This window comes from Rutidosis leptorrhynchoides, chromosome 4 (genome assembly GCF_046630445.1).
Source record: "Rutidosis leptorrhynchoides isolate AG116_Rl617_1_P2 chromosome 4, CSIRO_AGI_Rlap_v1, whole genome shotgun sequence".
Taxonomy (NCBI): Eukaryota; Viridiplantae; Streptophyta; class Magnoliopsida; order Asterales; family Asteraceae; genus Rutidosis; species Rutidosis leptorrhynchoides.
In genome coordinates, this window is record NC_092336.1 from 464,977,117 (window position 1) to 465,265,474 (window position 288,358).

Here is a 288,358-nt window from a genome sequence, read left to right on the forward strand (position 1 = left end):
GTACGCTAAGTTTTCAAAGTGTGCATTTTGGTTGGAAGAAGTTCAATTTCTCGGTCACATAGTGAACAAAGAAGGTATTCAGGTGGATCCAGCAAAGATTGAAACCGTTGAAAAGTGGGAAACCCCGAAAACTCCGAAACACATACGCCAATTTTTAGGGCTAGCTGGTTATTACAGGAGATTCATCCAAGATTTTTCCAAAATAGCAAAACCCTTGACTGCATTAACGCATAAAGGGAGGAAATTTGAATGGAAGGATGAACAAGAAAAAGCGTTTCAATTGTTGAAGAAAAAGTTAACTACGGCACCTATATTGTCATTACCTGAAGGAAATGATGATTTTGTGATATATTGTGACGCCTCAAAGCAAGGTCTCGGTTGTGTATTAATGCAACGAACGAAGGTAATTGCTTATGCGTCTAGACAATTGAAGATTCACGAGCAAAATTATACGACGCATGATTTGGAATTAGGCGCGGTTATTTTTGCATTAAAGACTTAGAGGCATTACTTATATGGGGTCAAAAGTATTATATATACCGACCACAAAAGTCTTCAACACATATTTAATCAGAAACAACTGAACATGAGGCAGCGTAGGTAGATTGAATTGTTGAATGATTACGACTTTGAGATTCGTTACCACCCGGGAAAGGCAAATGTGGTAGCCGACGCCTTGAGCAGAAAGGACAGAGAACCCATTCGAGTAAAATCTATGAATATAATGATTCACAATAACCTTACTACTCAAATAAAGGAGGCGCAACAAGGAGTTTTAAAAGAGGGAAATTTAAATGATGAAATACCCAAAGGATCGGAGAAGCATCTTAATATTCGGGAAGACGGAACCCGGTATAGGGCTGAAAGGATTTGGGTACCAAAATTTGGAGGTATGAGAGAAATGGTACTTAGAGAAGCTCATAAAACCAGATACTCGATACATCCTGGAACGGGGAAGATGTACAAGGATCTCAAAAAACATTTTTGATGGCCGGGTATGAAAGCCGATGTTGCTAAATACGTAGGGGAATGTTTGACGTGTTCTAAGGTCAAAGCGAAGCATTAGAAACCATCAGGTCTACTTCAACAACCCGAAATCCCGGAATGGAAATGGGAAAACATTACCATGGATTTCATCACTAAATTGCCAAGGACTGCAAGTGGTTTTGATACTATTTGGGTAATAGTTGATCGTCTCACCAAATCAGCACACTTCCTGACAATAAGAGAAGATGACAAGATGGAGAAGTTAGCACGACTGTATTTGAAGGAAGTCGTCTCCAGACATGGAATACCAATCTCTATTATCTCTGATAGGGATGGCAGATTTATTTCAAGATTCTGGCAGACATTACAGCAAGCATTAGGAACTCGTCTAGACATGAGTACTGCCTATCATCCACAAACTGATGGGCAGAGTGAAAGGATGATACAAACGCTTGAAGACATGCTACGAGCATGTGTTATTGATTTCAGAAATAGTTGGGATCGACATCTACCGTTAGCAGAATTTTCCTACAACAACAGCTACCATTCAAGCATTGAGATAGCGCTGTTTGAAGCACATTAAAGGTTTCAAATCAACATTTACATGTAACGACTAACGATGACTTAACGACTCAGTTAAAATGTATATACATGTAGTGTTTTAATATGTATTCATACACTTTTTAAAGACTTCAAGACACTTATCAATATACTTCTACTTAACAAAAATGCTTACAATTACATCCTCGTTCAGTTTCATCAACAATTCTACTCGTATGCACCCGTATTTATGCTCGTACAATACATAGCTTTTAGATGTATGTACTATTGGTATATACACTCCAATGATCAGCTCTTAGTAGCCCATGTGAGTCACCTAACACATGTGGGAACCATCATTTGGCAACTAGCATGAAATATCTCATAAAATTACAAAAATATGAGTAATCATTCATGACTTATTTACATGTAAACAAAATTACACATCCTTTATATCTAATCCATATACCAACGACCAAAAATACCTACAAACACTTTCATTCTTCAATTTTCTTCATCTAATTAATCTCTCTCAAGTTCTATCTTCAAGTTCTAAGTGTTCTTCATAAATTCTACAAGTTCTAGTTTCATAAAATCAAGAATACTTCCAAGTTTGCTAGCTTACTTCCAATCTTGTAGAGTGATCATCCAACCTCAAGAAATATTTCTTACTTACAGCAATATATCTTTCTAATACAAGGTAATACTCATATTCAAACTTTGATTCAATTTCTATAACTATAATAATCTTATTTCGAGTGGAAATCTTACTTGAACTTGTTTTCGTGTCATGATTCTGCTTCTAGAACTTTCAAGCCATCCAAGGATCCTTTGAAGCTAGATCCATTTTTCTAATTTCCAGTAGCTTTATCCAGAAAACTTGAGGTAGTAATGATGTTCATAACATCATTCGATTCATACATATAAAGCTATCTTATTCGAAGGTTTAAACTTGTAATCACTAGAACATAGTTTAGTTAATTCTAAACTTGTTCGCAAACAAAAGTTAATCCTTCCAACTTGACTTTTAAAATTAACTAAACACATGTTCTATATCTATATGATATGCTAACTTAATGATTTAAAACCTAAAAACACGAAGAACACCGTAAAACCGGACATACGCCGTCGTAGTAACACCACAGGCTGTTTTGGGTTAGTTAATTAAAAACTATGATAAACTTTGATTTAAAAGTTGTTCTTCTTGGAAAATGATTTTTCTTATGAACATGAAACTATATCCAAAAATTATGGTTAAACTCAAAGTGAAAGTATGTTTTCCAAAATGGTCATCAAGATGTCATTTTTTCAACGGAAATGACTACCTCTTTAGTAATTGACATGTAACTTAAATTTCCGACTATAAACCTATACTTTTTATGTTTAGATTCTTAAATTAAAGTTCAATATGAAACCATAGCAATTTGATTCACTCAAAACGGATTTAAAATGAAGAAGTTATGGGCAAAACAAAATTGGATATTTTTTGATTATTTTAGCTACGGGAAATATTTAACAAATCTATACAAATCATATCCTAGCTAACTTATATTGTATTATACATGTATTCTAATATATTATGTAATCTTGGGATACCATAGACACGTATGCAAATGTTTTGACGTATCATATCGACCCATGTATATATATTATTTGGAACAACCATAGACACTCTATATGCAGTAATGTGGGAGTTAGCTATACAGGGTTGAGGTTGATTCCAAAAATATATATACTTTGAGTTGTGATCTAGCCTGAGACGTGTATACACTGGGTCGTGGATTGATTTAAGATAATATATATCAATTTATTTCTGTACATCTAATTGTGGAGAACTAGTTGTAGGTTACTAACGAGGACAGCTGACTTAATAAATTTAAAAGTCATTATAACGTAATAAAAAATGTTGTAAATATATTTTGAACATACTTTGATATATATGTACATATTTGTTATAGGTTCGTGAATCGACCAGTGGCCAAGTCTTACTTCCCGACGAAGTAAAAATCTGTGAAAGTGAGTTATAGTCCCACTTTTAAAATCTAATATTTTGGGATGAGAATACATGCAGTTTTATAAATGTTTTACGAAATAGACATAAGTAATCGAAACTACATTATATGGTTGAATGATCGAAGCCGAATATGCCCCTTTTGCTTGGTAACCTAAGAATTAGTAAACCAATCTACTAATTGACGCGAATCCTAAAGATAGATCTATTGGGCCTAACGAACCCCATCCAAAGTACCGGATGCTTTAGTACTTCGAATTCGTTTTTATCATGTCCGAAGGATTTCCCGGAATGATAGGGGATATTCTTATATGCATCTTGTTAATGTCGGTTACCAGGTGTTCACTATATGAATGATTTTTATCTCTATGTATGGGATATTTATTGAAATATGAAATCTTGTGGTCTATTATTATGATTTGATAATATATAGGTTAAACCTATAACTCACCAACATTTTTGTTGACGTTTTAAGCACGTTTATTCTCAAGTGATTATTAAGAGCTTCCGCTGTTGCATACTAAAATAAGAACAAGATTTGGAGTCCATGCTTGTATGATATTATTTAAAAACTGCATTCAAGAAACTTATTTTTGATGTAATATATTCTTATTGTAAACCATTATGTAATGGTCGTGTGTAAACAGTATATTTTAGATTATCATTATTTGATAATCTATGTAATGCTTTTTAAACCTTTATCGATAAAATAAAGGTTATGGTTGTTTTAAAAATGAATGCAGTCTTTGAAAAACGTCTCATATAGAGGTCAAAACATCGCGACGAAATCAATTAATATGGAACGTTTATAATCAATATGAACAGGACATTTCATAAATGAATTATATCGATTTAAGTTTTAAAATGTAAACGTTATGTAATATAAGAATTTCGATGATTTAAACGATTTTAAAATATAATGAACTTTAAATATATTTAGTTTTGAAAAACTAAAGATTATATTGTTAAATAAAGATTTCGATATTATAAATAGATCATACAAATTTCTAAACGATAATATATATTTTACAAGGTAATAAAATATAATGTTAGAAAATATTAACTTATAAATAAAACGATTTGATTATATTTATTTTCTTGTATTAGAGATTTTAAATAATATTATTTAATATACTTTAATAAATAATTAGCAGACGATATAAAGAAGCAAATGACCAAAACACTCAAATGTATAAAGTACATTTCATGAAATATGAATTATTGGTGAATTAAGTCTAATTATTAATAAAGGTACTTGTCGCGAAACGTGAAGTATAAGTTTTCTAAGCGTACGAAACAACGTTTGAAAAACCAGATCCGGGACATTAGTCGAACATTAGCGTACAAGTTATTGGAACTAAAATTACAAGTTAACTATGCACATAAATATAATATAGAATTTAATTAATTATAAAAATTAAATATATATATAATTATAATTCAAAATGGTGTCGGCACAAGAAACATCCAAATTGATGATGGAAGTGGCATTTTTTATTATTATTTTTAATTTGCAGGTTTTTTATTATTTATATATATATATATATATATATATATATATATATATATATATATATATATATATATATATATATATATATATATATATATATATATATATTAGATAGATGGATGGAGATATAATTGTATATGTCGGTACAATAATTAGATGGATGGACCTTTTTACAACAAGTTTTATAAAGCTTAAGACCAAAATAAATATATGTATTCAATTATAAAAGGTGGAGTTCTTTTTATTTATACTTTTACCCGTCAATTATTAGCAACAGAGTACGAAATACCAGTCCGTGAAACATGGGGTATATATGTTGACAGAAAAATACAACAAAGTGTCATAACCCCTTTAAACTCACGAGACTTTAGAAATAAAGGTGTGGCTGCTATTATTTTATTTTTCTTACACGTTGAAAATATGATTATTTAAATATCTATATATATTCGATCTCCAATCTGCAGAACCACACACACAAACAATTACTTTTTATATTATCTTGTTAAAATCTCAAATTTATAGTGGTAGTGTACTATAACTTACATACTCCGTATTATTATTATTTTCATTCAAAGATACAAGTGGTAAAATATTGTAATAAGTGATACGCGGGTGTTTTTAAATCGGGTTTCAAACCTTTTAAAAACTATGGAATTTATGGGTATTGTTCGTGAATCTGAGGCCAACCATATATTTGTCCACCATCGTTGCGGCGACATATTTTTCCTACAAAATTGAATCACAATATTGAAAAGTGAGTTTATAGATCCTTTTTTAATTGCTTTTGAAATCTATATTTTTGGGCTGAGAATACATGCAATTTATTTTAAACGCAATGGACACAAGTACATACTAAATTCTACACTGAGTTTGAACCGAAAATCCCTTAACTTTGGTAACTAGTAACTGCCGGTTATAAGAACTGGTGGGCGCGAGTAGTAGTATATGGATCCATAGGGCTTGACATCCCCGTCTGTTCCAGGTATAGAAACTCTAGCCTGAACTATAAAACAACGTATACTATTTAAGTTTAATACACGTTGGTTTGCGTGTATTATACATGTTGGTTGCATGTATGTTAAAACAGGGGTACTTATTATATATACGTTAAGTTAGTTACCAGGGTGCTCAATTTCGTATAATATTTTGATAAACGTTTTTGATTAAACAACTGAAATCTTGTGATCCACCTTTATATATAGATTATGCACAACATTAAAACTATGAACTCACCAACCTTTGTGTTGACACTTTTAGCAATTTATTCTTAGGTTCCTAGAAGTCTTCCGCTGTTTGCTTATACGTTATACAAGCTATGTACATGGAATTATACATGCTTTATTCGAGAAAACTTTGCATTCACAAAATCACCACCATGTATCTTATTTTGACTGCATTGTCAACGGATGTATTATTGTAAACTATTATTTATGGTGATTTTCTATATGAAGAAATCATCAGATGTCAAAAACCTTGGAATTAGATATTCATTTATGGTGTGCCTTTTCAAAAGAATGCAATGTTTACAAAACGTATCATGTAGAGGTCAAAATCTCACTATGAAATCAATGAATAACGTACCGCGTCAATAGAGATTTTGATGGGTTGTTACAGTTGGCATCAGAGCTTGAGGTCATAGGGAACCAGAATTTACATTAGTTTGTTTAACTGGTAATTGTTAGAATGCATTAGTGAGTCTGGACTATGACCATATATGCTTTTATCGATTTTTGCTTATCATTTCTTGTCAGAAATTACATACTTATTATTCTTAAGTCTAGACACGTTTTCTTACAATTATTGCATAGATAGTATACAGATGAATTCATATCCTAACATATCTATTACTGTAAACTTTGCTTGACATCTTCCGAAAATTCCTCCGTGATTTATGGAATTTTGGTATTATATATACATATGTAAATTATGTATTGAAGAGTACCAATCTAAATTCTATAATATATTTCATATCAAAAATCATTTCCCTGATTGTACAAGATGGATCCCGTATTTAGTTCAAATTCCTTATATTCTGACAACTATTCCGATATGAATTTCCACTCGAGCTCCGAAAGCAGTGTGACCGGAATGGATCAACCAATTAGCCATCATCTATTCTGGATGAATTGGGGATGGGTTCGTAGCCTACTTAATCATTGGAGACAAAAAGAAGGTGATCCCTTCCATCCACCACATTTTCCTCTTGGCGAAGAACCTGGAGCACTTACCGGCGAACCTGTTCGTAATACCATTTTCTCTCTCATCTCCAGAGTATCTCGTCATGATTATATACTATCTCAAATTCTGGATCTTATTCATCCGCTCATCCGAACCGCCAATCATCCCGGTGTAGTAGAAGAAGTCAACGAGCTTTGTGCTCGGGTAGTGGCTTTGGAGAATATGGTGCAAAGATTACAAGCACCAGCAGCATCACCGGAATCAACAGTACCACCATCATCAACACCAACAGTATCATTACCACCACCAACAACAACATCTACATCCCACACCTCAACATCACAATCTGTACCTCGAACATCAACGTCATACGCACCATAGATACCAAGGAATACCAACAACAACAAACGATGAAGTATTGATTCATAAATTCATCGAAGAAATATTCTGCAGAGAATATGTAGTTTCTAAAAGTTTTAGAGATTACTTGTTCTAGTTCTAATTGTAAACCAGATGAGTGAACGAATAGAAATGATGAAATAAAACCCTGATCAGAATGGATAACGATTTACAAGCTAGATCCATTTTACCAGCAGCATCAACAGTACCGTCAGCATCGTCAGCATCAGCAGCATCTACAACATTACAAGCTCCGCCAGATCCATAATCACCGCAAACATCATCACTAATCGACAACGCGTATATCGTATCAAAGAGTTATGAAGTATTAACTCATTCCCCCTGAAAAAATTATATGTATATTTTATATATATATGAATTTTGAGATCAAAATAAATCTTTTCGTACTAAGCTATTACGTGTGAATCTTAACTAGTAGGTACTACTCGGATAGTTTATGTTACTGATATGCTATGATGTACATCCTTCGTTAACCACAATCTCCGTTTCAACTCAATGAATTCTATTTCATAATAAACTAAGTATATTATTCAATTATATATTTGATTTTATACTTTCATCTTCGATGTATTCGAAACTTTCTATAAAACATCATTCGTACCTTGCGAAGTTAGCAAGAGTTCCATGAGAACCAACATGATTCACTGAGGAAACATCAATAAAACTGAATAACGAAGTATTGATTACATTAGTGAAATACTCCTTGAAGATTATTAAATCTTTAATGTTTTAGAGATTATTCATTTCTAATCCAGCCGAAAATCAAATGAGCTTAATATGATATTAACTCATTAAATCTGTATTACATCTGAAGAAAATATACATACATATATTTTCATAAAGACTGTAATAAAATTTTCTGGTATAAAATATTACTTGTGCAACTTTTAACGGGTAGGTAATACCCGAAAGATATATAAATTCACAATTAATATTTTACATTCTTCGATTCTGATTCAGCAAATCATCAACTATACTCACTACTTTCACAACGATATACATTCTTTCCTAGAAATCGAAACAACCATTCGCATCCAAATTTGATTACATATTCTGATTTTGAAAAATCAGATTCCCAGCCAAAGATTTAACAGAAAAATCACTCTTAGATTCTTACATCTTTCAAATGCCATACTTTGAATTCAAAACTGTACTAGAACATCATATATATACATATAACATTCATCTCTTAGAATTATGAGCTTTCATTCTGAAATTCTGAAAAGTAACCAGTCTACTAATCAATACTCTGAATGTTGTAAAAACTCATGAAGCAGCAAAAACTGTAAACGACTTTAACAGTCGAAAGTTTGATGATAAAGAATAGTGTATTGGCAAAGCTCAGAAAAGTTGGAACTGGAAAACGGATTGAGCAAACCATGAAGGAGGCTGTGGATAAATCACAAAGACTAAACCTGCCTTCAAAGAATCCAAATGATTTAGTATCTGCTGAAGTCATTTGTAGTGACCCGAACTTTTCCATGTTTATATATATATTAAATGAAATTGTTATTTACATGATTAAGTGTTTTCAACATGTTAAGCAATCAAACTTGTTAAGACTTGATTAATTGAAATAGGTTTCTTATAGACAATTGACCACCCAAGTTGACCGGTGATTCACGAACGTTAAAACTTGTAAAAGCTATACGATGACATATATATGGTTATATATATAGTTAACATGATTTTGTTATAAGTATGTATCTCATTAGGTATTTTAACAATGAGTTATATACATAAAAATGAGACTATTAAATTAAGAAACTCGAAAACGATATATATAACGATTATCGTTATAACAACGTCTTACTAGGTACATATGAATCATATTAAGATATTGATACACTTGGTTAATTATGTTAAATGATAAGTAAATATATTATTAAGTGTATTAACAATGAAATACATATGTAAAAATAAGACTACTAACTTAATGATTTCGAAACGAGACATATATGTAACGATTATCGTTGTAACGACATTTAACTGTATATATATCATACTAAGATATATTATATATCATAATATAATGATAATATAACAATTTAACATCTCATTTGTTATAATAAACAATGGGTTAACAACATTTAACAAGATCGTTAACCTAAAGGTTTCAAAACAACATTTACATGTAACGACTAACGATGACTTAACGACTCAGTTAAAATGTATATACATGTAGTGTTTTAAAATGTATTCATACACATTTGAAAGACTTCAAGACACTTATCAAAATACTTCTACTTAACAAAAATGCTTACAATTACATCCTCGTTCAGTTTCATCAACAATTCTACTCGTATGCACCCGTATTCGTACTCGTACAATACACAGCTTTTAGATGTATGTACTATTGGTATATATACTCCAATGATCATCTCTTAGCAGCCCATGTGAGTCACCTAACACATGTGGGAACCATCATTTGGCAACTAGCATGAAATATCTCATAAAATTACAAAAATATGAGTAATCATTCATGACTTATTTACATGAAAATAAAATTACATATCCTTTATATCTAATCCATACACCAACGACCAAAAACACCTACAAACACTTTCATTCTTCAATTTTCTTCATCTAATTGATCTCTCTCAAGTTCTATCTTCAAGTTCTAAGTGTTCTTCATAAATTCCAAAAGTTCTAGTTTCATAAAATCAAGAATACTTCCAAGATTGCAAGTTTACTTCCAAGTTTTCTAAATCCATTCCAAGTAATCATCCAAGATCAAGAAACCCTTGTTACTTACAGTAGGTTATCTTTATAATACAAGGTAATAATCATATTCAAACTTTAAATCAATTTCTATAACTATAACAATCTTATTTTGAGTGGAAATCTTACTTGAAATTGTTTTCGTGTCATGATTCTGCTTCAAGAACTTTCAAGCCATCCAAGGATCCTTTGAAGCTAGATCCATTTTTCTCATTTCCAGAAGGTTTATCCAAGGAACTTGAGGTAGTAATGATGTTCATAATATCATTCGATTCATACATATAAAGCTATCTTATTCGAAGGTTTAAACTTGTAATCACTAGAACATAGTTTAGTTAATTCTAAACTTGTTCGCAAATAAAAGTTAATCCTTCTAACTTGACTTTTAAAATAAACTAAACACATGTTATATATCTATATGATATGCTAACTTAATGATTTAAAACCTGGAAACACGAAAAACACCGTAAAACCGGATTTACGTCGTCATAGTAACACCGCGGGCTGTTTTGGGTTAGTTAATTAAAAACTATGATAAACTTTGATTTAAAAGTTGTTATTCTGGGAAAATGATTTTTATTATGAACATGAAACTATATCCCAAAATCATGGTTAAACTCAAAGTGGAAGTATGTTTTCTAAAATAGTCATCTAGACGTCGTTCTTTCGACTGAAATGACTACCTTTACAAAAATGACTTGTAACTTATTTTTCTGACTATAAACCTATACTTTTTCTGTTTATATTCATAAAATAGAGTTCAATATGAAACCATAGCAATTTGATTCACTCAAAACGGATTTAAAATGAAGAAGTTATGGGTAAAACAAGATTGGATAATTTTTCTCATTTTAGCTACGTGAAAATTGGTAACAAATCTATTCCAACCATAACTTAATCAACTTGTATTGTATATTATGTAATCTTGAGATACCATAGACACGTATACAATATTTCGACCTATCATGTCGACACATCTATATATATTTCGGAACAACCATAGACACTCTATATGTGAATGTTGAAGTTAGCTATACAGGGTTGAGGTTGATTCCAAAATCTATATAGTTTGAGTTGTGATCAATACTAAGATACGTATACACTGGGTCGTGGATTGATTCAAGATAATATTTATCTATTTATTTCTGTACATCTAACTGTGGACAACTAGTTGTAGGTTACTAACGAGGACAGCTGACTTAATAAACTTAAAACATCAAAATATATTAAAAGTGTTGTAAATATATTTTGAACATACTTTGATATATATGTATATATTGTTATAGGTTCGTGAATCAACCAGTGGCCAAGTCTTACTTCCCAACGAAGTAAAAATCTGTGAAAGTGAGTTATAGTCCCACTTTTAAAATCTAATATTTTTGGGATGAGAATACATGCAGGTTTTATAAATGATTTACAAAATAGACACAAGTACGTGAAACTACATTCTATGGTTGAATTATCGAAATCGAATATGCCCCTTTTTATTAAGTCTGGTAATCTAAGAATTAGGGAACAGACACCCTAATTGACGCGAATCCTAAAGATAGATCTATTGGGCCTAACAAACCACATCCAAAGTACCGGATGCTTTAGTACTTCGAAATTTATATCATATCCGAAGGGTGTCCCGGAATGATGGAAATATTCTTATATATGCATTTTGTTAATGTCGGTTACCAGGTGTTCACCATATGAATGATTTTTATCTCTATGTATGGGATGTGTATTGAAATATGAAATCTTGTGGTCTATTGTTACGATTTGATATATATAGGTTAAACCTATAACTCACCAACATTTTTGTTGACGTTTAAAGCATGTTTATTCTCAGGTGAATACTAAGAGCTTCCGCTGTTGCATACTAAAATAAGGACAAGATTTGGAGTCCATGTTTGTATGATATTGTGTAAAAACTGCATTCAAGAAACTGATTTCGATGTAACATATTTGTATTGTAAACCATTATGTAATGGTCGTGTGTAAACAGGATATTTTAGATTATCATTATTTGATAATCTACGTAAAGCTTTTTAAACCTTTATTTATGAAATAAAGGTTATGGTTTGTTTTAAAAATGAATGCAGTCTTTGAAAAACGTCTCATATAGAGGTCAAAACCTCGCAACGAAATCAATTAATATGGAACATTTTTAATCAATAAGAACGGGACATTTCAGTTGGTATCAGAGCGTTGGTCTTAGAGAACCAGAAAATTTGCATTAGTGTGTCTTATCGAGTTTGTTAGGATGTATTAGTGAGTCTGGACTTCGACCGTGTTTTCGTTAAAAATGATTGCTTAACATTTTTGTTGGAAACTATATATTATTAACATGTATATATATTATGTGATATATTAATCTCTTAACATGTTTGGTATTGTGTGATAGATGTCTACCTCTAGCACAAATCCCATTGACTCACCTAATAATAACGAACGGTCGAATATATATTGGAATGATTCACAAGTTCCCGAAGAAGAAACGGAAGAAGAATCAGAACCGGAAGAGGAGGAACCGGAGGAGGAAATAGAACCGGTGGGGGAAATAATAAAACGGTTAAGTAAAAGAAAATCCTCAACCAACCGACCAAGGTTAATTATGGTCAATGGTGTTTCCGCCAAGGAAGCAAAATATTGGGAGGATTACCAATTCTCCGATGAATTGGATTCCGACGAGAATTCCGATGATGTTATAGAAATTACCCCAACTGAATTTAAAAAGGCAAAGAAAAATAATAAGGGAAAGGGCATAAAAATAGAGAAATCTAATTCCAACCCCGATGAACTTTATATGTATCGTCAACCCCCTAAGCCCTTAAGTTGTAACAATGACCCGGGAACCTCTAAACCACCAGGTTTTTCTAAACCGTTGTGGAAAAAGACAGCTCGTATTAGGGGAACATCATATATCCCTAGAAACTTGGCAAAACGAACCAAAACCGAAGAAGAAGAAATGAGCGAGTCGGAATAAGATAGTTGTATTCGTGTGGTGTAATATATGTAATATAGTGTGCTTATGCTTTATGATATATGTAAAAATTGCTTGTATTAATAAGTATTTTTTTATGAATCTAACTCTTGTCTATTTTACAGTATAAAAACACAAAAATGGATAGACAACCCAATATTTTAAGAGACCTACCCGGAGACATGATTGATGAAATCTTGTCTAGAGTCGGTCAGAATTCTTCGGCACAACTATTTACGGCGAAATCAGTTTGTAAGACATTCGAAGAACGTTCCAAGAATGTCTTGGTTTATAAGAGACTTTCATTTGAAAGATGGGGGATATCACATTGGGAAACCCATAAGTTACGATGTGTTTACTTTGACGCATATATTGCGGGGAACCCAAATGCTATTTTACGCAACGGGTTAAGAAATTATTTTGACTCAATGTATCCGAATATAGGACTTCATGATTTAGAAAAAGCGGCTAACATGCAACATAAAGAAGCATGCTATGCTTACGGGTTAGTAATGTTCGCTTTTCACCAAAGTGAGAAAAAGAACATCGGGCTACAACTATTAAACAAAACGTTCCCACAAGTGACGGAGTCGGTAATTGGGGTAAGAAATGAGGTTTTTAGGTTATTACGAGACTGTTGGTCATTACGTAACCCTCGTCCCTTTGACGACGTTACAACACGCTGTCTTATCAACGGCCATAACGGTTATGTTCCACAAGACCAAGGATGGGAAGTAGTCCTAGTAAAACCAGAATGCATGACTTGTTTCTGGACGTATGAATTACGTGTCTTTATTGCCTTTGCTGAACGACTTGTGTACTAGCTAGAATTATCTTCACAACTATCTTGTATCAAAGTTATTGTGTGCTATATTTCATGCTTTATGTAAAATAAGCGGTATTGTAAGTTTGTAAAATATTGTATAAAAGTTTGAACGCGAAATATTATTATAATCAGTTTTTCATATAGAATTGTAGTAGTTGAATTGTATATTAGCTACTAAGTATGAACTTAACGGGTAGGTACTACCCGAATTTAAACTTATAAAACGCTAATATGAAGAAAAAGCTTTTATAAATGAGTTCATATTATGCTACGAAATACTATTAACTACTCTTAATATTCTGTATGATTAACTTGTTCCATTTGACTATTTTGAAGGAAATGGCACCGACTACTCGACACACCGTGAATATGAATGAAGAGGAATTCCGTACTTTTCTAGCTTCAAACATAGCCGCAGTACAGGCTGCGCTACATACCAACAATAACCTTGGATCTAGCAGTACAGGAAATCGTGTAGGATGCAGCTACAAAGAATTCACTGCCTGCAAACCTTTGGAATTTGATGGAACCGAAGGACCGATCGGATTGAAACGGTGGACCGAGAAGGTCGAATCGGTGTTTGCCATAAGTAAGTGTACTAAAGAGGACAAAGTGAAGTATGCTACGCATACCTTCACAGGTTCTGCGTTAACATGGTGGAATACCTATCTAGAGCAAGTGGGACAAGATAATGCGTACGCACTACCGTGGTTCGCATTCAAGCACTTGATGAACGAGAAGTACCGTCCCAGAACCGAGGTCAATAAGCTCAAGACAGAACTTAGAGGGTTACGAACCCAAGGATTTGATATTACCACGTACGAAAGACGATTCACAGAATTGTGCCTATTGTGTCCGGGAACGTTCGAAGATGAGGAAGAGAAGATCGACGCGTTTGTGAAAGGATTACCGGAAAGAATCTAAGAAGATATAAGTTCACACGAGCCCGCCTCCATACAACAGGCATGTAGAATGGCTCACAAACTAGTGAACCAGATTGAAGAAAGAATTAAAGAACAGATTGCTGAAGAGGCCAATGTGAAGCAAGTCAAAAGAAAGTGGGAGGAAAACGGTGATAAGAATCACCAATACAACAACAACAGCAATTACAACAATAATCGCAACAACTATCCAAACAATCGCAACATCAATCGTAACTACAACAAACGGCCCAACAACAACAACAACAACAACAACAACAACAACAACAACAACTACAACAATCATCCCAACAACAATAACAACCGCAACAACAACAACAATCAGAAGCAGCTATGCCAAAGGTGTGAAAAGTATCACTCGGGGTTCTGCACTAAATTTTGCAACAAGTGTAAAAGAAATGGTCATAGCGCGGCGAAGTGTGAGGTCTACGGACTAGGGGTTAACAGAACGAAAGGAACAAATGGTGTCGGAACGAGTAATGGCGGAGCAAGTAGCGTCGGAGCAAGTTATGCCAATGTAGTTTGTTATAAATGTGGAAAACCGGGCCACATTATTAGAAATTGCCCAAACCAGGAGAACACGAATGGACAAGGCCGCGGAAGAGTTTTCAATATTAATGCGACAGAGGCACAGGAAGACCCGGAGCTTGTTACGGGTACGTTTCTTATTGACAATAAATCTTCTTACGTTTTATTTGATTCGGGTGCAGATAGAAACTATATGAGTAGAGATTTTTGTGCTAAATTAAGTTGTCCATTGACGCCGTTGGATAGTAAATTTTTACTCGAATTAGCAAACGGTAAATTAATTTCAGCAGATAATATATGCCGGAATCGAGAAATTAAACTGGGTAGCGAAATATTTAAGATTGATTTGATACCAGTAGAGTTAGGGAGTTTTGATGTAATAGTTGGCATGGACTGGCTGAAGAAGGTGAAAGCAGAGATCGTATGTTATAAAAATGTAATTCGCATTGTACGAGAAGAAGGAGAACCCTTAATGGTGTACGGAGAAAAGGGCAACATGAAGCTACATCTTATTAGTAATTTGAAGGCACAAAAACTAATAAGAAAAGGTTGCTATACTGTTCTAGCACACGTCGAGAAAGTACAAACTGAAGAAAAGAGCATCAATGATGTTCCCGTCGCAAAAGAATTTCCCGATGTATTTTCGAAAGAATTATCGGGACTACCTCCACATCGATCTGTTGAATTTCAAATAGATCTTGTACCAGGAGCTGCACCAATAGCTCGTACTCCTTATAGACTCGCACCCAGCGAGATGAAAGAACTGCAAAGCCAACTACAAGAACTATTAGAACGTGGTTTCATTCGACCAAGCACATCACCATGGGGAGCTCCTGTTTTGTTTGTCAAGAAGAAGGATGGTACATTTAGGTTGTGTATTGACTACAGAGAGTTTAACAAACTTACCATCAAAAACCGTTATCCACTGCCAAGAATTGACGACTTATTTGATCAACTACAAGGCTCGTCGGTTTATTCGATGATCGATTTACGTTCTGGATATCATCAAATGCGAGTAAAGGCGGATGATATTCCAAAAACTGCTTTTAGGACGCGTTATGGTCATTACGAGTTTATGGTTATGCCGTTTGGATTGACTAACGCACCAGCTGTGTTCATGGACCTTATGAACCGAGTGTGTGGGCCATATCTTGACAAGTTTGTCATTGTTTTCATCGATGACATACTTATTTACTCAAAGAATGATCAAGAGCACGAAGAACATTTGAGAAAAGTGCTAGAAGTATTGAGGAAAGAAAAACTGTACGCTAAGTTTTCAAAGTGTGCATTTTGGTTGGAAGAAGTTCAATTCCTCGGTCACATAGTGAACAAAGAAGGTATCCAGGTGGACCCGGCAAAGATCAAAACTGTTGAAAAGTGGGAAACTCCAAAAACTCCGAAGCATATACGTCAATTTTTAGGATTGGCTGGTTACTACAGAAGATTCATCCAAGATTTCTCCAAAATAGCAAAACCCTTGACTGCATTAACGCATAAAGGGAAGAAATTTGAATGGAAGGATGAACAAGAGAAGGCGTTTCAATTATTGAAGAAAAAGCTAACTACGGCACCTATATTGTCATTGCCTGAAGGGAATGATGATTTTGTGATTTATTGTAATGCATCAAAGCAAGGTCTCGGTTGTGTATTAATGCAACGGACGAAGGTGATTGCTTATGTGTCTAGACAATTGAAGATTCACGAGCAAAATTATACGACGCATGATTTGGAATTAGGCCGGTTGTTTTTGCATTAAAGACTTGGAGGCACTACTTATATGGGGTCAAAAGTATTATATATACCGACCACAAAAGTCTTCAACACATATTTAATCAGAAACAACTGAATATGAGGCAGCGTAGGTGGATTGAATTGTTGAATGATTACGACTTTGAGATTCGTTGCCACCCGGGGAAGGCAAATGTGGTAGCCGACGCCTTGAGCAGAAAGGACAGAGAACCCATTCGAGTAAAATCTATGAATATAATGATTCACACTAACCTTACTACTCAAATAAAGGAGGCGCAACAAGGAGTTTTAAAAGAGGGAAATTTAAAGGATGAAATACCCAAAGGATCGGAGAAGCATCTTAATATTCGGGAAGACGAAACCCGGTATAGGGCTGAAAGAATTTGGGTACCAAAATTTGGAGATATGAGAGAAATGGTACTTAGAGAAGCTCATAAAACCAGATACTCAATACATCCTGGAACGGGGAAGATGTACAAGGATCTTAAGAAATATTTTTGGTGGCCAGGTATGAAAGCCTATATTGCTAAATATGTAGGAGAATGTTTGACGTGTTCTAAGCTCAAAGCTGAACATCAGAAACCATCATGTCTACTACAACAACCTGAAATCCCGGAATGGAAATGGGAAAACATTACCATGGATTTCATTACTAAATTGCCAAGGACTGCAAGTGGTTATGATACTATTTGGGTAATAGTTGATCGTCTCACCAAGTCAGAACACTTCCTGCTAATAAGAGAAGATGACAAGATTGAGAAGTTAGCACGACTGTATTTGAAAGAAGTCGTCTCCAGACATGGAATACCAATCTCTATTATCTCTGATAGGGATGGCAGATTTATTTCAAGATTCTGGCAGACATTACAGCAAGCATTGGAAACTCGTCTAGACATGAGTACTGCCTATCATCCACAAACTGATGGGCAGAGCGAAAGGACGATACAAACGCTTGAAGACATGCTACGAGCTTGTGTTATTGATTTCGGAAACAGTTGGGATCGACATCTACCGTTAGAAGAATTTTCCTACAACAACAGCTACCATTCAAGCATTGAGATGGCGCCGTTTGAAGCACTTTATGGTAGAAAGTGCAGGTCTCCGATTTGTTGGAGTAAAGTGGGGGATAGACAGATTACGGGTCCGGAGATAATACAAGAAACTACCGAGAAAATCATCCAAATTCAACAAAGATTGAAAACCGCCCAGAGTCGACAAAAGAGCTACGCGGACAGTAAAAGAAAAGATATAGAGTTTGAAATTGGAGAAATGGTCATGCTTAAGGTTTCACCTTGGAAAGGCGTTGTTCGATTTGGTAAACGGGGGAAACTAAATCCAAGGTACATTGGACCATTCAAGATTATAGATCGTGTCGGACCAGTAGCTTACCAACTGGAGCTACCTCAACAACTCGCGGCTGTACATAACACTTTCCACGTCTCAAATTTGAAGAAATGTTTTGCTAAAGAAGATCTCACTATTCCGTTGGACGAAATCCAAATCAATGAAAAACTTCAATTCATTGAAGAACCCGTCGAAATAATGGATCGTGAGGTTAAGAGACTTAAACAAAACAAGATACCGATTGTTAAGGTTCGATGGAATGCTCGTAGAGGACCCGAGTTCACCTGGGAGCGTGAAGATCAGATGAAGAAGAAATACCCGCATTTATTTCCAGAAGATACGTCAACACCTCCAACTGCTTAAAATTTCGGGACGAAATTTATTTAACGGGTAGGTACTGTAGTGACCCGAACTTTTCCATGTTTATATATATATTAAATGAAATTGTTATTTACATGATTAAGTATTTTCAACATGTTAAGCAATCAAACTTGTTAAGACTTAATTAATTGAAATAGGTTTCTTATAGACAATTGACCACCCAAGTTGACCGGTGATTCACGAACGTTAAAACTTGTAAAAACTATACGATGACATATATATGGTTATATATATAGTTAACATGATTTTATTATAAGTATGTATCTCATTAGGTATTTTAACAATGAGTTATATACATAAAAATGAGACTATTAAATTAAGAAACTCGAAAACGATATATATAACGATTATCGTTATAACAACGTCTTACTAGGTACATATGAATCATATTAAATATTGATACACTTGGTTAATTATGTTAAATGATAAGTAAATATATTATTAAGTGTATTAACAATGAAATACATATTAAAAATAAGACTACTAACTTAATGATTTCGAAACGAGACATATATGTAACGATTATCGTTGTAACGACATTTAACTGTATATATATATCATACTAAGATATATTATATATCATAATATAATGATAATATAACAATTTAACATCTCATTTGTTATAATAAACAATGGGTTAACAACATTTAACAAGATCGTTAACCTAAAGGTTTCAAAACAACATTTACATGTAACGACTAACGATGACTTAACGACTCAGTTAAAATGTATATACATGTAGTGTTTTAAAATGTATTCATACACTTTTGAAAGACTTCAAGACACTTATCAAAATACTTCTACTTAACAAAAATGCTTACAATTACATCCTCGTTCAGTTTCATCAACAATTCTACTCGTATGCACCCGTATTCGTACTCGTACAATACACAGCTTTTAGATGTATGTACTATTGGTATATACACTCCAATGATCATCTCTTAGTAGCCCATGTGAGTCACCTAACACATGTGGGAACCATCATTTGGCAACTAGCATGAAATATCTCATAAAATTACAAAAATATGAGTAATCATTCATGACTTATTTACATGAAAACAAAATTACATATCCTTTATATCTAATCCATACACCAACGACCAAAAACACCTACAAACACTTTCATTCTTCAATTTTCTTCATCTAATTGATCTCTCTCAAGTTCTATCTTCAAGTTCTAAGTGTTCTTCATAAATTCCAAAAGTTCTAGTTTCATAAAATCAAGAATACTTCCAAGATTGCAAGTTTACTTCCAAGTTTTCTAAATCCATTCCAAGTAATTGATATTGCTCAATAACATCATATATATCTATCGCAATATCACTAAAAACGCTCTAGAATCGAAGATAATGAAGGTGATCTACAAGTGATAAGCCAAGATGCGCAAATTTGTATCGGAAGAATGATTTGCAAAGAGTTTTGATGATTTATGACATTGGTTGATCCCGATACGAGTTAGGGTCAAGATAGCACTCTAAAATGATAAAACAAAGCTTCTGATATGTTAGACTTAGTACAAATGAAAGGAGATTAAAAAGAAAACGAAACAGTCAAAATCAGCAAATTGGGACGCCGTCCAGGGCATGGGGACGTCGTCCTGCCCTTTGATATGGGACGCCGTCTTGGTTGTTTGGGACGCCGTCCTGGCTTTTTTAGTGGGACGCCGTCCTGCCTTTTGGGACGACGTCCCGTAGTAGGTTTGGGCCGACTTTTCTGCTTTTTACCTACTTTCTCCACTTTAAAACTTCAGTTTTTGGGACTGTTTCATATCATTTACGAACCAGAGAGTCTAGAGACGATTTTTGAAGAGCAAATTGGAGAACTCCAAGCTCTTGGAAGAGGCTAAAACATCAAGGAATCAAAGGTCAAATCCTTCTTCATCCAAGAACTCTTGTTCTTGTAGGTTATTTCCTTGTTTCTCAGCAATGATTTCAGTTAATAATTTGATTGTAGTGTTGTCTGTTACCATGATTATTAGCTAGTTTCTATAATGTTTGTCTAGATTAATAACCAAGGTATTGGATGTAATCTTATTGATTGAATGTATTATGCGTGATAGATTGAAGCTTGAATTAAGAATCATGCTTATTGTTGTTAAAATCATTTGTATTTAGTTAATTGATATGTTGTTGATAAAGAGAACTCTTGTTGATGTATTATATTGATTTACAATCAACTTGTCTTAGATTGATTGTTTGCTAAACCGGACCAAGGGGGTAAACTAGATTAAAAAGGTTAAACAAAATAGGAATGAATTGTGTAGGGCGAACGCAAAGACAATTGTTATTCAAGTCTTTGATCTTGTTGATCAACTAGTCACAAACGAAAAGGTCTAAGTAATAGGGAACCCTCACTTAGTAATTCTAGTTTGAATACTTGCTAAAGAGAACTCTTGGCTAGTCGATTTAGGTGATTAGCATGCTTATAGTTATTTGATTACAAATACAAGAACCATAGTGAAAAGGGAACCCTTGATCTTGTTATTGTATTTGCGTGTTTATCCGAGAGAACTCTTAGTGAACCTATTAGATAACTACACACATAATTATTCAATCAGGACTTAATATCTAAACTTACATCCAATACCGAGGGTAAAATATCTAGATAAACATTTCATCTCTTTGATTTAATTCAAAACTATCTTACTAAGGCCTGCGTGCCTATTGGATCATTTTGTACTTTGTTTTGAGACAATTTAATTTGTGTGATGTGTTTTGAGATAATTTCGGTTTGTAATAATGTACTAATGGTGTGGTTTGATAAACGGTTGTGGTTGTAAAAACACCATTATTTTTATTGTGATTTGTGTGGTTTGTTCATTTTTGCAGCATGTTTGAACTTCAAAGACTGGCATTAAGTTCAGCGACATTTGATATTATGATATATGTATGATGATAATCGCGGAATGGACGATGCTCTTATGCTGGCAGTAAGTTCAGCGGCATCCGTCTACATGTTCCACGATTTACAGGTTAAAAATTGAAAATTTCTACAATCACCCTATCACTTTGCCCTCTAAATTTAATCCTTTTTCTGATTTCATGCAATGAGGGCCTTGCATGATCTCAAGTGTGGGGTAGGGAGTAGAAATTTATCGGGAACTCGTTTCACTAAAATTAAGGCGTTTGGCGTTTATTATAAAAATTTTAAAATTTTTATGTAAGCCTTAAAAACGATTAAAAGTCCAAAAACAAAACCATGTCATATGCATTGTGATTTTAAAAGAAAATAAATGTTGTTTTGCATTTTAAATTATTAATAGTCTTTGAAGTTGCTCTATCATTCAATTATTTGAATGAAAATCCTACTAGTTTAGTAAGCTAACTTGTAGGTCACTTGTACCAAAACGAGTGTAAACCGTGAGAGAGCGGTGATTGTATAGCGTGGTCGGAAACCGGATCTCGCGCCAGATCGAAAACCTTAAGGACGATCCTCATTGTTTCTCCTAACAAGGACAATGTTGCGTCCGACCACCTATTATAACCAATAGGATGTATCTGTTCCATCCTCAAGGAAGTAAAGTCTTCCGAATGACACACTTACAGATTCAATTCAGAAGATGTAGTCCAGACCAGTCGTAGGGTGATAAAAACTCTTGAAAAGTCATTACTAACATCGACTGGAAATCTATCAGGCCTCAACGTCAAACAGGGAAACTGGTAGTCAAAGCTTATCTCAATGAGGGAGATTTGCTAGCCAAATGGGAAGCGCACCATGATACACAAATTGTCAGTGATTGATTAGATTCCCAGTGGATAACCTCCGGAAAGGTAATATATCAGCTTTTAAGCCTGATGAATTTCAATCTTCATGATTGATTTAACGGATTAGATGATTACCTCATAATTGTCAATGATATTCGGACGTAATGTGTATCCTCCTAAGCACATTATTTTCTACCAACATCTCGTAATGTTAGGTACCGTGGGAGGGATTGGCTTGACCAATAGCGGGAAACCCGCACTCATTTAAAAAAAAAAAAAAAAAAAATTCAGAAAATCCGACAAAATCGGAAAACGTGTCTAGTATTAAAAACTAGCATGATATTTTCAAAACCATAAAACGTTTTCATCAAGGTCCTGATTTCCCTAGGATCAAATTTTTCGGATACTTGGCTCTAATCTCCCAAAAATGTGTGTGTGTGTGTTTTCATTGTGTATATAGCGTGAGTGTGTTACTTAAAGCGTGTGTTTCATATAGTGTGAGTTGTGTTTCATATCAACGTGTGTGCTTCGTGTGCTTCGAATGATTCATGTAATGTTTGTAATATATATTGTGTGATTGTATTTGATAATTGTTCCACTTTGTAAAGAAAGAATTGCTTGAGGACAAGCAAGGTTTAAGTGTGGGGTGTTTTGATATTGCTCAATAACATCATATATATCTATCGCAATATCACTAAAAACGCTCTAGAATCGAAGATAATGAAGGTGATCTACAAGTGATAAGCCAAGATGCGCAAATTTGTATCGGAAGAATGATTTGCAAAGAGTTTTGATGATTTATGACATTGGTTGATCCCGATACGAGTTAGGGTCAAGATAGCACTCTAAAATGATAAAACAAAGCTTCCGATATGTTAGACTTAGTACAAATGAAAGGAGATTAAAAAGAAAACGAAACAGTCAAAATCAGCAAATTGGGACGCCGTCCAGGGCATGGGGACGTCGTCCTGCCCTTTGATATGGGACGCCGTCTTGGTTGTTTGGGACGCCGTCCTGGCTTGTTTAGTGGGACGCCGTCCTGCCTTTTGGGACGACGTCCCGTAGTAGGTTTGGGCCAACTTTTCTGCTTTTTACCTACTTTCTCCACTTTAAAACTTCAGTTTTTGGGACTGTTTCATATCATTTACGAACCAGAGAGTCTAGAGACGCTTTTTGAAGAGCAAATTGGGGAACTCCAAGCTCTTGGAAGAGGCTAAAACATCAAGGAATCAAAGGTCAAATCCTTCTTCATCCAAGAACTCTTGTTCTTGTAGGTTATTTCCTTGTTTCTCAGCAATGATTTCAGTTAATAATTTGATTGTATTGTTGTCTGTTACCATGATTATTGGCTAGTTTCTATAATGTTTGTCTAGATTAATAACCAAGGTATTGGATGTAATCTTATTGATTGAATGTATTATGCGTGATAGATTGAAGCTTGAATTAAGAATCATGCTTATTGTTGTTAAAATCATTTGTATTTAGTTAATTGATATGTTGTTGATAAAGAGAACTCTTGTTGATGTATCATATTGATTTACAATCAACTTGTCTTAGATTGATTGTTTGCTAAACCGGACCAAGGGGGTAAACTAGATTAAAAAGGTTAAACAAAATAGGAATGAATTGTGTAGGGCGAACGCAAAGACAATTGTTATTCAAGTCTTTGATCTTGTTGATCAACTAGTCACAAACGAAAAGGTCTAAGTAATAGGGAACCCTCACTTAGTAATTCTAGTTTGAATACTTGCTAAAGAGAACTCTTGGCGAGTCGATTTAGGTGATTAGCATGCTTATAGTTATTTGATTACAAATACAAGAACCATAGTGAAAAGGGAACCCTTGATCTTGTTATTGTATTTGCGTGTTTATCCGAGAGAACTCTTAGTGAACCTATTAGATAACTACACACATAATTATTCAATCAGGACTTAATATCTAAACTTACATCCAATACCGAGGGTAAAATATCTAGATAAACATTTCATCTCTTTGATTTAATTCAAAACTATCTTACTTGCTTTATTTGCATTTATTATCATTTCATAAACTTAAAAGACAAAAATATTGTTTTTACATTTAACCTTCTTTGATTTGGCTAAATCGTTAAATAGCCACCAAAACATAAAACTTGTACTTTTAACTTTAATTTACTTAGTTAATCATAATATAGTTTCTAATTCTAGTTTGACTGATATAACTGTCCTTGGAACGATACACGGAACTAAACCAGTTACTATACTACTACACGATCGGGTACACTGCCCGTTAGTGTGTAGCAATCTTTAAAACCGGTGTTTTCCATACGATAAATTATATACACGATTTCTTTACATCAAGTTTTTGGCACCGCTGCCGGGGACAGTTTTGTGTCAAAATAGGATTATTAACTAAATTTGTGATTAAGTAGTTTCTTAATTATTTTAAATTATTAATAGTCTTTGATTTTAATTTTATAGAATCGGTATGTGTGATAGTTTTTGTTAGTTGTGTGATTGACAGATTATAGGTTGCATATGCCACATACCCGAAGTTCAGAATCTCCATTACTTACACCGTTTACAGAACCTGATAGAAAGCTTGGTAAAATTCCAAAAGAAGTACTTGAAATTTTTGAATCTTCATCAAAGCAAGAAACTTTTGATTCAGAATCAAGTACAACCAAGCCTCGATATTCAGACTTTGGTAAACCAGTTCAACCACCAAATTTTGAAATGGAAGGAGAAAGACCGTTGGTACCAAGACAATCAATGGCAGCAAGGATGAAAGCAACTCGAACCGGACAAGGTAGTGCTATTACTCCACCTACTGGTGAGGTAACTTTTGAAATTAAAGGACCTATTCTTCAAATGATTAATAACAAGTGTCAATTTAGTGGTGGTCCTAATGAAGACACAAACGAACATATTCGTCTCTTTGAAGAGATATGTCTTCTTTTCAAACTTAAACCAGAAACTGACCAGGCCATATTTTTAAGACTTTTCCCATGGACACTCCAAGGGGAAGCCCGAAGTTGGTTAGATTCACTGGCCGAGGCTACGATAGGAACGTGGGATGGTATGTTGGAAAAATTTCTTAAGAAATATTTTCCAGCTTCTAAGTCCGCGAGACTCCAACACGAAATTACCCAATTCTATCAAAAGCCAATGGAAACCTTGTACGAAGCATGGAATCGATTTTCCAAAATGCTAAGAAGTTGTCCAAACCATGGTTTGGATACCTTTCAACAGGTTCAAATCTTTTACAAGGGTTGCGAAGTTGCAACCCGAATTTCCATTGATCAGGCGGCCGGAGGTTCAATTATGGACAAAACCGAGCAAGAGGCTTATGAGATAATCGAGAAACTAGCCGATTATTCTCATGAGTGGCATTAAGAATGCCCAATCACTCGAAATGCTCAAGTCCAAAGCGCCGGTGCTTATGATGACTTAAGCTCCCTAGGTGTAAAAATAGATGGTGTTGTCCGAAACATGGACAAAATCACCAAGGAAATCCATAGTATGAAAGTAGGTTGTGAATACTGTGGTGGTCTCCACTTAGGAAAAGATTGTGATGCCGGGTTAACCATGGCTAAAAAAGAAGAAGTGGCTTTTATAAGCCAAAGAAATAATAACCAGTTTCAGGGAAGAGCCCAATTTAACCGGAACTTTAACAACCCCTACAACCCTCAAGGTCAAACTTCCAATTTTCAACAAGGGTCAAGTAGTGGGTTCCAACAACAAACTCCGGGTTATTATCAAAAACCCCAGCAGGAGGAGAAAAAGTCAAATTTAGAGAGTATGTTGGAAAAGTTAATTACATCACAAACTCAGCTTGTCACAAATATAAACCAAACCAACGAGAAAAACGAACATCAATTTAGAAACCAACAAGCATCAATTCAAAATTTAGAAAAACAAATGAGTGGTTTAGCCAATTTACTGAGCGAGAGGAAACCAGGTAGTTTACCGGGCGATACCAGTAAAAACCCACGAAATGAGCACGCAAATGTTATCACCACACGGAGTGGTCTAGCATACGATGCTCCAAAAATGCCCGAAAATTCTGATTTCAGGGTTCCATTGAACCAATATGATGAACCGGTTAAGGAGCCGGAACAAGTAGTTGAAAAGGAAAAACGGGAAAAAACCCGTAGTGAAACCATATCAACCACCGCTCCCATACCCGAGAAAGCAACAACAAGAAAGGCTAGAGGCCGAAAGGTCGAAATTCCTAGATATGTTTAAACAAATCAACATAAACATGCCTTTCATTGATGTAATCTCGGGTATGCCCAAGTATGCTAAGTTTTTAAAAGACTTACTTACTAATCGGAAGAAAATGGAAGAACTTTCATCCGTCACCATGAATGCTAATTGTTCAGCAATTTTGATGAACAAAATACCGAAAAAGTTAGCTGATCCTGGAAGTTTTACCATACCATGTCTCCTGGGAGATTTGGAATGCATTAAAGCATTAGCGGATTTAGGGGCTAGCATAAATTTAATGCCTTATTCATTATATGTTAAGCTAAACCCCGGGGAACTGAAACCAACTCGAATGGCAATCCAACTAGCAGACCGCTCTGTTAAATTCCCTCGTGGAATTTTAGAGAATATGTTAGTAAAAGTAGGTACCCTAGTATTTCCGGCTGACTTTGTAATTCTAGACATGGAGAAGGACACACATGTGCCTCTTATATTAGGTCGACCTTTCCTCAATACCGCTAGAGCTATGATAGATGTTCATGGGCAGAAATTGACCCTTAGTATTGAGGATATGAAGGTTACCTTTTCCGTTGACCATGCCTTGCAATACCCCGAGTCTACTGATGATCAATGTTATTATCTGCAAGCCGTAGACACGTATTCGGAGTTGTTGCAGGAATTTCCAGAATTGCAAGGTACAGGAGAATGCATTTTTGCGGAAGGTGATGAGGAAACAATGGTAGAAGAAGTGGAGATGTTAACCACTTTGATGGCTAACGGGTATGAGCCAAATGATGAAGAGTACAGAAAGTTGGATTTAGGGAATGAGTACCGATGTAAAACATCGATTGAAGAACCTCCCGTTTTGGAACTGAAGCCACTTCCAAGTCACTTGGAATATGCTTACCTACAAGAAGGTTCTACTCTCCCGGTGATCATTTCATCCGAACTCTCTGTAAGTGAAAAATCTAAGCTTGTTTCCATGTTAAAAGCCCATAAAACGGCTTTAGCATGGAAAATTCACGACATCAAGGGTATAAGTCCCTCTTATTGTACACATAAGATATTAATGGAAGATAACTATAAGCCATGTGTACAAAGACAAAGGCGACTCAACCCCAATATGCAAGAAGTTGTTAAGAAGGAGATTGTCAAACTCCTAGATGCGGGTCTTATTTATCCAATTTCGGATAGTCCTTGGGTGAGTCCGGTCCAATGCGTGCCCAAAAAGGGTGGCATGACCGTTGTCACAAATGAAGACGACCAATTAATTTCTACCAGGACTATCACGGGTTGGAGGGTATGCATTGACTACAGAAAATTAAATGATGCTACCCGAAAAGACCATTTTCCCCTTCCTTACATTGATCAAATGTTGGAAAGATTAGCGGGAAAGAATTTTTATTGTTTTCTTGACGGTTTCTCGGGATATTTCCAAATCCCTATAGCACCCGAGGACCAAGAGAAAACGACTTTTACATGCCCTTATGGTACCTTCTCCTATCGACGTATGCCTTTTGGCTTATGCAATGCTCCTGCTACCTTCCAAAGGTGTATGGTAGCTATTTTTCATGACATGATTGAAGACTTTATGGAAGTATTCATGGATGACTTCTCAGTCTTCGGTGATTCTTTTGAATCATGTCTTAAAAATCTTGAGCGTATGTTGATTAGGTGTGAAGAATCAAATCTTATACTAAACTGGGAAAAATGCCATTTTATGGTAAAAGAGGGCATTGTATTGGGTCATAAAATTTCTTGTGCAGGTCTGGAGGTGGATCGGGCTAAAGTGGAAGTAATAGCCAAATTACCACCACCAACGAATGTGAAAGGTGTTAGAAGTTTTCTTGAGAAGGACGCTCCATTTGTCTTTACGGACGAGTGTCTTGCCGCCTTTAATCTTCTTAAAGCAAAGCTCACGCAGTCATCGATTCTCATATCGCCGAATTGGTCAATACCATTCGAACTTATGTGTGACGCCAGTGACTTTGCTATTGGTGCCGTCTTGGGGCAAAGAATAGAAAAACATTTCAAGCCCATTTACTATGCTAGTAAGACACTGCAAGGAGCCTAACTTAATTACACTACCACCGAGAAGGAACTCCTTGCAATCGTCTTTTCGTTTGACAAATTCCGATCCTATTTAGTGCTAGCAAAGACGGTTGTCTACACAGACCACTCGGCATTAAAGTACTTGCTTTCTAAGCAAGATGCTAAACCCCGTTTAATACGTTGGGTCTTGCTTTTGCAAGAATTCGACATCGATATAAAGGATAAAAAGGGTGCCGAAAACCTAGCTGCCGATCACCTTTCTCGACTTGAGAACCCGAATCTTGGGGTTCTACATGAGACCGTTATCCAAGATAATTTTCCTGATGAAAATCTCATGAGAGTTGAGAAAATTGATGATCCATGGTTTGTAGACATTGCCAACTATCTTGCGGGTGGATTCCTAGAAACCGGTATGTCACACCAGAAAAGAAAGAAATTCTTTAGTGACTTAAAATACTATTTTTGGGAACACCCATATCTCTTTAAATAGTGTCCCGATGGGATAATCCGTCGGTGTGTTTCGGGGAAGGAATGCACCGAAATTCTGCTTGACTGTCACCTTGGTCCAACAGGTGGGCACTTTGGTCCCCAAATCACGGGGAAGAAAGTTTATGAGGCCGGTTTCTATTGGCCTACAATATTCAAAGATGCCTACGCTGTTTATAAGGCTTGTGACGCGTGCCAACGGGCCGGTCAAATAACTAAACGGGATGAAATGCCTCAACAAAGCATCCAAGTATGCGAGGTGTTCGATGTTTGGGGAATTGACTTTATGGGCCCCTTTCCAAAATCTCATTCTTACCTCTACATACTTGTCGCCATAGATTATGTTTCTAAATGGGCGGAGGCAAAACCTCTACCAACAAATGATGGCCGAGTGGTGGTAAACTTTTTGATGGAGCTTTTCTCTAGGTTCGGCACACCAAAAGCTCTTATAAGTGACCGGGGCACCCACTTTTGCAATAAGCAATTGGAAAAGGTGTTGAAAAGATATGGAGTAATCCATAAAATTTCGACATCTTATCATCCCCAAACGAGTGGGCAAGTAGAAAACACCAACCGGTCATTAAAACGCATACTTGAAAAGACCGTTGGTGCCAATCCAAAAGAGTGGTCAACCAAGTTAAACGATGCATTGTGGGCCTTTCGCACGGCCTACAAAACACCGATTGGAACAACTCCTTTCCGTATGGTATACGGAAAAGCATGCCATCTCCCGTTGGAGATTGAACATAAAGCACATTGGGCGCTAAGGGCATGCAATTTGGATTACCAAGAAGTGGGTCGGTTACGTTTGACCCAACTAAATGAATTAGACGAGTTGAGGCTTGAAGCCTATGACAACTCTCTAATTTACAAGAAAAAAACCAAACAATGGCACGACAAAAGATTGAAACGTCCAAAGGAATTCATGGAAGGCGATCGTGTCCTTGTTTATAATTTCCGTTTCAAGTTATCACCCGGAAAGCTTAAGTCCCGATGGACGGGACCGTTTGTTGTTAGAAAGGTGTACCCTTATGGTACAGTCGAAATGGAGAACGGGAAGGGTGATATTTTTAAAGTGAATGGCCACCGGGCCAAACACTATGTTGATGGTCCCCTAGAAATTGAGGATGAGGTTAGCCTCAACTTCAAGAAAAACGCCTAAATCTAAATGGGGACGAGTTTGGTGAACGACTCGTAAAAAAAAAAAATGGTTCACAATTGTAATTAGGTTTGTATTGTGTGCACGATAAATTTTAGTTTGGTACAAAATGATTAACGTATGACCTCTAAACACGAACGACTCAGAAAAACAGATCAGTGGGTTTTAGTGTAACAGGACGCCGTCCTAAATGGCAAGACGCCGTCCTGTTTTACTAACCTAGACGCCGTCCTAAATGGCAAGACGCCGTCCCACTTCTTTATCCTAGACGTCGTCTAGATATCCAGGACGACGTCCTGACCCCCTGACTCAGAAAAATTAGACGTTTTAAAACACCTACCCACTCATTTCTTATCCACAAAACACACTCTTCTCTATTTTTCTCTGCCCTAACCCGAACCACTCTCCAAAAACCCTAATTTCTACTTCAATTTCGCGTTTCCTTCTTCAAATTCAAGCTTCAAATCATGAACTTTTGGGTATGGATACTCCATTTTTACACTTTTCTTTATCAATTACTTGAATTATATGTTTATTTCTATAAATTGGTAAAGGATAAGTGTGGGGTGTTTGATTTGCATGATTATTGTTAAGATTAACATGCCTTAGGTGTTTAAATTGCCCGTATGTGTTTATTTTGCAAAGATTACATGTTCTTAAGGGTTTGTTCATGATTCTAGGGTTTGTAGAATTTAAATCCGAATTTTGAGTGCTTAATTTATGATGTTGGGTTTATGTATGATGTTTATGATTCTTGTGAAGTATTTGATTGTGTTGGTGATGTTGATGTCAACTTGGCCGGGTCATTTTTTTTATGTTATTGAATTTCTAAGCATATTGGTTAATTGTAATGAGTTTATGAAATATGTATGCTTGATGTTCATTTGAAAGGGCCTGTTGAAGCAAATTAATGGAATAGAATGCTATAATGTATGATGTTATAATGGTCAGTTGAGCTAAAATTGTGAAAAATGCGTTATGATTTATGATGAATATCTTTAGAATGCAAAGTTAAATGTTATGACCTATAAACAAAACATACTTGAGTCCTTGATTCCTAAGTTTATGCTACATTGTGGAGTTGTGATTTTCGTTTTTGAAAGTGTATTAACGAATTCATGTTGACTTTGGTTGACTTTGGTTTGAAACGGTGAACATGCACTTTTGTGTAAATGAATCATAATACTTTTGAACTAGGAATTGAATGATTAAGTTCTCCTCCTACTCGGTTATGTTTTAGCTAACATTAACACAACGGTTTCTATGTTCTTTTGGTTTGGTGTATAATGTTTTGCAGGGACAACCAAGCAGAGGAGGACCGGCAAAAAGAGGAAGGACAGCAGGTTTGGCTCCTCCACGACAACCACCACCACCACCACAACAACAACATCATTCATCATCGTCTTCCGGAGAAGAAGAGGAGGAGGATCTAAATGATCCTCGAGTTTGGTTAACACAGGTTCAGAACGACGAAGACTACACCGAAACGTTTGAGAGAATAAACCGCAAGCCGATTAATGCCACTTGGTATTTTATCTGGGGGCCATTGGAAGAGGCGGGCATGCGCCGACATGTTTCTAATTTACTCGCCATTCCTTACGGTAGAGTAGTCACCCACGCTTGGGAACAGGTTTTTAGCATCAATGAACCAATCTATCCGGTGCTGCTTAAAGAATTTTACTCTACCATGCGGTTTAACAATGTCAGCGATTATTTATCGAATGAGTTTCTACGGTTTCATCTCGGGGGCTAAGATAGGGGTATAAGCAGTTTACAGCTTTGTAGAGTTCTGGGAATTTTTGGGGAATTCACCGATAATCAGTTAGGTGAATATTTGCGGGCTTCTGATTACGTTGGCCGGCATGTTTTTGATGACACCTCTTATTGGCGCAGAATTTGTAAGCCAAATATTGCGCCTGCACATTTTAGATCAAGCAAGCACAGGTACAACGAAATCGCAGCCCGGGATGATAAGCTGCTTCATCGACTCATCGCATGCACTTTTAATGCGAGGGTTGAGGGTCATGAGAAGGTGAAAACATTAGATTTGTGGATTATGGATCAAATCAAGCGGGGTTCCTATACCGACATTCCTGGGCTAATCGGTAATTATTTCCTTGCCATTGCGACTGAAACACGGCTACAGAAGCCACTTCTGGGAGGCCACTACATCACCCGAATTGCCCGACATTTTAACATCGATTTCAGTAGATTACAGGAGTATACGAGTGTCATGAAACCATTAAAAAAGGTTTTTTATATTAATGCTGAAATCATTATGAAAGATAGAAATGGGCATTTGGTGCCTTTTGTAGCAGTTGGTGCAGGTGACGCAAGTGGCAGTGGTGTTCAGCAAGAGCAGCAGCAGGAAGAGGAGGCGGAAATGGAGGCACAGACTAACGTCGGTGAACAGGTTCCGTGGCATCCGTCCCAATCAAGTTGGGACAGTTTGGTTGGTAGTGTTAACAACATGAGATTGAGCCCGAACGAACAAAGGAGGCACAACCAACAAATGTGGGATAGTCAGGAACGAATGGAGCGATGACAGATCGCTCAAGTACATGATCAGGGGTGGAACAGTTATGGTATTGATTGGAATAACCATAACTCAGAGTTATTTTATTCGAACCCCGAACAGTACTACGGCACGACACGTCTGACACCACAATACTACACGGATCCTGAACACCCACCTCCACCTCACCCGATTTATAACTCTACAGATGCGTTGCAGGATGCTCGGGAAAGATTTGAGCGGCAATATCCACATGGACGCCCGTACCGAGATGGTTCGGGTAATTATTTCTGGCCGTACGATAACTAGGCCTGCGTGCCTATTGGATCATTTTGTACTTTGTTTTGAGACAATTTAATTTGTGTGATGTGTTTTGAGATAATTTCGGTTTGTAATAATGTACTAATGGTGTGGTTTGATAAACGGTTGTGGTTGTAAAAACACCGTTATTTTTATTGTGATTTGTGTGGTTTGTTCATTTTTGCAGCATGTTTGAACTTCAAAGACTGGCATTAAGTTCAGCGACATTTGATATTATGATATATGTATGATGATAATCGCGGAATGGACGATGCTCTTATGCTGGCAGTAAGTTCAGCGGCATCCGTCTACATGTTCCACGATTTACAGGTTAAAAATTGAAAATTTCTACAATCACCCTATCACTTTGCCCTCTAAATTTAATCCTTTTTCTGATTTCATGCAATGAGGGCCTTGCATGATCTCAAGTGTGGGGTAGGGAGTAGAAATTTATCGGGAACTCGTTTCACTAAAATTAAGGCGTTTGGCGTTTATTATAAAAATTTTAAAATTTTTATGTAAGCCTTAAAAACGATTAAAAGTCCAAAAACAAAACCATGTCATATGCATTGTGATTTTAAAAGAAAATAAATGTTGTTTTGCATTTTAAATTATTAATAGTCTTTGAAGTTGCTCTATCATTCAATTATTTGAATGAAAATCCTACTAGTTTAGTAAGCTAACTTGTAGGTCACTTGTACCAAAACGAGTGTAAACCGTGAGAGAGCGGTGATTGTATAGCGTGGTCGGAAACCGGATCTCGCGCCAGATCGAAAACCTTAAGGACGATCCTCATTGTTTCTCCTAACAAGGACAATGTTGCGTCCGACCACCTATTATAACCAATAGGATGTATCTGTTCCATCCTCAAGGAAGTAAAGTCTTCCGAATGACACACTTACAGATTCAATTCAGAAGATGTAGTCCAGACCAGTCGTAGGGTGATAAAAACTCTTGAAAAGTCATTACTAACATCGACTGGAAATCTATCAGGCCTCAACGTCAAACAGGGAAACTGGTAGTCAAAGCTTATCTCAATGAGGGAGATTTGCTAGCCAAATGGGAAGCGCACCATGATACACAAATTGTCAGTGATTGATTAGATTCCCAGTGGATAACCTCCGGAAAGGTAATATATCAGCTTTTAAGCCTGATGAATTTCAATCTTCATGATTGATTTAACGGATTAGATGATTACCTCATAATTGTCAATGATATTCGGACGTAATGTGTATCCTCCTAAGCACATTATTTTCTACCAACATCTCGTAATGTTAGGTACCGTGGGAGGGATTGGCTTGACCAATAGCGGGAAACCCGCACTCATTTAAAAAAAAAAAAAAAAAAAAAATTCAGAAAATCCGACAAAATCGGAAAACGTGTCTAGTATTAAAAACTAGCATGATATTTTCAAAACCATAAAACGTTTTCATCAAGGTCCTGATTTCCCTAGGATCAAATTTTTCGGATACTTGGCTCTAATCTCCCAAAAATGTGTGTGTGTGTGTTTTCATTGTGTATATAGCGTGAGTGTGTTACTTAAAGCGTGTGTTTCATATAGTGTGAGTTGTGTTTCATATCAACGTGTGTGCTTCGTGTGCTTCGAATGATTCATGTAATGTTTGTAATATATATTGTGTGATTGTATTTGATAATTGTTCCACTTTGTAAAGAAAGAATTGCTTGAGGACAAGCAAGGTTTAAGTGTGGGGTGTTTTGATATTGCTCAATAACATCATATATATCTATCGCAATATCACTAAAAACGCTCTAGAATCGAAGATAATGAAGGTGATCTACAAGTGATAAGCCAAGATGCGCAAATTTGTATCGGAAGAATGATTTGCAAAGAGTTTTGATGATTTATGACATTGGTTGATCCCGATACGAGTTAGGGTCAAGATAGCACTCTAAAATGATAAAACAAAGCTTCCGATATGTTAGACTTAGTACAAATGAAAGGAGATTAAAAAGAAAACGAAACAGTCAAAATCAGCAAATTGGGACGCCGTCCAGGGCATGGGGACGTCGTCCTGCCCTTTGATATGGGACGCCGTCTTGGTTGTTTGGGACACCGTCCTGGCTTGTTTAGTGGGACGCCGTCCTGCCTTTTGGGACGACGTCCCGTAGTAGGTTTGGGCCGACTTTTCTGCTTTTTACCTACTTTCTCCACTTTAAAACTTCAGTTTTTGGGACTGTTTCATATCATTTACGAACCAGAGAGTCTAGAGACGCTTTTTGAAGAGCAAATTGGAGAACTCCAAGCTCTTGGAAGAGGCTAAAACATCAAGGAATCAAAGGTCAAATCCTTCTTCATCCAAGAACTCTTGTTCTTGTAGGTTATTTCGTTGTTTCTCAGCAATGATTTCAGTTAATAATTTGATTGTATTGTTGTCTGTTACCATGATTATTGGCTAGTTTCTATAATGTTTGTCTAGATTAATAACCAAGGTATTGGATGTAATCTTATTGATTGAATGTATTATGCGTGATAGATTGAAGCTTGAATTAAGAATCATGCTTATTGTTGTTAAAATCATTTGTATTTAGTTAATTGATATGTTGTTGATAAAGAGAACTCTTGTTGATGTATCATATTGATTTACAATCAACTTGTCTTAGATTGATTGTTTGCTAAACCGGACCAAGGGGGTAAACTAGATTAAAAAGGTTAAACAAAATAGGAATGAATTGTGTAGGGCGAACGCAAAGACAATTGTTATTCAAGTCTTTGATCTTGTTGATCAACTAGTCACAAACGAAAAGGTCTAAGTAATAGGGAACCCTCACTTAGTAATTCTAGTTTGAATACTTGCTAAAGAGAACTCTTGGCGAGTCGATTTAGGTGATTAGCATGCTTATAGTTATTTGATTACAAATACAAGAACCATAGTGAAAAGGGAACCCTTGATCTTGTTATTGTATTTGCGTGTTTATCCGAGAGAACTCTTAGTGAACCTATTAGATAACTACACACATAATTATTCAATCAGGACTTAATATCTAAACTTACATCCAATACCGAGGGTAAAATATCTAGATAAACATTTCATCTCTTTGATTTAATTCAAAACTATCTTACTTGCTTTATTTGCATTTATTATCATTTCATAAACTTAAAAGACAAAAATATTGTTTTTACATTTAACCTTCTTTGATTTGGCTAAATCGTTAAATAGCCACCAAAACATAAAACTTGTACTTTTAACTTTAATTTACTTAGTTAATCATAATATAGTTTCTAATTCTAGTTTGACTGATATAACTGTCCTTGGAACGATACACGGAACTAAACCAGTTACTATACTACTACACGATCGGGTACACTGCCCGTTAGTGTGTAGCAATCTTTAAAACCGGTGTTTTCCATACGATAAATTATATACACGATTTCTTTACATCAGTAATCATCCAAGATCAAGAAACCTTTGTTACTTACAGTAGGTTATCTTTCTAATACAAGGTAATAATCATATTCAAACTTTAATTCAATTTCTATAACTATAACAATCTTATTTCGAGTGGAAATCTTACTTGAAATTGTTTTCGTGTCATGATTCTGCTTCAAGAACTTTCAAGCCATCCAAGGATCCTTTGAAGCTAGATCCATTTTTCTCATTTCCAGTAGGTTTATCCAAGGAACTTGAGGTAGTAATGATGTTCATAACATCATTCGATTCATACATATAAAGCTATCATATTCGAAGGTTTAAACTTGTAATCACTAGAACATAGTTTAGTTAATTCTAAACTTGTTCGCAAATAAAAGTTAATTCTTCTAACTTGACTTTTAAAATCAACTAAACACATGTTCTATATCTATATGATATGCTAACTTAGTGATTTAAAACCTGGAAACACGAAAAACACCGTCAAACTGGATTTACGCCGTCGTAGTAACACCGCGGGCTGTTTTAGGTTAGTTAATTAAAAACTATGATAAACTTTGATTTAAAAGTTGTTATTCTAGGAAAATGATTTTTATTATGAACATGAAACTATATCCCAAAATCATGGTTAAACTCAAAGTGGAAGTATGTTTTCTAAAATGGTCATCTAGACGTCGTTCTTTCGACTGAAATGACTACCTTTACAAAAATGACTTGTAACTTGTTTTTCTGACTATAAATCTATACTTTTTCTATTTAGATTCATAAAATAGAGTTCAATATGAAACCATAGCAATTTTATTCACTCAAAACGGATTTAAAATGAAGAAGTTATGGGTAAAACAAGATTGGATAATTTTTCTCATTTTAGCTACGTAAAAATTGGTAACAAATCTATTCCAACCATAACTTAATCAACTTGTATTGTATATTATGTAATCTTGAGATACCATAGACACGTATACAATGTTTCGACCTATCATGTCGACACATCTATATATATTTCGGAACAACCATAGACACTCTATATGTGAATGTTGGAGTTAGCTATACAGGGTTGAGGTTGATTCCAAAATCTATATAGTTTGAGTTGTGATCAATACTAAGATACGTATACACTGGATCGTGGATTGATTCAAGATAATATTTATCGATTTATTTCTGTACATCTAACTGTGGACAACTAGTTGTAGGTTACTAACGAGGACAGCTGACTTAATAAACTTAAAACATCAAAATATATTAAAAGTGTTGTAAATATATTTTGAACATACTTTGATATATATGTATATATTGTTATAGGTTCGTGAATCAACCAGTGGCCAAGTCTTACTTCCCGACGAAGTAAAAATCTGTGAAAGTAAGTTATAGTCCCACTTTTAAAATCTAATATTTTTGGGATGAGAATACATGCAGGTTTTATAAATGATTTACAAAATAGACACAAGTATGTGAAACTACATTCTATGGTTGAATTATCGAAATCTAATATGCCCCTTTTTATTAAGTCTGGTAATCTAAGAATTAGGGAACAGACACCCTAATTGACGCGAATCCTAAAGATAGATCTATTGGGCCTAACAAACCCCATTCAAAGTACCGGATGCTTTAGTACTTCGAAATTTATATCATATCCGAAGGGTGTCCCGGAATGATGGGGATATTCTTATATATGCATTTTGTTAATGTCGGTTACCAGGTGTTCACCATATGAATGATTTTTATCTCTATGTATGGGATGTGTATTGAAATATGAAATATTGTGGTCTATTGTTACGATTTGATATATATAGGTTAAACCTATAACTCACCAACATTTTTGTTGACGTTTAAAGCATGTTTATTCTCAGGTGAATACTAAGAGCTTCCGCTGTTGCATACTAAAATAAGGACAAGATTTGGAGTCCATGTTTGTATGATATTGTGTAAAAACTGCATTCAAGAAACTGATTTCGATGTAACATATTTGTATTGTAAACCATTATGTAATGGTCGTGTGTAAACAGGATATTTTAGATTATCATTATTTGATAATCTACGTAAAGCTTTTTAAACCTTTATTTATGAAATAAAGGTTATGGTTTGTTTTAAAAATGAATGCAGTCTTTAAAAAACGTCTCATATAGAGGTCAAAACCTCGCAACGAAATCAATTAATATGGAACTTTTTTAATCAATAAGAACGGGACATTTCATCATTAACGAATACCTTGCTCCTGACTCTAAACCTTTACAGACAAATCTTCTTCTTCATCCTTCAATATTAGAAATTCTAAGATATCATCGTATCTTTCATTATAAATATCCTCGATATTTCTGAAGATATTTTCATAACTATCCTTATTTGAAATTATTTATCTCCTCGCGTTATCTGTATTACATCATAAAGGAAACTGTTTAGTTTCTATATTCTGTAAACATTCGAATTTAAAATATGAATGTTTTTGAAGTAGTGTTGGGAACCGAAGCATGAGTTAGTATAATATAATGACACTTGATCAACGTGATTATATTACAGTAAGTCATGCTGAGTTTCTAATAGAACGTGATAAAGGTTCACAGATCATACCCTCATCATGAACCATGTTATATAACTCTTTCATTCTATTTAACCTCTAAACTATCAAGAAAATATTCTTCTTGATGATTCGGTCTTTTTCGGATATTCTGGTAATTTGACAAATCAAATTGTGCTATTACCTTTCCTTTCTAATTTGTATATTATGATCATTTGAAACTCCATACCTACGAATTCTGGACCATTATTCGCTTGACTTAAAGTTGGGAAGAGGAAACAAAATTATGGGACTCTGAAATATAAGGGAAGGTATAAAACCCAACAACAACCCAGAAATTACAAACCGTGTATATCGATGCATAAAGCGATATAAAAACACGGGAGAACTAAAAACACTATAAACCCAAGGGTATAGTAGAAGTAAATAGATTCTTCTTGGCGGCAGATGAAAAAGAAGAATGACAGATATGAAAGTTAGGAGTTTATCAAGAATCAGAACTGGATGGAGCATATTGACGAATGCTTTAAGATATGAATTGAGGGGGAAAGAATAGAAGGTGTGAGCTGTGGAAATAAGGAAACGAAGAGGGTGGATTTATAGTGAAATATCAGATAGGGCAATCGAGACAGATCATCGCATTTAACCAAAGAAGATCCTAATTTCCTTAATTACCGAAGAACCAAATCTTATTACAAAGATTCTCTTTTAAATCCCTTGAATTCCGAAAATCAACCGTGACTACGTCACTGATTAAGATGAACCTACATTTACTCATTTCACTCTTTTGTGATAACTTCACTCGTAATCTTCACAAAAATCAAATTGTTTTATCCATAGTACCCACTAATGATAAAACTCAAATTTCCAACTCATATGAGTCATGAAAACATACTTATTGTCATCCATGACCATCCCAATCAAATTTCGGGACGAAATTTCTTTAACGGGTAGGCACTGTGACGACCCAGAAATTTCCGACCAAATTTAAACTTAATATTTATATGATTTCGACAAGATAAGCAAAGTCTGTAATATTGATTCTCAAAATTTTTGAACTAATGTTATATATTCAGTTAACCTTTAACTATTGACCGACGATTCACGAACATCTATTTGTGTATATATATATATATATATATATATATATATACAAAAAGTTGGAATATTAGTTATTAAAATTAATTATAAATAACTTGCAATGTGTATTTAAAAAATGATTTATGTATATTAAATAAAGATATATACATATATATAATTTCAAGTTATTTAGTAGACGATAGTAGCATTCGTTTATTGATTCAACTGATATTTCAAAAAGTTAATTAGAATATTTGAGAAGTTAAAATAAATGTTGGTACATAAATGAATTATATCGATTTAAGTTTTAAAATGTAAATGTTATGTAATATAAGAATTTCGATGATTTAAACGATTTTAAAATATAATGAACTTTAAATATATTCATTTTTGAAAAACTAAAGATTATATTGTTAAATAAAGATTTCGATATTATAAATAGATCATACAAATTTCTAAACGATAATATATATTTTACAACGTAATAAAATATAGTGTTAGAAAATATTAACTTATAAATAAAATGATTTGATTATATTTATTTTCTTGTATTAGAGATTTTAAATAATATTATTTAATATATTTTAATAAATAACGAGCAGACGATATAAAGAAGCAAATGACCAAAACACTCAAATGTATAAAGTTCATTTCATGAAATATGAATTATTGGTGAATTAAGTCTAATTATTAATAAAGGTACTTGTCGCAAAACGTGAAGTACAAGTTTTCTAAGCGTACGAAACAACGTTTGAAAAACGGGATCCGGGACATTAGTCGAACATTAGCGTACAAGTCATTGGAACTAAAATTACAAGTTAAATATGCACGTAAATATAATATAATATTTAATAAATTATAAAAATTAAATATATATATATATATATATATATATATATATATATATATATATATATATATATATATATATATATATATATATATATAAAATTCAAAATGGTGTCGGCACAAGAAACATCCAAATTGATGATGGAAGTGGCAATTTTTTTTATTATTTTTAATTTGCACGTTTTTTATTTATATATATATATATATATATATATATATATATATATATATATATATATATATATTACATAGATGGATGGAGATATAATTGTATATGTCGGTACAATGATTAGATGGATGGACCTTTTTACAACAAGTTTTATAAAGCTTAAGACCAAAATAAATATATGTATTCAATTATAAAAGGTGGAATTCTTTTTATCTATACTTTTACCCGTCAATTATTAGCAACAGAGTACGAAATATCAGTCCGTAAAACATGGGGTATATATGTCGACAGAAAAATACAACAAAGTGTCACAACCCCTTTAAACTCACGAGACTTTAGAAATAAAGGTGTGGCTGCTATTATTTTATTTTTCTTACACGTTGAAAATATGATTATTTAAATATCTATATATATTCGATCTCCAATCTGCAGAACCACACACACAAACAATTACTTTTTATATTATCTTGTTAAAATCTCAAATTTATAGTGGTAGTGTACTATAACTTACATACTCCGTATTATTATTATTTTCATTCAAAGATACAAGTGGTAAAATATTGTAATAAGTGATACGCGGGTGTTTTAAAATCGGGTTTCAAACCTTTTAAAAACTATGGAATTTATGGGTATTGTTCGTGAATCCGAGGCCAACCATATATTTGTCCACCATCGTTGCGGCGACATATTTTTCCTACAATATTGAATCACAATATTGAAAAGTGAGTTTATAGATCCCTTTTTAATTGCTTTTGAAATCTATATTTTTGGGCTGAGAATACATGCAATTTATTTTAAACGCAATGGACACAAGTATATACTAAATTCTACACTGAGTTTGAACCGAAAATCCCTTAACTTTTGTAACTAGTAACAGCCGGTTATAAGAACTGGTGGGCGCGAGTAGTAGTATATGGATCCATAGGGCTTGACATCCCCGTCTGTTCCAGGTATAGAAACCCTAGCCTGAACTATAAAACAGACGTATACTATTTAAGTTTAGTACACGTTGGTTTGCGTGTATTGTACATGTTGGTTGCATGTATGTTAAAACAGGGGTACTTATTATATACGTTAAGTTAATTACCAGGGTGCTCAATTTCGTAGAATATTTTGATAAACGTTTTGGATGAAACAACTGAAATCTCGTGATCCACCTTTATATATAGATTATGCGCAACATTAAAATTATGAACTCACCAACCTTTGCGTTGACACTTTTAGCATTTTATTCTTAGGTTCATAGAAGTCTTCCGCTGTTTGCTTATACGTTATACAAGCTATGTACATGGAGTCATAGATGCTTTATTCGAGAAACTTTGCATTCACAAAATCATCACCATGTATCTTATTTTGACTGCATTGTCAACGGATGTATTATTGTAAACTATTATTTATGGTGATTGTCTATATGAAGAAATCATCAGATGTCAAAAACCTTGGAATTAGATATTCATTTATGGTGTGCCTTTTCAAAAGAATGCAATGTTTACAAAACGTATCATGTAGAGGTCAAAATCTCACTATGAAATCAATGAATAACGTACCGCGTCAATAGCGATTTTGACGGGTTGTTACACAACTCCAAGAACAAATGAGGCCAAAAACAACATCAAACAAAAAAACATATACTCTACCCCCTCAAATATAACCAGTTCACAAAAACAGCCCCTCAGCTTTAAGGGGGTAAAACGTAAATTCTTTTATTTAATATAAAAATACTCTAAGAATTCCACCTTAATCTTACATAGGCTTTATCTTCCTATTCGTCTTGAGTTATTTTTATCTTCCTATTCGTCTTGAGTTATTTTTCACCAACATCACCATTAAACTATAAAAAATTTTACGAACAAAATGAAACTAACTGCGCTCGAAACGGACATTTTTTTTAAAAACGCTAAACACACCGACATCTAAAAACGGGGCTTATCTTTCTATTTGTCCCGAACTATTTTCCACCGCCATCACCATCAAAGTCGAAATAACTTTACAAACACAACGCAACTAACTATACGTAACACAGACGGTTTTATAAAAACGCTAACTATTTCGGGCTACTTTTCATACATATATATACATTTCACGCAGCAACGCATGAGCCATTTTTTCTTCTGTAAATACGTAACGATGCATTAAATATGAATATGCAAGCCGAAAGACCCCGCGACATTCAAATACGCCCTCATCAACGCGCGTTCTGAATTTGTACTCGTTGTATACTATAATCAAGATGTAAATCAACTTGGAAGACTTCAAATCCTTACAGTATACTATAATCAACGCGCGTTCTGAATTTGTACTCGTTGTATACTATAATCAAGATGTAAATCAACTTGGAAGACTTCAAATCCTTACAGTAACTGCATGGATGTTAAATTTCACCATTCCTATTCCTATAATACTGAAAACTCAAAATGACAGATGCTACAAATTTAAACGTTGTTTACATAAATTGCACCAGAATTAATCCAATCATATCATATGGCTTACTTAAATATCATACTTCTATGACATTTCAAACAATTTTATGCTTATATGGCTAATAATTAATCTCACATTCATCTCTAACCACTTGTAAATCATAACGGGTCAACACGAATCCAAAGAAGGGACAAAATTGACGCAAGAACAATCAACCATAGGATGACAGTAGTAGGGGTTCGGTTTTGAGGACCCAACAAACCCGTGAGGAATGGGTAAAGATGGGCCACGCTCCATATTGCGAAAAACAACTTCCCGTAAAGTGGGCCCCATGACTCGTACCCGTTGATGATTGCTGATGAAACACCAAACACAATGCCAACTAAGTTGACAATAATGATGATGGTGGGAGGTATGAGGAGGAAAGACCATTTAAAAATATAGAGTTCTGACAAGTTTACGACATTCTGGACGTTGACCTTGGCCGTGATGGTGAATTCAGAGTCTATTTCGGCAAGAAAATTGTAGAAGCCTTGAAATACGGCGAAAAGATGAGCCGAGGTTCCACCAATGACCCAAAACTGTTCGTTTCTCCACCAGTCAAGTAAGCTCACACCGCTCCACTTGAGCTCCAAGATAATAGTCACAATAAAGGACACGAAAAAAGGAATAAACCACATTCCACCTATGTCGGTTATCTGAAATAAAAAACACAAATCATAAATTCATATATCCGTTGAAATCTCAACGTAGAAACTTGATTCTAAAGGTTGCAAGATGAGCATAATGGATATTATGCTGAAGATTCATTTTCGATTGTAAAATCCTAATTGGATCATATCATTTGGTATCGGACCAACCCCATCTTCATATGAATAATAGTTCATGTGAGTTTTGATTACAAATGTTATTGTTATTCATTAATTAATAGTCAAAGCCTATTAAATATAGTTGTATAGGTCATGTTCCAAGAAAAATACTCAAGTTCGGCCACTAGTTCAACCCATTTAACCCGACCCATTTGGCACCTTGTTAGTTTGGTTGAATATCAAAGTTTCATTAATATTATTTATTTACTATCTTTTTTTTTAACAGCGAGCTAGTCACTGACGAGAACCACCAGAGGAGTTCCCACCGTCCATTTGATCATATTCATTCCACGTGTCAAAGATGTTCCACCTAACAACTGCCATAGGACATGCTCGGCATGTAGTCACTCTTGGAAAGCACCTGCTGAACAACTGTCATAGGACAGACTCGTACAGCGATGCCTCCAGAGGACTCCATAACCAACTTCAAAGCAAATTGCATTATGAAATCCTCAGGTGAGACTCGAACTCGAGACTCACAAACACCCTCAGCTAAATGGAGATGGTTGTTGAAGCTCAATATTAATGTCTATGACCTTTAAAAGTCAAACATAATTGTTCAAGAAGAAGCTGACATACCTCGGGAGCAGTGGACTTCCCAGTGAGAAGGCAGATGGCCGGAAGTGCACAGTAAGCCAACAATGGAAGTGATGTGAGTGGATAAACTACGTTATTTACGTACGCAAGCCTTTGCGAAAATCTTAATTTACCATGATATCCATACCAAATGGGGCAATGCCTACCGAGTAACATCTCAATAGAGCCTAAAGCCCATCGACGAGCCTGTTTCAAACGATCAGGAAAATTTATAGGAGCAGAACCTTTAAATGCTGGACGTAAAGGCATGCGATATTTCGAAATCCATCCCCTTGTATGCATTTTAAATCCTGTCATTATATCTTCATTCACCGACCCGTAAATCCATCCAATCTGATCATATTATGATCATGGTTGTAAGTGCGAAATAGTCATTTTAATCTCAGTAACTATAAATGGCCGGAGATTTTTTTATTTATCTTAGTAATTTCCAATAACAAGAGAGTACTAATAATGACAACATTACCTCTTTTCCCCACTCAGTTTTTTTCTCGTAATCACAACTAATAACATTTAACGCCTCTTTTAACAACATCGTGGGATTCCATGTTTCCATGACAATTGGATCAACGAATAATGAAGATTGGCCGAATCCTTTGTCCAAGGGTTTTTGAGACATATGTAACGATATGTTATCATCACCTCCTTTGAAACAAAGAATCAATGTAGTCAACAAGATAAGTGAGATAAATAAATACATTGGAAGTGATATGCTACCAAAATGTTCAATATAAAAGTCAAACCTCCAACATCCTTTTTGACCTCGGTTAATATAGGATCATATCCATAAAGGGCTTTCCGGTTGATACAGCATCCCGTTCCCACGTAAAATGGCCCCTGAATACCATCTAGCCCTTTCAAGTTGCTCTGTGCAAACAAGTTACATAATGAGCATATAAATAAATATATATATAAGTTATCACCACGTTTGACTCTGAAAGTCAAACAAGCTACTTATTGTTTCAAAATCAACAAGGATTTTCTTGTATGTAAACAAGATGCATGTATATTTCATTTAAGTGGATGAAGAGTACTATATAGATAGAATATGGTAATTTGATATTTACAAGTTGAAGTTTGACTATATGTATAGTAAGTTAAAGCAGAGTATATAATTTAGTTAAGTTGTTAATATCAGTAAGAAACGCACATCATAGAAGACACTATTGCGATTATTATATTGATCGTCCCAATCAATCCCATAAAATCTTTGTGGAAATTGAACATAACATGTTTTGTTTTCGTAAGCAGGATCCATCATGTAACACATTGCTTCTTTAAGAGCTTTGTTATTATTGAAGTAATGATCACAGTCGACGTTCAAAACAAATGCACCATTTGTTAAAACTGCAGAAACCCTAGCCTGATCAAACACCACAAAGTTTGCAAATGTAGCGACCCGACCAAATCGTCATTGACGGCGCCGACTACTTAGGTCCCGTTACGTGGTCGTAGTCCCTATATGAGACTCGTTTGACCAAAATTATGTCGCATTCTTTTGAAACGTATCATGCTTGCAAAGTTTAGTTTACAAAACCGTTCGACGACAAGTTTAAGTTTACAAGAGTATAAAGTATAAATGAAATAACTTGCGACATAATTAGTTTAAAATCGCGGTTGCTATAAATAGCGTAAGTATGTAAACAATATGTTTGAATCCAAAGGTGCTATCACTAGCGTATGTATGTATGTATGCTTGACCCCAAGCAAGAAATCAGAGTGTATGCATGCATGCTTGACTCCAAGCAAGTATGAGTGTACGCGGAAGCATGTATCAAATAGCCAAGTATGAACCTGAGAAACATATAGAAAACTGTCAACGAAAAACGTTGGTGAAATCATAGGTGTTTTAGTAATCGTTGTATTTGAACCACAAGATTTAGTATAAGATGATTATCAAAATCATTTGCATTCCAAAGTTGTTGTTTGTATCCCGGGCACCCAATTATCAAACTTAACTGTTTTGCACCCTTTGCGTAGTGTTAGAACATACACTAGACCCGAAAATATATTTCATCCGCTAACGGTAGCGAACCGTCCGAATGAGGCTCGTCAAGCCCATGTGATCACATAATATAAGTTCACGTTTACACCCTGCAAGTGTAACTAATGATAATTAAATTGAGGCTTTTTGTTCAAACCCGTACGTGGAATGTTCGTTTTCGTACTTGTGTTCAAAGTGTAAAAGTATGATACGTATATGTTTCTCATCCCATAGTTTAAAGCATAAAAGTTGTTTGAAAGATGGGACTATGATCTCACCTCGAGTGCACGAGTATAAATGTACTTCACAAAGTAAACGTGTGCATGAATGTTGCTTAGCCTTGACCTAAACAAGTAAGTTGTATCAATTAACCGGTTACGACACAAGGTCGGGCGAAATGTGTTCAATTAGTCCTATGGCTCATTACGACTCGATTATATAGCATGTGAATCACGTTGTCAAGTTTCATGCAAGAATCAAGTATAAAATAAGATTAGAACGATTGTATAAGTGTTTTGTTAAGTTTGACTAAAAGTCAAACTTGGTCAAAGTCAACGAAAAAGTCAACGGGGTCGGGTCGGGTCCCGAACTATTTTTCTGAGGTTTTTATTCATATATAAGCATGTTAGAACAAGTTACATGTGAATCAGAGGTGCGTAGCATAGCAAACATTTTTCGAAATTTGACAAAGTAGGTCAGAACCCAAACACGGCTATTGCCGCGCCGCGGCCAGAGGTGTCGCGCCGCGACATTAGGCGTGGCCTGGTACCTGGTCAGTTTCAAAAGTTCAAGTCTTGATCCAAAATTCAATTTAGCACAAAACGCAAACCGTAAACACTTAGAATACACATCTTATATCATTGGAAAGCTCTTTTGACAAGGAATACAATTAACTACCTTTCACAAGCAAAAACATCAATTACAATAACCGAAAACTCGTCAATTGATCAAGAAAGGTTTATTTTCAAAGTTTCAAGTTCGTAAAACGTATTTTATGATTCGGGAATCCAATTTACACATACGATATGCCGTTTCGAAGGTAATTAAGCATACATTGTATCTAAACACTTACTAACAACATTAACAAGCATTCAACGCATCAAAAGTTCATTTCAAAGTCTATCAAACCCTAACCAAAATTCACAAAAATCAATAATCATGTGTTTGAAGTTTTCTTAATCAACCTACGCATCAAAACGAAGCTAGTGATACTAGTAACACAATTAAAACATGAACTTTAACAATCAAACAACATTTAATCTTCCAAAATGCAGGATTAAGCAAACCCATTTCAAATGTTCAAACTAGTTACTCAAAACAACAAATCGAGCAAACAAAATATATATTCATGTTACACACGAGCCATAGACACTAACTAACACCATTTCAAGTATAAAAACACGAATTTAGAGAAAATCTAGAGTTTTAGAAATGTTACCCAAACTTGATGAAATTGGTACCAAAATGTAGAGGATGAAGAGAGGATCACGAAAATGTAATTTGTTTTGATGTTTGCTTCTCCAGTCGGATTTAGATGATGAATTTGTGAGTTGGGTGTTTGAGTTCATGAAAGGGAAGTAGAGAGAAAAGAGGAAGAAGGTGGGAGGTGAAATGAATGGATGGATAAGGTGGGTTGACTAGTTGACCTAGTCAACTAGTTTGCCCACTTGGCAACCTCGGTCCCTCAAGTTTCAAAGCGGGTGCGGGAATTAACCAAACGAATATTTTAAAAACGCTCGAGTAAACGAGTGATGTTATAATTAAATAACGGGAAAATTAAGAACGTTGGTCAACGGAAACTACGAATTTAAATAACGAAAGGTATTATTTAAAAAAAAAAGATAGTGTTAAAAATAAATTTAACGGAAAAACGCGGGATGTTACATTACCTACACCTTAAAAGAAATTTCGTCCCGAAATTTAGTTGGAAGTAGTAGTTGTTGTTTCTCCCTCGAGATCTTGCGTTGCAAATTCTACGGATATGTGAAGGTACTTCCTTGGGCATTTCAACGAACTTTGACAATCGGGATTTGACGTTGGTTTAAAGTTTGGTTTCACGATTTATAGTTTCAACCGGTCCTCCTAGGGAGCGACGTTTATCGTTGATAGTAAGTTCATCGAAGGGGATAACAAGTTCTTGTTTCGCAAGACACGCCTTTAAGTTTGATACACAGAATGTAGGATGAACGGAATTTGTTTGAGTCGGAAGTTCGAAACGGTAAGCAACGGGCACAACACGCCCCAAGATTTCAAAAGGATTAAAAATATCGCAGATTTAGCTTTCTATGTTTCTGAAACGGACTACACCTTTTCAAGGTGCGACTTTTAACGTTACGCGGTTTCCCACATGGAATTCGAAAGGTTTACATCTAACATTGGCATAGCTCCTTTGGCGACTACGGGCCGTCTCGAGCCTTTCTCGGATTGAAACGATCTTAACGGTTACTTCATGAATGAGTTCGGGCCCGATGACTTGATTATCATTTACTTGGTTCTACAAAAGGAGAATGACGTTTCCGGTCACATAAGTTTTCAAAAGGTGTGACGTTAAGACTTGAATGATAACCCTTGTCGTAAGAGAATTTAGTTAAAGGCAAAAACTTTTCTAAAGTAAATTTGAAGTTGATAACACAACTCGTATTATGGTTTCCAAGGTTTGAATCGTATGTTTGCTCGGTCCGTCGGGTTGTGGTTGATGTGCGGTACTCATGTCTAAACGTGGTCCCGAGACTTTTTGTGAGGCACTCCAAAATCTAGAAGTGAAACGAGGATCTCGATCCCAAACGAGGTACATCTCTTTAAGGTATATTTGAAAGAGTTTGTTAGGACGTGAAAACGTTTGTTGGAACAAGTTTCTGTTTCTCAAGAATTTCGCGCCGCGGAAGATTTATCGGTTTTCGAAAATGTTCGATAGGACTATTCACCCTCGAGGCGAATACTAGTATAGTGTGAAGAGTCTCTCTCTCCATTGAGAATTTAGATAAAATATTTCCTTAAACGGAAGTACGAGTGTAATGCCGGAGAAGTTTCCGCCTCGATATGAGCATAACAAGCATATCGTAGTTCGTCGATAAAACTGTGCGAAAACGAGATAGTATACACGTGTAACATATGTTTGAAAATGAAAGAATTTATCATTCCTTCGGAAGCATGGGTATGGTTCGACAATAATCGAAGATGTGTCCCTGGTATGGTTGTTATCAACATTCTCGGAGTTTTTGGATTTTCAAACAAGAAAAATGAAGTCATGTACATGGCACATGGTGGTGATTAGGTTGATCGAGTCCAATCACCATCACGAATCATTAGAACTTTGGTATGGCTTACCGTAATATAACCACGTTGATCGAGTGTCGTTATATTACGCTAACTCATACCTCCATTCCCACATCACTCCATAACATCAAGTTCGTGTAACTGTGAAGATCTAGAATGAACAAAGTGTAACGACGTCTCAAACGTGACTCGTATTAAATCGAAAGAATTTCTGCAACTCTAAAGAAGCGTTCCCCGAGGGAAGTGTATAAATGTTTGTTCACGTCAAAGCGGTTCGAGTCAGACAATAATGTATTCAGGTATGAAAAGAGTAACGAGTCATGATAACGAGTAGCACGCAACCGTAGTGATAGATGTTGATGACGATACTCACCTAGAGTAGTGATGGTAGTAACACCAAAAAGTAGATAGTAAGAAACACCAGTGGGAAACCGATAGTAAGTTGAAACGGTGGCAAATAACAATCCGGGAGACAGAGTTCCCGAACAAGTGTGACTAATGAAGTCGTCGTCATCCATACGTGTATGAATCTTGAATTTACGTGTGTTACCAGAAAGTGGCAGAATACGGATTCGTATGATGAAAGCTTGGTACCATCAAGAAGTTTGCCTAAGAATGATTCAAGTATAATGCACAAATAGTCAAGTAAGTGCTATCTATAGCATATGTATGTCAGAATGCAATGGCTAACTATCCGGTTGTAGTCTAGATTCACTAATGCGTCCCAACGACTCTGTCAGACACACTAATGCACATCCTAGTTCCCTACAACCAACGCTCTGATACCATCTGTAGCGACCCGACCAAATCGTCATTGACGGCGCCGACTACTTAGGTCCCGTTACGTGGTCGTAGTCCCTATATGAGACTCGTTTGACCAAAATTATGTCGCATTCTTTTGAAACGTATCATGCTTGCAAAGTTTAGTTTACAAAACCGTTCGACGACAAGTTTAAGTTTACAAGAGTATAAAGTATAAATGAAATAACTTGCGACATAATTAGTTTAAAATCGCGGTTGCTATAAATAGCGTAAGTATGTAAACAATATGTTTGAATCCAAAGGTGCTATCACTAGCGTATGTATGTATGTATGCTTGACCCCAAGCAAGAAATCAGAGTGTATGCATGCATGCTTGACTCCAAGCAAGTATGAGTGTACGCGGAAGCATGTATCAAATAGCCAAGTATGAACCTGAGAAACATATAGAAAACTGTCAACGAAAAACGTTGGTGAAATCATAGGTGTTTTAGTAATCGTTGTATTTGAACCACAAGATTTAGTATAAGATGATTATCAAAATCATTTGCATTCCAAAGTTGTTGTTTGTATCCCGGGCACCCAATTATCAAACTTAACTGTTTTGCACCCTTTGCGTAGTGTTAGAACATACACTAGACCCGAAAATATATTTCATCCGCTAACGGTAGCGAACCGTCCGAATGAGGCTCGTCAAGCCCATGTGATCACATAATATAAGTTCACGTTTACACCCTGCAAGTGTAACTAATGATAATTGAATTGAGGCTTTTTGTTCAAACCCGTACGTGGAATGTTCGTTTTCGTACTTGTGTTCAAAGTGTAAAAGTATGATACGTATATGTTTCTCATCCCATAGTTTAAAGCATAAAAGTTGTTTGAAAGATGGGACTATGATCTCACCTCGAGTGCACGAGTATAAATGTACTTCACAAAGTAAACGTGTGCATGAATGTTGCTTAGCCTTGACCTAAACAAGTAAGTTGTATCAATTAACCGGTTACGACACAAGGTCGGGCGAAATGTGTTCAATTAGTCCTATGGCTCATTACGACTCGATTATATAGCATGTGAATCACGTTGTCAAGTTTCATGCAAGAATCAAGTATAAAATAAGATTAGAACGATTGTATAAGTGTTTTGTTAAGTTTGACTAAAAGTCAAACTTGGTCAAAGTCAACGAAAAAGTCAACGGGGTCGGGTCGGGTCCCGAACTATTTTTCTGAGGTTTTTATTCATATATAAGCATGTTAGAACAAGTTACATGTGAATCAGAGGTGCGTAGCATAGCAAACATTTTTTGAAATTTGACAAAGTAGGTCAGAACCCAAACACGGCTATTGCCGCGCCGCGGCCAGAGGTGTCGCGCCGCGACATTAGGCGTGGCCTGGTACCTGGTCAGTTTCAAAAATTCAAGTCTTGATCCAAAATTCAATTTAGCACAAAACGCAAACCGTAAACACTTAGAATACGCATCTTATATCATTGGAAAGCTCTTTTGACAAGGAATACAATTAACTACCTTTCACAAGCAAAAACATCAATTACAATAACCGAAAACTCATCAATTGATCAAGAAAGGTTTATTTTCAAAGTTTCAAGTTCGTAAAACGTATTTTATGATTCGGGAATCCAATTTACACATACGATATGCCGTTTCGAAGGTAATTAAGCATACATTGTATCTAAACACTTACTAACAACATTAACAAGCATTCAACGCATCAAAAGTTCATTTCAAAGTCTATCAAACCCTAACCAAAATTCACAAAAATCAATAATCATGTGTTTGAAGTTTTCTTAATCAACCTACGCATCAAAACGAAGCTAGTGATACTAGTAACACAATTAAAACATGAACTTTAACAATCAAACAACATTTAATCTTCCAAAATGCAAGATTAAGCAAACCCATTTCAAATGTTCAAACTAGTTACTCAAAACAACAAATCGAGCAAACAAAATATATATTCATGTTACACACGAGCCATAGACACTAACTAACACCATTTCAAGTATAAAAACATGAATTTAGAGAAAATCTAGAGTTTTAGAAATGTTACCCAAACTTGATGAAATTGGTACCAAAATGTAGAGGATGAAGAGAGGATCACGAAAATGTAATTTGTTTTGATGTTTGCTTCTCCAGTCGGATTTAGATGATGAATTTGTGAGTTGGGTGTTTGAGTTCATGAAAGGGAAGTAGAGAGAAAAGAGGAAGAAGGTGGGAGGTGAAATGAATGGATGGATAAGGTGGGTTGACTAGTTGACCTAGTCAACTAGTTTGCCCACTTGGCAACCTCGGTCCCTCAAGTTTCAAAGCGGGTGCGGGAATTAACCAAACGAATATTTTAAAAATGCTCGAGTAAACGAGTGATGTTATAATTAAATAACGGGAAAATTAAGAACGTTGGTCAACGGAAACTACGAATTTAAATAACGAAAGGTATTATTTAAAAAAAAAGATAGTGTTAAAAATAAATTTAACGGAAAAACGCGGGATGTTACATTACCTACACCTTAAAAGAAATTTCGTCCCGAAATTTAGTTGGAAGTAGTAGTTGTTGTTTCTCCCTCGAGATCTTGCGTTGCAAATTCTACGGATATGTGAAGGTACTTCCTTGGGCATTTCAACGAACTTTGACAATCGGGATTTGACGTTGGTTTAAAGTTTGGTTTCACGATTTATAGTTTCAACCGGTCCTCCTAGGGAGCGACGTTTATCGTTGATAGTAAGTTCATCGAAGAGGATAACAAGTTCTTGTTTCGCAAGACACGCTTTTAAGTTTGATACACAGAATGTAGGATGAACGGAATTTGTTTGAGTCGGAAGTTCGAAACGGTAAGCAACGGGCACAACACGCCCCAAGATTTCAAAAGGATTAAAAATATCGCAGATTTAGCTTTCTATGTTTCTGAAACGGACTACACCTTTTCAAGGTGCGACTTTTAACGTTACGCGGTTTCCCACATGGAATTCGAAAGGTTTACATCTAACATTGGCATAGCTCCTTTGGCGACTACGGGCCGTCTCGAGCCTTTCTCGGATTGAAACGATCTTAACGGTTACTTCATGAATGAGTTCGGGCCCGATGACTTGATTATCATTTACTTGGTTCTACAAAAGGAGAATGACGTTTCTGGTCACATAAGTTTTCAAAAGGTGTGACGTTAAGACTTGAATGATAACCCTTGTCGTAAGAGAATTTAGTTAAAGGCAAAAACTTTTCTAAAGTAAATTTGAAGTTGATAACACAACTCGTATTATGGTTTCCAAGGTTTGAATCGTATGTTTGCTCGGTCCGTCGGGTTGTGGTTGATGTGCGGTACTCATGTCTAAACGTGGTCCCGAGACTTTTTGTGAGGCACTCCAAAATCTAGAAGTGAAACGAGGATCTCGATCCCAAACGAGGTACATCTCTTTAAGGTATATTTGAAAGAGTTTGTTAGGACGTGAAAACGTTTGTTGGAACAAGTTTCTGTTTCTCAAGAATTTTGCGCCGCGGAAGATTTATCGGTTTTCGAAAATGTTCGATAGGACTATTCACCCTCGAGGCGAATACTAGTATAGTGTGAAGAGTCTCTCTCTCCATTGAGAATTTAGATAAAATATTTCCTTAAACGGAAGTACGAGTGTAATGCGGGAGAAGTTTCCGCCTCGATATGAGCATAACAAGCATATCGTAGTTCGTCGATAAAACTGTGCGAAAACGAGATAGTATACACGTGTAACATATGTTTGAAAATGAAAGAATTTATCATTCCTTCGGAAGCATGGGTATGGTTCGACAATAATCGAAGATGTGTCCCTGGTATGGTTGTTATCAACATTCTCGGAGTTTTTGGATTTTCAAACAAGAAAAATGAAGTCATGTACATGGCACATGGTGGTGATTAGGTTGATCGAGTCCAATCACCATCACGAATCATTAGAACTTTGGTATGGCTTACCGTAATATAACCACGTTGATCGAGTGTCGTTATATTACGCTAACTCATACCTCCATTCCCACATCACTCCATAACATCAAGTTCGTGTAACTGTGAAGATCTAGAATGAACAAAGTGTAACGACGTCTCAAACGTGACTCGTATTAAATCGAAAGAATTTCTGCAACTCTAAAGAAGCGTTCCCCGAGGGAAGTGTATAAATGTTTGTTCATGTCAAAGCGGTTCGAGTCAGACAATAATGTATTCAGGTATGAAAAGAGTAACGAGTCATGATAACGAGTAGCACGCAACCGTAGTGATAAATGTTGATGACGATACTCACCTAGAGTAGTGATGGTAGTAACACCAAAAAGTAGATAGTAAGAAACACCAGTGGGAAACCGATAGTAAGTTGAAACGGTGGCAAATAACAATCCGGGAGACAGAGTTCCCGAACAAGTGTGACTAATGAAGTCGTCGTCATCCATACGTGTATGAATCTTGAATTTACGTGTGTTACCAGAAAGTGGCAGAATACGGATTCGTATGATGAAAGCTTGGTACCATCAAGAAGTTTGCCTAAGAATGATTCAAGTATAATGCACAAGTAGTCAAGTAAGTGCTATCTATAGCATATGTATGTCAGAATGCAATGGCTAACTATCCGGTTGTAGTCTAGATTCACTAATGCGTCCCAACGACTCTGTCAGACACACTAATGCACATCCTAGTTCCCTACAACCAACGCTCTCATACCATCTGTAGCGACCCGACCAAATCGTCATTGACGGCGCCGACTACTTAGGTCCCGTTACGTGGTCGTAGTCCCTATATGAGACTCGTTTGACCAAAATTATGTCGCATTCTTTTGAAACGTATCATGCTTGCAAAGTTTAGTTTACAAAACCGTTCGACGACAAGTTTAAGTTTACAAGAGTATAAAGTATAAATGAAATAACTTGCAACATAATTAGTTTAAAATCGCGGTTGCTATAAATAGCGTAAGTATGTAAACAATATGTTTGAATCCAAAGGTGCTATCACTAGCGTATGTATGTATGTATGCTTGACCCCAAGCAAGAAATCAGAGTGTATGCATGCATGCTTGACTCCAAGCAAGTATGAGTGTACGCGGAAGCATGTATCAAATAGCCAAGTATGAACCTGAGAAACATATAGAAAACTGTCAACGAAAAACGTTGGTGAAATCATAGGTGTTTTAGTAATCGTTGTATTTGAACCACAAGATTTAGTATAAGATGATTATCAAAATCATTTGCATTCCAAAGTTGTTGTTTGTATCCCGGGCACCCAATTATCAAACTTAACTGTTTTGCACCATTTGCGTAGTGTTAGAACATACACTAGACCCGAAAATATATTTCATCCGCTAACGGTAGCGAACCGTCCGAATGAGGCTCGTCAAGCCCATGTGATCACATAATATAAGTTCACGTTTACACCCTGCAAGTGTAACTAATGATAATTGAATTGAGGCTTTTTGTTCAAACCCGTACGTGGAATGTTCGTTTTCGTACTTGTGTTCAAAGTGTAAAAGTATGATACGTATATGTTTCTCATCCCATAGTTTAAAGCATAAAAGTTGTTTGAAAGATGGGACTATGATCTCACCTCGAGTGCACGAGTATAAATGTACTTCACAAAGTAAACGTGTGCATGAATGTTGCTTAGCCTTGACCTAAACAAGTAAGTTGTATCAATTAACCGGTTACGACACAAGGTCGGGCGAAATGTGTTCAATTAGTCCTATGGCTCATTACGACTCGATTATATAGCATGTGAATCACGTTGTCAAGTTTCATGCAAGAATCAAGTATAAAATAAGATTAGAACGATTGTACAAGTGTTTTGTTAAGTTTGACTAAAAGTCAAACTTGGTCAAAGTCAACGAAAAAGTCAACGGGGTCGGGTCGGGTCCCGAACTATTTTTCTGAGGTTTTTATTCATATATAAGCATGTTAGAACAAGTTACATGTGAATCAGAGGTGCGTAGCATAGCAAACATTTTTTGAAATTTGACAAAGTAGGTCAGAACCCAAACACGGCTATTGCCGCGCCGCGGCCAGAGGTGTCGCGCCGCGACATTAGGCGTGGCCTGGTACCTGGTCAGTTTCAAAAGTTCAAGTCTTGATCCAAAATTCAATTTAGCACAAAACGCAAACCGTAAACACTTAGAATACGCATCTTATATCATTGAAAAGCTCTTTTGACAAGGAATACAATTAACTACCTTTCACAAGCAAAAACATCAATTACAATAACCGAAAACTCGTCAATTGATCAAGAAAGGTTTATTTTCAAAGTTTCAAGTTCGTAAAACGTATTTTATGATTCGGGAATCCAATTTACACATACGATATGCCGTTTCGGAGGTAATTAAGCATACATTGTATCTAAACACTTACTAACAACATTAACAAGCATTCAACGCATCAAAAGTTCATTTCAAAGTCTATCAAACCCTAACCAAAATTCACAAAAATCAATAATCATGTGTTTGAAGTTTTCTTAATCAACCTACGCATCAAAACGAAGCTAGTGATACTAGTAACACAATTAAAACATGAACTTTAACAATCAAACAACATTTAATCTTCCAAAATGCAAGATTAAGCAAACCCATTTCAAATGTTCAAACTAGTTACTCAAAACAACAAATCGAGCAAACAAAATATATATTCATGTTACACACGAGCCATAGACACTAACTAACACCATTTCAAGTATAAAAACACGAATTTAGAGAAAATCTAGAGTTTTAGAAATGTTACCCAAACTTGATGAAATTGGTACCAAAATGTAGAGGATGAAGAGAGGATCACGAAAATGTAATTTGTTTTGATGTTTGCTTCTCCAGTCGGATTTAGATGATGAATTTGTGAGTTGGGTGTTTGAGTTCATGAAAGGGAAGTAGAGAGAAAAGAGGAAGAAGGTGGGAGGTGAAATGAATGGATGGATAAGGTGGGTTGACTAGTTGACCTAGTCAACTAGTTTGCCCACTTGGCAACCTCGGTCCCTCAAGTTTCAAAGCGGGTGAGGGAATTAACCAAACGAATATTTTAAAAACGCTCGAGTAAACGAGTGATGTTATAATTAAATAACGGGAAAATTAAGAACGTTGGTCAACGGAAACTACGAATTTAAATAACGAAAGGTATTATTTAAAAAAAAAGATAGTGTTAAAAATAAATTTAACGGAAAAACGCGGGATGTTACAGCAAAAACATTCAGTCAAGGCACATATAGAAACTGCAATATTAAAGCTAGCTTTCAAATATTTTTTACAAACCAAAGCATTCAAGGCACCGGCTTTCTTATGATGTTGGAATCCCAAACGCTTCTCACGAGAAACGTAAACCAAACTAGGTAGCTCATTGCCATCTGTATCCAGACTGGCAAATTGTCCCATAAACACCTGTTCAACAGATTAAAAGTCATTAATCAAGAAGTAAACTTTCAACGTATGGTATTTGAAGATGCATAAATGGGCCCAGCCCAAGACCATATAGGCCCGACCCTACCCAACCCAACCCAATACTATGCCAGTTGAGCCCAATAGTTGAATCATGCATGTCAATGCTAGTATGTATGTATGTATGTAGTAATTTGATTTTATAATCTTTGCAATTTTGCATGAATGTTAATGTAAATTTTTATATAACTAAGCTTAATAAAACTAATTTGAGGGAAATTTTGAAGGAATTATTCACGACAAATAACAGATTTGTATAAGCATTCACTAAATACCTGAATAATTCCTGGATGATCTCGGGGGTTATTTCCGGGCCAAGTAGTTTCTTCTTCTGGCATCTTTTTTTGGGCTTTGGCTACAAGTGCATTGATTCGCACCTTAAATTCGTCATATTCTCTCTACCATTGCCATACATATTTTTAATTTTTAGTCATTATTACAAACAATATGCAGTAAATATTCCATGAACGAAGCAGAAAAAAGTTCATCTTCCAATATAAAAATAATTTAATACTGTTACAATGCAATATTCATCATGTCTTATTGATCGATGCATACATAGGATATAAATACAATACATGGAAACGCCCTAACATCTAATGGAGACTAATGGGCTGAGCCCAGTACAAATAATAAGTGGGCTAGGAACTATATCGGCTGACATCCCCGCAGTTGGAGCGGGAGTACTACAGACGCTCAAACTGGATCTGAACTCTTCAAAAAGTGCATATGGGAGACCTTTGGTGAATATGTCTGCAAATTGATATCTGGATGGCACATGAAGTACTCGCGCTTGTCCCTGGGCAACAAGATTGCGAACAAAGTGAATGTCGATCTCGATGTGCTTAGTCCGCTGATGCTAAACCGGATTAGTAGATAGATAGACTGAGCTAACATTATCACAATATACCAGAGTGGTTGAGGTGAGAGGACAGTGAAGCTCTCGGAGAAGGTTACGAATCCAACAAGTCTCGGCAACAGCATTCGCAACCCCGCGATACTCCGCTTCAGCATTGTAGCGAGAGGGTGTGGGTTGCCGCTTGGATGACCATGATAAAAGGCTATTACCGAGAAAAACACAGTAACCGGAGGTGGATCGTCTGGTAGTTAAGCAACCGGCCCAATCGGCGTCAGAGTAGGCAACCAAAGTAGTGGGAGATGATGCGTATAACTGTAAGCCAAGATCAGTGGTGCCCTGAATATAGCGAATGATATGCTTCAGAGCGTGCATGTGTTGTTCCCGAGGATCATGCATGAAGAGACAGATCTGCTGAACAGCATATGAGATGCCAGGTTGAGTGAATGTGAGAAACTATAATGCGCCTGCAAGGCTCTGATAGAGAGTCGGATACTTGATGGGAGGACTGTGACTAGTAAGCTTGACACCTGGTTCAACCGGGGTCCTGCAGGGACGGCAAGTAGGCATTCCAGCACGCTCAGTAATCTCGGTAGCATATTGCCTCTAAGAGAGGAACATGTCAGATGCGGTACGAGTCATGTGGATCCCAAGAAAATAGTTCAAGGGACCCAAATCAGTCATAGAAAATTCCTTATGTAAGGAAGATATAATCTGCTGAAGTAAACCTGTAGAGGAAGCAGTCAACACAATATCATCAACATATAGAAGCAGGTAGGCTGTATCGGATCCCTGACGATAAATAAAAAGTGATGTATCATAACGGCTTTGTTGAAAATCAATCTGCTGGGCATATCCGAAAAAACGCTGAAACCAAGCACGAGGGGCCTGCTTGAGTCCGTATAAAGATCTCTGCAATAAGCAGACATGGTCCGGGTATCGGGGATCTCGAAACCCGGGAGGCTGATGCATATAAACAGTCTCAGAAAGTTGTCCATGTAGAAATGCGTTCTTGACATCTAGCTGGTGGATAGGCCAATGTCTAGTCACCACTAAACTAAGAATTGTACGTATGAAAGCCGGTTTAACAACTGGACTAAAAGTCTCATCACAATCAATGCCAACCTGCTGGCTTCGACCGTTAGCAACGAGCCGAGCCTTATACCTGCTCAAATTACCATCTGCATTATACTTGTGCTTGAATAGCCACATGGAGCGAACTATGTTCGTGTCCAATGGGCGAGGTACAAGTTTCCAAGTACTGTTTTTAATTAAAGCAATGTATTCATCAGTCATAGCTTGTTTCCAGTTAGAGTCGTGAAGAGCTTCAGAGTAGGTGCGGGGAACGAGAGATATAGCGGTTGTGTGAAGGTTGAGACGTTGAACCGGTTTGGTGGTACCAAGGCGGGTGCGGGTGATCATGGGGTGAGTGGAGAAGTATAGGAAGATGTAGCCTCAGTAGGAGGAGGTTGTGGCTCTGGAATAGGATGAGGTGAAGGTGTAGGGTCGGTAGCCTCAATAGGAGGAGACTGTGACTCTAGAATAGGATGAGGTGGAGGTGTGGTGCCGGTAGCCTTAGTAGGAGGAGGCTGTGTCTCCGGTGGTAGATGAAATGTTCGGGAAAAGAGATTTGGAGAAGGGTCAAGAAAGTCATAGGATAGTGGTTGGGTGGGTGTCATGGAACCGAATGGAAAGCAGGTCTCATCAAAGGTGACATGTCGAGAGAGGATGATTATGTTGGTGGTAAAATCCAGACAGCGGTAACCCCGATGATTGGAGGGGTACCCAAGACAAAAACATGGAGTGGAGTGAGGAGCAAGTTTGTGTGTGGTGAGAAGGTGAGGGTAGCAGAGGCAACCGAAGACTCGGAGAGTGGAGTAGTTAAGTTTTTGTTTGTGAAGACGGGAATGCGGGATGTCATGATTGATGGCGGAAGAGGGAAGAATGCTAAGTAGGTAGGCTGCCATGTTGAGAGCTTCCACCCAATAAGTGGGCGGAGATGAGCTTGAAAGAGTAGGGTGCGAATTAGATTGTTAATGGTGCAGAGCATGCGTTCAGACTTTCTATTTTGCTGAGAAGTGTGAGGGTATGAGAATCGGAATTGAATACCATTAGTTTGAAGAAGTTGATGGAAAGCAGTGTTATCAAATTCACCCCATTATCACATTGAAAGGCTTTAATTTCTTTGTTAAATTGAGTGCGAACAAATGTACGAAATTGTATAATGTCGTAAGTGCGTCAGATTTATTGCTTAAAGGAAAAACCCATACATAATGCGAAAAATGATCGAGAAATATAATATAATATTTTAAACCACTAAGACTAGAAATAGGATATGTCCATAAATCCGAATGGATAATATTAAAAGTAGCATTGACATCAGAACTAGAAACAGAAAAGGGGAGTCGCACGTGTTTGCCAAGCTGACAGACATGGCAAAAAATTGGTAGTGACGGGAATGGTATTCCCGTTACCAACTGCTACAGATGAATATTTGCAATTATTAAACACAGTACTGAGATTATTAATACAGGAGGTAAGATGTGAAGACGCACATGTGTCCATGTGCCACTCGGCAACACTATAATCCTGAAGAGGCATTGCACTGAATACACTAGGAAGAATAGTCTCCGGAGTATGCCTTTGTGGATCGACCGTAAAGGACCCGAAAGAAGCGGGTTGGGGTGTGTAAAAGCATTGGGCTTGTTGTTGGGCCTGAGTCTGCTGCTGGACTAATCCATAATCTGTTAAGAATTGTTGCTGGGCTAACATGTTTTGTTGGGCTTGAATTATTTGAAGAAGCTGGACTTGAGATAAGGTCATTTTGTTGTAAAAGAGAATATGACAAGAAAACTTGCAGATTGTTTTTCGTGATAAGCGATTAAAAAACAAAATTGATTTATGGTTTCTTCACGTGCACAAAACCAATTTTCACTTTACACGCAATTCGAAATTAAGCAAATGAAAGGGACGGCTGCTATTGATTCCTCTAACTTGATTTCACACCAACTCAATTATTATTAGATGTAAAATGAAATCAAAGAAAAATAATACCAATAATTTGTTTTGTGTACAGTTTTGGTTCGGATTTTCCTTGATCGGCAGCGGCTATGAAAGTGGTGAATTTTTATTTATTTAATTTTTTTTTTTTTGCAAGGGTTTTGAGATTTTAGGTATTTTCTTCTAATACCATGTTACAATGCAATATTCATTCTGTCTTATTGATCGATGCATACATAGGATATAAATACAATACAATACATGGAAAAGCCCTAACATCTAATGGAGACTAATGGACTGGGCCCAGTACAAGTAATAAGTGGGCTAGGAACTATATCGGCTAACAAATACTAGTAAGTAAAAGAAGCTTCATTTGTAAATAAAAATGAAACTAACCTTCATTATTGCTTTATGTTCTTTGAAGAAAGAAGGTTGCACATTGTTGTCTACATAATCTACAGTTTGAGAAAAGTAGAATTCGGGAGCTCGGGGCTCGATGTTATGTTTCTTGCAAAACGGTACCCACTTCTTTGCAAATAATGCAGTCTCGGAAAGTGACTCAAATGTGACCATTGAACAACCATCATCAGATACATAACATGAAACTTTGCCGACGGGATAATCCACAGAAAGAATTGATAACACGGTGTTTACAGTAAGTAGGGGTGACTCTTTTGAAGGGTCCAATGTAGTCACGAAAACGTCTATCGGTGCCAACTTTAAAGGCTCTCCATCCCTCTCATACCTGTAAGATATCACGTTTCCATTACAAATTCATTCATAAACTTAACCTATTCTTGATTAGTAATATTTTCGTTTGTAATCACATCCAACATACCAACTAACTGACAACAGACATACAAAAAGTTACTCAGTTTGACCCGACTCGATCATCCGGTGGCGGAACTTGAACCCGACACTAATGAATGAGGGATAAACACTAAAGAAAAAGAAAAAAAAACCCTAGTAAATTTTTGTTAGTGTACATTTTTTCCTTCCCAAATCGAGCCGGGGCGAATATCCCTTTGTCCTATATAGTTATGCCATTGGACCCATCCATTATACCCCTCAATGTGGTTCATGGGACGGTTGGAACATACATGTTCCATCTTAGCTCTTATTATTGTTGCTAATTGTTAGAACATACTCATATAGACAATTTGTAATTCTCTACTTTGTAATTCTCTACTTTCATTCCATAAACCAACATACATAGTACTCCGTACTAATTTATACTAGGAAAGAGAAACTCTTTGTACCCACTAGTAGGGCTGTTAACGAACCGAACTCAAGCGAACATGCTGAATTTAAGCTCGGCTCGTTTAATTATTACTCGGTTCGAACTCGACTCGAACTCGATTAAAATTTTCATATTTCGTTTGAGTTCGAACTCGAATAATTTTTCTATGTTCGAACTCGAGCTCGATATTCATTTAAAATTCTTAACTAATTAACAAAAATTTTAGCTTAAGCTTAATGCTCATGTTGATGAGCGAACTCAAGCTCAATTAAACTCGCTTTAAAGCTTGAAAGATCTTTAGCAGCTAAAAATAAATATAATAATATACAAAAAATTAAACTTAATTGAATTGAATAATCACTTATGTGTATAAGTATTGTAGTTCAATTCTTCAAGTTGACACTAATGAACCTCTTTATTTATAGCTAATTCTTTACATGTAAGTTTCATCCTTAGTTCAATGTGGGATGAAGTTTTTCCACATGTAACTTTAGATTAATATTTAATTTTGTAAATATTAAGTTATTATAAATTTTAATTGTAATCAAATAAAAAAAACTTATGAAAATAGTTTGTGAGCTGTAAAGTAAACATGTAAGTTACATGTTTAGTTTACAAATGAATTCAATAATAACGTATGAACAACTGAACAAGTTGTATTGTTTCTTCAAATGAATCGTCTGTTAATAAAATATAAGTGATAATCGCATTAATTAATAATATAAAACTTAAAACAAAAGCATCTCATAGCTCAGTGGGTGAACATAGAGTATTTATTCCAAAGGTCCTGAGTTCGAACCTACTTACATGAGATCAAGCATAACTGCATAAGGTACTACCACTACATACCTACCTTTCTAGAATTAAACCACTACCTATATTTTACTCCACTACTCAGGTACATGACTATCCATGTATGCATTATCCACTTACTGCACATCCCACGGTCAATTACTTTGCATGAAATTCGGTCAACTCTATCACCTACTCAAACTACCTCTATTAATTAAATCATTAACCATATAATTAATAATACTACTAAACAAATCTAACGATTACTTCAATGGCCCATCACTCAAATTGGACTTCATTACTATGATAGTGCCCAATAATATTTGGACATCTATTTTCGATAACGAGTTACAGCTTGGGCCTCAAGATTACCCAACAGGGACAATATATAGTTGAAAATATAAACAATTTATATCCTATTACCTCAAAGCAAGCCTTTCGAGGTAGGTCTCGCGTTCAATAGGTGACCATTTTGGAAATTGATCAAGAAGCCAAGAAAAGGCGAACCACACCTCACAAATGATAGATACAAGCCACAATGCATAAGCGTCATTAACCGGATGAGTGCAACGGTATTGCAAGAAAAATACCAAAACAATGAGTCGAAATACAATCACCACACGATATAAAGTTAAATAAATAGATGAAATAGGCAACACACGGCTCATTAGTTGATCATCATCGCTCGGGTTTTCAACACTTAAAATTTCAACATATACCTGACAATGACACCAAGGTATAAACAAAATTCAGGCTCATTGGTTTAGCTTATTATCAAAGTTATAAAATTATGGATTAAAGCCACAAATTGGCTATATACTTACTCAAATCTATATACTCATTTGCGTCTCACTGTCGTCTACAAACTTTTAAAAAGTACGCTAATATCAACATTTTATAGTATTTATCAGGTTAAATACTAATTTTAACCTGATAATTTTCCTTTTTTTTTTTTTTTGCAATACATCATCATCAGCACCTAAATAGTATCTTTGTTCTTCATCTTCATGAAGTTTAAAATGTCAAAATCATCAAATGTTGTTTATCAACACAAATTGATCTTAGACACGTGATCCTAGTCATAAAATTAAGCTTCATCAATCATCAATTTCAATCAACCAACACAGATTCAACGATGAAGATGAAGATTGAATTGATTAAAGATGAAGATGAAATTGTATTATTTGTTGAAGATGAAGATGAAAATTGATTTTTCAATCCATGAACATAAGCTTAAATTACAAAATTTCATTTAATGATTCCTAACATGATTCAGCTTCAAATTCGTGATTCATTATAACTCTATCAAATACATCACTGATTATTTCATAGACGCAAACATACACCGGTTTGTGTGTTTATCATCTTGAGGTTATAAATTCAAACGAAACTCGAATTCATGATCCTTGGAGTAACCTCCCAGAGGTTTTGGGTTCAAGCTATATATATATATATATATATATATATATATATATATATATATATATATATATATATATATATATATATATATATATATATATAGGATCAAGGGTGAAGTAACCAATCGGGGGGAAGCAAAAACTTTTTTTTTTTCATTTTTTGAAAAAACTTTGTTCACGAACATTATAGATTGGATGAAAATATGAACATTTAATAAAGACACTTTGTGATAAATGTTTTTATTTTGGCGGGAAAACGCTCGAAGAAGTAATATATAATAATTATCGTGTTTTTCGAGCGTATGTTGAGGTTTTAGATATTAGGGTTTAGCTATTAGGGTTTATAGGGTTTAGATATTAGGGTTTAGAAATTTAGGGTTTAGATTTAGGGTTTAGATTTAGGATTTAGATTGAGCTTTTAACACGAACGGTTTAGAGTTTAGGGTTTTGGGTTTAGGGACTAAACCCAAAACACCAAACCCTAAACCCTAAATATAACAACCCTCACTTTTCGACTTCTGAAATTTCTAAAATGACCCTACGGTTTACTGCTTGAATATACGTATTGTTTAATTAGGGTTGTTATATATATTTATATATATGATATAATGAACGCTGACCGAATAGTAATTTTTAGTCAACAACGTACGCTTGATTAATAATATAATTATTATATAATAAGGTTATGTTATAGTAAATTATATATATAACCTAATTGTATTAAAATAAATATATAAACTTTATATCACTTTTATTATTTAGTAAATATAATGTAATAATATTTATAAACTTACTAAAACTATAGTTTAATAATTATAATTTAATTTAAATCATAATTATTTATTTAAAATATAAAATACCGAATTATTTATTATTTTTATACAAAATTCGTATTTATTAATTAAATAAAGAATAAAAATAAATTAATAAAAGTTATTAGAATTATATAAAAGTAATTAATTGATTTTATAAAATAATATAAAATAATATAAAATAATAATAATAATAATAATAATAATAATAATGCTTTTGCTTTTTAATAAAAAAAATATAAAGATAAAATTCCACTTTTGTTATTTTATTTTGTAGATGATTTCATGAACTAAAATCTAATACTTTTAATTTTTAAAATCCCATTATCAAACCAACTAAGACTTAAATATTTTTTCTTTTTATTTCTTTTAATTATTTTATTCTTTTTGCCTAATTTTTTTAAAGTATAAATAGCACTTCATTTTCTTTATTTGAACTTGCACCTTAAACCTTCATTTCTCTCTTTGAAGAATAACTTCTTGTAAGTATTCTTTTCTTTCTATCTATTTTTTTTATTTATTTCAGTTTATTATTTTTTTATTTACCGAAACATGTAAATAATGTTATAAATTAATTTTAATTCAAACAAATACAAGTAATATGTTATAATTAGTATTAAGTATCACTAGTTATTATAAATATATATATATATATATATATATATATATATATATATATATATATATATATATATATATATATATATATAAATTTGTAAATCGAATTTATATTTATTATGTAATTAAAACCCAAATTTATATATATATATATATATATATATATATATATATATATATATATATATATATATATATATATATATATATATATATATACATATATATATGTATATATATATATATGTATATATACGAAAGATAAATATAATAATTAGAGAAAAATCAAAAAATAATTTTAAAGGTTTCCTAACCTTAGTATGATATAATATTGATCAAAAGTATTTTTTTAAACTTTTTGAGTACTATATATAACTAATTACGAATTATATATTAAATAAACATGAAAACAATGTAAATTCATAATAAATATTTATAAAAATAATAAAAATATATATAAAATTTTTATAAGATTATAAAACTTATTTAAACTAGCAAAAATTATAAAAATTAATTTTTGAAGTCGAATTATAATTTTTTTATACTTATTTATGATTAAAAAGGAAAATAAATACAAATTAAATACAAAACGTAATTTAATTAATTTTATAAAAATTTTAAATATTTATTATCATTATTAGGTATTGTGAAAAATGTATAATATAAATTTTATTTCGTTTACCTATTTTTTTAGTATTTTAGATATTAATCGATTATGAAAATGATAATTAAGGCATATAAAAAAGTAGTATTATGTATAAAACATTTTTATAAAATTTTGTATAAGTTTACCTACTGATATGAAGTCAATAAAATATTAGTTAGAATTATTAGATAATTATTGATATATATTTGAATTAAAATTGAATTCAGATAATACATATATATATATATATATATATATATATATATATACATACATTTACGATATATATAAATAGAAATATATATATATTAATAAAATAATATTATTTTTACTTTAAAAAAGTAAATAATAATATAAAACATAATTATATATTTATATAACTATATATATTTAATTTCCTACCTAATTAAACCCATAATACATTATTATAATATTAATAATAATACTACATAATTAATGAAAAACATATCCAAACTTATATATATAAATACTTATTGTATAAGTAAAATATTTAAAGTGTCGTATTCCTATACGCGCGATTTCTAATATACGATTAATATTATACTTTCGTATAATATTGGGGAGTAAATATTTTCACGAACAAATAAACCTATTGGATTTATTTTCGATCACTGAACTTTCTTGACGGGTGGCGTCTACGAAACTCTAGGATGGAAGGGTTTGGATTTTTCAATTTAAAGGATCCTATAGCTCAAGCCCCTAGACCTGAATAGGCCATTACGAATTGGAAGTCTTTAATCAAAAGTTTATTTGATTACGTGCTTACAAACTTTTCATAAAATAGAAACCTTCCTTAAAAGGAAAATTTACTATTAATAGTAATCCTCCGAACAAATGAATAATTATACCCAAATACTTTGTTGCTTAGTCAACTAACGACCAGCTATTATCTCTAGGTTGAGATTTCCGGTCTACTTCAATTACAGCTACTTCATAGTAAAATCTTTGCTGTGCTAATTTAAGGTGAATTTCATAGCCTCGCTTTTACATTTTTATGTTTTTACATTGGGGTGAGACACACGCTTTACTTTAAATGCTTTGACATGCTAGACACAAGTACAAACTTTATATGCGACCAACATGAGTATTTTTATTGTGTTCATTTGAAACATACAAATCCCTGTTTTGTAATATCATTAATTGCTAGATGATAAAGTCGCAAACGTAATTATTATAAATAGCGCTATTGGGAGTAACGTCCTGAACCATTGACCTCAGGTCAATTGGTGGTCAATTGGTGGTCAATTGGTGGTATTATATCACCAATTGACCTGAGGTCAATGGTTCCGGACGTTACTCCCAATAGCGCTATTTATAGTAATTCCGTTTGTCACTTTATCATCTAGCAATTAATGATATTACAAAGCAGGGATTTGATATTACAAAGCAGGGATTTATTCGTTTGTTCGGAGGATTACTATTAATAGTAAATTTTCCTTTTAAGGAAGGTTTCTATTTTATGGAAAGTTTGTAAGCACGTAATCAGATAAACTTTCGATTAAAAACTTTCAATTCGTAATGGCCTATTCAGGTCTAGGGGCTTGAGCTATAGGATCCTTTAAATCGGAAAATCCAAACCCTTCCATTCTAGAGTTTCGTAGATGCCACCCGTCAAGAAAGTTCAATGATCAAAAATAAATCCAATACGTTCATTTGTTCGTGAAAATATTTACTCCCAAATATTATACGAAAGTATAAAATTAATCGTATATTAGAAATCACGCGTATAGAAATACGACACTTTAAATATTTTACTTATACAATAAGTATTTATATATATAAGTTTGGATATGTTTTTCATTAATTATGTATTATTATTATTAATATTATAATAAAGTATTATGGGTTTAATTAGGTAGGAAATTAAATATATATATTTATATAAATATATAATTATGTTTTATATTATTATTTACTCTCTTTTTTTAAGTAAAAATAATATTATTTTATTAATATATATTTCTATATATATATATATATATATATATATATATATATATATATATATATATATATATATATATATATATATATATATATATATTATCTAAATTTAATTTTAATTCAAATATATATCAATAATTATCTAATAATTCTAACTAATATTTTATTGACTTCATATCAGTAGGTAAACTTATACAAAATTTTATAAAAATGTTTTATGTATTAATACTACTTTTTATGCTTTAATTATCATTTCCATAATAATCGATTAATATCTAAAATACTAAACAATTAGGTAAACGAATTAAAATTTATATTTTACATTTTTCACAATACCTAATAATGATAATAAATATATAAAAATTTTATAAAATTAATTACATTAAATTAATTACATTACGTTTTGTATTTAATTTGTATTTATTTTCCTTTTTAATCGTAAATAAGTTTAAATAAAAAATAATAATAATTCGACTTCAAAAACTAATTTTTATAATTTTCATTAGTTTAAATAAGTTTTATAAACTTAGAAAAATTTTATATATATTTTTATTATTTTTATAAATATTTATTACGAATTTACATTGTTTTCATGTTTATTTAATATTAATATATAATTCGTAATTAGTTATATATAATACTCAAAAAGTTTAAAAAAATACTTTTGATCAGTATTATATCATACTAAGGTTAGGAAACCTTTAAAATTGTTTTATTTTATTTTTCTCTAATTATTAATTTATTATATATATCTTTCGTATATACATATATATATTAATAAATTTGGTTTTTAATTACATAATAAATATAAATTTGATTTATATATATATATATATATATATATATATATATATATATATATATATATATATATATATATATATATATATATATATATATATATATTTATAATAACTAGTGATACTTAATACTAATTATAACATATTTGTATTTGTTTGGATTAAAATTAATTTATAACATTATTTACATATTTTGATAAGTAAAAAATAATAATAAACCGAAATAAATAAAAAAATAAAAAGAAAGAAAAGAATACTTACAAGAAATAATTCTTCAAAGAGAGAAATGAAGGTTTAAGGTGCAAGTTCAAATGAAGAAAATGAAGGGCTATTTATACTTAAAAAAATTAGGTAAAAAAAATAAAATAATTAAAAGAAATAAAAAAAAATATTTTAAGTCTTAGTTGGTTTGATAATGGGATTTTAAAAATTAAAAGTATTAGATTTTAGGTCATGAAATCATCTACAAAATAAAATAACAAAAGTGGGATTTTATCTTTATAATTTTTTTTATTAAAAATCAAAAGCATTATTATTATTATTATTATTATTTTATATTTTTTTTATAAAATCAATTAATTACTTTTATATAATTCTAATAACTTTTATCAATTTATTTTTATTTTTTATTTAGTTAATAAATAAGAATTTTGTATAAAAATAATAAATAATTCGGTATTTTGTATTTTTAATAAATAATTATGATTTAAATTAAATTATAATTATTAAACTATAGTTTTAGTAAGTTTATAAATATTATTACATTTATATATAATTGTATTTGTCATATAGTTAAATATATAATATATTTACTAAATAATAAAAGTGATATAAAGTTTATATATTTATTTTAATACAATTAGATTATATATAATTTACTATAACATAACCTTATTATATAATAATTATATTATTAATCAAGCGTACATTGTTGACTAAAAATTACTATTCGGTTAACGTTCATTATATCGCATATATAAATATATATAACAACCCTAATTAAACAATACGTATATTCGGGCAGTAAACCCTAGGGTCATTTTAGTAATTTCAGAAGTCGAAAAATGAGGGTTGTTATAATTAATCACGAAGTGTCTTTTCTAAATGTTCATATTTTCGTGTGATCTTAATGCCTGAAAAAAATTTCCAAAAAAAACGAAAAAAAAAAAATTAATTCTCCCAATTGGTTACTTCCCAATTGATCCTGCATATATATATATATATACATATATATATATATATATATATATATATATATATATATATATATGTGTGTGTGTGTGAAAAATTTATGTTAGAGCACCCTTATGGTGACTATGACGTGAATACGTTTTTTGGTGGATGATAGTGTGATGTGGTAGTGTTATTTTTAAAAGGGTGTTATGTGATTGATGGTGTGGCAAAATATGATAGGGAGTGAGGTGAAAGAAGAAATAATGTAATAATATAAAAGTTTACCGGGTGTCAAAATATAATTGGTTGTAGGTGGTCATATTTACCCGTCAAGATATGAACGAGATCTATTCATTTCATCAAAAACAACGTCCCATAAGAGAGGCGTCGTGGGCATATTTTTTTGCCAGATTAGATTGACGTGGAGAAAGCACGCCACATAATGAATGGTCTCAGATGCATGAGTTTGCCTTTAAAAAAACTAATGGAGATTTTGAACACAAATTACGACTAATATAATCATAGCCATCACTTCTATGACAAATTAAGCTGATTAGTCACGCTACATGCATAACAACATACAAACGAAGTTAAATAATTTGAAAATAAGAATGTGTCTACATACCCCTTCATCATTGCCTATATTATTCTGAGATTTAGCCAATAAACCTTCATTTGCTTCCATATCAAGAACACTACAAACAGGAGCGGATCTACCTAGTATTGACTGGTAGCACGTGCTATCAGTCAATCAGGGTTTTCTTGAATAATATGAGAGTGCAACCAGTCTTCTTTAGATATGGGTGCTGTTTTGGGTAGTTAAAATCATTTTATGGAAGTTATGAGATGAAAGAAGAAGAAATAAATTTAGATTCGTGTTTTAATTGAAAGTTCCAGGTTGAATTTTTGGAGGAATTGTAGGAGGAAAAAGACTCTGTTTTAGGATAGGATGAAGATGACTGACGACATATTAACATGTGACCCACTCAAGTTGAAATACAGTTGTCCGTCTGATCCCTTTTATTAATTATTAATTTAATTATTAGTATTATTTGTGCAATTTATTTAGATTAAATACTTGAGCAGCCGTGGACCCGTGGTTAAGATTTAAAAAAGATTTTGACAACAAATTTGTCAGTCCGTACAACCCGCAAGCATGTGGTTTGATACTTTGCCAGCAGTACCGTCCACATTGTTTTAATCATATTTAATTGTTAGAACATAAATAAACTATTACTCCGTACAGTATAAATTATAGACTTCTAATTAATGATTTATAAGTATAAGTATATTTCATACTTTATAATTAAAAAACAAGACTTTTGGATCGATATAATAATTTAATTACAGCTTAGCTTATTGTAAATGATCATGTAACACACACAAAAAAAAAAAAAAGTTCAAAAGATATCGTCAATCGTTTATGTTTGACCTTAAAAGGCAAAATACGATGGATTTTATTTCATTTTAGAAAAAACAATCACGAGTTATGTTTTGGTACATCTTAAGTTCTTAACAGACCTTTAAGTCAGATTACACTTATGTTGGTGTAGCTTATAGCTGATTGTTAGTTTTTCTTATGTGTTCAAATGTTTGATATAATAGCCATAATTAGGTGGGCTATCTGGCTTTGCGCCGGTTTTTCACCCTTACATAGCTAATTATTGAAAAAGTAACTATTTATCATTTTTTTTGTTTTATTTTTCGTTTTGTCGAGGAAGAACCCAAAATAGTTATGTGATTGATTTGTAATAAGCGTGAAAGTAATTATTCATCATTTTTTGTTTTAGTTTTCGTCTTGTCGAGAGAAAAGACCCATATGCTCAATCAATAAAGTGAGACGTACATCAACGATTGGTACAAACTATTTAATATAATAGAAAAAACTATTTATAATATATATATATATATATATATATATATATATATATATATATATATATATATATATATATATATATATATATATATATATATATATATATATATATATATATATATATAAGGGCATGATCAATGGGGAAGTAACCAATCGGGGGGAAGCGGGGGAAAGCAAATTTTTTTTTTCGTTTTTTGAAAAAACTTTGTTCACGAACATTATAGATTGGATGAAAATGTGAACATTTAAAAAAGACACTTCGTGATGAATGCTATTATTTTGGCGGGAAAACAATCGACAAAAATAAATAACATTGAAGATAATATTGTTCGTGAAGAATGTTAACGCTTTTTTTTCTTCATGTTTTGTGAAGTAAAATTTAGCCCGATTTAGAGTTTAGGGTTTAGGGTTTGGTGTTTTGAGTTTATTTCATAAACCCAAAACACCAAACCCTAAACCCTAAACTCTAAATCGTTCGTGTTAAAAACTCAATCTAAATCCTAAATCTAAACCCTAAACCCTAAATTTCTAAACCCTAATATCTAAACGCTATAAACACTGATATCCAAATCCTAATATCTAAAACCTCAACATACGCTCGAAAAACACGATAATTGTTATATATTACTTCTTCGAGCATTTTTCCGCCAAAATAAAAACATTTATCACAAAGTGTCTTTATTAAATGTTCATATTTTCATCCAATCTATAATGTTCGTGAACAAAGTTTTTTCAGAAAACGAAAAAAAAAAAAATTTGCTTCCCCCCGGCTGGTTACTTCCCTCTTGATCCTACCAATATATATATATATATATATATATATATATATATATATATATATATATATATATATATATATATATATATATATATATATATATATAACAATAAAACAGTTATTAAAAATGAGTTACGTGGTTAATTGTAATGAGAAAAAAAAAGTTAAACAATAATAAAGTGGAAAATCATGTGATTGATTTGATAATAATAATAATATTAATATTAATAATAATGAATAGTTATTAGATAGTAAAAATTGTGTGAGCGGTCTACAATGAATGAAAAGTTTTATGGTTAAATTATAAAATGTGAAAAGTTTGTGATAAGTTTATAAAAACTATGAAGTTAGCTATTATGAAGGTTTGGGGTTGAGTTGTAAAAAATAAAAAGTTTGGAGTTAGTTTGTGAAGCTTCTAGACTTCACTATTCACTTGCCCTCTTTCTTTTAGATATAACTAGGTGAGGAGCCCTCGCTTCGCGTCGGGGCTCCGTTTCGAATATAATTTATCGCGTTTAGTTCGTAAAATTATTTGAGTTTAACGGTTATGTCGGTTAAACGTTACTCAACCCGAACGAAAAGATGAATCCCAATTTTAGCCAAAAAAATTTCTGTTTGCCCCCTCAATTTAGTCATAGTTAGTGTTTCCTTGTGTGTATAAAATTCAAAACATGTGGTACAAATATTTTAAGCATGAGACTAAGTTACTATTCATCAATTTGTTTTTTAGATAAACGTATAAAAATAATAATGAATAGTTAGTAGATAGTAAAAAGTATGGGGTTGATTTATAATGAATGGAAAGTTTTATGGTTAAATTATAAAGTGTGAGAAGTTTGTGATAAGTTTATAAAAACTATAGAGTTTAGTATTAAAAAAAGTGATGTTGAATTGTAATAGATAAGAAGTTTGTTGTAAATTTGTGAAAATTGTGAAGTTCACTATTCATTTCACCTCCTTATTTTATGGAGTAACTAGTGTTCGAACCCTCGCTTCGCGCCGGGGTTCGGTTTTCAATGTATTATATTGCGTTTAGTTTGTAAAATTATTTTGTGGCTAACGATGATATCGTTGAAGCGCAACTCGAGTCGAACTAAAAGGTATAATCCGTGAAAGATTTAAATGTTATTTTAAATTAACAATATATGTACATCTCCGCGTTTCACTATGGAATTGTCGACTTTTAAAAATTTAACGCAAAATCGACGTGTATGAAAAGTACCTCAAATATTTAGCGTTTTTTAAAAAGCGTCTGATTTGCGTATAGTTAGTAACAGTGTGCTCCTAAAATTGTTTCGAGTTTAACGATGGTTTCAGAAAAATTTAACTCGGTGCGAGCGAGAAGATATAGCCCGTTGAATATTTGGGTGTAGTTTTTTTAAATTTTTTTATGAAAATGAGTATTTGACACTTTACTCCCTGTTTGGGGGGTCGATTTTAATATTTGAACAAACTATGAGGGCTTTTTTAAAAAAAAAAAGGTGGAAAAGGGGGGAAAAAGTGAAAGAACGAAAGCACCACTGGCGACTATTAATTTTTTTTGTCTATTAGGTAGTATATAAAGTATGTAGTCGATTTAGAACGAATGAGAAGTTTAATGGTTAAAGTATAAAATGTTAAAACTTTGTGATAAGTTTGTAAAAACCATAAAGTTAGCTATTATATATTTTTTTGGGACTAAAATGTAAGTAAGTAAAAGACTTGGGGTGGTTTGTGAATTTTTTGAGCTACTATTCACTTGGGCTTTGTCTTTTAGATATAAGGATTTTTTTTGTCTATTAGGTAGTATATAAAGTATGTAGTCGATTTAGAACGAATGAGAAGCTTAATGGTTAAAGTATAAAATGTTAAAACTTTGTGATAAGTTTGTAAAAACCATAAAGTTAGCTATTATATAATTTTTTGGGATTAAAATGTAAGTAAGTAAAAGACTTGGGGTGGGTTGTGAATTTTTTGAGCTACTATTCACTTGGGTTTTGTCTTTTAGATATAAGGTATAATAATAATAATATTAATATTAATAATAATGAATAGTTATTAGATAGTAAAAATTGTGTGAGCGGTCTACAATGAATGAAAAGTTTTATGGTTAAATTATAAAATGTGAAAAGTTTGTGATAAGTTTATAAAAACTATGAAGTTAGCTATTATGAAGGTTTGGGGTTGAGTTGTAAAAAATAAAAAGTTTGGAGTTAGTTTGTGAAGCTTCTAGACTTCACTATTCACTTGCCCTCTTTCTTTTAGATATATAGATAGTAATTAGAGGTTGCACAAACCGGATAAAAAATCGGATTTGAACAAAAAAACGGATTTTTTTGTCCGGATTTTTAAGATCCGGTTCTCAGCGTCATATTTTTTTGCATTTTTTTCCGGAATCGGATTTTTTTTCGGTTCTCAACCGGATTTTTTTCGTATTTTTTTCGGACTAGGATTCGATTTGCCAGTTATATTTTGAAATTTCAATGATTCGATTTTTTCAACGTTTGAAGTTTGAACAACAATAATATAATAAATATAAACAAAAGTTATAATGCTTAACATAATAGATAATATATAAAACAACATTTTTATTATAGCGATAAACACTATAAATAATATAAATAACAACACTTTTATTCGAACGATACAATTATAATTTATACAAAAGTTAATACATTTCGAGCTTCGGCATGGCCATCACTCGATAATGTATTAGGACTAAAGTATACCAAGCTTCAGCATTGCCATCACCCGTTATACTTTAGTCGTCAAATGACTCAAATAAGTTTTGTTGTTTTCGACGAGCGTTCGTTCATTCGCATTCTTGAAATTCGGGGTCATCAATTAGAGTCACTAAAACTCATTGGTTATTTGCTTCATGATCTTCCTCCAACACAACTGTTTCATACTCACCTTTATCCAATTCGTTTTCGGTATTCTCTTCGGTTGATGTAGGTGATAATCCCGCTTGATTTTCTTCCATCTCTATAATTTCTACAACGTCATTATCTAATGGACTTTCTAATGACGTTTGATCTTGTATCTTATCTACCCCGTACAAATAATACTTCAAACATACACATACTTTCACGGCTTCGGGGGTAAGTCTTGACCTTCTTTCCGATATCATTCACACACTTAAAGAAAAGACCGATTCGGAAGCTACGGTTGAAGCTTGAACAGCAAATAAGTCACGAGCCATAATGGAGAATATTGAATATGTGTCTTCTTTTGATTGCCACCATTTTAAAACGTCAAGGTTGTGAAATTCTTCTTCACGCATGACTACTGCAAAGTTTGCCATCTTATAATTTCCCAATTCGCTTGTGGGTGCCGATGTTCGTACACGCTTGGTAGCGTCTTCAAGTACTAAGTTAAAAAGACTTATATTGAGGTCTCGGGCCCTTCGAGAAGATGAAGAGGTCGCCCTTTTGTCAACAATTGGGTTTGCTTGTCGACCATATTTTTTTGCATAAATACCAAACATTCTCTCAAAAACGTCATTAAATTCGTGTACTTGGTTATTTAGATAGTTGGGTCGGTTTTCTTCGGGACCATACGTACAATCAAAGTTGCTATATATTGTTGTCGTCAATCGTTTGACCCCATTAAAATTTAACCGTGGGTCAAGTGCGGTCGCACATAAAAATACCTTAGGTATCGCTCTAAAATATTTTTATAGTTTTTTTCTTATTTAGCCGTTCCATGTGGTGCGCTCCAAATATCACAAATTAGAAACACTATATTTATATGTTCGAAAACCTTCAATTATATCAATTTTAGCTTTTTTCCATAATTTAAATGTGTCACGTCTTAAGGTAGTACGACTTACATTGCTATATCGCGGTTGTAGTCGATTCCGAATTAGCTCCTTAAGCTTTGGATTGTCGAAGTGGTTGAAAGGAAGAGCTTGTTGGATGACAAACCTTGACAAATCTTGCCGAAGAGCTTCGGCATCGTAATCAAAAATCGAACCATCGGCCTGAAGTGTTTGTTGTCTCGGGTCTTGCTTTGCGCTACAACTTTTTCCAAGATGTTTTCTTAACGTAGTATTACCCGAAATACCCATGAACTTCAACATTGTGTACAACGAGCTTTTTCTACACCATCATTCATTACATACAATTCGAATTTAGACCAAACGTCACCTTTTCGCTTTGTTTCTTTTTTGTAATTAATATCGGTTGTGGTGTATTCTCTGAAGATGTTGCTACCGAAGCGGAAGCTTGTGAATTATCCATTATAGGATAAGTAAGTAGAGAATAGAGATTAAAGAGTAATTATAGTATAATTAGAGAGTATTTAGTGATTTAGAAAGAAATATGAGAATGTTTTTTGGTGTGTTTTGAACCAAAACACTACTATCTATTTATAAGACACATTGTGGGGGTAAAATGGTTCAAAACCATTCAAAAAAAACAAAAAAAGGCAGATTTTTTGAAAAAAACGGCTACTTTTTTTTTTTATAATCAAAACGGGATCCGGATCTAATCCGGTTTTGATCCGGTATTTATCCGGTTTTTTTCGAAACATGTGTCCGGTAGGATCCGGAACCCATTTTTTTAGGATCCGGTTTCTGTTGGATCCGGTTCCAGATCGAATTCACCGGATCGGATTGGGTCCGGTTTTTTTGCCCATCTAGAGTCAGAACTGTTAAAAAAAATGTCAAAAAAAAAACTGGGATTTTTTTTCTTTCTCAAACGCTTGTTCTGGTAGCTTTTAATTTTTTCTCTCCGTCTAAAAGCTTTAAACTCTTTAAATAAACGGAGTTTTTTTTTTTTTTTATCGATTACGAGTTTTTAAACTCAAGCTAGAAGCTTCCAAAAAGATAACTAAATAATAGAATAACAGAAAAAACTGGAAGTTTTTTCTCAAACGCTAGTTCTGATAGCATTTAGTTTTTTTTTTCTCCGTCTAAAAGTTCCAAACTCTTTTAATCAAACGGAGTTTTTTTATTAGATACAAATTTCTCATAAAAACTAGAAGCTCCAAAAAATCTAACATCCAAACATACTCTTAAACAATGTAAACTCAAATACCACACAACAGCTTACAAAAAATCCATATGATATAATCTCAACAAACATAGTAGCAAATTTATTTATAATAATTCATCCAAATTTCATATCATATTCAAAGTCTTTTACCATCAATAAGAAGAAACCATAAGATAAGATAGGAATGTATATAGCAGAAACAAAATGGTCAGAGCAACAACCCAAAGTCAAAGTTTCAACATGCTAAACAGCCTGATATGCAGTGAGATTACACGGATGTGTTGCTAATCATTGCCCTCAAAAATGGATTGTTGGTCAATTCCCGAGACGAACCGCACTTGAAACAAGTCAACCGCGAATCAAAGTTGTGCGCCATGCACTCAACCCTGTGTGAATCAAGTCATAAGCGACGGTCAAGTTTTTTTTTTTTTACAAAAACAGTGAGTTAAAACTGTAACCAATGTGAGCACCTAAAATTGATTAAAAAAATACCTGCCGCAAAACCAGTCTCCAGGCTTCCACCCTCGACGAGCGAGTTTAAGACTCTTCACAACATAAACAACGGGACTCATTGGATTAACGAGGTTATGGAATCCAACGATTTCAGTTGCGTTTTGCATGTTCTTAAATGTACCACATTTATAGCAGAACATGCGAAAAGCATAGTTGTGAGCCCCACAGAACTTAACATTACATAACCAGTCTCCCGGCTTATAGCAAGGGATTCTACTAACAGGTTCATATGGGCGGGTCCTGATTATGGGCAGCCATGCCTCATTGCATCTTTGACATTTGTTTCTCCAATAAAAGTTGTTGTGCTGGCATTTGCCACAAATCCAATCCCCAGTCGTGGTCATCTTTTCTAGCTATCAAATAAATTGAATAATTAGAATCTGTTTATTAATTCTTTAAATACGAATTAGTGTTTAAATATTAATGATAAATAAGAGATACTTTAGTAGAGGAAAATATTGATACCAAATATATGACTTAAATATTGATAGACTAAACATACATAATTAATTTCACAGAGCGACATAATTCATGCCCATAGCTGATAGCCCATAACTAACTATGGCCTAACTATCATGATTACCACAAAAAAATAAAAAAATAAAAAAATTTAACATGAAGCCTTTATATGAGAGTAAATTAGACAAGAATGAAGTATATTTATAACCAACCTTTACCCAAAAAAAAGAAAGATTAGTAGTGACTATTTCCAAAATTGATAATGTAGGCATGGGCAAAAACCTTAAAAGATTTTACTCATACTTCCATGAACTCATGTAATCAACTAAATGAATGTGAATGTAAGAAGGGGAAATTCTATCCCTATAATTTACAAACGGGTCAATCTTGGTAATATGCTACGTTGACGGGTTCAAACATATAAAACTCACACAGTAACTAAAATGCAAAGAGGTGGAGTAGATTAAAACTCCCCTATGCTTATAGCCTCCTAAGTTGCTGTTTATTGGTTTTGGTGATTATAATGATATTAGTTTTTGTGATCATCCTAATAAACAAATCGCATATAAAACCTTAATGTAAGATGCACATAAAAAAAATATCCGCTCAACCCAACCCGCTCTGACCCAGGTCTTGAAACCATTGTAGCAAAAAGATAGAAATCATCAAAGACTGTTAAATACATAGAATAGATCTCAATGGAAGCTATCTGACTTATGGGTGGACACACTACAAAAAGAGTGAACGCTCTTATTAGTAGTGGAATATCTAGGAAAAACTTTTCGAGATGACATTTAAAAGGGCAATCTGAACAGCTTCGCTAACGATTTAAGAAAGGTTGGACATAGTTAACATAATAATGATGTCAAAAAGAAGTAGAAAATATTATTTGAGTTTGGATGTCTTTTTACAGCAAAACCGAAGTAATAACATTAAACCGAAAATGAATTTCGCAAATGAAAATTACTTAGTTGGTTCAGGTTCAGTTTAAACCGATAAAATAACTATCATTGACACAATAAATTTAAGTAATGAAGTTTATGTACTAAACCTTAAGTGAATTAAGAAATGGGAGAAAATGCATATAACATAATGTAAGAATCAAAATATATTTTAATCTAAAATTGGGTAAATAAAAGGTATGTAAGAGTTAAGGTTATTGACACAATAACCTTAAGTAATAAAGTTTATGTACTGAACCTTAAATGAACAAAGAAATGGGGGGAAATGTATATAACATAGCTTAAGGCTCAAATTGTTTTTAAATTAAAATTGGGTAATTAAAAAGTGTGATCAAGTTGGTTATACAACCAACAAAGGGATGCAATTCCGGTTATCCCACATAAATAGGAAAAGAATAAAGTTCGCAGTGGACGCTTATCGATAATAAGAGGGTGAGTTTGTTTTACTGAATAATTAAGCTAATAATGTAGGCTGCTAGCATCCAAGCTTGCATTTGGGGGCCTAATCAATTATCAGTTGAGAGCTGTCAGATGGGCGTCAAAGGATACACTTAGAAGGTTGTACAATACAATATTATAATGCATGTTTAGTGGTCAAAGGATACACTTAGAAGGTTGTACAGTACAATATTATAATGCATGTTTAGTGGTGTACGGATAATTTTGGTGGTGTACAGATAGATCATCAAACTATGGAAAGGCCCTGAATTGACTGAGTTCCTTTCCTTGACACCTAAAACATTGGATTCACCCTTACCAAAAGAGAAGTCCATGTAGAATAATAAAGGTATCTCATCATCCTGAGTAAACTATACGGCTAAGAAACTAACAAGAACTTTTCTAAAAAGTAGTTCAAAAAGTGGTGCTTTGGAAAAACATATGGAGTTATTAGTTAAGAAGCCTACAAGATCAAGAATAACTAACAGGTTAGAAATAGTTATATTGATATAAAATTCCCTAAAGCCTCACCAACCTAATACTTCAAATCATATCTTTTGAACAGATAATAGTGGAACTAACAGGCAGAGGAAGAAAGCTAGTGACACCCAAATGCGTTAATTAAGAAGAAGTAGGACTACATTGAGCTAAGGCTCAAGGTAAGAAAAGACCAAAAAATCAGCAAGACTCTGGCAAATACAAATTTGCAATTTATTATATTCGATGGTCGGAGAGATAAAGCATGACTTGACCAAAATATTAAGGTTGGATATTAACGTTTGAGTGGGCCAAAACACGCAGTTGCTACACTAGATGATGCGCACGATGTGCAAGAAAAAAATAAATAAAGTTTGACTTGGTAAAGAACCAATGCTCCAAAAGTAAAGAGAACTGACTAAAGAACACTGAAATTAAGCAGAGTAAAAACACTGAACAATTAAGGAAAAAAGATGTCTTATCTAGTCTATATCTATATTCTATATGATGATTTAAAAGAATTAAAGAATGATAGCCTACACCTTGTCAAATTAGTCCCACTTTTAACACGCGCACATCACATATAATCAACTAGTTTTCCAGTGGCATATAGATTCCCCTAAGCACAACTCTAGCAAGGATTTGGATATACTACATGTTTATGTGAGCTTAAAAAAGTTAAGTAGTTTTTAGCTAGATACCTTCAAATCCGTTATTGAGGGTCTTAAAGACAACTCATGGTTTGCACAGTACTAAGGTACTACCAAAGGTTCGGATCCTCTCATGTAGAAGCCCCGGGGGTGTTCGGGAAAGCAAATTATCAAGAGCTTATGTCTTATCGTGTTTAAATAACCTTTAAAGTGTTTCTCAAGAGTCATGTGCATGTTTTTAGCTTAGTTTGAGAGGAAACATGTTATACAGATAAGCTTCTCTAATGGTGCTCAATTGCAAGGGCTTTAAACTCTATAAAAATATGATTAGATAAACACCCCATCATGAAAAATTCATGTTCCCTCACAAAAGAAAAGGCAATTAATTAGATCAACCATTTTGCTTAAAAATACCCATTCTTTTTCTTAGTGAGACATGTTAGTTTAAACACGAGAGGATTGCAATCCATTCCTATTTCATTATCTAATGACCAAAAACATTATTTTTAAAAATGATCAAAGACATTATGGAGATCCAACATAGTGTATGAGCAACAACTAGCACACACTATCAAATACCCTATCATCGTAACCTAAGGGACACCAGCCATTAAGCTCAAGAAGCTATAAGTATCCACTAAATTGCCCTAATTAATGTACTAGCTCATTAGATTAACAATAAAGACCTAACACTATCATTAATCCTTTTAATAAAAAGGGCTTTAATTAAAGCCAAAATACCTTCCATGCATGGATCAAGTTCATGATAAACATAAGAACGACAAGCATTTATTCCGAACAATCAGACAATTATTTCCATATGCAACACAATTTACCGATCTAAAGCATTGAAGGAAACTTTAAATGATCGATTTTTTTATGTAATTGCCAATTATGCAAAATCAATACCCTAATTTAATGTGATAAGTGAGTTCTTGTAGCTTTAGTTGTAGCTAAAGCGTACTTAAAGGAATTGAAAAACAATGCAACACTCACCGATGTTAACCCGATGGACGAGCTTGACGACGCAATAAAGGGGAAAGTGAACAATGAGGGAAACAATAGTGAAAGCAAGCAAATTAGGGATTTAAGTTACTTAATAATTTTGGAATTATGTAGTGAAAGGATCAAGAGAGTACTTAGGTAGGGAGAGAACCCATAAAACCCCTCACGGACTGAACTCCGGTGTATGGGCAGACTGAAAAAACAAAATTTAATTTAAAAAGGAAAAAAAAAATATTCAACGTGGCACACACTGACTTCAATCTGTTCACGGATTGACTTCAGTATGTAGGCAGATTTAAAAAAAAAAAAAAATCAGTCTATGAGACCACAGACTGAAGATCAATCTGTGGGCATACTGAAGAAAAAAAAAACCTTTTTTTTACAATTTTTTTCAATTTGTGAGCACCGACTGAAAAACAAGTGCATATGCTAGGTGCAGGTGCATTCAATCAGTTCTCTAGTTCTCTCCCACCCTTAGTTCTATGGGATCGTCACCCTATAGATGTATGTATATATATATATATATATATATATATATATATATATATATATATATATATATATATATATATATATATATATAGGCAGGATCAATGGGGAAGTAACCAATCCGGGGGAAGCGGGGGGAAGCAAAAAATTTTTTTTCGCTTTTTTTTAGAAATTTTTTTTTTCGGTATCAAGATCACACGAAAATATGAACATTTAGAAAAGACACTTCGTGATGAATGTTATTATTTAGGCGGAAAAACGATTGACAAAAATAACATTCAAGATAATATTGTTCGTGAAGAATGTGAACGATTTTTTTTTTTTTTCATGTTTTGTGAAGTAAAATCTAGCCCGATTTAGAGTTTAGGGTTTAGGGTTTGGTGTTTTGGGTTTATTCCATAAACCCAAAACACCAAACCCTAAACCCTAAACCCTAAACTCTTCGTGTTAAAAACTCAATCTAAATCCTAAATCTAAACCCTAAATCTAAACCCTAAATTTCTAAACCTCAACATACGCTCAAAAAACACGATAATTGTTATATATTACTTCTTCGAGCGTTTTCCCGCCAAAATAAAAACATTTATCACAAAGTGTCTTTATTAAATGTTCATATTTTCATCCCATCTATAATGTTCGTGAACAAAGTTTTTTCAAAAAACGAAAAAAAAAAAAAAGTGTTTGCTTCCCCCCGATTGGTTACTTCCCTCTTGAAGGGTCATAATCAAGAGGGAAGCACTTTTTTGGAGGGAAGGGGGAAGCAAATTATTTTTTTTTATTTTTTCGTTTTTTGAAAAAACTTTGTTCACGAACATTATAGATTAGATGAAAATATGAACATTTAAAAAAGACACTTTGTGATGAATGTCAATATTTTGGCGGGAAAACGCTCGAAGAAAAAAATAAAAACATTCAATGCATTGAATGTTTTGCTGCTGAGTTTATTTGCATCGTTTTGTTTTCATCTTGTGTGAAGTGTTTTTTTCGAATTTAGCCCGATTTAGAGTTTAGGGTTTTCGGGTTTACTCCGTAAACCCTCAACTCAAAACCCTAAACCCTAAACTCTAAACCGTTCGTGTTAAAATATTCAATCTAAACCCTAATTTCTAAACCCTAAACCCTAATTTCTAAACCCAAAACCCTAATTTTTAAACCGTAATAGCTAAAACCTAATTTATAACCCCCTAATTCTAAACCCTAATTTCTAACCCCTTAAAAAAACTCAGCAGCAAAACATTCAATGCATTGAATGTTTTTATTTTTTTCTTCGAACGTTTTCCCGCCAAAATAATGACATTCATCACAAAGTGTCTTTTTTAAATGTTCATATTTTCATCTAATCTATAATGTTCGTGAAATGTTCATATTTTCATCTAATCTATAATGTTCGTGAACAAAGTTTTTTCAAAAAACGAAAAAAAATTACTTCCCCCCAAAAAAAGTGCTTCCATTAAATCTCTCTCTCTCTCTATATATAGGGGCAGGATCAATGGGGAAGTAACCAATCGGGGGGAAGCAAAATTTTTTTTTTTCGTTTTTTTTTTTCAATTTTTTTTTCCAGGCATCAAGATCACACGAAAATATGAACATTTAAAAAAGACACTTCGTGATGAATGTTATTATTTAGGAGGGAAAACGATCGACAAAAATAACATTCAAGATAATATTGATCGTGAAGAATGTTAACGTTTTTTTTTCATGTTTTGTGAAGTAAAATTTAGCCCGATTTAGAGTTTAGGGTTTTGGGTTTAGGGACTAAACCCAAAACCCTAAACCCTACCGTTCGTGTTAAAAACCCAATCTAAATCCTAAATCTAAACCCTAAACCCTAAATTTCTAAACCCTAATATCTAAACCCTATAAACCCTAATATCTAAACCGTAATATCTAAACCCTAATATCTAAAACTTCAACATATGCTCGAAAAACACGATAATTGTTATATATTAATTCTTCGAACGTTTTCCCGCCAAAATAAAAACATTTATCACAAAGTGTCTTTATTAAATGTTCATATTTTCATCCCATCTATAATGTTCGTGAACAAAGTTTTTTCAAAAACCGAAAAAAAAAGAAAAAAATTTTTTACTTTCCCCCGCTTCCCCCCGGTTGGTTACTTCCCCCTTGATCCTACCAATATATATATATATATATATATATATATATATATATATATATATATATATATATATATATATATATATATATATATATATATATATATATGCGTGCGTGTGTGGGGGGGAGAGAGAGAGAGAGTAAAGAATTTATATTTGCAAAACACCCACACTTCATTCATAAGCTTACAAAAATAGTTTGGTAAGAGAGACACTTAACTATTATGTTTGAAACCGGTAGGATAATATTTAATATTTCAATTTTGCCACAACACTTTCATATTTTTAATAAATTTTTTGCTTTCACAAAAATTATAAACTCATATTTTCCATAACACTTGCCTACACGATACATTTATTCAACTAGATTTGATAATCATACGGTCACACACACACACACACGCACACATAAAAAAACATATTTGAAGGAATGATCCAGCATGTCAAGAGCAATGAACCCCATTTTCCCAATAAATGCTAAAACACGGTGTTAATTGTACCAAAAAAATTTATACCTTCCTAATTTGGGAAATGCAAATATGTGATGCACACATAACAATTAAGCCAAGCAAATATTTTCTTCCTAAAGTCATGGCATATATTCTCTCATTTAGTCATTTTTCATCCCTACATAGACTTCATAAAATGTGATCTGGTTAGATGGGAGCTACATTCTACACTAAGATCAATTTTTAATGCGCAAACATGAAAGTCACAACATTTTCTGGCAACATATCCACTAATGTTCTACAAAACAAACGAAACTCTTATAATATTACGGAGTACTTTTCTATGAGAAACATCCTATTTTACAATTGCAAGGACAATAGAACATATACGGCTCACAATCCTCTAGTTTTCTTAACAAAAGGGAAGCCTTTTCCCGAGCTCTTGTTGATCCTCTCACCGAGAGTTCGGCTAAGGCAAACATGAGATCATTCGACCCCATTGCGTCTCTCAAACATTCCTCACTCTCATCTAAAACACGTATAAGTACCTCAACCGCACCTTCATTGCTTAACATGCACCTACCTTTCAACACAACGTGCATTCTACTCACAATACTAGGCGTGCATGTCAAAGCTTTTAGCCCTTCATTAAACCTAGCAAGAAGCCCTAGTATAACAAGAGCGGTCCCACTCAAATCTTCACATTCTTGGTTCTCTACAATCCTCAAAAGAACACCAACGGCTCCCAATCTAACAGCCAACGTGCAATTCCCATGAAAGTGCACCAATTCGGCAAGCGAGCTAAGAAGGTGATGTGTAATAAGACTATTTGGTTTTGAAATTGCCATCAATAAAGTCTGAACGGTATTTGCTACCCCAAAAACGGCTTTATTCTTGTCTAGCATAGCCAGGCTACATATAAGAGAAGCTGCTAATTTGCTAGTCTCAAGGGACCCACAAGAGAGAATTAAAGTATTGAGGTGTAGAATGATTTCTATGTCAGCAAGGGTCGATTTAAGATTAGGGTTTAACGAGAGATTGAAGAGGATGGAAATTGAGAGTTTTTCAAAAGTGCAAGAAGAGGACTTAAGTAGAGTGAGCATAGTGGGAATTACTTGTACATTCTGCATAACTAAATTTCTATGTGAAGGACTTGTTTTTGTGATGAAAACTAGGGTTTGGAGTGCCTTCTCTTTAATTTCGTCATCACAATGAGATTGAATTTGAAAAATGCAGTCAGAAATTGTGTTTGATAATTTACCAGATGCCATCACAATTGCAGTGACAACCCAAACTCACAAAAATATAGAATTTCTGATTTCTACGACAATTATTTCAAACAATATGCTATAAATATGTCATACGCCAGATAGAAACATACTTTTTTGATGATCCCAATGCCTTTGCCTTGTAAATTTCATCATATATTGGCAGGCCATGGAGCCTTGTTTGACATATACCACAGTGCTTAGAACAAAACGATCCATACCCATCGTCACCTGTCAACCATAAAACCAAGAGCAATACAATATATTAATCATAACCTCTTTATGGTAGAAAACATGCATTACTCGATAGCAAACATTATGGAAACTATAATAACTTCAAACAAATCAAAATGAGAGTAAACAGTGAATTCAAAAGTATCCATGTTTAGTATAATCCAGAAACCATCATCAATTAAAAGGAGAAAGCATGTCTGAATGCATTTATAAGAGTTGCAGACTTGCAGTAAAATACCAAGAATTAGTCGATGTGATTATACCTAGACAATAAAACATGTAACCAACTGATAAATTGGTTGATCCTAGTCTCCACTTTCCAGAAAAGACTATATGGCATCATGTTCATAATCTGCAAATTTGAAAAGGAAAAAAAAAAACTAATAAATAAATAAAAACTTGATCGTTTTTTATATAAACATCACTCGCCACCAGGGTGTATCGATTTCTTACGAAGCAGGGACTGTACTAATGCAAGTATTTCCTCAATCCTGCAGATAGAAACACATCAAAAGTTACAAAATAAGTACATGACAAGCAACTGTCACTGGCATCAAACAAAAATATAAAATATGATATAGCTTTTATCGAGCAGAAATAAGTTATATAACATCACATATGCACTTTAGTGATCATATTACAAAAAATAAAGCATGATATAGTTTTAATTGTTTGAAAAATATTCATAGTTATTTATTTGTATACATTTTTCTACAATATTCTCACAGTTCACCATTAATGAGCTCGATTAAGCAACATAACATTACATACACTTTACTGATCATATTAGCTAAAATAAAACATATTGTAGTTTTTATTGCATAAATCATGTTCATATTTCGTATTTTTTTTTCTATATTTGTTCTCTACTACTGTCAAAGTTCACGCAATCCAACATTATACATGTAGATAACAGATCATATTGAAAAACATGTAGATAACAGATCATATTGAAAAAATATAAGGTAAATTGGTTTGTAAAGGAGCAATTTCATCATACCAGTGAAATGAGATGGCGGTAGTCTTTGTATATCGCCGGAGAGAGTGACGGAGATGCGACGGTCGGATATGTGTGTGTGTTTTTCCGATTATCTGGTGAGTTGTGAGACGGTTACCCTAAATTTAGGCTCGGGTACAATATAACCCCCTAAGCATTAACAAAGTTTCAACTGTTTCTATTTATTTAAATTTAAATTGGTAAATTAATTCGTTAACCATGTAACTTGTATAAATATATACGAGTACTTCGTATTTTGTTTATAGTTTAGTTAAATTATATGTAGATTATAAAGTAAGATTTTGCTAACATGTGTGCTCGTGTCCCATTATAAGGCATATAACCAATATTCAATGAAGTTAAAACAGATTAAATATTATCTGAACCGAGTACTCTCCTGAGTTTTGAAAAACCTTGGTTTCAGAAACATACATATCCTACTATTTTTTTCACTAACTTATCGAATAGTGGTACCGAAACGTACTAAACTAGTTAGTACTACTATTTTTTCACTAACTTGTTGAATACTGTACAAATATAATGGGTTTAGTATCGGTCCCCATATCGGTAGAATAAAAATAGGTGAATTAGCTGTCCGTTATCAATTTTTTTGGAACGGCAAGTAAACGTGAATCATTAATTATCAGCCTTGTAGAATTATGCACTATTTGGCTGAATGATACATGACAGTTCAAGAGAAAATTATCACCTATTTGGCAATATAAGTTTTTTGCAAACTATAAAATATAAAATAGATTGATGATCTGAGACACCATAATCCTGATTTTTTAACGGTGTATAAACTTATATCCTTACATTCTCGAGACGAGTACCAAACCGAGTAAATACCCGGTAAAATTCACACATAGTTAAAACAAAATCTCGAAGCTTTATATACTCCGTATATGGTCTATACCGGCTCAGTTTGAGTCCTGAATATAGATTCCTTTTTTTTTAATACCCTTTTACACCTGAAAGGCCACATCTTCAACACTGTAGCACAATCATCAACGAAAATTTTGGTATTTTCCGCAATCTTACTAGTACCAAACTAAACATAAAATACAACACAAATAAACACAAAACTACATCTAATATCTGATGGACATGCCTCAATATCCAACATGCTAATAGCACAATATAAAGCTAATATGCCATAGCCTGATAGCCATAACAATAGTAGCTTAAATAACATAATCCCATGACAATTGAGTTAATATCAGACGCTTTAAAATCATAATCCTCTCCATGGGTCTAAACTCCTGAAAACAAGTCCAAATCGTCTTAACAAGTCTAACACTTTCATAGACAGGAAACACAAGGAAACAAAAACAAAGATGATTCTCAATTTATTAAAACACACCAATACATATTCGACGCCCCTTCCAAATGCATCCAAATAGCACAGAAAATGTGAATTCCTCAACCTAAACACATCTCATCAAACATCAATTTCTCACTTTTGACCAGAGTCAAGGAGAACCATCTCCATAAGAGACGAGTCCTTTCTTAGGAGGAGGGCTTCCAGACCACGATCTAGACCTTGACCTTGAGAGGGATTTTGACTTTGAATTTGACTTTGACTTTGACTTGCTGGTCCTTCTAGGTGGTGGTGAGGGTGAAGAAGCTCTTGTTTCATAGGGGCTCCTGCTTCGAGACGGTGGAGTTCTACTACGAGGCGCCCTTCGTCTTTCAACCGGTGGTGATGACCTGTATCGAGAAGTCTCCACTGGAGAGCGGCTGCGACTGTAATGGCGACGAAAGCGAACAGGGCTTCGTGATACACTTGGACTACGCGTCCTACTTCTTCTAGCTCTGTACCTGTAAATACAATAAAGAATATTATAAATCAAATGAGATTTTCTATAACTAGTTGCAGACCATAAATTATTTCTTTTTAGTTGGTACATCTTTACTTGTGACAGCTAAATTCATATTAGAAAGAGGTTCAGCTGATACAGAATACCTTGGTGGACTTCTGTCTCTCATTGGGCTGCGACGCCTGTAGCTCGGGTACCTACAAACAAGCGTGTAATTGGTACAAATTGTTTCATTCCCAAGTGTGTTTCTTTTTTGTACGGAAACTTGAAGAAACTTTTTTTATGTAAATAAAACAAATTTAATTACTAATTACCATCAAAGTTATATTATTTTCATAAGCATATTGGCATTTACAATTTTTATTACTAAATACGGTGACAAAAGTGTTGTCAGCCAACCAGACAAGTACCACAAATTAATCTTTGTCAGCCATTACCCAACCCCTCCATTAGCAAGGTTGTCTATGCATAAAAAAAATATCAAAAAAAAAAAACTGTTTACAGTAAGACTGTTACCTGTCACAGTCACTCCTGCCATACCGATAAGATCGAACTGGAGAACGATCAGGGGAATGATATCTACGTGCATAAGAATATCGGTTACTAAAACCCCTTCCTCTTCTAATACGCTTAGGTGATCCATCAGACGAACCACTTCGAGATAAGCTCCTTCCACGGTCACCTAAAGGGGACCGGGACCTACCCCTACGACCACCAACAGGACTCCTTGAATAACTGCGACGACTACCCCTCAAAGGTGCTCTAACAGGACTCCTGCTTAGACTCCTCCTCAACGGGACTCGACCCGAGCTTCGACTCGGACTCCTCCTCAACGGGATCCGGCCCGAGCTTCTCACAGGACTTCTTCTAGAAGATCTAACAGGACTTCTGCTAACCGACTTTCTTAATGATGTTCGAGGCGGTGACGGTGTGGGGCTCCTGCTAACACTGATACGAGCTCGTGACGCTATCGGGCTTCGGCTTATGCTTCTTACTTTTTTGCCCCTCACAGGACTTCTGCTGAAGCTTCTAATTGGGCTTCGGCTTCGGCTAATACTACGATTTTTGAGTTGAGTGGGACGCCTAGGAGACGTACTGACACTCGGGCTCCTGCTTAAATTGCGCCTGGGGCTCACACTAAGGCTCCTCCTAGGACTAATGCTCATGCTCATGCTCTTGCTCAGGGCCCTTTGAGGACTTTTGCTCCTGCTTCTGTATAAAATAATTTGTTAACGATGAGACCTATGAAAATGTAATGAAACACCAGTATTTTTGTAAGCTTTGAAAAGTGATAGTGAACCTGGAATTGTGTGGATGGTCATCTACAACATCGGGTATCTCAGAAACCTTCGCCAAATCATTACCGTTGCTCGGCCTGTTACCATTTTCCTTAGGATATTCACCTTCCTTCCTTTCATCTGTAACATATGCACCTCCGTTTTTATGACCAAGAGAACCATCTTCAACTTCAGCTGAAGGAGAGTGATTTCCATCTACACATATACATATACATGGAAGCATAAAATTATTTTATATTAAAAATAATAATAATATCTTATATTAAAAATAATAATAATATCTAGTGTCGCCATAGGTATATGGTGAATGTAGGTTTTTGTACCACAAATTCATATACGTATACATAAAAAAATTAGAACAAAATCTAAAAGGTATGGTACATCGCCATCATACCAGTGATCTTCACCGAATTATTATGTTTTCGATTAGGCTTTCTGACATCACCGTTATCTTCAGATCCACTTTCACTCGCATCCTCGCTGACATTAACAGTCGTCCTGAAATTATACAAGAATGAAAACAATGATGATAATGTACCACATTAAAAAAACAAAAAAAGGTGAAATGGAAATACAAAGCAAAACGAAGTTGAAGATCTTCACACCAATTCTAAAACAGAGGCACCTACAATCTAATAGCAAGATATTTGCAAAACAAGTTTATAGTACAATCAGATAGCATGGAAATAGCATTTAAGTACTTAATCTGTTAAAAACTTCAGAATTTATAGAGTTTATTATCCCAACCTTTTTGATCGGTGTTTAGACTTCTTATCACGCTTCCTGCGCTTCTTCTCACGTCTCTTGTCTCTCCGTTTACGCCTGTGCCGATCTTTTCTAGATGCTCTCTTCTTTCTCTTACGTCTATCATCACTTGAAGAACTGACATCAGATGAAGATGATGATGAATCAGATAGGTCTGAATCAGAATCACTATCTGAGTCAGATTCGTCTGACTCCGTGTCTGAAGAACTATCTGATTCACTTGATGAATATCTTTTTCTCTTCTTCCTTCGATCTTTTGAGGATTTTTTGTGCTTTCCCTTTTTCCGCATTTCATGGCTATGAACCTCTGAAGAAACATCTTTGCCCATTTTCTTACTTGATACTTTCTTATCTGTATAAATAACAAATAAACAGACAAGTTACATTCGACTAGTAATAAAGGGCAACAATTTAATTATATTTCCAACTAAATAAAACAAATTCATCCATCATACCAGAACTCTGATTCTCGCTTTCGCCTAATTCACCACAATATTTGATCTTCACAGTTACAGTAGGTCTTCCGTCTTCATCACCCGCATTTTCAATCTTTTTTAATACCTCAACCCCTTCCACAAGCTTTCCAAAAACAATATATTTCCTATTCAAGAAAGCAAATTTCAGAATCGAACTTGCCAACTTATTGAAACTATCTACTGACATTTAAGTGCTGACATAGATGTAGCTCTGAGAATAAGAATAACATTTTAACCTTAGAGATTACCATACCTATCAAGATGCCGATTAGGACCAAAGGTCAAGTTAAACAGAGAACCACGTGAATCACGATCTGCAACTGCCATTGTTAGAAGGCCGGGTGAATCATGTTTTAGCTTGGAAGATTCATCTGGAATGTCATAACCAAGCATTATCATCAGTATATAACATTGACATAAATGGCTAACACCTTAACTTGAGAACATATTGAAAAACTCAATTGCTGATCTTAGTAGTCACGACAAGTCAATTGCAAAATGACCCTGTTTCGAGTGCTAATTCATTCGAAACCTGGACTAGTAGATAAAGCATTATAAACGACATTCATTCAAAATGCCCCTGATACACCAAGTGGCAATTTCTTCCCAACACACTTGAAATAAAGTAGCCTTTCAAAAAGCAGTAGTACATGATGAAAATTTCAACCACTTAACGTAGATCAAAAGCATGAAGTCAGGGTAAGGCGCTTGTAGGTCTTCTACCATGAAAGTAGAACATACAAGTATAGAAATGCACTAAAACGCCTAAGACAGCATATTCGTTCAATCAAAGCATATCATAGAACAGTATCTACATAAATGTTCAGAACTATATACTATACTGAATCCACATACCATGGATCTCAAACCAATCTAGAAACAAAGGCGCAAAAGATATTCATACACCCACCATTTCAAGACAATTAAAATTGTCTGATTTCATTGTGGGTCGAGCTCCCATGCAGCGAGAATACGACCAATGTCAGCCACAACCTTCACAGGCAATTCAAAAACGAAAAACCCATTTTCTTTCAAAATACATGTGGCGTATTGTAAAACAGAATAAATATATAATTTTGAGTGAACAAAAATTAATGCTTATTAAATATAAATGACAATGACAATTAACAATACACTTTTGTAGCATTATTAAAAAGAAAATCCTCGACTACCTAGAACACACCAAGATCATCATAACTCAAATATATACTACGATCATTTAACAGAGTGACTTCTCACCTGGAAACTTCCCACCGTATATGCTCTCTCCGTAACTACCTGCAAGTAAAACAAAATATTAGAGTCAGACTTAACTAATAGTCCTCTACTGCTTAATCAGAATGAAGGTAATGAAATTAGGATTGTATATACAATGGGTACATGGTGCACATCATATTTAGGATAGTGAAGACATAACATGAAATTGAAATTTTAGAAGAGTTAAGTGGTAGAATGTACATACCATCACGTTTATGAAAATCCCCACCCTGCAAAACAAATGAGCCATTAATTTACAATTATTAACATTTATAAATCATTATATAAAGCTGGCTTATTTAAAAGAAGCTTCAGAATTAGTGTTACGGTATATAATCAAATATGTACAACCTTAAAACTACATCACAAGAAAAGCAGTTGTGACCATCAACCCTGTATCCTACATTGTAAACAAGGATAGCTGACTAATTTTAGTCAAGCCACCATGAAAACATGCAGAGCTGGACGAAAGTAATTTGAAAACAGACAGACCATATCATACATGGATGTATATGATATAGACCATACCTGAGCCATGGATCCTTTGACTATGCGGTGAAAGAAGGACCCCTTGTAGTGTAGAGGCTTTCCAGTTTTCTGACTATTCCCTTTTTCTCCTGCAAATGAATTAAGCATTCAGTATATTATAAGTTTATAATAAACAATAATAAGCCCCTACTGCAAAGCATGCAAAAATGTATGACTGTTAGATAGTAGTGCATGGAAATAAGACAAGCCCAAACTTGTTTTCCCAAATGATGCACTCATTAAGCTTCTATACTTAAATAAATACCTATTTATGCAGATCCACAGACAGATGATGTCTACTAATTTAAATAATTATAAAATAATAAGAATATAAAGACCTCATAAAGCATATCTTCAACTTACAAACTGTATATGGGTCGGTTAAACTCTACTAAGAAAAACAATACACGCTCATTTATTTAGAAAATATTCCAAGGTACAACACAATACTTTTGAGTAATATTCTATGATGTAATACGTAATATAACAGAAACGTCAAATAGGTGCAGAACACAAGTGCCAACTACAGTGAACATATTACCAGTACAGAATGCGCGAAAATTCTCAGCAGTCTTGGGAACAATATCCGAGAAGAGCTGCAAATCAATATAAAACAGTATGAGTTCCTCACATTTATCATCAGTACAGTAGATATCGAATGTGCATTATGTTTCCTTTATAACACATCAAAATGCATTTAATAGCAGCAACGCATAAATAAATACTAAAACTGAGAAAACCGACGAAATATATTTAAAAAGATGCTAAAAACACCTCAAAAACCATTCTTTCAAAAGGATCTCCATCTATAGACACGTCCAAGTATACAAACGGGTTCTTCTTGCTCATTTTTCTTGTATCTGGAAACCTGTCAATCCAGCATTCCACGAGCACTTAGTCTGTGCATCACATATATAGAGAGAAAAAGTGTACTTGGTTAGTTTCATAATACCTAGAAAAACGAATATGTCCATCACATAATGTTCAGCCCAACAAAAATGCTAAGTCTAAAATGGTAAATCACTGATACAAACCATCAGCTGAAGTCAAATGTAGACTCTTTCTCAGGATGAAGCAAAATATATATACACACACACACACACACACATATATATATATATATATATATACATATGTGCGTGTATATATATATATATATATATATATATATATATATATATAATGGAAATACATACACGCACATATGTGTGTATATATATATATATATATATATATATATGTGTGTGTGTGTGTGTGTGTGTGTGCGCGTGTCTGGTAAGGTTATGGTAAAAAAGGTTCTTATTGTAAAAAAGGGTAAAAAAGAGCTAAAATCCTTGATACACACACTATTAATCCACAAAACAAATTAATAATAAAAACTGATACATTTTATACATTTATAAAAGAAAAAAATTGATAATTTTTCACATTTACTTGGACAAATATTGATACATCTTTCACCTTTGAAGATTTTTCACATTATGAGTTCTTAAAAGGCTCGATACATGTTTCAACAATCATCAAATGAATAAAAGTTGATACAATAAAATTAACAAAAAAAGTCAATATAAGTAGACTTTTTAACCTTTTTATAATAGAGTCTTTGTACTTTAACCAATCTATATATGCACATATAGTAGTGTGTGGAACGAATATGCTTATTACGGGTATCTGACTAAAAATAAATATATGTAAGACACACACACAACACACACATATAAATCTACCCAAAAACAGCATACTTCTGTCATAAACCTATCAAAAGACAGAGTAATGTAAACATAAAAATAAAAATTCTACAAGGACACCCAAATTTATATGAGAACCCATATACCCAAAACACTGCACTATTCGACCTAAAAATATTTTAACATAATAGCCTATCTGACCCAAATGAGTAATGAAAAACCACTATATTTCATTTTTTTTACATTATCCACTAATTACAATTGAATTGTGCAAATTCCTGTAAAAAAAAATGTCACCATTAGTGTACCAAATACTAAAACAGCAATCAATTGACCCACAATACAACTACTGCATACATAAACCATTATCTTATCATATCACCACCAACATATAATTACATAAACATTAATGGAACCAAGACACCCTAAACCCTGATAGCTAAATCAACGAGAACATAATACATCAATTATCAATTATCAATTATATCAATTTAAATTATAAAATTATAATGGTATAGTACAGTGAATCCATGCTTTTAACGGATATTAAATCCACGTAAGCTAGTGAGATACGCCGTAGTATCATATTGTTAATGAATTACAGTACTTTGATTGAAAAATAAAACCCTAACCCTAGATAAATCACAGACATACAGACAGATAGAACGATAGATGGAGGTAGAAATATATACCAGAGTACAAAACGATGATGATATGAATGAAATATACAACTTGATTAACGCGTGCTGCTCCTGCTACCACATGAAATCACAAATCTACGAGACTAAAAGTGATGATGATAGTGAAAACCTAAAAACTTGTTAAAAGGCAGCGGAACCTAGCTCCTTCTATTGTCCGTGAAATTACGAAATTAGTCCCAAACCCTGGATAAATTTACAAAATTGACCCCTCAAGGGTATATTTGTAACTCGCATACTAAAGTGTCTTTAGAAACAAAAACATTTTTTTTTTTCTAAGAAAAAATTGCGTCGATAGTACATGTGGTTTGTTCATTATAGCACCACAGCACCTAACGTTTATTTTTTTCTTCGTTGGCACCTAGGGTTTCATTTAGTCACTTGGTTAGTATCCCATGCTAACAGACATCTCAACTCAAACGTCAAGCCCGCACATGTGCCACGCATGTGAGGGCATATTCGTCCTTTTAATTATTTTACTCCGTATAAATTGTAACACCTTGATTTTTTTTATCACAGCGGAAGTACATATAATTACTTAAAATAGCCCTGGTTAACGTTTACATGAAATTGTTAACAAAACAACTTTATACAACAACGGTGTTACATGAAAACATTATTAAATTAGAAAACATCAGAGTTCAGCTAATAGTCAAACATGTCTTCAACTCGTCCGCAGCACCCATCCTAACCAGCAGTACATAAACCTGCAAGGGGTGAAAATGTGGGAGAATTAGCACAACTGCTAAATGAATGGATACTATCTAACAGACCAAGCATAAGCAACTGAACATGCAAGGGTCAGAGATATGCTAACGTCCTGAACTAGCATATAACAACAACTGACAATATGAGTACCGGCGGCTTGTACGAGCACACGACTTAGCTGATCAGGCTACAGTCTACCGATAGTCCGCTTTACTGAATCCACTGCATAACGGTCCAGACGCAACACATGTGTCCTTCTATGCTATACTGAACAATCAGTAACATCAAGACCCGACCAGGCTACCACGGCTACCACGGTCGACCTCACACCAACCATCCCTTGCCGCCTCGGTGGGTTCCCAACCTTGCCGCCTCGGTTGGTGTCCAACTAACAGTGCACACATAAGATCACATATAATCAGTCATGCAATCGTCCTAACTAGCATGGCAATATCTAACTACACATGGTATTCATACAAGGCATAAACATATAAGTAAAGAGTCTGAACAAGTAGAGTGTCAGCTACTTAATACTCTATCCGGAGATAGACTCACTCACCGAATACCAGCAACTAGCTCAGATAATCTATCACTGAGCGGCTTCCTTATCCTTATCACCTGAACATAAGGCAAATCAAGTTAGTTTCTGTCCGTTAGCACAAAACAGCACAGTACTGTAAATCAGTAACAAAAGTGTCACTAAAAGTCCACCTAACACTTATGCATTTTCAGAATTTATATCCTGATTATCATAAGTCACGCGGGCAGCATAACGGCTAGGAAACAGCTAAATTACACAACAATGCATCACTGATCTACATCCGTATGTTTGCATCATGCATCCGTACGGTTACACACATTCTGCCCGGTTGCACCAACACCACTGCATCCGTACAGTTACACATGCACCTGTACGATTGCACCATATACCCGTGCGGTTGCAGGCTGCAACCGTACGATTGTGTTCATCGAGCAGCAGCAGCAGAAATGATGGGTTTTCGAACCAAAATCGCTCAATCTCGTTTTCAAACATGTTTTTGACCCAAAATCCACACACAACATGTTAGGAAAACATTTAGGGACTTAAACCCACAAATCTTACACATAAAACAACATTAAAATCAACAAATTTGACATAAAACCCACTTTGACAAAAACCTAACTTAAAACCACACAAATCCATCAATTTGAGACTGAAATCATTGATTGTTACCTTGGGATAATCACGAAATTAGTAAGAACAAGCTTTGTAATACAATTTCAAATCCAAAAACAAGATTGAGACAATTAGGGTTTCAAGTGTGATAGTGAGTTTAGGTACGGAGTGTTTGAGAAATTTCCAGAAAATGGAACAAGTTAGCTGGTCACAAGCTTATATATGTGGGTTAAATAACATACCCCATCACACACGGGTATTTACCAGTTATCTAATAACTTTCGTACTTAATTTGACTGCTCTAACGGAGTCCAAATTAAATAAACGAACATGTTCTGTGACCCTTGTCACAAACTGGTCTTAACCAAATAATAATATAACACTAAACATTTTATTAAGATAAAAACATAAATAATCACACAATTATGCCTAAGGGCAAAATAGTCATCTTACGTCTAAGCCCTGTCTGAGGATGTTACATAAATCAATTGGAAGTTCATAACTGGCATGTGAAACCAACCGACGTTTGATTTATCATATTCAAACCTGCAGAAACACCAAACCCTAGAGTTCTTGTGAGGTGATTACAATGGATACAAGATTATACAAGCTGCGAAACGAATTAAACTCATTTGATGTGAACTTGATTTATGGTACGATTTCCAAGTTTTTTTTCATGTTACTGTTACATCGATATACTGATACTGTTTCATTCATATTTTTTATCGCATTTTTTATCTTGTTAATCTATTTGCAGAAGATTATCCTCGACTATTTACCATCAGATTACATCATTGTGGGCATTTTACTTCTCCTCCACGTAGGATTATGTGAATAGTAAGATTTCTTTTTTCGACTTAGTGAATGGTAATACACTATCTGTTAATGAGGTCAACAAAATGGTAGAGAATCTTGGTTATGATTGCAATAAGATGATGTGGTACCATTTCTTTAACCCTTATACAAATTTGGATTATGGACTACAATCATTATGTACTGAAATTGATATTAACAATTTAAAGCAGCATGTTGGTTTGAATAAAGAGATTAGTTTGTTTATTGAACATAAAGAAACAAATATTGATGATATGGTGACAATTGTGGTTGAGAATAACATAGGAAAAGAACAAATTGAGGATGATGATAGTGACTTTTATGATGATGAAGATAAGATAGGAAAAGAAGAAAGTAAGGATGATGATATTGATTTTAATATTGATGAAGATAATCACCTACAAGATTTTGATGTTGATATGAATAACTTTCATTGTAGCATTGACAAAGATATTGAATTCATGGGAAATGCTTCTAAGACTATTGATGTATACTTTAGAAAGTTTGAATGATGATGAGTTTGATAGTGAAGTTGATTATGAAAAATAATGAAGGGGATAGGAAAAAGAAGCTGAGGGATTTAATTCTACAAGGAAAACAGTTGTTAGATGTGACAAAGGGTAATTTGTATTTGGGTCAAGAATTTGGGTCAAAATATGAAGCCATAGAATGTATCAAGTTGCATGACATTGAAACTCAGAGGGATATTGTGTTAAAATACAATGATAATAGGAGGCTTAAAGCAGTTTGTAAAGGGGTAAAAGCAGATGTTATGAAAGTTAATGAAACAAAGGATGAAACAGTGGATGGAAAAGTGAGTAATAATAAACAGAAAGGCAAGAATGTAATTGATTCTAATAAAGAGAAGGGAAATAAAACTTGGAGAACCAAAGAACTTAATAATGTGAAATGCAAGTGGGTAGTTCATGTTTCAAAAGGAAGTGGTTCAGAAACTTGGTAAGTGGTAACATTTAAGGATAAACACAATTGTGCTTGGTCTAGAGATGTTAACCATTTCATTTATGACTTTCTTGCAACACATTTGGTTGCACAGCTACCCTCAAATCCAAGATTACCAGCAAAGGCAGTAAAAGTTCAAGTTAAAACACAATATGGAATGAATGTGTCAAAGATGAAGGCATACAGAGCATTGCAGAAGGCAAGAACAATTGTGGAAGGGGATTATGCTGAACAATATGCTCACTTAAGGGACTATTTATTGGAACTTAAAAAAGCTAATCCAGGTACCACTGTCAAGGTTGGAACATAACCATGTGATGAAGATGCAACAAGTATGATTTTTAAGAGAGTATATATATGTTTAGGACCATTGAAAAGTGACTTTCAAGCTTTAGGTAGGGATTTGCTTAGTTTAGATGGGACGTTTATGAAAGAGCCAAGTACAGGTCAACTACTCACTGCAGTTGGTGTTGACTCAAACAATGGGATATATCCTTTGGCGTATGCTATTGTTGAGAAAGAAACATACAAATCTTGGTTATGGTTCTTAAGTAATATGTGTAATGATTTGGGTTTAAATGAAAGATCAAACTTTACATTCATAAGTGATAGACAAAAGGTATTATATACTTTATTAACTTAAAATTTATTAATAAGAACAATTTTACATATTTGAATATTAAATTAACTTCACTTTAAATTATAGGGTCTGCTACCAGCCATTGAAAGGTTGTATCCATGTGCTGAACATAGATACTGTTTAAGGCACATACATGAAAACATGAAGAAAACATGGAGTAGTGTTGCCTATAAACAAATGCTTTGGAAATGTGCAACATCAACAACAGTGCCACAATTTGAACAAGAAATGCAGAAATTGAAGGGATTTAATGAAGGATGTTACAAATATTTAGCTAAAATCCATCCTCATCATTGGGCAATAAGCTACTTTTCTGGTATGTCTATTATGAAATGTCAACCATATTGTGAATATGATGTGATAGCAGAGGTATACGAAATAGTATTATTTTTACTACGAAATATGATACAAATTACACAAGTTTTATTATTTATTTATTGAATGGGATATACCTAAACTTTGCTACAACACTTATAGGCAATGTACCTAATCGTAGAGTAGTGTAGTTTTTAGTAAGTCCGGTTCGTTCCACAGGGAGCTAGTGAATACGTACTATATTTTTAACAACTATATTTATATAAAATGTATATAATTATATATAGTAATAATAGTATATAAAAGGGTGGTTTACCGTTTAATGACCGGTTTGTCAATTTTAAATAAAGCGTAAAGATAAATGACGATAATTAAAGTGCGTAAAATAAATAACAATAAATAAAATGACAGTAAATAAAAATACGATGAGATATAAAATAGAACAATTATGCTTATTTAAACTTCCGTAACCATGATGTTTGACATTTTTGATTTTAATTTATTACTCTGGGTTAATTGTCCTTTGTCCTGGATTATTTGAAACATATCTGGTTTTTGTCCATAATAGTTCATCAGTCATAATTATAAAATGCTCGTCAATTTAACCTTATTCCCGAAGTCAATTATTCCAACTAATTAGGGATTCGAACTGTAACAAGGTTTTAATACTTTGTTTAACGATTACACCAGGTTATCGACTGCGTATAATCCAAGGTTTTAATACTTTGTTAATAATTACACCAATTACCCTTGAATGTAATCCACCCCTGTTATAATTAGTCCATGATACATTAATTTATTCACTTGGCCATATGAATAATAAATTACCCAATCTAATTGATTAAATTAAATGATTTGTAAAAGATGTCGTATAAACGTCACTAAATAGGACATGCATAATCATTTAATAATTATTAGATTAACTAATTTGAAGATAGGTTCGACAGATTCCAACGAATTGTCATTCGATTAGACAATACCCCCAATCTATTAATAGTCCATAGTCCAATGTTCACAAGTGTCGGTCTTTTGTCCAAACCCAAATTATGGTACAAAATCCAATAACCCCGTTTTTAATATTTAGCCCAACATCACGATTACTTCGGCTCAAATAAGCATAATAATAACTTAGTTACGAGACATTAATTTAAAAAGGAAGAACATAGCTTACAGTGGTGATTAATCGCGTAGCGTTACCCGGACAGAGTTTCAACTTACAAAACCTTAAAACATTTCTTACATTAACCCAATTATTATTAAACTTAAATTAAACTTAATATTATAAATATAAATATATATATTTCTTACAGAGGAAGAATAGTGAAAGAGTGTACATAATTCGTCCGAAAATGTTGCAATTTATAGACTTGGCCAGGATTCCCCTGCCATGCGATCGCATGGTTTTTAGGCACCCTGGCCATGCGATCGCATGGCCAGCTGTATGAGGCCACTTGCTTTTGTTTTCTTGCTTGCCGATGTTTTATTTAAATATATATATAATATATATAATTTATATTAATTATATATATATTATATTATATTTTTGTGCATAGTTGACTTATAATTGTTGATCCGTTGACTCGCGCGGATGCTCGGTTTATGTCTCGGTTCTGGATTTTCGAACGTCCTTTCGTACGCATAGATATCTTGTACTTTGCGTTTCTCAATTTGTAATTTGCACAAAAAATTATTTTCCTTAACTTCCAAAATCCGCGCAAGTCTTTTAACTCACTTTTTAGGACGCTTTTGAGTGCACTATAGCTTTAAGGACCCTTTTCCAGTTTTAGTGGCACTTTTTTCAATTTTTTAATCTTCGTGCTTCGTCTTCACATTTATTTATTTAAATGATTACAACTTAAAAATAGAATACTTACAACTAAAAACTTTACATATTGGGATGATATTGCGACTAAATATATGTTCATTTGGAGCACTATCAAATATCCCCACACTTGAGCGTTGCTTGTCCTCAAGCAATACAGAACTTGAAATTAAATCACACTTCACTCGAATCACTTTTTTTTATTCTCACACTTTATACATCAGTGATTTTGATACGGCGGTATAAACAATGATAGTAACGATGTGGTTTACAGTCCCACATGACTATGAAAATTTAGATCCTTTAAGAAAATTGGATCTTTATGGAAACATTTGAACTTTTGAAAATTCATTCTAGATTTCACCCTAGATAAGTTTTTCCGAAATAACCCTTCACCGGTGTTTGCAAAATGCTTTTGTGGGTTTTGTGGGTTTCAGATTTTAAAATTTTAGCTCAAAACTTGTGGTTTTGTGTCACCCACTTGCTAACCTTGTATTAGGAAAGCACACATCCAGTTTACTTGCTTCGTATATTACCTTTCGGTAAACTACCGTCCGGTTGTAAAGGAAAGCGATGAACAAGAAACTGTTAAGGCAATGTCTAATGACATGCAGATGTTCATGGTCCACAACGTGTTGGATGCAATTACTATCCTTTGTAGGAGAAATAGTAAAGATCACCCTATAATTTTTCGATCTGGCATAAAGTCCTGTCTTCGACCATGCTATACAACCACCGTTCTTACGGTTGACACCCGATTTGGTTCAGGTGACCTAATGAATTTCAGGTGAATTCCTAGGATTTTACGTTCAATGGTAATGAACGCATTGAAAATAGGTTTTCAAAAAACAAATCGGTTTTAATTTGATCAAAATATTTTCTCGTTCAAGCTCGAGTTTAGATATCATTGAATTCCATGAGTTTGTAATTCTCAATCTTTAAAGTCAATCTCAAGGATTGAGTAATATCAGGCTTAAAAGCTGATTTTAATCTTTAAGGAGATTATCCTTTCTGGGGGTCTGATTCATTAGTCTTATCAAGCTAATTTGCACTACACCCTCCCCATTTTACAAGACAGATCCTCTCATGGTTAGGATAAGTCTGACCACTTGGCGACCCTGTTTGATGCTGAGGTCCGTGGATTTCCTGCTGATTTTAGAGATGACTTTTCTAGATTTTTCGTCAACCTACAGCTGGTCTGACGACAACTTCCTGACCTAAATCAAGAAGTGCGTGTCTTTTTCGGAAGACTTTACTTCCTTTTAATGATGGAATTGATTCATCGTGTAGATGCATCTTTCTTTCAAATATATTAAAGTAAATCGGGTGAAACTGATTATTTTAGTCCAAAACAAAAGTACCTGCAATAATCTTGTACAAAAATATGTGATATATGTTTTAAAGAACTTGGTGCATTCTTCCTACACTTAGCTTTTATTTATTCTTTTCTTTGCCCTTTTATTCTCCTTTATTCCATTTTAAATGAATTCAAGCGTTTTAGGTTGTTTCTCCATTTATGTTCTCTCCGAGGTAACAATAATTTCGGTATTATAACCTAGTTTTATCGTTCATAAATATATATAAACATGATTTTGAATTCATTTAGTTGAAATTTTTTCAAATTTTCATAAAATTTGGCAATTAAACCAAGTGTAAACCCGAGAGAATTTATAACCCTTCCCCACACTTGAGATCATGCAATGCCCTCATTTGCATGAAATCAGACTATAATTATAAATTCATGAGGGTGATTAGTGTAGAAAAGTGATTAAAAATACCCAGTTTGTAATTACTAAGCTCGTCGAATGATAGATGGCGCGCCTCATCGTTCATTACTTTTGTTGTAATTTCACATATATTTTGCGTTTTATCGTCAAAATTAGTACCTTTTGCTGAACTTAATGCCAGTCTTTGAAAGTGCGATGTTTTACCCTGTTTTACATAAGATAAACTACAAACATATATATAAACATATATATGTATATATTTTATAAAATTTTTATTTATTAAAACAATTTAAATGAATAATTTTTTTTTTAAATTTTGTTTCCTTTTACTTTAGGTAGAGGTAGTTTCGGTACGTTTACCTAGTTCATCCCTCGACAAAATTTAAAAATTGTCGTTTTAAAGCGATTGTTTTAAAAACAAAGATTTTCGTGTTTGTTAATTTTTTTTTTGCATACTTTAGATCAATAATATTAAAAATAATGATAACAAAATTTTTCGCCCCGTCTTTGGGTAAAGTAATTTCGATTCTATGATCTAGTCTTTAACTCACGACGAATTTTAGAAATCATTTTTTTAAACTTAGTGAACTAAAGCAAATTTTGTTTTTTTAAAAATCACACAAAACATAAATTTAAAAAGCGTATTAATTTCATACAAAACCTAAAAAAAAAAATTCAGAATGGGGGGAGAAAACTAGTTCTTTAGTGTCTGCTAGTGGAAAAGACCAATCGGATTCCATTCTCGGAACTACACGAGAACAGAACAACTAACTCTAGATAGCATTTTCTTTTTAGAAAATTTGAATCTCCCCACACTTAGGTAGCTGTGGTGTCGAAATTGTGATTAACTTCATTGCTAATTTCTCTTGGACCATAATCAACTTGCATATCTGTGACTTTTGCTTTAAGCCAATGGTCGGATTCCTGTGTAATATCCACATGTAACAACCCAACCCATTATACAATCGAACACGCGAAATAATTTTTTTTAATACAGTACAGGTGCGCGGCGCGCACCAGCTCCAACAGCTTCTGTCCGGTTTTGTCAAATTTCAATTAAAGATCTCCCACTTCCCGACATATTTAGACGAAACGCTTTTCACAACATATTATAATTGTTAAAAATAACACGTTTCAATAATAAAACAAGTTTTAGGAACGGGGCCCACATACGGCCGAAATACGAGTTTCATACAAAATGTAAGTTTCGACCACACTAGTTTAAATTCCAAACAACACTAGAGCATGATGTTTGGGGGTTAAACTACCCAATTCTCGATCAAACTTTAAAAGCTAACACATCCCAAAAAGCGTCCCCTATCAAAACAAAGCGGGATCTCTAATCCAAACGAACGCCCTTACCTTTGTCCATGCCAGAGCCTATAAAAAGGTAAACAACGAGAGGGTAAGCAAAGCTTAGTGAATGCAATAATTATGCATATACATATATAACCTACTTACTTGCAATCACTTACACTATACCGCATACAAGCTAGCAATTCGACAACTATGCAAACATTATGCATATACCAATATCCGTAATTCATAATAAGCTAGCGACACCAAAAGCATATAGTTCACAATTAAATATGCTAATACAAAGTTCACACAACCATGGTTAACCAATCGTACAAGGGAACGGTACTCGCTAGAGACCATCGGAGTTCATAACATCCATTAGTGTACATACGACGCGTAATCACTAAACCCTCGGGTGATGTCTTGAACACCGCGACAATTTCACCCCCATGACAATGTGGTGTCTTGAACACCGCGTCGCTTCCACATGTCAATCAAACCAAATGATTGGTGTCTTGAACACCGCGACAATTCCACTCCCATGACAATGTGTTGTCTTAAACACCGCGACTATTCCACATGCCAATCAAATCAATGAGTGGTGTCTTAAACACCGCGACAATTCCACTCGTTACATAGAATGTGGTGTCTTGAACACCGCGACAATTCCACATTCCACGCTACACAAATAAATAGATTATATACGTACAAGCATAATTATTCCACTCACCTTAACAATTCGGTGACGGTTCTATACTTTCGCGAGCTTCAAGGCAAAGTACCTAATACAATAAGTACTCGATCAACACATAAACTAGTTGGACTAAACGCCAACAACTTACACATGTGCATTTAATGACTTAATGCATTAAATGCCCCATATTCGCCAAAACTGTCCATTTAAGGTCAAGACCATCACATATCACTAAAAGCTAGTGACTAAGGTCCAACAACACTACTAATACACAGTTAGGGTATTTCATACCCATCTTTCCCAACTAGGTCAATTATTACCAATTTAACCATTTTAAAGTCACACACCCATTTCGGGTCATCCACTAACCCCATTAACATCCATTTGCTTAATAACTAGGTGTGCTAGTAATTAACTAACCAATTATGACTCATAAGTCCATTTAACATTTCCAAAACCCTAGGTTAGTCATCCTTAGGTCTTCATGACCCAATCTTACCCAAGAACACCCAAAATCACCAAATATGGGTTTTATGTTCATCACTAACCCAAACCCTAACCCTTAAACAATTTAAAATAAGGAAATCAAGTTAAAGCTTACCACCACAATCACAACGTAGCTAGTGATTAGATGAACAAGTTTAACACACGCGGTTTAACCCGAAATCAACTTCTTCCTCCTTGATTTGAGCTTTCTCTCACTAAAAGGGTTTCTCACTCTAGAATTGAATGGAAGAGATGATAAGGTTGGTGGATGTGAATTAAAGACTCCACCCAGCCTTTTAGTGGCTTTAAATCCGACCTCAAGTGAAAAGACCAAAATGCCCCACGTTCAATTTAAATTAAAAACAGAAATCTGTCAACAAGAGGAGTGCGCCACGCGCACACTTAATAGTGCACGGCACACACCTGTGGTCTGAACAGGTTCTGCTTCTGTTTAATCACCCACTGTCATCCACACTTTATGTACTCTATTTACACCTCTGCACAATAAATATTCGGGTCTTACACCACAAATTCAACTAGTTCCGCCTTTTCTTTAGGTGATAGATTGGATACTAACTGACTACATAACTTAAAGTTCCCCTTAGTTCTAGCATCGCGAATCCGATTAATAAGTTTCTTCATTGAACTATTAATAACGGGGTCATTTAATTTCGTATCAACAACGGAGTTCTTTGTTATCATTAGGTATTACTTCATCTTCCCCACAATTAGGCGTATTATTATTGTTAAGCACTACCATTGGAGTTGGTAAAACAACATGCTTCTCACCAATCATTTTTATTGGTTCAACAGTTTTAGTTGGTGGAGATTTAGACTTTCGAATCACAAAGGTGACCGATTTGTCACCATCACTAAGTGTCATTCTACCCTCTCTTACATCAAATAACGCCCCGGTGGACGCTAAGAATGGTCGACCTAAAATTAGAGGAATGTTTGAGTCCTCTTCTATGTCAATGACAATAAATTCGACTAGAAAGGTTAAATTACCTACTTGAACGGGTAGGTTGTCAGCAATTCCAACTGGGTGCTTAATGGTTTGATCAAAGAGTCGAACACTCATTTCCGTTGGACTTAACTCACCTACACCTAATCTCTTATATAATGAAAGAGGCATAACACTTATACTCGCACCTAAATCTGCTAGTGCATCATACATGACACAATCACTAAGTAGACAAGGAATAATAAATTCACCCGGATCACCTAACCTGGGTGGAGGTTTTGGTGGAACTGTCTTCTCCGGGTTTATTTTTACGGTTTTTGTTTCTTGCACTTTCTTATTCTTTTTTTTTATTTCTAAGGTATCACAAATTTTATTACCTATCATTTGCTCATACTCAACTCCTTTTCTTAGAAACGGGATGGGTGGTCTGTATGGTGTCACCACTGGCTTTACATACTCGGGTAGTAGTGGTGGTGTAACTTCTTCATTGTTACTCACATCTAAAACCTTCCCATCTTCTGGTGCTGGTTTTTCAGAATTTATTGACACCATATTAACATTCTCATTCCTTGGATTTACTTTAGTATCACTCGGTAGCTTTCGTTGTTCCTTCTCACTCATCAATCTAGCCAGAGTACCTACTTGTTTTTCTAAATTCAGAATGGAAGCTTGTTGAGTTCTAAATGACTGATCAAACCTCTCATTCGTTTGGGTTTGAGTTGCAATAAATTGTGTTTGAGATTTAACTAGCTTTTGTACCATTTCTTCCAGAATTGACTTTTTCTCTTCGGTTTGTTGAGGTGGTTTATACAAGCTAGGTCTTTGTTGATTGAAAGTATTGTTTTGAGTTGGTTGGTTATTTGGACCTTGTTGGTTGTACGAGTTATTGTTGGGTCCATTTGGATTGTAAAGAATGTTTTGATTTCGATTGAAGTTTGGCCTTGGCGGTTGATAATTATTTTGATAATTATTTCCCGGCCTTTGGTTCATGTAGGAAACATTCTCACGTTGTTCCATAGTTTGCTCAATGTGACAATCTTTCGTTAAGTGTGGTCCACCGCATTGCTCACAACTGATTCGTATTGGGTGAATATCTTTAGTCATCTTTTCCATTCGTCTCTCGAAAGCATCTATTTTTGCGGAAACGGAATCAAAGTCATGGCTAGAATCGGCTCTAGCTGCTTTAGATGAATGAAAGATATCTTTTTCCTGGTGCCACTCATGTGAGTGGGATGCTGTATTATCAATTATCTTGTGAGCTTCAGTTGCGCTTCATAATGGAACCACCAGCTGCTGTGTCGATGTCTTTTCGTGTGGCGACATCGACGCCTTTATAGAATATTTGAACTATTTGATAAGTATCTAGACCGTGTTGAGGACATCCTCTCAACATTTTTCCGAATCTTGTCCATGCCTCATATAACGTTTCATTTGGCTTTTGCATGAACGTGGCAATTTCTCCTTGAAGTCTCACGGCTTTAGATGCCGGAAAGAATCTTTTAAGAAATTTCTCAACTAAAACATCCCATGCGTCAATCGCCCCTTCAGGTAACGATTCTAACCAATCTTTGGCTTCTCCCTTTAAAGTCCGGGGGAACAACATAAGATAAATAGTTTCATCCTCAACTTCTCTGATTTTAAATAGATTACAAATCCTATTAAAAGTTCGAAGATGTTCGTTTGGATCTTCTTTTACTGTGCCACCGAATTGGCATTGATTAGTGACCATGTGTATGATTTATCCTTTGATTTGAAAATCCGGCGCATTAATATCTGGCTTAATAATGGCGTGACCTTGGCCCGTACGTGTGGCTCTCATTCGGTCTTCCATACTTTGAGGTTCCGTTTCTTCCATATTTGAATTTGTTGAATCCGAATTACTAGAAGATTCTGATTTAACGGTTTGTGGTTCAGGAGCAATGATTAGTGGTTCAGGATCTTGGAGTTGTCTGATAATGCTAAAAACGAACATATATTTCATAGCATTATCCCTCAAGAAAGACAAGCTTTTAGTTGCAATTGTTCTATTTACAAATAATATTCGTTTAAATAATAAAAGGTGAAGACAAAAGACAGATTCGACGAATTGAAGACGCAAACGACCAAAAAGCTCAAAAGTACAAAGTACAATCAAAGTGGTTCAAATTATTGATGAGAAACGTCTCAAAATTACAAGAGTACAAGACGCAAAACGCAAAGTACAAGATATTAAATTGTACGCAAGGATGTTCAAAAATCCGGAACCGAAACTAAAGTCAACTCTCAACGCTCGACGCAACAGACTAAAAATTACATGTCAACTATGCACATAAATATAATATAATATTTAAATAATTCTTAAAATTATTTATATATTATATATATTTATATAAATCGTCGGCAGAATGCAAACAAAGACATGTGACCTGGAAAAGCTGGCCATGCGATCGCATGGCCTGGAAGGCAAAAAACCATGCGATCGCATGGTGAACAGGGACAGGTCTGGTCCTATAAAGTTCGCGAGTTTTGGACGAATTTTTACACCTTTTTCCATCCATCTCACTATCTATCACTCGTATATATATATATATATATATATATATATATATATATATATATATATATATATATATATATATATTTGTATTATAATTTTAATTTTAATTTTAATTCTAATAATAAGGGTATGTTAGCGAATGTTGTAAGGGTATAAGTCGAAATTATGTCTGTGTAACGCTACGCTATTTTTAATCACTGTAAGTTATGGTTAATGTTATTTTTAATTTAATGTCTCGTAGCTAAGTTATTATTATGCCTATTTAATGTCGAAGTAATCATGATGTTGGGCTAAATATTAAAATTAGGTAATTGGGCTTTGGACCATAATTGGGGTTTGGACAAAAGAACGACACTTGTAGAAATTAGACTATGGGCTATTAATGGGTTTTATATTAACTAAATGATACCTCGTTGATTTAATATATAGAGTTATAATTTGACGTATTTATATATAACCACATACGCTTGACTGGGTACGGTGGGCGGGATATCTATAAATACCAATAATTATTCATTTTACCGGACACGGAACTGGATTAATAGTTAATAGACTTGTTGAAACAGGGGTGGATTACATTCAAGGGTAATTGGTGTAATTGTTAACAAAGTAGTAAAACCTTGGTTTACACGCAGTCGATAACCTGGTGTATTCATTAAACAAAGTATTAAGACCTTGTTACAATTCGAATCTCCAATTAGTTGGAATATTTGACTTCGGGAATAAGAATAATTTGAAGATGACTTTCGCACTTTATGATTATGACTGATGGACTATTATGGACATATCGAATAATCCAGGACAAAGGACAATTAACCCATGGGAATAAACTAAAAATCAACACGTCAAACATCATGATTATGGAAGTTTAAATAAGCATAATTCTTTTATTTCATATTTAATTGCACTTTTAATTATCACACTTTTATTTATTGTCATTTTATTGCATTTTTAATTATTGTACTCTTTAATTATCGCAATTTTATTTTATCGCACTTTTATTTATCGCAATTTTATTATCGTTATTTACTTTACGCTTTAAGTTAAGTTATATTTATATTTTACATTAGGTTTTAACTGCGACTAAAATTTTAAAATCGACAAACCGGTCATTAAACGATAAAAACCCCCTTTTATAATAATAATACTACTTATATATATTTTTTTATTTTTACAATTATAAGTTAAAAATATAGCGTTAAGCTTGTTTAAAAGATCCATGTAGAACGAACCGGACTTACTAAAAACTACACTACTGTACGATTAGGTACACTACCTATAAGTATTGTAGCAAGGTTTAGGTATATCCACTCTATAAATAAATAAATCACTTGTGTAAAATTGTATCGTATTTAATAGTATTTCCTTGTAAAAATTATAACTATTTCATATACCCCTCGCAAAAACATCAAGTATTTTTGGCGCCGCTACTGGGGATCAGTCAAACGCCGGAAGCAAAACGCTATATAAAAAAAAAGATTTTTAATTTACTTTTGTAAAAATACGTTTTTGTAAAACTACGTTTTAATACAAAAATATAAAAAGAAAAACAAAATTTATATATTTTTAAGAGTTTGTTAGATATTTAAGTTTTATAAAGTTTCTTTATTTTTATTTTAATTTGTAAAAATATAAGTTTTATTTAAATATTTTATAAATATAAAACAGAAATTTAAAACAGAAAAAAAAATAAAAACACTTGAGGCCTGGTACTGTAGCAGCCCAACTTTTGGCCCGAAACCCTACCTCATGCGATCGCATGAGATTTTAACTATCAATCCATGCGATCGCATGGCTTGACTTGACAGGCCTGGTAACCTCAGCCGACTGTTTAGGGTTTAGTATATTTTAATTATTATTATTATAACCCTAATTAGGTTTTGTTTATTAAATTAATTAGTTTTAGTTTTTATTATTATTTATATTATTAAGTTTAATTAGTTTTAATAAATTATAAAATTAATAGTTTTATAAAATAAATAATATAAAAATAATATTTTTATAAAAATTGTACTTTTTACAACTTTAAGTTTTATTTTTATATTTTGTATCTTTTTATTTGTTTTAGCGTAATTTTTATATTTTTTGCTCGTAATTAGTTTTAAGATATAGTTTTTGCCATAGTTATTTTTATTTCTAGATTTTTAGGCTTTGCCGTAAAATCCCTTAAGTGCTTTCTCTTTAGACTAAGATTTAGGTGCTTTAGAATTTTGCGACGCCGTTTTTAATATTTTAGTACCTTTTTAAGTTATTGCCATTAGGGATATAGTTTTTCTTTTAAGCTTTAATAATTTTAGACGCAACTTTTAATTCTTAGTTTTTAGTTCCTTTTTAAGTTTCGACGCGCTATTTCTTATTTTTATTTTTCGACGCCTTTTATTTTTCGACGTTTTCCGACGCGCTTTTTTTCTTTCTTATTTTTCGCCGCTCTAGTTTTTAGGACTTGGATTTTTTTCTATTTCTTCTCTAAAATTTCTTTAAATTTCGACGAAAAATTATTTTAAGTGGTTAAATTAATAGACATCCAAATTTTCTGCTTCGTAGTAATAGTTGGATTTGTTAGTGGCTGAGTTGTGAGCTTCCAATTTAAAGGGTTCTGGCTCCCTGCTGCATCCATTGGCTATTTGAAACGTGGGCAAAAGCAGAAAAGTCTATTAATTTGATAACTTATATAATTTTTCTTATTTTTATAACTAATAGGATATTCAGTGAATGCACCGCGCAAAACGTTCACCACCTTTTGTACGTTCACCACCTATCACTCGATCAAGACATCTAGCAAATATTGTCGCCGTTGATTTTTCTTTAGAATCGTCATCCAGTCAACCAAGTACTCCAATTCAAATTTCCGATAATCCATTTTTTGAACCCGACCTCACAATTGAGAATCCGGAGAATATTCAGGGACGATTCCGAGATCCTGAACCATTAATCTTTCCTCCGGAACCACCAATCATTCAAACAGAGATTGTTGAGGAACCAACCATTAAATCAGAATCCTCTAGTGATTCAGATTCAACAAATTCAATAATGGAGAATCTGGAACCTCTAAGTATGGAAGACCGAATGCGAGCTAAATGCACTGGCCAAGGTCACGCAATTACTCAACCAGACATTAATGCGTCAGATTATGAAATTAAAGGACAAATCCTACACATGGTGACTAATCAATGCCAATTTAGTGGTGCGCCGAAGGAAGATCCAAACGAACATCTTCGTACCTTTAATAGGATCTGTACACTATTTAAAATCCGAGAAGTGGAGGATGAACAGATATATCTCATGTTATTTCCCTGGACTTTAAAGGGAGAAGCCAAAGATTGGTTAGAATCGTTACCTGAAGGGGCGATTGATACATGGGACGTTTTAGTTGAAAAATTTCTTAAACAATTCTTTCCGGCATCTAAAGCCGTGAGACTTCAAGGAGAAATTGTTACGTTCACGCAAAAGACAAATGAAACTTTATATGAGGCTTGGACAAGATTTGGAAAGTTATTGAGAGGATGTCCGCAACATGGTTTAGACACTTGTCAAATAGTACAAATATTCTACCAAGGATGCGACATCACTACAAGGAAAGGCATCGATATAGCAGCTGGTGGTTCCATTATGAAGAAAACAGAAACTGACGCTTACAAAATTATTGATAACACTGCTTCACACTCACATGAGTGGCACCAAGAAAAAGATATCGTTAGATCATCTAAAGCAGCTAGAGCCAATTCTAGCCATGACTTAGATTCCATTTCTGCAAAAATAGATGCTGTCGAGAGACGAATGGAAAAGATGACTAAAGATATTCACTCAATAAGAATTAGTTGTGAGTAGTGTGGAGGACCACATTTGACAAAAGATTGTCTCAGTATTGAGCTAACAATGGAACAAAGAGAGAATGTTTCATACATAAACCAAAGGCCTGGAAATTGGTATCAGAATAATTATCAACCGCCAAGACCAATCTACAATCAAAATCAGAATTATAACCGAAATGTTCCATACAACAATCAACAAGGTCCTAGTAATCAACAAGTATCCAATAATACTTACAACTAGCAAAGACCTATTTTTCAAAACAAACCACCACAAAAAGATGATAAAAAGCCAAATTTAGAAGATATGATGTCGAAGCTAGTTGAATCTCAAACACAATTTTTCACATCTCAGAAACAAACCAATGAACAAAATGCTCAAGCATTTAGAAATCAACAAGCTTCTATTCAAAATTTAGAACAAGAAGTAAGTAACCTAGCAAGGTTAATAGGTGAAAGAAAACCGGGAAGTCTACCTAGTGATACAAATGCTAACCCCCGGAATAAAATAGCTAAAGCCATTACCACAAGAAGTGGTATTACACTTAAACCACCTGAAATGCCTGTAATTTCTGATGAAGCTATTCCTACTCCACAAGAACCATAACCTGAGCAAGATAAGGAAACAGAACCGGTAGTTAAAAAGGTTAATGAAGATAACACAGTTAAGGCTAAACCTTATGTTAAACCATACCAACCACCACTTCCTTACCCGAGTAAAATGAGAAAAGAGAGACTTGAAGCCGAGCAATCCAAATTTTTGGATATGTTTAAACAGATAAATGTAAATCTTCCTTTCATTGATGTAATTTCAGGAATGCCTAGATATGCTAAATTTCTGAAAGATCTAATCACGAATAGAAAGAAAATGGAAGAACTCTCGGCTGTTACTATGAATGCTAATTGTTCTGCAGTGCTGTTAAATAAGATACCAGAAAAATTATCTGATCCAGGAAGTTTCACAATTCCATGTTTTCTGGGTAGTCTTAGTTCAATAGAAGCATTGGCAGACTTAGGTGCTAGTATAAATTTAATGCCGTATTCACTATACGCTAAACTAGACCTTGGAGAATTGAAACCAACACGAATAAGTATACAACTAGCCGATCGATCAGTAAAATTTCCTAGAGGGATAATGGAGAACATGCTAGTTAAAGTTGGTACTTTAGTATTTCCAGTAGATTTTGTTATTCTGGATATGGAAGAAGATTCTCGAGTTCCTCTTATATTAGGAAGACCATTCTTAAATACGGCCAAAGCAATACTAGACGTGTTTGGTAAGAAATTGACCCTAAGTATAGAGGACGAGAGTGTTACCTTTTCAGTTGATAGAGCAATGCAACAACCGCAATCTGCAGATGATACATGTTATTATATTCAAACTATAGATTCACATGCAGAATTGTTAGAAGAATTTCCAGAATTACAAGGAACAGGAGAATGTTCTTTAGGAGAAGGAACTGAACCAATTGATGAAACTGAAATGTTAGCTACACTTATAGCTAATGGATATGAACCAACAACAGAAGAAATTCAAATGCTAAAAGAAGAAGACAGATATCGATACAAATCATCGATAGAAGAACCATCGAAATTAGAGTTAAAGCCACTTCCAAACCATTTGGAATACGCTTATTTACATGGTGAATCTGAATTACCTGTAATAATATCGTCTTCTCTTACTGAAAATGAGAAATCACAACTCATTTCTGTGTTGAAAGCTCATAAACCAGCCATTGCATGGAAGATTCATGATATTAAAGGAATAAGTCCTTCGTATTGCACACATAAAATCCTTATGGAAGAAGGTCATAAAACGTATGTGCAACGCCAACGAAGACTAAATCCTAATATGCAAGATGTAGTTAAGAAAGAGATTATTAAACTGCTAGATGCAGGTCTAATTTATCCAATTTCTGATAGTCCATGGGTAAGCCCAGTTCAATGCATGCCTAAGAAGGGTGGCATGACTGTCATTACAAATGAGAAAAATGAGCTTATTCCTACTAGGACTGTAACAGGATGGCGTGTGTGTATTGATTATAGAAAATTAAATGACGCCACCAGAAAAGATCACTTTCCCTTACCTTTCATAGATCAAATGTCGGAAAGATTAGCCGGAAATAGTTACTGTTGTTTTCTAGATGGATTTTCCGGATATTTTCAAATTCCAATAGCACCCGAAGATCAAGAGAAAACCACATTCACGTGCCCTTATGGTACTTTTGCTTACAAACGCATGCCATTTGGACTTTGTAACGCCCCTGCAACCTTTCAAAGGTGTATGATGGTGATTTTTCACGACATGATAGAAGAATGCATGGAAGTTTTCATGGATGACTTTTCAGTCTTCGGTGATACATTTGAATCATGTCTAGTTAATCTGGAACGAATGCTTATTAGATGCGAACAATCAAATCTAGTACTTAATTGGGAGAAATGCCATTTCATGGTTAAAGAAGGCATCGTTCTTGGTCATAAAATTTCAAAGGAAGGAATTGAAGTGGATAGAGCTAAAGTAGATGTAACTGCTAAACTTACACATCCCACCAATGTTAGAGGAGTCAGGAGTTTTCTAGGGCATGCCGGTTTTTACCGACGTTTCATAAAAGATTTTTCTAAAATTGCCACTCCTATGAATAAAATCCTTGAAAAGGATGCTCCATTCATCTTTTCAGATGAATGTATAAAATCTTTTAATATTCTTAAAGAAAAACTCACTAATGCGCCGATCATGATAACTCCAAATTGGAATCTACCATTCGAACTTATGTGCGATGCAAGTGATTTTGCAATGGGAGCCGTTTTAGGACAAAGGATTGAAAAACGATTTCAACCTATTTATTATGCTAGTAAGACGTTACAAGGAGCACAAACGAATTACACAACTACTGAAAAAGAACTCCTTGCTATTGTCTTTGCTTTTGACAAATTTCGTTCATATCTCGTTCTAGCTAAAACGGTGGTCTATACCGACCATTCTGCTCTTAGATACCTATTTTCGAAACAAGATGCCAAATCAAGATTAATCCGTTGGATCTTACTCTTACAAGAGTTCGATATTGAAATCCGGGATAAAAAGGGAGCAGAAAATCTCGCCGCTGATCATCTTTCTCGTCTTGAAAATCCTGAATTAGAAGTTCTAAATGAATCGGCCATACAAGACAACTTTACTGATGAATATCTATTGAAGATAGATTGTAATGAAATTGCATGGTTTGCAGACTATGCAAACTACTTAGTATGTGGATTCCTTGAAAAAGGATTATCGTACCAAAAACGAAAGAAATTCTTTAGTGATATAAAACACTATTTCTGGGAAGATCCACATTTGTTTAAAAGTTGTCCTGATGGAATAATACGCCGATGTGTATTCGGAGATGAAGTCAGTCAAATATTAAACCATTGTCACACAGGACTAACAGTAGGGCATTATGGGCCTCAACTAACAGCAAGAAAAGTTTACGATGCTGGATTCTATTGGGCTACAATTTTCAAAGACGCACACCTTCTTTGCAAATCCTGTGATGCTTGTCAAAGGGCCGGAAAAATAAGTCAACGTGATGAAATGCCATAAAATGTCATTTAAGTATGTAAAGTTTTTGACATTTGGGGTATTGACTTTATGGGTCCATTTCCAAAATCTCATAATAATCTCTACATTCTCGTTGCCATTGATTATGTATCTAAATGGGCGGAAGCACAAGCTCTCCCGACTAACGATGCACGAGTTGTAGTCAACTTTTTAAAACGTCTTTTTGCTAGGTTTGGAACACCGAAAGCTTTAATAAGTGATCGGGGTACTCATTTTTGTAATAATCAACTTGAGAAAGTTCTCAAAAGATATGGAGTAACTCATAAAATCTCCACTGCATATCATCCACAAACAAGTGGACAAGTTGAAAATACCAACCGAGCTTTAAAACGTATTCTAGAGAAAACCGTAGGATCAAATCCAAAGGAATGGTCCATGAAATTGGAGGATGCACTCTGGGCTTTTAGAACAGCCTACAAAACTCCAATTGGAACCACACCTTTTAAACTCGTTTACGAAAAAACATGTCATCTTCCAGTAGAAATTGAACACAAAGCATTTTGGGCTTTGAAGACATGTAGTCTTGATTTACATGAAGCCGGACGTCTACGGTTAAGTCAATTAAACGAATTAGAAGAATTAAGACATGAAGCATACGAAAATTCGTTAATCTATAAAGAAAGAACGAAGAAATGGCATGATAAAAGAATTAGAAGTTCAAAAGAATTTAAAGAAGGAGACAGAGTTCTTCTTTTCAATTCACGATTCAAGCTATTTCCTGGAAAATTAAAATCAAGATGGTCTGGACCATTTATAGTCAAAAGAGTTTTCCCATACGGAACAATAGAGTTAATAAATTCAAATGGGATTGAATTTAAAGTTAATGGTCACAGAGTTAAACATTACATACATGGTCCGATGGAAGTTGACAATGAAGTTATGTAACCGATTAGTATCCAATTTATCGCCAAAAGAAAAGGTGATGTTAGTTGAATTTGTGAAAGTTACGGAGGAAATCAACCATTGGCTTGAAGCAAAAGTCAAAGATATACAAGTTGTTGATAGTCCAATTGAAAACAAAGGTAATCACAATTTCAACACCACATCTAACTAAGTGTGGGGAGAATCAAGTCTTTAAAGGATAATAAGTATTTCTGTTAGAGTTAGATGTTCTGTTTTCGTGTAGTTCTCGAGAATGGAATCCGAATGGTCTTTCCCTAGCAGACCCTAAAGAACTAGTCTTTTCCCCCCATTCTGAATTTTTATTTTTTTTTAGGTTTTACGAGATGAAGACTTCCTGTGAACTAAACCATGGTCTAATACTACACGCTTTGATCACTAAACGTAATAATGACACCTTTCCAAGTGAATATGTATCATTAATCAGAGGCAAATTGGACGGAGTAAGAAAAGAATCCAAGAACGAAAATAATAAGTTACAGTTTGGTAAAGGAAAATCAAAATCCGCAGCAAAAAGAAGAGCACGACACCTTGAAAGATGTCACAAATGTGGAAAATAGTCACACGAAGGAAAATGCTCGACGAATCAGACATATTCCAATACCGAATTCGTTACTTTATGTAGAGAAGGACCGTTCATATGTTTCGAAGAAAAAAACATTGAATGCTCGAGGTTACGCCTATGTAGCTATGGAAAACCAATTAGTCCGACTATCTTATAAGTGGGCTAAAACAGGTCACTAAGAATTCCATATCACAGGTAAGTATGTACAGTTTTTATTTTTATTGCTTTTAACCTTTTGATAATAAACGCTAAATCGTTCGCTATAAAGTATTAAATTGGTATTCAATAAAATTAGGTTTTGCGACTGAAATTATTGATGTCATACAAAAATTTATTACATCACTGCGAAATTTACCGTTTATTCTTAAAGTATAAATATCTTTAATATTCAACCCAAAATATTTCAAAAATTCGTCATAAGTTAAACTAGGTTATGGAACCGAAATTACTTTACCGAAAAGAGGGGCGTATATTTTTGATAATATTTGATTGATTAAAGTGGGATAAAAGACCAAAAAGATTTTTAATTTTATTTTTACTTTGTTTTTAAAATTAATATATAAATATTAAAATAATATTGTAAACTTTTTAAATCAATATATTTAAGTTTGTAAATATTTGAAAAATTAATATTTTTAATATAAGTTTGTATGTATAAAAACAAAAATATAATTTAAGTTTGGTGTGAATTTCTAATTATTATTAATATGAATTTTAATTTTATGCATTTTAAATTTAAGTTTGGTGTGAATTTAAAAACAAAAATGTACTCTATTTCGTTAAGTTAAAAATATGATTTTTAAAATTCGTCGTAAGTTGAAGACTAGGTCGTTGAACCGAAATTATTCTACCCAAGGGAGGGACGAGAACTTTTATTATCATTATTTTTAATCTTACTGAATTAAAGTATGCCAAAAACATTAAAAAAAAAACCAAAAATCTTTGCTTTTAAACGCCAATATGTTTGGAAACTTTGGTAAAATTTAATCATTTTTCTACGCTAATCACCCTCAATAATTTAAATTGTTACTGATTTCTTGCAAATGAGGACATTGCAAGATCTTAAGTGTGGGAAGAGGTTAAATTCTTTCGGATTTTTAAAATTTTAACTTATACATTTGGTTATCATTTGAAATACTAGTAACGCAGTAGTTGTATTAGAATCTAGTGCTCTCTGATAATAAAGAACAGCCCTAGTCTTATATACTGACTACCCAATTTGTAACAACCCAAACCAAACCACGACAATTCCCGTTAAATTTCACAACATAAAAATTTTTTTTGGTGCAGTTCATTTGCGCGGCGCGCCAGGTGGGTGCGCGGCGCGCCAAACCACCTGGACAGCCCGCTGTCCCCGGAAGTCAATTTAACGAAAATGTTTGACTAGTTCCCGACATTTTTAGCCAAAACGCTTTTAACCATAAATTCATATATATAAAACTAGCACGTTTAATTAATAAAATTGAGTTTACGAAGCGGGTCCCACAACGACCCATTTTACCACCTTAAGTACCGAAATACAATATTTGACCAAAAGACTTTTAATACAACAAAGCCGAGCATGGCGATTGGGAATACGCTACCCGATCCTAAATGATCCAAAAGTAAGTCACTAAAGCAACTATGCACGTCTTCTAGTCCTCGCGCTTACCCGAGCCACCAATCCACATGCGATCTATAAAAAGAGTCAACAACGAGAGGGTAAGCTAACGCTTAGTGAATGATAATATACTACATACATATATATGCATAAAATGGACACGCCACATAAATAAACAAATACCGCATACCGGAGCGTCCAAGCCTAAAGGCAAGCTAATCTAAGTATACCATACGATCACTAAGCAACAAGCTAATAATACCATCAATAAGGTAAGTTCACCAACGCCAATGTGAACAACGCCAATAACTACCCCCGGAGGGTTAACTACATCACGACAACACAACATTAATCACGAATTAGCAATTCGACAATCATGCAACATATCGTGCATATACCAATAACCGCAAGTCCACAATAGCTAGCAATACCAAAAGCATATAGTTCATAATTAAATATGCCAATACATAACTCATACAACCATGGTTAACCAAGTACACAAGAGAACGGTACATGAAAGTCCGTTGGATGTTCATAACATCCACTAGTGTTACTTACACACCGCGTAATCACTAGTCCCCCGGGTGATGTCTTAAACACCGAGACTAACTCACCCTTACAACAATGTGGCGTCTTAAACACCGCGACGAATCCACACTTCATTCAATACAATGAGTGGTGTCTTGAACACCGCGACACTTCCACTCCCATGACATTGTGGTGTCTTAAACACCGCGACAATACCACAAGTCAATTACACAATGAGTAGTGTCTTAAACACCGCGACAATACTACTCGTCAATTCCACAATGAGTAGTGTCTTAAACACCGCGACAATACTACTCGTTTCATAGAACGTGGTGTCTTAAACAACGCGACAATACCACATTCGTACAACACAATTAAATACATTACATACATACACGCATAATTATTCCACTCACAACCACGTGTGATAACGTACACCCAAAATGTGTACTTTGCCAAAGGTAGTCAACCAAAACGCACAACCGTGCCAATTGGACCTATGCACAAGTCCATCAAATCCACCTATATGTGAAGTGAGCTCTATAGCCGAGAATCACTTCACCCGACCCGCACCCATCCTACACATACATATGCATATAGGATATTAACACTCACCTTGAAGTCTTGATGAAAGCTTCCAAATAATCTGCAACTCGCCAATGGAAAATACCTATTCCATTATCATAATTACAACAATACACTTAGAATGGATTCACAAATCAACCCAAATTGACACTTAGTGCAATTTGACCCAAATGCACTTCCAAGTACAAAACGCACCCAAAATTAACCAATAATCACTAACACAAGTGAGAATGGTCTTAATACGCCAATTAAACCCGATCATAGGTGTTAAACACCTATCTTGCCCAAAATGACACTTAAACCCTAGTTTGACCCATAAGAAGTCAATATCACGCTATTAGCAAGTTTTGACACCAAAACATATTTAACTCGGTTTAACACTTCAACTTAATCCATTTTAAGTTTATAAACTTTGTTAAATCGCCAATTGGGTCATAATCACCACCAAACCCTAATTTGACCCAAAGTCAAAGTTAGTCAACCAAATAACCCTAAATAGGTTTCAATACTTCCACAATCACTAAACCTAGTGATTAAACCCAATTTCAAGTTCTAAACATAACCAATTTGTTCACCAAACCGAAATCCACCAACAATAACAATAAACCCGATTACTAGCATCACTAAAGTCACTTCATCACCTAAAAGGGTTTTACAACCAATTAACTCAAAACCCTAACTTGAATATCAATTCACTAAGATGAAATTCGGAGTTAGAACTTACCAATACCGCCAAAATGATGCCGTTGACGAGTGGAACAACTTTGATACCCGAGCTTTGGTGAGAATCCAACTCCTTCTTCTCCAAATCAAGCTCTCTCTCACTAAAAGTGGGTTTCTCTCACTAGGGTTTGAAGAGAGTGTTTGTGGTGGGTGAGAATGTGATCCAAACTGATCAAAGGATCAGTTTTGATGACCCCAAACCGTCCCCAAGTGAAAAGACCAAAGTACCCTTCATTTAAAGCCTTTAAAAAGGCTGAAAATTGCTTCTGACCCATTCGGCGCGCCGCGCCACATTGTGGAGCGCCGCTCCACTCTGCAGGTCAGATTTCAGAAACTTGTTTTGGCCATAACTTTTTGACCGTAGCTCCGTTTTCGATGAATCAAATATCGTTGGAAACGTAATAAGATTTTCTTTTCAATGGTAAGGCTTTGAAACATCAACACAAACTTTATTTGGGGTTGAAAAGGTACGTACACACCTTGTACCTCAAACAACGTCCAGTTTTCCTTCGACGGTCGAGCAAGCAACACCTACATGTTGTGCACACTCCATACACACATAGTACACCTTAAATACATTATGTACAATAAATATTTGGGTCTTACACAATTCTAGTAAAATTTTTCAAAATTTTCAATTAAATGAATTCAAAATCATGTTTATACATATTTATGAACGATAAAACTAGGTGTTAACACCGAAATTATTGTTACCTCGGAAAGGACATAAATTGAGAAACAAACCAAAATGTTAGAATTAATTTAAAATGGAATAGAGGAAAATAAAAAGCCAAGTGTGGGAAAAATTTACCAAGTTCTTTAAAACATATATCACATATTTTGTACAAAGATACTTTTGTTTTAGACAAAATTAACCATTTTACCCGGAAAACTGTACTATATTTGAAAGAAAGATGGATCTACACGATGAATCAATTCCATCATTAAAAGGAAGTAAAGTCTTCCGAAAAAGAAACGCGCTTCTTGATTTAGGTCAGGAAGTTGTCGTCCAGACCAGCTGTAGGTTGACGAAAAATTTAGAAAAGTCATCACTAAAATCAGCAGGAAATCCACGGACCTCAGCATCAAACAGGGTCGCCAAGTGGTCAGACTTATCCTAACTATGAGAGGATCTGTCTCGTACAATGGGGAGGACGCCATGCAAATTAGCTTGATAAGACTAATGAATCAGACCCCCAGAAAAGGATAATCTCCTTAAAAGATCAAAAATCAGCTTTTAAGCCTGATATTACTCAATCCTAGAGATTGACCTTAATGATTGAGAATTACAAACTCATGGAATTCGATGATATCTAAACTCGAGCTTGAACGAGAAAATATTTTGATCAAAATTACAAACCGATTTGTTTTCTGAAAACCCTATTTTCAATGCGTTCATTACCATTGAACGTAAAATCCTAAGAATTCACCTGGAATTCATTAGGTCACCTGAACCAAATCGGGTGTCAACCGTAAGAATGGTGGTTGCATAGTATGGTCAAAGACAGGACCCTATGCCAGATCAAAAAATTATAAGGGTAAGCTTTACTATTGCTCCTACAAAGGATAGTAATAGCATCCGACACGTTATAAACCATAATTAAAAGCATGTCAGGGGACATTGCGTTAACAGTTGCTTGTTCAACGCTTTCCTTTACAACCTGACGGTAGTTTACCGAAAGGTAATATACGGAGCAAGTATACTGGACGTGTTGCTTTCCCAATACAAGGTTAGCAAGTGGGTGACACAAAACCATAAGTTTTGAGCTAAAATTTTCAAATCTGAAACCCACCAAACCCACAAAAATAATTTCGCAAACACCGGTGAAGGGTTATTACGGAAAACTTATCTAGGGTAAAAGCTAGATTGTATTTTCAAAAGATCAAATATTTTCATAAAGATCCAATTTCCTTAAGGGATCTAAATTTTATAGTCATGTGGGACTGTAAACCACATCGTTACTTCCATTGTTCATACCGCCGTATAGAAATCACTGATGTACAAAGTGTGAATAATAAAGAAGTGATTCTAGTATTTTTATTTCAAGACTATATTGCTTGAGGACAAGCAATGCTCAAGTGTGGGAATACTTGATAATGCTAAAAACGAACATATATTTCATAGCATTATCCCTCAAGAAAGACAAGCTTTTAGTTGCAATTGTTCTATTTACAAGTAATATTCGTTTAAATAATAAAAGGTGAAGACAAAAGACAGATTCGACGAATTGAAGAGGCAAACGACCAAAAAGCTCAAAAGTACAAAGTATAATCAAAGTGGTTCAAATTATTGATGAGAAACGTCTCAAAATTACAAGAGTACAAGACGCAAAACGCAAAGTACAAGATATTAAATTGTACGCAAGGACGTTCGAAAATCCGAAACCGGGACTAAAGTCAACTCTCAACACTCGACGCAACGGACTAAAAATTACATGTCAACTATGCACATAAATATAATATAATATTTAAATAATTCTTAAAATTATTTATATATTATATATATTTATATAAATCGTCGGCAGAATGCAAACAAAGACATGTGACCTGGAAAAGCTGGCCATGCGATCGCATGGCCTGAAAGGCAAAAAACCATGCGATCGCATGGTGAACAGGGACAGGTCTGGTCCTATAAAGTTCGCGAGTTTTGGACGAATTTTTACACCTTTTTCCATCCATCTCTCTATCTATCACTCGTATATATATATATATATATATATATATATATATATATATATATATATATATATATATATATATATATATATATTTATGTTATAATTTTAATTTTAATTCTAATAATAAGGGTATGTTAGCGAATGTTGTAAGGGTATAAGTCAAAATTCTGTCCATGTAACGCTACGCTATTTTTAATTACTGTAAGTTATGGTTAATGTTATTTTTAATTTAATGTCTCGTAGCTAAGTTATTATTATGATTATTTAATGCCGAAGTAATCATGATGTTGGGCTAAATATTAAAATTGGGTAATTGGGCTTTGGACCATAATTGGGGTTTGGACAAAAGAACGACACTTGTAGAAATTAGACTATGGGCTATTAATGGGTTTTATATTAACTAAATGATACATCGTTGATTTAATTTATAGACTTATAATTTGACATATTTATATATAACCACATACGCTTGACTGGGTACGGTGGGCGGGATATCTATAAATACCAATAATTATTCATTTTACCGGACACGGAACTGGATTAATAGTTAATAGACTTGTTGAAACAGGGGTGGATTACATTCAAGGGTAATTGGTGTAATTGTTAACAAAGTAGTAAAACCTTGGTTTACACGCAGTCGATAACCTGGTGTATTCATTAAACAAAGTATTAAGACCTTGTTACAATTCGAATCCCCAATTAGTTGGAATATTTGACTTCGGGAATAAGAATAATTTGACGAAGACTTTCGCACTTTATGATTATGACTGATGAACTATTATGGACAAATCCGTATGGACATATCTAATAATCCAGGACAAAGGACAATTAACCCATGAGAATAAACTAAAAATCAACACGTCAAACATCATGATTATGGAAGTTTAAATAAGCATAATTCTTTTATTTCATATTTAATTGCACTTTTAATTATCGCACTTTTATTTATTGTCATTTTATTGCATTTTTAATTATCGTACTCTTTAATTATCGCAATTTTATTTTATCGCACTTTTATTTATCGCAATTTCATTATCGTTATTTACTTTACGCTTTAAATTAAGTTATATTTATATTTTACATTAGGTTTTAACTGCGACTAAAATTTTAAAATCGACAAACCGGTCATTAAATGGTAAAAACCCCCTTTTATAATAATAATACTACTTATATATATTTTTGTATTTTTACAATTATAAGTTAAAAATATAGCGTTAAGTTTGTTTAAAAGATCCATGTGGAACGAACCGGACTTACTAAAAACTACACTACTGTACGATTAGGTACACTGCCTATAAGCGTTGTAGCAAGGTTTAGGTATATCCACTCTATAAATAAATAAATCACTTGTGTAAAATTGTATCGTATTTAATAGTATTTCCTTGTAAAAATTATAACTATTTCATATACCCCTCGCAAAACATCATTGTCCTTGAATATCCTTCGGGTTCTCGATTGTGAAGTCGGGTTCAAAAAATGGATTATCGGAAATTTGAGTTGGAGTACTTGTTCGATTAGATGATGATTCTAAAGAAAAATCAACGGCGATAATATTGGCTAGATGTCTTGATCGAGTTACAGGCGGTGAACGTATGAAAGGTGGTGAACGTTTTGCTCGATGCATTCACTGAATATCTTATTAGTTATAAATATAAAAATTATATAAGTTATCAAATTAATAGACTTTTCTGATTTTGCCCACGTTTCGAATAGCCAATAGATGCAGCAGGTAGCCAGGACCCTTTAAATCGGAAGCCCATAACTCGCCACTAACAAATCCAACTATTACTACGAATCAGAAAATTTGGATGTCTATCAATTTAATTGCTTAAAATAATTTTTCGTCGAGATTTAAAGAAGATAAAAATCTATGTCCTAAAAACTAGAGCGTAGAAATGAAAAAGAAAAAGCGCGTCGAATAACGTCGAAAAATAAAAATAAGAAAGAAAAACGTCTAAACTTAAAAGTCTAAAAACTAAAAATTAAAAATTGCTTCTAAAGGTATTAAAGCTTAAAGGAATTCTATATCCAAAATGGCAATAACTTAATTAGGCACTAAAAAAATATGGCATCGCAAAATTCTAGAGCGCCTAAATCTTAATCTAAAGAAAAAGAACTTAAGGGATTTTACGGCAAAGTCTTAAAAGCTAAAAATCTACGGCAAATCTATAACTACGAAATTAATTACGAACGACAAATATTACAAAATAAACGATAAAAATACAAATTATAACTAAAATGATAAAAATACAAATTTTATAAAAATATTATTTTTATATTATTTATATAAAAGTATTAATATAAATATGAAAATAATAATAACTTAAACTTACAATACAAATTTAATTAAAAAACTAAAACTAAATATTATTAAATATAAACGCTAATCTTAATTAATTAATTATAATTATTAAAAATCAAACACTACTCCGTACTGCAGAGGATTCAGGTCCTGTCACCTCAGCTCATGCGAACGCATGAGTTTGAGGTTATAAATACATGCGATCGCATGGTATGTGGATCCAGGCCAGAAGTGTTTGGACTGCTACAGTGTTCGGCCCGATTACTTTTTATATATTTTTTTATTTTTTTATTTTCTGATTTATTACAAAATATTTATATAAATTAAATTAAAATTATATTTTAAATCCAAAAATAAAAGTACTTGTTAATAATATATATAAAATCTTAAAAATATATATATTTATATTTTTATATATATATATTTTTATTATTTTTTTAACACTTATTATAAATACAAAATATTTTTACAAAATAAGAAATAATATATATTTTTTTAAATATAGTTTTACTAAAATATAGCGTTTCGCTGGTTCCCCGGCAGCGGCGCCAATAACTTGATGTGATAGCGGAGGTATACGAAATAGTATTATTTTTACTACGAAATATGATACAAATTACACAAGTTTTATTATTTATTTATTGAATGGGATATACCTAAACTTTGCTACAACACTTATAGGCAGTGTACCTAATCGTAGAGTAGTGTAGTTTTTAGTAAGTCCGGTTCGTTCCACAGGAAGCTAGTGAATACGTACTATATTTTTAACAACTATATTTATATAAAATGTATATAATTATATATAATAATAATAATAGTATATAAAAGGGTGGTTTACTGTTTAATGACCGTTTTGTCGATTTTAAATAAAGCGTAAAGATAAATGACGATAATTAAAGTGCGTAAAATAAATAACCATAAATAAAATGACAGTAAATAAAAATACGATGAGATATAAAATAGAACAATTATGCTTATTTAAACTTCCATAACCATGATGTTTGACGTTTTTGATTTTAATTTATTACTCTGGGTTAATTGTCCTTTGTCCTGGATTATTTGAAACCTATCTGGTTTTTATCCTTAATAGTTCATCAGTCATAATTATAAAATGCTCGTCAATTTAACCTTATTTCCGAAGTCAAATATTCCAACTAATTAGGGATTCGAACTGTAACAAGGTTTTAATACTTTGTTTAATGATTACACCAGGTTATCGACTGCGTATAATTCAAGGTTTTAATACTTTGTTAACAATTACACCAATTACCCTTGAATGTAATCCACCCCTATTATAATTAGTCCATGATACATTAATTTATTCACTTGGCCATAATGAATAATAAATTACCCAATCCAATTGATTAAATTAAATAATTTGTAAAAGATGTCGTATAAACGTCACTAAATAGGACATGCATAATCATTTAATAATTATTAGATTAACTAATTTGAAGATAGGTTCGACAGATTCCAACAAATAGTCATTCGATTAGACAATACCCCCAATCTATTAATAGTCTATAGTCCAATGTTCACAAGTGTCGGTCTTTTGTCCAAACCCAAATTATGGTACAAAATCCAATAACCCCGTTTTTAATATTTAGCCCAACATCACGATTACTTCGGCTTAAATAAGCATAATAATAACTTAGTTACGAGATATTAATTTAAAAAGGAAGAACATAGCTTACAGTGGTGATTAATCGCTTAGCGTTACCCGGACAGAGTTTCAACTTACAAAACCTTAAAACATTTCTTACATTAACCCAATTATTATTAAACTTAAATTAAACTTAATATTATAAATATAAATATATATATTTCTTACAGAGGAAGAAGAGTGAAAGAGTGTACATAATTCGTCCAAAAATGTTGCAATTTATAGAATTGGCCAGGATTCCCCTACCACACGATCGCATGGTTTTTAGGCATCCTGGCCATGCGATCGCATGGCCAGCTGTATCAGGCCACTTGCTTTTGTTTTCTAGCTTGCCGACGTTTTATTTAAATATATATATAATATATATAATTTATATTAATTATATATATATTATATTATATTCTTGTGCATAGTTGACTTGTAATTTTTGGTCCGTTGACTCGCGCGTTGATCCTCGGTTTATGTCTCGGTTCTGGATTTTCGAACGTCCTTTCGTACGCGTAGATATCTTGTACTTTGCGTTTCGCAATTTGTAATTTGCACAAAAAATTATTTTCCTTAACTCCCAAAATCCGTGCAAGTCTTTTAACTCACTTTTTAGGACGGTTTTGAGTGCACTATGGCTTTAAGGACCCTTTTCCAGTTTTAGTGGCACTTTTTCTTCAATTCTTTAATCTTCGTGCTTCGTCTTCGCATTTATTTATTTAAACGATTACAACTTAAAAATAGAATAATTACAACTAAAAACTTTACATATTGGGATGATATTGCGACTAAATATATGTTCATTTGGAGCACTATCAGAATACAATCTTATATTTACATCTTTTACTAATTTTATAATAGGTAGGGCAATGACATATTTACTTTTGAGCAATATGTGTGAGATTCTAAACAGGTGGCTAGTTGATTCAAGAAATAATCCTATCATCACTGATTTATAGTACATTAAATTGTGGCTACTGCTGGACGACCTAAAAAGAACCTGAGGAAGGGTTTAGATGAAAAGGCAAGCATTAATTCAAGTGGTAAGTTGTCCAGATAAGGTAAAACTACTCGTTGTGGAAAATGTGGTGAGTTGGGTCATAGTCAAAGAAGTTGCACAAAAAGTGGTGGTGTTGGGGAAAACAGTGGAGCAAAAAGAAAAAAGGAATAAAGTGGTGGCACTTAGAAGACAAAGTGGTGAGATTTGAGTTTTTAACATGCATTGTCTTTTTTTGAATATTTATGATTTATTGTATGCAGTTATGTTTTTGAACCTTGAATTTCTAGTCCTTTGAATTGTATGCATTTGTGGAATTGAACCTTGAATTTCTAGTCCTTTTAATTGTTTTGGATATTTATGATTTATTGTATGCAGTTATGTTTTTGACTGATGTTGTTAAAATAGTTAAAACAATTATAACATTTAAAACGGATACCATTGGAGACCATTTTGACTAGTTAGATCTTAATTACCACTTGTTAAAACAATTAAAAAAAAATACAACAGTTAAGACTGATTTTCTAGTGTTTTAGGGTTTTGGGTAAAAATTACACACTTTGTTGACTGACGTTGACTTTGGGTTAAAATTACCTAGTGTGTATATTTAAACACTAAAGCACTAAAATAGTTTGGAACTAAACATGTTATGACTGATTTTATAGTGTTTTAGGGTTTTGGGTAAAAATTACACACTTTGTTGACTGACGCTCACTTCGGGTTAAAATTACCTACTGTGTATATTTAAACACGAAAGGACTAAAATAGTTTGGAACTAAACATGTTATGACTGATTTTATAGTGTTTTAGGGTTTTGGGTAAAAATTACACACTTTGTTGATTGACGTTGACTTTGGGTTAAAATTACCTACTGTGTATATTTAAACAATTTGGCACTAAAATAGTTTGGAACTCAACTAGTTATGATTGATTTTCTAGTGTTTTAGGGTTTTGGGTAAAAATTATACACTTTGTTGACTGACGTTGAATTTGAGTTAAAGTTACCTAGTTTGTATATGTTGGTCCCTTGATAACAACAGGAGTATTGTAGAGGGGGGTGAATACAATTTCTTTTAATTAACTTAACAGTTAAACACGATTAGTATTCAAACATGAAGATTAAATAGAGTCACAGGTAATTTTTAACGGTTATTCTTTATTGATTGAATCACAAAGAATTACAACTATCCTTGGCGGAATGATAGTTGGTTGATACAGATTACCTAGAATATAGCTAAGAGGTAAACTAAAATCTATTACACGTTTTTGACTCTAAATAAATAAACTCACACCAGTAGTTGTTACAATAGTGGATACAACAATTTATAGTAGTCCTATTAACCGTGTAATGGTTCTATTGTCCACTGGTACATAGGATGTCTGTACTTGTGGGGACAACTGCATCAGAGAGCATGCTCTCCTCTTTCCTCTTTGGTAGCTATTTGCAGGAACACCCCAATTCGGGTTGGCACCACTATTTGATTAAACAAATAGAATGTTGTGTTCTCTAGGTGTTGACAAAGTATAACCCATGTCTGCACATGCGTTAAACTTCTGCATTCCCACGTGGTCTTGTAAGGTCACTTGTCAGCCGCCAACGCGTATACTTTTCTGTTCAACTTTATCTTTGACTTCTGTTAAATAGTACCATTGATGTAGATCACTCGGGAAAACTACTATGCTTTTAATGGAGCATAGCTGTCTTGTGTAGTAAGCTGCATTCCAGCTGTGCTGGTTCTACATTGTTGAGTCACTTGATATTCTAGAATTGCTGAGTACACATCCTGTGCTGATTGAAGAACACTATCTACCTTGTGCTGGTAGACTGATGAAATGTCCCGTTCTTATTGATTAAAAACGTTCCATATTAATTGATTTCGTTGCGAGGTTTTGACCTCTATATGAGACATTTTTCAAAGACTGCATTCATTTTTAAAACAAACCATAACCTTTATTTCATAAATAAAGGTTTAAAAAGCTTTACGTAGATTATCAAATAATGATAATCTAAAATATCCTTTTTACACACGACCATTACATAATGGTTTACAATACAAATATGTTACAACAAAATAAGTTTCTTGAATGCAGTTTTTGCACAACATCATACAAGCATGGACTCCAAATCTCGTCCTTATTTAAGTATGCGACAGCGGAAGCTCTTAATAATCGCATGAGAATAAACATGCTTAAAACGTCAACAAAAATGTTGGTGAGTTATAGGTTTAACCTATATATATCAAATCGTAACAATAGACCACAAGATTTCATATTTCAATATACATCCCATACATAGAGATAAAAATTATTCATATGGTGAACACCTGGTAATCGACATTAACAAGATGCATATATAAGAATATCCCCATCATTCCGGGACACCCTTCGGATATGATATAAATTTCGAAGTACTAAAGCATCCGGTACTTTGGATGGGGTTTGTTAGGCCCAATAGATCTATCTTTAGGATTCGCGTCAATTAGGGTGTCTGTTCCCTAATTCTTAGATTACCAGACTTAGTAAAAAGGGGCATATTCGATTTCGATAATTCAACCATAGAATGTAGTTTCACGTACTTATGTCTATTTTGTAAATCATTTATAAAACCTGCATGTATTCTCATCCCAAAAATATTAGATTTTAAAAGTAGGACTATAACTCACTTTCACAGATTTTTACTTCGTCGGGAAGTAAGACTTGGCCACTGGTTGATTCACAAACCTATAACAATATATACATATATATCAAAGTATGTTCAAAATATATTTACAACACTTTTAATATATTTTGATGTTTTAAGTTTATTAAGTCAGCTGTCCTCGTTAGTAACCTACAACTAGTTGTCCACAGTTAGATGTACAGAAATAAATCGATAAATATTATCTTGAATCAATCCACGACCCAGTGTATACGTATCTCAGTATTGATCACAACTTAAACTATATATATTTTGGAATCAACCTCAACCCTGTATAGCTAACTCCAACATTCACATATAGAGTGTCTATGGTTGTTCCGAAATATATATAGATGTGTCGACATGATAGGTCGAAACATTGTATACGTGTCTATGGTATCTCAAGATTACATAATATACAATACAAGTTGATTAATTTATGGTTGGAATAGATTTGTTACTAATTTTCACGTAGCTAAAATGAGAAAAATTATCCAATCTTGTTTTACCCATAACTTCTTCATTTTAAATCCGTTTTGAGTGAATAAAATTGCTATGATTTCATATTGAACTCTATTTTATGAATCTAAACAGAAAAAGTATAGGTTTATAGTCATAAAAATAAGTTACAAGTCATTTTTGTAAAGGTAGTCATTTCAGTCGAAAGAACGACGTCTAGATGACCATTTTAGAAAACATACTTCCACTTTGAGTTTAACCATTATTTTTGGATATAGTTTCATGTTCATAATAAAAATCATTTTCCTAGAATAACAACTTTTAAATCAAAGTTTATCATAGTTTTTAATTAACTAACCCAAAACAGCCCGCGGTGTTACTACGACGGCGTAAATCCGATTTTACGGTGTTTTTCGTGTTTCCAAGTTTTAAATCATTAAGTTAGCATATCATATAGATATAGAACATGTGTTTAGTTGATTTTAAAAATCAAGTTAGAAGGATTAACTTTTATTTGCAAACAAGTTTAGAATTAACTAAACTATGTTCTAGTGATTACAAGTTTAAACCTTCGAATAAGATAGCTTTATATGTATGAATCGAATGATGTTATGAACATCATTACTACCTTAAGTTCCTTGGATAAACCTACTGGAAAAGAGAAAAATGGATCTAGCTTCAACGGATCCTTGGATGGCTCGAAGTTCTTGAAGCAGAATCATGACACGAAAACAAGTTCAAGTAAGATCATCACTTGAAATAAGATTGTTATAGTTATAGAAATTGAACCAAAGTTTGAATATGATTATTACCTTGTATTAGAATGATAACCTACTGTAATAAATAAAGATTTCTTGAGGTTGGATGATCACCTTACAAGATTGGAAGTGAGCTAGCAAACTTGAAAGTATTCTTGATTTTATGTAACTAGAACTTGTAGAATTTATGAAGAACACTTAGAACTTGAAGATAGAACTTGAGAGAGATCAATTAGATGAAGAAAATTGAAGAATGAAAGTGTTTGTAGGTGTTTTTGGTCGTTGGTGTATGGATTAGATATAAAGGATATGTAATTTTGTTTTCATGTAAATAAGTCATGAATGATTACTCATATTTTTGTAATTTTATGAGATATTTCATGCTAGTTGCCAAATGATGGTTCCCACATGTGTTAGGTGACTCACATGGGCTGCTAAAAGCTGATCATTGGAGTATATATACCAATAGTACATACATCTAAAAGCTGTGTATTGTACGAGTACGAATACGGGTGCATACGAGTAGAATTGTTGATGAAACTGAACGAGGATGTAATTGTAAGCATTTTTGTTAAGTAGAAGTATTTTGATAAGTGTATTGAAGTCTTTCAAAAGTGTATGAATACATATTAAAACACTACATGTATATACATTTTAACTGAGTCGTTAAGTCATCGTTAGTCGTTACATGTAAATGTTGTTTTGAAACCTTTAGGTTAACGATCTTGTTGAATGTTGTTAATCCATTGTTTATTATAACAAATGAGATGTTAAATTGTTATATTATCATGATATTATGATATATAATATATCTTAGTATGATATACATACAGTTAAATGTCGTTACAACGATAATCGTTACCTATATGTCTCGTTTCGAAATCATTAAGTTAGTAGTCTTATTTTTACATATGTATTTCATTGTTAATACACTTAATAATATATTTACTTATCATTTAACATAATTAACCAAGTGTATCAATATCTTAATATGATTCATATGTACCTAGTAAGACGTTGTTATAACGATAATCGTTATATATATCGTTTTCGAGTTTCTTAAATTAATAGTCTCATTTTTATGTATATAACTCATTGTTAAAATACCTAATGAGATACATACTTATAATAAAATCATGTTAACTATATATATAACCATATATATGTCATCGTATAGTTTTTACAAGTTTTAACGTTCGTGAATCACCGGTCAACTTGGGTGGTCAATTGTCTATATGAAATCTATTTCAATTAATCAAGTCTTAACAAGTTTGATTGCTTAACATGTTGGAAACACTTAATCATGTAAATAACAATTTCGTTTAATATATATATAAACATGGAAAAGTTCGGGTCACTACAGTACCTACCCGTTAAATAAATTTCGTCCCGAAATTTTAAGCAGTTGGAGGTGTTGACGTATCTTCTGGAAATAAATGCGGGTATTTCTTCTTCATCTGATCTTCACACTCCCAGGTGAACTCGGGTCCTCTACGAGCATTCCATCAAACCTTAACAATTGGTATCTTATTTTGCTTAAGTCTTTTAACCTCACGATCCATTATTTCGACGGGTTCTTAGATGAATTGAAGTTTTTCGTTGATTTGGATTTCATCTAACGGAATAGTGAGATCTTATTTAGCAAAATATTTCTTCAAATTCGAGACGTGGAAAGTGTTATGTACAGCCGCGAGTTATTGAGGTAACTCAAGTCGGTAAGCTACTGGTCCGACACGATCAATACTCTTGAATGGTCCGATATACCTTGGATTTAATTTCCCTCGTTTACCAAATCGAACAACACCTTTCGAAGGTGCAACTTTAAGCATGACCATCTCTCCAATTTCAAATTCTATATCTTTTCTTTTAATGTCAGTGTAGCTCTTTTGTCGATCCCCCACTTCACTCCAACAAATCGAAGACCTGCATTTTCTACCATAAAGTGCTTCAAACGGCGCCATCTCAATGCTTGAATGGTAGCTGTTGTTGTAGGAAAATTCTGCTAACGGTAGATGTCGATCCCAACTGTTTTCGAAATCAATAACACATGCTCGTAGCATGTCTTCAAGCGTTTGTATAAGCCTTTCACTCTGCCCATCAGTTTGTGGATGATAGGCAGTACTCATGTCTAGACGAGTTCCTAATGCTTGCTGTAATGTCTGCCAGAATCTTGAAATAAATCTGCCATTCCTATCAGAGATAATAGAGATTGGTATTCCATGTCTGGAGACGACTTCCTTCAAATACAGTCGTGCTAACTTCTCCATCTTGTCATCTTCTCTTATTGGCAGGAAGTGTGCTGATTTGGTTAGACGATCAACTATTACCCAAATAGTATCAAAACCACTTGCAGTCCTTGGCAATTTAGTGATGAAATCCATGGTAATGTTTTCCCATTTTCATTCCGAGATTTCGGGTTGTTGAAGTAGACCTGATGGTTTCTGATGCTCAGCTTTGACCTTAGAACACGTCAAACATTCTCCTACGTATTTAGCAACATCGGCTTTCATACCCGGCCACCAAAAATGTTTCTTGAGATCCTTGTACATCTTCCCCATTCCAGGATGTATTGAGTATCTGGTTTTATGAGCATCCCTAAGTACCATTTCTCTCATATCTCCAAATTTTGGTACCCAAATCCTTTCAGCCCTATACCGGGTTCCGTCTTCCCGAATATTAAGATGCTTCTCCGATCCTTTGGGTATTTCATCCTTTAAATTTCCCTCTTTTAAAACTCCTTGTTGCGCCTCCTTTATTTGAGTAGTAAGGTTAGTGTGAATCATTATATTCATAGATTTTACTCGAATGGGTTCTCTGTCCTTTCTGCTCAAGGCGTCGGCTACCACATTTGCCTTCCCCGGGTGGTAACGAATCTCAAAGTCGTAATCATTCAACAATTCAATCCACCTACGCTGCCTCATATTCAGTTGTTTCTGATTAAATATGTGTTGAAGACTTTTGTGGTCGGTATATATAATACTTTTGACCCCATATAAGTAGTGCCTCCAAGTCTTTAATGCAAAAACAACCGCGCCTAATTCCAAATCATGCGTCGTATAATTTTGCTCGTGAATCTTCAATTGTCTAGACGCATAAGCAATCACCTTCGTCCGTTGCATTAATACACAACCTAGACCTTGCTTTGATGCGTCACAATAAATCACAAAATCATCATTCCCTTCAGGCAATGACAATATAGGTGCCGTAGTTAGCTTTTTCTTCAATAATTGAAACGCCTTCTCTTGTTCATCCTTCCATTCAAATTTCTTCTCTTTATACGTTAATACAGTCAAGGGTTTTGCTATTCTGGAAAAGTCTTGGATGAACCTTCTGTAGTAACCAGCTAGTCCTAAAAACTGGCGTATGTGTTTCGGAGTTTTCGGGGTTTCCCACTTTTCAACAGTTTCTATCTTTGCCGGATCCACCTTAATACCTTCTTTGTTCACTATGTGATCGAGGAATTGAACTTCTTCCAACCAAAATGCACACTTTGAAAACTTAGCGTACAATTCTTCCTTTCTCAATACTTCTAACACCTTTCTCAAATGTTCACCGTGTTCTTGGTCATTCTTTGAGTAAATAAGTATGTCATCAATGAAAACAATGACAAACTTGTCAAGGTATGGTCCACACACTCGGTTCATAAGGTCCATGAACACAGCTGGTGCATTAGTTAAACCAAACGGCATGACCATAAACTCGTAATGACCGTAACGTGTTCTGAAAGAAGTCTTTGGAATATCATCTTCTTTCACCCGAATTTGATGATACCCGGAACGTAAGTCAATCTTTGAATAAACAGACGAGCCTTGTAGTTGATCAAATAAGTCGTCGATTCTCGGTAGTGGGTAGCGGTTCTTGATGGTAAGTTTGTTCAACTCTCGGTAGTCGATACACAACCTGAATGTACCATCTTTCTTCTTGACAAACAAAACAGGAGCTCCCCACGGTGATGTGCTTGGTCGAATGAAACCACGCTCTAAAAGTTCTTGTAATTGGCTTTGTAGTTCTTTCATCTCGATGGGTGCGAGTCGGTAAGGAGCACGAGCTATTGGTGCAGCTCCTGGTACAAGATCTATTTGAAATTCAACGGATCGATGTGGGGGTAATCCCGGTAATTCTTTCGGAAATACATCGGGAAATTCTTTTGCAATGGGAACATCATTGATGCTCTTTTCTTCAGTTTGTACTTTCTTGACGTGTGCTAGAACAGCATAGCAACCTTTTCTTATTAGTTTTTGTGCCTTCAAATTACTAATAAGATGTAGCTTCGTGTTGCCCTTTTCTCTGTACACCATTAAGGGTTTTCCTTTTTCTCGTATAATGCGAATTGCATTTTTGTAACAAACGATCTCTGCTTTCACTTCTTTCAATCAGTCCATACCGATTATCACATCAAAACTCCCTAACTTTACTGGTATCAAATCAATCTTAAATGTTTCGCTAACCAGTTTAATTTCTCGATTCCGACATATATTATCTGCTGAAATTAATTTACCATTTGCTAATTCGAGTAAAAATTTACTATCCAAAGGCATCAATGGACAACTTAATTTAGCACAAAAATCTCTACTCATATAGCTTCTATCCGCACCCGAATCAAATAAAACGTAAGCAGATTTATTGTCAATAAGAAACGTACCCGCAACAAGCTCTGGGTCTTCCTGTGCCTCTGCCGCATTAATATTGAAAACTCTTGATAATGCTAAAAACGAACATATATTTCATAGCATTATTCCTCAAGAAAGACAAGCTTTTAGTTGCAATTGTTCTATTTAAAAGAGATATTCGTTTGAATAATAAAAGGTGAAGACAAAAGACAGATTCGACGAATTGAAGACGCAAACGACCAAAAAGCTCAAAAGTACAAAATACAATCAAAGAGGTTCCAATTATTGATAAGAAACGTCTCTAAATTACAAGAGTACAAGATTCAAAACGCAAAGTACAAGATATTAAATTGTACGCAAGGACGTTCGAAAATCCGGAACCGGGACATGAGTCAACTCTCAACGCTCGACGCAATGGACTAAAAATTACGAGTCAACTATGCACATAAATATAATATAATATATAATTAATTCTTAAAATTAATATATATATTATAATATATTTATAAATCGTCTGTAAGAAAGAAGCCAAAGGAGGGTGAGCTGTATTTTCAAACTCCACGACTCGCGGAGTTTGAAGGCAAAAGTTGCCGCGAGTCGCGGAGTACCCCTGAACTCAATTCCCTATAAAGCCAACCGAATTCTGATCATTTTCATATCTATAATATATCCATCTCTCTATCTATATACGTAATATTTATAATTTATATTTTAATTTTAATTTTAATCCTAATAATAAGGGTATGTTAGCGAATGTTGTAAGGGTGTAAGTCGAAATTCTGTCCGTGTAACGCTACGCTATTTTTAATCATTGTAAGTTATGTTCAACCTTTTTAATTTAATGTCTCGTAGCCAAGTTATTATTATGCTTATTTAATCCGAAGTAATCATGATGTTGGGCTAATTACTAAAATTGGGTAATTGGGCTTTGTACCATAATTGGGGTTTGGACAAAAGAACGACACTTGTGGAAATTAGACTATGGGCTATTAATGGGCTTTATATTTGTTTAACTAAATGATAGTTTGTTAATGTTAATATAAAGATTTACAATTGGGCGTCCCTATAAATTACCATATACACTCGATCGGACACGATGAGCGGGGTATTTATATGTACGAATAATCGTTCATTTAACCGGACACGGGAATGGATTAATAGCCACTAGAATTATTAAAACAGGGGTGAAATTATGTACAAGGACACTTGGTATAATTGATAACAAAATATTAAAACCTTGGATTACACTCAGTCAACATCCTGGTGTAATTATTAAACAAAGTATTAAAATCTTGTTACAGTTTAAGTCCCCAATTAGTTGGAATATTTAACTTCGGGTATAAGGATAATTTGACGAGGACACTCGCACCTTATATTTATGACTGATGGACTGTTATGGACAAAAACCAGACGGACATATTAAATAATCCAGGACAAAGGACAATTAACCCATGGGCATAAAATTAAAATCAACACGTCAAACATCATGGTTACGGAAGTTTAAATAAGCATAATTCTTTTATTTCATATTTTATTTCCTTTATTTTATATTTAATTGCACTTCTAATTATCGCATTTTATTTATTGTTATTGTATTTAATTGCACTTTAATTTTCGTACTTTTTAATTATCGCAAGTTTATTTTATCGCACTTTTATTTATCGCAATTTCATTATCGTTATTTAATTTACGCTTTAAATTAAGTCTTGTATTTATTTATTATTTTACATTTAGTTTTAACTGCGACTAAAGTTTTAAAATCGACAAACCGGTCATTAAACGGTAAAAACCCCCTTTATAATAATAATATTACTTATATATATATTTGTAAAAGTAAACTAATATAGCGTTAAGCTTTGTTTAAAGATTTTCTCTGTGGAACGAATCGGACTTACTAAAAACTACACTACTGTACGATTAGGTACACTGCCTATAAGTGTTGTAGCAAGGTTTAAGTATATCCATTCTCTAAATAAATAAATATCTTGTGTAAAATTGTATCATATTTAATAGTATTTCCTGCTAAAATTTAATAGTATTTTATACCCCTTAGCTTTAAACATCAAGTTATTTTTGGCGCCGCTGCCGGGGAACAATTTAGCTTAAAAGCCGGAAGCGCAACGCTAATTAAAAAAAAAAAAATATTTTTAGTTTACTTTTATTAAAATTCGTTTTTATAAAAATACGTTTTAAATATTCGAAAATATAAAAAGAAAAACAAAAATATAAGAATTTTTAAGATTTTGTTAAATATTTAAGTTTTATAAAGTTTCTTTATTTTTATATAAGTTTTATTTAAGTATTTTGTTTTTATTTAAAACATAAAAAAAACCGAAAAAAATATATATATATAAATCTAATTTTAAGATTTTTATTTATAAAATTATAAAGTAGTTCTATTTTTATTCTAGTTTTTAAAATATAAGTTTTTATTATATAAATATTTTAGATTTTAAAACAGAAAATATAAAACAGAAAAAATAAAATAAAAAAATAAAAAAGAAAAACGCGTCGAATTTCAAAACTGTACCTGAGTTGAATTTTGAAACCCCGCGACTCGCGGAGTTTGAAGCATCGAATACCGCGACTCGCGGAGCAGACCTGACACGGGTACACAGGAACCCTAATTCGCATTAATTACGGGTTTTATTAATTTTAATTAATTTTAAACCCTAATTAGTTTATTTATATTATATTGTTTAGTTTAGTTTTTATTTATTTGTTTTATTTAGTTAAATTAGTTTAAATAAAATATAAAATTAATAGTTTTAATAAATAAATAATATAAAAATAATATATTTATAAAAATTTGTAACTTTTTACAACTTTTTATATATTTTTATATTTTGTCCCTTTTTAATTGTTTTAGCGTAATATTTGTATTTTTCGCTCATATTTGGTTTTAAACTTAGTTTTTGCCATAGTTATTTTTATTTCTAGATTTTTAGGCTTTGCCGTAAAATCACTTAAGTGCTTTTTCTTTAGACTAAGATTTAAGTGCTTTAGAATTTTGCGACGCCTTTTTAAGTTTTAGTTTCTTTTTAAGTTATTTCCATTTGGGATATAGTTTTTCCTGTAAGCTTTAATATTTTTAGACGACTTTTACCTATGTATCAATTATCATTCCAATTAGTAATCTCAATTTGCGATTATAATTTTAAGTTAGTTGTAGTAATAAGGTTAGGTTAGTCAAGTGTTTTTAAGTGTTATAAGTTTCTTTTATTTTTCCGTCACCTTTTATTTTTCAACCATTTTTCTTTTTCGACCTTTTTCGACGAACTCTTTTTCTTTCTTATTTCTCGCTATTCTAGTTTTAGGACATAGATTTTTATTCTACTTCTTATCTAAATTTCTTAAAATTACGAAAATTTATTTTAAGTGGTTAAATTGATAGACATCAAAATTTTCTGGTTTGTAGTAATAGTTGGATTTGTACGTGGACCGGGTTATTGGAGCCAAACAGTCCTCAATTATATTGAGACCAAACGAATCCTGCCCCTCTGCTGCATCTTTTGGCTATTCGAAACGTGGGCAAAATTAGAAAAGTCTATTGATTGGATAACTTATTATAATTTTTCTTTCCTTTTAAAAACTAATAGGATATTCAGTGAATGCACCGAGCAAGACGTTCACCACCTTTTGTACGTTCACCACCTGTAACTAGATCAAGACATTTAGCAAATATTACCGCCGTTGATTTTTCTTTAGAATCGTCATCCAGTCGACCAAGTACTCCAGTTCAAATTTACGATAATCCATTTTTTGAACCCGACCTCACAATTGAGAATCCGAAGAATATTCAGGAACGATTCATAGACCCTGAACCACTAAACTTTCCTCCGGAACCACCAATCATTCAAACAGAGATTGTTGAGGAACGAACCATTAAATCAGAATTCTCCAGTGATTCTGATTCAACAAATTCAATTATGGAAGTAACAGAACCATTAAGTATGGAAGACCGAATGAGAGCTAAACGCACTGGCCAAGGTCACGCAATTACTCATCCAGACATTAATGCGCCATATTATGAAATCAAAGGACAAATTCTACACATGGTGACTAATCAATGCCAATTTAGTGGTGCACCGAAGGAAGATCCAAATGAACATCTACGTACCTTTAATAGGATCTGCACACTATTTAAAATCCAAGAAGTGGAGGATGAACAGATATATCTCATGTTATTTCCCTGGACTTTAAAGGGAGAAGCCAAAGATTGGTTGGAATCGTTACCTGAAGGGGCGATTGATACATGGGACGTTTTAGTTGAAAAATTTCTTAAACAATTCTTTCCTGCATCTAAAGCCGTAAGACTTCAAGGAGAAATTGTTACGTTCACACAGAAGCCAAATGAAACTCTATATGAGGCGTGGACAAGATTTGGAAAGTTATTAAGAGGATGTCCGCAACATGGTTTAGATACTTGTCAAATAGTACAAATATTCTACCAAGGATGCGACATCACTACAAGGAAAGACATAGATATAGCAGCTGGTGGTTCTATTATGAAGAAAACAGAAACTGATGCTTACAAAATTATTGATAACACTGCTTCCCACTCACATGAGTAGCACCAAGAAAAAGATATCGTTAGATCATCTAAAGCAGCTAGAGCCGATTCTAGCCATGACTTAGATTCCATTTCCGCAAAGATAGATGCTGTTGAGAGACGAATGGAAAAGACGACTAAAGATATTCACTCAATACGAATTAGTCGTGAGCAGTGTGGAGGACCACATTTGACAAAAGATTGTCTCAGTATTGAATTAACAATGGAACAAAGAGAGAATATTTCATACATAAACCAAAGGCCTGGAAATAATTATCAGAATAATTATCAACCGCCAAGACCTATTTACAATCAAAACCAGAATTATAACCGAAATATTCCATACAACAACCAACAAGGTCCTAGCAATCAACAAGTATCCAATAATACTTATAACCAGCAAAGACCTAATTTTCAAAACAAACCACCACAACAAACCGATGATAAAAAGCCGAATTTAGAAGATATGATGACGAAGCTAGTTGAAACTCAAACGCAGTTTTTCACATCTCAGAAACAAACTAATGAACAAAATGCTCAAGCATTTAGAAATCAACAAGCTTCTATTCAAAATCTGGAACAAGAAGTAAGTAACCTAGCAAGGTTAATAGGTGAAAGAAAACCGGGAAGTCTACCTAGTGATACAAATGCTAACCCCCAGAATGAAACAGCTAAAGCCATTACCACAAGAAGTGGTACAACACTTAAACCACCTGAAATACTTGTAACTTCTGATGAAGCTATTCCTACTCCACAAGAACCACAACCTGATCAAGATAAGGAAAAAGAACCGGTAGTTAAAAAGGTTAATGAAGATAACACAGTTAAGGCTAAACCTTATGTTAAACCATACCAACCACCACTTCCTTACCCGAGTAAAATGAAGAAAGAGAAACTTGAAGCCGAGCAATCCAAATTCTTGGATATGTTTAAACAGATAAATGTAAATCTTCCTTTCATTGATGTGATTTCAGGAATGCCTAGATATGCTAAATTCTTGAAAGATCTAATCTCAAATAGAAAGAAAATGGAAGAACTCTCGGCTGTTACCATGAATGCTAATTGTTCAGCAGTGCTGTTGAATAAGATACCAGAAAAATTATCTGATCCAGGAAGTTTCACAATTCCATGTTTTCTGGGTAGTCTTAGTTCAATAGAAGTATTGGCAGACTTAGGTGCTAGTATAAATTTAATGCCGTATTCACTATACGCTAAACTAGACCTTGGAGAATTGAAACCAACCAGAATAAGCATACAACTAGCCGATAGATCAATAAAATATCCTAGAGGGATAATGGAGAACATGCTAGTTAAAGTTGGTACTTTAGTATTTCCAGTAGATTTTGTTGTTCTGGACATGGAAGAAGATTCTCAAGTTCCTCTCATATTAGGAAGACCATTCTTAAATACGGCTAAAGCAATGATAGACGTGTTCGGTAAGAAATTGACCCTAAGTATAGAGGATGAGAGTGTTACCTTTTCAGTTGATAGAGCAATGCAACAACCACAATCTGCAGATGATACATGTTATTATATTCAAACTATAGATGCACATGCAGAATTATTAGAAGAATTTCCAGAATTACAAGGAACAGGAGAATGTTCTTTAGGAGAAGGTAATGAACCAATTGATGAAGCTGAAATGTTAGCTACACTTATAGCTAATGGATATGAACTAACAACAGAAGAAATTCAAATGCTAAAAGAAGAAGACAGATATCGATACAAATCATCGATAGAAGAACCACCGAAATTAGAGTTAAAGCCACTTCCAAACCATTTGGAATACGCTTATTTACATGGTGAATCTGAATTACCTGTAATAATATCGTCTTCTCTTACTGAAAATGAGAAATCACAACTCATTTCTGTGTTGAAAGCTCATAAACCAGCCATTGCATGGAAGATTCATGATATTAAAGGAATAAGTCCTTCGTATTGCACACATAAAATCCTTATGGAAGAAGGTCATAAAACGTATGTGCAACGCCAACGAAGACTAAATCCTAATATGCAAGATGTAGTTAAGAAAGAGATTATTAAACTGCTAGATGCAGGGCTAATTTATCCAATTTCTGATAGTCCATGGGTAAGCCCAGTTCAATGCGTGCCTAAGAAGGGTGGCATGACTGTCATTACAAATGAGAAAAATGAGCTTATTCCTACTAGGACTGTAACAGGATGGCGTGTGTGTATTGATTATAGAAAATTAAATGACGCCACCAGAAAAGATCACTTTCCCTTACCTTTCATAGATCAAATGTTGGAAAGATTAGCCGGAAATAGTTACTATTATTTTCTAGATGGATTTTCCGGATATTTTCAAATTCCAATAGCACCCGAAGATCAAGAGAAAACCACATTCACGTGCCCTTATGGTACTTTTGCTTACAAACGCATGCCATTTGGACTTTGTAACGCCCCTGCAACCTTTCAAAGGTGTATGATGGTGATTTTTCACGACATGATAGAAGAATGCATGGAAGTTTTCATGGATGACTTTTCAGTCTTCAGTGATACATTTGAATCATGTCTAGTTAATCTGGAACGAATGCTTATTAGATGCGAACAATCAAATCTAGTACTTAATTGGGAGAAATGCAATTTCATGGTTAAAGAAGGCATCGTTCTTGGTCATAAAATTTCAAAAGAAGTAATTGAAGTGGATAGAGCTAAAGTAGATGTAATTGCTAAACTTCCACATCCCACCAATGTTAGAGGAGTTAGGAGTTTTCTAGGGCATGCCGGTTTTTACCGACGTTTCATAAAAGATTTTTCTAAAATTGCCACTCCTATGAATAAACTCCTAGAAAAGGATGCTCCATTCATCTTTTCAGATGAGTGTATCAAATCTTTTAATATTCTTAAAGAGAAACTCACTAATGCGCCGATCATGATAACACCAAATTGGAATCTACCATTTGAACTAATGTGCGATGCAAGTGATTTTGCAATGGGAGCCGTTTTAGGACAAAGGATTGAAAAATGATTTCAACCTATATATTATGCTAGTAAGATGTTACAAGGAGCACAAACGAACTATACAACTACTGAAAAAGAACTCCTTGCTATTGTCTTTGCTTTTGACAAATTTCGATCATATCTCATTCTAGCAAAAACGGTGGTTTATACCGACCATTCTGCTCTTAGATACCTATTTTCAAAACAAGATGCTAAACCAAGATTAATCCGTTGGATCTTACTCTTACAAGAGTTTGATATTGAAATCCGAGATAAAAGAGGAGCAGAAAATCTCGCCGCTGATCATCTTTCTCGTCTTGAAAATCCCGAATTAGAAGTTCTAAATGAATCGGCCATACAAGACAACTTTCCTGATGAATATCTATTGAAGATAGATTATAATGAAATCCCATGGTTTGCAGACTATGCAAACTATTTAGTATGTGGATTCCTTGAAAAAGGATTATCGTACCAAAAACGAAAGAAATTCTTCAGTGATATAAAACACTATTTTTGGGAAGATCCACTTCTGTTTAAAAGTTGTCCCGATGGAATAATACGCCGATGTGTATTTGGAAATGAAGCTAGTAAAATTTTAAACCATTGTCACACAGGACCAACAGGAGGGCATTATGGGCCTCAACTAACAGCAAGAAAAGTTTATGATGCTGGATTCTATTGGCCTACAATTTACAAAGACACACACCTTCTTTGCAAATCCTGTGATGCTTGTCAAAGGGCCGGAAAAATAAGTCAACGTGATGAAATGCCACAAAATGTCATCCAAGTATGTGAAGTATTTGACATTTGGGGTATTGACTTTATGGGTCCATTTCCAAAATCTCATAATAATCTATATATACTCGTAGCCATTGATTATGTATCTAAATGGGCGGAAGCACAAGCTCTCCCAACTAACGATGCACGAGTTGTAGTCAACTTTTTAAAACGTCTTTTTGCAAGGTTTGGAACACCGAAAGCTTTAATAAGTGATCGGGGTACTCATTTCTGTAATAATCAACTTGAGAAAGTTCTTAAAAGATAAGGAGTAACTCATAAAATCTCCACCGCATATCATCCACAAACAAGTGGAGAAGTTGAAAATACCAACCGAGCTTTAAAACGTATTCTAAAGAAAACCGTAGGATCAAATCCGAAGGAATGGTCCATTAAATTGGAGGATGCACTCTGGGCTTTTAGAACAGCCTACAAAACTCCAATTGGAACCACACCTTTTAGACTTGTTTATGGAAAAGCATGTCATCTTCCAGTAGAAATTGAACACAAAGCATTTTGGGCTTTGAAGACATGTAATCTTGATTTACATGAAGCTGGACGTCTACGGTTAAGTCAACTAAACGAATTAGAAGAATTAAGACATGAAGCATACGAAAATTCGTTAATCTATAAAGAAAGAACGAAGAAATGGCATGATAAAAGAATCAGAAGTTCAAAAGAATTTAAAGAAGGAGACAGAGTTCTTCTTTTCAATTCACGATTCAAGCTATTTCCTGGAAAATTGAAATCAAGATGGTCTGGACCATTCATAGTCAAAAGAGTTTTCCCATACGGAACGATAGAATTAATAAATTCAAATGGAATTGAATTTAAAGTTAATGGTCACAGAGTTAAACACTACATAGATAGTCCGATGGAAGTCGACAACGAAGTTAATCACAATTTCGACACCACATCTAACTAAGTGTGGGGAGAATCAAGTCTTTAAAGGATAATATGTATTTCTGTTAGAGTTAGATTGTCTGTTTTCATGTAGTTCTCGAAAATGGAACCCGAATGGTCTTTCCCTAGCAGACCCTAAAGAACTAGTCTTCTCCCCCCATTCTGAATTTTTATTTTTTTTAGGAAATGAAGACTGCCTGTGAACTAAACCATGGTCTAATGCTACACGCTTTGATAACTAAACGTAATAATACTTCTGAGTGAAATAGTATCAGTAATCAGAGAAAGATTGGACGGAGTTAGAAAAGAATCCAGATGCGAAGATAATAAGTTACAATTTGGTAAAGGAAAATCAAAATCCGCAGCGAAAAGAAGAGCACGACACCTAGAAAGATGTCACAAATGCGAAAAATGGTCACATGGAGGTAAATGTTCAAATAATAAAACCTATTCAAACACCGAATTTGTTACTTTATGCAGAGACGGACCGTTCATATGTTTAGAAGAAAAAACATTGAATGCTCGAGGTTACGCCTATGTAGCCATGGAAAACCAATTAAACCGACTATCTTATGAATGGGATAGATCATATAACTAAGAATACTATTTCACAGGTAAGTCTGTACAGTTTTTATTTTTTATTTATTTTTATTTTTAACCTGTTCGCTATAAAGTATTAAATTGGTATTGAATAAAATTAGGTTTGGCGACCGAAATTATTGATATCATTCAAAAATTTATTACATCACTGCGAAATTTAACGTTTATTCTTAAGGTATAAATATCTTTAATCAATCAACCCAAAATATTTCAAAAATTCGTCATGAGTTAAATTAGGTCTTGGAACCGAAATTACTTTACCGAAAAGAGGGGCGCATATTTTTGATAATATTTGATTGATTAAAGTGGGATAAAAAGCCAAAAAGATTTTTAATTTTATTTTTACCATGTTTTTAAAATTAATATATAAATCTTAAATTAATATTGTAAACTTTGTAAAAACAATATATTTAAAATTGTAAATATTTGAAAAATTAATATAAGTTTGATGTGAATTTATAATATGAATTTTTAAATTAAGTTTGGTGTGAATTTTTAATTTTTAAAATATGAATTTTATTTTTATGCATTTTAAATTCTAAGTTTGGTGTGAATTTTTAATATTAATTTTGAATTTTATATTTAAATTGTGTGAATTTAAAAACAAAATTTTACTTTATTTCATTAAGTTAAAAATATGATTTTTAAAATTCGTCGTAAGTTGAAGACTAGGTCTTTGAACCGAAATTGCTTTACCCGAGAGAGGGACGAGAACTTTTATTATCATTATTTTTAATCTTATTGAATTAAAGTATGCCAAAAACATTAAAAAACCCAAAAATCTTAGCTTTTAAAACAATCGCTACAAAAAAGACAAATTTTAAAATTTTGTCGAGGGACGGACTAGGACATCGATCCGAAACGACCTCGTCCTAAATAACAAGGGAAACAAAATTTTAAAATTAATTACTTAATTGTTTTAATTAGTATAAGATATAAATAAAAAAAAATATATACAAACTCCGCGACTCGCGGAGTTTGAAGGGTCAAACAGCGCGACTCGCGGAGGGACCGAATTACAGAAAAAAATAAAATGCAAGAACAGCTCAGTTGCACACCACAAAAACGAAAATAACCCGAAAAAACCCGAAAATGACCTCCCAAATTCACAATTTTTCACCGTTAATCATCAAATCTTTTACTAAAATCATGTTGAGAAGGATGCTATCAAGGAATTACTCAAGAAAAACGGTAAATTTCTACACCTAAACACCATTTAATCCGAAAATTAGTGTTCTTGAGCAATTTTTTCCCCAATTCGATTTTGATGCTTTTTAGTGTAATTATGCTTAAATTGTTTATGTATTATGCTTGTATAACCTAGATTGATGCTATTTAACATGATTAGAAGCCTTAAACTTCAAATTTTGAGTAATCTAGGGTTTGTGTTCTTGAGCAAATTTGGGGCTTTTTGATATAAACAGGTTATGGCCGATTTTTGTCATGAATTGTTGCTAAATTAAGTAGTGTAACATGTTTAGGTAGTTAAATGATCCAAACTTTGAGCCTAAACATGATTTTGAGAATTAAAGTGGACTTTTTCAAGTCTAAAAATTCATGAACTTGATTTTTGAGAGATAATGCCATTTGAAACTTGTTTGATTGCTAGTGATGATTATTTTGACATGTTATTTGAGTTGAATGCTTATGAACTTGGTGAACATTTTCGTATATGCTTATTTGAAAAAGTGTAGATTTGATGAAAATATGAAAATGAGCTTAAGTTTGATATAAATTGATCATGTCATTGTAATTATTTTGATTGATGATTTTGCTGACACTAATGCATATTTGGATGCACAAAAATTGTGTTTGATGTGTTTTACAGACTGAAAGGGGTGAATCTTCATCCCAAGCTCGCAATGCTCCTGCTGAGAATGCGGAACAACAGGAGGTGGATAACTACTACAAACAAGATATACCTCATCCAGTCATGACATTTTCTGATATGCACTTGGAAGATTTGAAACCCGAACCTGAGATTTGACAGACTTTGGATAGATTATCCAAAATACCAAAGGAGTTTGCATACTCTTCATTCTAAAGTTGTTGAGGTACCTAGGGTCATAGAATGGGGACCATTAGAAGCTGTAGAATTGGCCGGGCCAATTAGGGAATTACTTGCACAGAGGTATGGTAATTCTACTTTTAACAACTGGGTACGTTTATTCACCATGCGTAGACCTGTATATAAAGTATGGTGTGAAGAATTGTTGTGTAGTATAGAATTAAATGATCGGGTAGCTAGTTTAACCGATCGATCTTTTATTAGATTTTTGTTAGGAGGTTCGATGCGCCACATGTCTTTACTAGACATGGCTCAGGCTTTACGTATATATACGCCTGAGGAGTTAGCATCTGCCGATTGTAGAGGGTTGATACTAAATGGTAGAAAGATAGATGAAAATTTTGATACACATGGTGTATGGAGTCAAATGACAAGCCATCACCGATTCAAAGGGGGAAATTACTCTTATTTGGATATAGATAGAGCTGAATTAAGAGTAATTCATAGGTTTTTAGCTAATTCGATTACACAGAGAGGTAAGAACAAGGAAAAGGTAAATGAACAGGATTTGTTTTACCATATGTGTATTCGAGACCCACAAAGCGCTGTAAGTATACCTTATTGTGTGGGTTATTATTTATCAGCTATGGTTAGGGGGATGAGACCACATAGCATAATAGGAGGTGGTATATTTATTACTTTGATTACTGAATATCTCAGTGTGGATATAAGTCGGGGGGGATTATTAGTCGAAGAACCAGAACCCCGCGATACAATAGGTTTAAATGTATACCATGGTGCGAAAGTTTTGAAGAGGCAAAATAACGCCGCAGTACAATACCATGGTAGACATCCACAGGTTGAGAGAAACCAACAGCAAGGTAATGTAGGAGGGGAAATGAAATGCAAGAAATGCAAAGGTTTATAGCTTCACAGGAGTACAAAAATGCTAGACATAGAGCATTTGAAGATTGGCAAGTTCATCAAAACCAAATCATAGCTTATTGCCAACATATAGGTAGAAACTATATTCCTACTACAAAGCCCATATTCCCTCCCTGGTCTATAGAGATTCAACCACCATATCCTACGTATAACCCAGCCGAAGCATTTTATAGCACCTATGATTATGCATGGAACCCCTACTGGTATCAGTATCATCTCTAGTCTACTTAGTTTTATTTATTTTGTAATTTGTAATGTTGATACGTTTAATACTTATTTAATATTGTAATAGTTTTTATAATTTTCTAACTTTTATTCTTAGATTTTAATAATTTTTGAATGTGGGGTAATATACCAAACTTCAAAAATATGTATATATGTTTGCAGTTTATCTTATGTACACAACAGGGTAAAACAATGCATTTTCAAAGACTGGCATTAAGTTCAGCAAAAGCAACTAATTTTGACGACAAGATGCAAAATATATGTGAAATAACAACAAGACGGAATGAACAAATGATGTGCACCATTTATCATTCAGCAAACAAACACAAATATGTTTGGAAACTTTGGTAAAATTTAATCATTTTCACACAAATCACCCTCAATAATTTAAATTGTTACTGATTTCTTGCAAATGAGGGCATTGCAAGATCTTAAGTGTGGGAAGGGGTTAAATTCTTTCGGATTTTAAAATTTTTACTTTATACACTTGGTTACCATTAGAAATACTAGTAAAGTAGTAGTTGTATTAGAATCTAGTGCTCTCTGATAATAAAGAACAGCCCTAGTCTTATATACTGACTACCCAATTCTAGTAAAATTTTTCAAAATTTTTAATTAAATGAACTCAAAATCATGTTTATACATATTTATGAACGATAAAACTAGGTTTTAACACCGAAATTATTGTTACCTCGGAAAGGACATAAATTGATAAACAAACCAAAATGTTAAAATTCATTTAAAATGGAATAGAGGACAATAAAAAGGAAAATAAAAGCCAAGTGTGGGAAAATTCTCCAAGTTATTCAAAACATATGTCACATATTTTTGTACAAATAACTGAAAATACATTTGCTTTGGACTAAACTAAAATTTTTTTACCTGATTTACTGTAAGAAAGATGGATCTACATGATGAATCAATTCCATCATTAAAAGGAAGTAAAGTCTTCCGAAAAAGAAACGCGCTTCTTGATTTAGGTCATGAAGTTGTCGTCCAGACCAGCTGTAGGTTGACAAAAAATCTAGAAAAGTCATCACTAAAATCAGCAGGAAATCCACGGACCTCAGCATCAAACAGGGTCGCCAAGTGGTCAGATTTATCCTAACCATGAGAAGGATTTATCTCGTACAATGGGGGGGCACCATGCAAATTAGCTGGATAAGACTAATGAATCAGATCCCCAGAAAGGATAATCTCCTTAAAAGATCAAAAATCAGCTTTTAAGACTGATATTACTCAATCCTTGAGATTGACCTTAAAGATTGAGAATTACAAACTCATGGAATTCAATGATATCTAAACTCGAGCCTGAATGAGAAAATATTTTGATCAAAATTACAAACCGATTTGTTTTCTAAAAACCCATTTTCAATGCGTTCATTACCATTGAACGTAAAATCATAGGAATTCACCTGGAATTCATTTGGTCACCTGAACCAAATCGGGTGTCAACCGTAAGAACGGTGGTTGCATAGTGGTCAAAGACAGGACCTTGTGCCAAACCTACAAATTATAAGGGTGAGCTTTACTATTGCTTCTACCAAGGATAGTAATTGCGTCTGACACGTTATAGACCATAATTAAAAGCATGTCAGGGGACATTGCCTTAACAGTTGCTTGTTCAACGCTTTCCTTTACAACCGGACGGTAGTTTACCGAAAGGTAATATACGGGACAAGTAAACTGGACGTGTTGCTTTCCTAATACAAGGTTAGCAAGTGGGTGACACAAAACCGCAAGTTTTGAGCTAAAATTTTCAAATCTGAAACCCACCAAACCCACAAAAATATTTTGCAAACACCGGTGAAGGGTTATTCCGGAAAACTTATCTAGGGTAAAAACTAGATTTAATTTTCAAAAGATCAAATGTTTTCATAAAGATCCAGTTTCCTTAATGGATCTAAATTTTTATAGTCATGTGGGACTGTAAACCATATCGTTACTACCATTGTTTATACCGCCGTATAGAAATCACTGATGTACAAAGTGTGAAGAATAAAGAAGTGATTCTAGTATTTCAAGACGATATTGCTTGAGGACAAGCAACGCTCAAGTGTGGGAATATTTAATAATGCTAAAAATGAACATATATTTCATAGCATTATTCCTCAAGAAAGACAAGCTTTTAGTTGCAATTGTTCTATTTAAAAGAGATATTCGTTTGAATAATAAAAGGTGAAGACAAAAGACAGATTCGACGAATTGAAGACGCAAACGACCAAAAAGCTCAAAAGTACAAAATACAATCAAAGAGGTTCCAATTATTGATAAGAAACATCTCGAAATTACAAGAGTACAAGATTCAAAACGTAAAGTACAAGATATTAAATTGTACGCAAGGACGTTCGAAAATCCGGAACCGGGACATGAGTCAACTCTCAACGCTCGACGCAATGGACTAAAAATTACGAGTCAACTATGCACATAAATATAATATAATATATAATTAATTCTTAAAATTAATATATATATTATAATATATTTATAAATCGTCGGTAAGAAAGAAGCCAAAGGAGGGTGAGCTGTATTTTCAAACTCCGCGACTCACGGAGTTTGAAGGCAAAAGTTGCCGCGAGTCGCGGAGTACCCCTGAACTCAATTCCCTATAAAGCCAACCGAATTCTGATCATTTTCATATCCATAATATATCCATCTCTCTATCTATATACGTAATATTTATAATTTATATTTTAATTTTAATTTTAATTTTAATCCTAATAATAAGGGTATGTTAGCGAATGTTGTAAGGGTGTAAGTTGAAATTCTGTCCGTGTAACGCTACGCTATTTTTAATCATTGTAAGTTATGTTCAACCTTTTTAATTTAATGTCTCGTAGCTAAGTTATTATTATGCTTATTTAATCCGAAGTAATCATGATGTTGGGCTAATTACTAAAATTGGGTAATTGGCTTTGTACCATAATTGGGGTTTGGACAAAAGAACGACACTTGTGGAAATTAAACTATGGGCTATTAATGGGCTTTATATTTGTTTAACTAAATGATAGTTTGTTAATGTTAATATAAAGATTTATAATTGGGCGTCCCTATAAATTACCATATACACTCGATCGGACACGATGGGCGGGGTATTTATATGTACGAATAATCGTTCATTTAACCGGACACGGGAATGGATTAATAGCCACTAGAATTATTAAAACAGGGGTGAAATTATGTACAAGGACACTTGGTATAATTGTTAACAAAATATTAAAACCTTGGATTACACTCAGTCGACATCCTGGTGTAATTATTAAACAAAGTATTAAAATCTTGTTACAGTTTAAGTCCCCAATTAGTTGGAATATTTAACTTCGGGTATAAGGATAATTTGACGAGGACACTCGCACCTTATATTTATGACTGATGGACTGTTATGGACAAAAACCAGACGGACATATTAAATAATCCAGGACAAAGGACAATTAACCCATGGGCATAAAATTAAAATCAACACGTCAAACATCATGGTTACGGAAGTTTAAATAAGCATAATTTTTTTATTTCATATTTTATTTCCTTTATTTTATATTTAATTGCACTTCTAATTATCTCATTTTATTTATTGTTATTGTATTTAATTGCACTTTAATTTTCGTACTTTTTAATTATCGCAAGTTTATTTTATCGCACTTTTATTTATCGTAATTTCATTATCGTTATTTAATTTACGCTTTAAATTAAGTCTTGTATTTATTTATTATTTTACATTTGGTTTTAACTGCGACTAAAGTTTTAAAATAGACAAACCGGTCATTAAACGGTAAAAACCCCCTTTATAATAATAATATTACTTATATATATATTTGTAAAAGTAAACTAATATAGCGTTAAGCTTTGTTTAAAGATTTTCTCTGTGGAACGAACCGGACTTACTAAAAACTACACTACTGTACGATTAGGTACACTGCCTATAAGTGTTGTAGCAAGGTTTAAGTATATCCATTCTCTAAATAAATAAATATCTTGTGTAAAATTGTATCGTATTTAATAGTATTTCCTGCTAAAATTTAATAGTATTTTATACCCCTTAGCTTTAAACATCAACTCTTCCGCAGCCTTGTCCATTCGTGTTCTCCTGGTTCGGGCAATTTCTAATAATGTGGCCCGGTTTTCCACATTTATAACAAACTACATTGGCATAACTTGCTCCGACACTACTTGCTCTGCCATTACTCGTTCTGACACCATTTGTTCCTTTCGTTCTATTAACCCCTGGTCCGTAGACCTCACACTTCGCCGCGCTATGACCATTTCTTTTACACTTGTTACAAAATTTGGTGCAGAACCCCGAGTGATACTTTTCACACCTTTGGCATAGCTGCTTCTGATTGTTGTTGTTGTTGCGGTTGTTATTGTTGTTGGGATAATTGTTGTAGTTGCTGTTGTTGTTGTTGTTGTTGTTGTTGTTGGGCCATTTGTTGTAGTTGCGATTGATGTTGCGATTGTTGGGATAATTGTTGCGATTATTATTGTAATTGCTGTTGTTATTGTATTTGTGATTCTTATCACCGTTTTCCTCCCACTTTCTTTTGACTTGATTCACATTGGCCTCTTCAGCAGTCTGTTCTTTTGACTTACAAGTTTTAACGTTCGTGAATCACCGGTCAACTTGGGTGGTCAATTGTCTATATGAAATCTATTTCAATTAATCAAGTCTTAACAAGTTTGATTGCTTAACATGTTGGAAACACTTAATCATGTAAATAACAATTTCGTTTAATATATATATAAACATGGAAAAGTTCGGGTCACTACAGTACCTACCCGTTAAATAAATTTCGTCCCGAAATTTTAAGCAGTTGGAGGTGTTGACGTATCTTCTGGAAATAAATGCGGGTATTTCTTCTTCATCTGATCTTCACGCTCCCAGGTGAACTCGGGTCCTCAACGAGCATTCCATCAAACCTTAACAATTGGTATCTTGTTTTGCTTAAGTCTTTTAACCTCACGATCCATTATTTCGACGGGTTCTTCGATGAATTGAAGTTTTTCGTTGATTTGGATTTCATCTAACGGAATAGTGAGATCTTCTTTAGCAAAACATTTCTTCAAATTCGAGACGTGGAAAGTGTTATGTACAGCCGCGAGTTATTGAGGTAACTCAAGTCGGTAAGCTACTGGTCCGACACGATCAATAATCTTGAATGGTCCGATATACCTTGGATTTAATTTCCCTCGTTTACCAAATCGAACAACACCTTTCCAAGGTGCAACTTTAAGCATGACCATCTCTCCAATTTCAAATTTTATATCTTTTCTTTTAATGTCAGCGTAGCTCTTTTTCTATCCCCCACTTCACTCCAACAAATCGAAGACCTGCATTTTCTACCATAAAGTGCTTCAAACGGCGCCATCTCAATGCTTGAATGGTAGCTGTTGTTGTAGGAAAATTCTGCTAACGGTAGATGTCGATCCCAACTGTTTTCGAAATCAATAACACATGCTCGTAGCATGTCTTCAAGCGTTTGTATCGGCCTTTCACTCTGCCCATCAGTTTGTGGATGATAGGCAGTACTCATGTCTAGACGAGTTCCTAATGCTTGCTGTAATGTCTGCCAGAATCTTGAAATAAATCTGCCATCCCTATCAGAGATAATAGAGATTGGTATTCCATGTCTGGAGACAACTTCCTTCAAATACAGTCGTGCTAACTTCCCCATCTTGTCATCTTCTCTTATTGGCAGGAAGTGTGCTGATTTGGTTAGACGATCAACTATTACCCAAATAGTATCAAAACCACTTGCAGTCCTTAGCAATTTAGTGATGAAATCCATGGTAATGTTTTCCCATTTCCATTCCGGGATTTCGGGTTGTTGAAGTAGACCTGATGGTTTCTGATGCTCAGCTTTGACCTTAGAACACGTCAAACATTCTCCTACGTATTTAGCAACATCGGCTTTCATACCCGGCCACCAAAAATGTTTCTTGAGATCCTTGTACATCTTCCCCGTTCCAGGATGTATTGAGTATCTGGTTTTATGAGCTTCTCTAAGTACCATTTCTCTCATATCTCCAAATTTTGGTACCCAAATCCTTTCAGCCCTATACCGGGTTCCGTCTTCCCGAATATTAAGATGCTTCTCCGATCCTTTGAGTATTTCATCCTTTAAATTTCCCTCTTTTAAAACTCCTTGTTGCACCTCCTTTATTTGAGTAGTAAGGTTAGTGTGAATCATTATGTTCATAGATTTTACTCGAATGGGTTCTCTGTCCTTTCTGCTCAAGGCGTCGGCTACCACATTTGCCTTCCCCGGGTGGTAACGAATCTCAAAGTCGTAATCATTCAACAATTCAATCCACCTACGCTGCCTCATATTCAGTTGTTTCTGATTAAATATGTGTTGAAGACTTTTGTGGTCGGTATATATAATACTTTTGACCCCATATAAGTAGTGCCTCCAAGTCTTTAATGCAAAAACAACCGCGCCTAATTCCAAATCATGCGTCGTATAATTTTGCTCGTGAATCTTCAATTGTCTAGACGTATAAGCAATCACCTTCGTCCGTTGCATTAATACACAACCGAGACCTTGCTTTGATGCGTCACAATAAATCACAAAATCATCATTCCCTTCAGGCAATGACAATATAGGTGCCGTAGTTAGCTTTTTCTTCAATAATTGAAACGCCTTCTCTTGTTCATCCTTCCATTCAAATTTCTTCTCTTTATACGTTAATGCAGTCAAGGGTTTTGCTATTCTGGAAAAGTCTTGGATGAACCTTCTGTAGTAACCAGCTAGTCCTAAAAACTGGCGTATGTGTTTCGGAGTTTTCGGGGTTTCCCACTTTTCAACAGTTTCTATCTTTGCCGGATCCACCTTAATACCTTCTTTGTTCACTATGTGATCGAGAAATTGAACTTCTTCCAACCAAAATGCACACTTTGAAAACTTAGCGTACAATTCTTCCTTTCTCAATACTTCTAACACCTTTCTCAAATGTTCACCGTGTTCTTGGTCATTCTTTGAGTAAATAAGTATGTCATCAATGAAAACAATGACAAACTTGTCAAGGTATGGTCTACACACTCGGTTCATAAGGTCCATGAACACAGCTGGTGCATTAGTTAAACCAAACGGCATGACCATAAACTCGTAATGACCGTAACGTGTTCTGAAAGAAGTCTTTGGAATATCATCTTCTTTCACTCGCATTTGATGATACCCGGAACGTAAGTCAATCTTTGAATAAATAGACGAGCCTTGTAGTTGATCAAATAAGTCGTCGATTCTCGGTAGTGGGTAGCGGTTCTTGATGGTAAGTTTGTTCAACTCTCAGTAGTCGATACACAACCTGAATGTACCATCTTTTTTCTTGACAAACAAAACAGGAGCTCCCCACGGTGATGTGCTTGGTCGAATGAAACCACGCTCTAAAAGTTCTTATAATTGGCTTTGCAGTTCTTTCATCTCGCTGGGTGCGAGTCTGTAAGGAGCACGAGCTATTGGTACAGCTCCTGGTACAAGATCTATTTGAAATTCAATGGATCGATGTGGGGGTAATCCCGGTAATTCTTTCGGAAATACATCGGGAAATTCTTTTGCAATGGGAACATCATTGATGCTCTTTTCTTCAGTTTATACTTTCTTGACGTGTGCTAGAACATCATAGCAACCTTTTCTTATTAGTTTTTGTGCCTTCAAATTACTAATAAGATGTAGCTTAGTGTTGCCCTTTTCTCCGTACACCATTAAGGGTTTTCCTTTTTCTCGTATAATGCGAATTGCATTTTTGTAACAAACGATATCTGCTTTCACTTCTTTCAACCAGTCCATACCGATTATCACATCAAAACTCCCTAACTTTACTGGTATCAAATCAATCTTAAATGTTTCGCTAACCAGTTTAATTTCTCGATTCCGACATATATTATCTGCTGAAATTAATTTACCATTTGCTAATTCGAGTAAAAATTTACTATCCAAAGGCATCAATAGACAACTTAATTTAGCACAAAAATCTCTACTCATATAGCTTCTATCCGCACCCGAATCAAATAAAACGTAAGCAGATTTATTGTCAATAAGAAACGTACCTGTAACAAGCTCTGAGTCTTCCTGTGCCTCTGCCGCATTAATATTGAAAACTCTTCCGCGGACTTGTCCATTCGTGTTCTCCTGGTTCGGGCAATTTCTAATAATGTGGCCCGGTTTTCCACATTTATAACAAACTACATTGGCATAACTTGCTCCGACACTACTTGCTCCGCCATTACTCGTTCCGACACCATTTGTTCCTTTCGTTCTATTAACCCCTGGTCCGTAGACCTCACACTTCGCCGCGCTATGACCATTTCTTTTACACTTGTTACAAAATTTGGTGCAGAACCCCGAGTGATACTTTTCACACCTTTGGCATAGCTGCTTCTGATTGTTGTTGTTGTTGCAGTTGTTATTGTTGTTGGGATAATTATTGTAGTTGCTGTTGTTGTTGTTGTTGTTGTTGTTGGGCCATTTGTGGTAGTTGCGATTGATGTTGCAATTGTTGGGATAATTATTGCGATTATTATTGTAATTGCTGTTGTTGTTGTATTGGTGATTCTTATCACCGTTTTCCTCCCACTTTCTTTTGACTTGCTTCACATTGGCCTCTTCAGCAGTCTGTTCTTTAATTCTTTCTTCAATCTGGTTCACTAGTTTGTGAGCCATTCTACATGCCTGTTGTATGGAGGCGGGCTCATGTGAACTTATATCTTCTTGGATTCTTTCCGGTAATCCTTTCACAAACGCGTCGATCTTCTCTTCCTCATCTTCGATCGCTCCCGGACACAATAGGCACAATTCTGTGAATCGTCTTTCGTACGTGGTAATATCAAATCCTTGGGTTCGTAACCCTCTAAGTTCTGTCTTGAGCTTATTGACCTCGGTTCTGGGACGGTACTTCTCGTTCATCAAGTGCTTGAATGCTGACCACGGTAGTGCGTACGCATCATCTTGTCCCACTTGCTCTAGATAGGTATTCCTCCATGTTAACGCAGAACCTGTGAAGGTATGCATAGCGTACTTCACTTTGTCCTCTTCAGTACACTTACTTATGGCAAACACCAATTCGACCTTCTCGGTCCACCGTTTCAATCCGATCGGTCCTTCGGTTCCATCAAAGTCCAAAGGTTTGCAGGCAGTGAATTCTTTGTAGGTGCATCCTACACGATTTCCTGTACTGCTAGATCCAAGGTTATTGTTGGTATGTAGCACAGCCTGTACTGCGGCTATGTTTGAAGCTAGAAAAGTACGGAATTCCTCTTCATTCATATTCACGGTGTGTCGAGTAGTCGGTGCCATTTCCTTCAAATATAGTCAAATGGAACAAGTTAATCATACAGAATATTAAGAGTAGTTAATAGTATTTCATAGCATAATATGAACTCATTTATAAAAGCTTTTTCTTCATATTAGCGTTTTATAAGTTTAAATTCGGGTAGTACCTACCCGTTAAGTTCATACTTAGTAGCTAATATACAATTCAACTACTACAATTCTATATGAAAAACTGATTATAATAATATTTCGCGTTCAAACTTTTATAAAATATTTTACAAACTTACAATACCGCTTATTTTACATAAAGCATGAAATATAGCACACAATAACTTTGATACAAGATAGTTGTGAAGATAATTCTAGCTAGTACACAAGTCGTTCAGCAAAGGCAATAAAGACACGTAATTCATACGTCCAGAAACAAGTCATGCATTCTGGTTTTACTAGGACTACTTCCCATCCTTGGTCTTGTGAAACATAACCGTTATGGCCGTTGATAAGATAGCGTGTTGTAACGTCGTCAAAGGGACGAGGGTTACGTAATGACCAACAGTCTCGTAATAACCTAAAAACCTCATTTCTTACCCCAATTACCGACTCTGTCACTTGTAGGAACGTTTTGTTTAATAGTTGTAGCCCGATGTTCTTTTTCTCACTTTGGTGAGAAGCGAACATTACTAACCCGTAAGCATAGCATGCTTCTTTATGTTGCATGTTAGCCGCTTTTTCTAAATCATGAAGTCCTATATTCGGATACATTGAGTCAAAATAATTTCTTAACCCGTTGCGTAAAATAGCATTTGGGTTCCCCGCAATATATGCGTCAAAGTAAACACATCGTAACTTATGGGTTTCCCAATGTGATATCCCCCATCTTTCAAACGAAAGTCTCTTATAAACCAAGACATTCTTGGAACGTTCTTCGAATGTCTTACGAACTGATTTCGCCATAAATAGTTGTGCCGAAGAATTCTGACCGAATCTAGACAAGATTTCATCAATCATGTCTCCGGGTAGGTCTCTTAAAATATTGGGTTGTCTATCCATTTTGTGTTTTTATACTGTAAAATAGACAAGAGTTAGATTCATAAAAAAAAATACTTATTAATACAAGCAATTTTTACATATATCATAAAGCATAAGCACACTATATTACATATATTACACCACACGAATACAACTATCTTATTCCGACTCGCTTGTTGTAACGACCCGAAAATTTCCGACCAAATTTAAACCTTAAACTCTATATGTTTCCGACACGATAAGCAAAAATCCTAATGTTGAGTTTAGAAAGTTTGAAATCTATATTTGAATAATCAGTTACCCTTTGACTAGTCCGACGATTCACGAACGATTGGTGTAAATAAATATGTAGATATATAAATATAAATATATATAAATTCTATACTTAGTTGATGATTACATGTATATATAAAAATGAATATACAATAGGTGTTATTATGTCTATGTATGTATATATCTATATATAATTATATATATTATGAAATCATTAAATATTACATAATCATAAATCGTACTCTTAATGTATGTAATTATAAGAAATCATATTGGTATGGTTAATATCACTTTCGTTATTACTAAAATAAATATCTGTATTATTATTAATAGTATCTTAAAATAAGTTGATATATTTAATTAATCTTATTGTTAAGAACATTAATATCCATATATTTTTTTAGTAAAAACCATGAATCTAGTTATTAATATGAATATTATTATTATTAGTATTATTATATTATAATAATTATAAATATTATTATTAGTAATATTAACATGTATAATCATTAATAAGATATTTATTATTTAATAAATATTAAAAAAAATATATGTAAATATAAAGACAGATATATATATACGCATATATGCAAATAAAAAGATAAATATAGAAATATAAATACATTATAAAAATATGGAAAATAGGTGTTCTGTTGTAATTTAATTTTCGATACTGCAGCTAATTGGAATCCTATCTTGAACCCTGTTTAAATCATGACTTATATCAGTAAGATCCAAATTTTGATAAGATGATAATCTACTTTATTTTTTTTTATTGTTTCTTGCTTGTATTTTTCTATATATCGGTTTATAAGCTGCCGAATATTTGATGCAATAAATCAACCGGGTTTGCTATTGTTCTAACACACTCTTCCACTTCAGTCGATTCACAATTACAAACATTTATCAGTATAAGTGTTTATTCAATTGAATTAAACAGAAAAGAACTAGAGGATACCGTCGGTCCCCTGTTCGTGTGTTATTTAACAAACAGATTGATTGCGAAACACTTTACAAAATCTAAAAATGTAGTCTTGTTGGAAATTTTCTGTTGAAAGTTTCTGCAAAATTTGAGTTCTCGGCTCATCTTAACGAATCCCAATTTGTAAGTCAAAGTCTCGACTTTTAAAAAGACAAACGATCCTTTAAACTTCGAATTCGTTCACTGTGTTGTGTTTTGGGTTGAATTGATAATTTCTAAAGTTTATAAACATGATTTGCAACATCTTTTATATAGAAAATTTATGTTAAAACAGTCTCTATATTCAAAATCGATTGTGAGTTATCAAAACGGGTTCTTTATTTTTTTTCTCTGTTTAGTTTAAAATAATGACTGTTCTAATTAAACTGAGTAATCTGTAATTGCTTCTGATTATTAAATAAATCATAAGATGAACGAGTAAAACTGAGGTTAAAGGATTTTGGATCGATTTGGTTTTGGGTATGAAGAAGATGACGATGGTTTATAGGTTAAAACAAAATAAAACCATATCTTAACAGATATAAAGAATCGGAGGAGTGGTATAGGGAGTGTAAGGGTTATCAAGGGGTCGCGGGTTCGAATCCCGGCTTGGACAGTTCCTTTCTTTTTACTCATTATAATTAAGGTAGTCTTTTTATTTATAATTCATTATTTATTATTAATATTATTATTATATTATTATTATTATACTAATATTAAGAATATGAGTATGAGTGTTATTAATGTTAATATCATGATTATTAAGATTACTATTATGAAAATTATTATTAAGTAAAGATTAACATTATAATTATTATTTATCTTTATTATTATTATTATTATCATTATCATTTTTAACGAAGACTATCATTTTTGAAAGTATCATTTTTTTTTATTATTTTTTTTTTTAGAAAAATCATCGTTTTTATTAAAATTATTATTTTTACAATCATTATTATTACTTTGACATTGATGTTATTATATTATCGATAATATTATCGTAATAACTATTATTATTATTGTTGAAAAATAAAACTAGTTTTATTTATTATTATTAACAACATTATTTTATCAAATAACTACTAGTTATATAAAAACATACTTACTACATATAACATAACTATATTAATACTTTTATAATAAATATTAATAAATATACCTAACTAGGTTATTAATGAAACATCTAATTAAAATAACTATTAAATCACTAATAATATAAATTTTGTTCGTCTACCATTATATGTGTTAATGTATATAAATAATATAGGTTCGTGAATCCGAGGCCAACCTTGTACTTGATCAATGATGTTATATGTATTTTTACTACAAAATACATTAGGTGAGTATATAGTCCCACTTTTAAACTCTAAATATTTCGGGATGAGAATACATGTATTTTATGTTTTACATTATGGACACAAGTAACTGAAAAATATATTCTACGTTGAGTTGTACCACTGGCATACTTCCCTGTAGCTTGGTAACTAATATTTACAGCGGTATTGTAAACGCGAATCCTGTTGATAGATCTATCGGGCCTGACAACCCCAACCGGACTGGACGACCAGTATTCAACGGTTGCACAGTACTTCGTTTCGTGACTACACTTGGTACGGTGTAGTAAGATTTCATAATAAAGGGAATATGCGACGTGATTAAATGTTAAGTATGGTTACCAAGTGCTCAACCACTTAGAATATTTTTATTAAAATGTTTACATATGAAATCTTGTGGTCCATAGTTATAACGCTGCTAGCGTCAAACCTATATATCTCACCAACTTTATGTTGACATTTTAAAGCATGTTATTCTCAGGTACAAATTAAGTCTTCCGCTGTGCATTTGCTCATGTTAAGGACATTACTTGGAGTCGATCATCGCAATGGAACCAAATGTTGATGATTTCGTCCAGGGGGATAAGGACGGGTCTTTACAGGTGGTATCAGAGCGTTGGTCTTAGAGAACCAGGTCTTGTATTAGTGTGTCTACCTAGTAGTTGTTAGGATACATTAATGAGTCTGGACTTTGACCGTGTTTACCTGTCAAAAAGTTTTGCTTATCATTCTAGTCGGAAATCATCTGCTTATCATCCCTAGGGAATTCCCTGCTTATCACTCTTAAGTCTAGACACGTCTTACTGCATTTAGTGCATCGATAGTGTATAGACAAAATTCATATTTTAGCGTATCTGATAATCCATATCTTAGCATATCTGTAGACTTGCCTGACATATGTCGTAGGTTCCTTTGTAGTCTACGAAATCTTTAATATTATATATATAGATATTCTATATAGCTAGAATATCATTCGATATCCGAAAATCATTTCACGTCGAAGATTCATTCCATCCACCAAATTATTCTTTTGACGATAAACCTGAAGCACTTACCGGCAAACCTGTTCGAGAAACCATTTTCTCTCTCATTTCTTTAAAATAGCTCGTCACGGTTATATAATATTCCACATTTTGAATCTTATTCATTCGCTCGCTTCAACCGTCAATCATTCCGTAGTACTAGAAGGAGTTAACGAACTACGTGCTCGTGTGACGACTTTGGAGAACAAGGTGCGAAGGTTACAAACATCAGCAGTAGTACCAGCAGCATAATCCGTACCACCATCCTCAACGCCGACAATATTCTTATCACCCCAACCACAATCACGTCATAAATTTCAACATCACAAACTATACCTCGGATATCAACCTCACCCGCCTCAATATTACCATCTGTACTCCGAGTATGAACTTCGTTTTACATATCGTTCCACATTGAATACCTTCGCTTTACGTATCGTTCCACCTCATATATTTTCATTCTGCATGGTGATTGTGTAATTTCTAAAGTTTTAGAGATTATGTAATCTAGTATTAACGATAAATCAAGTGAGTTTATTATCTTATTGACTCATTAAATCTATAATTACATCTGAAGAAAATATATATGTTAGTATATTTTCATAAAGATTGTAATTAGAAAATTCTTTCGTACAAACTATTAATGATGAAAATATTTTAACGGGTAGGTAGTACCCGACGAATATTTAGATTTCGCATTAATAAGTTGCACTGTACATTCTTCAAATCTGATTCAACGGTCATCTATTATCCTATTTACAACTACCGATATACGTATTCGATCACCACAGAATAACCATTTCTATTCAAATTTCATATTTGGATTTTGATCTATCAGAATCCAACAAGTGGCATAACGAAGAAAACATTGGACAAAAATAAAAAGTGTTAGAAACAGACGAATTAACTAATTGAAATTTGGTTAGGATTACACGCTAACTGTTCCGGCTAACTGTTCCCAGCTAACTGATTAACATTTAATTTATCGCAATTTACATTCTCGCAATTTAGTTTATTGTCATTTAAGTTCTGTTATTTATTTTACGCACTTTAAATAACGGGACACGTATACAAGGTTTCGACCTATCATATCGACCCATCTATATATATATTTCGGAACAACCATAGACACTCTATATGTGAATGTTGGAGTTGGCTATACAGGGTTGAGGTTGATTCCAAAATATGTATATACTTTGAGTTGTGATCGACACCGAGACCGGTACACGGGTCACGATATGTATTATTTAATTCGAATATTATATATATATATATATATATATATATATATATATATTATTATTATTAAACTATTGGACTATTGGACAATCGAACTAACAGACTGCTAACTATGGACAAGTAAAATTAATTAAAATATTGATTATAACATATGAAACTAAATAATTCTTCAAGTTTGCCACTTGATTCTATCTTAAACCTCATTCGTATCTTGACAATTACAATTCGCATTCACAACTTTTCATGATTCCTGAAAACACCTCGATCGAGAAGTTGAACCAGCCGCACCTCGTCTATGAAAGAAAGATTTATGCATACAGTTATGCACCTGAAGAACTCTCAAACCCGAATTCATAGTTTAACACATACCGTGTTGAATCCTTTGCCATTTATTAGCAAAAACAATCTTACACTTCCTTTTCAAGAAGCTAATTTTGTCACAGCTCCACTTCGACTTCTCAGTAAGACTACTCCTATTATAACTTCGATATTTATATCTTGTTCTTTCGCCAACGTCACCGGAGGACCTTTTATATTCCACGACATCAAGTAGTTCGTCATATCTTTGGCGGAATCCGCAATCAGTATTTTGAAAACCTCGTAGAACTTCCCCAGCTATACCTGTAACATTTACCCCTAAGAATTTCATACTTCGAATGTGAAGTTTCTGAAAAACACCCTGAACTATGAAGTAGTTCTTAAAATGCTGATGAAGCAGCAAAAACTGTAAACGACTTTAACAAGTTAAAGGTTGACGATAAAGAACAGTAGGTTGGTAAAGCTCAGAAAAAGAGAAGGGTTGGAACTGGAAAACGGATTGAGCAAAGTATGAAGGAGGCCGTGAACAAATCGTGAAAACGGAACCTGTCTTCAAAGGATCCAAATGATCCAGTGCCTGCTGAAACCGTTAGTAAGAACTCTACTCCTTATTCTAAACTTTTCAAGATGATATTCTTCATCATCATCTTATCTTAGATATTATGAGATATTTTCATATCCTTCGTTATACATATTCTCCATATTTCTGGAGATATTCTCACAACTATTCCTATCTGCGATCATTCAACTCTTCGTAACATCTGCGTTACAATATAAAAGAAACTGCATTAGTATCTAAATTCTGAAACCTTTGAAATTAAAATATGAATGTTTGAAGTAGTGTTGGGAACTGATGCATGAATTAGTATAATATAATGAAACTTGATCAACTTCATTATATTACAGTAAGTCATGTTAAGTTTCTAATGGAAGGTGATGATTCACAATACCATCATCATATGCCATGCTACATTGCTTTTACATTCTATCCAATCTCCAAACATATTAGAACGTATCACCCTGATAGTTCTAATTTTTTTGAAATATTCTGGTAATTTGACCAATCAAAATCGTGCCATTACCATTTCTTTTTAAGAACAATAACTATGTTCATTTCGAATCTCATACCTACGAATTTCGGACCATTACAAGAGACGCTTAAACACAAGAAGAGGGAACCAAAGAATGAAGCTTCGAAATAGAAATTAGGGTATAGATCGCAACAAATAGGAGGAAGCATTAACTGTGAATGACAATAATTATGGAAAACAGAAGTAGGGATATCAAAATATAAGGGAAGATATAAAACCCAACAACCACTCAGAAACTACAAACCGTGTATATCAATACGTATTGCAACGTAAAGACACGGGAGAATTAGAAACATTATAATTCCAAGGAAATCATAAAAGTGAATAGATTCTTCTGGCGGCAGATGAAAGAGAAGAATGAAAGATATCAAAGTTAGAAGTATAATAAGAATTAGGATTGGGTGAAGCATATTAAGGAATGAGTAGAGAAATAAGGGATAGAAGGTGTGAAGAATAGGAAAAACGAAGGGGGTGAATTTATAGAAAAATATTCGACAGAAAAATCGAAACAGATTGCCGCATTACATTCGAGAAGATTCCGATCGCTGAAAAATCAAATCTTATTACGTAAGATTTTCTTAAAATCCCTTAAATTCCGGAAATCAAACCTAATCATGTCATTGGTTAAAAACAATTCAATATTCACTCGTTTCACTCTTTTGTGATAACTTCACTCGTGCGCTTCACATGATCGAATCGTTTTAATTATATCTTTCGATAATGATAAAACTCTATTATTACCTCATATTCGTCATGAAAACATTCTTATTGTTATTTATGACAACCTCTACCAAATTTCGGGGACGAAATTTCTTTAACAGGTGGGTACTGTAACGACCCGAAAATTTCCGACCAAATTTAAACCTTAAACTCTATATGTTTCCGACACGATAAGCAAAAATCCTAATGTTGAGTTTAGAAAGTTTGAAATCTATATTTGAATAATCAGTTACCCTTTGACTAGTCCGACGATTCACGAACGATTGGTGTAAATAAATATGTAGATATATAAATATAAATATATATAAATTCTATACTTAGTTGATGATTACATGTATATATAAAAATGAATATACAATAGGTGTTATTATGTCTATGTATGTATATATCTATATATAATTATATATATTATGAAATCATTAAATATTACATAATCATAAATCGTACTCTTAATGTATGTAATTATAAGAAATCATATTGGTATGGTTAATATCACTTTCGTTATTACTAAAATAAATATCTGTATTATTATTAATAGTATCTTAAAATAAGTTGATATATTTAATTAATCTTATTGTTAAGAACATTAATATCCATATATTTTTTTAGTAAAAACCATGAATCTAGTTATTAATATGAATATTATTATTATTAGTATTATTATATTATAATAATTATAAATATTATTATTAGTAATATTAACATGTATAATCATTAATAAGATATTTATTATTTAATAAATATTAAAAAAAATATATGTAAATATAAAGACAGATATATATATACGCATATATGCAAATAAAAAGATAAATATAGAAATATAAATACATTATAAAAATATGGAAAATAGGTGTTCTGTTGTAATTTAATTTTCGATACTGCAGCTAATTGGAATCCTATCTTGAACCCTGTTTAAATCATGACTTATATCAGTAAGATCCAAATTTTGATAAGATGATAATCTACTTTATTTTTTTTTATTGTTTCTTGCTTGTATTTTTCTATATATCGGTTTATAAGCTGCCGAATATTTGATGCAATAAATCAACCGGGTTTGCTATTGTTCTAACACACTCTTCCACTTCAGTCGATTCACAATTACAAACATTTATCAGTATAAGTGTTTATTCAATTGAATTAAACAGAAAAGAACTAGAGGATACCGTCGGTCCCCTGTTCGTGTGTTATTTAACAAACAGATTGATTGCGAAACACTTTACAAAATCTAAAAATGTAGTCTTGTTGGAAATTTTCTGTTGAAAGTTTCTGCAAAATTTGAGTTCTCGGCTCATCTTAACGAATCCCAATTTGTAAGTCAAAGTCTCGACTTTTAAAAAGACAAACGATCCTTTAAACTTCGAATTCGTTCACTGTGTTGTGTTTTGGGTTGAATTGATAATTTCTAAAGTTTATAAACATGATTTGCAACATCTTTTATATAGAAAATTTATGTTAAAACAGTCTCTATATTCAAAATCGATTGTGAGTTATCAAAACGGGTTCTTTATTTTTTTTCTCTGTTTAGTTTAAAATAATGACTGTTCTAATTAAACTGAGTAATCTGTAATTGCTTCTGATTATTAAATAAATCATAAGATGAACGAGTAAAACTGAGGTTAAAGGATTTTGGATCGATTTGGTTTTGGGTATGAAGAAGATGACGATGGTTTATAGGTTAAAACAAAATAAAACCATATCTTAACAGATATAAAGAATCGGAGGAGTGGTATAGGGAGTGTAAGGGTTATCAAGGGGTCGCGGGTTCGAATCCTGGCTTGGACAGTTCCTTTCTTTTTACTCATTATAATTAAGGTAGTCTTTTTATTTATAATTCATTATTTATTATTAATATTATTATTATATTATTATTATTATACTAATATTAAGAATATGAGTATGAGTGTTATTAATGTTAATATCATGATTATTAAGATTACTATTATGAAAATTATTATTAAGTAAAGATTAACATTATAATTATTATTTATCTTTATTATTATTATTATTATCATTATCATTTTTAACGAAGACTATCATTTTTGAAAGTATCATTTTTTTTATTATTTTTTTTTTAGAAAAATCATCGTTTTTATTAAAATTATTATTTTTACAATCATTATTATTACTTTGACATTGATGTTATTATATTATCGATAATATTATCGTAATAACTATTATTATTATTGTTGAAAAATAAAACTAGTTTTATTTATTATTATTAACAACATTATTTTATCAAATAACTACTAGTTATATAAAAACATACTTACTACATATAACATAACTATATTAATACTTTTATAATAAATATTAATAAATATACCTAACTAGGTTATTAATGAAACATCTAATTAAAATAACTATTAAATCACTAATAATATAAATTTTGTTCGTCTACCATTATATGTGTTAATGTATATAAATAATATAGGTTCGTGAATCCGAGGCCAACCTTGTACTTGATCAATGATGTTATATGTATTTTTACTACAAAATACATTAGGTGAGTATATAGTCCCACTTTTAAACTCTAAATATTTCGGGATGAGAATACATGTATTTTATGTTTTACATTATGGACACAAGTAACTGAAAAATATATTCTACGTTGAGTTGTACCACTGGCATACTTCCCTGTAGCTTGGTAACTAATATTTACAGCGGTATTGTAAACGCGAATCCTGTTGATAGATCTATCGGGCCTGACAACCCCAACCGGACTGGACGACCAGTATTCAACGGTTGCACAGTACTTCGTTTCGTGACTACACTTGGTACGGTGTAGTAAGATTTCATAATAAAGGGAATATGCGACGTGATTAAATGTTAAGTATGGTTACCAAGTGCTCAACCACTTAGAATATTTTTATTAAAATGTTTACATATGAAATCTTGTGGTCCATAGTTATAACGCTGCTAGCGTCAAACCTATATATCTCACCAACTTTATGTTGACATTTTAAAGCATGTTATTCTCAGGTACAAATTAAGTCTTCCGCTGTGCATTTGCTCATGTTAAGGACATTACTTGGAGTCGATCATCGCAATGGAACCAAATGTTGATGATTTCGTCCAGGGGGATAAGGACGGGTCTTTACACTTGTTTCTTCTTCTTCTTCGGTTTTGGTTCGTTTTGCCAAGTTTCTAGGGATATATGATGTTCCCCTAATACGAGCCGTCGTTTTCCACATTGGTTTAGAAAAACCTGGTGGTTTAGAGGTTCCCCCGGGTCATTGTTACAACTTAAGGACTTCGGGGTTTGACGATACATATAAAGTTCATCGGGGTTGGAATTAGATTTCTCTATTTTTATGCCCTTTCCCTTATTATTTTCTTTTGTCTTTTTAAATTCAGTTGGGGTAATTTCTATAACATCATCGGAATTCTTGTCGGAATCCGATTCATCGGAGAATTGGTAATCCTCCCAATATTTTGCTTCCTTGGCGGAAACACTATTGACCATAATTAACCTTGGTCGGTTGGTTGAGGATTTTCTTTTACTTAACCGTTTTATTATTTCCCCCACCAGTTCTATTTCCTCCTCCGGTTCCTCCTCTTCCGGTTCTGATTCTTCTTCCGGTTCTGATTCTTCTTCCGGTTCTTCTTCGGGAACTTGTGAATCAGTCCAATATATATTCGAATCTTCGTTATTATTAGGTGAGTCAATGGGATTTGTGCTAGAGTTAGACATCTATTACACAATATCAAACATGTTAAGAGATTAATATATCACATAATATATACATGTTAATAATATATAGTTTCCAACAAAAATGTTAAGCAATCATTTTTAAAGAAAACACGGTCGAAGTCCAGACTCACTAATGCATCCTAACAAACTTGATAAGACACACTAATGCAAATTTTCTGGTTCTCTAAGACCAACGCTCGGATACCAACTGAAATGTCCCGTTCTTATTGATTAAAAACGTTCCATATTAATTGATTTCGTTGCGAGGTTTTGACCTCTATATGAGACATTTTTCAAAGACTGCATTCATTTTTAAAACAAACCATAACCTTTATTTCATAAATAAAGGTTTAAAAAGTTTTACGTAGATTATCAAATAATGATAATCTAAAATATCCTGTTTACACACGACCATTACATAATGGTTTACAATACAAATATGTTACAACAAAATAAGTTTCTTGAATGCAGTTTTTACACAATACCATACAAGCATGGACTCCAAATCTCGTCCTTATTTAAGTATGCGACAGCGGAAGCTCTTAATAATCACCTGAGAATAAACATGCTTAAAACGTCAACAAAAATGTTGGTGAGTTATAGGTTTAACCTATATATATCAAATCGTAACAATAGACCACAAGATTTCATATTTCAATATACATCCCATACATAGCGATAAAAATTATTCATATGGTGAACACCTGGTAATCGACATTAACAAGATGAATATATAAGAATATCCCCATCATTCCGGGACACCCTTCGGATATGATATAAATTTCGAAGTACTAAAGCATCCGGTACTTTGGATGGGGTTTGTTAGGCCCAATAGATCTATCTTTAGGATTCACGTCAATTAGGGTGTCTGTTCCCTAATTCTTAGATTACCAGACTTAATAAAAAGGGGCATATTCGATTTCGATAATTCAACCATAGAATGTAGTTTCACGTACTTGTGTCTATTTTGTAAATCATTTATAAAACCTGCATGTATTCTCATCCCAAAAATATTAGATTTTAAAAGTGGGACTATAACTCACTTTCACAGATTTTTACTTCGTCGGGAAGTAAGACTTGGCCACTGGTTGATTCACGAACCTATAATAATATATACATATATATCAAAGTATGTTCAAAATATATTTACAACACTTTTAATATATTTTGATGTTTTAAGTTTATTAAGTCAGTTGTCCTCGTTAGTAACCTACAACTAGTTGTCCACAGTTAGATGTACAGAAATAAATCGATAAATATTATCTTGAATCAATCCACGACCCAGTGTATACGTATCTCAGTATTGATCACAACTCAAACTATATATATTTTGGAATCAACCTCAACCCTGTATAGCTAACTCCAACATTCACATATAGAGTGTCTATGGTTGTTCCGAAATATATATAGATGTGTCGACATGATAGGTTGAAACATTGTATACGTGTCTATGGTATCTCAAGATTACATAATATACAATACAAGTTGATTAAGTTATGGTTGGAATAGATTTGTTATCAATTTTCACGTAGCTAAAATGAGAAAAATTATCCAATCTTGTTTTACCCATAACTTCTTCATTTTAAATCCGTTTTGAGTGAATCAAATTGCTATGGTTTCATATTGAACTCTATTTTATGAATTTATACAGAAAAAGTATAGGTTTATAGTCATAAAAATAAGTTACAAGTCATTTTTGTAAAGGTAGTCATTTCAGTCGAAAGAACGACGTCTAGATGACCATTTTAGAAAACATACTTCCACTTTGAGTTTAACCATTATTTTTGGATATAGTTTCATGTTCATAATAAAAATCATTTTCCCAGAATAACAACTTTTAAATCAAAGTTTATCATAGTTTTTAATTAACTAACCCAAAACAGCCCGCGGTGTTACTACGACGGCGTAAATCCGATTTTACGGTGTTTTTCGTGTTTCCAGGTTTTAAATCATTAAGTTAGCATATCATATAGATATAGAAAATGTGTTTAGTTGATTTTAAAAATCAAGTTAGAAGGATTAACTTTTATTTGCGAACAAGTTTAGAATTAACTAAACTATGTTCTAGTGATTACAAGTTTAAACCTTCGAATAAGATAGCTTTATATGTATGAATCGAATGATGTTATGAACATCATTACTACCTTAAGTTCCTTGGATAAACCTACTGGAAAAGAAAAAAATGGATCTAGCTTCAACGGATCCTTGGATGGCTCGAAGTTCTTGAAGCAGAATCATGACACGAAAACAAGTTCAAGTAAGATCATCACTTGAAATAAGATCGTTATAGTTATAGAAATTGAACCAAAGTTTGAATATGATTATTACCTTGTATTAGAATGATAACCTGCTATAAGAAACAAAGATTTCTTGAGGTTGGATGATCACCTTACAAGATTGGAAGTGAGCTAGCAAACTTGAAAGTATTCTTGATTTTATGTAACTAGAACTTGTAGAATTTATGAAGAACACTTAGAACTTGAAGATAGAACTTGAGAGAGATCAATTAGATGAAGAAAATTGAAGAATGAAAGTGTTTGTAGGTGTTTTTAGTCGTTGGTGTATGGATTAGATATAAAGAATATGTAATTTTGTTTTCATGTAAATAAGTCATGAATGATTACTCATATTTTTGTAATTTTATGAGATATTTCATGCTAGTTGCCAAATGATGGTTCCCACATGTGTTAGGTGACTCACATAGGCTGCTAAGAGCTGATCATTGGAGTGTATATACCAATAATACATACATCTAAAAGCTATGTATTGTACGAGTACGAATACGGGTGCATACGAGTAGAATTGTTGATGAAACTGAACGAGGATGTAATTGTAAGCATTTTTGTTAAGTAGAAGTATTTTGATAAGTGTCTTGAAGTCTTTTAAAAGTGTATGAATACATATTAAAACACTACATGTATATACATTTTAACTGAGTCGTTAAGTCATCGTTAGTCGTTACATGTAAATGTTGTTTTGAAACCTTTAGGTTAACGATCTTGTTGAATGTTGTTAACCCATTATTTATTATAACAAATGAGATATTAAATTGTTATATTATCATGATATTATGATATATAATATATCTTAGTATGATATACATACAGTTAAATGTCGTTACAACGATAATCGTTACCTATATGTCTCGTTTCGAAATCATTAAGTTAGTAGTCTTATTTTTACATATGTATTTCATTGTTAATACACTTAATAATATATTTACTTATCATTTAACATAATTAACCAAGTGTATCAATATCTTAATATGATTCATATGTACCTAGTAAGACGTTGTTATAACGATAATCGTTATATATATCGTTTTCGAGTTTCTTAAATTAATAGTCTCATTTTTATGTATATAACTCATTGTTAAAATACCTAATGAGATATATACTTATAATAAAATCATGTTAACTATATATATAACCATATATATGTCATCGTATAGTTTTTACAAGTTTTAACGTTCGTGAATCACCGGTCAACTTGGGTGGTCAATTGTCTATATGAAATCTATTTCAATTAATCAAGTATTAACAAGTTTGATTGCTTAACATGTTGGAAACACTTAATCATGTAAATAACAATTTTGTTTAATATATATATATATATATAAACATGGAAAAGTTCGGGTCACTACAGTACCTACCCGTTAAATAAATTTCGTCCCGAAATTTTAAGCAGTTGGAGGTGTTGACGTATCTTCTGGAAATAAATGCGGGTATTTCTTCTTCATCTGATCTTCACACTCCCAGGTGAACTCGGGTCCTCTACGAGCATTCCATCAAACCTTAACAATTGGTATCTTATTTTGCTTAAGTCTTTTAACCTCACGATCCATTATTTCGACGGGTTCTTAGATGAATTGAAGTTTTTCGTTGATTTGGATTTCATCTAACGGAATAGTGAGATCTTCTTTAGCAAAACATTTCTTCAAATTTGAGACGTGGAAAGTGCTATGTACAGCCGCGAGTTATTGAGGTAACTCAAGTCAGTAAGCTACTGGTCCGACACGATCAATAATCTTGAATGGTCCGATATACCTTGGATTTAATTTCCCTCGTTTACCAAATCGAACAACACCTTTCCAAGGTGAAACTTTAAGCATGACCATCTCTCCAATTTCAAATTCTATATCTTTTCTTTTAATGTCAGCGTAGCTCTTTTTCTATCCCCCACTTCACTCCAACAAATCGAAGACCTGCATTTTCTACCATAAAGTGCTTCAAACGGCGCCATCTCAATGCTTGAATGGTAGCTGTTGTTGTAGGAAAATTCTGCTAACGGTAGATGTCGATCCCAACTGTTTTTGAAATCAATAACACATGCTCGTAGCATGTCTTCAAGCATTTGTATCGGCCTTTCACTCTGCCCATCAGTTTGTGGATGATAGGCAGTACTCATGTCTAGACGAGTTCCTAATGCTTGCTGTAATGTCTGCCAGAATCTTGAAATAAATCTGCCATCCCTATCAGAGATAATAGAGATTGGTATTCCATGTCTGGAGATGACTTCCTTCAAATACATTCGTGCTAACTTCTCCATCTTGTCATCTTCTGTTATTGGCAGGAAGTGTGCTGATTTGGTTAGACGATTAACTATTACCCAAATAGTATCAAAACCACTTGCAGTCCTTAGCAATTTAGTGATGAAATCCATGGTAATATTTTCTCATTTCCATTCCGGGATTTCGGGTTGTTGAAGTAGACCTGATGGTTTTTGATGCTCAGCTTTGACCTTAGAACACGTCAAACATTCTCCTACGTATTTAGCAACATCGGCTTTCATACCCGGCCACCAAAAATGTTTCTTGAGATCCTTGTACATCTTCCCCGTTCCAGGATGTATTGAGTATCTGGTTTTATGAGCTTCTCTAAGTACCATTTCTCTCATATCTCCAAATTTTGGTACCCAAATCCTTTCAACCCTATACCGGGTTCCGTCTTCCCGAATATTAAGATGCTTCTCCGATCCTTTGGGTATTTCATCCTTTAAATTTCCCTCTTTTAAAACTCCTTGTTGCGCCTCCTTTGTTTGAGTAGTAAGGTTAGTGTGAATCATTATATTCATAGATTTTACTCGAATGGGTTCTCTGTCCTTTCTGCTCAAGGCTTCGGCTACCACATTTGCCTTCCCCGGGTGGTAACGAATCTCAAAGTCGTAATCATTCAACAATTCAATCCACCTACGCTGCCTCATATTCAGTTGTTTCTGATTAAATATGTGTTGAAGACTTTTGTGGTCGGTATATATAATACTTTTGACCCCATATAAGTAGTGCCTCCAAGTCTTTAATGCAAAAACAACCGCGCCTAATTCCAAATCATGCGTCGTATAATTTTGCTCGTGAATCTTCAATTGTCTAGACGCATAAGCAATCACCTTCGTCCGTTGCATTAATACACAACCGAGACCTTGCTTTGATGCGTCACAATAAATCACAAAATCATCATTCCCTTCAGGCAATGACAATATAGGTGCCGTAGTTAGCGTTTTCTTCAATAATTGAAACGCCTTCTCTTGTTCATCCTTCCATTCAAATTTCTTCTCTTTATACGTTAATGCAGTCAAGGGTTTTGCTATTCTGGAAAAGTCTTGGATGAACCTTCTATAGTAACCAGCTAGTCCTAAAAACTGGCGTATGTGTTTCGGAGTTTTCGGGGTTTCCCACTTTTCAACAGTTTCTATCTTTGCCGGATCCACCTTAATACCTTCTTTGTTTACTATGTGATCGAGGAATTGAACTTCTTCCAACCAAAATGCACACTTTGAAAACTTAGCGTACAATTCTTCCTTTCTCAATACTTCTAACACCTTTCTCAAATGTTCACCGTGTTCTTGGTCATTCTTTGAGTAAATAAGTATGTCATCAATGAAAACAATGACAAACTTGTCAAGGTATGGTCCACACACTCAGTTCATAAGGTCCATGAACACAGCTGGTGCATTAGTTAAACCAAACGGCATGACCCTAAACTCGTAATGACCGTAACGTGTTCTGAAAGAAGTCTTTGGAATATCATCTTCTTTCACCCGCATTTGATGATACCCGGAACGTAAGTCAATCTTTGAATAAACAGACGAGCCTTGTAGTTGATCAAATAAGTCGTCGATTCTCGGTAGTGGGTAGCGGTTCTTGATGGTAAGTTTGTTCAACTCTCGGTAGTCGATACACAACCTGAATGTACCATCTTTCTTCTTGACAAACAAAACAGGAGCTCCCTACGGTGATGTGCTTGGTCGAATGAAACCACGCTCTAAAAGTTCTTGTAATTGGCTTTGCAGTTCTTTCATCTCGCTGGGTGCGAGTCTGTAAGGAGCACGAGCTATTGGTGCAGCTCCTGGTACAAGATCTATTTGAAATTCAACGGATCGATGTGGGGGTAATCCCGGTAATTCTTTCGGAAATACATCGGGAAATTCTTTTGCAATGGGAACATCATTGATGCTCTTTTCTTCAGTTTGTACTTTCTTGATGTGTGCTAGAACAGTATAGCAACCTTTTCTTATTAGTTTTTGTGCCTTCAAATTACTAATAAGATGTAGCTTCGTGTTGCCCTTTTCTCCGTACACCATTAAGGGTTTTCCTTTTTCTCGTATAATACGAATTGCATTTTTGTAATAAACGATCTCTGCTTTCACTTCTTTCAACCAGTCCATACCGATTATCACATCAAAACTCCCTAACTTTACTGGTATCAAATCAATCTTAAATGTTTCGCTAACCATTTTAATTTCTCGATTCCGACATATATTATCTGCTGAAATTAATTTACCATTTGCTAATTCGAGTAAAAATTTACTATCCAAAGGCGTCAATGGACAACTTAATTTAGCACAAAAATCTCTACTCATATAGCTTCTATCCGCACCCGAATCAAATAAAATGTAAGCAGATTTATTGTCAATAAGAAACGTACCCGTAATAAGCTCTGGGTCTTCCTGTGCCTCTGCCGCATTAATATTGAAAACTCATCTGCGGCCTTGTCCATTCGTGTTCTCCTGGTTCGGGTAATTTCTAATAATGTGGCCCGGTTTTCTACATTTATAACAAACTACATTGGCATAACTTGCTCCGACACTACTTGCTCCGCCATTACTCATTCCGACACCATTTGTTCCTTTTGTTCTATTAACCCCTGGTCCGTAGACCTCACACTTCGTCGCGCTATGACCATTTCTTTTACACTTGTTACAAAATTTGGTGCAGAACCCCGAGTGATACTTTTCACACCTTTGGCATAGTTGCTTCTGATTGTTGTTGTTGTTGCGGTTGTTATTGTTGTTGGGATAATTGTTGTAGTTGCTGTTGTTGTTGTTGTTGTTGTTGGGCCATTTGTTGTAATTGCGATTGATGTTGCAATTGTTGGGATAATTATTGCGATTATTATTGTAATTGCTGTTGTTGTTGTATTGGTGATTCTTATCACCGTTTTCCTCCCACTTTCTTTTGACTTGCTTCACATTGGCCTCTTCAGCAGTCTGTTCTTTAATTCTTTCTTCAATCTGGTTCACTAGTTTGTGAGCCATTCTACATGCCTGTTGTATGGAGGCGGGCTCATGTGAACTTATATCTTCTTGGATTCTTTCCGATAATCCTTTCACAAACGCGTCGATCTTCTCTTCCTCATCTTCGAACGCTCCCGGACACAATAGGCACAATTCTGTGAATCGTCTTTCGTACGTGGTAATATCAAATCCTTGGGTTCGTAACCCTCTAAGTTCTGTCTTGAGCTTATTGACCTCGGTTCTGGGACGGTACTTCTCGTTCATCAAGTGCTTGAATGCTGACCACGGTAGTGCGTACGCATCATCTTGTCCCACTTGCTCTAGATAGGTATTCCTCCATGTTAACGCAGAACCTATGAAGGTATGCGTAGCGTACTTCACTTTGTCCTCTTCAGTACACTTACTTATGGCAAATACCGATTCGACCTTCTCGGTCCACCGTTTCAATCCGATCGGTCCTTCGGTTCCATCAAATTCCAAAGGTTTGCAGGCAGTGAATTCTTTGTAGGTGCATCCTACACGATTTCCTGTACTGCTAGATCCAAGGTTATTGTTGGTATGTAGCACAGCCTGTATTGCGGCTATGTTTGAAGCTAGAAAAGTACGGAATTCCTCTTCATTCATATTCACGGTGTGTCGAGTAGTCGGTGCCATTTCCTTCAAAATAGTCAAATGGAACAAGTTAATCAAACAGAATATTAAGAGTAGTTAATAGTATTTCATAGCATAATATGAACTCATTTATAAAAGCTTTTTCTTCATATTAGCATTTTATAAGTTTAAATTCGGGTAGTACCTACCCGTTAAGTTCATACTTAGTAGCTAATATACAATTCAACTACTACAATTCTATATGAAAAACTGATTATAATAATATTTCGCGTTCAAACTTTTATAAAATATTTTACAAACTTATAATACCGCTTATTTTACATAAAGCATGAAATATAGCACACAATAACTTTGATACAAGATAGTTGTGAAGATAATTCTAGCTAGTATACAAGTCGTTCAGCAAAGGCAATAAAGACACGTAATTCATACGTCCAGAAACAAGTCATGCATTCTGGTTTTACTAGGACTACTTCCCATCCTTGGTCTTGTGGAACATAACCGTTATGGCCGTTGATAAGACAGCGTGTTGTAACGTCGTCAAAGGGACGAGGGTTACGTAATGACCAACAGTCTCGTAATAACCTAAAAACCTCATTTCTTACCCCAATTACCGACTCCGTCACTTGTGGGAACGTTTTGTTTAATAGTTGTAGCCCGATGTTCTTTTTCTCACTTTGGTGAGAAGCGAACATTACTAACCCGTAAGCATAGCATGCTTCTTTATGTTGCATGTTAGCCGCTTTTTCTAAATCATGAAGTCCTATAATCGGATACATTGAGTCAAAATAATTTCTTAACCCATTGCGTAAAATAGCATTTGGGTTCCCCGCAATATATGCGTCAAAGTAAACACATCGTAACTTATGGGTTTCCCAATGTGATATCCCCCATCTGTCAAACAAAAGTCTCTTATAAACCAAGACATTCTTGGAACGTTCTTCGAATGTCTTACAAACTGATTTCGCCGTAAATAGTTGTGCCGAAGAATTCTGACCGACTCTAGACAAGATTTCATCAATCATGTCTCCGGGTAGGTCTCTTAAAATATTGGGTTGTCTATCCATTTTGTGTTTTTATACTGTAAAATAGACAAGAGTTAGATTCATAAAAAAAAAATACTTATTAATACAAGCGATTTTTACATATATCATAAAGCATAAGCACACTATATTACATATATTACACCACACGAATACAACTATCTTATTCCGACTCGCTTGTTTCTTCTTCTTCGGTTTTGGTTCGTTTTGCCAAGTTTCTAGGGATATATGATGTTCCCCTAATACGAGCCGTCGTTTTCCACATTGGTTTAGAAAAACCTGGTGGTTTAGAGGTTCCCGGGTCATTGTTACAACTTAAGGACTTCGGGGTTTGACGATACATATAAAGTTCATCGGGGTTGGAATTAGATTTCTCTATTTTTATGCCCTTTCCCTTATTATTTTCTTTTGCCTTTTTAAATTCAGTTGGGGTAATTTCTATAACATCATCGAAATTCTCGTCGGAATCCGATTCATCGGAGAATTGGTAATCCTCCCAATATTTTGCTTCCTTGGCGGAAACACTATTGACCATAATTAACCTTGGTCGGTTGGTTGAGGATTTTCTTTTACTTAACCGTTTTATTATTTCCCCCACCAGTTCTATTTCCTCCTCCGGTTCCTCCTCTTCCGATTCTGATTCTTCTTCCGGTTCTGATTCTTCTTCCGGTTCTTCTTCGGGAACTTGTGAATCAGTCCAATATATATTCGACTCTTCGTTATTATTAGGTGAGTCAATGGGATTTGTGCTAGAGGTAGACATCTATCACACAATATCAAACATGTTAAGAGATTAATATATCACATAATATATACATGTTAATAATATATAGTTTCCAACAAAAATGTTAAGCAATCATTTTTAAAGAAAACACGGTCGAAGTCCAGACTCACTAATGCATCCTAACAAACTCGATAAGATACACTAATGCAAATTTTCTGGTTCTCTAAGACCAACGCTCGGATACCAACTGAAATGTCCCGTTCTTATTGATTAAAAACCTTCCATATTAATTGATTTCGTTGCGAGGTTTTGACCTCTATATGAGACATTTTTCAAAGACTGCATTCATTTTTAAAGCAAACCATAACCTTTATTTTATAAATAAAGGTTTAAAAAGCTTTACGTAGATTATCAAATAATGATAATCTAAAATATCCTGTTTACACACGACCATTACATAATGGTTTACAATACAAATATGTTACAACAAAATAAGTTTCTTGAATGCAGTTTTTACATAATATCATACAAGCATGGACTCCAAATCTCGTCCTTATTTAAGTATGCGACAGCGGAAGGTCTTAATAATCACCTGAGAATAAACATGCTTAAAACGTCAACAAAAATGTTGGTGAGTTATAGGTTTAACCTATATATATCAAATCGTAACAATAGACCACAAGATTTCATATTTCAATATACATCCCATACATAGAGATAAAAATTATTCATATGGTGAACACCTGGTAATCGACATTAACAAGATGAATATATAAGAATATCCCAATCATTCCGGGACACCCTTCGGATATGATATAAATTTCGAAGTACTAAAGCATCTGGTACTTTGGATGGGGTTTGTTAGGCCCAATAGATCTATCTTTAGGATTCGCGTCAATTAGGGTGTCTGTTCCCTAATTCTTAGATTACCAGACTTAATAAAAAGGGGCATATTCGATTTCGATAATTCAACCATAGAATGTAGTTTCACGTACTTGTGTCTATTTTGTAAATCATTTATAAAACCTGCATGTATTCTCATCCCAAAAATATTAGATTTTAAAAGTGGGACTATAACTCACTTTCACAGATTTTTACTTCGTCGGGAAGTAAGACTTGGCCACTGGTTGATTCACGAACCTATAACAATATATACATATATATCAAAGTATGTTCAAAATATATTTACAACACTTTTAATATATTTTGATGTTTTAAGTTTATTAAGTCAGCTGTCCTCGTTAGTAACCTACAACTAGTTGTCCACAGTTAGATGTACAGAAATAAATCGATAAATATTATCTTGAATCAATCCACGACCCAGTGTATACGTATCTCAGTATTGATCACAACTCAAACTATATATATTTTGGAATCAACCTCAACCCTGTATAGCTAACTCCAACATTCACATATAGAGTGTCTATGGTTGTTCCGAAATATATATAGATGTGTCGACATTATAGGTCGAAACATTGTATACGTGTCTATGGTATCTCAAGATTACATAATATACAATACAAGTTGATTAAGTTATGGTTGGAATAGATTTGTTACCAATTTTCACGTAGCTAAAATGAGAAAAATTATCCAATCTTGTTTTACCCATAACTTCTTCATTTTAAATCCGTTTTGAGTGAATCAAATTGCTATGGTTTCATATTGAACTCTATTTTATGAATCTAAACAGAAAAAGTATAGGTTTATAGTCATAAAAATAAGTTAGAAGTCGTTTTTGTAAAGGTAGTCATTTCAGTCGAAAGAACGACGTCTAGATGACCATTTTAGAAAACATACTTCCACTTTGAGTTTAACCATTATTTTTGGATATAGTTTCATGTTCATAATAAAAATCATTTTCCCAGAATAACAACTTTTAAATCAAAGTTTATCATAGTTTTTAATTAACTAACCCAAAACAGCCCGCGGTGTTACTACGACGGCGTAAATCCGATTTTACGGTGTTTTTCGTGTTTCCAGGTTTTAAATCATTAAGTTAGCATATCATATAGATATAGAACATGTGTTTAGTTGATTTTAAAAATTAATTTAGAAGGATTAACTTTTATTTGCGAACAAGTTTAGAATTAACTAAACTATGTTCTAGTGATTACAAGTTTAAACCTTCGAATAAGATAGATTTATATGTATGAATCGAATGATGTTATGAACATCATTACTACCTTAAGTTCCTTGGATAAACCTACTGGAAAAGAGAAAAATGGATCTAGCTTCAACGGATCCTTGGATGGCTTGAAGTTCTTGAAGCAGAATCATGACACGAAAACAAGTTCAAGTAAGATCATCACTTGAAATAAGATCGTTATAGTTATAGAAATTGAACCAAAGTTTGAATATGATTATTACCTTGTATTAGAATGATAACCTTCTGTAAGAAACAAAGATTTCTTGAGGTTGGATGATCACCTTACAAGATTGGAAGTGAGCTAGCAAACTTGAAAGTATTCTTGATTTTATGTAACTAGAACTTGTAGAATTTATGAAGAACACTTAGAATTTGAAGATAGAACTTGAGAGAGATCAATTAGATGAAGAAAATTGAAGAATGAAAGTGTTTGTAGGTGTTTTTGGTCGTTGGTGTATGGATTAGATATAAAGGATATGTAATTTTGTTTTCATGTAAATAAGTCATGAATGATTACTCATATTTTTGTAATTTTATGAGATATTTCATGCTAGTTGAAAAATGATGGTTCCCACATGTGTTAGGTGACTCACATGGGCTGCTAAGAGCTGATCATTGGAGTGTATATACCAATAGTACATACATCTAAAAGCTGTGTATTGTACGAGTACGAATACGGGTGCATACGAGTAGAATTGTTGATGAAACTGAACGAGGATGTAATTGTAAGCATTTTTGTTAAGTAGAAGTATTTTGATAAGTGTCTTGAAGTCTTTCAAAAGTGTATGAATACATATTAAAACACTAGATGTATATACATTTTAACTGAGTCGTTAAGTCATCGTTAGTCGTTACATGTAAATGTTGTTTTGAAACCTTTAGGTTAACGATCTTGTTGAATGTTGTTAACCCATTGTTTATTATAACAAATGAGATGTTAAATTGTTATATTATCATGATATTATGATATATAATATATCTTAGTATGATATACATACAGTTAAATGTCGTTACAACGATAATCGTTACCTATATGTCTCGTTTCGAAATCATTAAGTTAGTAGTCTTATTTTTACATATGTATTTCATTGTTAATACACTTAATAATATATTTACTTATCATTTAACATAATTAACCAAGTGTATCAATATCTTAATATGATTCATATGTACCTAGTAAGACGTTGTTATAACGATAATCGTTATATATATCGTTTTCGAGTTTCTTAAATTAATAGTCTCATTTTTATGTATATAACTCATTGTTAAAATACCTAATGAGATACATACTTATAATAAAATCATGTTAACTATATATATATAACCATATATATGTCATCGTATAGTTTTTACAAGTTTTAACGTTCGTGAATCACCGGTCAACTTGGGTGGTCAATTGTCTATTTGAAATCTATTTCAATTAATCAAGTCTTAACAAGTTTGATTGCTTAACGTGTTGGAAACACTTAATCATGTAAATAACAATTTCGTTTAATATATATATAAACATAGAAAAGTTCGGGTCACTACAACTGAGCAGCAAACTAAACACTTGACACAGCAATATCTGCTGTCTATACATAAACAAACTTGTGCTGACTGCACATAACATTTTAGTGCAAATAAATTATAGTTTTGTCATAATTAAATCCTTAATTATTTTGGGGACTCAACAATCTCCCCCTATTTAATGATGACAAAACCTATGACATAGAGAGAAAACACTAAAGCCAACACCGAGGGACCTAATGATAAATAGGCAGTAAATTTGTCCCTTTTTAAGTTTGTTTTTGGGATCTTTTGCTGAGTTATCCATATCTTATAATTTGATATGATTTTGAAGATAAACTCATTTTACATTCATTACAACAGAGTATATACAATAATTATAAGAACATCATAATGAAAAATGAAATAAACAAAAGATACAACTTAAGCACTAGAGGGCTATCTATCTTTATCTTTATCTAATTCCTCTTCAGATAGCTCCTCTTGTTTGATTCTCCAGGCTTCAGGAAATAGGATAGGTATATCAGCAGGATCAAATACAGGAATATGAGGAGGTAGAATGATGTGATCTCTTCTTTGTGGGCCTTCACCAGTAGATTTCTTCCCTTTAGGTTTTTGAGAAAGTATCTCTTCTACGTTTACTACTGGTGCATTCCCAAATTTTGTAGCTTTGTTGAAGAGATCTTGGAGTTCTGGCTTAAATGACTTTTTAATATCACTTTCAGCTTTACCAATGAAATACTCCAATATCTCCATCCATTCACTGAATCTTAAAGATCGCAACTCATCATATTTTATCCTTTCTTGAACATTATTCTCCCTGCTGATATTGAAAGCTCTTTTTGAGCCTCTGTGCACCTTGATGATCTTGCTGGGATTTGATCTTCTGTTCATCACATCACCATACTTGCTCCTATAATAATGGTCAGATAGTTCTATGGTTCGGGCACTTTCCATAGGAGCAACAACAGGTGCTTTCTCAGCAGCTTCTAGTTCATCAAGGGCCTTATCCTGTTCCTTGACAATGGCTTTAGCTAATTTGAGGGACTCAGCCTCTAGCTTTCTATCAGCAACCAATTTATCTTCTATCTCCTGAAGCCTTACCCTCTCAGCGAGTTCAGCATCAGTAGCCTCCCTTCTTTGAATTTCAGCTTGTAAGCCCAACAAATAGTCATCGGCAGTAATTTTCAGGGACTTTGCTGTTTCAATCATCTTTTTACCCTCTTCAATTCTAAGGGCAGCACGATACTCCCTTAGATCCATACCCAGCTGTCGAGCCTCTTGAAATTGAGCTTTCTCCTCATCAGTAGAGAGCCTTTGACCACTGTTGTTCAAGTATACACCAATTTCAATGCCATAAGTCAAGGCAGTGATGTAGAGTGGCTGATCAAGGCAGTGATGCAACAATCTAACTTGGCGTATCCTTTCATTAATAGCAACTTGTCTTTGCTCAAGCAATTCTGGTACAGTGATCTCCAGCCTGTAAGCATCTCTTTCATCTGTATTCATTTTAAATAAGTCTGGCTCACCACGGGCAACTGAATCATCTTCCCAAGTTCTGTGTTTACCATGACGTTTTGGGGAAGATGGAGGATACATGATTGATTCACCTATGCCAGATGAACTCACTGGAATCCGATTAACACGATTATCCTGTGTTCTGTTAAAATAAGTGACGGTCTGGGGTGAGATAGGTGATTGAACAAATAAGTGATCTCCACTACCCCATACTGTAAAGTCAGCAGGATTAACCGTATCATCATCTTGATTATCACCCAGCACATCCACCTTTGCTGGGTCTTCAACACTTGTTTCACCCAGCAGCACACTACTGGCTGGGTCTTCATTCACAGCACTCCTTGCTGTGTCTTCAGTACCAGCTAATTGATTAGTACCAGCTGGCACAACTGCCTCAGTATCTTCATCAGCTGCCTCAAATAGGGGTCTTTTCCTTAGGGGCTGGTTGTCCCTAGGAGCAGATTTCACCCTTTGTTTGTCAATTGGCATGGGTTCAGCTGATGGTTCTTGTGTTGATACTGGTTCTTGTGGTGGCAGATAGGGAACAATAGCAAGATGCTCCCCCTGAATATCAATATCTGCTGGCTGTTGTTGTGTAGCTGGCTGAGTAGATGATACTGGTCGAGAAGATGAGCTGGTTTCTAACATTGCATCCAGCCATTTCATAAATACATCAGCTCTAACTCCTCCTGACCCACTAGAATCTAAGTAATCTTTCATCTCTTCAGGAGTCATCTTCTTTATTCTATCTGCTCGCTCAGCATACAGCTTGGCTTTCTTTTTATCATACTTGATCATGAACTTAGCATTTATTTTCAGTGTAGCCCTTTTATATTCTTTAATGCTGATCAGATCATCATCAATTTCACGCTTATCAGGAGTGAGGGTTCGCCTACGCTCCATTTTAAGTCTTTTTAGAGCAGCATATGCCCCAAACTTAGCGTTGAAAGCAGCATCTAATTCCTGCTGTCTCTTCTGATGTATCTCCATTTTTCTTTTCAATTTACGTTCAATGGTTTGAGAGACAGTAAAAGATTCAGTAACAACCAATTCAGAAACGTCACTGAGCTTACTGCCAGAACCAATATCATCCACTAATGTGGCAGACACACTAGGTTGAGATTCACCAGCTGCCTGTACACCAGCTTCAGTATGAGCGTTGCTGGGCTTAGTGCCAGTACCATCACCACCATCATCACCATCTCTCCTTTGCTGTTTAGTAGCCTTTTCATGCTCATGCTCCCCCTCAGATTATTTTCTATTTTTAGACTTTTTCTTAGACTTCTTTTCCCCCTTTTTGTCATCAGCAGGGGCAGAAGGGTGAGCAGGGGAGACCTGTGCATTAAGGTCACTATCTGACTGAGGGACAGAGAAAGCAAAATTGTTCCAGTCAGCATCAGCAGGAGAAAGATGGGCACCAGGATCTACGCCATATTGTCTTAGGCAAAGGTTGGAAGTACGAACTTCATTTCGAGCAACACCCATGGCCATGTTTTGGACATCAGCCCTAACACCAGCTTGAAGATCAGCCATGCGTTGCATTACCTCCACCATTTGAACATAAGCGGAGGCAGGAATCATAGTAGCCATTTGCTGTTCCTGCGAATCCAATCTCTCTTCTAACACCCTGTTTTCTTCATCAAGGAAAAGAATTCTGCGATTAGGAACATCCAAATCAGCTTGAAGATGGGCAATGTCCTTAGTATACTCATTGTGAGAGATGATTCGCTTCTTTAAATCCTCCTCCTCTTCATGTTGTTTGACAATGGCTTCCACAGCTAGATCTGCAAAGGCACACCTTGTTCTCAATAGAAGAAGTGGTAACCTCCCTAGCTGTGCGTACTGCTTCAGACACTCTATCAACAATAGCAGATCGAATGGTGTTCTGTAGATCCGGTGTGACTTCAGCTAATGTCTTATAGACAGCCAAAGTGGAGATGGCAGCCACCTCATCAGCATTAAACTTAGTATAGCTGGTTGAGGGGCGATCACTAGCAGCTAACACAGGAGTAACTCTATGGGGTGGTGGAGGTGGAAGGTCAGAATCTGATTCGTCACCATGATCACCACCATTTTTACCTTCACCCGAAGGTTTAGAACCACTGGTATCCTTGTCAGCATCATTATCAGCATCATCAGTGAGATCCACTGGTTTATCTTTGGAGCCAGTCACATTATGAATGACTAGCTCTTCCTTACCAGTACCTTTATCAGCATCACCATCAGATGAAGAAGATGATGAGGAAGAAGCTGATGAATCAGAAGGTACTGGCGAATCAGGAAGTTGTTGCATGATAAACTTACCAGTAGTGGGATCTCTGATGAACTCGAGAGGCCTCCATGTACCAGGCCATGGAGAAGCAGCTGGAGCCATACCAAAATAGTGATAGTATGGCTGCTCATTGATCTATTCCAAAGTAGCTAGCCTCTCATATACCTCTTCTCTTGCTGGTCGATCAAGCTGAGACAACATTTCAGTCAGCTCTTCCCTGGGTAGTTTACTGGCTGACACCAGAGCACTTTGTGGATCAATAGTCAGCTGATCCACCAGCAAGGCAACTCTGGGAGTGATGGATGCTCCCCTATAGATGAAGTTAGGTACAACTTCATCAGGATCTGGTACCTGGCACACATATGGCTGCTGCTCAGCAGAAGCAGTAGCCTGAGATGAATCAGTAGTGGCAGTAGCCGAGGTACCAGCATCCATAATGGGTTCCGTAGACCCAGTAGCAGCAGTAGGTGACTGTGCAGTAGGTGAAGAAGCAGCATCTGCAGCACCTTTGATAATGCTAAAAACGAACATATATTTCATAGCATTATCCCTCAAGAAAGACAAGCTTTTAGTTGCAATTGTTCTATTTACAAGTGATATTCATTTAAATAATAAAAGGTGAAGACAAAAGACAGATTCGACGAATTGAAGACGCAAACGACCAAAAAGCTCAAAAGTACAAAGTACAATCAAATTGGTTTAAATTATTGATGAGAAACGTCTCAAAATTACAAGAGTACAAGACGCGAAACTCAAAATACAAGATATTAAATTGTACGCAAGGACGTTCGAAAATCCGGAACCGGGACCAGAGTCAACTCTCAACGCTCGACGCAACGGACTAAAAATTACAAGTCAACTATGCACATGAATATAATATAATATTTAAATAATTCTTAAAATTATTTATATATTATATTTAAAATCGTCGGCAAAGCTAGGAAACAAATCATGTGAGCTGGAAAAAGTGGCCATGCGATCGCATGGCCCGAAGGCCTAAATCCCATGCGATCGCATGGCAGTAGGTAGCAGACCACATCTATAAATTTCGCGTGTTTTGGCTCAGTTTGATACATCTTTTTATCTATCTCTCTCAAACGTATAATATATATATATATATATATATATATATATATATATATATATATATATATATATATATATATATATATATATATATATATATATATATATATATATATATATATATATTATAATTTTAATTTTAATTTTAATTTCTAATAATAAGGGTATGTTAGCGAATGTTGTAAGGGTGTAAGTCGAAATTCTGTCCATGTAACGCTACGCTATTTTTAGTCATTGTAAGTTATGTTCAACCTTTTTAATTTAATGTCTCGTAGCTAAGTTATTATTATGCTTATTAAATGCCGAAGTAATCGTGATGTTGGGCTAAAATATTAAAACGGGGTAATTGGGCTTTGTACCATAATTGGGGTTTGGACAAAAGAACGACACTTGTGGAAATTAGACTATGAGCTATTAAGGGGCTTTATATTTATTTAACTAAATGATAGTTTGTTAATTTTAATATAAAGATTTACAATTGGACGTACCTATAAATAACCATATACACTCAATCGGACACGATGGGCGGGATATTTATAAATACTAATAATTGTTCATTTAACCGGACACAGGAATGGATTAATAGTTAATAGACTTATTAAAGCAGGGGTGGATTATGTACAAGGACACTTGGTGTAATTGTTAACAAAGTATTAAAACCTTGGGTTACACGCAGTCGATATCCTGGTGTAATTATTAAACAAAGTATTAAGACCTTGTTCCAGTTTAAGTCCCCAATTAGTTGGAATATTTGACTTCGAATATAAGGATAATTTAACGAGGACACTCGCACTTTATATTTATGACTGATGGACTGTTATGGACAAAAACCAGACGGACATATTAAATAATCCAGGACAAAGGACAATTAACCCATGGGAATAAATTAAAATCAACACGTCAAAAATCATGATTACGGAAGTTTAAATAAGCATAATTCCTTTATTTCATATTTAATTGCACTTTTAATTATCGCACTTTTATTTATTGTCATTGTATTTAATTGCACTTTTAATTATCGAAATTTTATCGCATTTTTATTTATCGCAATTTCATTATCGTTATTTACTTTACGTTTTAAATTAAGTTATATTTATTTTTAATATTTTACATTAGGTTTTAACTGCGACTAAAGTTTTAAAATCGATAAACCGGTCATTAAACGGTAAAAACCCCTTTTATAATAATAATACTACTTATATATATTTTTGTATTTTTACAATCATAAGTTAAAAATATAGCGTTAAACTTGGCTAAAGATCCCTGTGGAACGAACCGGACTTACTAAAAACTACACTACTATACGATTAGGTACACTGCCTATAAGTGTTGTAGCAAGGTTTAGGTATATCCATTCTATAAATAAATAAATATCTTGTGTAAAATTGTATCGTATTTAATATTATTTCCTTGTAAAAATTAATAGTATTTTATACCCCTTCGCTTAAACATCAAGTATTTTTGGCGCCGCTGCCGGGGAACAACATAAACGCCGGAAGCGAAACGCTATATATTAAAAAAAAAAAATTTACGAAAATATAAAAAGAAAAGAAAAATATCTATATATTTATTTTTAAGAGTTTGTTTAAAATATATAAAGTTAAAAAAGTATTTTATTTTATTTCTATTTTAGTTTTTAAATATAATTAGTTTATTATTTTATATAAATATTTATTTATTTTAAAACAGCAAAAAAAAAATATAAAAACACTCGGCCCGGTACTGTAGCAGCCCAACTCTGGCTCGAAACCCTACTCCATGCGACCGCATGGAATTTTAACAGGATATCCATGCGATCGCATGGCCCTGTCTGACACGCCAGGTTTGACCATCCAAGCAATAATTACGTAATAATTATTATTATTATTAATTAATTAAAACCCTAATTGGGTTTTCATTTATTTATTATTTAGTTTAGTTTTTAATTAATTTGTATTATTTAGTTTAATTAGTTTTAATAAATTATAAAATTAATAGTTTTATAAAATAAATAATATAAAAATAATATTTTTATAAAAATTGTACTTTTTACAACTTTAAGTATATTTTTATATTTTGTATCTTTTTATTTGTTTTAGCGTAATTTTTGTATTTTTCGCTCGTAATTAGTTTTAAGTCATAGATTTTGCTATAGTTATTTTTATTTCTAGATTCTTAGGCTTTGCCGTAAAATCCCTTAAGTGTTTTTTCTTTAGACTAAGAATTAGGTGCTTTAGAATTTTGCGACGTCGTTTTTATAAATTTTAGTACCTTTTTAAGTAATTGTCGTTTTGGATTTAGATTTTCTCTAAGCCTTAATATTTTTAGACGCAACTTTTAATTCTTAGTTTTTAGTTCCTTTTTAAGTATCGACGCGCTACTTTCTTATTTTTATTTTTCGACGCCTATTATTTTTTTTCGACCTTTTATTTTTCGACGTTTTTCGACGAGCTCTTTTTCTTTCTTATTTCTCACCGATCTAGATTTAGGACATAGAATTTTCTATTTCTTCTCTAAAATTTCTTTAAATTTCAACGAAAAATTATTTTAAGTGGTTGAATTGATAGACATCCAAATTTTCTGGTTCGTAGTAATAGTTGGATTTGTTAGTGGTTGAGTTGTGATATTCCGATTTAAAGGGTTCTGGCTCCCTGCTGCATCTATTGGCTATTCGAAACGTGGGCAAAATCAGAAAAGTCTATTAATTTGATAACTTATATAATTTTTATTTTTATAACTAATAGGATATTCAGTGAATGCACCGAGCAAAACGTTCACCACCTTTTGTACGTTTACCACCTGTAACTCGATCAAGACATCTAGCAAATATTGTCGCCGTTGATTTTTCTTTAGAATCATCATCCAGTCGACCAAGTACTCCAATTCAAATTTCCGATAATCCATTTTTTGAACCCGACCTCACAATTGAAAATTCGAAGGATCTTCAGGGACAATTCAGAGATCCTGAACCATTAATATTTCCTCCGGAACCACCAATCATTCAAACAGAGATTGTAGAGGAACCAACCATTAAATCAGAATCCTCTAGTGATTCAGATTCAACAAATTCAATTATGGAGAATCTGGAACCTCTAAGTATGGAAGACCGAATGAGAGCTAAACGCACTGGCCAAGGTCACGCAATTACTCAACCAGACATAAATGCGCCAGATTATGAAATCAAAAGACAAATCCTACACATGGTAACTAATCAATGCCAATTTAGTGGTGCGCTGAAGGAAGATCCAAATGAACATCTTCGTATATTTAATAGGATCTGCACTTTATTTAAAATAAGAGAAGTGGAGGATGAACAGATATATCTCATGTTATTTCCCTGGACTTTAAAGGGAGAAGCCAAAGATTGGTTAGAATCGTTACCTGAAGGGGCGATTGATACATGGGACGTTTTAATTGAAAATTTTCTTAAACAATTCTTTCTGGCATCTAAAGCCGTGAGACTTCAAGGAGAAATTGTTACGTTCACGCAAAAGCCAAATGAAACTTTATATGAAGCGTTGACCAGATTTGGAAAGTTATTAAGAGGATGTCCGCAACATGGTTTAGACACCTGTCAAATAGTACAAATATTCTACCAAGGATGCGACATCACTACACAAAAAGACATCGATATAGCAGCTGGTGGTTCCATTATGAAGAAAACCGCAACTGACGCTTACAAAATTATTGATAACACTGCTTCCCACTCACATGAGTGGCATCAAGAAATAGATATCGTTAGATCATCTAAAGCAGCTAGAGCTGATTCTAGCCATGACTTAGATTCCATTTCTGCAAAGATAGATGCTGTCGAGAGACGAATGGAAAAGATGACTAAGGATATACAATCAATAAGAATTAGTTGTGAGTAGTGTGGAGGACCACATTTAACAAAAGATTGTCTCAATATTGAACTAACAATGGAACAAAGAGAGAATGTTTCATACATAAACCAAAGGCCTGGAAATAATTATCAGAATAATTATCAACTGCCAAGACCAATTTACAATCAAAATTAGAATTATAACCGAAATGTTCCATATAACAACCAACAAGGTCCAATCAATCAACAAGTATCCAACAATACTTACAATCAGCAAAGACCTATTTTTCAAAACAAACCACCACAAACCGATGATAAAAAGCCAAATTTAGAAGATATGATGTTGAAGCTAGTTGAATCTCAAACTCAGTTTTTCACATCTCAGAAACAAATCAATGAACAAAATGCTCAAGCATTTAGAAATCAACAAGCTTTTATTCAAAATTTGAAACAAGAAGTGAGTAACCTAGCAAGGTTGATAGGTGAAAGAAAACCGAGAAGTTTACCTAGTGATACAAATGCTAACCCCCGGAATGAAACAGCTAAAGCCATTACCACAAGAAGTGGTGTTACACTTAAACCACCTGAAATGCCTGTAATTTCTGATGAAGCTATTCCTACTCCACAAGAACCACAGTCTGAGCAAGATAAGGAAACAGAACCGGTAGTTGAAAAGATTAATGAAGATAACACAGTTAAAGCTAAACCTTATGTTAAATCATACCAACCACCACTTCCTTACCCGAGTAAAATGAGAAAAGAGAGACTTGAAGCCGAGCAATCCAAATTCTTGGATATGTTTAAACAAATAAATGTAAATCTTCCTTTCATTGATGTAATTTTAGGAATGCCTAGATATGCTAAATTTCTAAAAGATCTAATCACGAATAGAAAGAAAATGGAAGAACTCTCAGCTGTTACAATGAATGCTAATTGTTCTGCAGTGCTGTTGAATAAGATACCAGAAAAACTTTTAGATCCAGGAAGTTTCACAATTCCATGTTTTCTGGGAAGTCTTAGTTCAATAGAAGCATTGGCAGACTTAGGTGCTAGTATAAATCTAATGCCATATTCTCTATACGCTAAACTAGACCTTGGAGAATTGAAACCAACACGAATAAGTATACAACTAGCCGATCGATCAGTAAAATATCCTAGAAGGATAATGGAAAACATGCTAGTTAAAGTTGGTACCTTAGTATTTCCAGTAGATTTTGTTATTCTGGACATGGAAGAAGATTCTCGAGTTCCTCTCATATTAGGAAGACCATTCTTAAACACTGCTAAAGCAATAATAGACGTGTTTAGTAAGAAACTGACCCTAAGTATACAGGACGAGAGTGTTACCTTTTCAGTTGATAGAGCAATGCAACAACCGCAATCTGCAGATGATACATGTTATTATATTCAAACTATAGATTCACATATAGAATTGTTAGAAGAATTTCCAGAATTACAAGGAACAGGAGAATGTTCTTTAGGAGAAGGAACTGAACCAATTGATGAAACTGAAATGGTAGCTACACTTATGGCTAATGGATATGAACCAACAACAGAAGAAATTCAAATGCTAAAAGAAGAAGACAGATATCGATATAAATCATCGATAGAAGAACCACCGACATTAGAGTTAAAGCCACTTCCAAACCATTTGGAATATGCTTATTTACATGGTGAAACTGAATTACCTGTAATAATATCGTCTTCTCTTACTGAAAATGAAAAATCTCAACTTATTTCTGTGCTAAAAGCTCATAAACCAGCTATTGCATGGAAAATTCATGATATTAAAGGAATAAGTCCTTCGTATTGCACACATAAAATTCTTATGGAAGAAGGTCATAAAACGTATCTGCAACGCCAACGAAGACTAAATCCGAATATGCAAGATGTTGTTAAGAAAGAAATTATTAAACTGCTTGATGCAGGTTTAATTTATCCAATCTCTGATAGTCCATGGGTAAGCCCAGTTCAATGCGTACCTAAGAAGGGTGGCATGCCTGTCATCACAAATGAAAAAAATGAGCTTATTCCTACTAGGACTGTAACAGGATGGCGTGTTTGTATTGATTATAGAAAATTAAATGACGCCACCAGAAAAGATCACTTTCCCTTACCTTTCATTGATAAAATGTTGGAAAGATTAGCCGGAAATAGTTACTATTGTTTTCTTGATGGTTTTTCCGGATATTTTCAAATTCCAATAGCACCCGAGGACCAAGAGAAAACCCCATTCACATGCCCTTATGGTACTTTTGCTTACAAACGCATGCCATTTGGACTTTGCAACGCCCCTGCAACCTTTCAAAGGTGCATGATGGCGATTTTTCACGACATGATAGAAGAATGCATGGAAGTTTTTATGGATGACTTTTCAGTCTTCGGTGATACATTTGAATCATGTCTAGTTAATCTTGAACGAATACTTATTAGATGCGAACAATCAAATCTAGTACTTAATTGGGAGAAATGCCATTTCATGGTTAAAGAAGGCATCGTTCTTGGTCATAAAATTTCAAAGGAAGGAATTGAAGTAGATAGAGCTAAAGTAGATGTAATTGCTAAACTTCCACATCCCACCAATGTTAGAGGAGTTAGGAGTTTTCTAGGGCATGCCGGTTTTTACCGACGTTTCATAAAAGATTTTTCTAAAATTGCCACTCCTATGAATAAACTCCTAGAAAAGGATGCTCCATTCATCTTTTCAGATGAATGTATCAAATCTTTTAATATTCTTAAAGAAAAACTCATTAATGCACCGATCATGATAACTCCAAATTGGAATCTACCATTTGAACTAATGTGCGATGCAAGTGATTTTGCAATGGGAGCCGTTTTAGGACAAAGGATTGAAAAATGATTTCAACCTATTTATTGTGCTAGTAAGACGTTACAAGGAGCACAAACAAATTACACAACTACTGAAAAAGAACTTCTTGCTATTGTCTTTGCTTTTGACAAATTTCGTTCATATCTCGTTCTAGCTAAAACGGTGGTCTATACCGACCATTCTGCTCTTAGATACCTATTTTCGAAATAAGATGCTAAACTAAGATTAATCCATTAGATCTTACTCTTACAAGAGTTCGATATTGAAATCCGAGACAAAAAGGGAGCAGAAAATCTCGCCGCTGATCATCTTTCTCGTCTTGAAAATCCTGAATTAGAAGTTCTAAATGAATCGGCAATACAAGACAACTTTCCTGATGAATATCTATTGAAGATAGATTATAATGAAATTCCATGGTTTGCAGACTATGCAAACTACTTAGTATGTAGATTCCTTGAAAAAGGGTTGTCGTACCAAAAACGAAAGAAATTCTTTAGTGATATAAAGCACTATTTTTGGGAAGATCCACATTTGTTTAAAAGTTGTCCCGATGGAATAATACGCCGATGTGTATTCGGGGATGAAGCCAGTCAAATCTTAAACCATTGTCACACAGGACCAACAGGAGGGCATTATGGGCCTCAACTTACAGCAAGAAAAGTTTACGATGCTGGATTCTATTGGCCTACAATTTTCAAAGACGCACACCTTCTTTGCAAATCCTGTGATGCTTGTCAAAGGGCCGGAAAAATAATTCAACGTGATGAAATGCCACAAAATGCCATTCAAGTATGTGAAGTATTTGACGTTTGGGGTATTGAATTTATGGGTCCATTACCAAAATCTCATAATAATCTCTACATTCTCGTTGCCATTGATTATGTATCTAAATGGGCGGAAGCACAAGCTCTCCCAACTAACGATGCACGAGTTGTAGTCAACTTTTTAAAACGTCTTTTTGCTAGGTTTGGAACACCGAAAGCTTTAATAAGTGATCGGGGTACTCATTTTTGTAACAATCAACTTGAGAAAGTTCTTAAAAGATATGGAGTAACTCATAAAATCTCCACTGCTTATCATCCACAAACAAGTGGACAAGTTGAAAATACCAACCGAGCATTAAAACGTATTCTAGAGAAAACTGTAGGATCAAATTCGAAGGAATGGTCCATTAAATTGGAGGATGCACTTTGGGCTTTTAGAACAGCCTACAAAATTCTAATTGGAACCACACCTTTTAGACTCATTTACGGAAAAGCATGTCATCTTCCAGTAGAAATTGAACAAAAAGCATTTTGGGCTTTGAAGACATGTAATCTTGATTTACATGAAGCCGGACGTCTACGATTAAGTCAACTAAATGAATTAGAAGAATTAAGACATGAAGCATACGAAAATTCGTTAATCTATAAGGAAAGAACGAAGAAATGGCATGATAAAAGAATCAGATGTTCAAAAGAATTTAAAGAAGGAGACAGAGTTTTTCTTTTCAATTCACGGTTCAAGCTATTTCCTGGAAAATTGAAATCAAGATGGTCTGGACCATTCATAGTCAAAAGAGTTTTCCCGTACGGAACAGTAGAATTAATAAATTCAAATGGAATTGAATTTAAAGTTAATGGTCACAGAGTTAAACATTACATAGATAATCCAATGGAAGTTGAAGATGAAGTTAATCACAATTTCGATACCACAGCTAACTAAGTATGGGAAAATTCGAGTCTTTAAAGGGTAATATGTATTTCTGTTAGAGTTAGATATTCTGTTTTCCTGTAGTTCTCGAGAATGGAATCCGAATGGTCTTTCCCTAGCAGACCCTAAAGAACTAGTCTTCTCCCCCCATTCTGAATTTTTATTTTTTTTTAGGTTTTACGAGATGAAGAATTCCTTTGATCTAAACCATGGTCTAATGCTACACGCTTTAATCACTAAACGTAATAATGACACACTCCTGAGTGACCTGGTATCAATAATAAGAGCCAAATTGGACGGAGTAAGAAAAGAACTCAGAAACGATCATAATAAGTTACTTTTTGGTAAAGGAAAATCAAAATCCGCAGAGAAAAGAAGAGCACGACATCTTGAAAGATGTCACAAATGCGGAAAATGGTCACACGAAAGAAAATGCTCGATGAATCAGACATATTTCAATACCGAGTTCATTACTTTATGTAGAGAAGGACCGTTCATATGTTTCGAAGAAAAATCGTTGAATGCTCGAGGTTATGCCTATGTAGCTATGGAAAACCAATTAGTCCGACTATCTTATGAGTGGGCTAAAGCAGGTCACTGAGAATTCTATCTCACAGGTAAGTATATACAATTTTTATTTTTATTTTATTGCTTTTAACCTTTTGATAATAAACGCTAAATTGTTCGCTATAAAGTATTAAATTGATACTCAATAAAATTAGGTTTTGCGACCGAAATTATTGATATCATACAAAAATTTATTACATTACTGCGAAATTTACCGTTTATTCTTAAGGTATAAATATCTTTAATCAATCAACCAAAATGCACACTTTGAAAACTTAGCGTACAGTTTTTCTTTCCTCAATACTTCTAGCACTTTTCTCAAATGTTCTTCGTGCTCTTGATCATTCTTTGAGTAAATAAGTATGTCATCAATGAAAACAATGACAAACTTGTCAAGATATGGCCCACACACTCGGTTCATAAGGTCCATGAACACAGCTGGTGCGTTAGTCAATCCAAACGGCATAACCATAAACTCGTAATGACCATAACACGTCCTAAAAGCAGTTTTTGGAATATCATCCTCCTTTACTCGCATTTGATGATAACAAGAACATAAATCGATTTTCGAATAAACCGACGAGCCTTGTAGTTGATCAAATAAGTCGTCAATTCTCGGCAGTGGATAACGGTTTTTGATGGTAAGTTTATTCAACTCTCTGTAGTCAATACACAACCTAAATGTACCATCCTTCTTTTTGACAAACAAAATAGGAGCTCCCCATGGTGATGTACTTGGTCGTATGAAACCACGCTCTAGAAGTTCTTGTAATTGGCTTTGAAGTTCCTTCATTTCACTGGGTGCAAGTCTGTATGGAGTACGAGCTATTGGTGCAGCTCCCGGTACAAGATCTATTTGAAATTCAACGGATTGGTGTGGAGGTAATCCCGGTAATTCTTTCAGAAATACATCAGGAAATTCTTTTGCGACGGGAACATCATTGATGCTCTTTTCTTCAGTTTGTACTTTCTCGACGTGTGCTAGAATAGCATAGCAACCCTTTCTTATTAACTTTTGTGCCTTCAAATTACTAATAAGATTTAGCTTCGCGTTGCTCTTTTCTCCGTACACCATTAAGGGTTTTCCTTCTTCTCGTACAATGCGAATTGCATTTTTGTAACAAACGATCTCTGCTTTCACCTCTTTCAACCAGTCCATGCCGATTATCACATCAAAACTCCCTAACTCTACTGGTATCAAATCAATCTTAAATGTTTCACTAACCAGTTTAATTTCTCGATTCCGACATATATTATCTGCTGCAATTAATTTACCGTTTGCTAATTCGAGTAAAAATTTACTATCCAATGGCGTCAATGGACAACTTAATTTAGCACAAAAATCTCTACTCATATAGCTTCTATCCGCACCCGAATCAAATAAAACGTAAGCAGATTTATTGTCAATAAAAAACGTACCCGTAACAAGCTCCGGGTCTTCCTGTGCCTCTGCCGCATTAATATTGAAAACTCTTCCGTGGCCTTGTCCATTCGTGTTCTCCTAGTTCGGGCAATTTCTAATAATGTGGCCCGGTTTTCCACATTTATAACAAACTACATTGGCAAAACTTGCTCCGACACTACTTGCTCCGCCATTACTCATTCCGACACCATTTGTTCCTTTCGTTCTGTTAACCCCTGGTCTGTAGACCTCACACTTCGCCACGCTATGACCATTTCTTTTACACTTGTTGCAAAATTTGGTGTAGAACCCCGAGTGATACTTTTCACACCTTTGGCATAGCTGCTTCTGATTGTTGTTGTTGTTGCGGTTGTTATTGTTGTTGGGATGATTGTTGTAGTTGTTGTTGTTGTTGTAGTGCCGTTTGTTGAAGTTGCGATTGATGTTGCGATTGTTGAGATAGTTGTTGTTGTTTTGGTGACTCTTATCACCGTTTTCCTCCCACTTTCTTTTGACTAACTTCACGTTAGCCTCTTCGGCTGCCTGTTCTTTAATTCTTCCCTCAATCTGGTTCACTAGTTTGTGAGCCATTCTACATGCCTTTTGTATGGAGGCAGGCACGTGTGAACTTATATCTTCTTGGATTCTCTCTGGTAACCCTTTCACAAATGCGTCGATCTTCTCTACCTCATCTTCGAACGCTCTCGGACACAATAGGCACAATTCTGTGAATCGTCTTTCGTACGAAGTAATATCGAATCCCTGTGCTCGTAACCCTCTAAGTTCTGACTTAAGCTTATTGACCTCGGTTCTGGGACGGTACTTCTCGTTCATCAAGTGCTTGAATGCTGACCACGATAGCGCGTAAGCAACATCTTGTCTCACTTGCTCTAGATAGGTATTCCACCATGTTAACGCAATACCTGTGAAGGTATGCGTAGCGTACTTCACTTTGTCTCCTTCAGCACACTTACTTATGGCAAACACCGATTCAACTTTCTCGGTCCACTGTTTCAATCCGATTGGTCCTTCGGTCCCATCAAATTCTGAAGGTTTGCAGGCAGTGAATTCCTTGTAGGAGTATCCTACACGATTTCTTGCGCCGTTAGCTGTATTGCTAGATTCAGAGTTATTGTTGGTATGTAGCGCAGCCTGTACTGCGGCTATGTTTGAAGCAAGAAAGGCACGAAATTCCTCTTCGCTCATATTCAAGGTGTGTCGAGTAGTCGGTGCCATTTCCTTCAAAATAGTCAAATGAAACAATTTAATCATACAGAATATTAAGAGTAGTCAATAGTATCTCGTAGCATAATATGAACTCATTTATAAAAGTTTTTTTCTTCATATTAGTGTTTTATAAGTTTAAATTCGGGTACTACCTACCCGTTAAGTTCATACTTAATAGCTAATATAAAATTCAACTACTACAATTCCATATGAAAAACTGATTATAATAATATATCACATACAAATATTCTTCAAACTTACAACTTCGATATATTACATATAACATGAAATATAATACACTATGATACAGGACAGTTTTGAAGATAAATCTAGTTAATACGCAAGTTGTTCAGCAAAGGAAATAAAGACACGTAATTCATAAGTCCAGAAACAAGTCATGCATTCTGGTTTTACTATGGCTACTTCCCATCCTTGGTTTTGTGGAACATAACCGTTGTGACCATTGACAAGACAGCATGTTGTAATGTCGTCAAAAGGACGAGGGTTTCGTAATGTCCAACAGCCCCGTAATAATCTAAAAACCTTGTTTCTCATCTCAACTACTGAGTCCATCACTTGTGGGAATGTTTTATTTAAAAGTTGCAACCCAATATTCTTTTTCTCAATTTGATGAGAAGCGAACATTATTAACCCGTAAGCATAACATGCTTCTTTATGTTGCATGTTAGAAGCTCTTTCTAACTCACAAAATCCTATGTTGGGATATGTTGAGTCAAAATAGGTTCTTAACCCGTAGCGTAAAATTGCATTTGGGTTCCCCGCATTTAATGCTTTAAAGAAAACACGGCGTAACTTACGGTCTCCCCAATGTGATATACCCCACCTATCAAAGGAAAGCCTTTTATAAACTAAGGCATTTCTGGAAAGTCTTTCAAATGTTTGACAAGTTAATTTCGCCATAACTAAATGTGATGATGAATTCTGACCGACTCTAGACAAGATTTCCTCAATCATATCCTCTGGTAGGTCTTCTAAAATATTCGGTTGTCTACCCTTAACGTCCATTTTGTTTTTATACTGTAAAATAGACAAGGATTAGATTCGTAAAAGACAATTAACAAACCATACAAGCAATTTTTACATAGAATATAAAAGAACAAGCACACTATATTACATATATTACACAACATGATTACAACTCTTTAATCCGACTCACTCGTTTCTTCTTCTTCGGACTTGGTTCGTTTTGCTAATTTCCTAGGGATATATGATGTTCCTCTAATACGAGTCGTCGTTTTCCACATTGGTTTAGAAAAACCTGGTGGTTTAGAGGTTCCCGGGTTATTGTCACGATATTGAAAATACGGGTGTTGACGGTACATATAAAGTTCATCGGGGTCGGAATCAGATTTCTCTATTTTGATGCATTTTCCCTTGTTATTTTCTTTTGCCTCATTAAATTGGGTCGGGGTAATTTCTATAACATCATCGGAATCCTCATCTGGATCCGATTCATCGGAAAATTGGTAATTTTCCCAATATTTTACTTCCTTAGCGGAAACACCATTGACCATTATTAACTTTGGTCCATTGGTTGAGGATTTTCTTTTATTTGACCGGTTTTCTGTGGTTCCTACTATTCCCCCCTCCGGAACCTCTTCTTCTTCCGGTTCCTCTTCTTCTGGTTCCTCGACTTCCGGTTCCTCTTCTTCCGGTTCCGTTTCCTCTTCTTCCGGTTCTTCGGGAACTTGTGAATCTTGCCAATATATATTCGACTCTTCGTTATTATTAGGTGAGTCAATGAGATTTGTGCTAGAGGTAGACATCTATCACACAATATCAAACATGTTAAGAGATTAATATATCACATAATATTTACATGTTAATAATATATAGTTTCCAACAAAAATGTTAAGCAATCATTTTTAAAGAAAACACGGTCGAAGTCCAAACTCACTAATGCATCCTAACAAACTCGATAAGACACACTAATGCAAATTTTCTGGTTCTCTAAGACCAACGCTCTGATACCAACTGAAATGTCCCGTTCATATTGATTATAAACGTTCCATATTAATTGATTTCGTTGCGAGGTTTTGACCTCTATATGAGACGTTTTTCAAATACTGCATTCATTTTTAAAACAACCATAACCTTTATTTTATCAATAAAGGTTTTTAAAAACATTACGTAGATTATCAAATAATGATAATCTAAAATATACTGTTTACACACGACCATTACATAATGGTTTACAATAGAAATATATTACATCGACATATGTTTCTTGAATGCAGTTTTTACACAATATCATACAAACATGGACTCCAAATCTTGTCCTTATTTTAGTATGCAACAGCGGAAGCTCTTAGTATTCACCTAAGAATAAACATGCTTTAAACGTCAACAAAAATGTTGGTGAGTTATAGGTTTAACCTATATATATCAAATCGTAACAATAGACCACAAGATTTCATATTTCAATACACATCCCATACATAGAGATAAAAATCATTCATATGGTGAACACCTGGTAACCGACATTAACAAGATGCATATATAAGAATATCCCCATCATTCCGGGACACCCTTCGAATATGATATAAATTTCGAAGTACTAAAGCATTCGGTACTTTGGATGGGGTTTGTTAGGCCCAATAGATCTATCTTTAGGATTCGCGTCAATTAGGGTATCTGTTCCCTAATTCTTAGATTACCAGACTTAATAAAAAGGGGCATATTCGATTTCGATAATTCAACCATAGAATGTAGTTTCACTTACTTGTATCTATTTTGTAAATCATTTATAAAACCTGCATGTATTCTCATCCCAAAAATATTAGATTTTAAAAGTGGGACTATAACTCACTTTCACAGATATTTCCTTCCTCGAAAATAAGACTTGGCCACGGATCGATATATATCAAAGTATGATCAAAATATAATTACAACCATTTTTATTATGTTTTAAAGATTTGAGTGTATTAAGTCAGCTGTCCTCGTTAGTAACCTACAACTAGTTGTCCACAGTTAGATGTACAGAAATAAATCGATATATATTATCTTGAATCAATCCACGACCCAGTGTATACACGTCTCAGGCTAGATCACAACTCAAAGTATATATATTTTTGGAATCAACCTCAATCCTGTATAGCTAACTCAAACATTACTGCATATAGAGTGTCTATGGTTGTTCCAAATAATATATATACATGGGTCGATATGATATGTCAAAACATTTGCATACGTGTCTATGGTATCCCAAGATTACATAATATATTAGAATACATGTATAATACAATATAAGTTAGCTAAGATATGATTTTTATAGATTTGTTAAACAATTTCCCGTAGCTAAAAAGATCAAAAATATCCAATCTTGTTTTACCCATAACTTCTTCATTTTAAATCCGTTTTGAGTGAATCAAATTGCTATGGTTTCATATTAAACTCTATTTTATGAATATAAACAGAAAATGTATAGGTTTATAGTCGGAAATATAAGTTACAAGTCATTTTTGTAAAGGTGGTCATTTCAGTCGAAAGAACGACGTCTAGATGACCATTTTAGAATGCATACTTCCACTTTGAGTTTAACCTTGATTTTTAGATATAGTTTCATGTTCATATGAAAAATCTTTTTCCCAGAAGAACAACTTTTAAATCAAAGTTTATCATAGTTTTTAATTATCCAAACCAAAACAGCCCCCGGTTTCACTACGACGGCGTATATCCGATTTTATGGTGTTCATCATGTTTCCAGGTTTTAAATCATTAAGTTAGCATATCATATAGATATAGAACATGTGTTTAGTTGATTTTAAAAGTCAAGTTAGAAGGATTAACTTTTGTTTGCGAACAAGTTTAGAATTAACTAAACTATGTTCTAGTGATTACAAGTTTAAACCTTCGAATAAGATAGCTTTATATGTATGAATCGAATGATGTTATGAACATCATTACTACCTCAAGTTTTCTGGATAAAACTACTGGAAATGCGAAAAATAGATCTAGCTTCAAAGGATCCTTGGATGGCTTGAAAGTTCTTGAAACAGAATCATGACACGAAAACAGTTCAAGTAAGATTTTCACTCGAAATAAGATTGTTATAGTTGTAGAAATTGAATCAAAGTTTGAATATGAATATTTCCTTGAATTAGAAAGATAACCTACTGTAAATTACAAAGGTTCCTTAATCTTAGATGATTACTTGGAATGGATTAGAAAGCTTGGAAGTAGACTTGCAAACTTGGAAGTATTCTTGATTTTTATGAAACTATACATATGGAATTTATGAAGAACACTTAGAACTTGAAGATGGAACTTGAGAGAGATCGATTAGATGAAGAAAATTGAAAAAAGAAAGTGTTTGTAGGTGTTTTTGGTCGTTGGTATATGGATTAGATATAAAGGATATGTAATTTTGTTTTCATGTAAATAAGTCATGAATGATTACTCATATTTTTGTAATTTTATGAGATATTTCATGCTAGTTGCCAAATGATGGTTCCCACATGTGTTAGGTGACTCACATGGGCTACTAAGAGCTGATCATTGGAGTGTATATACCAATAGTACATACATCTAAAAGCTGTGTATTGTACTAGTACGAATACGGGTGCATACGAGTAGAATTGTTGATGAAACTGAACGAGGATGTAATTGTAAGAATTTTTGTTAAGTAGAAGTATTTTGATAAGTGTCTTGAAGTCTTTCAAAAGTGTATGAATACATATTAAAACACTACATGTATATACATTTTAACTGAGTCGTTAAGTCATCGTTAGTCGTTACATGTAAATGTTGTTTTGAAACCTTTAGGTTAACGATCTTGTTAAATGTTGTTAACCCATTGTTTATTATATCAAACGAGATGTTAAACTGTTATATTATCATGATATTATGATATATAATATATCTTAGTATGATATATATACAGTTAAATGTCGTTACAACGATAATCGTTACATATATGTCTCGTTTCGAAATCATAAAGTTAGTAGTCTTATTTTTATATATGTAGTTCATTGTTAATACACTTAATGATATATTTACTTATCATTTAACATAATTAACCAAGTGTATCAATATCTTAATATGATTCATATGTACCTAGTAAAACGTTGTTATAATGATAATCGTTATATATATCATTTCGAGTTTCTTAACTTAGTAATCTCATTTCTTATGTATATCACACATTGTTAATATACTTAGTGAGATACTTACTCATCATAATCTCATGTCAACCATATATATATGTCTATATATACCACAACATGTAGTTTTTACAAATTTGTAACGTTCGTGAATCGCCGGTCAACTTGGGTGATCAATTGTCTATATGAAACTTATTTCATTTAATCAAGTCTTAATAAGTTTGATTGCTTAACACATTGGAAACATTTAGTCATGTAAATATCAATCTCAATTCATATATATAAACATGGAAAAGTTTAGGTCACTACAGTACCTACCCGTTAAATAAATTTCGTCCCGAAATTTTAAGCTGTTGAAGGTGTTGACGAATCTTCTGGAAATAGATGCGGGTATTTCTTCTTCATCTGATCTTCACGTTCCCAGGTGAACTCGGGTCCTCTACGAGCATTCCATTGAACCTTAACGATCGGTATCTTGTTTTGCTTAAGTCTCTTAACCTCACGATCCATTATTTCGACGGGTTCTTCAATGAACTGAAGTTTTTCATTGATTTGGATTTCGTCCAACGGAATAGTGAGATCTTATCTAGCAAAACATTTCTTCAAATTCGAGACATGAAAAGTGTTATGTACAGCTGCGAGTTATTGAGGTAGCTCCAGTTGGTAAGCTACTTGTCCGACACGATCTATAATCTTGAATGGTCCAATGTACCTTGGATTTAGTTTCCCCCGTTTACCAAATCGAACAACGCCTTTCCAAGGTGAAACCTTAAGCATGACCATTTCTCCAATTTCAAACTCTATATCTTTTCTTTTACTGTCCGCATAGCTCTTTTGTCGACTCTGGGCGGTTTTCAATCGTTGTTGAATTTGGATGATTTTCTCGGTAGTTTCTTGTATTATTTCTGGATCCGTAATCTGTCTATCCCCCACTTCATTCCAACAAATCGGAGACCTGCACTTTCTACCATAAAGTGCCTCAAACGGTGCCATCTCAATACTAGAATGATAACTGTTGTTGTAGGAAAATTCTGCTAACGGTAGATGTTGATCCCAACTGTTTCCGAAATCAATAACACATGCTCGTAGCATGTCTTCAAGCGTTTGTATCGTCCTTTCGCTCTGCCCATCAGTTTGTGGATGATAGGCAGTACTCATGTCTAGACGAGTCCCCAATGCTTGTTGCAATGTCTGCCAGAACCTTGAAACAAATCTACCATTCCTATCAGAGATAATAGAGACGGGTATTCCATGTCTGGAGACAACCTCCTTCAAATACAATCGCGCCAACTTTTCCATTTTGTCATCTTCTCTCATTGGCAGGAAGTGTGCTGACTTGGTGAGACGATCAACTATTACCCAAATAGTATCATAACCACTTGCAGTCCTTGGAAATTTAGTAATGAAATCCATGGTAATGTTTTCCCATTTCCATTCTGGGATTTCAGGTTGTTGTAGTAGACCTGATGGTTTCTGATGTTCAGCTTTGACCTTAGAACACGTCAAACATTCTCCTACATATTTAGCAATCTCGGCTTTCATACCCGGCCACCAAAAGTGTTTCTTGAGATCTTTATACATCTTTCCCGCTCCGGAATGTATTGAATATCTGGTTTTATGTGCTTCTTTAAGTACCATTTCTCTTACATCTCCAAACCTTGGTACCCAAATTCTATCAGCCCTATATCGATTTCCGTGTTCTCGAATATTAATATGTTTCTCTGATCCTTTGGGTATCTCATTCTTCAACTTTCCTTCTATTACAACCCCCTGTTGCGCCTCCTTTATTTGAGTAGTAAGGTTAGTACGAATAATTATATTCATAGCTTTTACCCGTATAGGTTCTCTGACCACAAGAATTTCATTTCCAGTTCTCATAAATATACGTCCCATGCATAGAGACAAAAATCATTCATATGGATTGAACACCTGGTAACCGACATTAACAAGATGCATATAAGAATATCCCCTATAATTTCGAGAAATCCTTCGGATATGATAAAAACGAATTCGAAGTACTAAAGCATCCGGTACTTTGGATGGAGTTCGTTAGGCCCAATAGATCTATCTTTAGGATTCGCGTCAATAGGGGTGCACTAATTCTCAAAATTAGTGATGTTCCCTAATTCTTAGGTTACCAAGCAAAAAGGGGCATATTCGGCTTCGATCATTCAACCATATAATATAGTTTCGATTACTTGTGTCTATTTCGTAAAACATTTATAAAAGCACATGTATTTTCAGTCCCAAAAATATATATTGCAAAAGCATTTAAAAAGGGAGTAATGAAACTCACCATATTGTATTTCGTAGTAAAATACATATAACGTCATTGAACAAGTGCAAGGTTGGCCTCGGATTCACGAACCTAAATTAAGAATATATATTTATATGTTGGTCAAAATTTGTCTTAACAAATTAGGTCAAGTCATAGTGTACCATAATCCTAATGCTCGAGACTAATATGCAAAAGTCAACAAAAGTCAATTTGACTCAAAAATGATTTCCAAAATCTATACATGATTAATATGTAGTTTAAATATCTTCGTTTTATATTTTTAAATATTTTTAAAAAATTTATTAGAGTAAATAATATAATTCATTTATTAATAAATAAAAATTTTTATATTAAAATTTATATAATAAAATATACTTTTATATATATTAAGTAATAAAATTTATAGAGTTCATTTAATATCATAAAAATATTATTATGATAGGTTTTATTAATGTAATTATATTATTTGTATTACATATTTATTTGATAAAATAACATTAATAATAATAAGTAAAAATTGTATTATTTTGTAATAATAATTATTATTATTCTATTAATAAAAATTTCAATATTTATATTTACTAAAAATGATATTATGATAAAATGATAATTCTAATTATTATAACTTTAATATTTACGATACTTTTTAATATTAACTTTAAAATAATAATTTTATTTAAAATGATAATAATAATGATATTTCATAATAACAATGACATTTCTATTAAAATGATAATTTTTGTTAAAATAATAGTTTTAATATTAACGATACTTTTAATAATAATATTAATGATAAAAATAATAAGAAAGATAATTTTATCTAAATCAATATCTTTCATTATTTTAATTTCATCATGATACTCATACTCATTATTTCCTAATCGATTCGTCTAATAGCTTTTAATCGTCTTTTATATCACGTTCATATTAATAATAATAATAGTAATCATAATAATTAGGTGTTACTAATATTAGTTTCTAGTTATAATAATACTAATGGTAATAAATATTACGATAATATTAATGATAATACTAATTATAACTTTAACGATAGTAATAATAATAAAATAACAAATTTTAATGATAATACTTTTTATGGATAATGATAAAAATAAAAATAATAATAATAATAATAATAATAATAATAATAATAATAATAATTACATAAAAACTATAACGACGATAATAACGACGATAATAATAATCATTTTTAATAATAATACCAAATTTCAATTGACTATAACTTCAAATCCGTTCATCGAAACCATTCGATATCTAAATGAAAAGTTCTTAATTTTTCTCTAGCTTTCCAACGACATGCATATCTTATACCTTATCTCAACCGCATATATAACTAATTCAGGATTCAACATATCCTATCTAATGGCAATATCAAAAGTACAAGCATGCATAATCCTATATTCTCGAGCACTAGTCAGGGATACACTATTAATATATAAAAGTTAATTTATGAGTACTCACGTATCAATATTGAGATTCAATATTGCAGGAAAGGTACGTAGACGCAACGGAGATGATAAATACTAGATTGACCTCACGAGCATACCCATGAACATTACCCATCACCTCCATAGCTAATACCCATAATTTCCTTAGCCCTATCCTACTCATAAAACCCGTTTCGAAATAACTTGCTCATGATCTCGTCGTAATATTTTATGTATAATACTTAATACTAATAATATTACTAATACGATTAGTAATAATATTAATATTAATAATAATAATAATATAAATAACATAAATATTACGGAGTATTATAGACAGAGAGATAGTTGTGATATTTATGTGTGTGCAAAGAAATGAAAACGTTCGAATTTTAAAAGGAGTGAACCACGCCTAACCCCTCATGCACTCGCATGAGAAGTGTGTGGAGAGCTCATGCGAGTGCATGAGACATCATGACAGCTCACACGCATTCATTTCATCCACCGACGGTTTCATTGTAACTTAAGTTATATATATATATATATATATATATATATATATATATATATATATATATATATATATATATATATATATATTATTTAATATATAATATATTTAATATTAAGAATTAATTAAATATTATATTATATTTACGTGTGTAGTAAAAATGTAATTTTTATTCAAATGACTCGTACATTATCACTCGACTCATGTTCCACTTTCGGTTTTTCGAGCGCACTTTCGTGCGTTTAGAAAACTAGCCTTTTACGTTACGCGACGAGTACCCTTATTAATAATTTGACTTACTCATCAATAAATTACCTTATAAAAAATGTAGTTTATAAAATTGAGCATTGTGGTCATTTGCTTCTATAAATCAGTGACTCGTTGTTTATCAAAATATATTATTTTAAATCAGAACGTTTTATGACAAGGTTATTATTATATTTTATCACTTTGTAAAAAAATATATATTTATGTTTTCATTTAGAACTATAAACTTTTATATTTAGAAGTATTATAATATTTAGTTTTTCAAAAGCTATATATATTTCGTAGTTTAGTTTAGATTGTTTACATAATAGAAAAATCATTATCTTATATAACGTTTTCCTTTTAACTAAATAAACTTTGTTTATGTACTAGCATTTATTTCTGAAATGCCCAGTTCATATTAATTATAAACGTTTCATATTAATTGGTTTCTTTGCCAGGTTTTGACCTCTATATGAGACGTTTTTCAAATCTTGCATTCGTTTTTAAAAACAACCATATCCTTTATTATTTAATAAAGGTCTTAATGACATAATTTAGATTGTCTATCAAAGACAATCTCCTCAAATAAATAAGTTTTTACACAACCCATTACAATATGATCAAATATATTACAACAAAAACTCTGAATGCAAGTTTTAAACAATATAAACAATTATGCCGACTCCAAATCTTGACCTTTGGTTGGCATACGACAGCGGAAGTGTTTTTAATATTCACCTGAGAATAAACATGCTTAAAAACGTCAACACAAATGTTGGTGAGTCATAGGTTTAATTTCTAATTAATAATCATAATATTTAATAAGCCACAAGATTTCATTTAATTAAATGCGCAGGATCATTACAACTGCAAAAATCATTCATACGATGAGTTGCCTGGTAACCGACCTTAACATAGAGCACTTAAGATATCTAGCATCATACATTCCACTATTCAAATGTATGACAAGAACCCTTCGAAGTACTAAAGAATTTCCACTATTCAAAAATGGGGGTGGTTGGTGCCCGTAGATCTACCTTTAGGATTTGCGTCAATTAGTGTTTTTCACTAATTCTTAGGTTACCAAGCATATTAATAATAAGTACAGATATCCGGTATAACAAAACAATCGTAGAATGTAGTTTCATGAACTTGTGCTTATTTTGTAAAACATTTATAAATTTTGCATGTATTCTCATCCCAAAATAATTTAGATAGTAAAAATGGGACTATAACTCACTTGTGATGATTTCCGAATAGATGGTGGTAAGACTTGGCCTTTGACAAATTCACGAACATAATAATAATATTCTTGTGTCAAGATATATATATATATATATATATATATATATATATATATATATATATATATATATATATATATAAATTAATATTCCATACTTATGATACTTGTGATAATTTTAATTGTCCATTGTTGGTAGTCCAACGTTCGTAGTCCAATAGTCCAATAGTCCAATAGTCCAATAGTATAAATATATATATAAATATAAATGCGTATATAGTGTTAGAATTCACTAACACTATAATATATTGTCTTAATATAATAAGACACATAATATGTATATTGTCTGAAGCAATCCGCGACCCATTGTATACATGTGTCAGGCTCGATCACAACTCAAAGTATATAATATTTTGGAATCCACTTCGACCCACAGCTAACTCGAAATTACTGCCAATGGTGTCTTATAGTTCGTTCCAATAATATATATAGAAGAAATCAAAATGATATGTCAAAACGCTGTATACAGATCCACCGTGATCAAGTCATATATATATATATATATATATATATATATATATATATATATATATATATATATATATATATATATATATATATATATATATATATATGGTGCCTTACGATCTTTATTAAGACTATAATATATTGTCGTAAAACTTAATCACGACTATTATAAATTGTATTTCCATAAGTTCGGGAACAAGACATGTATAAATACATGTAGGATACAAGGTAAGTTAGCTAGGATAAGGTTAGCATCCATTTTTATGAATCATGTCCGTAGCTAAAAAATTAAGAAAAATATCCAATTTTATTTTACCCATAATTTCTTCGTTACAAATCCGTTTTGAGTTATTCGAGTTGCCATGGTTTCGTATCGAACTCAACATTATTAATCTTAACAGAAAAAGTATAGGTTTATAGTTGAAAATACAGCTTAGGTGTCAAATAAGAGAAGATAGTCATATCCGTCGTAAAAATGACATCTTGATGACCCTTTTAAAAAACATACTTTCACTTAGAGTTTAGCCATGGATTTAGATATATTTCATATCCATATAAAATAAGATTTTTCACCAAAGGAAATCTTTTAATTCAATGTTTAAGATAGGTTTTTAAAATTAAACCCAAAACAGCCCCCGTTCGACTAAGACGGCGTATATTCGATTTTCAAGGTGTTCTTCGTGTTTACAAATTTTATATCCTTATGTTAGCTTGACATATAGTCATAACACATGTGTTGAAGTATTTTAAAAGTCAAGTTAGAAGGATTAAGTTTATTTGCAAACAAGTTTAGAAATAATCTAAACTATGTTCTTGTTGTTATTAGTTATAACTCAAAATAAGATAGCTATATGAATGTGAATCGAAAGAGATTTCGAATAAGGTTACTACCTCAAGTTTAAAGAGTGATGTTACTGGAAAAATAAGGAAAGGATCTTTGAGTTGATGGTGTCCTTGATAGCTTAGAAAATCTTGAAGTAGAAGCTTGGAATCAACAAAAGTTTCAAGTAAGAAATCTATCTTGATTTAAGATAGTTATGATTAAATGAATTGAACCAAAGTTTGAGTATGTTTATTTCCTTGATTAAAACTTAGAAATTAGCTGAGATGAATGATAAATTCTTGATCTTCAAAGAGTTTTTGAAATGGATTCAAAAGATTGAAAGTATAGACTTGAAATGGATGATCTTCATGAAGTGTTCTTGATTGGTTTTTCTTATGGTGTTTAAGGCTTAGCTTATGACCCAAAGGTTGCTGAATATGATGAAGATTATGAGAGGGTTTGAGTATGTGTGTGTAGAGAGTAAATGATGTAGTAAACTTGAATCAAATGGATGTGTATTTATCCCCATTTTGGCGTGAAACATGGGAGAGACAAAAACAAAATTCAAGTTTGTTATTTTGTATAAATTTCCATGCTAGCATCTAATTAAGGTTACCTCTATTTGAGGGCAGAATCTAGGCTGATTAGATGGTATTTTGATGTGTATATACCAATAGGATATACATCTAAGAGTTGTGTATGATACGGGTATACATACCGAATGAATACGAATAGACTTCTTGATAGAATTGAATCAGAAAATGAGTATAGCTATCTTTATTGAGTATAAATATATTGATATATGTTATTAAGTCTTTCAAAAGTGTATTAATACATATTAGTACAATACATATACATACATTTTAATTTAGAAGTTATTACAACATTAATCGTTATATATATGTATATAGTCTTGAAGTCTTTAAGTTAGTAATCTCATTTTATGTATATAACCAATTGTTATTATATGTAATGAGATAATTAAATATCATTTTATCAAATCATAAGTATATATATACATATATACATCATTATATAATTATTTCGAGTTATGACGTTCGTGAATCGTCAGACAGACTGGGTGGCCAAACATTTGTATAAAATTCATTTCAAATAACCAAATCTTAATGAGTTTGATTGCTTAACATGTTGGAAACATTAATTATGTAAATATTAATCTTCTATATATTAGCGGAAAAATCCGGGTCGTTACATTACACACCCGTTAAATTAAATTTCGTCCCGAAATTTAGAATAGTACCTAGTTAACGTGCGATATCGGGAAACAAATGTGGGTACTTCAGCTTCATTTGGTCTTCTCATTCCCAAGTAAATTCAGGTCCTCTACGAGCATTCCATCGAACCTTAACGATTGGTATCTTACTTTGTTTGAGTCGTTTGACCTCACGATCCATAATTTCGACTGGTTCTTCGATGAAATTTAGTTTCTCGTAAATTTTAATCTCGTCTAAAGGAATAATGAGATCTTCGGTAGCTAGGCATTTTTTCAAGTTTGAAACATGAAAGGTGTTGTGAATCTTTTCTAATTGTGGAGGTAGCTCAAGTCGATAGGCCACCGGCCCAATGCGTTTTTCAATCTTGAATGGCCCAATATATCTTGGGTTCAATTTCCCCCGCTTTCCAAAATGAATAACACCTTTCCAAGGTGATACCTTAAGCATAACCATGTCACCCTCCTTAAATTCTAAAGGTTTTCTCCTAACATCTGCATAGCTCTTTTGTCGACTCCGGGCTGTTTTCAATCGTTGCTGAATTTGAATGATTTTATCGGTGGTTTCTTGGATAATTTTCGGATCTGTAATCTGTTTATCCCCCACATCACTCCAACAAATTGGAGACCTGCACTTTCTACCATAAAGTGCCTCGAATGGTGCTGCCTCAATACTAGAATGATAGCTGTTGTTGTAGGAAAACTCATCTAACGGTAGATGTCGATCCCAACTACTTCCAAAATCAATAACACATGCTCGTAGTATGTCTTCGAGTGTCTGAATCGTCCTTTCACTCTACCCATCAGTTTGTGAATGATAGACTGTACTTAAATCTAGACGAGTTTCCAACGCTTCGTGTAATGCCTGCCAGAATCTGGAAGTAAATCTGCTATCACGATCAGAGATAATAGAGATTGGTATACCATGTCTAGAAACAACTTCTTTCAGGTATAATCGTGCTAATTTCTCTATACCATCCTCTTCTTTTATTGGCAGAAAATGTGCTAACTTAGTAAGACGATCGACTATTACCCAAATCATATCATAACCACCTGCGGTTCTAGGTAACTTAGCAATGAAATCTATGGTAAAGTTTTCCCATTTCCATTCTAGGATTTCAGGTCGTTGGAGTAGACCCGATGGTTTTTGATGCTCAGCTTTGACTTTAGAACAAGTCAAACATGCTCCTACATATGTGGCTATATCAGCCTTCATTCCTGGCCACCAAAAGATTCTCTTGAGGTCTTGGTACATTTTCCCCGCTCTGGGATGCATTGAATATCTGGTTTTATGTGCTTCATCTAGTACCACTTTCCTCAAATCCTCATTCTTTGGTACCCAAATTCTTTTAGCTAAATACCTGGTTCCATCTTCCCGAATATTAAGCTGTTTTTCTAATCCTTTGGGTATTTCCCTTTCAAAACTTCCTTCCTTCAAAACCTCCTGTTGTGCCTCTTTTATTCGAGTAGTAAGATTTGTATAAATAATCATGTTCATAGCTTTTACTCGAATAGGTTCTCTTTCCTTTCGACTCAAGGCATCGGCTACCACATTTGCTTTCCCCGGGTGGTAAAGGATTTCACAATCATAATCATTTAGCAGCTCAACCCACCTACGCTACCTCATATTTAGTTGCTTTTGATTTAAAATATGCTAGAGACTTTTGTGGTCGGTGTATACGATAAACTTGACCCCATATAGATAGTGTCTCCACATCTTTAATGCAAAACCAACGGCGCCCAATTCCAGATCATGTGTGGTGTAGTTTTGTTCATGAATTTTGAGTTGTCGAGAAGCATATGCAATCACCTTCTTCTGTTGCATAAGAACACACTCAAAACCCATTCTTGATGCGTCGCAATAGATAACAAAATCTTCCATTTCGTCAGGTAACGATAAAATAGGTGTCGTAGTCAACTTCTTTTTCAACAATTGGAAGGCACCCTCTTGTTCGGAAGTCCATTCATACTTCTTCCCCTTATGTGTCAAGGCAGTTAAAGGTTTGGCTACTCGGGAGAAATCTTGAATAAATCTCCTATAATAACCGGCTAAACCCAAAAATTGACGTATTTGCGTTGGAGTTTTTGGGGTTTCCCAATTTTTGATGGCTTCGATCTTGGCGGGATCAACTTTGATTCCATTACTACTGACTACGTGGCCAAGAAATTGTACTTCATTTAACCAAAAATCGCACTTAGAGAATTTTGCATAAAGTTGTTCTTTTCTTAACAACTCTAATACAAGTCTCAAGTGTTGTTCGTATTCTTGGTTATTCTTCGAATAGATAAGAATGTCATCAATAAAGACAATAACAAACTTATCTAAATATGGACTACATACTCGGTGCATGTGATCCATGAAAACTGCGGGTGCATTGGTTAGACCGAATGGCATAACCATGAATTCGTAATGGCCATAACGAGTTCTGAAGGCTGTTTTTGGTATATCGGCTTCTTTAACCCTTAGTTGATGATAACCCGACCTTAAGTCAATTTTGGAGTATACGCTCGAACCTTGGAGTTGATTAAATAGGTCGTCGATTCGGGGTAAAGGGTATCGGTTTTTGATGGTTACTTTGTTCAGCTTACGATAATCGATACACATGCGAAAAGACCCATCTTTCTTTTTAACGAACAAAATCGGAGCTCCCCATGGTGACGTACTCGGTCGGATTAAACCACGTTCTAATAATTCTTATAGCTGACTTTGTAATTCTTTCATTTTGGTGGGCGCAAGTCTATATGGAGCACGACCTATTGGTGCGGCTCCTGGTACAAGATCTATTTGAAATTCAATGGATCGGTGTGGAGGTAGTCCCGGTAATTCATCCGGAAACACCTCAGGAAATTCTCTTGCAACAGGAACATCATCGATTTTCTTTTCTTCTTTTTCAATCTTCTCGACGTGTGCTAGTACGGCATAGCAACCTTTTCTTATTAGTTTGCGTGCCTTCAAACTACTAATAAGATTTAATTTGGCATTACCCTTTTCTTCGTACACCATTAAGGGTAACCCGTTTTCTCTCAGAATGCGAATCGCCTTCTCATGACAAACAACATCGGCTTTCACCTTGGTCATCCAGTCCATTCCAATAATTACGTCGAAGCTTCCCAATTCCACCGGTATTAAAACAATTGCAAACGTTTCGCTAACTAAACTAATTTTTCGATTTCGGTAAATTTTATCAACCTTAATTAGTTTACCGTTTGCTACTTCAACTATACACTTTTTATCCAATGGCGTTAATGGGCAATTTAATTTGGCACAAAATTCTCTACTCATATAACTTCTATCGGCACCCGAATCAAATAAAATATAAGCAGGTGTATTATTGATAAAAAAACGTACCCGTAACAAGCTCCGGGTCTTCCTGTGCTTTCTCCTCATTAATGTTGAAGGCTCTCCCATGGCCTTGCCCATTTCCATTCCGGCACTGGTTTATGGTATGGCCCAGTTTTCCACATCCATAGCAAACAACGCCGTTATTATTTGTTCCGGCATTATTTGCTCCTTTGTTTCTATTTGGTCCGTAGACTTCACACTTTGCCGCAATATGGCCATTCCTATTACACTTGGTACATAACTCTCTACAAAACCATTCTGGATGAAACGTATCACACCTTGGGCATATAGTCCTTTGCTTTTTGTTGTCGTTGTTGTTGTTGTTGTTGTTGTTGTTAGGGTTATTGTTGTTGAGACATTTGTTGTTGTTATTGTTGGGATTAGGGTTGTTGTTGTTGTTGTAGTTTTGGTTGCGGTTGTTATTGTAATTATTATTGGAATGGTTGTTGCGGTTATTGTTGCGGTTGTTATTGCAATTATTGTTGTTGTTGGGGTGGTTGCGATTGTTGTTGTAGTTGTTGTTTTGATTGTCGTTGTTGTACTGGTGACCCTGGTCACCGCTTCCCTCCCATTTTCTCTTTCCATGTTTCATTATGGCCTCCTCGGCCTCCTCTTTATTTATCCTTCCTGTAATTTGGCCTATCAATTTGTGGGCTATACGGCTCGCTTTCTGCATTGTTGCAGGGTCGTTAGCACCTACATGCTCTTGGATTCGTTCCGGCAACCCTTTTATGAATGCTTCGATTTTAGCTTCCTCGTCCTCAAAAACTCCGGGACACATTAATGCCAGTTCATTGAAACGTCGCTCATAGGTAGTGACGTCTAACCCTTGGGTTGTCAGTGTTTTAAGCTCTGCCTTGAGCTTGTTGATTTCAGTTCTGGGACGGTACTCTTCCTTCATCATGTGCTTGAAAGCGGACCATGGAAGTGCGTAGGCGGTATTCTGCCCTACGTAATCCATGTAGGTATTCCACCATGTCAAAGCAGTACCCCTGAAAGTATGTGTGGCATACTTAACTTTATCCTCTTCTGCACAGTTGCTGATTGCGAACACAGCTTCAACCTTCTCTGTCCACTGCTTTAGTCCAACGGGTCCTTCGGTTCCTTCAAACTCATTGGGTTTGCAGGCCATAAAAGCTTTGTAGGAACATCCTATCCGGTTGCCATTGTTTCCTCCACTGCTGGAACCCGAATGGTTATTGTTGTTCATTGCATTCACCACTACAGCCACATTTGCAGCGAAAGTTTGAAGTTCTTTTGTGTTCAATTGTTGTTGTCTAGTAGCTGGAGGAGCCATTTCCTTTAAAAATAGCCGAATGAGTTAATCATATAGAATTTTTAGAAGTAGCCAAAAAGTATTTTGTAGCTTAATATGAACTTATTATTATAAAAGCCTTTTCTTCATATTAGCGTTTTATAACTGTAATAATGTTCATACTTAGCAGCTAACACACAAATTAACTACTAAAATTCTAATATGAAAAACTATGGTAAGTTATTACGTTACTAAGTAATAATAAGTTGTAATAATAATAATAAACCTTCCATGCTTATTCTTATTATTATACAATCATAAGGAAATTACATTGCGGATTTTCTTACAAACTTAAACACATAATATAATACATATTATACAATACATGGAATACAGGATAGCTGCCGATGGTTCAAGAACGGTGAGATTTCTTAGATGTTGACGTTGTTTCTTTCTCGGCCAAATGTTTGGATTTTCGTTTGGATAGTTCTTTTTCCAATTCCTCCCAATTGGTTCTTTTGGCTAATTGTTTGGAAGCAAAACCACCAGTCGTTATACGAGCAGTCATTTTATAAACTAGTTTCTTAGATGGTTCAGGTGGATGATCACAAACATTTTGGGTCATAATAGGTTCATCGGGTTTGGGATCGGGTATAACAGCCAAAGATTTTCTCAAATCACGTTGTGGTTCGGTAATTTTCACAACTTCTTCAGGATCCTCTTCTTCGGGTTCCTCCTCTGGATCTTCTTCCGGATCCACTTCTGGAACCTCTTCTGGAAATTGTGAATCTTCCCAATTTTCTCAACAATTTTCCACTTTAATGGTAGTACCAAAAGTTAACTTTTCCGTTGGTTCATAAGTCGTATGCTTTGACTCAGCCTCCGAATCACTTGATAAGTAAATGAAATCTGAATCACTAGAGATGCTTATATGATCGGATGAAGTCATCTATCACATAATAGCAGGCACGTTAAGGGAATAATATATCTTATAATATTTACATATTAATAATCTTATGTTTCCAACAATTATGTTAAGCAATCATTTTTAAAACAAATACGGTCGAAGTCCAGACTCACTAATGCATAAAAAACAAAATCCTTTAGACACACTAATGAAAAAAAATTTCTGGTTCTCTAAGACCAACGCTCTGATACCAACTGAAATGCCCCGTTCATATTAATTATAAACGTTTCATATTAATTGGTTTCTTTGCGAGGTTTTGACCTCTATATGAGACGTTTTTCAAATCTTGCATTCGTTTTTAAAAATAACCATGTCCTTTATTATTGAATAAAGGTCTTAATAACATAATTTAGATTGTCTATCAAAGACAATCTCCTCAAATAAATAAGTTTTTACACAACCCATTACAATATGATCAAATATATTACAACAAACACTCTGAATGCAAGTTTTAAACAATATAAACAATTATGCCGACTCCAAATCTTGACCTTTGGTTGGCATACGACAGCGGAAGCGTTTTTAATATTCACCTGAGAATAAACATGCTTAAAAACATCAACAAAAATGTTGGTGAGTCATAGGTTTAATTTCTAATTAATAATCATAATATTTAATAAGCCACAAGATTTCATTTAATTAAATGCGCAGGATCATTACAACTGCAAAAATATTCATCCGATGAGTCGCCTGGTAACCGACCTTAACATATAGTGCTTAAGATATCTGGCATCATACATTCCACTATTCAAATGTATGACAAGAACCCTTCGAAGTACTAAAGCATTTCCACTATTCGAAAATGGGGGTGGTTGGTGCCCGTAGATATACCTTTAGGATTCGCGTCAATTAGTGTTTTTCACTAATTCTTAGGTTACCAAGCATAATAATAATAAGTACAGATATCCGGTATAACAAAACAATCGTAGAATGTAGTTTCATGAACTTGTGCTTATTTTGTAAAACATTTATAAATTTTGCATGTATTCTCATCCCAAAATAATTTAGATAGTAAAAATGGGACTATAACTCACTTGTGATGATTTCCGAATAGAAGGTGGTAAGACTTGGCCTTTGACAAATTCACGAACCTAATAATAATATTCTTGTGTCAAGATATATATATATAATTAATATTCCATACTTATGATACTTGTGATAATTTTAATTGTCCATTGTTGGTAGTCCAACGTTCGTAATCCAATAGTCCAATAGTCCAATAGTCCAACATTATAAATATATATATAAATATAAATGCGTATATTGTGTTAGAATTCACTAACACTATAATATATTGTCTTAATATAATAAGACACATAATATGTATATTGTCTGAAGCAATCCGTGACCCATTGTATACATGTCTCAGGCTCGATCACAACTCAAAGTATATAATATTTTGGAATCCACTTCGACCCACATCTAACTCGAAATTGCTGCCAATGGTGTCTTATAGTTCATTCCAATAATATATATAGAAGAAATCAAAATGATATGTCAAAATGTTGTATACGAATTCACGGTGATCAAGTCATATATATATGGTGCCTTACGATCTTTATTAAGACTATAATATATTGTCGTAGAACTTAATCACGACTATTATAAATTGTATTTCCATAAGTTCAGGAACAAGACATGTATAAATACATGTAGGATACAAGGTAAGTTAGCTAGGATAAGGTTAACATCCATTTTTATGAATCATGTCCGTTTCTAAAAAATTAAGAAAAATATCCAATTTTGTTTTACCCATAATTTCTTCGTTACAAATCCGTTTTGAGTGATTCGAGTTGCCATGGTTTCATATCGAACACAACATTATTAATATTAACAGAAAAAGTATAGGTTTATAGTCGAAAATATGGCTTAGGTGTCAAATAAGAGAAGATAGTCATATCCGTCGTAAGAACGACATCTTGATGACCTTTTTGAAAAACATACTTTCACTTAGAGTTTAACCATGGATTTTAGATATATTTCATATCCATATAAAATAATATTTTTCACCAAAGGAAATCTTTTAATTCAAAGTTTAAGATAGGTTTTTAAAATTAAACCCAAAATAGCCCCCGTTCGACTAAGACGGCGTATATTCGATTTCAAGGTGTTCTTCCTGTTTACAAGTTTTATATCCTTATGTTAGCTTGACATATAGTCATAATACATGTGTTGAAGTATTTTAAAAGTCAAATTAGAAGGATTAAGTTTATTTGCAAACAAGTTTAGAAATAATCTAAACTATGTTCTTGTTGTTATTAGTTATAACTCAAAATAAGATAGCTATATGAATGTGAATCGAACGAGATTTTGAATAAGGTTACTACCTCAAGTTTAAAGAGTGATGTTACTGGAAAAATAAGGAAAGGATCTTTGAGTTGATGGTGTCCTTGATAGCTTAGAAAATCTTGAAGTACAAGCTTGGAATCAACAAAAGTTTCAAGTAAGAAATCTATCTTGATTTAAGATAGTTATGATTAAATGAATTGAACCAAAGTTTGAGTATGTTTATTACCTTGATTAAAACTTAGAAATTAGCTGAGATGAATGATAAATTCTTGATCTTCAAAGAGTTTTTGAAATGGATTCAAAAGATTGAAAGTATAGACTTGAAATGGATGATCTTCATGAAGTGTTCTTGATTGGTTTTTCTTATGGTGTTTAAGGCTTAGCTTATGACTAAAAGGTTGCTGAATATGATGAAGATTATGAGAGGGTTTGAGTATGTGTGTGTAGAGAGTAAATGATGTAGTAAACTTGAATCAAATGGATGTGTATTTATCCCCATTTTGGCGTGAAACATGGGGGAGACAAAAACAAAATTCAAGTTTGTTATTTTGTATAAATTTCCATGCTAGCATCCAATTAAGGTTACCTCTCTTTGAGGGCAGAATCTAGGGCTGATTAGATGGTATTTTGATATGTATGTACCAATAGGATATACATCTAAGAGTTGTGTATGATACGGGTATACATACCGAATGAATACGAATAGAATTCTTGATAGAATTGAATCAGAAAATGAGTATAGCTATCTTTATTGAGTATAAATATATTGATATATGTTATTAAGTCTTTCAAAAGTGTATTAATACATATTAGTACAATACATATACATATATTTTAATTTAGAAGTTATTACAACGTCAATCGTTATATATATGTATATAGTCTTGAAGTCTTTAAGTTAGTAATCTCATTTTATGTATATAACCAATTGTTATTATATGTAATGAGATACTTAAATATCATTTTATCAAATCATAAGTATATATATCCATATATACATCATTATATAATTATTTTGAGTTATGACATTCGTGAATCGTCAGACAGACTGGGTGGCCAAACATTTGTATAAAATTTATTTCAAATAACCAAATCTTAATGAGTTTGATTGCTTAACATGTTGGAAACATTAATTATGTAAATATTAATCTTCTATATATTAGCGGAAAAATCCGGGTCGTTACAATTTCGACTTCTTAGCATAACCAAATCTCAATCGAGTCACTAAGCGACTATTACTATTGTTTACTTTTGAAATCATATATAATTAATGAACACGTTTTTAAATATACCTTGCAAGTTAAATCACAGACTCTTATCATTTATAACTTGTCAAAAGGTTTATTGAAAGATTCTAAAGTTTAGGATAACGTTTGACCTTTACAATTATCCTAATGACTCAATAATAACGTGTCAAAAGTGGTTCTAGATGTTTATAAAACTATATTCATTTTTAAAGAAAACATGATGTTCAATTTGTCTTCCTAACATTTTCAACGATAAAAGATAATCTTAAAGTCTTATAATATGTTCCTACTTCTTGACAATTTATATTGTGTATTTTAAATCCTTATATATATATATATATATATATATATATATATATATATATATATATATATATACTACAAGAAAATTAATAGTATTTCTTTTTATGTATTCAAAACGTATTTGTAACAAAGTTCTGTTTAGATGAAAAGACATTTTCATACGTTTGAAACTAAATCGAGAAATTATAAATTTGGTTTTTCAGAATCAGTTATATTTCAAATCATCCTTTTTTAAAAGGTTTTATTATATCGTAAAACATTTTTAATATTATGAAACTAAATAATTAACTTATTAAGAGGTACTAGACAATCATCGTAAAGCATGCACTGAAAGTCAAACAGAAATCTCCACTAACATTTGTCCGATTCTCGTTAATTGACACTTTCGTTCTTTCATGTAATTCACTTTGCCAATCTTCTGAATATTGTTAACAAGCAAGGTTTCCTAAATCAAAGTGGGCCTCTCAACAGAGACTCATAATCATAATTCAATGTATCTGACAAATCAATCATTTGATATTATCTTCTAATTCCATCGATAATCATATTGAAACAAATACGTTCACGTAAAGTATTATACTTTTAATACTTTGTTAACGTTCTCAAGTTATAATATATATACATATACATACATATATATATTCATATTCAATTATATAATGGTTCGTGAATTGTCGGAATTTGGTCGAGGTTAAATGAGTGCATGAACACAATTTAAAATTCTTGAGATTCAACTTACAAACTTTGCTTATCGTGTCCGGAATATATAAAGATTAAAGTTTAAATTTGGTCAGAAATTTCCGGGTTGTCACAGTACCTACCCGTTAGAAATTTTGTCCCGAAATTTGATTGGGGTGGTCATGGCTGACAATAAGTATGTATTCATGACGCATATAAGCTGAAGATTAGGGTTTTATCATCATTGAGTAATATGAATAAAACCATTTGATTTTGTGAAGAGTACGAGTGAAGTTATCACCAAAAGAGTGAATTGAGTAGGTATAGATTCGTCATATCTTTTGACGTAGATAGGATTGATTTTCAAGTTCAAGAGATTTGGAGAAAATCTTCGTAATAAGATTTGATTCTCCAGTAACCAAGGAAATTAGGATCCGCTTTAAATACGATCATCCATTTTGATTGCTCTGTCGGAGATTTTCCTATAAATCCACCTCCTTCATTTCCTTACAACTCACACCTTCTATTCTTCCTCCCTCAACTCATTTTTTTTAAAGTATTCACCAATATGCTCCATCCAGTTCTGATTCTCGATATACTTCTAACCTTCATATCGGTCATTCTTCTTTTTCATCTACCGCTGGAAGAATCTATTTACTTCTACTATACTCTTGGGTTTATAGTGTTTCTAGTTCTCCCGTGTCTTTATATTGCTATATGCATCGACATATACGGTTTATAATTTTTGGGTGGTTGTTGAGTTTTATATCTTCCCTTATATTTCGATGTCCCTGCTTCTGTCTTCTATAATCATTGTCATCTCCAATTACTGCTCTCTTTTATTTGCTGCAATTTATATCCCAATTTTCTGTTTCGAAGCTTTGTCCTTTCGTTTCTTCTTCTTGCGATTAAGCACCGCATGTAATGGTACAGAATTCGCAGATATGAATTTCGGAATGAATATAGTAAATGTTCTAAGAAGAAATTTGTAATGGCACGATCTTGATTTGTTAAATTACTAGAATACCTCGAAAAAGGCCGAATCATCAAGAAATATTTTCTTGATATTTTAGAGGTTAAATAGAATACAAGAGTCGTATAACCTGGCACATGATGATGTTATGATCTGTGAATCATCATGTTCCATTTAGAAACTCAGCAAGACTTACTGTAATATAATCATGTTGATCAAGTGTTATTATATTATACTAACTCATGCTTCAGTTCCCAACACTACTTCAAAAATATTCCTATTTTAAACTCGAATGTTTCAGAATTTAGAAACTAAAATAGTTTCTTTTATGATGTAATACAGATAGCGTGAAGAGGTAAATGATTTCAGATAAAAATAATTATGAAAATATCTTCAGAAATATGAAGGATATTTATAATAAAAGATACGATGATATCTTAGAATTTCTAATATCAGAGGATGATGAAGAATATTGTACAGGAGCAAGGTATTCGTTAATGACTTCAGTAGGTACTGAATCATTTGGTTTCTTTGAAGTCAGGTTCAGTCCTTGTGATTTGTCCACAGCCTCCTTCATACTTTGCTCAATCCGGTTTCCAGTTCCAAGACTTCTCTTTTTCTGTGCTTTGCCAGCACACTTATTCATTATCATCAAACTTTTACTGTTAGAGTCGTTAATAGTTTTTGCTGCTTTATCAGCATTTTTCCATTTTCGGAGAACCAATTCGTAGTTCGGAGTATTTTTCAGAAACTTCACATTCAATTCAAGTCCAGAAGATAGACGTTATATATACACATATAACTGTTGGCGTAGACATGCTGCGAGATTTCAAAATACTGATTACTAATTTCCGATGATTCGTATGGCAATTCTCGTTACAAGATGCGAATGAGTAAATGATGGGGTTTCGGTAAATATAATGATTCTTCGGAAGGTCAAAGATCAATGAAGTTGTGAATAAGTTTATTGCTAATGTGGTGGAACATGAAAGGTTCTCCGGTAACAAAAGGGTAATCATATATATCAAGATTATGATAAGGCTACTCCGAATGAAAAATCAAAGTTATCTTGCTGGAGCTGTGATAGAAGTTGCTACTTTAAAAAGGAATTGCAAAGTTGTTTTTGCTAATAAATGCCAAAGGATCTGACACAGATATGTGTTGAATTATGACTTTGGTTTCGAGAGATTTTTAAGTACATAACTGTGGATAATATGTGGTTGGATCATCATCTAGATTGCTCATTATTTGAAGTGTCTTCAGAAATTTTCGAAGGGTTTGAACACAGATTGTAATCGTTAATATACATTTGATGTTCTAACACAGTTTTGAAGTCAAAGTATAGCTTTGAAAGATGTAGGAATCTAAAAGTGATGGTACCAGTTATATCTTGAATTGAATTCTGACGTTTCAAAATCAGAATATGTAATTGAGTTTGAATGAGTATGGTTGTTTTGATTTCTATGAAAGAATGTATATTATTGTGAAAATAGGAAGTACAGTTGAAAATTTGCTTAATTAGATTCGAAGAATGTAACATATTAATTGTGAATATATATATATATATATATATATATATATATATATATATATATATATATATATATATATATATATATATCTCGGGTATTACCTACCCGTTAAAAAAAATTTCACAATTAATATTTTTGTACAAAAAAAATTTATTACAGTCTTTATGAAAATATATATGTATATATTCTCTTCAGATGTAACATAGATTTTAATGAGTTAATACTAAATTAAACTCATTCGATTTACAGTTGGAACTAGAATTGAATAATCCCTTGAAGGCTTTAGAGATTACATAAGTATTTCTTCAATAATATTGAAATTATGAATCAATACTTCGTTATTTGTTGAGGCGTGATGTTGGTTTTCGTTAAAGTACGAATGATGTTATCTGAAAAGTTTCGGTTACATCGATGATGAAAGTGAAAAATCAAATATATACTTGATTTATTAGGAATTGAAATTTGTTGAATTGAGACAGAGATTGTAGTTAACGATGGTTAAGTTGCGGGCGAAGGACGTACATTATTACATATTTGTAATATGAATTAACCGAGTAGTTAAGATTCACACACAATAGCTTAGCACGGAAAGATTTATTTTTTATTTCAAAATATATATATATATATATATATATATATATATATATATATATATATATATATATATATATATATATATATATATATATATATATATATATATATATATATATATATATATAATATAATTTCTTCAGAGGGAATGAGTTAATTCTTCATAACTCGTTGATACAATATACGCGTTATTGATTCGTAATGATGTCCACAGTGATTCTTGAACTGACGGAGTTTGTGATGTTATAGGTGTTGTTGATTCTGATGTTGACTGTACTGACGATGCTGGTGACGCTGACGGTACTGTTGATGCTGTTGGTAAAACAAGTTTAGCTTGTTAATCACACACCATTTTTATCAGGGTTTCTACTCTTCCTTCTATCATTTTGGTTCGCTTAACTGATTTATGGTTAGGGCTAGATTAGATAATCTCTAAGACTTTAGTGATTACATAATCGCCACGGAATGTTTCTCCAATGAAGTTATGAATTAATACTTCGTCAGTTATTGTTGTTGGTACTCCTTGGTATCTATGGTGCGTATGACGTTGATGTTCGTGGGATAGATTGTGAAGTTGAGGTTTACAACGCGATTGTGGTTGGAGGTGGTAATGGTACTGTTGGTGTTGATGATGGTTGTGACGACCCAGAAATTTCCGACCAAATTTAAACTTAATCTTTATATGATTTCGATACGATAAGTAAAGTCTGTAATGTTGAATCACAAAAATTTTGAGCTGTTTCATATATATTCGTTTGACTTTCGACATTCCTGACGATTCACGAACAACTATTTGTAAATAGATAACATATATATTTAAATAGGTATTTATAATTTGAAATATAATTTGGAATATTATATAATTAAATTATTAGAATTTATATTGTAAAATAAATTAAATAAAATGCGATGTAATGGAAACTATATTTATGAATATATAGATATATATAAATATGTATATAAATATTACTTGTAAATATATAAAGTTATATTAAATCTATTGTTTAAAAATATATAATATATTTGTTTTAGTAATTAAACTTACTATTTTAAAACTGTATATATATAAAAAGGGAATATATTAAAAATAAATGATTTCGAGCTAAATTAGTAAACTTCAGTAATACTCCGTTGACATTTCGTTAGCGTTCATATAGATTTAACATGAGTTTATGAAGGATTAAAATAAAAGTTGAACTGTAAATCGATTACGAAGATTTTAGATTTGTTAAAAATATTTTTACTTTTTTAAGTTTAAATATTAGTACTCCGTACATATAAATTGGAACAGAAAATAAATAATTTTCGAATCTTTTTGATCAGGTTTCAAACAGGTAATGACTGAAATAAATAAATGAACTTAATTTTAAAATATGAGATTTTTCTGAATTATATTATACGTTAACTGTTTAGCAATGAACACGTTATAGCCATCTGAGATAAACTGTCGGTACGAAATTATCAAAAGTGCAGGCGGCTAAACTGTTTAATTTCTGAATTCAACAAGATTACTGTGTTTGTAATATTATATTATTATTATTAATTATTGAATTAAATTTATAATTACATATAAATCTATATATGTATACTTATCCTTGGAACCAAGAAGAAAACCAGCACCTAGTTTTATCTATCACGATCACCTCTCCCCACCGGTATTCTTCACAACCGTCCACCACCATAGAACTACCACTACCAGAGCACCACCACAAACCCATCGACCTTCATCCACCACCATCACCCTCTTCACCATCATGATAACCATCACCATCAATAAACGTCACCATCTCCTGCTACTAACGTACCGATGCTGTTTTCACTCAAATTCCATCACCACGAGCCACCATGTTCAACCATCCTCACCACCTCTTCGAAACCCATTTCCATCACCATGAATCCGTTTATGATTACAGTCACCACCACCATCTCTCTCTCATCATCTATATCTCATCTCTCTCTCTCTCTCTCTCCAAATTGCAAATCATGAATTCCCATATATTGATCCTGTTTATGATCCAAACGAACCACCACCATCAAACACTGCTGTTTTTGCAGCCCACACCCCACTTATATTACTGCAACCGCTACTGCATTCGTGTTGTTTCTGTTTCGATAAATGATGATAATGATGATGATTGTGATGATACGATGATGATGATGTAGTTTAAGATCATGATAATCAGATTATGAAGATGACGATTATAAAACGCTCGATGATGAGGTTGATAACGTTGATGATGAGATGAAGAGCGAAGTTAATTAGTGATGTTATTATGTTATACTATTGCTGCTGAACACCGTTATATCCTGTTTAGGTTAAGAACGATAAAGATGATGATTGATACATGATGTACAGCGAGGAAGATGATGTTGATATAATGGTGATGATGTATTGATTTCGATTAATGATGATGATAATCATAAACGAATGATGGTGATAATTGATGAAGGAAATCGAGCTGTATATTATTTTTTTTTTTGCAACCCCACGTGTTTCTTTGTCTGTTAAAAACCGTATCCCTTTGCTTGTTATTGGGTTTTGTTAAGTGGACTTCATCAAATTGGGCTTTGAAATCCAACTGGAAATAAATGATTGGGCTTGGGGTGGGCCGAGGAAAAAGAAACCAAAACATAGAAATGGGGACGTGATACTAGAATTTTGATGATTATGAGGATAATTAGAATAATGATGAAAGGGTTATATAGTATTTAATCCAGTTATATAACAAGAAAGTATGATAGCTCTTATGGTTTGGGGTGTTGTTGGATTAGCAGGAGGTCGTGGGTTCGAGCCCGGGCATGGGCTATTTTTTTTAGAACATCTTCCTTTGAGGTAGTTTATTATTATTATTATTATTATTATTATTATTATTATTATTATTATTATTATTATTATTATTATTATTATTATTATTATTATTATTATTATTATTATTATTATTGTTATTGTTATTATTATTGTTATTATTATTATTATTATTATTATTATTATTATTATTATTATTATTATTATTATTATTATTATTATTATTATTGTCATGATTGTTAGTGTTATTATTATTATTGTTATTATTAATGTTATAAAGATTATTATTATTATCACATGTATAAGTATTATAATTATTATCATTATTATTATTAATAACATTAGTATTAACATTATTAGCATTGTTACTACTAAAAATTATTATTGCTCAACTATATTAGTATTATTGTCAGTTTTATTACTAGTATCATAATAAGTGTTATTATTATTATTATTATTATTATTATTATTATTATTATTATTATTATTATTATTATTATTATTATTATTATTTTCATTATTAGTATTGATATTAAGTAAAAATATTATTATTATTATTAAGATCATTAACATTATTATTATCACAAATATTATTATTTTTATTAACATACAACATTTATTTATTTTTATTACTAATATTATCATTATTATTATTATTTTTACTACTAATGTCATTATTTCTATTATTACTATTTTTAAAATGATTATTAGTTATTGTTATTATTATCGTTATAAAGATATTATAACTTTTCATTTATCAGTATTATTTTACCAAATAAATATTAGTTACATAAAAATATACCTAATATATATAACCCAACTCTATTTTTATAATAAGTAAGATATATAAAATAAATATATTTAAGCTATAAATTGAACACATAAATCATTAAAATAACAGATATATCACTGATAATAATATATAGTTGTTCGATTTCCGATACATATGTTAATATATATAAATGATATAGGTTCGTGAATCCGGGGCCAACCCTGCATTGTTCAGTTTCGTTATATATATTTTTACTATAAAATACAGTATGGTGAGTTTCATTTGCTCTCTTTTTAAATGCTTTTGCAATATATATTTTTGGGACTGAGAATACATGCGCTGCTTTTATAACTGTTTTACGATATAGACACAAGTAAATGAAATTACATTCTATGGCTGAATTATTAAACTGAATATGCCCCTTTTTAGTCTGGTAATCTAAGAATTAGGGAACAGACACCCTAATTGACGCGAATCCTAAAGATAGATCTATTGGGCCCAACAAGCCCCATCTAAAGTACCGGATGCTTTAGTACTTCGAATTTATCATGTCCGAAGGGAGTCCCTGAATGATGGGGATATTCTATATGCATCTTGTTAAGGTCGGTTACCAGGTGTTCACCATATGAATGATTTTTGTCTCTATGCATGGGACGTATATTTATGAGAAATGAAAATGAAAATCTTGTGGTCTATTAAAATGATGGAAATGAATATTTTTGATAAACTAATGAACTCACCAACCTTTTGGTTGACACTTGAAAGCATGTTTATTCTCAGGTATGAAAAAAATCTTCCGCTGTGCATTTGCTCATATTAGAGATATTACTTGGAGTCATTCATGACATATTTCAAAAGACGATGCATTCGAGTCGAGTTCATCAAGATTATTATTAAGTCAATTATAGTTGGATATATTATGAAATGGTATGCATGCCGTCAACTTTCGATGTAATGGAAGTTTGTCTTTTAAAAACGAATGCAATGTTTGTAAAATGTATCATATAGAGGTAAAGTACCTCGCGATGTAACCAAATGTAATGTATTCGTCCAGATGGATTAGGACGGGTCGTTAGAATGGTGGTACTGGTTATGCTGCTGGTGCTACTGCTGGTGTTTGTAATCTCTGCACCATATTTTCCAAAGCCACTACCAGAGCGCGAAGCTCGTTGACTTCTTCTATTACACCGGGGTGATTGTCAGTTCGGACGAGTGGATAAATAAAATCTAGAATTTGATGTAGTATGTAATCGTGACGAGATACCCTGAAAATGAGAGAGAAAATGGTGTCTCGAACAGGTTCGCCGGTAAGTGCTTCAGGTTCATCACCAAGAGGGCAATGTGGTGGATGGAAGGGATCACCTTCTTTTTGTCTCCAATGATTGAGGAGGCTACGAACCCATCCCCAATTCATCCAGAATAGATGATGGCTGATTGGTTGATCCATTCCAGTCACACTGCTTTCGGAGCTTGAGTGAGATTCCATTTCGGAATCCGAGTGACTTGAACTGATGATGAATTCCATTTCGTACGATTAAATAAAGGATTTTTTCGATATGAAATGATTTTCTGGCTATCGTATGGTATTTTATTTACATAGAATATCTATTTATATAGAGCAAAAGATTTCTTAGATTACGGAGGAATTTACGGGATATGTCGGGCAAAGTTTACAGTAACAGATACGCTAAGATATGAATTTTTGTCTATACACTATTCATGCAATCAATGCAATAAGATGTATCTAGACTAAGAAGGATAAGCAGATAATTTCCTAAGGATGATAAGTAGGTAATTTTCTACGGATGATAAGTAGATGATTTCCGACATAAAATGATAAGCATAACTTTTGACATGCAGACACAGTCGAAGTCTAGACTCACTAATGCATCCTAACGACTTATCAGTTAGACACACTAATGCAGACCTGGTTCGCTAAGACCACCACTCTGATATCACATGTAAAGACTCGTCCTAATCCATAAGAACGAATACAATAACATATGATTACATCGCGAGGTATTTTACCTCTATATGATACATTTTACAAACATTGCATTCGTTTTAAAAGACAATCTTTCATTACATCGAAAGTTGATAGGCATGCATACCATTTCATAATATCCATCTATAAATGCTCTAATCTGACATTTACTTAATCATAATCTTTACTGAACTCAACGACTTGAATGCAACGTCTTTTAAAATATGCCATGAATGATTCCAAGTAATATCTTTAAAATGAGCTAATGCACAGCGGAAGATTTCTTTAATACCTGAGATTAAACATGCTTTAAAGTGTCAACCAAAAGGTTGGTGAGTTCATTAGTTTATCATAATCATTCATTTCCATCATTTTAATAGACCACAAGAATTTCATTTCCAGTTCTCATAAATATACGTCCCATGCATAGAGACAAAAATCATTCATATGGATTGAACACCTGGTAACCGACATTAACAAGATGCATATAAAAATATCCCCTATCATTCCGGAAAATCCTTCGGACATGATAAAAACGAATTCGGAGTACTAAAGCATCCGGTACTTTGGATGCGGTTCGTTAGGCCCAATAGATCTATCTTTAGGATTCGCGTCAATTAGGGGTACACTATTTCTTAAAATTAGTGATGTTCCCTAATTCTAAGGTTACCAAGCAAAAATGGGGATATTCGGCTTCGATCATTCAACCATATAATGTAGTTTCGATTACTTGTGTCTATTTCGTAAAACATTTATAAAAGCGCATGTATTCTCAGTCCCAAAAATATATATTGCAAAAGCATTTAAAAAGGGAGTAATGAAACTCACCATACTGTATTTCGTAGTAAAAAACATATAACGTCATTGAACAAGTGCAAGGTTGGCCTCGGATTCACGAACCTAAATTAAGTATATATATTTATATGTTGGTTAAAATTTGTCTTAACAAATTAGGTCAAGTCATAGTGTACCACAATCCTAATGCACAAGACTAATATACAAAAGTCAACAAAAGTCAATTTGACTCAAAAATGATTTCCAAAATCTATACATGATTAATATGTAGTTTAAATATCGTCGTTTTATATTTTTAAATATTTTTAAAAGATTTATTAGAGTAAATAATATAATTCATTTATTAATAAATAAAAAATTTTATATTAAAATTTATATAATAAAATATACTTTTATATATATTAAGTAATAAAATTTATAGAGTTTATTTAATATCATAAAAATATTATTATGATAGGTTTTATTAAGGTAATTATATTATTTGTATTACATATTTATTTGATAAAATAACATTGATAATAATAATAAGTAAAAATTGTATTATTTTGTAATAATATTTATTATTATTCTATTAATAAAAATTTCAATATTTATATTTACTAAAAATGATATTATGATAAAATGATAATTCTAATTATGATAACTTTAATATTTACGATACTTTTTAATATTAACTTTAAAATAATAATTTTATTTAAAATGATAATAATAATGATATTTCATAATAACAATGACATTTCTATTAAAATGATAATTTTTGTTAAAATAATAGTTTTAATATTAACGATACTTTTAATAATAATATTAATGATAAAAATAATAAGAAAGATAATTTTATCTAAATCAATATCTTTCATTATTTTAATTTCATCATGATACTCATACTCATTATTTCCTAATCGATTCATCTAATAGCTTTTAATCGTCTTTTATATAGCGTTCATGTTAATAATAATAATAATAGTAATCATAATAATTAGGTGTTACTAATATTAGTTTCTAGTTATAATAATACTAATGGTAATAAATATTACGATAATATTAATGATAATACTAATTATAACTTTAACGATAGTAATAATAATAAAATAACAAATTTTAATGATAATACTTTTTATGAATAATGATAAAAATAATAATAATAATAATAATAATAATAATAATAATAATAATAATAATAATAATAATAATACTAATAATAATAATTAGAGAAAAACTATAACGACGATAATAACGACGATAATAATAATCATTTTTAATAATAATACCAAATTTCAATTGACTATAACTTCAAATCCGTTCATCGAAACCATTAGATATCTAAATGAAAAGTTCTTAATTTTTCGCTAGCTTTCCAACGACATGCATATCTTATACCTTATCTCAACCGCATATATAACTAATTCAGGACTCAACATATCCTATCTAATGGCAATATCAAAAGTACAAGCATGCATAATCCTATATTCTCGAGCACTAGTCAGGGATACACTATTAATATATAAAAGTTAATTTATGAGTACTCACGTATCAATATTGAGATTCAATATTGCAGGAAATGTACGTAGACGCAACAGAGATGATAAATACTAGTTTGACCTCACGAGCATACCCATGAACATTACCCATCACCTCCATAGCTAATACCCATAATTTCCTTAGCCCTATCCTACTCATAAAACCCGTTTCGAAATAACTTGCTCATGACCTCATCGTAATATTTTATGTATAATACTTAATACTAATAATACTAATAATACTACTAATACGATTAGTAATAATAATAATAATAATAATAATAATAATAATAATAATAATAATAATAATAATAATAATAATAATAATAATAATAATATAAATAACATAAATATTACGGAGTATTATAGACAGAGAGATAGTTGTGATATTTGTGTGTGTGCAAAGAAATGAAAACATTCGAATTTTAAAAGGAGTGAACCACACCTAACCCCTCATGCACTCGCATGAAAGTGTGTGGAGAGCTCATGCGAGTGCATGAGACATCATAACAGCTCACACGCATTCATTTCATCCACCGACGGTTTCATTGTAACTTAAGTTATATATATATATATATATATATATATATATATATATATATATATATATATATATATATATTATTTTAATATATAATATATTTAATCTTTAGAATTAATTAAATATTATATTATATTTACGTGCGTAGTAAAAATGTAATTTTTGTTCAAATGACTCGTACATTGTCACTCGACTCATGTTCCACTTTCAGTTTTTCGAGCGCACTTTCGTACGTTTAGAAAACTAGCCTTTTACGTTACACGACGTGTACCCTTATTAATAATTTGACTTACTCATCAATAAATTACCTTATAAAAAATATAGTTTATAAAATTGAGTGTTGTGGTCATTTGCTTCTATAAATCAGTGACTCGTTGTTTATCAAAATATATTATTTTAAATCAGGACGTTTTATGACAAGGTTATTATTATATTTTATCACTTTGTAAAAAAATATATATTTATGTTTTCATTTAGAACTATAAACTTATATATATTTAGAAGTATTATAATATTTAGTTTTTCAAAAGCTATATATATTTCGTAGTTTAGTTTAGATTGTTTACATAATAGAAAAATCATTATCTTATATAACGTTTTCCTTTTAACTAAATAAAATTTGTTTATGTACTAGCGTTTATTTCGACTTCTTAGCATAACCAAATCTCAATCGAGTCACTAAGCGAGTGTTACTATTGTTTACTTTTGAAATCATATATAATTAATGAACACGTTTTTAAATATACATTGCAAGTTAAATCACAGACTCTTATCATTTATAACTTGTCAAAAGGTTTATTGAAAGATTCTAAAGTTTGGGATAACGTTTGACCTTTACACTTATTCTAATGACTCAATAATAAATTGTCAAAAGTGGTTCTAGATGTTTATAAAACTATATTCATTTTTAAAGAAAACGTTATGTTCAATTTGTCTTCCCAACATTTCCAACGATAAAAGATAATCTTAAAGTCTTATAATATGTTCCTACATCTCGACAATTTATATTGTTTATTTTAAATCCTTATATATATATATATATATATATATATATATATATATATATATATATATATATATATATATATATATATATATATATATATATATATATATATAGTGGTAGGATCAAGAGGGAAGTAACCATTCGGGGAAAGCGGGGGGAAGCAAAAACTTTTTTTTTTCGTTTTTTGAAAAAACTTTGTTCACGAACATTATAGATGAGATGAAAATATGAACATTTAGTAGAGACACTTTGTGATAAATGTTTTTATTTTGGTAGGAAAACGCTCGAGGAAGTAATATATAACAATTATCGTGTTTTTCGAGCGTATTTTGAGGTCTTAGCTATTGGGTTTTAGATATTAGGGTTTAGATATTAGGGTTTATAGGGTTTAGATATTAGGGTTTAGAAATTTAGGGTTTAGGGTTTAGATTTAGGATTTAGATTGAGTTTTTAACACGAACGGTTTAGAGTTTAGGGTTTAGGGTTTAGGGTTTATGGAATAAACCCAAAACACCAAACCCTAAACCCTAAACCCTAAACTCTAAATCGGGCTAAATTTTACTTCACAAAACATGAAAAAAAACGTTCATATTCTTCACGAACAATATTATCTTGAATGTTATTTTTGTCGATCGTTTTCCCGCCTAAATAATAACATTCATCACGAAGTGTCTCTTCTAAATGTTCATATTTTCGTGTGATCTTGATGCCGGAAAAAAAATTTCAAAAAAAAAAACGAAATTTTTTTTTTTGCTTCCCCCGCTTCCCCCCGATTGGTTACTTCCCCATTGATCCTCCCCCTATATATATATATATATATATATATATATATATATATATATATATATATATATATATATATATATATATATATATATATATATATATTACAAGAAAATTAACAGTATTTCTTTTTATGCATTCAAAACGTATTTGTTACAAAGTTCTGTTTAGATGGAAAGACATTTTCATACGTTTGAAACTAAATCGAGAAATTATAAATTTGGTTTTCCAGAATCAGTTATATTTCAAATCATCCTTTTTTAAAAGGTTTTATTATATCGTAAAATGTTTTTAATATTATGAAACTAAATAATTAACTTATTAAGAGGTACTTGACAATCATGGTAAAGCATGCACTGAAAGTCAAACAGAAATCTCCACTAACATTTGTCTGGTTCACGTTAATTGACACTTTCGTTCTTTCATGTAATTCACTTTACCAATCTTCCGAGTATTGTTAAAAAGCAAGGTTTCCTAAATCAAAGTGGGCCTCTCAACAGAGACTCGTAATCATAATTCAATGTATCTGACAAATCAATCATTTGATATTATCTTCTAATTCCAAAAATAATCACATTGAAACAAATATGTTCACGTAAAGTATTATACTTTTAATACTTTGTTAACATTCTCAAGTTATAATATATATACATATACATACATATATATATTCATATTCAATTATATAATGGTTCGTGAATCATCGGAATTTGGTCGAGGTTAAATGAGTGTATGAACACATTTAAAATTCTTGAGATTCAACTTACAAACTTTTCTTATCGTGTCGGGAATATATAAAGATTAAAGTTTAAATTTGGTCGAAAATTTCCGGGTTGTCACAGTACCTACCAGTTAGAAATTTTGTCCCGAAATTTGATTGGGGTGGTCATGGCTGACAATAAGTATGTTTTCATGACGCATATAAGCTGAAGATTAGGGTTTTATCATCATTGAGTAATATGAATAAAACCATTTGATTTTGTGAAGAGTACGAGTGAAGTTATCACCAAAAGAGTGAATTGAGTAGGTATAGATTCGTCATATCTTTTGATGTTGATAGGATTGATTTTCAAGTTCAAGAGATTTGGAGAAAATCTTCATAATAAGATTTGATTCTCCAGTAACCAAGGAAATTAGGATCCGCTTTAAATGCGATCATCCATTTTGATTGCTCTGTCAGAGATTTTCCTATAAATCCACCTCCTTCATTTCCTTACAACTCACACCTTCTATTCTTCCTCCCTCAACTCATTTTTTTAAAGTATTCGTCAATATGCTCCATCCAGTTCTGATTCTCGATATACTTCTAACCTTCATATCGGTCATTCTTCTTTTTCATCTACCGCCGGAAGAATCTATTTACTTCTACTATACTCTTGGGTTTATAGTGTTTCTAGTTCTCCCGCGTCTTTATATTGCTATATGCATCGACATATACGGTTTATAATTTCTGGGTGGTTGTTGGATTTTATATCTTCCCTTATATTTCGATGTCCCTGCTTCTGTCTTCTATAATCATTGTCATCTCCAATTACTGCTCTCTTTTATTTGCTGCGATTTATATCCCAATTTTATGTTTCGGAGCTTTGTCTTTTTGTTTCTTCTTCTTGCGATTAAGCACCACTTGTAATGGTACAGAATTCGCAGATATGAATTTCGGAATGAATATAGTAAATGTTCTAAGAAGAAATTTGTAATGGCACGATCTTGATTTGTTAAATTACTAGAATACCTCGGAAAAGGCCGAATCATCAAGAAATATTTTCTTGATATTTTAGAGGTTAAATAGAATACAAGAGTCGTATAACCTGGCACATGATGATGTTATGATCTGTGAATCATCATGTTCCATTTAGAAACTCAGCATGACTTACTGTAATATAATCACGTTGATCAAGTGTCATTATATTATACTAACTCATGCTTCAGTTCCCAACACTACTTCAAAAATATTCCTATTTTAAACTCGAATGTTTCACAATTTAGAAACTAAAATAGTTTCTTTTATGATGTAATACAGATAGCGCGAAGATGTAAATGATTTCAGATAAGAATAATTATGAAAATATCTTCAGAAATATGAAGGATATTTATAATGAAAGATACGATGATATCTTAGAATTTCTAATATCAGAGGATAATGAAGAATATTGTACGGATGGGTTTAAGGTCAGGAGCAAGATATTCGTTAATGACTTCAGCAGGTACTAAATCATTTAGATTCTTTGAAGTCAGGTTCAGTCTTTGTGATTTGTCCACAGCCTCCTTCATACTTTCCTCAATCCGGTTTCCAGTTCCAAGACTTCTCTTTTTCTGCGCTTTGCCAGCACACTTATTCATTATCATCAAACTTTTACTGTTAAAGTCGTTTATAGTTTTTGCTGCTTCATCAGCATTTTTCCATTTTTGGAGAACCAATTCGTAGTTCGGAGTGTTTTTCAGAAACTTCACATTCAAATCAAGTCCAGAAGATAGACGTTATATATACACATATAACTGTTGGCGTAGACATGCTGCGAGATTTCAAAATACTGATTGCTAATTTCAGATGATTCATATGGCAATTCTCGTTACAAGATGCGAATGAGTAAATGATGGGGTTTCGGTAAATATAATGATTCTTCGGAAGGTCAAAGATCAGTGAAGTTGTGAATAAGTTTATTGCTAATGTGGTGGAACATGAAAGGTTCTCCGGTAACAAAAGGGTAATCATATATATCAAGATTATGATAACGCTACTCCGAATGAAAAATCGAAGTTGTCTTGCTGGAGATGTGATAGAAGTTGCTACTTTGAAAAGGAATTGCAAAGTTATTTTTGCTAATAAATGCCAAAGGATCTGACACAGATATGTGTTGAATTATGACTTTGGTTTCGAGAGCTTTTTAAGTACATAACTGTGGGTAATATGTGGTTGGATCATCATCTCATTGCTCATTATTTGAAGTGTCTTCAGAAATTTTAGAAGGGTTTAAACACAGATTGTAATCGTTAATATACATTTGATGTTCTAACACAGTTTTGAAGTCAAAGTATAGCTTTGAAAGATGTAGGAATCTAAAAGTGATGGTACCAGTTATATCTTGAATTGAATTCTGAGGTTTCAAAATCAGAATATGTAATTGAGTTTGAATGAGTATGGTTGTTTTGATTTCTATGAAAGAATGTATATTATTGTGAAAATAGGAAGTATAGTTGATAATTTGCTTAATCAGATTCGAAGAATGTAACATATTAATTGTGAATATATATATATATATATATATATATATATATATATATATATATATATATATATATATATATATATATATATATATATATATCGGGTATTACCTACCCGTTAAAAAAAATTCACAATTAATATTTTGTACAAAAAAAAATTTATTACAGTCTTTATGAAAATATGTATGTATATATTCTCTTCAGATGTAACATAGATTTTAATGAGTTAATACTAAATTAAACTCATTTGATTTACAGTTGGAACTAGAATTGAATAATCCCTTCAAAGCTTTAGAGATTACATAAGTATTTCTTCAACAATATTGAAATTATGAATCAATACTTCGTTATTTGTTGAGGCGTGATGTTGGTTTTCGTTAAATTCTTGTGAACTTCGCAAAGTAACACTATAACAAAGTTATTCTCGTGAGCTTGTTAAATTTAAATTTGGTCGGAAATTTCCGGGTTGTCACAACTTCAACAAAAATTGAAGCTCCAAAAGAACATACAACTAAAGAAAACCGAGCTCAAACAACTATAACAAAACCTAACCAAGCTCGAACTAGACAAAACGAAAAAAGAATACATGAAACATAGACAAACAACAAATGAAGAGAGTGACCAATCAAACATGCGACGAAAGATTAACAACCATCTCCACCGCAACCTCGCACCCACACAAAAGGAAAATTTAAGGGTCTTTGATGAATTCCCTGAATTTATCCATTTCGGCCCCTTGAACCCTGTGTCTTCTTGTTTTCTTCTCTTTAGTTGGATTCAACGGTACATCCTCCGTGCAAATGGGTGTGGCTTCCACGACTTCGGACTCGGCCACCATATTATCCATCATAGCAACAAAACCGGACAATGAATCGCCCATCACATGTCCATTTTCCCTATCCAAATCCGAAGGTAAAAAACCCGAGGCATCACATGGCTTGCCAAACTTGGAAGCTACCGTTATGAAATCAATTGGCACCCTCTTAATACCATCAACCACCGGGTCCGATTCCAATGGAGCCGAACATTTTGAACCCATCGACGATGAGGAACCTTTTAACAAAATCGGAGGTGTACCCACATCACAATCAACCTCAAGAACACTGTCCGAATCCACAACCGGGGTACATATAGGCATGGTACCAATCAACAAATTTTTGTACAAGGTCTTCGTACCCGATGAACAATTAGAAGACGGATCTTGGGCTTGAGGGACCGGATCAACAAAATTAGACACCTTAACAGTTGGTTGTAGTTTACAACCATTATAACAAAAATCCCCGCATAAACATTCACTATTACTAACAGAAGCACTATTAACTTTTGACATCAAACATACAAAATCAACCTTGTGTTTCAAGCAAAACTTCCACGATTTCAAGCAAAAAAATTCACAAACTTTACCTGAGCACGGGTAAACCGAAGGATTATCGACCGAATCAATAACATGATTCTCATCAGCATGAACCGGAAAAAAAACATTAGTCTCATCAGCATGATCCGGATCATAACCCACATGTTCCGAATTAGAAAAAACGCCAGTATTTGTTGCATCCAATACATTCTATTCCAAGTTAGAAGACTCATCAAGAGGATCACACAGTAAACATACATCACTTACAGGATCAACCGTAACAGTAGCCATTTGTTTTCTCACGTTCTCTGTGACTTGTTCTAAATTAATAGTTAAAGAGTCACCACCATTAAAGACAAAACCCCATTTCATCCCGACCACCCTAACTTCTGATTGATCTTCAATATCAGCACGACTAAACCACGGTATAAAGTCACCTTCACACACGACCTGATTGGAATTAGCCAAGTCCAACGGTGAAAATTCATCATTGAGGACACGGTTGTATTCAGTCAATGCTACTTCGTTAACCCGTATGAAAAAAGTTTTTCCGGCCCCAAATTATTCCTAACTTCCTTAACCACGTCAATAAGCAACGATGAACACTTCAACTCGATGAACGCGAAGGCAACCCCAATTTCTCACGCAGATACAAAAGCAAAATTTGGCCCAAACAAAGCACCTGCTGAGAGAGACCGAATGCATAAAAACACGAAAGCTGCGTCGGGCCACTTTCTAGTTACAAATATTAGCGGAAGTTTAATTTGTTTGATTTTTAATAATTTTTACTTTTGTTTTTATTGTCAGAGCAAATGATTTTGATCTTGAAGATCAAGAGGGAAATGATCAAGCGTAATGAAACGTACAACGGCTTGACTGCAGTGAGTATAAGGTCATAATTAGAAGGGGTGAATAGATTATCTTCTTATAAATTAGCTTTTTAGAATTTTCTTTTAATTCTATAACTAGTTTAAGACCCGCAATTTCGCGGGCACTTTTGCATCGTTGTTATGGAAAGTGTGATGGTTTAAATAAAGTAACTTTAGATATAAAGACATATTGATAATGAAATCTAAGTTTTTACACATGGATAACCATTAGCTCTTATGAAAACAATTAACATAAAAAAACACATTTGTCTTTTTAAACGGGCCATTAGAAGTCTAACAACATTAAAAAGAATGAACGGAATAATGTTAAAGCTATACATAATACGATAAGTATTTTATATTAGTGAACAAAAACGATCCAAGTAACGGTAAACAAATATGAATTTTCTTATCTAAACTACCTGAACGTAGAAACTTATACTATACTTAGCCAATAGAAAGATAATGTTCAAAGTTTCTTATAGTCAATAAATATTTTCACAAGGTGCACAAGATAGAATTATTAGTCACTTATATCTTATGGGGTTTACCTGTCACTATAATACTCTTGCTTTCATATATTTGTAGTCTAAAACTAAATATCCTCAATCTGACATGCCTGTACATATACATGCAAGGAAAATTATACAAACACAACATATTATAACATATTTATACTACTTCAGTGACGTGATATGACCAAAATAATAAACACATTTCTCATCATCCATAACTCAAAAACTTCAAAATCAAGATCGTCAAGTGCAATACCTATATCATTATCATGTTCATTATAAAGATTTCTTACTACACCAATTTAGAATTACAAATTCCTGCACTTATCAATCTATTAAAAGAAAATGGAAAACTTTAAAGGTCACAGCCTCAAAATCATCAAAAAACATGCGGATCACGTAAAAAACTTAACATTGGTAATAAAAGCACTCTGAGGTAGTATCTTCATGGTTCAAAAAACTTTCTATTAGCCAATTTCCGCCATTTTAGAAAAAGCCTGCATATAAGTAAATGGGTTAAAATTGCCACCTCTGTTGGTATTGTCAAAAGAACGGAAAAAAGCAACACATAAAAATGTCAATAACATCAATATTGATTAAAGAACCATTCAGAGATATTGAAGAATTGCCAGGTGGGATCAATGGCTAATTTTAAAAAATTTCATCATTGATTGAATCACTAAATTAGGGTTCTTAATCTAGATATTTTTTAATCTATAGCCTGCGTATATGTGTCAATGATACAAAAAATTAAGGTGCACAAATGGTCAACTAAAGTATAACTGAACCGCGCAAAAAGTTAACCAATATGACCCATTATACGACCCGCCCAATTTGCATCCTACAATCAAACCTTTTACAATGAACAACAAAAGTGGAGAGGAAAAATAGTCACCCAAATTCACCTGTTATACCAATCACATTGCACAACAAAGATCAAGAAACACAATCCACAATCTTAAGCCAGTAGAGTGATCAGAATCTGTAATACAAATGCAAATCTTAATTGTGTTAGGATCCCTGGGGAAAAAAATTGACTAACAAATAACATGAACTGAATATCAAGTCAGTTAACTTACTGTTTGTTAAATCAGGCATAACACTTTTGTTCATGTTAAAAATCATTTGAATTAGTATAGTATTTTAGCTTGTCTGTTGGTGTTGCAAGAGACGAAGTACCAATACCTGAAGTATTATTAATTGTTAAAAACTATACATATAAGATGTTGTAGTATTATTTCACGGATTCAAATGTGTTTAGTTTTTCTATTTTCAACTCCATTGTTCCATGTTTAGTACAAATTGTAGTAGTTCAACACATTACATGAATGATGAAGAAAATGAATCTAATTGTATATTAACGTACCATGGTTGGTTGTACCATTGGGTATTACAAATGTGATAACATCAAATTTTTATTTATGGGTCTAATCGTAATCACTGAGTTAACTATTTTTAAAAATATGAAAATGACAGTAAAGAGTTTCGAGCAAACCTAGCCCAACCCATTTTGACACAAGACCTATCATGATGTGTTAACCACCTCATTGGTTTAGTTTTAGAGCTGTGTTTACCTGATTCGAGAAGTTGTCTAGCGCTTCGAGCCCCTCAATCATCGACTTCATACGTGTGTCATAGTTTCTACCTTCCGTAATATTATTCGCAACACTTTGAGCCAACGTTTATTCAATTTTTTTCGATTCCTTGACTCAATGCATCTTCCGCTTGACGACAACTGAGTTTCAACCTCGATAAGCTCACAACTTGTGTATCCATTAATGGCTCATATCTTGGCATAAGTATCTACCATAACCAAAAGGGCATTATTGTTAGAACTACCAACTCTTAAATCGTTTTTGTGACAGTCAAATAATGAGAACAGAACATATATATAGGATCTGTGATGGTCGAAACCTGCCGAACCATTGGAACAACCGCTCAACAGGATATCTCCACGGCCCATACATCAAACTAAAAACGTCAAATTTTGCAGTCTCAGCTTTCATTCGAAAAAAAGTTTATGGTAATGGTTAACCACATCGTCTGCAAACACACGAAGCTCAACCTTACTTATATGCCTTTTGAATATAGTCACAAGTTCAGACTCCTTTTTTCGTTGTTCAATATATGAAAAATTGAAAACACTTACCGAAGTTTACATCACCTAATAATAGACAGTGAATGATATTCGAAAAATCCATTTACACAGTCTGCAAAGTAACAAAAAAAAGTACTCATAAAAGAAAATAAATGACACGAATCTAAAAATAGATAATCACTAATAACTATTTAGAATCCAAATAAAATAAAATGCGTAAACCCTAATAACAATTTAAATAAAATCCATATAAACAAAACTAAGTATTTATAGTTAAGTTCACATATTTAACGCATATGGTTCTGACAGAGGCCTAGAATGACGAATGAGTAATGACAAGGAATTCAATTATCAAAAAAATATACCAGCTTAGACCTTGCCTTTTTCATCAAATGTTCTTGCTTGATCTTGAACGTTCTGTGCAAATACCCAGTCGCGTGCCTCCACATTTTTTAATCTTTTATGTCAATAACCCAATGGGATCTGGGTTTGATCTCAATATAATAAATCAACGTTCTTTAAACATGTAGCATCCCGATTGAAATTGAAATTATATATAGACATAGCATGAAATGCAATTGCCTCTTATTGTACGAAAACAACTCCTTTATGCTGGGGAAGTCTCACAATTCACATACTAACCACTAACTAACATGATGAATCTGTTAACAATAAGGCTTCACCTATTACACTATTAGTGCCAAAAGAAAACCACAATCTCTTTTAACTGGCATTCTTCCTTGCTTCAAAGGTGCTGTACACCACAACATGTAATAATAAAACATCATGGGCAAGTGATGCCAAATTAATGTTATCTTTAGCAAATATCATACTACATTTACCAAAGAAAAACTACTTGTATTCTGCTCCTTCTTTCATTCATCTAATTACAGGCTGTTGATAAAATATTACTGACAAAAATAAAATAAAAAACTTAAATTTTATTAATCCACAAAATACATACTCCGTTTTCTGCAAACAGTACAACAAAGACTATATAACCCATAGCCATTTATTTTCCAATCTCATCTCGTTATGGCAGAATACTTGAGCTGTGAGAAGCGTGGTAGCGATAAACACGATTTGTCAATGAATTGCAGTTATAGAACAGAGAATAATTGAATTTCCGAAGAGGAAAACGTTTGATTAGAATTGATAAACACGATTTCGATTGAATGTCGATCGATTTATGTTTCTCTAATTTATGAAGAATATCAGAACTGAAGGGTGAACATCGTTCGATTTAGGTTTACTCTGTTGGATCGACGTCGCGTGTAGGGGTGTAGGGTTGAGAGGATTTTAGGGTTTTTTTTTGTGTGTAGAACAAATTGAAGTCGTGATGAAAACAATTTTCCAGAACCCCCAATTTCCATTCCGATCCCGTCTTTTTTTTTAGAAGGGTAATTTATTCATCAAACAAGATTATGAGGTATGTTGATTAGAAAATTTGTATGTGTAGATTATGGATGTTAATGATAATGGAAGGCTAGGATTAGTGGTTTAAATTTTAAATGATCTATTATTAGTTTTGTTATTATAATATAAAGAGATAAAGAGATTATAGAGATTATGAAGCTTGTCTTGAACAATACTACGGAGTAGTAAATAATGAAAGAGTAAAAAAAGAGAGAAAGAAACACAATAATTTATAATGATTCACAAGATGTTAACTAATTATCCTTAATAAGTTAAGGAGCACGCGCTTCGCAGCGGAACTCCAAAGCAGGTTCTAATGGTAAATTCAGTGTTTGAAAAAAAGAAAAAACCAACGTGTATGAAAGGTGGACCCAACTATTTAGCGTTATTTAAAAAGCATCCGTTTTGCGAGTAGTTAGTTGCGTTGTGTTCGTAAAATTATTTCGAGTGGAACGGTATTGTTGGAAAAATTTAACTCGAGGCGAGCGAGGAGATATGACCCGTTGAAAATTTAGTTGGAGTTTATTTAAGATTTTTGGTAAGAATTTTGGTTTGACGTTTTGCCCCCTGGTTGGAGGCCAATTTGTATATTGACCAAAGTTGGGGGCTGGTTCACATTTTGACCATAGTTGAGGGGTCATTTTGGAAAATCAAATTTTAACATTAAAATAATACTATAAATAGTAAAAACATAGTTTGTATCGAATATATTTATAATTCATTTCTCAATTTACTAATTGAGAGTTTATCTTCACTAAGAATCTCAAAATTCAATGAAGAGCAGATTACAACATATAACTCCCACAAAGAATTAATAATCCATAGATATCAATCTTTGACACTAAAGATTTCTCAATCTTAACCAATAATACTATAATAGTTCTTACCATAAGAATTCTTATATTACTACTTTCAACTCACCAGTGAATTCTTATATAATCTTTGACACTAAAGTAAAACGTAAATTTAAAGTTTAGAATATGGTTCTAACAATTTGAATTTATCCTACTAAATCTATCACACAGAGATTGCATGCTTTAGTGAACACATGCGGCTCGACTTCAAGGTCGACCAAAGGCCACTTGTGCAAGAAAAATCTCTTATTCAAAAACACATTTACTCAATCTTTTTGGCTTGTTTACTAAAAAAAACCTGCAAAAGTATGTTAGAAGTATGTAGACATTTGACTTGCATCTTTCTTTTGAAATCGTATTATTGGTTGATGTCCTTAAAGTTGACATAGCATAACTAAACTTGTAAGCATCTTACCTAGATTTAACTACACATACATTAATTTCTAGATGCAAATTTTGTAAACAACTTTATAAAATATTTTAAACATGTGATAAAGCATTAAGCATCATTCGATTTCTTAAAACAGTTGAGAGTGATAAGCATCTTATGAATAGAATAAGGGCAAATGGCCCGAAAAGGTAACATAAGTTACCTAATTTGACAATCAAGGTAATCTCCAATTTGCACAAGCCCGAAAAGAATTTCAATTTTATTTTTGTACAAGAAAAGGATTACGTGTTCAAAAATTTTAAAATTGGAGTAGTCTTCGTTAAATTTATTAACAATCGTTAGACAAAAAGACACAATTGGTCCCTGAAGTTTGTTAAATTTTTTTACCAATCATCTGTTGGAAAAATTGGTTAAACGTGTGTTTTCACCAACATTGGACACTAATTAATATATGATGAGTAGTCAATATTAATGATGATAAAAATGAGTTTTGTAGCCACTAGCAAGAGCTTTACAACGAACTAAAATGTGTCCAAAACGGAATAAAGGTGAATGAGATATCGAGTCTCAAAGTTGTGTGTTTAGTGCAAAATTCTAAATGGCTTTTTGGAAGTAGGTGGAAACTTGCACTATAAATAAAGTGTTAAGGGTATGAAGAAACACACAACAAACATCTTATAACCATTCTTATATGATCCAAGTTCCATTCTCTGAAAAGCAACAAAGGTCTCACAGTTCATTATCTATCAGGCAAGTGTTTAAGTCCGGCAGTACACTGCTTCGGACCGGTGTACCCTGGGAACAGACGTCGAATCTGTTTAAGGGAATTGTGTCAAACACAAGCCCGGTTCAACCTTCAATTCGGTTAGATCGTTCCATCTTTCCGTTCTTATTATAATTATGTGTAATACATGATTATTATGCTTGTGATAATATGTATAATTGTTTCAGTTTCGTATATAATTTACTTACAAACTTAAACAGATTCTTGTTCACGAAATTTATTATATTGTTACGAAACTGAGCTGTGTATGCTAATAATTCAAATAGTTTTTATGATCATATAATTAATCAGCAACTTTATCGAACTACTGCTGTTTTGTAGAGCTGATTATATATGCTGCTTATAAACTGTTTCAATTTTGCTGATTAATATTGCTGACCTGTTTACAAACTGAGCATATGAAATGTAGATTGATTATTGAGTTATAAATTGCAGACCTGTTTCTTAACTGATGTTAATCTTGTGCTATAAACTGATACAACTTGTTATTCACTTATTAAATCATGATAATGTGAACATGATTGTGTTTCTAATCTGCCATTGTGTTGTCTTCTTAAGGAAAATTAGAACAGGTCTTATAGACTATTATTTTAACAGTTTTAAATATTAATTGGATCTTATATTCGTATGATGGCTGGATCAAGCCATTATGTATATTTAAAGATTTACATTTACAACTATGTTTTAGCGGTATAAAAGACAGGGACTCACATGGGGAGATTAGTCGACGATCCGTGGCGGTAACAATCGACAAAGCCTGCGAATAAATTGCAGGTATTACCATTAACAATTATTTTTCGTCTAAGTATTGAGACAGGATCGAGATCGATTCCCGGTAGAAACCTGGTTTGGAACCCGAACTAACATGAATCTGTCAGTGATCACGACCTTATGCGTTTGATTTATCTGATAATTCGTCAGTGATGTTCTCATAGTCAACGGCCAGACTATTTGTGAGGTAACACGATTAAAGTCATGTATAACTCGAGGTACTATTTATTATGTTCGTATATAAAACTAAGTTTTATATAAACTGTGTGTTACTTATTCCGCTATCTACTTGTAATCTGAATATATGACTGTTATAAAAGACTCTTGTATGCGTAATTTTTATTAAACGAAGTTTAATTTGGAGTTTACATGCCCACCTAAACTCAAATCTGAATAAGGAATTAATTACGGAGTATTATTAATTGATTTAGTGGCATAGTTTGCGGAATATTTGTATAAATATTGAACGGACTTTGTTATGTTTATTGGATATATAATAATGAAACATGTGGATCTCTGATTGCATATAAAATTTTTGCCCATTTATAATTGATAGTTGCAAACTGTTATGATGACACTTTGATCAATAATACATCCACTTTGAAATTGAGATTATATTATATCTATATCTTTAATGATGATTATATAGATTGATATAGATAATGATAGCCATTGTAACAACCAAAACCAAACCACGACAATTCCCGTTAAATTTCACAACATAAAAAAAAAATTTTGGTGCAGTTCATTTGCGCGGCGCGCCAGGTGGGTGCGCGGCGCGCCAAACCACCTGGACAGCCCGCTGTCCCCGGAAGTCAATTTAACGAAAATGTTTGACTAGTTCCCGACATTTTTAGCCAAAACGCTTTTAACCATAAATTCATATATATAAAACTAGCACGTTTAATTAATAAAATTGAGTTTACGAAGCGGGTCCCACAACGACCCATTTTACCACCTTAAGTACCGAAATACAATATTTGACCAAAAGACTTTTAATACAACAAAGCCGAGCATGGCGATTGGGAATACGCTACCCGATCCTAAATGATCCAAAAGTAAGTCACTAAAGCAACTATGCACGTCTTCTAGTCCTCGCGCTTACCCGAGCCACCAATCCACATGCGATCTATAAACAGAGTCAACAACGAGAGGGTAAGCTAACGCTTAGTGAATGATAATATACTACATACATATATATGCATAAAATGGACACGCCACATAAATAAACAAATACCGCATACCGGAGCGTCCAAGCCTAAAGGCAAGCTAATCTAAGTATACCATACGATCACTAAGCAACAAGCTAATAATACCATCAATAAGGTAAGTTCACCAACGCCAATGTGAACAACGCCAATAACTACCCCCGGAGGGTTAACTACATCACGACAACACAACATTAATCACGAATTAGCAATTCGACAATCATGCAACATATCGTGCATATACCAATAACCGCAAGTCCACAATAGCTAGCAATACCAAAAGCATATAGTTCATAATTAAATATGCCAATACATAACTCATACAACCATGGTTAACCAAGTACACAAGAGAACGGTACATGAAAGTCCGTTGGATGTTCATAACATCCACTAGTGTTACTTACACACCGCGTAATCACTAGTCCCCCGGGTGATGTCTTAAACACCGCGACTAACTCACCCTTACAACAATGTGGCGTCTTAAACACCGCGACGAATCCACACTTCATTCAATACAATGAGTGGTGTCTTGAACACCGCGACACTTCCACTCCCATGACATTGTGGTGTCTTAAACACCGCGACAATACCACAAGTCAATTACACAATGAGTAGTGTCTTAAACACCGCGACAATACTACTCGTCAATTCCACAATGAGTAGTGTCTTAAACACCGCGACAATACTACTCGTTTCATAGAACGTGGTGTCTTAAACAACGCGACAATACCACATTCGTACAACACAATTAAATACATTACATACATACACGCATAATTATTCCACTCACAACCACGTGTGATAACGTACACCCAAAATGTGTACTTTGCCAAAGGTAGTCAACCAAAACGCACAACCGTGCCAATTGGACCTATGCACAAGTCCATCAAATCCACCTATATGTGAAGTGAGCTCTATAGCCGAGAATCACTTCACCCGACCCGCACCCATCCTACACATACATATGCATGTAGGATATTAACACTCACCTTGAAGTCTTGATGAAAGCTTCCAAATAATCTGCAACTCGCCAATGGAAAATACCTATTCCATTATCATAATTACAACAATACACTTAGAATGGATTCACAAATCAACCCAAATTGACACTTAGTGCAATTTGACCCAAATGCACTTCCAAGTACAAAACGCACCCAAAATTAACCAATAATCACTAACACAAGTGAGAATGGTCTTAATACGCCAATTAAACCCGATCATAGGTGTTAAACACCTATCTTGCCCAAAATGACACTTAAACCCTAGTTTGACCCATAAGAAGTCAATATCACGCTATTAGCAAGTTTTGACACCAAAACATATTTAACTCGGTTTAACACTTCAACTTAATCCATTTTAAGTTTATAAACTTTGTTAAATCGCCAATTGGGTCATAATCACCACCAAACCCTAATTTGACCCAAAGTCAAAGTTAGTCAACCAAATAACCCTAAATAGGTTTCAATACTTCCACAATCACTAAACCTAGTGATTAAACCCAATTTCAAGTTCTAAACATAACCAATTTGTTCACCAAACCGAAATCCACCAACAATAACAATAAACCCGATTACTAGCATCACTAAAGTCACTTCATGAGTCTAAATGGGTTTATCAACAAATCAAGTTCAAACCCTAACTTTGAATAGCAAAATCAACAATGAAATTCGGAGTTAGAACTTACCAATACCGCCAAAATGATGCCGTTGACGAGTAGAACAACTTTAATACCCGAGGTTTGACCCGAAACACCCTTCTTCTTCTCCAATTGGAGCTCTCTCTCTCTAAAACTCTCCTCTCACTCTAGGGTTTGAAGAGAGTGTTTGTGGTGGGTGAGAATGTGATCCAAACTGATCAAAGGATCAGTTTTGATGACCCCAAACCGTCCCCAAGTGAAAAGACCAAAGTACCCTTCATTTAAAGCCTTTAAAAAGGCTGAAAATTGCTTCTGACCCATTCGGCGCGCCGCGCCACATTGTGGAGCGCCGCTCCACTCTGCAGGTCAGATTTCAGAAACTTGTTTTGGCCATAACTTTTTGACCGTAGCTCCGTTTTCGATGAATCAAATATCGTTGGAAACGTAATAAGATTTTCTTTCCAATGGTAAGGCTTTGAAACATCAACACAAACTTTATTTGGGGTTGAAAAGGTACGTACACACCTTGTACCTCAAACAACGTCCAGTTTTCCTTCGACGGTCGAGCAAGCAACACCTACATGTTGTGCACACTCCATACACACATAGTACACCTTAAATACATTATGTACAATAAATATTTGGGTCTTACAACTCTCCCCCACTTAAACTCGATCACGTCCTCGTGATCTTCTCCACTTAAACAATCCGGACCTGCTTAACGATCCTCACTCAAGTCCCAATACGAACTTTCCTAGACCATTCTTCCCAATGGATCACTTTCAACAACTAAAGTCGTCAACCATGATTTATCAAAACCACAATCCGAGCACTGAAACCTGCTCAATTTCCCATATCGGGAAAAATTCGACCCATCTCGTACCGAGATATCAATTCCTTAGCGTACCTTTACCAAGGACAACGCTAAAAGCAACCAAGTCTCAACTTAAAGTCAACAATCCGAAACGATGAAGACCGAACCAAACAAATCCTTACGGATAACATTAATCACTAACATCCCTTGTAGTGCGCAATACGACCTATACGCAACTACCATAGCATCAAAATCCAACGGCTAAAACCAAAAGCGTCCAAAACGACTATAACAACTTAAAACCCTAGGCGTACAAAATCGACCATTGTCACGCCCGTAACGACATGTGAGCGAAATACGGCTATCGCATCAGTAATCACACAATACGGTCCTCACGATCCCAACATAGGAGTATAAAACAACTGATAGATCACTCAACACCGGATGAAGTCAGCGGACCCGAAAGTCATGCTTCACCGATATAACAATACCTCATGATGAAGTCAGCGGACCCCGAAAGTCATGTTTCACCACTATAACAATACCTCACACAACGAGTAGTGCAACATCGCGCTCCGCTACACTATAGTGAACCCTAACGGATACCGCTAACCGTCTACACTATCGAGCAAGAACCACCTATATCAAACATAGGAACCAAACAATAATTCTCTAAAAGAGAATCCGACACACTCACATCCCTTAACCGAGGGATTTCACCTTGCTCGTCAAACACATCCATTATCTCACAATGAGATTTACCACATTACCACCTCGGTGGTAATTTAAATCCAAACCAATAGTACAACTTGAACCAAAATTGTACTCCACCACAAATCGACCAAAAACTAGGTCCCAACACAAGTTTCGAATCTACCATAAGCACTATCCGAAATCTCACCCTAAAACTTCCTCGTGCGGGAGTGTAACTCCCCCACTTGGAACTACGTTCCATATCCATAACTCGTACTACCGTACAGTGCTACCAAATGTAGACTTTACCAACGATTGGGTACACACGACCCATCACCACATCTCGCTCTAACCTCGAGTTCACGAAGGATTTTAACCAATCCTTATACACTTTGAACGAAAGCGTACCGCAACACAATCGGAGTCGAACACCACGCTAGTAGGTATAAAAGAGGCACCTAATGTTGCATCATGTAGACTCCATTACCAACACACATCGAGATTAAAAACACTCGATCTCAAGGGTTCCAACCACCCGACGAACCTCATGGTTCATCACTTCAACATAAAAGCGAACACGCGCTTAACAATTGAACACCAAAACCATTTCCGTGGCTTGGTAGAAACATTTCTCAAATATCAAGGAATGCTTGGTTGCACCAAGTCTTACGCCCTTCGCCCGACAATCAAACGTCACCATAGGGTACTTCCATTAGGAACGTCACCCATAACAACAATATGCACAACACAAGGCATTAACAACTCAAACTCAAACGGCATCGAACATTCCCAAGACTTGTGACTCCTCATGCCACCATTGTAACATCTAGACGCGCTAGAATTCGATATACTCGTCCGTGTACCACCCGTGCTCACGCTCGGACCCTTAGTCCTCTTACTCGGAGCACCATAAGAAACAACCCTTATCTCCCTTGAAGGTTCACCCTTCTTCGATCGTGTATGCGACTCGAAACCCCTAGCCAAGTCGAATAATTCCGAAAACGATTTCGCTTGACCACGACTAATTTTACTTTTCAAGTCGTCATTCAAAGTCCAATAGAAATCCCCCATTAACAAACGATCACTTCCCAAATACTCCGGACAAAAACGAGCCTTCGCCATAAAGGTCGTCTTGAGAGTACTCAAATCCATAGATCCTTGTCGCAAGTTTCGCAACTCATTACGCAATTCCCACAAATCGGCCGAAGTCCGGAATTCCTCGAAGAATTCCTCCTTAAATTCGTCCCACGATAAGGCCATAAACGTTTCACCACCGACAAGATCAATCTTACCATCCAACCAATCCCTCGCCCTACCCCGCAACAAACTCGTAGCGAGTCTCGTCTTTCTCTCGGGAGGGCAATCAATAGTACGGAAACACCCTTCGACGTCCGAAATCCAAGTTGTGCTCACCAAAGGATTCGACTTTCCGTCATACATCGGGGATTTAGTCCTCATGAAGCTCTTAAGATAACGCTCCATTTCACTACTACTTTGAAGTTCGGAATACCTCCTTTCCATTCTTTCTTCCAACGCACCCATTTGCTCCGCAACGGCGGCCGCAACTCTAGCGTAAAACTCCGTTTCATTCGCCTCGGTCTCGTTTCGCGTCGTCATTCAAAAGAATGCAAAACGATTAGTCCACGAACGTATAAAACCGCACGCACAACACCGTCCCATCTTGCTAAACACTCGTCGTACATCACTTGTTAGACACGATTTGTACCCGTAATAAGGTTTGCAAGTTCTTATTACGCACACACGCCGCATCGACTCGTTAGTACAACGACCGCCTCGCTCGATGATAAGAACAAACACAACCAAAATTCTACGCGATACAAACACAAGCGAGAATTATTACCACAACACAAAAGCATATTATAATATCCGCATTACTAATATATACGTTAGTCGACCTATAAACAAGGCACTAACTAAACCCATTTCGACCCGAAATCCTACAAGTCCCGCAACAATTTAAGCACACACAAAAGTCTAAGTCTAGGCACCTATCTCAAGTCACCTAAATCCCTTAGACCATGCTCTGATACCACTTGTAACAACCCAAACCAAACCACGACAATTCCCGTTAAATTTCACAACATAAAAAAAAAATTTTGGTGCAGTTCATTTGCGCGGCGCGCCAGGTGGGTGCGCGGGGCGCCAAACCACCTGGACAGCCCGCTGTCCCCGGAAGTCAATTTAACGAAAATGTTTGACTAGTTCCCGACATTTTTAGCCAAAACGCTTTTAACCATAAATTCATATATATAAAACTAGCACGTTTAATTAATAAAATTGAGTTTACGAAGCGGGTCCCACAACGACCCATTTTACCACCTTAAGTACCGAAATACAATATTTGACCAAAAGACTTTTAATACAACAAAGCCGAGCATGGCGATTGGGAATACGCTACCCGATCCTAAATGATCCAAAAGTAAGTCACTAAAGCAACTATGCACGTCTTCTAGTCCTCGCGCTTACCCGAGCCACCAATCCACATGCGATCTATAAACAGAGTCAACAACGAGAGGGTAAGCTAACGCTTAGTGAATGATAATATACTACATACATATATATGCATAAAATGGACACGCCACATAAATAAACAAATACCGCATACCGGAGCGTCCAAACCTAAAGGCAAGCTAATCTAAGTATACCATACGATCACTAAGCAACAAGCTAATAATACCATCAATAAGGTAAGTTCACCAACGCCAATGTGAACAACGCCAATAACTACCCCCGGAGGGTTAACTACATCACGACAACACAACATTAATCACGAATTAGCAATTCGACAATCATGCAACATATCGTGCATATACCAATAACCGCAAGTCCACAATAGCTAGCAATACCAAAAGCATATAGTTCATAATTAAATATGCCAATACATAACTCATACAACCATGGTAAACCAAGTACACAAGAGAACGGTACATGAAAGTCCGTTGGATGTTCATAACATCCACTAGTGTTACTTACACACCGCGTAATCACTAGTCCCCCGGGTGATGTCTTAAACACCGCGACTAACTCACCCTTACAACAATGTGGCGTCTTAAACACCGCGACGAATCCACACTTCATTCAATACAATGAGTGGTGTCTTGAACACCGCGACACTTCCACTCCCATGACATTGTGGTGTCTTAAACACCGCGACAATACCACAAGTCAATTACACAATGAGTAGTGTCTTAAACACCGCGACAATACTACTCGTCAATTCCACAATGAGTAGTCTCTTAAACACCGCGACAATACTACTCGTTTCATAGAACGTGGTGTCTTAAACAACGCGACAATACCACATTCGTACAACACAATTAAATACATTACATACATACACGCATAATTATTCCACTCACAACCACGTGTGATAACGTACACCCAAAATGTGTACTTTGCCAAAGGTAGTCAACCAAAACGCACAACCGTGCCAATTGGACCTATGCACAAGTCCATCAAATCCACCTATATGTGAAGTGAGCTCTATAGCCGAGAATCACTTCACCCGACCCGCACCCATCCTACACATACATATGCATATAGGATATTAACACTCACCTTGAAGTCTTGATGAAAGCTTCCAAATAATCTGCAACTCGCCAATGGAAAATACCTATTCCATTATCATAATTACAACAATACACTTAGAATGGATTCACAAATCAACCCAAATTGACACTTAGTGCAATTTGACCCAAATGCACTTCCAAGTACAAAACGCACCCAAAATTAACCAATAATCACTAACACAAGTGAGAATGGTCTTAATACGCCAATTAAACCCGATCATAGGTGTTAAACACCTATCTTGCCCAAAATGACACTTAAACCCTAGTTTGACCCATAAGAAGTCAATATCACGCTATTAGCAAGTTTTGACACCAAAACATATTTAACTCGGTTTAACACTTCAACTTAATCCATTTTAAGTTTATAAACTTTGTTAAATCGCCAATTGGGTCATAATCACCACCAAACCCTAATTTGACCCAAAGTCAAAGTTAGTCAACCAAATAACCCTAAATAGGTTTCAATACTTCCACAATCACTAAACCTAGTGATTAAACCCAATTTCAAGTTCTAAACATAACCAATTTGTTCACCAAACCGAAATCCACCAACAATAACAATAAACCCGATTACTAGCATCACTAAAGTCACTTCATGAGTCTAAATGGGTTTATCAACAAATCAAGTTCAAACCCTAACTTTGAATAGCAAAATCAACAATGAAATTCGGAGTTAGAACTTACCAATACCGCCAAAATGATGCCGTTGACGAGTAGAACAACTTTAATACCCGAGGTTTGACCCGAAACACCCTTCTTCTTCTCCAATTGGAGCTCTCTCTCTCTAAAACTCTCCTCTCACTCTAGGGTTTGAAGAGAGTGTTTGTGGTGGGTGAGAATGTGATCCAAACTGATCAAAGGATCAGTTTTGATGACCCCAAACCGTCCCCAAGTGAAAAGACCAAAGTACCCTTCATTTAAAGCCTTTAAAAAGGCTGAAAATTGCTTCTGACCCATTCGGCGCGCCGCGCCACATTGTGGAGCGCCGCTCCACTCTGCAGGTCAGATTTCAGAAACTTGTTTTGGCCATAACTTTTTGACCGTAGCTCCGTTTTCGATGAATCAAATATCGTTGGAAATGTAATAAGATTTTCTTTCCAATGGTAAGGCTTTGAAACATCAACACAAACTTTATTTGGGGTTGAAAAGGTACGTACACACCTTGTACCTCAAACAACGTCCAGTTTTCCTTCGACGGTCGAGCAAGCAACACCTACATGTTGTGCACACTCCATACACACATAGTACACCTTAAATACATTATGTACAATAAATATTTGGGTCTTACAGCCATCCACTTTAATCAATAATACATCCTCTTTGATTGTATAAGATAAGAATAGTGGATTTTAAAATATTATATGTTTCAGGCAGTGCTATTAATAATTCCAACCAGTGAATGGAGTGGGTCTCCAACAACTCCACAATTGAATCACAAGTCAAAATGTGTATGAAAGATTGAAAATACCAACATATCACGGTCAACAGAGATCTATTATTTTCAACATGTCATTTTATAAGCCCATTAGCTAGCCCATTATATATAAGTTATATATATTTGTTGCTTTGAATATTTGACGAAAAAGTCAATGAAAAATAAGGTAATCAAGGTGGCTATCTATATGATATTAGTGTATGGCTTTATTAAATATTGTTGACTATGTGCATATGTACGTGTACTATACACCTAATTTTGTACTTGTGATGTTATGTATAATGATTTTGTAAAGTTAAATCATTGTATGCATAGAAGTTTAGAAATTTTGCGGTACAGTTGTTGGTCACCTTAACATGTGTACACGAAATTTATGAGCGAACTTTATTTAATTAATATGACTATTAATTATTATTTATAAGTTCGGCATTGTTATTAATTTTATTGTGATTATTTTCAATGTCACGGCTTTCGAATGTTGTTCTAACTCAGGTTGGAAAACATGAGAAGTTCACATCTGTGAATTTTAAGCGTTGGCGGTAAAAGATGTTCTTTTATCTGGCCATGTTAAACCTTGTGAAGTTTTTTGACTGAGACTGCTTCCTAAGTTGTTGAAGAGGAATACGATGCTCAAATTATAAGCGCGATTCAGGCTTGGAATCATTTGGATTCCTTGTGCCGTAACTATGTCTTGAATGACATAGTCGACTTGTATTTGAACAGTCTTCAGACAGATTTAGACTGTTATTGATATTGCACATTTCTCATATATTTATCATGGCAATATCCGTCATTTTTAGTCCATTCGGATACGGTTTTGGCTATTATTCGTGATTATTTGGAAGGTTATGATTTAAGAGCCGAGAAGTGTTATTTGATTGATTTATGTTGTTTATGGCGCGTTTTCAGCAGTTTCTATGTTGTCGGGTAAATTTGGTTGTGATTTAGTCGAGTTATAAGTAAAAATGGATGAGAAATGATGTGTACAGGGTTGCGCGCCACGCGGGGAAGTGCGCACCGCGCAAATGTATTTCAAAACAGATCAGAATCTTTTAAATTTTGTTCAGCGAATTTTATTTGGAAGTGCGCGCCGCGCATAATAATGCGCACCGCGCAAACTCAGTCGGCCAGATTTTAAAGTGTATAAAAAGGGTGCAGTTTTTTATATTAAGGGTTATCTTTTTGGCAGCCGATTTTGGGAGCATTAAGGGCGATTTCCAGTCACTTTTGGGGAATTCCAAGGTCACTATAACACTCCAATCATTCCGATTTCAAGGATCAATCTCAGCACTCATCAAGATTCATCGTGTTAGGTTGATTCTAAATTATCAAACAATGTTTTCTTTATTATTTGTTATCTTGATTTCTTTTGTTGCCATGGTTATTGGCTAAGTTATTTAATGTTTGTCTAGACTTATAAACCTATGTATTGGATGCTACTTATCAGTTATTCTTTTAATTTATGATGATTTAATGTTTGAATTAAAGAACGATTCTTATAAAGCTAGACTTTTCGATTCAATTGGTTGTGTACTTGTTTGATAGGACGAGAGTTCATTAATTTAGTACAAAAATTTACAATTAGTTTGACTTAATTGATTGTTTGCTTACTCAGAGACGAGAGTAAATTGGATTCAAAAGGCTAGACGAAATAGGGGTGAATTACACATAACGAGAGTTGGTGTGATTGTGATTCGAGTCTTCATCTCAGTTGAGATATTTAGTCACATTTAGGAGGTCTTAGGCTCGGGGAATTCCATATCGTGTAATCTTAATTGAAGTGTTTGTACTGGGGAATTCCAGGTGAACCGACTAGATAATTCACATATGTTAGATAATAACTGGAGCTTAATCTAAATGCATCCAATGCTAGGTGTAAAAGGTCTAGACAAGCATTCGTTCTCCTATTTGATTACAACTATCTTATTTATTTGTTTGTTGCTTTAAAGCTTAAATCTTAAAAATACCAAAAATATTGTTCTTTTCTGCTTTTAGATAAAAATCATTATTGATTTGACTAATCGTTAAATAGCCAACAAAACTATTATCTCGTAATTTCCATTTCAATAGATTAATAATAATGCTAAAAACGAACATATATTTCATAGCATTATCCCTCAAGAAAGACAAGCTTTTAGTTGCAAGTGTTCTATTTACAAGTGATATTCGTTTAAATATTAAAAGGTAAAGACAAAAGACAGATTCGACGATTTGAAGACGCAAAAGACCAAAAAGCTAAAAAGTACAAAGTACAATCCAAGAGGTTCAATTTATTGATAAAAAACGTCTAAAAGTTACAAGAGTACGAGCCGCGAAACGCAAAGTACAAGATATTAAATAGTACGAAAGGACGTTCGAAAATCCGGAACCGGGACATGAACCAACTATCAACGCGCGACACAACGGAGCTAAAATGATAAGTCAACGATGCACATGAATATAATATAATATATAAATAATTCTTAAAATTATATATATGTTATATTATATTTTAAAAACCGTCGGCAAACTAGCAAACAAGTGAATGTGGTGTGATCCAGCTGGCCATGCGATCGCATGGCCTGGAAGAACAAAAACCATGCGGTCGCATGGTGTACTGTAGCAGGTCACATTCTATAAAATGCAACGTTTTCGGCCGATTTATGTACACAGAATTCAATCTCTCTCACTCTCACTCTTAATTTATATTTATATTTTAATTATAATTTTAATTTTAAGTTAATAATAATAAGGTTATATTGGCGAATGTTTTATGTTTGTAAGTCGAAATTCTGTCCGTGTAACACTACGCGATTAATACTCATTGTAAGTTATGTTCAACCTTTTTAAATTAATGTCTCGTAGCTAAGTTATTATTATGTTTATTTAAGCCGAAGTAATCATGATGTTGGGCTAAATATTAAGATTGAGTAATTGGGCTTTGTACCATAATTGGGGTTTGGACAAAAGACCGACACTTGTGAAAATTGGACTATGGACTATTAATGGACTTTATATTTGTTTAACTGAATGATAATTCGTTAATTTAATATAGAGATTTACAATTTGACGTATCTATAAATAACCATATACACTCGATCGGACACGATGGGCGGGATATTTATAAATACTAATAATCGTTCATTTGACTGGACACTGGAATGGATTAATTGTCAATGGACTCATTAAAATAGGGGTGGATTATATACAAGGACACTTGGTGTAATTGTTAATAATGTATTAAAACCTTGGGTTACACGCAGTCGATATCCTGGTGTAATTATTAAACAAAGTATTAAGACCTTATTACAGTTTAAGTCCCCAATTAGTTGGAATATTTGACTTCGGATATAAGGATAATTTGACGAGGACACTCGCACTTTATATTTATGACTGATGGACTGTCATGGACAAAAACCGTATGGACATATTGAATAATCCAGGACAAAGGACAATTAACCCATGGTAATAAATTAAAATCAACACGTCAAACATTATGATTACAGAAGTTTAAATAAGCATAATTCCTTTATTTTATATCTCATCGCATTTTTATTTACTGTCATTTTATTTATTGTACTTTTAATTATCGTACTTTTTGATTATCGCAACTTTTATTTACTGCAATTTTATTTATCGCACTTTAAATTATCGCACTTTTATTAGCGTTATTTAATTTACGCTTTAAAATTAAATCATTTGTATATTTAATATTTTATATTAGGTTTTAATTGTGACTTAAGACATAAAATCGACAAACCGGTCATTAAACGGTAAAACCCCCTCTTTTATAATAATAATACTACTTATATATATATATATATATATATATATATATATATATATATATATATATATATATATATTTATATTTTTACAATTATAGATTAAAATAATTATAGCGTTAAACTTGTTTACTGTATCCCTGTGGAACGAACCGGACTTACTAAAAACTACACTAATTTACGATTAGGTACACTGCCTATAAGTGTTGTAGCAAGGTTTATGTATATCCACTCTATAAATTAATAAATAACTTGTGTAAAATTGTATCGTATTTAATAGTATTTCGCAATAAAAATATAACTATTTCGTATACACCTCGCATAACATCAAGTAATTTTTGGCGCCGCTGCCGGGGACCCGAAAGTGAAACGCTATAAAAAAAAAATTAGTTTTTAAGTTATTTTTGTAAAAATATTTTTCATATAAATATTGAAATACAAAAATATAAAAAAAAATTATATATATCTATTTAAGTGTTTAGATAAAAGGAATATATTTTTATAAAGTATACAAGTATTTTTCTTTAGTTTTTAAAAATTTAAGTTTACTTTAATAAATTTTACTTGAATTAATTTGTAAAGATTAAAAAGTAAAAAAAAAGAAGGTAAAAAGTATTGGGGCCGAACACTGTAGCAGCCCGGTATCTGAAGCCATGCGACCGCATGGATTTTCAACACTCAGCTCATGCGATTGCATGAGCTGATTTGACTGACCTGGTACCTTAGTCTGATCGAATTAGGGTTTACAATTAATATTAATTATAATTAAGTTTAGGGTTTAAATTAATTATTATTATTATTATTATTAACCCTAATTAGGTTTTAGTTATTTAATTAGTTTTTAGTTTTATTATTTAATTTGTATTTTAATTAAGTTTTTATTAATACTTTTATAAAATAAATAATATAAAAATAACATTTTTATAAAAATTGTATTTTTATAACTTTAAGCTTATTTTTATATTTTGTAATCTTTTTATTAGTTTAATCAAAATTTGTATTTTTTTTATCGTTCGTAATTAGTTTTAAACTTAGTATTTTGCCGTAGCCATTTTATATTTCTAGATTTCTAGACTTTGCCGTAAAATCCCTTAAGTGCTTTTTCTTTAGACTAAGATTTAGGTGCTTTAGAATTTTACGACGTCGCTTATCGCTTTAATATTTTATAGATTTTAGTGACTTTTAAGTTATTGCCGTTTTGAATATAGAATTCCTTTTAAACTTTAATACCTTTAGACGTAAGTTTTAATTTTTAGTATTTAGTACCTTTTAAGTTTCGACGCACTACTTTCTTATTATTATTTTTCGACATTTGTTTTTCGACCTTTTATTTTTCGACGTTTTTCAACGCGCTCTTTTTCTTTCTTATTTCTCGACACTCTAGTTTTTAGGACATAGAATTTTCTATTTCTTCTCTAAAATTTCAAAACGAAAAATTATTTTAAGCGGTTAAATTGATAGACGTCCAAAATTTTCTGGTTCGTAGTAATAGTTGGATTTGTTAGTGGCGAGTTGTGGGATTCCGATTTAAAGGGTCCTGGCTACCTGCTGCATCTATTGGCTATTCGAAACGTGAGCAAAATCAAAAAAGTCTATTAATTTGATAACTTATATAATTTTTTATCTTTTATAATTAATAGGACATTCAGTGAATGCACCGAGCAAAACGTTCACCACCTTTCATACGTTCACCACATGTAACTCGATCAAGACATTTAGCCAACATTATTGCCGTTGATTTTTCTTTAGAATCGTCATCTAGTCGACCAAGTACTCCAATTCAAATTTCTGATAATCCATTTTTTGAACCCGACCTCACAATTGAGAACCCGGAGGATATTCAGGGACAATTCAGATATCCTGAACCACTAATCATTCCTCCTGAACCACAAATCACTCATCCAGAGATTGTCGAGGAAGAAACCATTAAGTCAGAATCCTCTAGTGATTCAGATTCAACAAATTCAATCATGGAAAATCTGGAACCTCTAAGTATGGAAGACTGAATGAGGGCTAAACGCACTAGCCAAGGTTACGCAATTACTCAACCTGACATTAATGCACCAGATTATGAAATCAAAGGACAAATCCTACACATGGTAACTAATCAATGCCAATTTAGTGGTGCGCCGAAGGAAGATCCAAATGAACATCTTCGTACCTTTAATAGGATCTGTACTCTATTCAAAATCAGAGAAGTTGAGGATGAACATATTTATCTCATGTTATTTCCCTGGACTTTAAAGGGAGAAGCCAAAGATTGGTTAGAATCGTTACCTGAAGGGGCGATTGATACATGGGACGTTTTACTTGAAAAATTTCTTAAACAATTCTTTCCGGCATCTAAAGCCGTGAGACTTCAAGGAGAAATAGTTACGTTCACACAAAAGCCAAATGAAACTCTATATGAGGCGTGGACAAGATTTGGAAAGTTGTTGAGAGGATGTCCGCAACATGGTTTAGACACTTATCAAATAGTACAAATATTCTACCAAGGATGCGACATCACTACACGAAAAGACATCGACATAGCAGCTGGTGGTTCCATTATGAATAAAACCGCAACTGAAGCTTACAAAATTATTGATAACACTGCTTCCCACTCACATGAGTGGCATCAAGAAAAAGATATCGTTAGATCATCTAAAGCAGCTAGAGCCGATTCTAGCCATGATCTTGATTCCATTTTCGCAAAGATAGATGCTTTCGAGAGAAGAATGGAAAAGATGACTAAAGATATTCACGCAATACGAATTAGTTGTGAGCAGCGTGGAGGACCACATTTGACAAAAGATTGTCTCAGTATTGAACAAACAATGGAACAAAGAGAGAATGTTTCATACATGAACCAAAGGCCTGGAAATAATTATCAGAATAATTATCAACCGCCAAGACCAAACTACAATCAAAACCAGAATTATAACCGAAATGTTCCATACAACAACCAACAAGGTCCTAGTAATCAACAAGTATCTAACAATACTTACAATCAGCAAAGACCATTTTTCAAAATAAACCACCACAAACCGATGATAAAAAGCCAAATTTAGAAGATATGATGTCGAAGCTAGTTGAATCTCAAACTCAATTTTTCACATCTCAGAAACAAACCAATGAACAAAATGCTCAAGCATTTAGAAATCAACAAGCTTCTATTCAAAATCTGGAACAAGAAGTAAGCAACCTAGCAAGGTTGATAGGTGAAAGAAAACCGGAAAGTTTACCTAGCGATACAAATGCTAACTCCCGGAATGAAGCAGCTAAAGCCATTACCACGAGAAGTGGTATTACACTTAAACCACCAGAAATACCTGTAATTTCTGATGACTCTACTCTTACTCCACAAGAACCACAATCTGAGCAAGATAAGGAAAAAGAACCGGTAGTTGAAAAGGTTAATGAAGATAACACAGTTAAGGCAAAACCTTATGTTAAACCATACCAACCACCGCTTCCTTACCCGAGTAAAATGAGAAAATAAAGACTTGAAGCCGAGCAATCTAAATTCTTGGATATGTTTAAACAGATAAATGTTAATCTTCCTTTCATTGATGTGATTTCAGGAATGCCAAGATATGCTAAATTCCTGAAAGATCTAATCACAAATAGAAAAAAAATGGAAGAACTCTCGGCTGTTACTATGAATGCTAATTGTTCTGCAGTATTGTTGAATAAGATACCATAAAAACTTTCTGATCCAGGAAGTTTCACAATTCCATATTTTCTGGGTAGTCTTAGTTCAATAGAAGCATTGGCAGACTTAGGTGCTAGTATAAATTTAATGCCGTATTCACTATACGCTAAACTAGACCTCGGAGAATTAAAACCAACACGAATAAGCATACAACTAGCCGATCGATTAGTAAAATATCCTAGAGGGATAATGGAGAACATGCTAGTTAAAGTTGGTACTTTAGTATTTCCAGTAGATTTTGTTATTCTAGACATGGAAGAAGATTCTCGAGTTCCTCTCATATTAGGAAGACCATTCTTAAACACGGCTAAAGCAATAATAGACGTGTTTGGTAAGAAACTGACCCTAAGTATAGAGGACGAGAGTGTTACCTTTTCTGTTGATAGAGCCATGCAACAACCGCAATCTGCAGATGATACATGTTATTATATTCAAACTATAGATTCACATGCAGAATTGTTAGAAGAATTCCCAGAATTACAAGGAACAGAAGAATGTTCTTTAGGAGAAGGAACTGAACCAATTGATGAAGCTGAAATGTTAGCCGCACTAATGGCTAATGAATATGAACCAACAACAGAAGAACTTCAAATGTTAAAAGAGGAAGACAGATATCGATACAAATCATCGATAGAAGAACCACCGACATTAGAATTAAAGCCACTTCCAACCCATTTGGAATATGCTTATTTACATGGTGAATCTGAATTACCTGTAATAATATCGTCTTCTCTTACGGAAAATGAAAAATCTCAACTCATTTATGTGCTAAAAGCTCATAAACCAGCTATTGCATGGAAAATTCATGACATTAAAGGCATAAGTCCTTCGTATTGCACACATAAAATCCTTATGGAAGAAGATCATAAAACGTATGTGCAACCCCAACGAAGACTAAATCCAAACATGCAAGATGTTGTTAAGAAAGAAATTATTAAACTGCTTGATGCAGGTTTAATTTATCCAATTTCTGATAGTCCATGAGTAAGCCCAGTTCAATGTGTACCTAAGAAGGGTGGCATGACTGTCATCACAAATGAAAAAAATGAGCTTATTCCTACTAGGACTGTAACAGGATGGCGTGTTTGTATTGATTATAGAAAATTAAATGACGCCACCAGAAAAGATCACTTTCTCTTACCTTTCATTGATCAAATATTGGAAAGGTTAGCTGGGAACAATTACTATTGTTTTCTTGATGGTTTCTTCGGATACTTTAAAATTCCAATCGCACCCGAGGACCAAGAGAAAACCATATTCACGTGCCCTTATGGTACTTTTGCTTACAAACGCATACCATTTGGACTTTGCAACGCCCCTGCAACCTTTCAAAGGTGCATGATGGCGATTTTTCACGACATGATAGAAGAATGCATGGAAGTTTTCATGGATGACTTTTCAGTCTTCAGTGTTACATTTGAATCATGTCTAGTTAATCTTGAACGAATGCTTATTAGATGCGAACAATCAAATCTAGTTCTTAATTGGGAGAAATGCCATTTCACGGTTAAAGAAGGCATCGTTCTTGGTCATAAAATTTCAAAAGAAGGAATTGAAGTAGATAGAGCTAAAGTAGATGTAATTGCTAAACTTCCACATCCCACCAATTTCAGAGGAGTTAGGAGTTTTCTAGGGCATGCCAGTTTTTACCGACGTTTCATAAAAGATTTTTCTAAAATTGCCACTCCTATGAATAAACTCCTAGAAAAGGATGCTCCATTCATCTTTTCAAATGAATGCATCAAATCTTTTAATATTCTTAAAGAAAAACTCAATAATGCTCCGATCATGATAACTCCAAATTGGAATCTACCGTTTGAACTCATGTGCGATGCAAGTGATTTTGCAATGGGAGCCGTTTTAGGATAAATGATTGAAAAACGATTTCAACCTTTTTATTACGCTAGTAAGACATTACAAGGAGCAGAAACGAATTACACAACTACTGAAAAAGAACTCCTTGCTATTGTCTTTGCTTTTGACAAATTTCGTTAATATCTCGTTCTAGCTAAAACGGTGGTCTATACCGACCATTCTGCTCTTAGATACCTATTTTCAAAACAAGATGCCAAACCACGATTAATCCGTTGGTTCTTACTCTTACAAGAGTTCGATATTGAAATTCGAGACAAAAAGGGAGCAGAAAATCTCGCCGCTGATCATCTTTCTCGTCTTGAAAATCCTGAATTAGAAGTTCTAAATGAATCGGCTATACAAGATAACTTTCCTGATGAATATCTTTTGAAGATCTATTATAATGAAATTCCATGGTTTACAGACTATACAAACTACTTAGTATGTGGATTCCTTGAAAAAGGATTGTCGTACCAAAAACGAAAGAAATTCTTTAGTAATATAAAACACTATTTTTGGGAAGATCCACATTTGTTTAAAATCTATCCCGATGGAATAATACGCCGATGTGTATTCGGGGATGAAGCTAGTCAAATCTTAAAGCATTGTCACACAGGACTAACAGGAGGGCATTATGGGCCTCAACTTACAGCAAGAAAAGTTTACGATGCTGGGTTCTATTGGCCTACAATTTTCAAAGACGCACACCTTCTTTGTAAATCCTGTGACGCTTGTGAATGGGCCGAAAAAATAAGTCAACGTGATGAAATGCCACAAAATGTCATTCAAGTATGTGAAGTATTTGACGTTTGGGGTATTGATTTTATGGGTCCATTTCCAAAATCTCATAATAATCTCTACATTCTCGTTGCCATTGATTATGTATCTAAATGGGCGGAAGCACAAGCTCTCCCAACTAACGATGCACGAGTTGTAGTTAACTTCTTAAAATGTCTTTTTGCAAGGTTCGGAACACCGAAAGCTTTAATAAGTGATCGGGGTACTCATTTTTGTAATAATCAACTTGAGAAAGTTCTCAAAAGATATGGAGTAACTCATAAAATCTCAACCGCTTATCATCCACAAACAAGTGGACAAGTTAAAAATACCAACCGAGCATTAAAACGTATTCTAGAGAAAACCGTAGGATCAAATCTGAAGGAATGGTCCATGAAATTGGAGGATGCACTCTGGGCTTTTAGAACAGCCTACAAAACTCCAATTAGAACCACACCTTTTAAACTTGTTTACGGAAAAGCATGTCACCTTTCAGTAGAAATTGAGCACAAAGCATTTTGGGCTTTGAAAACATGTAATCTTGATTTACATGAAGCTGGACGTCTATGGTTAAGTCAACTAAACGAATTAGAAGAATTAAGACATGAAGCATACGAAAATTCGTTAATCTATAAAGAAAGAACGAAGAAATGGCATGATAAAAGAATCAAAAGTTCAAAAGAATTTAAAGAAGGAGACAAAGTTCTTCTTTTTCAATTCACGATTCAAGCTATTTCCTGGAAAATTGAAATCAAGATGGTCTGGACCATTCATAGTCAAAAGAGTTTTCCCGTACGGAACAGTAGAATTAATAAATTCAAATGGGGTTGAATTTAAGGTTAATGGTCACAGAGTTAAACATTACATAGATAATCCAATGGAAGTTGAAGATAAAGTTAATCACAATTTCGACACCACAGCTAACTAAGTGTGGGAAGATTTGAATCTTTTTAGGGTAATATGTATTTCTGTTAGAGTTAGATATTCTGTTTTTGTGTAGTTCTCGAGAATGGAATCCGCATAGTCTTTCCCTAGCAGACCCTAAAGAACTAGTCTTTTCTCCCATTCTGAATTTTTTTTTTTTAGGTTTTACGAGATGAAGAATTCCTTTGATCTGAACCATGGTCTACTACTACACGCTATGATTACGAAACGTAATAATAACATCTTTTCGAGTGAACTGGTATCATTCATAAGAGGAAAAATGGACGAAGTAAGGAAAGAACTCAGGAAAGATCATCATAAGATACATTTTGGTAAAGGAAAATCAAAATCCGCAACAAAAAGAAGAGTACGACACCTTGAAAGATGTCATAAATGCGGAAAATGGTCACACGAAGGTAAATGTTTGAACAATCAAACATATTCAAATACCGAATTTGTTACTCTATGCAGAGGAGGACAATTCATATGTTTAGAAGAAAAGTTATTGAAGAATCGAGGTTACGCCTACGTAGCTATGGAAAACCAAATCACACGACTCTCCTATGAGTCGGCTAAAGCAGATCTCTGAGAATTCTATCTCACAGGTAAGCATGTACAGTTTTTATTTGCTTTTATTTATTGCTTTTAACCTTTTGATAATAAACGCTGAATCGTTCGCTATAAAGTATTAAATTAATATTAAATAAAATTAGGTATGCCAAACCGAAATTATTGATATCATACAAAATTTTATTACATCACTGCGAAATTTACCGTTTATTCTTAAGGTATAAATATCTTTAATCAATCAATCCAAAATATTTCAGAAATTCGTCAGGAGTAAAACTAGGTAAAATGGCCGAAATTACTTTACCCAAAAGAGGGACGTATATTTTTGATAATATTTGATTGATTTAAGTGGGATAAAAGACCAAAAAGATTTTTAATTTTAATTTTTACCTTATTTTTAAATTAATATTAAATAATTATTGTAAATTTTTTAAAACCAATATAATTAAGTTTTTAAATATTTTTAAAAAAAATTAATATTTTTAATATAAGTTTGTAAAATTAATGTATAAAAATATTAATTATATTTAAATGAATTTTTAATTTTATGCATTTTAAATTTAAGTTTGGTGTGAATTTAAAAACAAAAATGTACTTTATTTCGTTAAGTTAAAAATATGATTTCTAAAATTCGTCGTGAGTTGAAGACTAGGTCATTGAACCGAAATTGCTTTACCCGAGGGCGGGACGAGAAGTTTTATTATCATTATTTTTAATCTTATTGATTTAAAGTATGCCAAAAACATTTAAAAAAACCCAAAAATCTTTGCTTTTAAAACAATCGCTTTAAAATGACAAATTTTAAAATTTTGTCGAGGGACGAACTAGGACAACGATCCGAAACGCCCTCATTCTAAAAGAAAACAAAATTTTAAAATTAATTAATTGTTTCATAAGTAAAGATTTTTATATATATATATAAAAAAGGGGTTAAATTCTTTCGGATTTTTAAAATTTTAATTTAAACACTTGATTAAAAATACTAGTAACGCAGTAGTTGTATTAGAATCTAGTGCTCTCTGATAATAAAGAACAGCCCTAGTCTTATATACTGACTACCCAATTCTAGTAAAATTTTTAAAAATTTTCAAATAAATGAACTCAAAATCATGTTTACACATATTTATGAACGATAAAACTAGGTGTTAACACCAAAATTATTGTTACGTCGGAAAGGACGTAAATTGAGAAACAACTCAAAATGCTTGAATTCATTTAAAATGGAATAGAGGAAAATAAAAAGGCAAAGAAAGAAAAATAAAAGCCAAGTGTGGGAAAAATTTACCAAGTTATTTAAAACATATATCACATATTTTTGTACAAATAATTGAAAATACTCTTGTTTATTAATCAGTTTTACCCAGTTTATTGTAATATAAATAGAATTTATAAGGAAGTAAAATCTTCCGAGGAAAAGACACGCGCTTCTTGATTTAGGTCAGGAAGTTGTCGTCCAGACCAGTTGTAGAGTCTACGAAAAACCTTGAAAAGTTTTCTCGAAAATCAGCTGGAAATCCACGGACCTCAGCATCAAACAGGGTCGCCAAGTGGTCAGACTTATCCTAACCATGAGAGGTTCTGTCTCGTACAATGGGGGGCACCGTGCAAATTAGCTTATAAGACTAATGAATCAGATCCCCAGAAAGGATAATCTCCTTAAAGATCAAAAATCAGCTTTTAAGCCTGATATTACTCAATCCTTGAGATTGACCTTAAAGATTGAGAATTACAAACTCATGAAATTCGATGATATCTAAACTCGAGCTTGAACGAGAAAATATTTTGATCAAAATTACAAACCTATTTGTTTTCTGAAACCCTATTTTTAATGCGTTCATTACCATTGAACGTAAAATCCTAAGAATTCACCGGAATTCATTAGGTCACCTGAACCAAATCGGGTGTCAACCGTAAGAATGGTGGTTGCATAGCATGGTCGAAGACAGGACCTTGTGCCAGACCAAAAAACTATAGGGTGATCTTTACTATTGCTCCTACAAAGGATAGTAATTGCATCCGACACGATATAGACCATAATTAAAAGCATGTCACGGGACATTGCCTTAACAGTTACTTGTTCAACGCTTTCCTTTACAACCGGACGGTAGTTTACAGAAAGGTAATATACGGAGCAAGTAAACTGGACGTGTTGCTTTCATAATACAAGGTTAGCAAGTGGGTGACACAAAACCATAAGTTTTGAGCTAAAATTTTCAAATCTGAAACCCACAAACATTTTGCAAACACCGGTGAAGGGTTATTCTGGAAAACTTATCTAGGGTAAAAGCTAGATTGAATTTTCAAAAGATCAAATGTTTTCATAAAGGTCCAATTTCGTAAAGGATCTAAATTTTCATAGTCATGTGGGACTGTAAACCACATCGTTACTACCATTGTTCATACCACCGTATAAAAATCACTGATGTACAAAGTGTGAAGAATAAAGAAGTGATTCATGTATGTTTTTATTTCAAGTTCTATATTGCTTGAGGACTTGATAATGCTAAAAACGAACATATATTTCATAGCATTATCCCTCAAGAAAGACAAGCTTTTAGTTGTAATTGTTCTATTTACAAGTGATATTCGTTTAAATATTAAAAGGTGAAGACAAAAGACAGATTCGACGATTTGAAGACGCAAACGACCAAAAAGCTAAAAATTACAAAGTACAATCCAAGAGGTTCAATTTATTGATAAGAAACGTCTAAAAGTTACAAGAGTACGAGCCGCGAAACGCAAAGTACAAGATATTAATCAGTACGAAAGGACGTTCAAAAATCTGAAACTGGGACATGAACCAACTATCAATGCGCGAAGCAACGAAGCTAAAATGACAAGTCAATGATGCACATGAATATAATATAATATAATATAATATATAAATAATTCTTAAAATTATATATATATATATATATATATATATATATATATATATATATATATATATATATATATATATATATATATATATATATATATATATATATATATATATATATATATATATATATATTATATTATATATTGAAAACCGTCGGCAAACTAGCAAACAAGTGAATGTGGTGTGATCCAGCTGGCCATGCGATCGCATGGCCTGGAAGAACAAAAACCATGCGGTCGCATGGTGTACTGTAGCAGGCCACATTCTATAAAATGCAACGTTTTCGGCCGATTTATGTACACAGAATTCAATCTCTCTCACTCTCAATTTATATTTATATTTATATTTTAATTATAATTTTAATTTTAAGTTAATAATAATAAGGTTATAGTGGCGAATGTTTTAAGTTTGTAAGTCAAAATTCTGTCCGTGTAACACTACGCGATTAATACTCATTGTAAGTTATGTTCAACCTTTTTAAATTAATGTCTCGTAGCTAAGTTATTATTATGTTTATTTAAGCCGAAGTAATCATGATGTTAGGCTAAATATTAAGATTGGTTAATTGGGCTTTGTACCATAATTGAGGTTTGGACAAAAGACCGACACTTGTGGAAATTGGACTATGGACTATTAATGGACTTTATATTTGTTTAACTGAATGATAATTCGTTACTTTAATATAGAGATTTACAATTTGATGTATCTATAAATAACCATATACACTCGATCGGACACGATGGGTGGGATATTTATAAATACTAATAATCGTTCATTTGACCGGACACGGGAATGGATTAATAGTCAATGGACTCATTAAAACAGGGGTGGATTACATACAAGGACACTTGGTGTAATGGTTAATAAAGTATTAAAACCTTGGGTTACACGCAGTCGATATCCTGGTGTAATTATTAAACAAAGTATTAAGACTTTATTACAGTTTAAGTCCCCAATTAGTTGGAATATTTGACTTCGGATATAAGGATAATTTGACGAGGACACTCGCACTTTATATTTATGACTGATGGACTGTTATGGACAAAAACCGTATGGACATATTGAATAATCCAGGACAAAGGATAATTAACTCATGGTAATAAATTAAAATCAACACGTCAAACATCATGATTACGGAAGTTTAAATAAGCATAATTCCTTTATTTTATATCTCATCGCATTTTTATTTACTGTCATTTTATTTATTGTACTTTTAATTATCGTACTTTTTAATTATCGCAACTTTTATTTACTGCAATTTTATTTATCGCACTTTTATTATCGTTATTTAATTTATGCTTTAAAATTAAATCATTTGTATATTTAATATTTTACATTAGGTTTTAATTGCAACTTAAGACATAAAATCGACAAACCGGTCATTAAACGGTAAAACCCCCCTTTTATAATAATAATACTACTTATATATATATATATATATATATATATATATATATATATATATATATATATATATATATATATATATATATATATATATATATATTTACAATTATAGGTTAAAATAATTATAGCGTTAAACTTGTTTACTGTATCCCTGTGGAACGAACCGGACTTTCTAAAAACTACACTACTTTACAATTAGGTATACTGCCTATAAGTGTTGTAGTAAGGTTTAGGTATATCCACTCTATAAATAAATAAATAACTTGTGTAAAATTGTATCGTATTTATTAGTATTTCGCAATAAAAATATAACTATTTCGTATACACCTCGCATAACATCAATTAACTTAGTTTGATTTCATTAGTAGCAACCTTAATTTTCACGTTTAAACTGTCCTTGGAACGAATACGGATGTACCAACTTCATACTATTGCACGATCGGGTACACTACCCGTTAGTGTGTAGTAATATTTTTAACCGGTAATTTCCACATATAAATTATAGACTTGATTTTACACATCAAGTTTTTGGCGCCGCTGTCGGGGACCGTTGTGTCGAAAATTAAGATTGTTATCTAATTGTTCTTAGTTTAGTTTTCATTATAGTTTATTATTACTTTTCGTGTATTCTCAGTTGAATCGGTGCGTTTAATCAGTTGTTAGTTGAGATTTCGCAGATAACAGGTAGTGCATGCCACATACGCATTCTTCAGATTCTCCGATTCTTAAACCATTTGACGAGCCTGACAGAGAGTTATTTAGAGCGTTAAGTCAAGAGCAACAGTCTATAGTGGATTCATCAGCTTCTTTGAGTGATAATATAATTAATTTGGGTAGTAGTTCTGAGACTGTGGTGCCCGAATCACCACCTGTAATCGAAGAAGCGGAAGACACTTACATTTCATTTGATATTTTCGATACTGAAGAGATGGCCGAAGAACAACCTCGTCCACAGACTATGGCACAAAAGGTAAGGCCACCCGAGCTGGCCAAGGCAATTCGATTACTCAACCAAACATTGAACAACCTTTCCAAATCACAGGTCCAATTCTGAGTTTGATAGCTACGGATTACCAATTCCATGGCAAGGATAGTGAGGATGCTAACGAGCATCTTCGTGTTTTCAATGATGTTTGCAACTTGTTCAAGCTGAATCAGGTTACGGATACTTCGATCAAGACAAGGCTTTTCCCCTGGACTCTTAAGAGAGAAGCTAAGAGGTGGTTAGATAGTCAACCCGAGGGTACGTTTACCAATTGGGATGGGTTGGTGGATAAGTTTTTATCAAAGTATTTCCCTGCGTCTCGAGCTGCTAGACTTCAAGTAGAAATTTCACAATTCAGGCAAAAGAGCAGTGAGACATTATTTGATGCTTGGGACCGTTATTCTAACATGTTACGCTCATGTCCGCAATACGGGTTAAATGATTTACAAAAGGTCCAGATTTTCTATAAGGGTTGTGACATCCCAACACGCTAGAGTATTGATCAAGCAGCATGAGGTACTTTAATGGATAAGACAGAAGAAGAGGCGTTAGAAATCATTGATAAGCAAGCTGCCTACTCTCACGAATGGCATCAAGATCATGAGTCATCCCGCTCAGCTTCAGTTAAGAGAACCGAAACCACTGGTGTGTATGATGATTTTGGGTCTATAAATGCTAAGTTAGATAAATTTGGTAGGCATTTAGAGAAGATGGATAAGGATATTCATGGTATGAAGGTTGGTTGTGAATATTGTAGGGGATTACATTTGGCAAAAGATTGTGTTGCGGGGTTAACGATAGGTCAGAAAGAAGAGATTGCGTTCATCAGTCAGCAGAATAATAATCAATTTCAAAGGCGCGTTCAGTTCAACCGCAACTTCAACAGTCCCTACAATCCTCAATGTCGACAAGGGAGTAGTAGTAATAATTTTCAGAATCAGCCGAGTGGAGGATTTCAACAGCAAGCTCCCGGATATTTTCAAAAGCCCCAAGCTGAAGAGAAAAGTCTAATCTTGAAGCTATGATCGAAAAACTTGTGATATCTCAAACTCAGCTTATCACTACTGTTACTCAAAATAATGAGAAGAATGATCAAATGTTTCGGAATCAACAAGCCACTATTCATAATTTGGAACAACAGATTGGTCAGCTTGCTAATCAGAGGAATGAGAGGAAACCAGGGGAGTTACTGAGTAACACGGATGCTAACCCGAAGAATGGGCACGTTAATGCTATCACCACCTGAAGTGGTTTAGCATATGATCCACCAAAGAAACCCGATGAGTATGATTTGCGAGTTCCGTTAGTGAAGGATGGTGAACCGGTAGTTGGTAGTGAACCGGAGGGGGATAAGGAGTCAGAACAGGTGATTGAGGAAGTTGTAAAGGTACCGGTAATGGTTGCTGCTAAACCGGTAGTTAAGGAGTATTAACCACCGCTCCCATACCTGAGGAAACAGAGGTTAGAAAAGTTAGAGGCGGAAAAGTCAAAATTTATGGAGTTAATTAAGAAAGTAAATGTCAACTTGCCTTTCATTGAAGTTATTGCGGGGATGCCTAAGTATGTTGGGTTCATGAAAGATTTGCTCACCAACCGAAAAAAGATGGAAAGTGTTTCATCAGTGACTTTGAATGCAGCATGTACAGCGGTGGTGACAAACCAACTTCCCGAGAAGTTGGAAGATCCGGGTTGTTTTTCTATTCCTTGTTTATTGGGGAATCTTGACTGTATGCGGGCATTGGCGGATTTGGGTGCTAGTATTAATTTAGTGCCCTACTCTATTTACCTTAAACTAGCACATGGGGAACTTAGACCCACGCGTATGGCCATACAACTAGCTGACCGCTCTATTAAATACCCTCGTGGAATTATAGAGAATATGCTAGTTAAGACCGGGACATTAGTTTTCCCCGCTGATTTTGTTGTTCTAGACATGGAAGTGGATGAGAGGATTCCACTTATTTTGGGTAGGCCATTTTTGAATACCGCTAGATGCCTAATTGATGTTTATGGCCAACAGTTGACCCTTTGAATAGATGACCAAAAGGTGACTTTTGCTATTGATAAGGCATTAAAATACCCCGTGTCCTTAGATGATACTTGTTATTATTTGCAAACCGTGGACACGCATGTTGAGTTTTTGCAGGAGTTTCCAGAATTACAGGGAACAGGTGAATGTGAAATAGCAAATGGTGAAGAGGATATGTTGGATGAGGTGGATTTGATGACCACCCTAATGGCTGAAGGTTATGAGCCAACTGAAGAAGAGCATGAGGAGTCGGAGAAAGTAAATGCATACAAGAGTAAAACTTCAATTGAAGAACCTCCTAAATTAGAGTTGAAACCACTCCCGGACAATCTAGAGTATGCTTTTCTTGAGGAGGAGTCCAAACTCCCGGTGATTATTGCTTCCGATCTTTCTGTAAGTCAAAAATCTAAACTTGTTTCCGTGTTAAAAGCCCATAAACCAGCTTTTGTACACACAAAATCCCTCTTTCAGGATATTAAGGGTATAAGTCCCTCTTATTGTACACACAAAATCCTAATGGAAAATAACTTCAAACTGTGTGTGCAACGACAGAGGCTACTAAACCCGCACATGCAGGAAGTGGTTAAAAAGGAGATTGTCAAACTCCTTGATGCAGGTCTTATCTACCCTATCTCTGACAGTCCTTGGGTGAGTCCGGTTCAATGTGTGCCTAAAAAGAGTGGCATGACCGTAATCACAAATGAAAAGAATGAATTGATTTCTACCAGGACTGTCACGGGGTGGCGGGTGTGCATTCACTATCGAAAATTGAATGATGCCACCCGAAAGGACCATTTTCCCCTACCCTTCATCGATCAAATGTTGAAGAGGTTGGCGGGAAAGAGTTTCTATTGTTTTCTTGATGGGTTTTCGGGATACTTTCAAATCCCTATTGCACCCGAAGACCAAGAGAAAACCACGTTCACGTGCCCGTATGGCACATTTTCTTATCGACGTATGCCCTTCGGCTTATGTAACACCCCTGCCACCTTTCAAAGGTGTATGGTGGCGATATTCCATGATATGATTGAAGACTGCATGGAGGTGTTTATGGACGACTTCTCAGTCTATAGAGACACCTTCGAGTCATGTTTTCATAATCTTGAGCGTATGTTGATTCGGTGTGAAAAAGCCAATCTTGTGCTCAACTGGGAAAAATGCCACTTTATGGTTCGTGAAGGCATCATTCTCGGGTACAAGGTTTCCAAAGTTGGGATTGAGGTAAATAAGGTAAAAATCGATGTTATCGCCGGGCTTAAAGCCCCTACCAATGTCAAAGGTTTTCGAAGTTTTCTTGGGCACGCCGGGTTTTACCGGTGGTTTATAAAGGATTTTTTCAAAATTGCCACGCCCTTGAATAAACTTCTCAAAAAGGACGCTCCTTTTGTTTTCTCGGAGGAGTGTCACAAAGCGTTTAATCTTCTTAAAGCAAATCTCACTAATTCATCTATCCTTATTAGTCCGTATTGGTCTATGCCATTCGAACTTATGTGTGATGCGAGCGACTTTGCAATCGGATCCGTCTTGGGGTAACGTGTTTGAAAACATTTTCAGCCCATTTATTATGCTAATAAGACATTGCAAGGAGCACAACTTAACTATACAACTACCGAAAAGGAACTTCTAGCAATTATCTTCTCTTTTGACAAATTTCGTGCATATCTCATACTAACAAAGACGGTTGTGTATACGGACCACTCGGCACTTAAGCATTTGCTCACTAAACCCGATGCTAAATCGAGATTGGTACGTTGTGTATTGCTTTTGCAAGAATTCGATGTTGAAATCCGGGATAAAAAGGGTGCCGAGAACTTAGCGGCCGATCACCTTTCACGTCTTGAGAACCCCTCCTGTGAGGTTCTCGATGAGACTACTATTCATGATGATTTTCCCGATGAATATCTCATGAAGGTGGAGGAGTGTGAAGACCCTTGGTTCGTTAATTTTGCTAATTACTTGGTTGGGGGGTTCTTAGAAAAAGGTTGGTCACATCATAAACGTAAGAAATTCTTTAGTGACCTTAAGTATTATTTTTGGGAGGACCTTTATCTTTTTAGGCGGTGTTCCGATGGAATGATCTGCCGATGTGTTTCCGGAGAAGAATGCGAGCGCATTCTTGTCCAATGTCATCATGGACCGACAGGTGGGCATTATGGTCCCCAAGTTACGGGGCGAAAAGTCTTTGAGGCCGGTTTTTATTGGACTACTATCTTCAAGGATGCCCATCGAATATGTCAATCATGCGATGCTTGTCAACGGGCGGGCCAAATCACCCAACGAGATGAGATGCCTCAAAATGTCATCTAAGTTTGTGAGGTTTTTCATATTTGGGGGATTGATTTCATGGGCCCGTTCCCGAAATCTAATAATAAGCTCTACATTCTTGTTGCCATCGATTATATTTCAAAATGGGTTGAGGCGCAAGCTTTGCCACTAATGATGCACGGGTTGTAGTTTCGTTCCTTAAACATCTCTTTTCTCGGTTTGGTGCCCCAAAAGCTTTAATTAGCGATCGGGGAACTCACTTTTGTAATGCCCAACTTGAAAAGGTGTTGAAATAATATGGGGTGACCCATAAAGTTTTGACATCCTACCATCCTCAAACGAATGGACAAGTCGAAAACACCAACCGAGCTTTAAAGAGGATTCTTGAAAAAACAATTGGTTCTAATCCTAAGGAGTGGTCATTCAAATTTGATGATGCCTTACGGGCATTTAGAACGGCGTACAAAACGCCAACCGGAACCACTCATTTTCGTTTACTTTATGGTAAAGCGTGTCATCTCCCGGTGGAGATAGAACACAAAGCTTTTTGGGCTCTTAAAACGAGCAATCTTGATCTTAAGAAGGCGGGTCGCCTTCGTTTGAGCCAATTGAATGAGTTAGAGGAATTAAGGCTAGATGCTTATGAAAATTTGTTGATTAGTAAGGAGAGGACAAAAAAGTGGCACGATAGTCGTTTAAAAGATTCTAAGGAATTTAAGGAAGGGGATCGTATGCTTCTTTTCAATTTACGTTTTCGTTTGTTTCCCGAAAAGTTAAAGTCTAAGTGGTCGGGACCATTTATTGTTCGTAAGGTTTATCCCCATGGGGCGGTTGATTTGGTTAATTCAAAAGGGGAAGAGTTTAAGGTGAACGGTCATCGGATCAAACATTATGTCGATGGACCGCAAGAGGTGGCTGATGAGATTAAACTCATCTCTACCTCTAATGACGCGTGATAATCTTGGTGATAATCTTTGTTGTAGAGTTTGTTTTTTTTTTTTTTTGTGGTTTGTATATTTCATGTTTAAAACAGGTACAATATGATCAACATTATGGTTTTGGTTCAAGGGAATGTGGATTGGAGGAGAAAAAATGAGCTATGTGTGTAAAAAGATGGAAAATTCGTGTCTGAAGGTATGCGCGCAGCGCACAAAAATGCGCATCGTGCACTCGTAAAGAAAAACAGCTGGAAGTTTTGTGAAATCACTGACCTCGTTTCATGAAGAAACACGCGCCGCGCATATCTACGTGCACCGCGCAACTGGTCCACGCACAAACGCGCATCGCCAAAAACGCGAACCGCACATTTCTATTTTACAGACCCCGTCGCTGTTTTTAAAGGACCCGAACCCAAATTGTTTTAACTCGAAATTAAATGGGTCCAGTCGACTTTTAGGGGTTTTTAGGGTTATTTTATACCAATTTACACCTACTTTAACACATACAAACACATACGATCGATCCTCAAGGCTAGGGTTTCATCAATTTTCAAACTTTTTTTGATTTTCTCTCAAATTACATGTGAATCATGCCTCCTAGGATCCGTTTCTCTTACTCTTACACTTAATTTAATCTTTATTTGTGTTAGTTATGCTTAAATTGATGATTAATTGAAGTTCAAGTGTGGGGTTGTGATGACCCGGAAATTTCTGACCAAATTTAAACTTTATCTTTAAATGATTTAATGTTTTTGACACGATAACCAAAGTCTGTAATGTTGAGTCTCAAAGTTTTGGAACTATATTCATGGAATCAATTATTCTTTGACTGTTCTCGAAGATTCACGAACAATATATATATATATATATATATATATATATATATATATATATATATATATATGATTTCAAGTTATTTAGTAAACGATATTAACATTTGATTATTGATTCGATTAATATTTAGATAAGTTAACTAAAACGTTTATGATGAACCAGTAAAACACTAATTTGCTACAGTATTTTCGAATTGCTACAGTACCCGAAAAGCTACAGTGTTTTCGAAAATCACTATTTGCTACAGTAAAAAAACTTTGCTACAGTAACTTTACTACAGTAAAACACTATTTCAAAATGAAAATGTATATATTATATATATATATATATATATTAACAAATAGCGAGACGATGGTTTATAGAAGTAAATGACCAAAACACTCGAAAGTTTAAGATATACTTTGAGTGGTATAGTTTATGGATAACTTAAGGCTATATTTTGACAAAGGTACGTGACACGAAACGTAAAATGCAAGTTTTCTAAATGTACGAAAGAACGTTCGAAAAATCGGAACCGGGACATAAGTCAAGTGATGACGTACGACTTATCGGAACTAAAATTACAAATCAACTATGCACATGAATTTAATATAATATATAATTAATTATGTAAATTATTATATATTATAAATATAATTAATAAATATGTCGACAAGTTACACGACAAAAAGAATTGTGAGCTGGAAACCCACCCCATGTGAAAGGACCCGTTCATATACATTATAAACGATTCATAATAGTTGATTACATCGCGAGGTATTTGACCTCTATATGATACATTTTACAAACATTGCAATCGTTTTTAAAAGACAAACTTTCTTTACAACGAAAATTGACGGTATGCACACCATTTCATAATACATCCAACTATAATTGACTTAATAATAATCTTGATGAACTCAATGACTTGAACTCAACGTCTTTCAAAATATGCCATGAATGACTCCAAGTAATTTCCTTAAAATGAGCTAATGCACAGCGAAAGATTTCTTTAATACCTGAGAATAAACATGCTTTAAAGTGTCAACCAAAAGGTTGGTGAGTTCATAGGTTTATCATAACAATCATTTCAATATATTAATAGACCACAAGATTTCCGTTTATAAATATATGTACACTCGCAAGTGTATAAAAGTATTCTATAAGTTGTAGGCACCCGGTAACAAGCCTTAACGTTCATGTTTTACCCTCTGAAGTACACCAGATCAGGTGTGTTTAAAATAACCTCGAAGTACTAAAGCATCCCATAGTCAGGATGGGGTTTGTCAGGCCCAATAGATCTATCTTTAGGATTCGCGCCTACCGTACATAGACAAGTAGTTTAATGTTACCAAGCTAAGGGTATATTTCTGGTTTAAACCCACGTAGAATTAGTTTTAGTACTTGTGCCTATTTCGTAAAACATTTATAAAAACAGCGCATGTATTCTCAGTCCCAAAAATATATATAAAAGGGAGCAAATGAAACTCACAATACTGTATTTTGTAGTAAAAATACATATGACATCATTGAACAAGTGCAATGTTGGCCTTGGATTCACGAACGTATCAATATTGAGATTCAATATTGCAGGAAAAGTACGTAGACGCAACAGAGATGATAAACACTAGTTTGACTCACGAGCAATACTCCCGAACCATACCCATAACCTCCATAGCTTTAACCCATAATTTCCTTAGCTCTATCCCGCTCGAAAAACAATTTCGAAATCACTCGGACAGCACTCCGTCATAATATTTTATGTATACTTATAATATCTTGAAATAATACGGAGTAAATATATATATGTAAATCGATTGAGAGAGTTTAGAGAAAATATTTTCAAGTTTCTATCAAATAATGAAACCTATTGAATTCTATTTATAATAGATTTTTGAATTATTAAAGTGAATTATTAAAGTATAAATTATTAAAGTGAATTATTAAAGTATGAATTATTAAAGTGAATTATTAAAGTATGAATTATTAAAGTGAATTATTAAAGTATGAATTATTAAAATGAATTATTAAAGTATGAATTATTAAAGTGAATTATTAAAGTATGAATTATTAAAGTGAATTATTAAAGTATGAATTATTAAAGTTAAGGTAAAGTAAAAATAAAGTAAAGGTAAAGTTTAAGTATAGTAAAAGTATAAAACTAT

At 33.7% G+C, this 288,358-nt stretch overlaps 1 protein-coding gene, 2 long non-coding RNA genes, 2 other non-coding genes and 2 pseudogenes across 8 annotated transcripts; 2 read left to right on the plus strand and 5 right to left on the minus strand.

Moving 5' to 3' along the window:
* Positions 1 to 25,561: 25,561 nt before the first annotated feature.
* LOC139842253 (uncharacterized) lies at positions 25,562 to 217,483 on the plus strand (annotated as a pseudogene).
* On the minus strand, positions 44,002 to 73,116 carry LOC139844471 (probable cellulose synthase A catalytic subunit 1 [UDP-forming]; annotated as a pseudogene).
* LOC139904312 (uncharacterized) lies at positions 79,932 to 89,957 on the minus strand. The gene is made up of 6 exons (XR_011778730.1): positions 89,859 to 89,957; positions 89,312 to 89,349; positions 89,122 to 89,210; positions 88,738 to 88,855; positions 80,290 to 80,663; positions 79,932 to 80,183 (listed from the first exon to the last, which is right to left on the minus strand). It is a non-coding gene; the product is annotated as an uncharacterized lncRNA (long non-coding RNA).
* On the minus strand, positions 90,948 to 96,937 carry LOC139839469 (uncharacterized). 2 transcript variants are annotated; one of them, XM_071829533.1, is made up of 14 exons: positions 96,541 to 96,581; positions 96,000 to 96,088; positions 95,823 to 95,871; positions 95,677 to 95,701; positions 95,454 to 95,492; positions 95,125 to 95,207; positions 94,468 to 94,585; positions 94,194 to 94,339; positions 93,721 to 94,090; positions 93,368 to 93,471; positions 92,976 to 93,168; positions 92,192 to 92,887; positions 91,822 to 91,872; positions 90,948 to 91,676 (listed from the first exon to the last, which is right to left on the minus strand). In XM_071829533.1, exons 7-14 carry the CDS (start codon positions 94,539 to 94,541, stop codon positions 91,328 to 91,330), a joined length of 1,983 nt encoding a protein of 660 aa, XP_071685634.1. In that variant the 5' UTR covers positions 94,542 to 94,585; positions 95,125 to 95,207; positions 95,454 to 95,492; positions 95,677 to 95,701; positions 95,823 to 95,871; positions 96,000 to 96,088; positions 96,541 to 96,581; the 3' UTR covers positions 90,948 to 91,327. The 2 variants fall into 2 exon arrangements, with proteins under 2 accessions (XP_071685634.1, XP_071685635.1); XM_071829534.1 differs by lacking the exons at positions 95,125 to 95,207; positions 95,823 to 95,871 and adding an exon at positions 96,774 to 96,937 and having other exon boundaries at positions 96,541 to 96,595.
* On the plus strand, positions 111,355 to 111,461 carry LOC139845912 (small nucleolar RNA R71). The gene has a single exon (XR_011758665.1). It is a non-coding gene; the product is annotated as a small nucleolar RNA R71 (small nucleolar RNA).
* LOC139846145 (small nucleolar RNA R71) lies at positions 115,941 to 116,047 on the minus strand. Its single transcript, XR_011758884.1, has one exon. It is a non-coding gene; the product is annotated as a small nucleolar RNA R71 (small nucleolar RNA).
* Positions 217,484 to 247,867: 30,384 nt separating the features above from the next.
* On the minus strand, positions 247,868 to 251,049 carry LOC139844473 (uncharacterized). Of its 3 annotated transcripts, none has more exons than XR_011757971.1 (6): positions 250,662 to 251,049; positions 250,063 to 250,451; positions 249,749 to 249,809; positions 249,174 to 249,642; positions 248,505 to 248,581; positions 247,868 to 248,096 (listed from the first exon to the last, which is right to left on the minus strand). It is a non-coding gene; the product is annotated as an uncharacterized lncRNA (long non-coding RNA). The 3 variants fall into 3 exon arrangements; XR_011757970.1 differs by adding an exon at positions 248,679 to 248,784 and having other exon boundaries at positions 250,063 to 251,049; XR_011757969.1 differs by having other exon boundaries at positions 250,063 to 251,049.
* Between the last annotated feature and the right edge of the window lie 37,309 nt (positions 251,050 to 288,358).

What these genes read in the sequence shown, in the direction of transcription:
- LOC139839469 (XM_071829534.1), bottom strand. Translation starts at nt 96,848, where the DNA reads ATGAGCAAGAAGAACCCGTTTGTATACTTGGACGTGTCTATAGATGGA. An exon ending in TTGAAAGAATGGTTTTTGAG is followed by an intron (nt 96,596 to 96,773) that starts GTGTTTTTAGCA and finishes ATTGATTTGCAG; the next exon opens with CTCTTCTCGGATATTGTTCC. An exon ending in AGAGACAGAAGTCCACCAAG is followed by an intron (nt 91,677 to 91,821) that starts GTATTCTGTATC and finishes TTGTATTTACAG; the next exon opens with GTACAGAGCTAGAAGAAGTA.